The 288,358-nt window shown below is 37.0% G+C and overlaps 5 protein-coding genes and 1 long non-coding RNA gene across 12 annotated transcripts; 3 read left to right on the forward strand and 3 right to left on the reverse strand.

The window, feature by feature from the left end:
* Positions 1 to 205: 205 nt before the first annotated feature.
* ntrk3b (neurotrophic tyrosine kinase, receptor, type 3b) lies at positions 206 to 135,975 on the reverse strand. Of its 4 annotated transcripts, XM_079867213.1 has the most exons (18): positions 135,493 to 135,964; positions 112,355 to 112,429; positions 101,854 to 101,925; positions 73,210 to 73,278; positions 64,924 to 65,078; positions 63,743 to 63,885; positions 63,514 to 63,655; positions 58,179 to 58,484; positions 57,539 to 57,553; positions 55,202 to 55,251; positions 55,006 to 55,108; positions 25,892 to 26,080; positions 16,173 to 16,303; positions 13,387 to 13,559; positions 10,044 to 10,287; positions 5,899 to 5,937; positions 3,356 to 3,514; positions 211 to 1,641 (listed from the first exon to the last, which is right to left on the reverse strand). In XM_079867213.1, the coding sequence occupies exons 1-18, from the start codon at positions 135,738 to 135,740 to the stop codon at positions 1,456 to 1,458; spliced, it is 2,499 nt and encodes an 832-aa protein (XP_079723339.1). In that variant the 5' UTR covers positions 135,741 to 135,964; the 3' UTR covers positions 211 to 1,455. The 4 variants fall into 4 exon arrangements, with proteins under 4 accessions (XP_079723341.1, XP_079723342.1, XP_079723339.1 ...); XM_079867215.1 differs by lacking the exon at positions 5,899 to 5,937 and having other exon boundaries at positions 206 to 1,641; XM_079867214.1 differs by lacking the exon at positions 57,539 to 57,553 and having other exon boundaries at positions 58,164 to 58,484.
* A 35,073-nt stretch (positions 135,976 to 171,048) lies between these two features.
* Positions 171,049 to 174,853, reverse strand: mrpl46 (mitochondrial ribosomal protein L46). The gene is made up of 4 exons (XM_079867219.1): positions 174,566 to 174,853; positions 173,268 to 173,469; positions 172,149 to 172,319; positions 171,049 to 171,592 (listed from the first exon to the last, which is right to left on the reverse strand). The coding sequence occupies exons 1-4, from the start codon at positions 174,803 to 174,805 to the stop codon at positions 171,345 to 171,347; spliced, it is 861 nt and encodes a 286-aa protein (XP_079723345.1). The 5' UTR covers positions 174,806 to 174,853; the 3' UTR covers positions 171,049 to 171,344.
* A 227-nt stretch (positions 174,854 to 175,080) lies between these two features.
* Positions 175,081 to 181,385, forward strand: mrps11 (mitochondrial ribosomal protein S11). The gene is made up of 6 exons (XM_079867222.1): positions 175,081 to 175,248; positions 175,826 to 175,942; positions 176,447 to 176,545; positions 177,482 to 177,611; positions 178,373 to 178,438; positions 181,041 to 181,385. Exons 1-6 carry the CDS (start codon positions 175,169 to 175,171, stop codon positions 181,146 to 181,148), a joined length of 600 nt encoding a protein of 199 aa, XP_079723348.1. The 5' UTR covers positions 175,081 to 175,168; the 3' UTR covers positions 181,149 to 181,385.
* A 23,626-nt stretch (positions 181,386 to 205,011) lies between these two features.
* kif7 (kinesin family member 7) lies at positions 205,012 to 230,582 on the forward strand. Of its 2 annotated transcripts, none has more exons than XM_079865756.1 (19): positions 205,012 to 205,107; positions 207,790 to 208,180; positions 208,639 to 208,839; positions 210,904 to 211,291; positions 212,385 to 212,928; positions 213,091 to 213,258; positions 214,057 to 214,254; positions 215,615 to 215,763; positions 216,425 to 216,549; positions 216,683 to 216,844; positions 219,362 to 219,564; positions 220,837 to 221,034; positions 221,906 to 222,031; positions 223,465 to 223,641; positions 223,730 to 223,945; positions 225,114 to 225,320; positions 225,787 to 225,985; positions 226,253 to 226,414; positions 228,208 to 230,582. In XM_079865756.1, exons 1-19 carry the CDS (start codon positions 205,090 to 205,092, stop codon positions 228,585 to 228,587), a joined length of 4,212 nt encoding a protein of 1,403 aa, XP_079721882.1. In that variant the 5' UTR covers positions 205,012 to 205,089; the 3' UTR covers positions 228,588 to 230,582. The 2 variants fall into 2 exon arrangements, with proteins under 2 accessions (XP_079721882.1, XP_079721883.1); XM_079865757.1 differs by having other exon boundaries at positions 213,115 to 213,258.
* A 3,353-nt stretch (positions 230,583 to 233,935) lies between these two features.
* LOC307155744 lies at positions 233,936 to 247,459 on the forward strand. Of its 2 annotated transcripts, none has more exons than XR_013820561.1 (5): positions 233,936 to 234,322; positions 235,247 to 235,427; positions 237,602 to 237,667; positions 238,920 to 239,269; positions 247,380 to 247,459. It is a non-coding gene; the product is annotated as an uncharacterized lncRNA (long non-coding RNA). The 2 variants fall into 2 exon arrangements; XR_013820562.1 differs by having other exon boundaries at positions 239,029 to 239,269.
* Positions 247,460 to 279,881: 32,422 nt separating this feature from the next.
* On the reverse strand, positions 279,882 to 286,188 carry rhcga (Rh family, C glycoprotein a). Of its 2 annotated transcripts, none has more exons than XM_079867951.1 (11): positions 285,928 to 286,188; positions 285,568 to 285,760; positions 285,200 to 285,350; positions 284,069 to 284,216; positions 283,794 to 283,960; positions 283,565 to 283,702; positions 283,342 to 283,478; positions 281,780 to 281,904; positions 281,493 to 281,566; positions 281,261 to 281,337; positions 279,882 to 280,852 (listed from the first exon to the last, which is right to left on the reverse strand). In XM_079867951.1, the coding sequence occupies exons 1-11, from the start codon at positions 286,151 to 286,153 to the stop codon at positions 280,819 to 280,821; spliced, it is 1,470 nt and encodes a 489-aa protein (XP_079724077.1). In that variant the 5' UTR covers positions 286,154 to 286,188; the 3' UTR covers positions 279,882 to 280,818. The 2 variants fall into 2 exon arrangements, with proteins under 2 accessions (XP_079724077.1, XP_079724078.1); XM_079867952.1 differs by having other exon boundaries at positions 280,146 to 280,852; positions 281,209 to 281,337.
* Positions 286,189 to 288,358: the final 2,170 nt, after the last annotated feature.

The following is a 288,358-nucleotide window of genomic DNA, read 5'->3' on the forward strand; positions in this document are numbered from 1 at the left end:
GTGTGGACCAACCAAGGCTGTTATTCACACTTCCCCATGCTCAATTGGCCATAACCAATTCCTCTCTCCTTTGCCTCAAGAGCAGAAGATGAGGCATATCCAGGCGTCACAATGGATTTCTTGACAGATAGAGTCAAAACGAGGTTATGCCACAAATCTTTGAACAAACAATGGACTGCCTAAACACAACGAACAGAAAAGACTTCATCTGACAAGGTTCTGATATTTATTTAATACTTAATCTAAACATACATTTGAATATGTCGTTTGCAAATATCTGTGGTACTGCAAAGAGGCAAGAGAATCCGTTGACATCGAAATCCTGCTGTCAACAAGATTTGGTGTCGTATCGACAAGCATCTCAGAGAAACAGCCCCTGGAATAACATAGAACTGTTTAGCTACAGACAACAACATGAAATCGTTAACTTTAGATGCGATGGCATTTATCAAATGCTATGAAGATTGCGAAACATTAATTCAAACAGGTGTCCTTTTAGGATCTCTGTGACATCGAGTTTAGTTCTTCTTTTACCACATTCAGTTTTGGTGATCAGAAAAAGTACGGCAGCATGGTTACAGACCGTGATGTGTTTTCCCTCAAACAATATTAGAGACCCTGTTTTAATAATGAGCCGCCAAGTGCTCATTTAAAGATACTGTGTGATATTTATGTTCTCTCCTGGCTGACCCTTTCTGAAGAGTAAGTCACAAAATAACCCCCGTGTCAAAAAAGAAATCAAAACACATAAAAATAAGTTAACAGGTTGACGAGAATATAAATGTACAGTATATACAATCACATACGATGAAAATATATCAACGCTTTAGTGTTCTAAAGGTTCCAAGTCGCCCGCTTAAGAGCTATAGATCATCAAATCAAAGTTGCAGGAACAAAAAAACAAAGGAGAAAGATGCTGACTGCAGCAGCGGGAAAATAATCAAAACATAATAAGGCTTTCCTCACAATATCCCAGCTGTTAAAGCAGAGCAGAACCAAAGAGCAGCCGTCTTGAAAAGATAATATATCAACAGCACTAAACATGACAGGCACCCATACTTTACCTTCGAAATGAAACAAAATAAATAAAAATATATTCATATATGTGTATATATGCTTATAAAATGAAACACTGAAAATCATTTCTCAAACACAGTGCTGCCAATCAAAGGCAACATTCTGCTTTCGCCACCACTTTTTAGGAAACGTTTTGTCTGTCTTTGTAGAATAATTCTGTACACTATATACTGTACCAGTAAACAAAATGTAAAAGTTTGTTTTTAAATATTTTTTACTTTTTTATGTATACCCAGTGTATTGAAAAAAGTGTTGCAGGCACTTAAAGTCCATCTCCGACGTGTTGGTGTTTTTACAGTGGAGCGCCGACGCGGGAAAAGGGCTTGTTTGGTTATTCCTGGATTGTGTTCGATTCTGGTGAGAGGCGTTGCACCAGTCTCAGCCAAGGATGTCCAAGTAGACAGGTGTGGCTTTTCCCAGAGCGTAAAGGACTTTCTGAATGTCTTTGATGTTTAGTCGTTGTTGCGGCTCTCTTTGCCAGCAGCCTAACATGAGGTCGTACACCTCCTTAGGACACAGGCGAGGCCTGTCTAGAACCCGACCTTGAGTAATGCATTCAATGACCTGCAAAAGAGAGAGACACAGAAATGAGCAAATGTCTGGAATTGATTTAGAGATGATACGAGCAATTTGTTTATGCTATTTCATATGCAGGGTCAAATATAAGTAATGTTGCACACTGTGACTCGTTGTTTGAGCATCCCGACCAGGGGTGCGTTTCCCGTACGATGACGTAACTCGCTGCTTAACTACCATAGTACGATGCATCGTTGAAGAAATCAACTAGCTAGTTACGACTGTTTCCCGAAACCATATTGTCGCAAATTGGTCGTTCGACCACGTTGGTTAATGATGTCACGCAGGTGGTGGAGTAATAACTTCTTTTAATGAATCTGTTTGAGATCGAATTAATGCTAGATGTTTTGCTATTTCTATTTCTCATTTTTCTCAGTTATTTTGCTTTATTTCCAGATTCAATCATAGGCTCGTTCTTATGTAGTAAGTCGTTTAAATCTCTTGACAAACTAAAAGACGTAAATGACGTGTATGTATTCTAAATAAAAGATACAGATTGTACTGAATGTCAGCTTGCTTATTTAGCTCAAGGTAAGGATTTGAGTCTACATGTCATGCAAACAAGAAACTCTTACCACTGTGGTAAACTTCTAACCAAAGCTCAAGAGCTTTCGTTCGCAGTGCTGTTTTGCGAATGTTCGTTGGAACTATGTTTTCGGTAAACACTGACTCGTTGAACTATGCTGATATCGACGGAACTTGTTGCGACCATAGTTGGCTAACGATGCTTTTGGGAAACGCACCCCAGCCCGATACAGCAAAATTCGATGAAACAATGGTGAAATTTTTGAGACAAAGTCCTTGTTTGTACCATTCCCATAATTCACACACAATAAACTCCCAATAGATTCAGTGGCTGTTTACACGACACCGTTTTCAACGAAAAATGTTTGTGTTTTGACCGTTCATTTACACGACAACAGCGTTTTGGGTGCCTGAAAACGCAAACTTTTGAAAACGGGTTTTCAAAAGTTTTTGAAAAGAGTCTCCATGTAAACAACAAAATGCAAATCTCTGAAGATGATGACGTCATGCACATGCGTATTACGTGTTCAGTCTATAGTGTTTCATCGTCATCTAATGGCTTGGCAGCAGAATACAGGGTTTTTAGTCGTTTTCGCGGATCCGTGGGAATGGGAATCGTTTTGACAATGGTGTCACCTGTACGTGGAAAACTCAAAGGAAAAACTTCTCCGTTTTAAGCATGTTGTTGTGTAAACGTACCCTCAGTGTTAAGCCGGGTTCACACTGTTGAGCCACGATTTGACAATTTTGTGAATCCTTTTGTGAAGTCTTTGATCGCTTGTTTAAAGTTCGCCAACAACTGATTAAAGATCATTGTCATCAACTTTTACCTCAGACGAAATTCTGCCAGTGTCAGAAGTCATGCAGTGTGGCTTCTCTCTTACGATAACCAATAGGAGCACATGATGATGCAATTGAGACAGCAACAAATCACCACTTTTGGCAGTTGTGGCCTAATGGTTAGAGAGTCTGACTTGTAACCCAAAGGTCACAGGTTCGATTCTCAATACCAGCAGGAAATGACTGATTGTATGGCTAGATGTACTGTTAGCTGCTAACCTGATCTCTGACAGCATGACATGACACCCCTCCAATAGAGATCACACTCACATTCTAAAAATGTCATATTCACACTGACGTTCTAATAATGGCTTCTTTTCGCCATGTGAACATTTACCTCATTATTGGATAACTGAAACCATGGCTGTTTCCCATAGGTGAAGATCTCCCACATAATGACTCCAAAGCTCCACACATCACTCTCTGTGGAGAACTTCCTGTACATGATGCTCTCCGGAGGCATCCAGCGAATGGGCAGCATGGTGTGACCTCCCACCTAGAAGACAGATAACACATCAAGCATTGCTCACACACATCTTACGTGGTATGGATGACATTTCCCGTTCTATGTAATCAAGCTAACAGCTTAGCCTACTACTTTAGCTCTAACTGGTTAAGAAAAGCTCTTTTGAATAACTAAAACAAGATACAGTACATACGTACGTCACAATAACGCATTGTGACAAATTATTTATTACCGGTCTCTGTGTATATTTTCAGTAAGTTCAAGCAGATTATGAACTGTTGAGTAGGGGAGAGACACTGTTTTGTGTGTGCGTATGTTACGCAGACCCTACTGAGGGCATGATAGAGCACATACTGTACACCTACTGTACAAGAATGAACACTAAATATACACTACCATTAAAAAATTTGGGGTTGAAAAGATGTTTGAAATGAATACTTTTACTCAGCAAGGATGCATTAAATTGCTCAAAAATGACAATAAATTTGACATTGTTACATACATTTTTACTTTGAAACATTCTATTCAAGTATTCTGGAAAATAAATATCACTGTTTCCACAAGAATATTGCACAGGGGTGCGTTTCCCAAAAGCATCGTTAGCCAACTATGTTCGCAAGTTCCGTCGTTATCAGCATAGTTCAACGAGTCAGTGTTTCCCGAAACCATCGTTCTAACGAACATTCGCAAACAGCATCGCAAAGAGTCTTTTAGTTTGAGATTTAAAGAGATTTAAAGCACCATTTTTGAAGAGTGCGCATGTGCGAACTTGCTCTATGTAAGAACAAGCCAATGATTGAATCTGGAAATAAAACAAAATAACAGAGAAAAATGAGAAATAGTCCTCAGATGCCATGTCTGTAATTTATAGCAAAACATCTAGCGTTAATTCGATCTCAAACAGATTCATTAAAAGAAGTTATTACTCCACCACGTGCGTGACGTCATAAACCAACGTGGTTGAACGACCACTTTGCGACAATACAGTTTCGGGAAACAGTCGTGACTAGCTAGTTGATTTCTTCAACGATGCATCGTACTATGGCAGTTAAGCAGCGAGTTACGTCGTTGTTCGGGAAACGCACCGCAGCACAACTGTTTTCAGCATTGATAATAATAAGAAATGTTGTCTTGAGTCGCAGTTTTAAGCAGTCTTAACTCAGACTTAAGTTACTTCTTTCAAAGATAATAAAATATCTTATCGACCCCAAACTTTTAAACGGAGGTGCATGTAATTATATATATATATATATATATATATATATATATATATATATATATATATATATATATATATATATATATATATATATATACTATATTACTCTGCAAAACGCAAAAAAAAAAATATATATGTATTTTTTACTTTGTTCATATTTCAAAATTTAGTGCCAATTTAGCTTCAACTTTTGCCACACTTTATATTTTATGTGCCAAATCATTCCAAATGTCACTTGAAAAGATGAGGTTGTGCTAAAAAATCTATCAAATTGGGTGGCAAAAATATAACTAAACTTGGTACAAATATAGTCCAGACTAAATGCAGAAAACTCAGTGTTCAAAACCCAAACCCCACATTTTTTTTATTTGGAAGTGACAGAAGACTTTGTGTCCTTACTTTTTATGATTGCAAAAAATGTATATCTATATTGTGCGTAGTTGCCTATTTTGGAGTTCTCACCTCTAGGGAGCTGGTCTCAGGGGGTTAAAGATGCAGTAAGCGATTTCTGAGAAAAACTGTTGATTTTTGGAATCGACACCCAAAACAAACAAACCCTTACCCAAAAGAAACACACCCCTCACTTCATTGCACAAGCACAGACAAACAGCTGGCGCATCAGACAGCTTGTATGGATGAATCAGCTTTGATTTAAGAACAATACCAGCTTACAGCAGCATTTCTTGGTTCTTTGAAACAGCAAAACCAATGTTGCTCAAGTATCGAGCAGAAACAAAGCAAGTTTTTAGGCATTCCCGCTCTCTAACGCCTCTCCAGAACTGGAAAGTTTTTCCAGTATTAACGCGGGTCCAAAAGGTCTTACCTGATCGTAACCCGATTTACACAGCCAAGATTATGTACAAACACAATATTGTTTTCAACACACATACACATACACATACACATACACACCAGACATCTAACAAATATTCACAAAAATCTTTGTTTGGGTGTTGATTCCAATTTTTTAATGGTGCAGTAAGCAAAATCACTTGACCCATTAATACTAATATTTACTATTCTATATCTTTTTATATGTGTACTGTGCTAGACTAACTGGTATTAGTCACAGCACTTGCATATTGTTGCCCTATTGTTGGTTTGATTGCTTGTATTGTTCTCCTCAGTTATAAGTCACTTTGGGTAAAAGTGTCTGCTAAATGATTAAATGTAAATGTAAATGTAAATCGCTTACTTTTACTGCAGCCATAGTTGACAGACCATCTGAGAGGTCCTTAATGAAAGCAACAGACAGAAAGTCTTCTTCACTGCTCATGTTGAACTCTTACAGTGTGTCACAGAATAATACTTAAAAAACAATACAAAACAGCTTATCGATTATCCCGACCCACTCTGTAAAACTTTTCGATGTGAGAATGTAACAAATAAACAGAACAAATCCTTAGTATTTTTAAAGCAAATAATATATTGATATTATTAGCTTTAATAATGATCTCATGTCCTTGTTTAAGTCCTCCGCTAGTTGAGCCAAATTGACTAAACAATAATGCATTAATTGTGCATGCACTCAGCTTCGATTAATATGGCTTATTCTCAAATCTATTTCTTATTCACGTCAATTCCACTACATTCATCACGTTGTGCCGGCATGAAATGCCTGTGAAGACTGCTGGGTATTGCTGGAGCCCTTCCAGCTCAGCGTGAAGTTCTCTTTGTAATTACTATTCCCTCTGTTGTTTGCCGTTACATTGATCTTACTTCCGGCTGGCAGAGAGCAGACAAATGAATGTCTACCGCCACATTAGAAATTAGCCAAGTAGGTTCCTGTGACTACTGTCCACTGCATATAGTCAATATCTTATCGGAATCCTTGCAGCCTGTGCTCTGTAAAGGTCTGAGTCAGTTTATTTGTATTTTTACTGCTCTTATTGCAAGTGCTAGTCAGGAGAGGATGCGAAACGATGGGGTGAACGGGAAGTTTCTGGAAGTTCTTAATGCGGTAACATCTCAAACTGGTAACTCAAGAGGGTCAAATAGTTTCAAATAGTTACTCTGCAACAAGACATACAGTAATAGCGTCACATTTTCAATTGTGTGTGCAAGCAATGACACGTGAAATCACACTTTTGTACTGTATCTGGGAGTGGTTGTGTGTGTCAATGAACAAAAAGATGACAGACATGCTATACATACTGTATTAAATTCATTTACAATATACTGTATAAAGAATGCCCTGTTACAGAAATCCAATGGAGTGCCTTAATGAGTAATCATTGCTCTATTTGTCATTTAAGCTCTGATATGTTCTCTTTAAAGAAAATTCAGCAAACTAGTGATGTAGTGAAATAAAAAGCTGTATTATACAGATTCTTCTCATGTCAGTTAATTGCAGTACCCTGCAGTGAAAGCATCACTTTTGTGTTTTACTAAAAAAATACCGTACATCTGAAAGCGTAGCTAATTAAAAACATCAATATGTTCGGTCAACCCTTGTAATCAGCAAGTTTTATCTACAAAGACCTCTAAAATAGACAGTAGTCGCATTTCCATTACCCTTCAAATTGCGCAGATTGAAATTGCGAATTGAAAATACGCCCAAATGGAAACAAGCCAATATAGCAAAAACTCCCATATATTGCAAAAAAAGTTTTTATCCTTGCATGAGGTGGTTTTTCAGGCAATTCGAAAAAGGAATATTTCGCAAAACTGCAATGGAAACAGTTTTTGCACATTTACAGTCACCTGACATATATGGCGCGGTATGTTTGGACAGAAGACGAGACAGAGCTCTTTATTAATCTCATAAAATACCAAAGAATTACGGGAATACTGGATTCTAAACCATAATTATTGGAACGACTTATCGCGAGAGAAAAAAATACGCATCAGTTGCATAACATCGGTTAATGGAAACGCTGTCATTTTGCAATTGTTTTTTATCGACATTTAGAAAATATCGCAAAAGTTTTGGGCAAATCTGTAATGGAAACGCGGCTAGTGTCTTGCACGGTTGTTTGCTATTCAGAGTTGAATTTGAAAAATGTACCTCAGTGCAACAAAGTTGTGCTATGTTATAGTACATGATGACATACATGTATCTCAGCATAATTAGTAGTTCAAATGGTATTAGAGTTACTGGAAATATTCGTGTGAATTGTTGATTCACAATTTAAACTAGCCGAGTATCAGTGATCTTAATAATAGACTTACAGGAGACACACACTCGTCCTGATCCTTAAATAATGCAAATTACTTTCAAATCCCTCATTAAGATGAGCAACTAAAATTGGTTAAGCAATCATTCAAACCACAATCCACTGTATCACCTTGGGCTTTGTGGTTGAGACTAGAGCAATTAGCCTGTCATGGTAAAAAATTGATAAGCCCAATAGGAAATAAACGATTGAAAATGGAGAAAAAAAAATCTCTCTGCTGATTGACCATATTTCCGTTCTGTCAGCATGGAGTGGGTTTCAGGAAGAAGGCAACATGTTTTTATCTTTATTTTGGTAGTTTATAAACTGGATTACTGCCTAGTCTGTGGCTCAGTGGTAGAGAGCTAGATTGGATTATGGGTATGAAGAGCAAAGAAGCATGCTGGAGAATGGATTACAGCCCTGCTAGAGCTAGTCTCTGGGCATTTACAATTTTATACTTAGTATCAGGGGAAGCAGATTCATGCATCCATGACCGATAACAGATTTCTCCAACCATTTAAAATACTTGGCTAAATATCTAGTAGAAACAGATATTAGAATTCATAAAGAATATACGGGCTATTGAAAGTGATGACATTGACATCAGTTGTTTATAAAAAAAAAAAACAAAAAAAAAAACAAGAACAGTCCATGTCACTTGTTTATTGTGTGTCATCAGTTATTTGTGTTGAAGACACAATCGTTGACAATCTGCAGCTTATTCACGGGATCGAGCCTGTGCTGTCATTTTCCCTGAATCTGTTTACAGCCATCAGCGGCTCTAAACAGAGTTATCAAAAACATCTCATGCAAAAAGATACTCGGCAAGTCATTAGGTGGCAGGAAGTCGATGTGCCACTTATAACATCTTGACGAAGGCGGTTGAATTGGTCACTGATGAAAGTACCTCAATCTCTCTTCCAGTCATGCTCCGTTCCTGTGGCCAGACGCTCGAGCCCCAGAGGACAACAAACGTCAATATGACTCGCCATGTGTGGATTACGTGCTTGGCAGGATCCGCTATTTATAATCACTTGACACAGTGAACGTGTCCAATGCGGTAATAATTTCATAATCCCTCTGCTTTGTCAATATTGCAGACTGTGCATAAGTGTGCGCATGTGCGGCTGATAAAGATGTTTCTGGCCTCCGTGAGACCTTCAGCTTACGACCGGCTTGAATGCAAAGACTCTCCACAGTCCAATCTCTCCGAGATTTTGTTGTCCTTGCGTTTAACTAGATCTACTAGATAGCTATTGGTATTCCAAAAATATCTTCCCTCATTTATGCTATTTATTGATGGGATTGTAAATGGAACATAATTTTACCAAAGACTTCAAATGTTCTGTCCAGGATGTTTATGCAACTCAGTTGCATGTTTATGCATAACCATAGCATCAAGCTGCAGTCGGTCTTTTTTTCGTTATCAAATTAAACCAATATACGTTTTTATGTAACAGTCTTGAAGAAAAAATTTTGATGACTAAGATGTAAGACTATTCTTAGCGATTTATGCAACTGGCCCCAATTTAATCTCTATAAACAGCATCTTGTCATAATGTTGATATTAATGTTACCACAGAAAATAATTTAAACTAATCCATCAATAGAAAAAAAAAAGAAGCACCAAAAATGATGGCTATAGTCTTGACACTTACAATGGAAGTTATCAGGTAATGCAATAAACATTAAAATATACAAAATGTAAACATTATATGTTAAAGTGAGACTAATGTGATTAAAATCGCTTTCTTTTCTTTTCAAAGTTATGCTACAATATTTCCGCTTGTGTAAAGCAAGAATGCTTTCGCTAATTTTGTCAATACAATGAAAGTCAATGGGGTCCAATGTTATTTTGAGACACAGACATTTTTCAAAATAGTCAAGAAAGCCATACAGGTTTGTACTGTAAATGACATCAGGGTAAGTAAATGATGGAATTTTCATTGTGCATTTTTTGTGCGTCTATCCCTATGTAACAAAAAGCGTTTTTTTAAGTACATGGATTTTACTTAATTTGAAGGTACCTTACTGTGACCGTAGTTTTTGGTTTTAACTTAATGAAATAAAATGTGGTGTGAAAGTGTAGACTTGGACTTGGACAGAAATGGACTTGCAATGATGCTATAAAAAGTTTTTGTCAGCAAACATTAAAACGTAATTAAACTGTAGTGATACTTACTCGATAGTAATCAGAGCTGTATATGTCTCTGGACATCCCGAAGTCTCCAATTTTCACAAGCAGGCCGTTACCCACGAGGCAGTTGCGGGTGGCCAGGTCGCGGTGCACAAAATGCTGAGAGGACAGGTAGACCATGCCTGCCGCTATCTGTGAACCGATATGAAGCATCTGCGAGAGACCAAGTTCCCCGTTCGACTGCATCGGTTGGCCGTCCACGAGGATCATGGCGTCTGGACCATGGGCTCTGAAATGTGGGGTGAAAGTTATGTTGGTTACACTTGTTAGTCTTGGCAGTAATTGTCCTTCAGTGCTGAGCTACGTCCAGGTTTTTGCAATTACTTACATTTAGGATCCGAGCAGGGAAAATTGATTATGGATCAATATAAAAGGGCAAAGGGTCAAAATGTTCAAACGCACTGCCTTATTGCTCCATAAAATAATTCCCCCTCTAATCCTTTAATCCTGTAAAGCTGTCTGATTTGAAGTGAGTAAGTCAAGGCAAAGAAAGATGTGCTTTGACTTCAACTGTGGAGAAATAAAATCACCTATTCAGTTAACTTTTTCGATTTTCTCTTCACTCGGGGAAAATGATTTTTGTCTGATTGCAGCAGCATTTGCATAAGGTGGATGTTGAAAAGGGCTCGACTGTAATTTGTGCTTCTCATCTGGTCAGTGCCTCTTCAGCAGGGAGCTCTTCAACTGTATGTCTGAAGAACTAACAATCAGAGTGCTAACAATCCAAGTGAGAGCTCTTTTTTAGAATGCAACAGTCTGGTTCCGGAAAAAAAAGAAAGAATCCTATTCATTTTCTCAATAAAGAACTTGATTTTTAACAACATTCAAAAATATTTGATTTCTAAAGAGGTGATTAACTAAATTTGTATTTATTTAGCCAAATTCCCAGTGAACTACAATACCCATAATCCTGAAGAGAGATTTGCCGAACAGAGAGTTTGGTGTTACCCTGGAAATGGGAATCCCACCAAAAGTGCTCATCAGCGACTGCCTACACTAAAAAAAATTTGTTTGTGTATATACAGTATTTGAATATTGTGCAATAAACTTAAAAGCATTTTATACATACACTACCATTCAAGTAATTTTTTAAAGATGTTTCTCATACTCACAAAGGCAGTATATATTTGATCAAAATAAAGTCAAATCTGTAAGATTTTGAAATACAGTATTTAACTCTTTTCTTTTTTCATATATTTCAAAATGTATTTTCAGCATCATTACTCCAGTCTTCAGTGTCACATGATCCTTCAGAAATCATTCTAATATGCTGAAAAAAGACAATTGTTGTGCTGCTTGATATTTTTGTGGAAACCATGATACATTTTTTTTTTTTTAACAGCATTTATTCATATTTTTTATTATCAACGTAGTATTTCTTTTAAAAAAATCATACTGATCCCAAACTTTTGAATGGTAGTGTATAATCAACAACTTAGTCATTCGTTTTATAATGTATCATCCTTTATGATTCAATTGCATACATAGTCTTTACCATTTCAAATACTTTTTTAGGTTACTTTTTATTTCAATGGTCCACTTTAGACATTCTACTACTTAACTGCAACTAACTCTGCAACTACTGTAAACTCTCATTAGAGTATTAGTAAACAGTTAGTAGACTGTAAATAAGTTGACATATTGTTGCAAAGTATAGTCAGTAGAATGTCTGTTGGGGAAGCATCAAAATAAGTTTGATCAGATATTAAGCAGACGGTCCACTAATACTCTAATGAGAGGTAGTTGCAAAGTTACTTATAGTTAGTAAAATGTCTAAAGTGAAGCATCGAAATTGTTACCTTCTTTATTCTAATCAAAGCTCGGGAGTCATGAACCAAACAACCAACTCTAAGCTGAATCACAAGTTGGGATTCAACTCAGTATTTGTTGGTTACATCAAAACGTATTCCTGGAGAATATTTTTGAAATGTTTATGGAGCGAATGAATGGAGGAAGAAAAACTTTCCGAACCAAAGCTGCTGAAAAACTAGGCAGTACACTGTTGTGCAATGTTCCCCAAATTATATACACTGACTTTTCTAGTATGCTTTACATGAAGTTCTCGCTAAATCTTTTTAATTCAACACGCATATCATCTGCATTAAGCCTGGAGTCTGCTGCCAAAATCTTTTTAGTGTCCATGAAAATCAACCAGACTTCTATCATTGCAGCTTTTCAGAAAAGAATTTCATCATTTTTTTTTTTTTTTCTTGAAATGCTAGTCCGGCCATCTGCATAAGTGTAAGAAATAATTCTCACTACACAAAAGACTAATTTATTATCATCACCCATCTCTTTGCTCCCACAAGACAATCATCTCACTCCAGAACTCTGTCTGCCTTTATATTTTCACAGATCTCCCCTGCAAATTACAATTCGCATGGCCTCAGTCCATGCGACGTGCATGCAACCTAAACTGCTATTTTGAATCTTAAGAATTTTGTGTTTCAAAACCTAGTGAGCTGTTTCAATATCGAATGCCTGCACAGGCAGCTGTCTACATAAACTGCATTGCAACCTAAATTAAACTGCATAATTTAATGATTATCAACCTTATCTGCCTAATACTTGAAAAAGATTTTAAGAGAAATATAAGACAATAACAGAACTCAATTAAGTCTCATGTGCAACATGTGAGCAATAAAATGTTCCTCTGGATTGGCTCCATCCACCATTTTAAATGGAAATTTTCTTTGCTTGTTGCTGCGCATGATGAAATTAGACGATTCATTGAGGATACATGTGATAATCCAACATATTAGGATAGGTATCTTAGGAGCTAAAATAATTTTACTAATTACAATTTCAGACAACCTTTGCTTAGAGAGCGGCCCTATAATTCCAACCCAGGGTCATTGAAAATGAGTGCATGTGGCGGCATTTCTGCAAAATGATATTACTGTATGTCACTTCTTGCATGTTTCACAACACTTTCAGTTTTATCTGAAACTGGTTATGTGATGCAAACATCAAAATGTATTAGTTTACAAATCATTAGCTATGGTAAAAGCATTTTAAGATAATAAACTAGTATTGTGCAAGGAACCGCGCAAAAATAAATCTTGAAATTATAATCTGTCCCTGTAATCATGAGTGAAAAAATAAAAGTTGTTGGCATTTTACTACTTCTAATGTTCATTTGAGCTGGAAACAACAGTCAATTGTATGTGTAGGTATACTTTTGGAGTGTAAAAATTTAGGTAGAGCTTAGAGGCATGTTTTTCTATTGAACCTAGGGTGTATAATTCCCATTAAAAAATCTGAGTTTTGAGACAAATCTTAGTTCTTTAGCATTCATTGTTCTTTATATAACATGAAAAATAACTACCTCAGAAACTTATTGAGGTCTCCATGCTTCATGTATTCAAACACCATGATGAGAGGGTCGCCATCCACACACACACCGTAGAACATCACAATGTGTTCGTGCTGCAGGTTGGTGAGAAGCTCAGCCTCCCGTTGAAAGTCTTTTCTGGCAGTCAGGGTTGGATCTTTGAGAGTCTGAGAGATAGAAAGTGTTTTTACTGTAGGAGATGTAAAGACAAGAACAAATGCATCGAGGGAGAGCTGGATGCCGCGTTTTTACTCAAGTTGTCCTCTAGCCAAGGAGAAATGAGACGAAGGTTAGACTAATATGCCTAATTGCATTTCAGGATGTCTGCCATGAACTGAAATGAGATGAAAATGTACAACAAAAGGCCATAGCATGACTTCTCAAAACAAAAGTGGTTCAGGGACACAACTTGGCATAACAGTGTCATGTTTAAGGGCCAAGCCGACAGTCATCCACATGGGCCATCGCTGTCAGGCTAGCTTTAGTAATATAGACCATTGATACCTGCTGATATATACAGTTATTTCCTTACACACAGGTGCAGAACGCACATGCTAAGAGCAGATTTTTAGCCCAAATGCAGCAAAGTCGGCTTTGTCGACGCTAGTTCTTTGACGTTAGCTTGGTGTGTCACAGCCTTAAGGGCTGAGTTCATTGGGGAATGAACAATTTACATTTCAAATAAAATATTAACACAAACAGAAAAATATATCACAATCTAATGTCTTATTTTGCTGGATATTACTTGCATTTTCATTAACCCATGACAAAAAAAACAAACAATTTCTAGGCCCTCCAAATCGCTACTAGCCTTTGCATTGTGAGTCCTGCTCCTAGCAATTAAATGGTAACTTGCCTGAACAGCACATGATGCAATTTGATTTTAATTACAGAATTCCCCTGATCTCCCTGACACAAGCAGAGGGAGACATCGACAGAGAATGGCGTATATGACACAGATGGTGAAGCACTCATTCTGTCAGGGGATGTGTTAGCGTCATGCACTCAACACAGTCCTCCCGTGCTGTCTTTCTGTCGCAGCGTTCTACTGGGGGAACTGGCCTGACAGCCCCGGGTTCATAAGATATCCCCATGATACTGAAGCATTTTCACAGTATCTTCAGTTATCTTTATGATGTAATAGTATCAGTGGGCTCTGGTGAGGCAGTACATTGGATTAGAAGAGCAAGTTCGGATGTGGAGAGTGATTTCCAGTGGTTAAATGATATTATTGGCCTTAAGTCGTTCTAGGCCAGTTCTCAGATGGTTTTGAAATAAGCATTTAAGTTCATTAACTGGTTAGTTTTTTTTATTTTAAACACATTGTGCTTGACACAAACCTTGTCGATCGTTGTTGCAAGTGAACCTGTGATCTAATTTATTCTGAAAATACTTTAACCCTGTAATATAAAAGCCTGAAATATGAAATAATAGTAAAAAAACAAAAACAAAAGAAAACATCACTTTTTTTTATATTTATATGGGCAAAAAGTAAAATGAATATAATGCAAATCAATGAGATATTTATAACAGCATAGCAGACTACTTGCATAAAAGGCATATATAAATATCATTTGACCCTCTATATCTCCCAACAATGTTTAGTTTTATGATCAAAACTCTGTAGTTTTTATTGTGGGAGGCAAAAAATAATTGCAGTGCAATTAAATGATGATTGAGAGATGTACATATATGTTCCTGGAAAGTCTCACGTAAGTGTACATCTTGAAATATTGCTAAAAATAAATTTGGTTATTCTCACTGAAAAAAAAACAAAACACACATGACCCACGACCTGAAGGGGGGCGTTTCTAGAATTATACTAAAAGGCCATAAACTATCAATCAGATGACAGAATAATTTACTAGACTGTGTACAACAGGTTTTGACCATGTTGACAATTTAGATGCCACGTTACGCCATTGTCTTGTAAATGAACAGCTGTTTTCGACAAAGTTTTTAGAAGACAATGGCGTTTTGGGGGCCTGAAAATGCTAATTTTTGAAAACGTGTTTCAAAGTGCAAGTTTTTGAAAACGATGCCCTTATTGTCACAGTGTAAATGACACAAACTTGAATTTGTGAAAACGGTGATGTCATACACATGCATATTACATGTTCAGTCTATAGCCGCGTAGTGTTTTTTTTTTTTACAAGTGGCATCGCCAACTTCTGGCCTGGCATGAATAATACAGTGTTTTTGTTCAGTTTGAATGGGGATCGTTATGACATTATGGGGATCGTATCTGTGAACAAAAAAAAAACGTTTTCGTTTAAATGAACCCATAGAAAAGTCAAATGTGATACAGTAGGCTTTATGGGGTTAAATATGGGGTTAAATAAGTCACTTGTAAGTCTGCAAAGTAGTTTCCTAAACACTGATCCTGACAATGCACAATTAAATGGTTGTGTACGAACCAGTAAGAACACAAAAACGGCATTCACAATTATTTCAGATTAAACAAGAACAAGATTGATTTTATGTACTGGTGCTTGATTTTATCTATTGAGAACAGATCTGGATTGTCATAAGTGTCATAGTTGAACGTACAGCTGTTTCAGAGAAAAAAGTTTTACATTTTGATAAAAAATTTTGAAGACAAACTTTTTTTTTTTTTAAGATGAATTCTGCGCAATAAGGCCAGGAAGGTGCATTTACTTTCATAATGCACACTCCTGGTAATGGAATATATTGCACAGGAGAAGTGCATCTATTCTTAGAGAAGTCAGAGCAAAGAAAAGCCAGAAGAAGGTGCTTTTAACTGCAAAATCATGCCTCACCTTCACAGCCACCAGCATCTTATCTTTGGTGGGGCTGAGGTTGTAACATTCAGCCAGAAACACTTTCCCAAAAGCTCCCTCGCCAAGCTCCCTCTTCAGAACAATGTCCCTTCGTTTAATATGCTGCACATCTGAAAGAGAAATACAGAAAGGGAGAGAAAACCATAATGGTTATTAAAGTTTTGTGTGTCAGGGTCATAAGTTCACAGTGGTGTAGCAATATGAAAATGGATTGTGAAAGGATACTGCCTTAAAGAAATAGTCACCTCAACCGAACCTGCTTGACGCGCGAGAACAAACCTCATTGGTTGTTGCAGGAGAACCTTACACGTCAAGCGAACATGCTTGAGCTTTCGTTTACCACAACAGATGTGTGAGTTGATGAATGATGAACGTGAATAAAAGCCTAAAATAAATCTGGTCATCATTTAAAGTGATCGTGTCTCTTCAGAAAATTTGGAGTCTAAACTGCTCAATGGATTAGTTTTACGATCTCTTTATGAACTTTTTGAAGCGTCAAAGTGGTAGTTGTGTAGCTGTGAATTGAGGGACAGATTTCAGATTTCATTCAAATATCTTCATTTGTGTTTCAAAGCTGAACGAAAGACTTATGGGTTTGGAACGACATGAGGGTGAGTAAATTAATTTTTTTATAACTAACCCTTTAAAGGTAGGGTAGGTAGGAATTGTCTAAACTTCTTTTCCAAATTTGTTTAAACTTTATTTATATATCAATACATAATTAAAATGTAAGTACTCTGAAAAAGAAAGTATAAAAATCGAGTGTCTGTAGACCTCTCACGACTGTTTTAAAGACAGCTCATTATTTCCATTCACTCCACCCCCTCCCTTCTGGGCTCCTTCCAAAGCCACGCCCCCAAAACACATGAACGCGCGACTCCGACCGCTGAGCTGGAAGCATAGACAGTATATAAACTGGAAGACGCATTGTTTACCTGAGACGAGCGGAGAGGAAGGAGCACAGTGCATGTAGTGACATCATGTCAAAATCACATGTAATAAAAAAATCTAACTTTATCATTATGAATATAAACAAATAAGATGTATTTTAGTACTCACTATCAAGCTAGCATATTGATATTGGTAAAGTTTAAAATATATATTTTTTTATTCACTAACGAGCTAGTTATATCTATAAGGCAAAGCTAAAAACAGGTTGCATTGATACACGTTTTTCCATTACCATAAGTTACACTGTGATGAAGATGAATTTCGTGTAAGATTCGTAACATATATGGTGTTGTTCTGCATGTAAGAGTTTCCATGATGAAAGCATTGTTGACTCTGATGAGGACTAACGTTACACTCCAGAGACAAGTACCGCATCGTCAGCTCGAGGACAGGTCCGGGGTCGAGGGCGAAGCAGAGGAGGTCGTGCAAGAGGCCGTGCGTGCAACTAGGGTCCGAGGAAGTAGAGGCTGAGGACGAAGTGGTCGAAGTGCAGGGCAAGGAGCACTTCTTGGACAAGAGGGCCTGCGTCGAGTTTTGCATCTCCTATTCCTAAGTTCCGTGCCTCTTGAATTCCTCAAATCAAACGGGTGCGCAACTGCGTGCAAGTGGGCAGATCCTTTAGCAAAAGGGTACCTTTAAACTTATTTTATTTAAGTTTTTCATCTAATATTTAATATTTATTTTATGTATGCTTCATTTCAATTATTTTTTTTTTGTTAAAATTGTTTTAGTTAGCCAGTACAACACTGGGAATGGTTCATTCAAAAATAAAAATTCTTACATTATTCACTCACTCTCATTTCATTCCAAACCTGTATGCTATTATCACCCACAAAGCTATCGTATGGCAGAATGGGGATATAGCATTATAGTATGGACTTGTTGTTCTTCTGTTGTGTATTTTTGTAGGTGTGATCACTACGAGTTGTTGTACACTATGTCTTGTTTTCAGCAGAAAGCAGCATTAGGGTTGGGAATTACTTTTTTTTTTTTTAATGAACAAAAAAAGAAGCACTGTCAGTGATTCACATCAATGTCTATAATATATGATCAAAAAATGATGATAAAGGTCCAGGCATACAATTATCCCAATAATATCATCATGAGAGACAATGTCCCTTGGGAACAGGTGGCAAAAACGAGTGCGGAAAACAGAGCCAAATGAAATATGAGTGACAGGTTATGTGTATGTGCGTGTTGTTTACGCGTACGTGTACAAGTGTAAATAAAGGCTTCAATCGTGAGTTGTTCACATTGTGTAAAAGGTCAGTTCCTGTGCAGATGGTGCTCTAGAATTGCTGCTCACAGTCACAGCTGGATATGTTCTGCATGTTTTTTTGTCTCCTCTGAGTTCTCTTTTTCAAAACAAAACGAGCGTGATGCAAATGAGAGTCAATTGTAAAAGGTCTCTTTTTGCCATCTGTTTGGAACTCACCTGGGACTTGTAATGCTTTGCCATTGTCATTGTCATTTCCAATTATTTGAGTGAATTTAAAGTAGCTTAAAAGCAAAATGCTCAACCACAAAAAGGTATGAAAAAAGACCTCAAATCCATTTTTTTTCTATATCTAATTCTTTAAATTCACATAAAGACATCTACTCAGTGGCCTACACGTATCAATTCATTGATAAAGGTGAAGAGTTAATGTAGATATAGGTTTCTGAACGAATTACACAAAAGAAACCATAGACTATTATTCACACACGATGTGAACATATATTGAATAGCCTGTTATAGTGCTGTTATAGTTTTTTTAAAAAGGAAATCGTTTGCTCAAATGATTTTTTTCGACTACGTGAACTTGTAGTGGTTGCTATGGTGAAGCCACATACAAGAGATATTGTGAATAAATATTATGTTGGTGTCATTAGTTCATGCCATTCTGAGTCAAAGCAGCGTGGTCTGCAATAAAAGAGTGCAAGTAGTCCTGTACTTATCCTGTATTTATTAATCAGCATGTTCTGGGTATACATAGATCCTTGCAGAAAATGATTTGAAAAATTGGTAACGCTAACTGAAGTGTCTGTGTGTATAGGTAATGCATTAATATAATGCCTTTAAATGCACATTATAATCAACTGAATGTTCTTTTTATATAGTTGTAACAAGAGTTAATATAGTCTGATCATTTATAATGCACAATAATACATTATAATACTTTTTAGTGCACAATAATACATTATAATACTTTTTAGTGCACATTTATTGTTTAACATTTAAAAGGTTATTATTGCATTAATAGATAAGTATTGTGGTTTTATAATAACCATTATAATGAAAAATGCATTTTTCCGATGCATTACAATGTGGATAATTAATACTTCTGTAATATATATCAGTTTCAAATTGTGTTAATTAAAATATTTAATTTATTGACAAACTGTCACTGAAACGGAAAAGATTAAATTCAATGTAACACCTTGCCATAAGGGCTACAAAATCGTAGTGACACTTGAGCCACTGACAGTATCAGGTATCAGGTGCTTCTATCATTATCAAAGCTCGGAGATTTGAGATGCAGGGATCTAGCAGACTGAAGCAGATTCAGGTCAAGTCTGGAGCACTTTCCTGTCCCCAAAAACTCATTTATATTCACTCGCTATTTCATTAAGTGGTCCGCTGGGTTTGTCCTATCCTCTAAGCGAACAATTACATGTGCACCTGCCACAGGAGTTTGGGATGGGTTAACTTAACCTTCAGCTCCCCACCCAACCGGCAAGCCCCGCTCCCCCCATAACCTATTTACCCCAATCCTGTTGTGGAAAGCCTCTGAATTAAAAAGGCAATATCCCGAGACTCACTGTCATTCATTTATTCCTCATCCTGACTGAACATGTATCAAACCCTGAAGGCTGAAATTAGGAAAGACGCACAGGCAGGTGTGTTTGCAGCAGTAAAACTTTATGATTAGAAATAGTGCTGTTCATTAAGATTGATCAATTAACTCTTTCGCCATCATTGACAGAATTGTCCGTGATTTATGACCAGGGCATTCCTTAGGGTGGTGCAAATGGTGCGACTGGAAAGCGATCGTGAAAGAACCGGGGGGAATCTTCTAAAAGAGTCCAGAATCTTTGGATCAATACACAGGCGAAGAAGAAGCAGAAACAAGCGATTGAAGCATTGCTTACGCACGTGTGATCTAACGCGATCATCAAACATTCAACAGCTTATAAATCAAAACTGCCCAACATTACCCAATGAAATGTCAAACCCATGAAGAGGTACAGGACTGTGGAAGCTTTGGGTGAGTTAATGGAAGCGATCTACTCCAGCTATGTTTTGATCATCGTTCTGAATCCGATCTGGACGTAGTATTTAACAAAACCGTGATTTTCTCAGCTTTTTGTTCAATCCCATTTCTGTGTTGCTTTTAATGAAACTTATCCATATTCAAGTGTTGGCAAAAGTGTTCAAAAAAGAATGCATGAATATATATATATATATATATATATATATATATATATAATGTATGTTCAGAAACAAAATATACTGGGGGTCATGAAAGTTTTGTGAAAACGTTCATATTTTGAAATATGAGAGTGTGAGCAGACAAACGCTGACATTCATGAATCAGAAATTTGTCTCTATTCCATGCAAACTATTAATTCAAATTGCAAAACCAGCAGTAAAAATAGGTTGCTCTAAAAGACTCACTGTAGTGTTTTAGCCATGAACACATGACCATCCATATTTACATATTCACAATTTGGCCAGTATTTAAAGTAGGTTATTCAATCAGGACCAGGGCCATACACTATTTAGAAGTAAATTGAGAATGTTATTCGAATTCTTATTCAAGTCCTGAATCTGAATTGAGAAAAAACAAGACGCAGAGCATTTTAATTTAAGGAAGTAAAATTGAAATATACCCTGAAATTCAAGGAAATTCACAAATACAATTAATGTGATTTTCAACTTGAAAAAGACTGCATACATAAAAATGAAATGCACATTTGAACTTTTTTGAAAGTAGAATTAAATTGAAGTGAAACTCACTAATGTAATTAATGTCATTTTCAACTACAAAAGGAACATAAAAAAAAAGTAATGCTCAAAAACACCTATTCACAAATATAGCTGATCAGTTGTTATCAAGCACCTGGTTTGTGTCGTGTCCACCTTCATTGAACTTCAAATGAGGCTGGATGAGATGGTAGTCCAATTATGAGCAGTAACAATAGATCGCTTGAATCAAAATCTTTGTGAAGGTGTGCACATTCAGAGCTCCATTAAACCTGGCATGCATTCATTTACAATGCCCTTTTTCTGAGCGGATGCCTTTGTCCTCTCACATTTTAGCCTGATAAATTCAGCTTGTCATCAAATGTTACCTTGAAACAATGCAATCGAAGTAATTGTGTCCAGAACAATGACGGTGTACACAGGAGACATCGGCATAGACATATCTTCTCCAGATGTCCTGAGTAGTTCAATGTGAACAGGACACAAAACACGGTCACTGCAGGATACAAATATCAGCAGCCATTGCCGCTAATCTGATGAAGCGGGAGAAATACACAGATATTGCAGGAGTACGATAAAACAATTGCTCTTCTCAACTGCATCTTTGAGACAGGTTATTTAAAATGGAAGGTCATTCTTTTCACTCTTGTATTTATAATTGCAGTTTTGCTCTTGCAACAAAATTCATATGTGACAGCTTAAACTTAACATATTAAGTTATAGCTATGTAGGCAAATGTGTTTATCATTTATGATTTTTGTTTTAATTGAGGGACATATATATCTTATATACAATCTTATATATTTGCAATGCACCGTCACAATGGTGTATTTATAGCCTTTGTAACACATGGATCTCATTGTAAATGCTAGTCCACTCACTTCCTATAGGAATACTGCTACCTGAATAATGATCTTCAGTCTATTGCACGTGATCCAGCTGTATTTCCCATGACTTAAGCCAGAAACCCCAGCAGCAAATATTTCAATATTAAAGGGGCCATGGCATGAGAAATCAAATTTGCCTTTATTTTTTGACACACAAGAGGTCTTTGTACCATTAAAACACCCTGCAAGTTTTATAGCTTAAATGTCCTCTTCATTATGATCAAAGCACTTAAGCTCCAAAGCTCCAAAAGTACTAGGTTTTGTGTACTCCAAAAGAGTACAAAAACGGCTCGTTTTGATATTGCGAGATCTGTGACGTCAGAAACTTAAATCGCACCATAGGCTCACTGGCATTCAGTCACTTAATTGCTGGCATTTACCTACACATGCAAATTCAGCCTATTGAAATCACTGACGCTGCCTGCACTGGATACAGTGTAGAGATGTGGGTTCAGTTTCTGACGTACTCCACGCACTTGAGTCGGTCATCAACAAGACAAATGGAAGAGTGAAAGAACATTCGCTTTGTCACGTCCAGTTTAAACAGCTCATTTGAGTCTCTGTACAGACTTCAGAAGGATCCCAGCATCAGAAACAAGTGGATTTTATTTTAATGGTGTCCCGGAACACGTCGGATTGTTATATGTTAGTTCGGAGCATTTTGTTTTGTAAGCGAGGCAAGATGAAACCGCCAACTGTATTGGATCTGACAGCAGCTGCATCACAAAAGTAAATGATTTCATAATGCTTTGTCTGTAAATGACAGTTTTATATATGGAATTGAGTACATGTAGCCTACTTACTATAGGGTTAGGGTAGGATTAGGATTTGGTTTAGGGCTAGTTGCATGTAATTATGTGGCCTGGATGCCAGCCAAACTTAGCCCTGCCGACAAGATTTGAGGTCGGGAAGTTCGGTCTGGACTTGATCCGTTGTGGAGCAACTATGCTCGAACCAGAACTGTTCGGACCAATCAAATTGTAAGGGCGGGCTTTATACGATGATGGACAGATGGTAACGTAATCATCCACGTCACCAAGGAGCGCTTGGGTTTAATCCGTTTACAACAAAGATGGCTGCCGCTGGAGAATTGAGATGTGTAGATTCCGCCATCGCGTCTGTTATAGAAGATATCGACAGCGCATTCATTTAAAAAGAGGAACAGAGAACAGCGATCAAGGCATTTGTCGATTGGAAAGATGAATGAAGAACATATGTCACTTACTCCGTTGCTCTGATTGGTTGTAGGTCTATCCAATTGAGTGCAGAGACATTTTCTTTCCTGGTTCGTTTGAAACACGCCCCTTAATCACAGCCCAATGGAGCAGTATCAGACTCACATTCTGACTAGAATCTGAGTATGACGACGTCAGGCTAGTAATTATGCCTAATTTATAGTTATTACTATAGTAAATATATGTAACGTGTAACAAGGACACATTAAATGTGGAAGTTGTGTGGACGAGCGAGTGGATGTTCATGTTTCCTATCCAGTGACGTTAGCCAATCATAACAGCGGCCGTTTAATGACAAGCCCTAAAGGAGCCGCCCCTTAAAAATGGATAATTTTCCTTGCTCTCTATAAATAAATAAATAAAATAAATGTGTTATGTTTACATAATTCTATGTGATCCACATGGCAAAACGCAAAGTGAACAAATGTTCAAACAGACATAGAAAAGTCAACACTTGGTCTCCATGTGCAAATGGGATGCTAGAGATTATTCTTGGATCTTGGATATACAGTAGGTAAAGCAAAACTCTGTGCTAACCATCAGCTGAGATGCTATAGTACTGTATGTAGTTCAGGAATTAACTCATGTTGGTTTGAAAAGGTAAGCAAGTAAATGCAGCAGAACTCAATTATAATTGCAAAATAGCTTTTGTGAGTCAGTCATCTTTTGAATTCCTGAAAAGTCATCATGTCATGGCTCAAGGGACTTGCTTACTTGAAATCCTTTCAAATACAGAAGTCTACAAATAAAACCGTAATCATGCAAGGAAAAACATTTTTCCCCACAAATTACCACAATATCCAGACATTTTACATTTGAGTTCTTGTGTATTTCCTAATATTAGATTCTCATATACTGTATAACAGTAAAATAAAACAATACAAATATATTTGTATTGAATTAAAACATGCAGAATAAAAAGTTAGTGTTTAAATAATATATTTAGAAATATTGAATAAAAATAAAATGATATTAGATTTTATTATTAAAAATATTTGACAAATATTATAACAACATTGATAAATATCACAATGGAAAATGTATAAAATAGACATTGTCTTATTTATGCTATACATATTCAATTTCTTTCTCATGGACCACTGAATTTTTGCATTACTGCATATTCTTTATAGATGTGGACTGTGATAAGTCATGTCTACAAATGTAAACCCAGTATCAACTGGGTGAAACTGGTCTGAAACGCATCGCTCTTCTATTTTATGTTCTCTCTATAAAAAAATCATGAGCTGAACCTTGGACCATTTTTATAAGGTGTACCTTTATATAAATGATTCAGCTTATACAGCTAACGCATAAAGAGCTTTCTAGTTGCTCAGAGCTTTCTCAGAGTCTGAGAAGTAAAAATATACGCTCTCTTAAGCAGCTAACTGTCATTTAAATATCACACACTCATCAGATATGAGCACGGCCATGATGGTTATGTATCTACAGCTATAAAGATTTTATGCCATCCATTATGCATAAAGAGTTAATTTATTCATGAGGGCAAAATGTGATTGTCCTCTGCCTTTTGGATTCCTTTTCATAGCCGTCAGTGCACCCTGTGAATAGACCACTGTTTTGTGCCTTGAATATAAATAGACTTGTGTTGATGTGTGCAAGTCTGTGTCCCCATATATTCGATACTACGTGCCATAAATCAGTCAGGCCCCCTTTTAACCTCTAAATTTGGCTAACAAAAACACTTATGTAAAGTGACAAGTATATTTGTTCCAATTAATTACATTAAAGGGCTAAACTAAGACACCATTTGCTCCAAGAAAAGTAATTGTCAATGTGCAACTCTTCGGTCACACCGGGCCCCAAAAATAGCAAATAAATATATAAAAGATCTCATAAATCTTAGCAGGAGCTCTGCGTATTCATTCATGGCCATTATACAAACAATGGAGTTGGCATTTGTTCCCATGCACTCTGCAATAAGTGCAAGCTCAGGGCATACAAAAGTCCTCTATTTTTAACACTTTTGTGCTTATTCAAACATCTTCTTAGTGACCCATTTACTGCGCTATATAATGAGGATATACTGCGGGCTAGTTAAAAGGTCAAGAGTAGCGTTCTTTCATAAACACAGGAATTATTTCCATCACCATTATTTCCAAGATATATAATGCAGGCGTAGCGTAAGCTTAGGTGAGAATTGACGAAAACAGAAGTGGAGATGATAGAGATAGAGGAAAACAAAACACCGGTCACGATTTAGAAGTCTAAAACAATACGTTTTAAAGAACAATGTCAGAGGATCTGCCGTTCTCGTGAATGTGGGTATGGCTGTTACCGGAAGCCAGTGATTATAGTTTGTAAAATGTTAAATATGGATATTTTTCTTACAAAAACCAATCGCTTTGCTTCTGAAGGCATTTCTTAAACCATTGGCGTTGTATGAATTACCTTTAAGATGGAAGGATGTATGTGAAAGTCAAATACACCTAGGATGGCTTGAGGAATAATAATTACATTTTGGAATAATTTTCATTTTTGGGTGAACTATTCCTTTAATTTCTTTATTTAAAAAAAAAAACTCTCTGACCCCAAACTGGTTGTATAAATAGGGTCAAATTTGATTTCATATCAACTTTGAATTGTATTTTTAGAACCAAATGAAGCACATCAACAAGTAGTGAGACATGCACTCACAGGTGGTTGGTTTGTTGCAATTGTGTCCATGTCGAAAGTACTGCGGGTTCTCGATGACAGGAATGCGACTCATGCCGATTACGACTGCGTCAGGTCCCGCATCGAGAGAGCAAGGTGTGACGATACCATGGTTGACATGATGAAGAGGGCTTGCAGAGTCTTCCTCTCCACTGATGACTGCCACTGGACCTGTAGAACAAGCAAAAAATGATGATAAATGTACAAGCACGTGGGGAAGATATTCTACCTCAACATGGCTTTGATCCAAATCAGTCTTTGACTACGCAGACATCTAAACACTTTCATCAAGTTTACATTTATTTATTGTGAAATTGACAGTAGTTTGAAATCTTCTGAAATTTGCCACCTGGGGGAGAAAACCACTGAGCTCAATTGAAGAATAAGGAAACTGCCGGTAAACATAAAATTTTCAAGAAGCCCAACTCAAAACATGACTTCTCAAACCAGTTGTTTGTTCACAGGCACACTCAGGGGAGCAGTTTGAACATGGGCAACCAAGCAAATCATCAATACAGAGTGACTAAAGTACTTCACATTGGTCTGAAATATTTAAAAACCTTTATGTGGTAGTTCAAACACGAAGACAAATATCTGTAAGCCCACCCAATGAGCATTATTTCACTGAATGCCAATGGAATAAATCCAAATGGCTTTTTACAAGGGACCAGGGTAATGCAAACTTCCGGTTTGGCCTACAAAACTATGTCATCCCTATAGGACTCCTCTCTCTCTCTCTCTCTCTCTCTCTCTCTCTCTCTCTCTCTCTCTCTCTCTCACTCACTCACTCACTCACTCACACACTCACACTCACACTCACACTCACACTCACACCCACACCTATCTTCAAAGACCCCTCAAGTCTTTGTGCCCATGATGTACAAAGATGTGTACTACAGATATTATTAGTATCACAGTGCTTTATGTACACACAAGATGCTTTTATTTTAACCTGTTAACCTGTGGGAGGACACAGGCGCACTGAAGCGTTCTTTTTTTACATTAGCTAACAGGTTAAATTATTTATATGTAGGCAACTCGCTAGGTTTTTCAACCGAGTTTGTAACATCCTCTGAATTTCAACAGGATAACATTAGAAATAATATTTTTTTTCAGCAAATCGATAAATCTCACCAACTCTTGTGTCAGTAGCAGTTGAAGAGACCTGAAAATGTATTTTTATTTCTCACCTTGACTGTCTCAGTGTTATGGAGCATTGCCCAGACTTGCTAGGTGTAACCCTCACAAATACAACCCTAGGTGCAAGGTGTGTGAAGTCTTGCCATAACAGCAAAGCCACAGGCAGTACACAAACTCCAGACCGAAAGTGACATTCACAAGTAACATGGCTTGTTTATTTGTATTGGGGTTTTACTAGGGCTAAAACCTTATAAGGCGTAAGGTTTAAGCCTTAGTACTTGTTTGTTTTTATAAGACAGCTTTCCCTATAGTATGTTTGACAACAGTTTCTTATGTGCAATCTGGATAAGAGTATCTATTAAATGTCTTAAAGTCCCCCTGTGGTGAAAATCAAGTTTTTAATGTTGTTTATACGTATGTCAACACCATTGCTAAGTATTTTGTCTTTAAAACTGCAGTGATCTAAAGACAGTCTCAAAAACGCGGTTTGAAATCGCTGGTGTTTCTTATGTCTCAAACTACCTTGTAACCAATCACGTCAACGTGCAGGCGGGCTTTAGTGGGGATATTTAAGTGGGGATATTTAATTAATTTAATCAATCAACAATACTATTGATCAGCATTACCAAACGTGGACGTTTTCCACTAGAAACAAACATTGATGTATTATTTTAATTTAATACTGTGAAGCTGCTTTGATACAATCTGTATTGTGAAAAGCGCTATATAAATAAACTTGACTTGACTTGACTTGACTTTAGCATATCATTATGATGTATATTATGATGTTATGATGAACTATATGCCTCTCTCCACTGACGTTCTGAGTTGTTCAAAGCGTTTCTAAGGATACTGATTGTTAGAAGGCAGCTGTCTGACTCATGAGATGGCGAACGGGAACATGGTTTTTGTAACATTAGCAACACATTATTAGCTGTTTGATAACATAGTCAAGCAAAACGCTAATCATATTAATTACCGTTATGTGTCCGACGGTGTAAAGAGCGATACTATTGTGCAGCTTTTACCTAAGTAAGTTGGCCGCACGAATTTCTGAGATGGTGTGAGTGAGTGGAGGCGGGGCTTATTAGCATATTCATGGATCCGCATATATTAAATGAATCAAGGGTGTGGAGTTGCATCTAAGCTATTTTAAGGCACAAAGACATTTTTTTTCACAGGAAAAAAAGTTTAATTATATCATTTTGGTAATCAAAGATGAGTTTCAAGGGATACAATTATTGACTACAGGGGGGACTTTAAATGTAAATGTACATTGATGTCAGTTTTGCAATCTTCTGCATTTCTCTGAATTAATGAAGTCTCTACTCATTGTGTACACTAGCTCATGTTGAGACAGAACACGTAGGTTGAAGTAAACACACTCCATGAACAGAACCACACATCTTTGTGTTTGACATTTAGGGTCCTAGTGAGAAATGTTTCTTCTTGGCTCAAAGTAAATCTGAGAGTTCGATTTTAAACATTTCACTGTAACTCTTGGTGTTCCCAGTCAAATCTCACTCTGAGAAATACAGAACACCATTATTGATGGTCCTTCTCGAAGTAGGCTATAGAAAATGTATGACTCCTCCATTGGGCCGATCATTTATTTTGTTTACGATTGTATAAACATCTTTGGGAGACAAGCAGGAGCATATTTTATTCAACAAGAATGCTAAACCTACCATGCATCATATAAGCAAATTTTGTCTTAAGCCACTGATGTTAATGGGCTACATCTCATAAAACATCAAGATCACATTTTGCCCTTTAAAATAAATGCGTACTTTAAATATTTATTTATTGCATTAAGAAAGTTAAGCACATTTTAAGACCACTTACAATTTTTGTGACATTATTTTCATGACAATTTAACACATTTCTACTGAGCCCATAAGGGGACATGGTGAAGAAAAAATATGAGATGGGAGGAAAAATAATAAGTCAATGCCTTCTGTTCTCTCGCAAATGTTTTGCATTCCCCCAAGAAACTTTAAGTTTCGCTCGCAAAATGTTTGCATTCGCTTGCAAAACCTTTGCGTTCCCTTGCAAAAACGTTTGTGAACTTGTGTAAGTTTCTTGGGAGAATGCAAAATATTTGCAAGAGAACGCAAAAGTATTGCTAAATCATTTTTACTCCCATCTTATATATTTTTTATATTTATTTCATATAATATATAATATAATATATTTCATATAATAATATATATTTCATTTCAACATATTCTCATATTATATTATATTATATTAATGATTAAAAGAATTTTGAAAGAAATGGGATTGTCATAAAAGTGAAAAAAAAACAAAACAAAAAAAACACTTAATGGTCCCAAAAAAGGCTTAACTTACAAATGAATGGAATGAATCTTTGTCATGGGAAACAAAAAATATACATGCAAAAAATTTAGTTTGTCTTGGTATTGTACAACCACATCAGTTCTCAAACAATATGTAAGCAAAAATAAGTTGCAGAATGTTCTAAACGTAATGGTCAAGAACATTCTGCAACTGTATTGAAGAGGCTAAAAACTAGAATCGTAGTAGACGTGACTAACTTGACAAACAAAAACTACAACTCAACATGAGTAATTCACAATGTAACCAAACAAAGCAAGCACCATACAAGCATTGGCTCAGCTTGATTCCTGGCCTACACTAGCACACAATCTCCTGAACTGAACTGCAATGAAAAATAAAGAGCCACTTTCATCAGTCAGACTCCAACCATTTACACAGAGGGAGGAGGGATAAAATTGGATAACGTTGCATCATCCTGGGCAGTCAGTGGTGGCCCACGATTGAACAGATGCCATTAAATATTTACCTTTCATTACAGAGTCGCAGGGAGCACACAGAAACATGTGATCATTCAGATACTGACAGTAAGAATGCTATCGATCAGGCTATGTTGAGGCCCCATGACTTCACTGATCCAACAGTGCAAAGAGAACTCTGTTCAACGAGCCATATTGAAAACACACAGTGGCAAGTCCAGATGCAGCGGAAATAGATTTGAACTGTTCAGTGTTAGCGCTGTAGTTCATACTGTACTCAAATGAGCAGACGCTACAGGCTGCATGTGGACCAAATGTCGCCAACATATTGATTCTAAATGCTGCAAATGATCTGATGAAGCAAACTATTTAAGGTTTTGTAGATATCTGTTATAATTCTGTATAATTCTAGATAGCACATTTACCACTCATTTAGTGGCGTGACATTGACTACACTCTTAGAAAAAATAGGTTCAGTGGTTGGGTTCTTGACTCAGTTTTAAGGAACCCATTTATGCCAAAAAGGTTCTATATAATGTCTTTTAAGACCCCATGTGGTGAAAAACAAGTTTTTAATGTTTATATGTCTATGTGGTGTTTTTAATATGCTTTACAACAAATGTGCAAATTCAACACCATTGCTGAGTATTTTCTCCTTAAAACTGCACTGAAAAAAAGACGCGGTTTGAAATCGCCAGTGTTTCTTACGTCACAAACTACCTGGTAACCAATCACGTCAACGTGCCAGCGGGCTTTAGCACATCATTAACTATGGTCTGAAGCAGGGGAGTCTCAAGAGAAGCCAGGTTATCCCGGTATATTTTTCTGTTGATATGAAAAATTGTGTACATTTAGCAATATAGCGCGTGAATTATGTATATGATGTATATTACAATATTATGAACTATACTATATGAACTATATGCCTTAATTCACTGGCGTTCTAAGTTGTTCAAAGCATTTCTAAGGATGCTGGTTTTTTTTTTAGAAGGCAGCTGTCTGACTCTGAGATGCGAACGGGAACATAGTTTGTGTAACATTAGCAACACATTATCATACTAATTACCGCTATGTGTCCGATGTTGTAGAGAGCGATACACAAAACGCATTATCATCCTGATACATCGACTTGTAGACGACCCTGTATGAGTGAGTGGAGGTGGGGCTCATTTGCATATTCATGGGAGCACGTTACATCAAAGCTATTTCAAGGCATGATTAAAAAAAATCCACAGGAAAAAAACATTTAAATATGCCATTTTGGTGATCAAAGATAAAATTATAGACAGGGAGACTTACTTACAAAATACTTTCGTGTTTAATGGTTTATTTACATTTTTCTAATGATAAAGTATGTTTAAATAAAACATAATTGTTTAAATCATAATTATTCCATGATGGCAACCCCTAAAAGGAAGGTCTATATAAAATCTTTTCTTCTAAGAGTGCATGTTACGATAACATACTACTAAAGACAAAACACAGTAACCACGTCCAACAATTGATAACATGTCCTTCTTGACTCATTTCATAAAAATTACTGAAATAATTTGGATGCCACTTATTGAATTAAACACGGCCATGTGGGAACACAGCATACTACTGTTTGAAACATTCACACAACATGCATTCTGTTTCACATACAATTTTTATCAAATTGAAAGGATATATTAAATTTTCTGTGCATTATATTAACTGTTCTAAAACAGTAAACCATGGCTTCACAGGGCTTATTGTTTTTATAAAATGGTTTGTCCATAAACATTTATTTGAATGAAGTCACAGTTGTATGTTTGTAGAGCAATTTACTGTACAGAGGCTTCGAACGCGGCTCAACCAATCAGAATAAAGGACTGGAACTATCCATTTTATAATGTGCAGTATGCTAGAATTGGATTCCAAACATAACCATACCTTCTGTTAATGGTTAAGACTGATAATCAATCTCAATTTATGGGTTGCATTAACTTGAGTGTGCGGTTTATTGTTGGCTACTATGGTAATCAATGTAAACTTCTATGAGAATCTGACAAATGACAGAACCTGGACCATTCACCAGCAATAAATGGAGCCTTTTTTATTTTAACCAATCTCAATCAGGTTCTTCAATTAGTCAAGAACACAACCACCAGTCAATAATGTAGTCAAGAGAGCCAACAACTGATGACACAAAAGGTTTAAAGCAAATACATTATCCAAAATTAACATTTTGGAATATTTGCCAATGTTGGGTGAACTGTATTTTGCTGAAACTGTTTAAATATAAAAACATATAAAATATCTGTATTTTGTTACTCATTTATTTATTTTGGTGAATTAAAATAGAAAAACAATAATTATAAAGCTCCCAATATGATAATACATGTTACCTTCTATGGATAGTTTGTATGTCTCTATGTGAATCCAAATGAATTTACGGACAAATGAATGTAGGGTGCCAAGTTTGGTTCTTCACTGCATCTATGCGGCCTGATGAAAAGGAAATCACATCAATAACCACTGACAATTCTAATCTTCTGAAGCTCCCCAGACCAAAGCACAAACGTGGGTTCAATCACTACCCTGAGTGTCTAGGAAATACATCTGCGAAAACCACGGCAAACAGAGAGCTGAGGTACAAAACAGCTAATCTTAAATATGCAGTACAGATAATCACAGAGGTAAGCCACTGTCACCTAAAATCTGGGTTAGCATAATGGTTTCAATCAGACACTGTGCTGGAGGCAAGAATGTAATTATGTTCTGATTCTCTTCAAGTCGCATACGGTTACGTAACATGCATCACATCAGCATTTCTTTTTAACTCTCCAGTTTTAATTCTAGGTAGAATTCCACGGGTAGTCCAAGAGCACAAGTCTAACAAACACACACACACACACACACACACACACACACGCACACACGCACACACACACACACACACACACACACACACACACACAGTGCAAATCTTAAATCATAGTGCAGCTGTATTAATCAAATCAAAAGAACAAAGTGACAATTCTACAGGAATTAACAAGCTCAAACACACACGCACACACACACACACACACACACACACACACACACACACACACACACACACACACACACACACACACACACACACACACACACACACACAGTGCAAATCTTAAATCATAGTGCAGCTGTATTAATCACATCAAAAGAACAAAGTGAAAATTCTACAGGAATTAACAAGCTCAAACAAACACGCACGCACACACACACACACACACACACACACACACACACACACACACACACACACACACACACACACACACACACACACACACACACACACACACAGTGCAAATCTTAAATCATAGTCCAGCTGTATTAATCACATCAAAAGAACAAAGTGACAATTCTACATGAATAAACCAGTTCAAACTGAGAACAAAAAGAGAGAACGTGCAAAAAACGCTTAATTTAATAATTCAACACTTGTTAAAAAATAAAAGCATTTTTGTTTTCATGTCGTGTCTGTGACCCTGTTACAGTGTCTAGAACACAGGGATTCCCCTGTCAACACTCTTTTTCCTCATCAAAGGCAAATATGACAAATATTTAATTTAGATTCATGTAGCTATTTATAGTGAATTACTGGGTAACAAATGTTTGCAGATGCTACATTATTGAAGAAATGAATATAATAAAACATTTATTAAGAACCTGAACCTGACCATTGAATACACAGCTAACTGTGGATTATCACACATATACCATGGTCATTTGCCAGCATTGACAACTTAAAGCTGTTATTGATGTTCGCAGTGCAATATTTGACCAGAAGGGTACAATTTCATTACGGCTCGTTGGATCCAGCATTCTGCCCGCTTTGAATTAGACATAGAGATAAAGTAGTGTGTAAGATTACATGTATTTCAAAGAATGAATTATAGCATTTATTTGAATTAATTATTTAAGAGAGAGAGATTTGTTTCCGGGTCTGTTCAGCGTCTCTCTCTCTCTCTCTCTCTCTCTCTCTCTCTCTCTCTCTCTCTCTCTCTCTCTCTCTCTCTCTCTCTCTCTCTCTCTCTCTCTCTCTCTCTCTCTCTCTCTCTCTCTCTCTCTCTCTCTCTCTCTCTCTCTCTCTCTCTCTCTCTCTCTCTCTCTCTCTCTCTCTTTTAACAATGAAGCTGTGAGTTTAATTACTTCAAAACAGCAATGTTACCCTCTCGATGCTGAGATATAATGTGGCGATTCAGTAGCGAAGATATTTAATTACTAAAGTCGCGGGGACAGCATTGATAAGTTTCTGTGCTCCTGAATGTTTCTGTGTGTAAGCAGCACAATCCATTCTCTGTGCGAGTGTGCACGGGTGACGTATGTGTGTGAATGCTTAAAAAATAAAAAGCACACATATATATATATATATATATAATGCCCTTCAAATGTTAGTCAGGTTTCTTTCATAGTCGGGTTTACTTTTTAATTGGTACATCAAACTGTTTAGTTTAAAGCATCAAGAAAAAAAACAAGTGTTTTTCACAATATGACCTCTTTAAGGATAACAGTTTTATGAAAAGCAACACTATTCTAAACCTCACTAATGACAAACTTCAATGTTATGCTTTTAGTCAAAGGGAAGAGCATCTGATGCATTTAAATCATTCCTACAGTTATCAAACATTCACACTGTGTTTTCTTAATTCCTGCTCTTTCAGATGCCATATAAATACTCAATGAGGGGGCTTTGGAGCACCGAATGCTGCCTGAGGCTTATCACTGTTTGAGAGAAAGCAAACAGCTCTTGTTAGAATTTCAATAAATTCTGTCCATAACCTTTTCGGTTTCTTTCCTACATGAGGCAGAATATCCTCCAGTAACCAGTGTGCTGCTGAACGATAGGAACGTTTTTGAAGTTCCAAACCTCTTCCTGATTTTCCGATGCTTCCCTTGAAGTCATTTAGTCATACACGAATCAAAAGGTGTTATCTGTATCTCTTGTTTAGGATGTGTCCATCTGTGATTGCTGTACTAGTCTTCAGAAAGACGGTCTGCTAATGCCTGTGATTAACATTAGTGGGCAGCTTTTTTGTGCCACTTAAAGTTGCTGCCATTCTGCAAACACTAACAAGTCTGATTCATCAAGTTCTTGAGGATTCAACATGATTCATGCTTTTTCTTTAAGTGATTTCCAGAAACCTCATGTCCCAGAGGGGGCAATTAGATTTTCACTCAGAGTGTGGACCAAATAGGACAAGTAATACATAATATAAAATTAACGAATCGCTCAACATTTCTCTTTATTTTTATGCATCTGTCAGTCAATGACTTGAGATGTCGTTACCAAAACGTGTCGCTACGGGTTTGCGGCTTCTTTTGGACTTGGCTGACAGATGGACATTCTGACACCACTTGCTTGCTAACCACTATTCACTCTTTTGTTGTTGTTATTGTAATTATTCTGCTCACTGTAAAAAATAAAATTAGGCTTCAAGATGTTTAACTCAGTACTTGCATATTCATAAGAAAAGAATATTCAAGAAATGCGGACCATACTGTATGGCTCTCTCAGTTAATACAAATGTCGATTCAATTCGACATTTCACTTTTCACAAAATTCACATATTACATATTAAAGGGGTCCTATTATGCTTTTCTACTTTTTCAACTTTAGTAAGTGTGTAATGTTGCTGTTTGAGCATAAAAAAGATCTGCATGTTTACCAAGCTCAAAGATATTTTATTTAACAGGATCCCCTTTTCAAGAACTACAACAAACGGCTCGTTTGGACTACAACGTAATTTTTCCGGATCTTATGAAGTCATAATGTTCCTCATTTAAATAATCTCCGCCCACAGTATACGCAAAAAAGGGGATGAGGCCTGGATGAGCTGCATTAGAGAAGGCAGTGTTGTCGTTATGTCAAAGAGTGGTGTTTTGTCCACCCCGTTTCCAAAACTCCTTTGTTTGACCTTCCTAGGGCTGACGAACTTAGACAGTTAAAATGTATTTTAAAAACTTTTCCTGAACATTAAAACCCAAATGTTTATCTGTGCTATGTGCATTTTATGGAGAACAGCTTGTTTCTGTAAGCTCTCACTTTTGTAAGACGGATCACCGCTCCTTAGGAGAATTAACCGTGGTTTAGTGTAGGGCTGCCCCCAAATAGTCGACTAAACGTTAGTCGATATGAAGAGGGCTTGGTCGAATACATTTTCATTAGTCGGTTAGTCGCAAAAAAAAATCACGTGAAAAAATTACGCAATCAGGGGCTGCGCAATCAGTGTATGACATGACATCAAAGCAACGAGAGATCAACGAGATCTCGTGCCTCGCTGTATACCAAAGCGCACTTTATATATGTACAGACCCCTCGTTTTTTCCGAGCGCGTCCGCTTCGCATCGAGATAAAAACATCTCAACTTTTCAGAATGCCGCAAGCGCACCGTAAGTCACGTGACAACTGTAACGGAGAGTGCGGCTGATGGTTGCTTAGCAGAGCGCAACCGCCCTAGCGCTTTCGAAAAAGGAGAACGCGGCGCGCCTAGCGTTTTCTACGCGTTTTTATGCGCGATATGTGAGCGCCGCCTTAAGCAGCTAAACTGTATCCCTTCCACATCCACTCCATCAGAGCGGCCGGCTTCATTGTGATCAAGTCGAGAAGCTCCCTTCTTCCCAACAATGTGGACAAGCTGGTGTTCCTCTCACATAATATGAAAAAAATAAAATCGAATTGAAAGCTTAGGTAAGAATGCTTAATTTCCTTTTTGTAGTGTTTCTGTTTGCTATCCGTTAGGCTATATAAAAAATAAAAAAATAAAAAACGGGTATTTTTATGAGGGGTAGGCTATACAAATAAATAAATACATATTATTTTTATTTATTCGTTTTTATATAATGCAGAAGTTGTTTTTTATTCTGGAAGAAAAATTAGTCTGATGTTTGCAATTTGTTGTTTAAGGTCAAGACTCATCCGTCGTCTTAATGGCAGTTTGCGGCTTTGCTCTGATATTTTTTATTTGTATTTGTGTTCTTTAAATTATTTGTTCCACATTTTGTCTTAAATATAGTTGTTCTAAACAATTTAATCAAATCCTTAGGCTGTTGATTTGTTTGCCGCCTTCTTTTTTATTCTAAGTTTTGGCGTTGTGCGATGTGCCATGTGCATTTATTAAATTGTTCGTTTTTGTTAATTTTCCTTTTGAACAATATAAAAATTATATTAATTTTCCACTGTATTTTTATACCAAACAGCGTTTTTGCTACAGTATTTTTTTATTTATTTTTATTTTTTGCCTTGTTTTGTACTAGGCCTAAGTTACTAATGAGTTTATTTAATTTATTTTAAAGAACGAATTTTAGTTTATTTTATTCAAAACTTTTTTTTTTTTTTTTTTTTTGACATGTAACTGTTACAGTTTGTATTTTTGATAATAAATTATTAAAATGCACAGACAGTCTGATTGCTGTTTTTATGTTATAATTAGCCTAACGTTCCGGCCACTGATTTTTGTGTCCGTAAGCACTGTATACTTTAAACGCTTTACTATTCTGTTTTAAGCGCTTAATTTTCATTTTGAACGCGCTAATATCATGCTTTAGCATTTTCTGTCATATGGAAGTGTTAAACTTCAACTTGGACTATACCTTTCCTTGTATATACGCAAGTTTTTATATTAATATAATAAATGAACGATTATTCGACTAATCGCTAAAATGCAGGAGTGTTAGTCGACTAGGAATATCTTTAGTCGGGGGCAGCCCTAGTTTAGTGATCGATTACTGTTTGTATTATCTTAGTTTTCCGACAGATATCATGATTAAATGTTTGATAACATTGTATCTATGATGTATAAGAAAATTACAAAAAACATACCACTCTAAAACGTCCTGTGAAATCTGTGCTTGCAAAGTCTGTGCACGAAATTTGTTCTGGACGATCCTCTTTTTCGATAACATTGTCAGGGTCTGAATCGGGCTTGAATTGGTTTGAAATTGACGCCATCCTCAATATTTACACTAGAGAAGAACTCGCAGTTATGGAGGGGTGGGACATTTCCTGAACACGCGCTAAGCGCTGCCAATCACAACACACTGGGCCAGGTAACCAATCACAGCACATTTCGTATTTCGGAAGGAGGGGCTTCATCGAAATCGGTCTGGGGTGCGTTTCCCAAAAGCATCGTTAGCCAACTATGTTCGCAAGTTCCGTCGTTATCAGCATAGTTCAACGAGTCAGTGTTTCCCGAAACCATCGTTCTAACGAACATTCGCAAACAGCATCGCAAAGTTGTGTGGTTGGAACGACAACTCTCGACCTGTGGTTAGAAGCATAGTTTCTAGTTTGCATGACATGTGGACTTAATACATCCTTATCTTGAGCAAAATAAGCAAGCTGACATTCAGTACAACCTGTGTCTTTTATTCAGAATACATACAAATGCCAGTTACGTCTTTTAGTTTATCATGAGATTTAAAGCAGCATTTTTGAAGAGTGTGCATGTGCAAACATGCTCTACAATGTAAGAACGAGCCTATGATTGAATCTGGAAATAAAGCAAAATAACTGAGAAAAATGAGAAATAGTCCTCAGATGCCATGTCTGTAATTTATAGCAAAACATACCGTTAATTCGATCTCAAACAGATTCATTAAAATAAGTTATTGCTCCACCACGTGCGTGACGTCATAAACAAACGTGGTTGAACGACCACTTTGCGACAATACGGTTTCGGGAAACAGTCGTAACTAGCTAGTTGATTTCTTCAACGATGCATCGTACTATGGTAGTTAAGCAGCGAGTTATGTCGTTGTTCGGGAAACGCACCCCTGTTCGAGTCTGACTAGGAGAGAGATGCTGTAATAATGTAAAAATATGTGAAAAAGTATATAAAAAATATTGTTTTTTGAACAATCAAGCATGAAAACATATTCTATTACACCCCTAAAACAAAATCAAGACTCCGTGAAAGGGCATAATAGGACCCCTTAAAAAAGATTACATAATTCATTGATGACCTGTTTGTCATGTATATTACAGGAACTAATCATGATGTGGCATATGCTCAAATTTCATTGGAAAATGTTAAGTACTTGGTCTTATCCAAAAATTGGTTGAAAACTACATTGCCAACATCTGTTTTCTTTTTTTTTCTTCTTTTTTTACAAAGATGAAGTAGCTATAAAGAAAAAAGACAAGGGTCGTTCTTTACAGTCCAGAAATTGCATTTTTGGAGAGATCTGGATCTGCAGTTAGTCTCATTTTACAAATGAATTGCGAATTTGCGTCAATTAAAAATCGGATGTGAATTGAAAACAAAGCTCTCCACAAAACCATGCAGCACTAGAAGTCACATTAATGGTTAGTGTTCAATTTCCTCCATTTATTTATGTACTGCATATTGATTTAGTGTTTGATGAAACTATCATAGTTGGTTAAATTAAGTCCAAGCTCCATCTACATAGCCTGGTAATACCAGACTCTGCTACTTCACTTTGGTTCGTAGACAGAGTCTGGAATGGCATAACAGAGAAGTGTTTTCTCTCTTGCTAGGGGGCGCTTGTCTGAAGTTTAAAATCATTGGTTACCCGTAAGCCAATCACATAACGTTTGGTTATGGCGTGTGTTATGCGCATGCTCAGCCGCATTTAACTTTCACTGTAAACACATGTATGATGCGAAAACAAAACCATCGAGCGAAATACCGGAGTGAACATGGCTGTGAACGACTTTTGCAGATTATGTGAAGTAAATCTACGCATCCACGGTACAATCAGCGTACGTCACGGCTCTCAGCCCGCCCTCTGTTCGTTGATTGGCCCGGCTGTTTCCAGACCGGTGGCAAACAGAAAGCTCTGAAGCAGTCTCAGACTAAGTACAGAAGCGAAATGAAATTGAGCGGAAGTACGAAGTCTGACGTAGTCAGGCTACCATCTACAGGCCTAGTATGTAAAATGTAGGCTGTTAGGTCAAGAAACTGCCATATATATATATATATATATATATATATATATATATACATACAGTATAGACTGAGCAACTCTCGGCACGTCCCTGGTCACATTTAACTGTTCCCTCTTGTTAGAATTTGCTTTGGTAGAGGCCAAAGGAAAAAAAAAAACCTGACACTAAGAATATTCCTTTTGTTTGATCAACATAAGAGGAAGATGAGAGCTTTAAGTTCTCAGACACACAGTGTGTGCTGACATTTTTCAAAAGCAAATTGTGATCTTTAAAAAAGCAACTTCCTCCCACATCTGGGATTAAAACGATTATAGACTATTTTCGGAGTGTGTGATTCTAAGAGCGCAGTGATTTCTGTGCTGTTTAACAAACACTGGAGCGCTGGAAATAAGACTGATTTGCATTCGCCCACTCATCTACAGTGAACATGACGCATTCTCTGAGGGATGACGCTGGTACTCAGAACATGGCAGACGGTGTTTTTGAGATGTACAGTCAAAGGCTACAAGTGTTTCTCCAGCAGATCAACTGGATGAATGACAGTGTCTTTGACTAATGTCTGGGATACGTGACTCTTCGCATGCCTTCAACAGAGAACCTAAATATAATGAAAAAAAAAAAGGTTTGGGAGTTGCCAAGGATCCCACAATGCAATATTATCACAATACGCCATAAATTGCGCAAATGATCCAGTCTGGCAGGACAGCAATTTAACCCTGGTGACCAAAAAATGATGTTATTTTCATTTAGAAGATGTTTTTATCCAAAGCAACCTACAGTATGTTTACTACAGCAACAATCCGCTTGGAGCAACTGGGGTTAAGTGCTTTACTCAAAGGCCCAATGGTGATACTTTATGGCTCTTATCTTCTAGGGCTCACACTTGCAACCTTCTTGCATTCAGCAAACCATGAAATAATCTACAATGAAAGCAATACATTCAAAATTGGAATTTAGAGTATTACTGATAAAGTTCCAATATAATTCACTTTCTTTAATGAAATAAACACAACACGTCCCCATGAAGGTGACCCGTTTGTCAGATGGCCTTAACTCAATGAACTCCTATTCCAAGAAGAGCAACCATGCACTTTTTTTTTTTTTTACTGTCCTTTACATTTATTGCTTCTTAGGAATGTACAAGATTCAGCACAAAGGCAATTAATCAGCCATTGGTGAGCATGCCACACTATGTGACCAACCAATTTAGTCTCAGAAGAGAAAAACGTGGCAAGAATCATACAGTGTGCACCCGGCTTTAGTCTAATGTGCATGCCTTGCTCTGTCGAGGTTGCCTAATCTGGGAAATTACTTTTACAATTGTTGCTAATTATCATGCTCAATGAGTAAAAATTGGCTGCATTTGTTCCCACTAGAGCAGAAAAGCAGCACTAAGACAGATTAAGTTAGAAAAGCTGTGACATGAGAACAGAAGTCTTTTAGAAGCGAACACTCATCTAAACTTCGGCCTTTTGGGTGCTGACTAATTACAGTCAATTATTTCGGAACCCCTAAGATGCCACACATTATTGCTATTTTTTTCTTGTTTTGTTATTATCAAGTCTTAATTTTCTCTATAGCTCTCTACAGTGTAAAAATTACTCTGCAAATAAAACAAAGGTTATCTGAGTAGGTTTTACAAGAAAATACTATTTCAGCCTTTCTACTTAAATTCCATGTTTAATTCATTTCAATCGTGAAATTTACAAGAAATTTTTGAGCGAATTAATTTTTTTCTTACAGTGTAAAGTGTAAACAAAAGTTGTTTTCTCAATCTCATTTTTGGCTCTTGGTCTTGAGGTACAAAAAGCCATTTCTAAATACAATACTTATACACTTTGGGGTCGGTAAAATCTTTAAATGTTTTCGAAAGACTCTTATGCTCACCACAGTAAAAACAGAAATGATGTGAAATATTATTACAATTTAAAATAATTGTTGATAAATGAAATTTATTCCTGAGATGCAAAGCTGAATTTTCAGCATCATTACTCCAGTCTTCAGTGTCACATGATCCTTCAGAAATCATTCTAATATGCTGCTCAAGAATCAATGATATTAAAAATGTCTCTCACTTATAATCAATTTAATGCATCCTTGCTAAGTAAAAGTGTTAGTTTATTTTAAAATCACTGTCTGACACTTGAGAACGAGTCTACAACTTTATCATCGTACACACTAGTGATTCTGAACGTGGACAATTTCATTTCCAGCCAAACTGAGTCTGCATGCTCATAAAATTATGTTTGACAGCTGCTAATTACATGTTTTGTGCCTGAAAAAAATACAGAGAACAATAATAATGCATGACCTCCCATGGCTACAATACAATAACAAACATAATTTGTTTGTGCTAACAATAAGTAATATTTCAGTGCAAAAAAGTCAAAAATTTACATCTAAGTTGCATTGTATTATATAATTACACTGCTTGAAATGAAACATTGTATTCATATTCCTTTGATCTAAATTTCTGTTATTAAGTCAGCCTGAACCACATAACACACAGGCTCCATTCAAACTTATAATTATAAATAATTTATAATGTCTTATCTATATTTAATTACTACGTATACTTTTTAAGAAAGTAAAGAAGAAAGTTAGAAAATGTCCCAGTGACTTTGATAGAATATTGATAGAACATTAAGTATTTAAATATAATATATATTTTTATATAATATCTGCATTCTGAATTGCAGTTGGTCTTATTTCTGTCATCTGTTTTCTATACTGAAATCTGATTCCTTTAAGAAATGCAAATCGACCTTCACATTTTACATCTAAAATAATAAACAAGGCTTAAGATGTGCAAACTAACACAGACTCTATGATTCTGCACTGCGACGGTTGCGTTCACACTGGTGATGTTATAAGCATTGTATAGCCTCTATTAAATTAAATGACCTATCAATGGACGCAGATCACGGGTGAGGGGGAAACACAGTCTTGATTAGGTGTGGAAAAGAAATGATTTCTCCATCCCTACAGCACTCTTCACTATCACGTCCCCCTCTCCTGTGACAACCGTGACAACACACCATGACGATCACAGAAATTGCCTATTATAGATGACAGTTCCGCTAAAGTTAATGCACAGAATGCCCCCATGTTTTCAAAAACGTATTGCACAGGTCAGACAGAGAGTCTTTGGAAGAATAGGATATAGAGTGTATATAATCAGGATAAATGCATTCAGTATTTCATATATATATTTCAAATAAATGCTGTTCTTTTTAACTTTCAATTCATCAAAGATGTATCTCTGTTTCCTCAAAGGTTTCCTCAACACTGATAACATTAAGAAATGAGCACCAAATTAGAATGATTTCTAAAGAATTTAAAAAAATAATTGAGCTGAAACACTTATTAAACCATCCTACCAAATATTTCAAAAGCGCACAACCGCCATTTGAAAGACCACTTTATCTGATCGACCACTGTGGAATTTTTGCAACACGTCTCCACATTTTATTCAGAGACTATTTTAGAGCCTTTTCTTATTTATAATGCATATCATTTTGCAGCACACTTTGGATTGCATTACACCTTACAGTCGATCACCTCTCACTGTATCAAATATAGCTCGGTGATTGAGATGAAAGTTGTTTCAGAGGCAGAGCAAGCTATAATATTAATGTTTTAAAATGACATGCACAATAACTAGAAATACTGATCTCATTCTGGAGCATTTGCTCTAATCTAATCCAAAGTTTTGGGCCAAGTTTTAGCTGAATATTTCTCCTCACCTAGAATGATCCAGAAACACAACCGTAAAAAAATCGAAACATGTCTGTAATTAGAATTCTGTCCTTGGACTAAATGGACTGAATGTTCTGCAACAATTACATCTCATCAGTTCATAATTAACGGCACACAAACTATTTTTTTGTATAATCTACATGTTCTCACCCCAATTATTATCAAAGCACGTCCAGACCGCGACAACTTCTATCATGTTGCATGGTGTTACGACAAAAGGGACTGAGCCATTTCAATGGCATGGAATTGATTTAGTGCATTACCTTTAGGGGGCTGATAATGACCATTCATCTAAGCATGACACACACCTTCATCTCCATTTCATACAGCCTTAAGAGGGAGAGAATGGGCGTTTATCTATGTCCCCTATTCCCTATATAATAGAGTTGAGATGGGCAGTATCTGTCTGGTGAACGGCACTGAGAGGCTAAGTGTTTTTACTATGTAGTACTTATGTTTGGAAAAGAGGTACTTTACAGCAGCTCAATCACAGAGAAGCAGAGTGCATCCACAGGTTACTACAAACACAGACCATATTACAAAAAAATATTTTTACCATGGTTATGTGTAATTCATAACTGAAATGAGAATGCTATTTAAACTCCTGACTTTGAATTTAATTTGAATTGAGGAAACAAACGGGACACACAATTGTAATTCCAAAGTAAGGAAACAGAATTGAAATGAATGGAAATTAATTTTGAATTGAAAACAGACTTTTTAACCAAATAAATTCTGTCAATCATGTTTGAAAGTTTTTAAAAGTTTAAAAAACATAGACTTGTTTCAGAGGCAGAGCAAGTAATAATAGTCAGACAGACGGATGGGCAGATGGATGGATAGATGGACAAACAGACAGCTGGATAGAGTGATAGATAGAGATATATTGTATAGTAATGGATGGATGGATGGGTGGGTGGACGGACGGACGGGTAGACAGACAGTGGAATAGACTGATAGATGGATATATAGAGATGGATGGACGAATGGACGGACAGATGGATGGATTGATGGACGGATGGAAAGACAGTTGGATAGAGGAATAGATGGATATATAGAGATGGATGGACAGACAGAATGATATGGATGGATGGACGGATGGATGGACAGACAGTTAGATTAGAGTGACAGATGGATATATAGAGATGGATGGACAGACAGAATGATATGGATGGATGGACGGATGGATGGACAGACAGTTAGATTAGAGTGACAGATGGATATATAGAGATGGATGGACAGACAGAATGATATGGATGGATGGACGGATGGATGGACAGACAGATTAGAGTGACATGGATATATAGAGATGGATGGACAGACAGAATGATATGGATGGACGGATGGATGGACAGACAGTTAGATAGAGGGATAGATGGATATATAGAGAAGGATGGACAGACAGAATGATATGGATGGATGGACAGATGTATAGACGGACCGACAGATGGATATAGACGGATGGATGGACATGCAGATGAATAGACTGATAGATGGATATTTATAGATTGATGGATTGATGGATGGATGCAGATGGACAGATAGAAAGACATATGGATAAACTGATAGACTGATGGATGGATGGATGGACGGACATTAGTGGAAGAACACTTCATTACCCACAATGCATCACCTGTGTTTAATTTCTTTGAGTAACAATTCAGTTAATTCTTCTTCCTGTTGTTTAACCCGTTCAACTTCCTATGTATAGTGGCAATTCAATTCAAATTCCATATTCTGAACTGAAATTAGACCATTATTAAATTCTGAATTTTGCACAACCCTGAAATTACAATTTTCCGGAAAACATGTGAGTGTCTATGCAGAGCTCACTCACATCCATGATGCATATAGGTATTAGGATGTTTTGGGTGGTTGCGTACAATCCAATTTCAAATGATGCTCTCTATATACAGTATGGCTCAAATCCCTCCTTCAATGCAAGTCTATGGGGTTTTTCACCGGTTCTATAGTCCGCTATGGAAAATAATGCAATACTGATCACTTAAAAAAGGAATAACACATCTTTCCTCACTAAACCACACAATTTGAAGTATCATTCATGTCTGTAGCGCAAACGGTGCAGGATCAGTAATGTGTCAAAGTTTAATATTTAGGGTTTCAGGTTTGTTCAAATGCCTTAGCAAACACCATTTACAATACCAAACACTGCTATAGTCAGGCATAATGGGTTCATATTGGCATTGTGTGAGCTAGGGATCACTTAAGCAACAAATGAACCTGAAACAATGATCAAATCCGAGATGAGCAAGGATTTTTTGGAACAGAGGTGTTTTCCATCTCAAGAGGGGCATGTGTTCATTTTTATTACCAAAATGATGTGATTACAGATAATTGTTTGGTCGCTGGTAGGGCAGAAATGTGGTTGAAAAAGCACAGTGTATTACTTCAATGGGGAAAGTATCCTTTTAAACCTCAATCATAATGGATTGAAGTGCTTTTCAGAATTGAAAAATGGAGCTGAATGACCCTGTTTCACTTTCAAGGATGGGTAAAAAAATGTTTCGACATTAGAAAATGGTTATTGTTCCATATCAGCGACAGCTTCAAAATGTGTTTTGTACGTAGCCGTCTGTCAAAGAAACTGCATGTCAGGGTTGTTTCAGACATGTTTGTGGTTGTCTTTACATGTGAGCTGTTGTTCTACGTGTGGCTCCATTGACTGCTTCATTCGCTGGGGCAAGGTGAGTCAGGCGTGAAATCTTTGGGTTTGATGATGTGTGCTAAACAGCCCTTGGCTTAGTGCGGTAATGTAGCCGAGGAAGGTTTAAGCCCTTGTGACAGCGATGATAAGATCTTAATAGGCAGGTGAGCTATCAGGGCAAAGAGCATGGAGGGGAAGCAAAGGGGAGGGTTTTTGCGGTGAAGCTAAAATAAACCCTGTCACATGCAGTTAGTGATGTTAAGATCATACGTCATCATAACTCAGTCTTCCTCCCCAATATTGGGCAAAAAAAAAAGCATATCTCACGCCATTTCAGATGTCTGATGGTGACATTAGGATGTAACCAAGCACTCTATGTAATTAGTTTGCGTTTAGTAAGATTTATGTAAAATAAATTATTAGTTTTATTCACCAAAGATGCATTAAATTGTTTACAGGTGACAGTAAATACTATTATCATGTTACAAAAGATTTCCATGTCAAATAAATGAAATTTCTATCAACCCTGAAACAAAATGCATCATGGTTTCCACATAAATATTAAGCAGCACAACTGTTTTCAACATTGATAATAATAATAAATGTTTCTTGAGCAGAATGATTTCTGAAGGATCATGTGACACTGAAGAGAGGAGTAATGATCCTGAAAGTTCAGCTTTGCATCACAGGAATAAATTACATTTTAAAATGTATGAAAAGTTATTTTAAATTCTAATATTTCTCAATTATTACTGAATTACTGTTACTGTTTTTAAATCAAATAATAAATGTTGCCTTTTCATGAGCATAATACATTTCGTTGTACTTTACAATGAGGTAACATTTGTACATTTATACAATGTATTTATATAGCACATTTCATACACAATGGCAATTCAAAGTGCTTTACATAGAAGAACACATCCCTGACATCAAAGCTTTTTGGTTTGCAGTGTTGCAGGAAAGTGAAAGTATATTTTAACTTTTAAATGTGTTATTATTTGTTATTTGGGATGTATTATTTATTAAAAACAGAAGCCCTAAAGCACAGCATCATATCCTGATGAATCCGGATTATTCTTAATGCAGTAGCACATACCCACAGTTAGTAATTACCATAATACCCGTCCAAAACATCTACATATAAGCACTTTCTGCACAATCTCACTCACTGCAAATGTATCCTTACGCTCTTTAAAAAATGCGCACTAGCATTAGAGCGCATGCAGAAATGCAGCATTTTTATGCAAAATCTAAAGGGGTCATGACATTTGTTATAATATTGTAATATGTTCCTTAAGTATTACTTATAATACAAAAAAACAGCCATATATTCACAAAAAAAGATTATTTATCTTAAGTTCTGTCTAATCGATTCATTGCGATTAATCGCATCTAACAAGTTTTTGTTAATATAAGATATGTGTGTGTAATGTATATTATTATATTTTTATACCATGGTCTGGGTGAATACTCGATTCTGATTGGCTGCAGGTAGTCCATTAAAAAGTGATAGAGGACACCTAGTAAATAAACCGTCAGGCGTAACCAGGGAAACCAAGTTATTGTTTGTAAAAACTTTAGATTTTGATTGTAAAACATAAAATATAAACTAATGTTTTAAAAATGTGTTATTTGGCAAGTGACCATGGTATAAGCGGGTTAATGCCCTTCGAGGTGTCCATTGTCAGGTATTAATGGACTTCGGCGGAGACTTCCGCTGCGCGTTGGACGGTTCACGCCTCGCCGTCGTCCATTAATACCTGACAATGGACACCTCGTCGGGCATTAACCCTTACATATATTATATGTGTGTGTGTGTGTGTGTGCATATACTGTTCACAATTTTACTAAATTTTTTCTATTGGCCCAGTCAGACCAGTTCAGATTTTTACTTGCACTGTAAAAATGCACAAAAAGTTATTGTTTTCATTGTTTTTGACCCATGTAACCTTGTAAACAGTGCTTTAAGATTTTTAGGTAGGTCTATCAGGTAGGATATGCAAGGGATCATGTAGAGCGAGGCGGTTGTTATAGCGAATACAACCCCGACAGGCTGATCAGGACCCCGACGCGAAGCGGAGCTTGAATCAGCCTGAAGGGGTTGTATTCGCTATAACAACCGCCTCACTCTACATTATCCCGCTTATTACATGGCTACCTACCAAATAAATCAATAATTTGACACAAAATATTGATTTAAAAAGGAGTTTATTGATTTAAAAACTAAAAGAAAATAGTCCGTTCCGTCTCTATGGTTAGAATCCTGCGTCCATAGCGACGCTCTGTTTTTCAAGGCAACGGTGTGTTATACTTAGCAGCGGTCTGTTATGTAAGGGTTAATGCCCGACGAGGTGTCCATTATCAGGTATTAATGGACGACGGCGAGGCATGAACCGTCCGACGCGCAGCGGATTAATACCTGACAATGGACACCTCGAAGGGCATTAACCCGCTTATACCATGGTCACTTACGAAAGAAAGAAATATTGAATCAATTAATAATACTTTAATGTGTTTTAGAGTAAAAATCGTGAGGGTTTTTATTTATTAAGTCGAGCGCACTATTTAATATCTCCCGTATACAGGCGTTGCCAAGCAACGTGGCCACAGCGACCCGACCGCAGCAGTTGATCAGTGAGTTTGAGCCAGCGCAATCATTTAGAACTGTCATCAGGCAAATTGACGGGACGCCTTTCCTAGGTGTACATTATCACTTTTTAATGGACACCCTGCAGCCAATCAGAATCGAGTATTCACCCAGACCATGGTATAACAAGAAATAACAGACTGCATTCTACATTGGAATTCAACCAAGCCATGTAATAAATACAGATATTGAATAAAGTTATCAAACACTTCAAACACAGTCTTCACTGCATAAATTCGGAATTAGATATAGATTAATACTTCTTAAAGCTACAAACTTTTTTTTCCTTTTGATTATCATTAATGACAGACATCACAGCAGCAGGTTTAATAGGCACTGCTGACACTTTAAGACGTTACGCACATGTCGTGGCTCTGACGCACATCCTATTTTCTCACAACTCTTTACATACATTTAAGACTTCATTTAAGTCATTTAACTGTGCTTGATACTCGACAAAAAAGGCATTTTGGCATAATTTTGTGTGTTTTTTAGAGACGTAAATTAGCCATTTATACAGGACATGTAAAAGTTCTTTTACTCTTCTTTTGTCAGTTGTTTTTGTGTTATTTTTTGAAAAAAAAAATCAAATTTATGGATCAATATTTCTGAATAATCCACAGCGCACTGGTTTTACACACAACCATGTGTGTACACAGTTAGTGAATGAGACCCGATGCATCTGCAATGTCACTTCTATATCATGGATGAAGCAAGCTTGATTATATTACAGATTTGAGACTGGACAAAATGTCTGATTATAATTCAGATAAAACAATGACCAGTAAAGACACAAGCCTGAAGCTCTCTTTAAAAAAAAAATCATGTCCTGAGACAGGAAATTAATGCATTATATGGAATTCAATTCAATAAAACATCTTAAATATCCCCAGCGGAAACGTTGTAAAAAGAAATGCTTGGAAACAACATTTCCTGTGTACTTTCTTCTTGGTAATGGAAATCAATTATTTTCTTATTGACATTTTGATTGATAGAGGACAGGAACTGATTAACAGAAGTTTCCCTCTATAGAACCAGGACATTGTTCAAACAAAGACCAAAGCTTCCTTTTTAAATGTATGAAAAATAAAAATAGACAAGATGTTATCAAGCTGCCCCTCACACTGAAAAAATGCAGGCATTGAATTGTTGATTAATACAAGGACGTGAGAATCATTTACAGGCGCTAGTCTGTGGTTGTATCACTGTGGTTCGACAAACTTGAAGAAAAATGAGAAATTGAGTAACATTTAGCTTCTTTTTGAGCACTGCTAAGTGCAATAGGACCAACATCTTATCAGGTAAACTGTTAAAAAATGATCATTATAATGACAGCAACAGGCAGGTCTGGCAGGCTAAGCATTAACGCTTCGCTTTCTTGCCATAATGTTGGAATACGGTCATGTTATAGAAATAAACGTACAAGTTCCCTAAAATAACTCTTCTCCTCGTAAAACGACTGCCATCCGAATACATAAGTGTCATTTTTTTATCAATGCACATCACCTTAAAGGGTTAGTTTACCCCAAAATAAAAAAAACTGTCATTAATTACTCACCCTCATGTCCGTTCCAAAATCGTAAGCCTTTCTTTCATCTTCAAAACACAAATGAAGATATTTTTGATGAAATCTGAGAGCTTTCATTCCCTACTACTTTGACACTTCAAAAAGTTCATAAACTAATCCATATGAATTGAGCGGTTTAGTCCAAATTTTCTGAAAAGACACAATCACTTTGTACGATGAACAGATTGAATTTGCATGTTGTAGTAAACGGAAGCTCAAGCATGTTTACTTGATGAATGAGAACCAATTCATTCTCGTGTTACGCAGCACGTTTGAGCTTCACAAGAACCACTGAGGTTCACTCTCCTGTAACGCAGCACATTTGAGCTTCACAAGAACCACTGAGGTTCACTCCTGTAACGCAGCACGTTTGAGCTTCACAAGAACCACTGAGGTTCACTCTCCTGTAACGCAGCACGTTTGAGCTTCCACAAGAACCACTGAGGTTCATTTTCATGTTACACAGCACGATTAAACTTCACAAGAACCAATGAGGTTCATTCTCCCAGAGTCCTGCACGGGTCCGATTTTGTAAATCCGCACCCGCCCGTACCCGCAGTGCTTCAAACCGCATCCGACCCGTTTTCCGACAGCAGCACTAATTAAAATCCGCACCCGACCCGACCCGCTTAAAACAGAACCGATACCCGACCCGCACCCGAAATAAAATCAGTTTAGCCAATCACATTATAGACACAATTACAAAAATGTTTATTGCCAGGTCATACAGAAGTTATTACACGACAATTAACACAAGGACAACTTCAGCCGAAGCTGTCAAAAGGCCGGTACATGAAGAACATGGCAAATGTTAGCACAAAACTGAGTAGCCTTAACATTTTACCAATCAAACAGACGCGGCTACAACACTATATGCCACGCAATTTCGTCTAGCCTACATCTGATAATTTTGGGTTCAAACACGCCCTGCACACCACACATACTTAACAGTGTTAAATTTGAAAAATACTGTTCGATAGAACTGCTTTGTTACCACAGTTTCTGCGTGCTTCCTCAGCGATGAAGTTCCACATTTGCGGATATCCAACACGAAAATGCATGCAGTAAATAAGCCTTTCACAATACTTTCTTCAGATAACTCCAAATTTCTCCCACATAGTGGATTTGATTTTTTATGACGTATTGTCGACAACTTTACAATCTCCACTAGTTATTCTTTTCTTCAACTCCTCAGCATCCATCTCAATGACTGCAAGCAGATCGCGCGCGCGCGGTTATGATACATTTTTAAAAGTGAAAGTAGCCTAGGTAACGTTATAGATCCTGGGAGGGCGTGGCGCGTCGGCACAAATAAACTGATGTGGATTTAAAATTATTTTATCAACTTGAAATACAGGCATATTTTTGTAGATGTGTTCCTAAAAATATGCATATATTTTTACGTTTGCATGTGATTGTTTTAAACCCGTGTTTAGACCCGTGTTTCCCCCGTGTCCGACCCGACCCGCACCCGTATCCGACACGGTTGGATATTTTTCACCCGTTTGAGCAAAATTTGCGGGTCACCCGTCCCGTGCAGGACTCTACATTCTCCTGTGTTACGCAACATGATTAAACTTCATAAGAACCAATGAGGTTCGTTCTTGTGTGTTACGCAGCAAGTTTGAGCTTCTGCAAGAACCAATGAGGTTTGTTGACTTCCATAACATGAAAAAAAAATACTATGGAATGAAATGGGGCCCATCATATTTTGGGTTCAGCAGAAGAAAGAAATTCATACAGGTTTGGAACAATTTGAAGGTGTGTAAATGATGACAGAATTTTCATTTTTGGGTGAACTATCCCTTTAAGAAATAATTACTGTCTGAATCCATTTATTATGGAAAACTCATGTAAATACACTAGAGAGAATAAAAAATTATCAAGAAGGATACAGGAATAACTTAAGAAAACTTAAAGGGGGGGGTACAATGGTGTTTCATGTATTCAGAGTTGTTTACAGTGTTAAAGAGATAGATTCTCATGCTAAACATGGGCAAAGTTTTAAAAAAATATTTTGGACGAATAACGGAGAATTTCTATGCTGAAAATCTTACTTCCGGGTTGGTACAAGTTTCGGCTGTTTTTTTTTAGATCGTGGATCTAATGACGTAGATAAGAGTGGAACTCCTTATATGAGCATTTCTCTCGGAAAAGCTCGCCCGCGAGCACGTCGACTAGAGGAGAGCGAGACCGCGCACATCAACGCGCTTCAACAGGAAATCATCGGCAGCGCTGCATAGGATTTGTTCAAGAATGTCTCCAAAAAAGTGTGTATTTGGATGTGAGGGAAAGCTTACCGTGTTCAGCTTTCCAAAGAACCCAGTGTTACAGGAACAGTGGATGCAGTTTGTTTTTCCGGGGCAGCAACGGAGTGTAGGAAGTGCGGTTGTGTGTTCTGGTCGTTTCAGTGACGAATGTTTTATTAACAAGGCTCAGGTCGACGCTGGATTTGCAAATCGTTTGCTATTAAAACGTGGAGCGGTCCCAGTGATAAAAGACCCCATTCATGTAAGTACAACTGGATCAGATTTCTGTCTTTTGCTGGAAATCAAGAACTACCGCTTGACTCTATAGCTCCGCCTCCAGGACCTCGGCTTTTTCCGGAGAGAATCGGAAAGCTGTATTTTTCTTTTCTAAATATAATAAAACTAAACACTTTTTTGAGATATTAAGGATGCACTACTACTCTATAGGTACTCAAGATTAACATGAGATTAGGTGAAACTGTGCATGTTATGTACCCTTTAAGAATTAAATTAAGAATACGCAAAAATTATACCTCTCTCGAATTTTACCACTCTACAAACTTGCAATTTCAACCAAACACTGAAGTGAAGACAGCCAGATTATAAAGCTTTATCAATTGCAGAAGTGCCCTGAAAGGCAAGCGAAATCAATCAGATGTTGTGCAGCACAACATCCATTCATGATCTGATGATTTCATAGAAATCTAAAGGTCCAAACACAGAAAGCAAGGAAAACACACACACACACACACACACACACACAGACACAAAATCTGATTTTACTGCCTGCTCCAAAATAGTCTGTGATCAAACTCCAACTGCAAAAAAAGCCTCCAGAATGATTGAGTGAGGCAAAAATCCAATACAGCTCAATCTGAGGTAATGGCTGCCTAAGACCTCCAGCTGATTTGAAGAGAAAAACAGAACAAGTGGTGTATTGTGGGAGGGCCAGCGTTCTGAAAAGGGCTTGTATTTACGTCACGCTTTGAGTGTCAATCCTTTTATGCCTCTTCAACCTTGCCAATGAGCGTGAGACAAAATTAGCCATTCCTCTCGGATTGAACGAAGCTCCTATTCTCTGTCTCTCACAGTACTGTCACAAAAAATAGATTTTCCTGTTATACATATATGAGAAAAGAGCAGGGAGTCTTGGGTCAAGAGGGTTATGCATAGACCAACGTGTTTTTATTGGTTTAGGGGCACAATCTTTAAAAAGCGATGATGGATATGAGGTCTGCAATGGGGATGGGAAACATAAAATAATTTTCTGTCATTTGTTTCCTCTTTGACATATTGCCTGAGACACACAATCATTATTCAAAATTTCAAAGGCAGAGTGAAGTGAGGTCAATGCAGGGAGAAGAATATAATTGCGAAGGTATAGTTGGATATAATATAATATAACTGAAATATAATTTCCATTATTTGGATGGCAAAACATGATTGAAATGTTATGTCACAGGCCTATTATCTATGTAGGTTTGGAACAACATGAGGGTGAGTAAATGATAACAGGAATTGTATTCATAACTTGAATAATATGATTAATATAAAAAATACCATTGGCATCAATGCAAAATTAGCTTTACATTGTGTACGACTTTAGTTACAAAGAAAAGTACCTTCCATTTGTTGTCACATCATCATATGTCTTTTTCTTTTTTCTTTTTGATGGTACTGCCCACCCCTACAACAAACTCTGAAAACACTTGAACCACAGCGATATTAACTAGAATATTAGCAGAGGAAGTCGAGCTAACCAAAGAAACACTCACAGGCATTTCCGCCAACTGCCTCCCCAAGGTCTGAGACTGGAGGATGTATTCAACTCAAATTCTATTCACATAAACCCACACAGCACAAACCAAACCCTATCTGACTCATGATGTGCCAGACCACTGTTTAAAAGCAGGCACTAAACATAGCCCAAAACCAAAGCCGAGATCTATTATGTTACCAAGGTGATTGACAACTGAAAGACTGAGGAAATCTATTGTGTTGCTTCGAGAAGGGGTGATTTTTATTTTTGCTTTTTGCCACTGGGAATAAAAGTCAACATGAAATCAAAATGAACCATTTTTACTTGAAGACACATTAAGACACAAATGTCTGTCTTTATAATCTTTTACCAAAATGTAATAGCTTGCTCTAAATTGACTTTACTTTTCATCCGTCTTCACCACTTTTCAATTACTCCCATCCTAGCACCTGTCGTATATAGAGACCAATTTTTATGATCTAATCAATTACCTATGGATAAAACATCTAGACAAAAATCCATTGTAAATATCCATCAAAATATGGACTTAAATGTTGCCTTCAAGAAGCATTTCAACATGAAGAAAATCTACCAGAATAATCTATTCATACCTTTTATCCCAAATTTGTTACGTCGGCTATATTTGTTGATGAGGACGAAAATCACAATGAGGAAGACGCAACCAAAGCCAGCCAGACCAACAGCAATCGACATCTACAGGAAAAAAGCAATAAAGCAGTCAATGATACAGCAACGTCTGCTGAAAAGCACAATCGAAATTATAGGAGAACAGAAAGAACATCTTACTCCGAATGAATCTTCTTCAGGTCTCTTTGCCTCATCTTCAGCTGTTGGAGCTACAGGACATAGAAATGACATTGCACAATTGAGGAGGCCAAAAAATGCTTTCATTCATGTAGAGCATTAATGTTTTCGTTAATTCAAATAATAATGAATTTAAAAATAATGTAATATTGCATGAAAATTAGAAGTGTTGCCTTATCAACTGAAATAAAACATTTTTAAGTTGTACTACCAAAATTACTATAACTAAAACTGAAAAAAAAAGGAAAGCTAAATAGAAATATTAAGCTAAAAAAAACAATAGCACACAACAAAATCACTAAAATCAATCACTAATTACTCAAATTAAACTAAAAATATAAAAAAGCTAATTCAAAATATTAAATACTCTAATATTAATTAAATTGTACGAAAATAACACTAATGCAGAGGAGAGTGTGGCTAGTTGTCACACTTTTTTGTATTTATAATATTTCTCAGTTTACTTTTGAAATGTGGTCTGAAAATCAAACCATTGTTTTGCCCAATATATACTATCATTAAAGGGGTCATATAATGGTACATGCACTTTTACAAGTTGATTGTACTGAAATGTGTGTTGGCAGTGCCTGTACACAACCATCATAAAATGATAAAAATCCATCCAGTGTTTTTTTTTTTTAATCTTCTTATATGTTTTCCCCCCATCTCAAATCAAGCCGTTCGATTTTGTGACGTCACAAAATCGACGCCCCTCCCACGATTGTTGATTGACAGCAGCGTTTCAACACAGACCCGCCCTCGCTCGTGAGCGAGCTGTCAATCATAGTCCGCGTGGACATTGTTGAAACGTTGGAGCACTGTCTATGAGCAGAATGGCGTCTAAGCGATTGTGGTGTTCTGTTCTTGGGTGTAATAAGGAACACAGGAGTCATTTTGATGTTCCTAAAGCCGAACCGCTGAAGACGCAGTGGCTGAGTTTGTTTTCGAAAGGAATATTCCCCACGATCAACGTCAATGCTTTCATGTTTGCGCGAATCATTTCACCAGACTGCTTTACAAACGAGGGTCAGTAACGTTATAAAGCTGGTTTTGCTAAGAAGCTGCTCCTGAAAAAAGGATCGGTACCAACTATTCGTGTTCCTGCTGCACCTCCAGAAGAACTGAAGTGAGTGTAACGTTTTATTAACCTTTATATTAATATTTATATTAATCTTTGCAAATCGCTTGCAGGCTTCATGAAGAATGCGGCTGTTTACACTCAGGGTACATTACGGCATGTTGTCTATGTACGACGTTCTCGATATAATTCATAATCCCACGTTTATAATGAACAACGCGTTATGGTTATTGTGTTACAAACTGTGTACGCACAGAACAGAGGGGCGGGGTGAGCAAAGCTCATTATCATTTAAAGACACATGCACTTAAACGGCGTGCTGAAAACAGAGCTGTTTTTGACCAGGTAAAATGAGTGTTTTCTTACAAAACTAATGAGAATTTTTAATTAAAGTATATTACAAACTTTTTATTTAGACCCTAAAGAATCATATTAGCTTGTACAAAAATGGCATTATATGACCCCTTTAATAAATTGTTTATAAAATCTTTATACTGTATATAAAAAGAACTCTCGTCGAAATGTATCCCAGTGTGATTCACAACTTCGTAATATCCTAATTTAAAGAAATAAATCTAATTTAATTAGACTTTTGACTCAATAACTATTCAGCCCTATGACAATTTCCCTCTATTACATTTACATTACATTTACATTTATTCATTTAGCAGACGCTTTTATCCAAAGCGACTTACAAATGAGAACAATAGAAGCAGTTAAACTAACAGTAGGACAACAATATGCAAGTGCTATGACCCTTCTCAGTTTAATCCAACGCAATAAAATTTAATGTACAAAATTTTATGAGCCGTCCTCCAACTCAAAAACAATTATACCATCCTGGTCTCTTAATGCATAGAGCTTGTATACGTGTCCAATACATGCTGCAATTCATGAGGGCTATTCTTCCATTTATCTCAGTGAACTGTCATTAGGGGTGTCCTCTTTTACAGACACCAGACAATAAAGAAGACTTCAAGTATTGCATGATACACAGTTACTACATAATACATTCTTGTTTGATAAGTTCTGTGTTTTGGGTGCACTTGAGAAGACCTAGTGTATGAGATAACTCTTGAAAATGTATCTTATCTTATCAAATTCCTTCAATGCTGTATTTAAGATCATAGATTATAGTGTATCTGAAACAAAATAATGTTTTGACATAAGAAAGGACATGAGATGTGACCAATATTTTTTTGTCTGTTTATATGTATAATGTCAAAAAGAGAGGCACTTACTGTACTCAATTATTCCTAAAAGAACAGCAAGAGGAGAAAAAAAAGAAAAGAAAAAAGAGAAAGAAAATGTTGAACAAATGGTTCATATATATAAAATTTTCAGCATAATTACTCCAGTCTTCAGTGTCACATGATCCTTCAGAAATTATTCTAACATGCTGATTTGGTGCTCAGGTAACATTTCTTCTTCTTCTTCTTATTATTATTATCAATGTTGAAAACAGTTGTGCTGCTTAACATTTTTGTGGTAATGGTGATACATTTTTCATGATTCTTTGTCTAATAGAAAGTTCAATGAACAGCATTTATTTGCATTTATTAAATGTATTTGTTACATTTATTAAAGGATTTATTAAATAGAAAAAATTCAGCTTTGATCACAGGAATAAATTACATTTTTAAACGTATTAAAATAGAAAACAATTATTTTAAATTGTAATAATATTTTTACAATATTACTGTTTTATTTTGGATGAAATAAATGCAGCCTGGGTGACCATAAGAGACTTCTTTCAAAAATAAACTTTTGACAGGTACTGTATATATACACGCATATCAGGGTGTATCAGAATAAAATTAATAAATATCAGAGCAAATTCATACCTTGTGATAAATGATAAATTACATAGTGCAGACTTACCGTCATCCACATCGAACGGTGGCTCAAGGAAATAGCCGTGGACAGTTTTGGTAACTGACCCAAGGGGGTTAGTGGCTACTAGGGTGTAGTATCCATTGTCGTAATGTGTTGGGTTCTCAAAAGTCAAGCAGCCTTCCAAGTAATCTTGGTAGTACTCCATCTCCATGCGGATATATTCGCTCTGCTGGATCTCACGATCCTTGTGGAACCAGCGCAGTGTGGGATGGGGAAAGCCTCTCACGGTGAACTCGATGCAGGTGTGATGGCGCCGTTCCGGCTCGTCCAGCTTCAGGATTACTGGCGGAACTGATATGAGAAAAGAAAAAAATGGAACAGATACAGGACAGAATCAGTGAAATACAGATTTCCCACCTGTGGTAATCTGCTGTCAGGCAAAGGGAAGAACACATATGAAATGCACATAATTGTTCTTTTTTTCTTTTTTCTTTTTTGCCTTTTATTAGGTAGGATGCTACATGTGCACTATATATGCCGAAATGTAATATATGCAGTATTAATATATACATATTTTAAAATACATTCAAATAGAAAACAGTTATAAATTATATAAATAACTATAATTACATATATAATTATATAAATACCTATATTTTACATATTTACACTACTGTTCAAAAGTTTGGGGTCAGTAAGATTTTTAATGTTTTTAAAAGAAGTATCTTCTGCTCACCAAGGCTGCATTTATTTGATAAAAAACAATAAAAAAACAGTAATATTGTGAAATATTATGACAATTTAAAATGACTGTTTTCTATTTTAATATATTTTAATCTGTAATTTATTCCTGTGATCAAAGCTGAATTTTCAGCATCATTACTCCAGTCTTCAGTGTCACATGATCCTTCAGAAATCATTCTAATATGATGAATTGATGCTCAAGAAACATTCATTATTATTATCAATGTTGAAAACAGTTGTGTACACATTTTTTTCAAAATTATTTGATGAATAGAAAGTTCAAAAGAACAGCATTTATTTAAAATAGAATATTTTCTAACATTATAAATGTCTTTACTGTAACTTTTGATCAGTTTAACTCATCCTTGATGAATAAAAGTATTGATTTATTTTATTTCTTTCCCCCAAAAATAAAAATAAAATTCTTACTGACCCCAAACTTTTGAACGGTAGTGTTTAATGTTACAAAAGCTTTAGATTTCAGATAAATGCTGTTCTTTTGAACTTTCTATTCATCATAGCATCATGAAATAAAAATGTAAATAACTGTTTTCAACATTGATAATAATCATAAATGTTTCTTGAGCATCAAATCATCATATTAGAGTGATTTCTGAAGGATCATGTTGTGACAAGACTGGAGTAGATGCTGAAAATTCAGCTTTGATCACAGGAATAAATTACACTTTACTGTATATTCACATAGAAAACAGCTGTTTTAAATTGGAATAACATTTCACTGTTTTTGTTTGCAGCCTTGGTGAGCAGAAGATACTTCTTTTAAAAACATTAAAAATCTTACTGACCCCAAACTTTTGACCGGTAGTGTATATGCATTTTATTCCTCCAACTTCAACACTGAGCTGAGATGCCATTTATGGACATGAGCAGAGGCTAGATTTCTTTCCACAATGACTCTTATATCTTTGGCATCATCACTATGGCACCAAGCTGATCTAATTTTATTACCTGTAGAACGACAGTGTGAACAGATAATGTCAGATGTAAAAAGACAGATCAGAATCAGGTGAAGTGTGAACAGAACCTATATTTGTTGCATGTGCACTACAGACAAATTTATTGTCATTTGAACCACTATATGTTGCTGACACTAAACAGCACTGGTTCTCATTTGTCAGGTGACAGATCTTGACATCCTGACTGCAATTTAGATTTGAAGGGAAGACAGGAAAATTATCAGTGAAAGCAACTTTATAATTGCGGTTTGTTCACCACACAAAGCGATCAAATTACTTCAGATGAATATAGTGTACAGTACAACTTATAAGAAGCCTGTGTGTATAAATCTCTATTCACTTTCCTTGTATGGAAAACAGAAGTAAATGAGGCATTCTGCCTAACATCTTATTTTATGTTCCACAGTGACAGATAAAATAAAATAATAAAGGCAACATGAGAGTGACTACAACAACAAAGACGTGAGTGGGTAAATCATAAAAATTCTACTTTAATGTAAGTTTCCATTCCTTTTATATAATAGACTCAAAGAAAGACTCTTTTTTTTTCTTTTTTTTTGGTGAAATGCATAGATTTCTTAACAATGGAGTTGCTGTCAAGTAAAAAGCAGAACCAGTAAAACTTGGCCCACTGTTATGTTTATAAATTGGGTTTTCAATGAAAAATGGACAGAGCATAAATTGACAGAGGGACATCTCGTAATCTTGCTGTCACAGACTGTATATTATTGTACACTATTCAAAGGTAAACCACATGCAAATGTCTTGTCCGACACTGCGCGTTTGTTTGTCATTCAAATGAGAACGCATCATTATTGTCAGCTGCCTTCTCTCGCCGAAGTGATTTGTGCTTGGCTGAATGATGAGACTAGACGAGAGATAGATCCCTCCTGTAGAGCGGCTCGGCACACATCCCGCCTAAACAGATGACATGTGTTTTAGAATCAGCATGCACCAGCACCCTTGCTCTCGGCCTGTCTGCTCTGACTACTGCATGAGGCCTGTCATTTAGGGAGTCCTGCTGCAATCCCACCAGGAGAGAGAAAGAGAACGGGAGGGATGTGCATCCCATATGTGCATCTCATATTCCAAAGCTTTTGATCGGAATGTAAAAATTAAACTGGTGGACTTTTCACCTTTTGGCTTTGTTGACACTGCACCCAATTGCGATTTCTTACACACACACACACACATATATACATACATATATATATATATATATATATATATATATATATATATATATATATATATATAATATTATTATTACTATTATTATTATTACTACTATTATTATTATTATTATTATTATTATTATTCTGGTGATACTTTACAATAAGGTCTTATTTGTTAACATTAGTTAATGTATTAACTAACATGAACTAACAATGAGCAATGCATTTGTTACAGTGTTTATTAATCTTTGTTTATGTTTGTTAATAAATATACAGTCGTTCATTGTTTGTTCATGATAGTTCTGATCACCTGATCACGCTGTCGGGGTTTATTCTCCGATAACAATGCAATGATTGTTTTGTACACTGTAATGGATTATAAGATAACAAACGTGTAAGATTTAAAAAAAAGTTTCATCTTAAATCAATATCTCTCATTCCCAAAATTATTTATGTGGCAAAAGTGGTATGACTGTACCTTATCCCTTAAATGTCCGTCTAGTTTGAACTTAGCAACTGCTCTCTCCACGGAAGCTTTGCGTTTAAAGACCTAATAAAATATTTATACTCATATTTTGAAATCAATATTTCATGTCTAATTATTTACTTATGTGGCAAGTATCCGTGTATATATATATATACACACACAAACACACACATAATTACTACTTTAGAAAATGTAATGGGACAACAAAAATTAACAGGATAAAATGGAATATAAATAAAATATAATTAGCTATATAAAGGGATTATAAACCATCAGCAATCATTCCTTTCACTTCCTTAATAAAGACAAGACCCTGTACTTGGTTATTAATACCAAACTTGACAATTTTTCCACTCAGAGCCTTATATCTTGCTGCTGTCATTTCAATTTAACGTCAAAGTCATTAGTCAGCAGAGTGATAAAATGTAATGCTTTTCATCTACTCAATGTCTTAAAATCATGTGCTGTTTAATGAACATAATGATGCCTGAGTGTCAGATCATATCTGAGTCCTAAAACATTAACGGCATCAGCGAGAAAAATCCTCCATTCCTATTAAAACCAGGAAAAGTTGCAGAGATATTGCAGATTACATTTATCCTCTGGTTGATTCTCATCTTGTACCTGTTTAACCCAGTTTAACACGGTGCAGGGAAAGAGGTCTATTTTTATGCATCACAACCTAACGCAATCCCTAAATATGCACACCCTCTGATTAAATTAACACAAAGTCTTGCAGGTTCATAGCTGTTAATTGATGTATCAGTACATTTAGTACCTTGTTCTATTTTAAATGTGTCCATACAGTTTTTTTTTTTTTTCAGAGTAGAGTATGGTGTTATCTGCGTTAAAGATTGCAACAATTTCAGTAAATGCATTTATAGCATGATTTCTAAATACAAATTCACAGCCTACATTCAAATTATTCAAATAAAAGCACTTGAATAACAATTATTCAGTGTTTTCTACATAATTTTGATTGGTCTAATACTAGTTTGATTGGTCACACTTTAGATTAGGGTCCGATTCTCACTATTAACTAACATGACTTTTGCCAATAAACTCCTTATTACTGCTTATTAATAGTTAGTAAGATAGTCGTTAAGTTTAGGTATTAGCTACTGTAGGATTAAGGGATGTAGAATAAGGTCATGAAGAATAAGGCAATAATATGTGCTTTGTAAGTAATAATAAACAGCCAACATCCTAGTAATATGCATGCTAATAAGCAACTAGTTAATAGTGAGAATTGGACCGTAAACTAAAGTGTTAATATTTGATTTAAAGTGCCCCATTATGCTTTTTCGAATATTTCCTTTCATGCAGTGTGTAATATAGCTGTTTGTGAATGTAGCTTTGTAACAAATTTGCATAATGCCAGCGTATGGTCTTCATTGGCTGCCCGCGAACAACGTCTACTTTGACCCGTCCTCAAAAACTGTAGCTGAGACTGGAAGAGTTTGGCTTGTGTTGTCGACATGTCAAGGAGATGCTGTTTTCTGCGCAGCAAATCCACTTTGCATGAACATCAAAAGGATGAGGACTCAAACTGATATGGTAAAACCAGTGCCATCGTTACTGTATCAAGTGCTAAGGAAGCCTCCAGAGCTGAAATTCAGATATGGTAATGAACATTTGGTTTCCAACACGCTCTGTAAGCGGTAGACCAATCACGTCGAGAGGTGATTACATGCATTTTTTGACCTTGTATGCATGTAAACCTATTGTAGGAGTCCTCCAAAATAAAATTAGGGCATAATAGGGGCACTTTAAGTTTCCTAAAACTTATACATATTAACTAGGGGGGAGATAAGGAGATAGCAGTTAAAAATAATTGTATTCGTATGAATGTTTTGTGAATCCTGTCCCTGATTGCTAAAAGTACCAGCATTTCTTGCCTCAACAAGCTGCATAATTTGACATATTTCAGTTATTAGCAACAGCAAACACCATTAAGTATGAGACATGAAAACCTGTAACAAGCGAAATATACGTACATAGCACAGCCAGCTGAAGGGACACATTGGTCATCCCAACCACATTCTCAGAGATGCAGGTCAGAACAAATCCGTTGTCGTCTCTGCTCACGTTGACCAGCGTCAGGTTGATGGAGTGAATGTTGGGCCAGTAGACATTCGACTGGAGGGCAGGCAAGAAACATTATGCTATGGTTAGATTGAAAATAAGGTTAGAGAGTTTGTTTGGTGTGGGATGAATGGCGCTCACCTGGTGCGTGTTGATGGAGTGAAGGCCGTTCACAGTCCAGTCCACCTCAGGTAACGGAGAACCAGAGCCGTTACAGCTGAGCATCACGTTATCGCCCTCCAACACAGTGAGGTTACTGTGAGCAACGCTGATATCTGGCAAGTCTAGATCAGAGCAAGGACTTTTATATCTATACGTTCATTGCTTTCTTAAAAGAATAGTTTAAGGCAAAATACTAAATCGGCAACAACATACTTTTTTCTTTACCATGTTTTATCACCAGTCCATAATTAGCTAATTAACATGGTATATTGTGTAAGCATTTTGTTTGTTAATACCAAAGCGTAACAGTTAGTGTAAGCTATAGCTAGCATAGTAATTTATTTGTAAGAAAATGCCATGTTTTTTGATGATATACTATTGTTTATACTATATTGTGCTGCTCTTTACTTCAGTTTTCCTCTAAGGTAAAATAGTAAGGTGTCTGCTATGTTATAAAAGCATCTATATCAGTGTTGCTATAATTTCCTAAAATTCAATGAAAAACTTACTTTGGCAAATAAATATGAGATATACTTTATTTATCTATATAAATAGGTTTAAGGTACTAAAATTACTAAAACAGAAGTAACAATAAATGAATAGGAAAATTTTAATAAAATAATAATTTACAAAAGCACAACTAAAATACTGAAACTTTACTTTTATTTTTATATTTTCAGTTTTAATTAGTTTAATTCAAAAATATTTCAATAATTGAATACATTTCAGTAAAATTTAATTCAGTAAATAAAATTCATTAAAATGTATAATGTAATACTAAAATGCTTATTGTAATCATATAGGGTGAACCTTAACCCTCAAATATGCATGGTTTATACCCTGGCAGTTCATATGTTTTTTGTTGTTTTTTTTGCATAAAAATGTTTTTAGCAAAAATATGCATCTCTCATCTGTATATGATTTTTTATGATTATGATATGATTATTTTAATGTGTATCCAAATATGTTTGCATGACAAAACTCTGCACAATTTCCTTGATTATACGAGGACATTGTTCGAAAACCTTACCCCACTCCCCCCAATACTGCATCATAATGTTAGATAAGCATTGCATCATACAAGTAATATAATCTTATATAACAATACGTAGTGCATGCTTGGCCTACAGTTGTATTATTTATGAAGAAAGATGTCTTACCACAGTGGGCAATGCTCATTGATCTCAGGCGAATCTTGTATGCGCCGTTCTTGCAGTAGAGTTGCTGGGTGTGCAGGCCGGCCTCACCTCGCAGCTGCCAGAGCTGAATCCATCGAATCTCACAGCCGCAGTCGAAGACGACTCCCTCCAACCTCCTGCGTCAACAACACACAGCTAATGGTAGTTACACAATCCCCAAACTCAGAGCTAGGCATGCAAAATCAGTCAATCTCTGTCTGCCCTGGTTGAAAACGACAGTTTTGTGACACTATCTCCAGGGTGGTGTGAAATAGTGACCCAGGATGATTACTAAAAGGTAGGCTTCCCACTTGGGGAGATCCATAAGCAATCCCCATCATTCACACAAAACCATGGGCTGCTCCAGAGGGACTGTTTTGAAAAAAAGCGCCTGCTAATTGACTATTTATTTAGCCTTGCATGACATGCGTTGCACACAACCATTTTGTCAGCTGCATCTTTTTAGATGTCACATACATGATGCATAACATAAACAACATTCAAAGCATGGATATTTACATTTCAAAGCTGTAAAACTGGCAACTGCAAAAATATCTGAATTCCCATTCCCAGCAGCGACACTGTAGATTGTTGCTAAATCATCAGTTATGTATTTATGAGATCAGTAAATGTAGTATGCAAAAAAGAAGTTTATGCAAAAATAAGTAAAAATGTAAAAAATTGAATAGCTTCCAGATGTTTGTTTTGTTTTTAGTATTCAGATTTCCACAAAAATATGAAGCAGTACAACTGTTTTCAACATTGCTAATAATAAGAAATCTTTCTTGAGCAGCAAATCAGCACATTAGAGTGATTTCTGAAGGTCATGTGACACTGAAGACTGGAGTAATGATGCTGAAAATTCAGCTTTGACATCACAGGAATAAATTACATTTTAAAATATATTCAAATAGAAAACAGTTATTTTAAATTGTAATGATATTTCACAATATTACTGTTTTTCAGCTTTGGTGAGGATTAGAGACTTAACGCAATTAAGAACTTAAAGAAAATAACGCAATCTTTTCTACGGTAGTGAAAATATAGTTCCAGTCCTGGGTGCATCATTATTTGATGTGCATAGAAAATGTAATCATTGACATGACATAGCATGTTTCAATTTGTATTAAATATTTATATTCACATAAATAATATATTATAAAAATATATAATAGAATTTCTCTTCTAAAAATTGCACATTATGCTGACAAATGAGTACTGTATGTGTGATATTTGACAAAGCTGAGCGGACATAGATTACTGGAACAATACGACATTTCACTTCTTGAAAAACACAGTCGCAGTAGCTGAATGGAAAGAAAAATGAGGCGCTCGCAACGTGATGAACTGTATATCATTACCCACAGGCTTTGATCTCAGCGTGAAACTTTAGTCCATTAATCTGTATACTCGGGTTAGGAAATACACTACTGTATGTTTTCAGAGCCCTTCATTATTTTGCAAATCCCTTTCTGCAAACCTCCAAGAGTCAGGTCATCCACAGGAAGAAATTCATCTGTACGACATGGATGGAGCAGACAGTTAGAATGGCCAAAGTGATGTAAAGAATGTATTTCTGAGAGTAATGAAATGTGAAATGTGAAACTGAGTCTAACAGCAACAAAAAAGACGTGTTTTTTCTTCTAAGTAATTATATGTGCTTTGAGCTTAAACTCAGGCATCATTTTCTCTGCCAGGAATAAACCAGCGGCGGCCAACGGGGGTCCCTGACTATCATCAACAATGATTGACAGCCTATAACATGATTATGCACACTGATGAGGTTTAGTTGTGTGTGTGCACCTGAAAGCTATTGAGGAATGAAATTGTAAAATGCAAAGAAATTCTTCTGAATCTAATGGGATCATTTCCATTTGAAGAATAAAACAAAACACAGAGGTGCTCTAAAGCAGCAGGTCTAAACTGGTTTTGCTTCAGAATCCAGATTTTGATGTTGAGACCCAACATACTTCCAAAATTGAAATTTTTTATTTAAAAAAATATATATATTTAAAAATGAACATTCAAATGTATTTCCCCAGCTGTCATCAGACCATACCTGTGACCCACTAGTTGAGAACCAGCACTAAAGGATAAAGTCTAAATAATTTTTCCAAACCCATGGGCTGATATTATATTACAATGACTGTTAGGATGGATTCACTGGGTCTGAAAATCAATAATGCCTGTGAATCTCATCAAGCTTTGAAGATTACACCATTATTACAGCACCACAGCAACATAACTGATACCAATCTACTCCATTATTCTCCATAATACATGCAATTTGTTCAGTGAAGTTCAAATTTGTTTGGTAACAAAGGATATTCAGTGAAAATAAACGCTATTTATCCAGTTGTTCTTTTCTTTGCCTTTTCTTCCATTGCAGAGATGAAACATCCATTTCATTTAAAAGCATTTTTAAATAAAATAGTTAATAATACTGTATGTGTATATACTTTATATACAGTATATATATATGGATAAATTCAAACTTACCTATACAAATGCATCTGTATATACACTGAACAAAATTATAAACGCAAGGGGGCACTTTTGTTTTTGCCCCCATTTTTCATGAGCTGAACTCAAATATCTAAGACTTTTTCTATGTACACAAAAGGCCTATTTCTCTCAAATATTGTTTACAAATCTGTCTAAATCTGAGTTAGTGAGCACTTCTCCTTTGCCGAGATAATCCATCCACCTCACAGGTGTGGCATATCAAGATGCTGATTAGACAGCATGATTATTGCCCAGGTGTGCCTTAGGCTGGGCATAATAAAAGGCCACGCTAAAATGTGCAGTTTTATCACATAGCACAATGCCACAGATGTCGCAAGTTTTGAGGGAGCGTGCAATTGGCATGCGGACTACAGGAATGTCCACCAGAGCTGTTGCCCGTGAATTGAATATTAATTTCTCTACCATAAGCCGTCTCCAAAGGCATTTCAGAGAATTTGGAAGTACATCCAACCGGCCTCACAACCGCAGACCACGTGTAACCACACCAGCCCAGGACCTCCACATCCAGCATCTTCACCTCCAAGTTCGTCTGAGACCAGCCACCCGGACAGCTGCTGTTTGCATAACCAAAGAATTTCTGCACAAACTCTCAGAAACCGTCTCAGGGAAGCTCATCTGCATGCTCATCGTCCTCATTGGGGTCTCGACCTGACTGCAGTTCGTCGTCGTAACCGACTTGAGTGGGCAAATGTTCACATTCAATAGCCTCTGGCACTTTGGAGAGGTGTTCTCTTCACAGATGAATCCTGGTTTTCACTGTACAGGGCACATGGCAGACAGCGTGTATGGCGTCGTGTAGGTGAGCGGTTTGCTGATGTCAACGTTGTGGATCGAGTGGCCCATGGGGGCGGTGGGGTTATGATATGGGCAGGCGTATGTTATGGACAACGAACAAAGGTGCATTTTATTGATGGCATTTTGAATGTACAGAGATACCGTGACGAGATCCTGAGGCCCGTTGTTGTGCCATTAATCCACGACCATCACCTCATGTTGCAGCATGATAATGCATGGCCCCATGTTGCAAGGATCTGTACACAATTCCTGGAAGCTGAAAACATCCCAGTTCTTGCATGGCCAGCATACTCACCGGACATGTCACCCATTGAGCATGTTTGGGATGCTCAAACTAAAACAAACTGTATATATACTGTATGTATACAGTTTTTGATATTTATCTGCTCCTACATTAGTGAAAATCTATGGGAAAATGTCTGTATTTTACTTTTTTAAATCTAATTGGCTATAATGAATGTTTTGCTGAGTGCGTGGAAAAAAACACACCCTTTGAGCAAAGTAAATACATATTTTGTGTCATATACATTTTAATAAAAGGAACTGTCATTTCATCCTAGTAATGCTGTCAAAACTAAAGTCTAAAAAATAGTGAGCTATCATTTATAACCGCCAGCCCATCTTTATGTCACTTCCTTTGTAAAAAGGAAGTACTTACTCTGATAGAGGAGACACTAAGAACTTATGCTAATTAAGTCTGCAAATGTTTGTGTACTAAGTGTCCTTGAAGACAATGACTTTGTCGGATTTATTGCAATGCAGTTTTTCATTTTCAGTTTAAGTGTAGTTTAACCATATGATCAATCATTTTGATGACACATCATGCCAGTGGTGAATGTCACTCTCAGATAATACAGAGCAGCAAGAGAACTCAGAAACATCATTTCAAATGGACACATCATGCATATTGTTTTAATAATCCCAGACTTTTAAAAGGATAGTTGACCCAAAAATAAAAGTTCTGTCATCGTTTACTCACCCTCATGTTGTTCCAAACCTGTAGACTTTCTGCTGCGGAGCACAAAAGAAGATAGTTTGAAGAATGTTGGGGTCTAAACAACACTGGGGCCCATTGATTTCCACTGAATGGAAAACAACAACCAAGACATTTTTTTGAATTTCTTCTGGAGCAATATGAAGGTTGGTAAATGATGACAGAATTATCATTTTGGGGTGAATTATCCCTTTTTATGTCTGTAATTATTGTCTTGCAACTATCCCTTTAACATTGCATACTTAAAAACAGCATTTGCATATGTCCTGTTTAATTTTAGCTGTCAGTATTGATACTTTGCAGTCACGTGATATCTGGCGGGCAACAAACGCGGTTAGTGCATCCAATCGCACAACAACTATCTGGCATGTCGTGTACACCTCAAAACACCAACTTTTGTATATTAAAACTGGCAACGTCCTGGCAAGATCCTTGATTAGTTTACTGGTTTTCGTTGCTAAAGAATGACGTTCTTGCCCGCCAGCCAGTACAACTGACGTCACGTGCAAAGTATCAATACGGTCATTGTTTTGAAGATGCTTGTGACAGTAAAGATATGGGGCTGTATTCCCAAAGAATTTTAAGGCTAAAAGTAGCTCCTAACTGGCGAATTTAGGAGCAACTCCTAAAAATAATGGGCGTGTCACTCCTAACTTTAGGACTCCTCATTTTTTTGACTAAGAGTAATTCACGAAGCATTTTAGCCCTAAAAGTAGCACCTAAGTCTGGGACAGCTTAAAAGAAGTCGAGAGGACTCCTAACTCACTAAGACCTATTCACAAACCGCTTTTTGTGGCATTTCACATTGCGATGTTTTGAAATGCGTATGCGACGGCTACAGGAGCTTCCAATCGCGAGGGAACAATTTTGCATTGTAGGCATAACTAGGGATGCAATAACGCCACCAACAACAACCAAAACTACTCATTGCATGTAAACTAATTGTAACGTTTCATTGTGAATCAAATTAAAATGTTCTTCTCTTTGCAAATGTAGGCAGAGGCATATAGTGACAGATTAATTCAATAATGTTGCAAAGATATTGCATCAATCCATATGTTTCATTAGGCTACTAGGCTATTTGTTTTGCCTTACTCTTTATTCATTTAGGCTATTTATTCAGTTATTCATCATCTTCCGTCCTTCGCACTACTTGTGTAGCGCACGCATTCTCAGACCTGTCACCTGTCACTCATCATCGTAGGGGAGGTGTTTGGAATCATTCCCGCGTTACAATCATCAGCCAATCAAGGTGGTCACTTCAGTCAAGCTCGTGCATGAGTAATGATGTCATCCATAGCAACGAAGACTCACTCTTAGTTTAGGAGTTGTCATTTTTCTTTACTAAGAGTAGGTCTGAAAGGCGTTGTGAATAACTTTTAAGAGAAAACTCCTAGCTAAAATATTTTAGTGCGATTTAGGAGTACTCCTAGTGGTAAGATAAAATGCTTTGTGAATACGGCCCATGAAAATTTTGTGGAAATCTAAATGGAAATTTCTAGAGTGAATGAAAATCTTTGTAGTTATTCCAGTCAGCTCTTTTGTTATCGCTTTAATGAGTGAAATCTCTGGTATTATAAAGAATCTTTATTTATTAATGATGAATTACTGTGAAGTGAGAATTCATAAATGACATCACTGTTGTAGTGTACAATACATCATGGGCCGTATTCACAAAGCATTTTATCTTACCATTTAGAGTACTCCTAAATCGCACTAAAATATTTTAGCTAGGAGTTTTCTCTTAAAAGTTATTCACAATGCCTTTCAGACCTACTCTTAGTAAAGAAAAATGACAACTCCTAAACTAAGAGTGAGTCTTCGTTGCTATGGATGACATCATTACTCATGCACGAGCTTGACTGAAGTGACCACCTTGATTGGCTGATGATTGTAACGCGGGAATGATTCCAAACACCTCCCCTACGATGATGAGTGACAGGTGACAAGTCTGAGAATGCGTGCGCTACACAAGTAGTGCGAAGGACGGAAGATGATGAATAACTGAATAAATAGCCTAAATGAATAAAGAGTAAGGCAAAACAAATAGCCTAGTAGCCTAATGAAACATATGGATTGCTGCAATATATTTGCAAAATTATTGAATTAATCTGTCACTATATGCCTCTGCCTACATTTGCAAAGAGAAGAACATTTTAATTTGATTCACAATGAAACGTTACAATTAGTTTACATGCAATGAGTAGTTTTGGTTGTTGTTGGTGGCGTTATTGCATCCCTAGTTATGCCTACAATGCAAAATTGTTCCCTCGCGACTGGAAGCTCCTGTAGCCGCCGCATACGCATTTCAAAACATCGTAACGTGAAATGCCACAAAAAGCGGTTTGTGAATAGGTCTTAGTGAGTTAGGAGTCCTCTCGACTTCTTTTAAGCTGTCCCAGGCTTAGGTGCTACTTTTAGGGCTAAAATGCTTCGTGAATTACTCTTAGTCAAAAAAATGAGGAGTCCTAAAGTTACGAGTGACACGCCCATTATTTTTAGGAGTTGCTCCTAAATTCGCCAGTTAGGAGCTACTTTTAGCCTTAAAATTCTTTGTGAATACGGCCCCAGGTCTTTATTTTATAATTTCCCTGACATTTACTGACTATTATGAAAGCTTGTTTATGCCACGGAATAAAATAAAAAAAAGTAATTGCGAACTTTTTATCTCACAATTTTGATTTTGTTTTTCTTCTGTCAGAATTTTTTTCTGGGAAATTCACAATTGTTTTGTTTTTTCCCACCATGGGATGACAAAATAAAAAGGCACTTCAGACTTTTTTATATTGCAATTATGATTTTCCTTTCATCTGAATCGCGGGGGAAAACTTGTGAGATATAAACTCAGAATTCCAAGGGAAAAAAAGTCAAAATTGGGAATTTAAAGTCACAATAACTTTTTTTTTTTTTTTACTCCGTGGCAAAATCAAGTTTCCATAGATTATTCCTGTAATTTACCCAAAACCAAAGATTACACGAAACAATATGAGCCAGGTTCATATTTTGATATTGGCACATAATGGTATGTTTTGATGCAGTTGAACACATATTTTAGTACTGAATTTAATCTTACTTTTCAGCACTGAACTGTGCTGAAATGATCTCTAAAGCACCCCACCTGGAAAATATGCCTAATCCACCATTACAGTTAACAATTAATTTCTCATTTTCCAAAGGACAGATTTGGACGAATGACATGCGTTGTTTATATCATCATCCACAATATCCACATCAGCGAGGACAGGAAAAGACAGTACTGCACACAGTCGAAATCCCCTAACACATTCTGAAATGAAAGGCCAAAAATGTGCGTAATAAAAAATTAAGCAGGACATATGTCAGTGGCTCTGCAAGTTGTGTTCAGCCACAACAAAGAACGAGGACAGGACATGTCAAATGAAAAATAATTGAATTGTTTTATCATTTTAAACACAACGTGACGGCACCACGTCGCCGCTCACAATCAATAAACAAACTCATCACTTTATGTACATGTAGATTGCTCAAATATTCATGACAAACAAGAAAATGAGGTCAGGCTCTCAGCAGACAAGACCAATACATTTCAATGCCATGTCTTAATTAACCAGCACGAGCAACTCCACTGTTCGCAGACATAAACAGTATTTCTGCTTCATCACTGGAGAAGTTTTGCTTTGACAGAGACACAAGTCTATTCGAGGGGGGAGAGCAGGGGGTGCACAAACAAATTAATCAACAGTAACGTGCTGAAAACATTTCTAATGAACACAGCAATGCAATTGATAATCAAGCCTGCATTTCAGCGTCCAATTTGGCAGGCGAGTCCTGCTTATCACAGAAAATCTATGCAGAGAGAGTTTGGAGATCTATCATAGATTGAGGAATTATTGCTTGGTGTGTTTATACAGTGATTTGTGTGTGATTTATCTCACATTGGTGAAATACTGTTAACCAATGCAGGATGAACTTACAGTTCGGCCAGCTGAAGGTGCTGAAAAAGCTGCCAAGAGAGTGTCGTCAGAGGGTTCCTGGACAGGTTTCTGGGGGGGGGGGGGGGGGGGGGGAAAGAAAGAGGGATAGTGATTTACGATTAAGCTGTGAACACATGAATCGACACAAATCAACATGAAATAAGGTTACGGCCCCATTTACTTATAAAATGTGGCAATTCTGAGTGAAACTGGATATTTATTGAGAAAAAGATCAGATCAGAGATTCATGACAAGAAAGAAAGGTGAAGCAAATTCAATCAACACACAATCAATACATTAAGACTAGAAGCATGTCAATTTGATTGCATATTGACCTTAACATATGAATAGAATAGAATAGAATAGAATAGAATAGAATAGAATAGAATAGAATAGAATAGAATAGAATAGAATTTTTACTAAAATGTAAGGCAAGTATAGTTAGCGGAAATTATTTGATTCATTTTAGACATGTTTGAACATGCTGAACTTAATAGTGTTTAATTAATGTTTCAGTTATGTATGTTTCATATATAGTTTCTATAACTCACATAGCACATTTGCATTCAAATACAACAAGTAAGAAATATTATTATTAGCACAGCTATTTCTCATTGAGTAATGAATCATACATGTGGCCACCTAAGCACAAACTCTACTCTTCAGCACAATGGTAACCAGAAGAATTACATATTTTGAGCAAATAAATGCGTGCCTTGGTGAGCATGCCATGAGACTTCTTTCAAAAAAAAAAATCTTACCAGCAAACTGTTCAGCAATTGTGTTGCTTTAGCTCATTTTAATAAAGTAAATTGAACAAAGTTTTTTGTGTAGAAATAGAATACTAACAAATACTGTCAGAATATTGTAAAATACTAACAAATACTGAACATAATTAAGCACTCGAATAAAAAGCCTGCGAACCTTAATAGTTAATGAACGTGTTACACAAATACTAATTCAGTGAACACGCTCTGTCAAACACGACATTAACGAAAGAGTTAACATGAGAGAGAAGGACTTTATGCAACAGGAAATCAGAGAGAGTCTCCGTCACTGCCAAGAGGAGCTGAGAGAAAAGGAGCAGCTGCAGGGGCCGCTCAGCCAAATCAATAAAGAGAACTTGAGCAGTTCGCCGTCTACAAATTCAGTAGACGCAATGAAAGACTGCAGGTTTTAAAAGCCAACAAATTCAATACAAAGAGGTGGTCTGGGACTTGTAAATGGCTTTTAACCAACAAAGCTGAAGGCATGATATGCGGTATGGGGTATTAAAATAAATCTACTGGTTTTAAAAAAAGATGGACATCCATGATATGGAGGAAAAAAGGGAACAGACATCACAGAACTTGTATGTGAAGGTCTGTAATTCAACTTAAATCATATTAAGCATCCATATTTGGCCAAAATTGGTAATGTAATAATTTGTATTAATGTATATTTTGAAGATTCTGTGCAAAATATGGTTATAAATGGCCTATGGTCTGAAACCTTTGGATAGATATGTTTCAGCCTGACTCAAATATATCAAATAATACACTGAGGGAAGCACTCAGAAGGAACTAATAGCCCTTATATTTTCCTAAGTAGAGAAAACGTATAAGTTTGTTATTGGTAAACTCAGTGGAAAAAAAATAAAAATCATGTTTTATCCTTTACAAAACATCTGGCAAAATGATTCAAAGGTCGTACTTTCATTTAAAATAAGCAGCAATGAAACGACTGCCAAAAATGCAAACTAAAGTGCAAATGTTTGTAGCCAATGAGATTTTTTATTTAATTCAACAAGGATGCATTAAACTGATCAAAAATGAGAGTAAAGACTTTTATATTGTTACAAAAGATTTCTGTTGTAAATAAATGCTGTTCTTTTTAACTTTCATGAAAAAAAAAAAAAAAAAAAAAAATCATGGTTTCCACAAAAAAACTGAGCAGCACAACTGTTTTCAATACTGGTATATTAATATGGAATGTTACTTGAGCAATAAATTAGTATATTAGTATATACCCAGACGTGACTGTTCAACACGTGTTAAAATGTATGTTTTTCCACGTTAATCAGAGTTTCTATCCTAATGCGAGTTTAAATATCATTTTGTGTGACCTTTTATAACCATCGTGAAAATAGCCATTAGATCTTGAAAATAAATGAAAGGAAACAAACGGTGAAAAAACAAGTGTATTCTATGATAGTTTCAGTCACTCATTAAGTATTAAAGTGGTATAATACTTTTGAATTTGATAATATACTTATACATTTCGTAGGGAATGCAGTGATTGCAGAGACTCCGCCCACATGGTGTTCTGATTGGCTGTGATTTTAGATTGATTTTGTCATCTCATAGTCGTGTCGTGTCTGATGTGGACAGATACATTTCTTATCGCTGAAAACTTATCGCATTGCGTCTCTTTAGGACACGTGTTCTGAAGGATCATGCGACATATGCTACGGATCCCTAAAATTGTGCAGCTTGCATAAACAGGAGAAAATCCCTTAGACTTACATTGAAAGAGACAACAAAATATATCATCTTGTGTGTGGCCTCTTTTTGACTTGGACCAGTAAGCAACATCCTAGCAACCACATAGCTTTTTTTTTTTCCTCCTCAGAGATCTGCTCTTTAGAGATACACACAGCTGTTGGATGGCCGGAGTGATGGATGCATGTCTATAAACTAATTTCTAATAAGCTATTTTGACTAGACGACTGGTGTATTCTTAGGGTCACTGAAACTCTTATGAGTTTTAACAAGCTTTGCTGGCTGCCAAAGCCCATCACCATAGCAACAAGCTCTCTGATGCAGGGGGAGGGGTTTTGTTGCTGCTGTGCACTTTAAAGTGTCACCACCCACAACACACACTCAAAAACACACACTTACACTCTTTCTGAAGCCTTTGAGTAGTCTGTTTTTCATTTTAAACTAGCAATTCAACCATTCAGTTCCTGCCTCAAGAGCTTCTGATGGAGTCTTATTAAAATGTGTTGCATAAGTCAATCTATGTAATTGCACATCTTTGTGGGTGTTACTTAAAGGTGAAGCTTACTGAAGTGTCATTTTTTTGTGCTAAAATGTTTTTTCGTATTCTAACACAAGCTAGAATCTCTGTGGCGCCGGCGCCATAGTGTGTGTGTGTGTGTGTTTGTTTGTTTGTTTGTTTTTTGCTGCTGTGCCTTTAAGAAAAACTTTACTTTCAGCTGTTGGATCCAAAATAGTTTTTAACTGTCTCATCTTTCAATAAAAGCCTCTTTGGGAAGCCATGCATATTGTGACAGAATCGCAAAACAATCCAAGCTGAAATATACTGCATAAATGGATAAAGTCAGACTGAAAGATCAAGCACTTTGTTAAAAATAAACTTCAGCTGCTCGTTTCTAACAATGGGATTGTTTAGAAGGATATGCAGAGCAACAGGTGCTCCACACTGTTAGGAATAGCACAAGGTTTGGCAGACTTTTCGTTGTTTAGGAATAACAACATCTCTACTGATTTCTCCTTTTAACTCACCATGACCAGTCAAGCCAAATGTCTGCACAACAAATCAACATTTACATATAACTGCAAACAGTCATGCATTGACAAACCTGTTGGATATCAGAAAGTTGTGAAGTTCAAAAAAGACAATTTTGCAGATTCATTTCAATAAGCAGTAGGGGTGTAACAATATACCGTGTCACAATGTATCATCATAATATGTATTGTGGATAGTGACAACATGTATTGTGTATAGTTCACCCAAAATAAAATTTCTGTGTGAGGAAAAAATGTGTGATTAGTGTCAATACTACATCAAAAGTACTATAATGATGAATATAATGTATAATAATGCAATGGGGGAATATTTGTGGGCCCTGATAATGCCCACTAAACATTGGACGTCAGATAGACGTGCAGATCATGTCTATATTGGGTCCGTTGGTCCATGACCAATTCTGGACCAGACTAGGTCCACTATTTGGACGTCCAACCATGACCCAACTTGGACGTCATATTGACGTTCAACATCGGACCTTTGAACTGGGTAATTTTTTTGGACGTCATTTGGACGTCTATGACAGGTGGAGGAAATTTACATGATTATTACTATGTAATATTTTTTTTTTAACGCGATAAACGCCATTTAAAAAAAAAGAGTTTGCCATGTAATTTTGCTGTGTACTGAACCTATTCGCTCCATCCACGTTTCATGCCAAATCGCTATTTCCTTGTTTAAAATGTACTCCAAAATGCAGTTTCTTTCCACATTATTTTCATTTTAAATTATTTTTAGCCTAAACGCGATATATCCTCTAAACAGAATTATCTCACTCTCTCTCGCTCTCTCACTCTCAAATCACTCGCGCGTATCGCCAGACGCTCAATTCGCCTCATTCGCTTGTCCGCGCCGCGCTAAACGCCTCATTCGCGCCGCAGGACCTCCAGATGATTTTTTAAGACAAACCATACATTTTTTCCAAAAATTTTTTATAAGATTTATAGCGTTATGAAAAAAAAAAAAAAAAAAACTTTGAATTTATCATCAACAATTTTGTTGTTTGATTTAATAATCCATTGTTCAACACGTTTAGACTGAGCCAAAAAACATTTTAACAGGATAAATTGAATATTCACAAAATGTGTGGGTCTAGGTAAAAAATGTAATTTTCCTGAAAACTATTTAAATGGATTTATAGCGTTTTTGAAAAGTGATCCTCAAATATCAACATTGTTATTATCAACATGATTAATATGAATAGGCCTACAGATTATTTATAATTATTTAAAGGGATACTCCACCGTTTTTTCATATTAAACTATGTTATTCCCTTAACTAAGATACATACCTCTTCGACTTCGGCGCAGTAATATCTTCACTAGAGGGAGCGGGGGCCGGTGAGAGGATTTTTCACGAGTGAAGATATTACTGCGCCGAAGTCGAAGTGCTTCCAAGCACTTGCTATGGTATTCCGCCATACAATATAGTTATCCATTTTACACGCTTAGAAAAGCGCAATGTTTTGTTTTGTGTCACCGTCCTAGGTCGAGTTACACTACGCGAGTAACTGTATTTAAATAGGGAAAACGTTGAGGTGTTTGGTAGCTTCTCTGCTTGGCACATATTGAATGAACTGGGCTAACAAAGTTTTGCCGCAAGACAGAGCGATTTAGTGCACGCACTGAGACGAGAGAGGTATGTATCAACTCGTCTTAGTTAAGGGAATAACATAGATTAATATGAAAAAACGGTGGAGTATCCCTTTAAGATCATTTTCCAAAAACTCCATTTGATCGTCTCAGCATCAGGTGATACTGTAGCTCAAACAGTAGAGCGTTGGCGCTTGTAACGCTAAGATCACGAGTTCAATTCCCAGGGAAAGCAAGAACAAGGTGCGTGTGTGTGTGTGTGTGTCGTCTCATGAGGAGAAGTCTAAAGAAGCCGCTGTTTTGTTTGAGCGCACTGAGCGCGATTATTGTTTGGAAAAGACGTACAGTATCTAATAAAACACACGATCCACAGCAAGCCGACCCCGTCTCCTTCCTTCTTCCCACAAACAAACTTTTGTGGACGGACGTCAACATTATACGTGTGGAAGACGTCGGAAAAAAGACGTCATCTGGCGTCACAGTCTGCACCTTCAAGGGGAGCAAAATTGGACGTGCAAAAACGACGTAGAAAAGACGTCGTTTCGACGTGTCTATGCGCAGTGGGTGCCAAATGTCATTTGCCATATGTTACCAGTAAAATGTGGCCTACATTATTTGAAAAACATCTAGTCAGAGACAGTGCAAGAATATGCGTCTAAAATATTTCTGCATTTTTAGCTTCAGAATCATGAATATTTTTATTCACTATTGTCCTGCGCATTGGTTTACCAGCACCAATTCCAAGCCTATTCATTTACACCCCCAATGTAATACCAAAATGTAGCATTTTAATCAACAGTACATTTTTTGTTAAGCTTTTACCATATGTCTTGGAGTATCACAATAATATCGTATTGTGAGTTCAGTATCGTGATACAGTATGTATCGAATCATGACATGAGGGTATCATTACACCCCTAATAAGCAGTGTTTTTGAGTTCTGAGTTTTGAGTTGTGAAAATGCACATAGTACATCAAACTAATCTCTTTCAAAGGATCAAGGAAAATGATATTGCTCATCATGTGACCCCTTTAAGATAATGACAAATCTGTGAATTCAAAACACTATATCTCTATTCCTGTATGTTGGACAGGAGATTTACTACAGTACAGGCCTTAGTCTGGTCTCATCTTCATTACTGCAACTCACTGTTGGCCGACAGCCCAGTGTAAGCAATAAAATGTCTGCAGCACATGGAGAATGCTGCAGCCCAGCTGATCTTCAACCAGGACAGATATTCATATGCATTTCCTCTGCTATGAACCCTCTATTGATGCCTGGATAAAGTAAAAAAAAACACAACTCAGGGTGACGTAGCCAAGTGGTTACAAGTGTACACTTTTTCTTTAGTATTCAATTAACTATATTTAGAATTTACATTTCTGTCACAATGCATTCTGGGATTTCCTTATGCTGAATAATGCATAGGCTACATTGCTGCCACAGAATTTGATTCAAATAAAATTAGGGTGAAAGGTTACATAATCTTGTCGCATACTTTTCATAACAGTATTTGAAATAAATAAACAGCAAACTGCTATTCAAAAGTTTAGGGAGAAAGTGTTTAAAAAAAAAAAGAAAAAAAAGAAATTCATACTTTTATTCAGCAAGGATGTATTAAATTGATCAAAAGTGACAGTAAAGACTTAAACATTAGATTTAAAAAAAAAATCGATTTCAACTAAATGCTGCTTAATAACTTTATATTCATCAAATCCTGAAAAATGTATCACAGTTTCCACAAAAATATCAAGCAGCACAAGCGTTTTGAACATTGATAATAATAATAAATGTTTATTGAGCAGCAAATCAGCATATTAGAATGATTTCTGAAGGACAATGTGACACTAAAGACTGGAGTAATGATCCTGAAAATTCAGCTTTGCCATATTTTTAAAATTATAATTATAATTCACGATCAAAATATTGCTGTTGTTACTGTTTTTGTTCACATAAATGCAGCCTTGGTGAGCAGAATTTTTTTTACTACTTTCTGTACTATTTCTGTTCTGCAACATAACACATTAATAACAATAATCTGATAAATGCCTTCAATGTAAATCTAAATGTTTTGGTGTTTTGTGCAAAGCCACCTGCATATTTCAGGAGCTGCTCTTTTAAAAGGTCATCTTTCAGCACTGTGAAGAAAAATGTCAGTGCAAATTGAACAGGGCGGATGGTAGTTAATGAATTAGGAAATAAATTAATTTGGCACCAGTTGTGCAAGAGCCACACTGAATTTATGAAAAATTGAAAATAGCAGTCTAGGAGAGAGATACCAAAATAATCATGCCTATGTGTGAGAACATTTGCATTTTCTAAGTCTGCGCTCCTAATGCGAAATACATTTTTCTTTCCGTTTGACGGAAAAGCATTGATCTCAGAACGTCAGCACATGCAAATTCACGGTTCAAATGTAAAATCTAACAATAAAGAGTATACTGTAATAACATGATAATGTACTTATATCATGTGACATTAAAATGGTAAACAACTGTCACAAAGGAAAAATACACTACAGACTATTGTGAGCACAGCATTATTCTTAATGCAAAGAAAATACACTCACCTAAAGGATTATTAGGAACACCATACTAATACTGTGTTTGACCCCCTTTCGCCTTCAGAACTGCCTTAATTCTACATGGCATTGATTCAACAAGGTGCTGAAAGCATTCTTTAGAAATGTTGGCCCATATTGATAGCATAGCATCTTGCAGTTGATGGAGATTTGTGGGATGCACATCCAGGGCACGAAGCTCCCGTTCCACCACATCCCAAAGATGCTCTATTGGGTTGAGATCTGGTGACTGTGGGGGCCATTTTAGTACAGTGAACTCATTGTCATGTTCAAGAAACCAATTTGAAATGATTCGAGCTTTGTGACATGGTGCATTATCCTGCTGGAAGTAGCCATCAGAGGATGGGTACATGGTGGTCATAAAGGGATGGACATGGTCAGAAACAATGCTCAGGTAGGCCGTGGCATTTAAACGATGCCCAATTGGCACTAAAGGGCCTAAAATGTGCCAAGAAAACATCCCCCACACCATTACACCACCACCACCAGCCTGCACAGTGGTAACAAGGCATGATGGATCCATGTTCTCATTCTGTTTACGCCAAATTCTGACTCTACCATCTGAATGTCTCAACAGAAATCAAGACTCATCAAACCAGGCAACATTTTTCCAGTCTTCAACTGTCCAATTTTGGTGAGCTCGTGCAAATTGTAGCCTCTTTTTCCTATTTGTAGTGGAGATGAGTGGTACCCAGTGGGGTCTTCTGCTGTTGTAGCCCATCCGTCTCAAGGTTGTGCGTGTTGTGGCTTCACAAATGCTTTGCTGCATACCTCGGTTGTAACGAGTGGTTATTTCTGTCAAAGTTGCTCTTCTATCAGCTTGAATCAGTTGGCACATTCTCCTCTGACCTCTAGCATCATCAAGGCATTTTCGCCCACATGACTGCCGCATACTGGATGTTTTTCCCTTTTCACACCATTCTTTGTAAACCCTAGAAATGGTTGTGCGTGAAAATCACAGTAACTGAGCAGATTGTGAAATACTCAGACCGCCCCATCTGGCACCAACAACCATGCCACGCTCAAAATTGCTTAAATCACCTTTCTTTCCCATTCTGACATTCAGTTTGGAGTTCAGGAGATTGTCTTGACCAGGACCACACCCCTAAATGCATTGAAGCAACTGCCATGTGATTGGTTGATTAGATAATTGCATTAATGAGAAATTGAACAGGTGTTCCTAATAATCCTTTAGGTGTGTGTACATTAAAGAATATACTCCCACAACAATTCAGAGAAAAACAAGACTGTATATATATAACCTCTCAACAATCAGTGATAAAGAGGCCGTTTATGATTCATCATAATGCCACTCACAGATCTTCTGCTGCTCGGTTCTGAAGCAACTGTTTACGTCTGGGTCAGTGTGGGTACGATTTCAATACTGCTCTTTAATCATGGATTGAGAGGCAGGCCAGTGATTCAGTGATTATAACAAGAACCACACGCTTGAGGGGGTGGAATACTCTGTTCAAAACAGGAAACTGAGCCCATGATTGTGAACTAAAGTTGAGTTCATTTTTTCTTGTTTAAATAAACAAAAGAATAGAATAAGAAATATATATAAATCATTTTTAGTGTTCAGCAGATTCATTATTGTTAACTAAAACTATTAAATTGTTTTTCGTTCATTTAAATTCAGCTTAATATACTGTATTAAAAGAATAAGGTATACTTAAATGAAAATTAGAAATGTTGGCAACTAACTGAAATAAAATAAGTTTAATTACTAAAACTGTAATAAAAATAAATGAAAGCTATATAAAAAAATACAAACCACTACAAATACTAAAACAAAACCAAAATTCAACTGAAAATATAGATATAAAAGCTAATTCAAAATAAACACTACAATAGTATATAAGTAATATTAAAATGACACATGGTTATATAATTACTGCCTTTTGTTGAATAATACATGCCTATAAAATAAAATTAATACAAATGCATATATGTATTAAAAAATCATTGTTTAAATAAATGATTTATATTAAATATATATATATACATTTTATATATATATATATATATATATATATATATATATAATATATAGCATAATATTGTTGAATATGCAAACATTTTTAGTGTTCAGCAGTTAACTAAAGTTATTATTGTTAGTTAAGTTATTGTTAACTAAAACTATTAAATTGTTTTCGCTAATCGAAATGAAGCTAAATATTAGAAGAAAAAATTATACTTAAATAATAATTAGAAAAGCACTACAATTACTAAAACAATACTAATACAAAAAATGCATATACTGTATGTATAAAATTGTAGGGGTGTAACGATACACTCATGTCATTATACTATCATGACGCTGACTCACGATACATATCAAGATACTTTTTAAGCCAAAATAAAGACAAGGTTTTTTATTATAACTTCTAAGTCATATGGTAAAAAAATTAACAAAAATGTACTTGATCCTGTATATAAAAATATTCATAATTCTGAAGCTGAAAATACTGAATTATGTTAAACACATGCATTCACAAACATTTGAACATTCGTGTTTACTACAGTATGTGTGTTGATCAGTAAATCTGTTCATCATATAAAGCGATCATGTCTCTTCAGAAGACTTGGATTAAACGGCTCGATTTATTATTTTAACGATGCCTTTATGACCTGTTTTTGGATCTTTTAAGTTTAAGGGGAATTTATATGGAGGGACAGAAATGTCTCAGGTTTCATAAAAATATATTCATTTGTGGAAGATGAATGAAAATCTCATTGGTTTGAAACAACATGAGGGTAAGTATGACAGAATTTTCATTTTTAGGTGAACTATACCGTAAGGTTATACAGTAAGCTGATTCTTGAATCAAATGAACTCTATATAGCGATACATATCGTTCACATCACCGATACATATCGTCACATTTTAATATAACGATATATTGTTACAACCCTATAAAATTGTATAACAATTGATTTTTATCATTTCTATATATATCAGGGTTCTCAAGTCTCACGCATTGGCTGTGAGACACACGCAATTCAACCAGTTCACACGCTCACACGCCACACCGTGTATTTCTCACGCTGAAAAGGCAATGCCAACCAAGTTGTCCTGCAAGCTTTATATGTAACGTTGTATACGAGCCGCGGGCACACAAAGTGAAGTTTCCTGCCGCCAGCACGTATCTCGGTCAGATTGCGTTAGATGCGCGAACACACGTAAGTTGACGGAACATTCTCGGCCACCGTGGTTACTAGGTAACCAACAACATCGCGCGAACACACATCGTGATGGAGAAGGTAAGTTGGAAGAAAGCTCGTCTAACATTTTTAGGCTAGAACCTTTAATATATAGCCCATCGTATACATTATTATTGATGCAGTCAAAAACTCTACAACTACTTTGCAACCAGGCCAGAAGCTTTGGCTCAGTTTGGCTAACGTTATCTGAAACTAAGGGAAATGTTAGTGGGTATGGGAAGGAATGAAGAATGTATTTCTTTATTTTATTTTAAATTATATATTATACTGTATTAATAGTCTTTCTAGTTACATTAAGGCTACATGTATTAAAGCAGAGTGCTCTGGGTAATATTTTATATCCTGTCAAAACATACATTAATCATTGCCATTGCATTTGTATTTTTCAAAGATGTCAGGGAAAAAGCAAAAATATATTTTACCATTTGAGATAATAATTAGCATTGTACCAGAGTTTTTATAAGTTCAAGAAAATGATAATATTATTCATGACTCAAAAATGTATGTTTAAACTAGTGCTGTCAAATCGATTAATCGCATCTAACATAAAAGTTTGTGTTTATATAATATGTTTTAATACATTTGTTTTTCCAAACTGTTTGGAGCAATTTGTTATATTTTTGTAATTTTTGTATATTTGTAATTTTGAAATATAGCCTAACATTAGTATATTTGATGTGATGAATTGCTCTGTCATTTATCAGATTTACCAATTGTTATAATTTCAATTTGTGCTGGTTAATTATGAACAATGGGTAAAATTTGGGGGCGGGGGCGGGGCTTCATTAGGGCTCCTCCCCTAACCGCATGTGATCTCACTCCAAGCTTTTGATAAAACTTGAGAACCCTGTATATAGTCTTTTATAGTATATACTGTATATACCATGGACTTTTTACCTTTAATTGGACATGGCAGTGTAAAGCAACAAACAATGCGAAAAGGACAGGGACATAACCTAAGCCAGATTCAAACTTGCTTACAATGAAATTATTTTAACCATGATAGATGGAATGTAATATAGGTGAAATAAGTTGTCAGACCTACACTGAATCTAGGCTACCTCTAACACACAATATTTTATTCATTTGACTATCTCTTTTTCTCATATAGCAGCCTTATAACATCTAGCAAGCAAGACATCCTTACAAGCTTTGTACAAACCTCCTCAAATCAATCAATCTATCATGAAAAGGTTACAGACCGTGTAAGCACACATTGAGTCATAAACGGTGTTAAGCTGTGCACATTTAAAGACTGGCTTGAATGTTTCTGTATTTTGTTTAAAAAAATAAAAAATCGCTGGAAAGACATGCTTGAAGGGAAAAAAATACCAACCGGGAGCTTAATTGCTCAGCTCTGGTTCAAGGGCTGAGATGGAGTTCTGCCATATCTGTTTTTGGCTTGGCTAAAGCTAACTTTTAAAAGCCGTGTTGTGGAGATGCAGTGTGCCGCCCACCCTGTTCAGTTTCCTCTAACTCTCTCTCTCTCTCTATCTGCACGAGGCTGAGTCATGCTGTCGTCTATTATTCACAACAGCAGATACCTGCTTTAAATTTAAAACACCGCTTACGACTCCTAAAACATTTGGCTTTCCGAAAAAAGTATAAGCCACTTCTATCCTAGCGTATACTAATCAGTTATAGTTTAATAAAGGATTCTCTTTACTGTCTACGGCATTACAGGGTGAGCAGCGTTCCATCTTTTCTCTTAAGAAGCAACTTTGGAAAACTTGGCAGCAATCAAATGAGTCTCACAGACTTTACAGAATTTCGAAACACGAAACATTAAAGTGACAACAAGCACTTAAAACAAACTAAACTGATTTGCTGATCTCAGCTGGTTTATGGTGATTTACTGTAGCTGAAAAATGTTCAAAAAGTGCAGTTCAAAATTCCTGTAAAACAGTGGTTCTTAACTAGGGGGCCTCAACAAACTTCCTCAAGAAGTTTACTTAAAAAGGGCCTCAAGATTACTTAAAATTATTTAAAATAATACAAAAGAAGCATTAAAATAGATATTTCTTAGTTATTTTTAAAACAAATATGCATCATTCTAGTTATGCCGAACTCTAGAATATTTCTTTCGGGTTGAAATTGTGAGTGTGAGTGTGTGTGTGTGGGGGGGGGGGGGGATATTTGTCCTTCAAATATTCTTGTGGACAATGGACGTTAAATTGTCGTGATAAATCCACTATTGTTTTATAAAGAATTGTTCTAAAGTCTATACAGTATTCAATGCCATTACATAAGAAGTAACTGTAATTAAATTACAGAATAATCCCTTACTTTACTTTTTCTAGGGAAATTACAGTAATTACTTAGTAATGCATTACAACCAACACTGGCCACAACTCACTAATACTGAGCAACTAAAGGGAATAAATGTTTTCAACCCTTATAACAACAGGAACCAAAACAGAAATATTTTCCCAGACACAAGTGGGTGCTGCTAAAGAAATGTGTTATTTTCATGTCAACACGCTCATGTTAATTACTGAGAAGTCCCATAGAAAAGCATGCAAGTGCAATAATAGTTTAAAATGGCTACATTAATGCCTTGTTGGGTGTAACTGCTGTCCAGTTGCTCTTTGCTGTAGAAAATGCCTTTTTTAAAAGGCTGAATCAGTAATTTGCACCGGTGATGTGTATACTATTATGAAATAACCAACTTATTTCATCAGTGTTTACATGCTCTGCGGCACTGGAAAAAAAGAAACAAGAAGAAAGGTACTTTAAATGTAACATATTGCAAGTCTTCAAACTAGAAACCTGGAAAAGCTGCATTGCATGAGACGCACTGCCCCACAAATAGCTTATAGTCCCCTTTGATTGCCTGGCTTTGATGACGCTGGTTTTCAGTGTTTGCACAATGAGTAGAGGAAATAGATTCATGAGATGGGACATCATGCTTTCAGGCATAATCCTGGCAGGGGAAGCTTGAAAAGAGAGGAAATATATAAGCCCAGTTGGGGAAATAAGGAAGGATAGAGAACAAGAACACTTGGGACATGAACAAAAACACTTGGGACAAGCTGCAACTGCAGCCGGACCAAATAATCGCTTGTGTTTCAATTCCTCCAGGTGGTCTGTGCACCCAGCAGGTGAAACTACCTCTCTGCTGTCTCTTTCAATAGCTCCCCTATTACAGTCGTGAATCCATTCAGAGTCTCATCAGCCGTCACCACTAGCAAAAGTACGACGAGTCGCATGTTCAATCTCCCGAAGGCCTGCAAAGGAACCAACACTTTGCTAAAATGTGTTCTGCTTTTTTTGCACTAGCGGTGGGCAGTAAGGCCAGGGGTATAGCAGCTATTATAACTGGGGTGTACACAGACTCTTGGCCCCTAAAACTTTTTGTGCAATGATCATTATAATTTAAGACTTCCTTCATCATAGTGCAAAGAAAAACATAGGAGCCAGACGCTTTAAGACCAAGAACCAACCTATCTATCTATCTATCTATCTATCTATCTATCTATCTATCTATCTATCTATCTATCTATCTATCTATCTATCTATCTATCTATCTAAATATAAGATAATGTTTTTTTGAATATATCTTAAAGTCCCCCCTGTAGTCAATAATTGTATCCCTTAAAACTAATCTTTGATCAGCAAAATGACACATTTAAAAGTTTTTTAAACGTTTAAACGTCTGCATGCCTTAAAATAGCTTGAATGCAACTCTACGCCCCTTGCTTCATTTAGTATACGTGAATCCATGAATATGCTAATTAGCCCCACCAATGGTATCGCTCTTTACAATCTCTGCCACATAACAGTAATTAATATGATTAGTCTTTTGCTTGACCATGTTATCAAACCGCTAATAATGTGTTGCTAATGTTATGTTCCCATTCGCCATTTCAGTCTGCCTTTTAACAATCATCAGAAACGCTTTGAACAACTCAGAACGTCAGTGGGGAAAGGTATATAGTTCATCATAACACCGTAATATACATCATACACCCGCTATATTGCTAAATCTACCCGATCAACAAAAAAATATACCGGGATAACCTGGCATCTCTCGAGACTCCCCTGCTAGTTCGCTGTTAATGATATGCAAAAGCCCGCCGGCATGTTGACGTGATTGGTTACAAGGTAGTTTGTGAACTTCAGAAACACCAATTTCAAACTCGCATCTTTTTTAATACTCAGCAATGGTGTTGACTTATGAATTTGCACATAGTTTGTCTTAAAGCTCATTAAAAACAAACACCACATAGACATATAAACAACATTTTCACCACAGTGAGGACTTAAAAAATTGTTTTTACTGTATTAGAAACATTTGCTCTTAAAATTTGCACCGAATACTACAGTTTAGCTTGATTTAAATCTTAAAGGATTGGACATGTATGTGCAGCATGTAGTACTATGCATCCCAAAGGTGCAGGTTTTATACACAACATTATTCTCATGCTGTGCATGTATCTGCTCATCTGACTGATCTAATTTAAGCCCAATGGAGGCCTGACAGGCCCTCCTGTCAGATTAGGCCTTCAGACAATGGGACACTGGCATTTTCAAGTCTCAGATAAAATTTTTTTTACCATATTGGTCAGCTTGGCAGAGATGTTGCCAATAACTAAAACAGGAAACTCTGTGGGCAGTGTGATTTAATTTAATATCCCATCACTATTCAATGCATCCCTTATAGTCCACAGCTGAATTTTAGGTTTTCTTTTTTTTTTTTTTTTTTTTTCAGGCAGTAAAGCCACGAGAAGTCATGTTTTACAGTTATTGTACCAAGATTAAACCTTAAAGGAACACTCCACCCATTTGCATTAAGCTTTGCATTGTTAGAAACCCAGTCATACTATTGAATGGTCGTGCAACACTCTCTCATTTTCCCCTGAGACGGGAGAAATCCGTATTTACCTCTTACACTTCCTCCCACAATGACGCAAAAATCGTCATTTTGCGTCATTGTCGGAGGAAGTGTAAGAGGGGGGGATTTCTGTTGAGACTACAAGCACTAGTTCCCACCCTTTCAAACCCGCCCATAGGGGGTTGGACCTAATGCGCTAACAGACCTATCACAGATCAGTGCCAGTGCGTTTGATTTCACCATTCATTGTTTACATGCACACCTTTTGTTTCAATCTAACTGAAATCATTCCGATTGGTGAATTTGAATGTAGTGTTTACATGAACGCTAAACAAGTGATCGGTTGATGTGCGTTTTACCCTTGCAAAGAAAATACCCGCTCCTCCATGAGAGATAGCCCACGAGACCGGTGCATCTCACAGGCGCTCATCAGTAATCACGCCACCGGCTTTTGCGTTCTACAGTCGCCATTCATCACGTTTACTGTGGCGAGCAGGACGAGGCTAGGGCCGCGGGAGAACGACGCAAGGCCGGTGGCGTGATCGGTTGATGTGCGTTTTATCATTGCTAAGAAAATACCCGCTCCTCCGTGAGAGATACAAGACCAGTGCGTCTCACAGGTGTTCTCCCGCGTCCCTAGTCTCGTCCTGTGCGCGACTGTAGAACGCAAAAGCCGAATCCCGGACATTTTGTGCGATCTCAAAAACCCGGGCAGACTCACGGAGACTAACGTTAGTAGCTTAGCTTTGTTGTTTACAACTGCTCTCTAACCGGTAGGCGTGGCTTGGGAGTGGCCTAGTAGAGCAGCGAAGCAAGTGCATTCTGGGAGTTGTTGTCTTTCATCCACATGAGCCAAAAATACATTTTCTGGCTTTTCTCAGTCTTAGAAGGCTCCAAATTCAAAAATAATTTCACATTTCTACTACATAAATGACCCAATTTAAATATACATTCATCTTTCCAGAGGTGAAGTTAACTGTGGTGAAATCACTGTAACACATTGCATGGAGTGTCTTATTTCTTTTAGAAAATAGACTGATGTTCAAGTACATTTATTAATAATAACCATAACAAATAGTTTTTTGCAAAGTAATTGTTCAAAGTAGAACAATAGCATAATTTAATGTCTGACATGACAACTCTTGGAGTGTTTGGCATGGAAATGGGTATGACAATGCTGATATAGTTGGTCTTGGCGGAATAGATCTGCTACGCTGCTAATACTGCAAAGCAAGTCTGGAACTTGGAACAGCCAATACAAACACGACACGCTGCTGTGAGTAAGTAGGGCATGCTGCATCTGTACAATATAGCATACATGAATTACCCTTACTGCATCTATACAGGTGGAGCTGGGGAAGATGGAGGGTTTCTGAAAGCGCGGTGAACTGCTAAGGCAAATGCTAACCAAGTATTTGAAGGCTGAGCAGCGAGCTCATTGGCTACTAATACTGCAGGAACCAGTCAGCTGTGACCTATAGAGAATGATGTGATTGCAAGCAGTTTGAGTTAAGGACCTATTAGCCTGAGCCATCTAGAGTTTCATGACAGAGCTTTGCATTTCTTTTTTTAAGAAATTAAGCAAGAATGCATTAAATTAATCAAAACAACCAGCAACAACATTTATAGGGTTACAAATGTCTTTTTCAAATAAAGGCTTTTTAAAATCTTTTTATTTATCAAATAATGCTGAAAAAAATGTATCATGGTTTCCACAAAAATATTAAGCAGCACAGCTGTTTTCAAAATTCTTATTAATAAGAAATGTTTTGTCACAGGTTGGTAGTGAAAACTCATGAAGATGAAGGCGAATAGTAATAATGGTATTTAACGACAAACTCTGGAGATCAGAGAGGAAACTTACACCAACTCAACATAACATGGACGAGAACGGACAGAGAATGAGGGAGAACACAGGGTTTAAATACACGAAGATAACAAAAAGAACTAATCAGCTAATTGATGGGCAACATGTGAATCTAATGAGTAAATCAAACCCACGGGAAAACTAGGTCAGAGGGGAAACACAATGAAACATGACATGTTTCTTGAGCTGCAAATCAGCATATTTGAATGGCTGGTAAAAAATCCAGCTTTGCCTTCTACATTTTAAAATATATTAAAATAGAAAACAGGGTTACACTTGATTTTAAGGTGTCATTGTTACAGTGTGATTATACATTTGAGTACTGAGTAATATAAGCAACTACATGTACTTACTATAGGGTTAGGGTAGGATTAGGTTGAGGGTTAGTTGCATGTAATTATGCATAATTTACTGTTATTACTATGGTAAGTACATGTAACAAGGACAGTTACCAAAAACAGTTAATTTAAATTGTAATAATATTTACAGTATTACTGTTTTTTTCTTTTTTTCTTTTTTTTACTGTAGGTTTGATCAAATAAATGCAACATTAGTGAGCATGATAAGAGTATAGTGTTAAGTATCTGTTTCCATGCTTTTGGTTGATCTCTAGGATATAGAGGGTCCAATTACGCTAGGAAAACCAAATCTCCAGCGGATCGGCCAGATCAAGGCAGCCCACTGATTGAGTTTTGCAGGGGCGTGCAGCTTTGCTCCAAACACCGTAACCCTGTGCCAGTTCAACACTGCCATCTGCCCCTGTCTCTCAACTCATCAGAGCAGCTGAAGGTGGCGGGCCCAGGTGTCGGGGCACGGCAGCTCCGTGGATGACAGCTTTGAGCTGCTGTGAGGTGTCGGCATTCTGCCAGGCCTGGGCACAGTGACAGTTCGGCATTCATTAGTGCCCCTCACACCTCTGTCATTCGCGGGACCCTCTAGTATCTGTCTGGACAAGCTTTGACCTTATGATAGTGTATTTGAAGATACAAAATAGGGTTTGGCTGTATCACAGTATAGACCGAGAGATGGCAGAAAGGATTAGACTGTTAGGGGCTGTTTACACGTTTTCTGTGATCGGATAGCTATCCGATTGTGAAAAGACCAGGTGTAAATGCCCTCCGAAACGCATTCGAGACGAATTTAAATCCGATCGCTCAAACCACACCAGGAGGTGGTCTGGGCCGCATTCCAGACGAAACTGGACAAGTCTAAATGCATCTGGTTGTTGAAACCGCATTATATAAATTTTACTCCTCCCAACAATGCTAAGAAATAAACGTGTGAGAGCGTGTTATAGGCTATATGTCATGTTAAAGGCAGATATGACGGCGCTGCTGGAGCATGCATCACCGCAGATGAGCAGCTGAGCATCTATTCATCAAGCCAATGTGAAAACTATCGCAAATCAAAGTGAAATTAAGTCGCAGACGTTTAACACACAATCATCTTCATTAAAAGTAAAGAAACAAAATGATCTTACCAGTGCTGTTGCCGCTCACCTATTGTGGTTTCTGATTTTGAAATGAGCTGATGATCAATAAAATGCAGCTCATATCTGTTGATTTCGGTGATGTGAACTCCAAGCGTGGGAGTTGAAGATCGGATTTAAATCCATTTTGCGAAAACACATTTATGTGACCAGTTGTAAATGGAATCGTTTTGATAAATCAGATAGCTATCTGATCAGTAAAAACGCATGAAGTGACCAGGTGTAAACAGGCCCTTAAGATACACTACCGGTCAAAAGTTTGGGCTTAGTAAGATTTTTAAAAGACAGCAGCTATTTGACCTAAGTGCAAATACTGTAGCAATACATGCTATTTGCATTAAGTACAAATAATGATAGATGCTATTTACACTAAGTGAAAATAGCAACTAGATTACACTAAGTGAAAACAGTAGCCTTTTCTTAGCGATATTCTATTTATGCTAAGTGAAAATAGTGTTAGATTCTATTTACACTATGCAATAAGTGTTAGATGCTATTTATACTTATAAATAGGGGCAGATACTACTCCTCGTTGTTGTACGTGAAACGGTATGCACTAATAGCATAGAGTGTAAATTATTATACTTATTAAATTTATTAAATGGAAGCCGCCTTATTGGGACGATAAAGCCCTCCCTACACCTGCCCCTAACCGATAAATACTTTAAACACACCTTTATTTCCATTTTTAGAATATTTTCTTAATTTTTTATTGAAAATACATTTCCAAACTGATAAGGAAAAGGGAGTAGAGCAAGTTCGGCAAAAGGCCTTAGCAACTCTATAGAAGCGGCGGTCGGTTTATGAAGATTTGATGGATGAACTCGCGGCTCGATTGGACTCTTTTCATGTCAAAAGTGATAAGCCTTTTCAGTTTTAAGGACGTCGCATGAAATCTTTGATATTACTTTGGTCACTGTCACTATGGTAATGGGTAAAACATAACAGGCTTGACTCCCGTTGCAGTATTTGAGACACTACTCTAGTTGCTGTGTGAACGGGACATTTCGAGACTCACAACTGTAAGTAAATGCGGTTGTCAATCCCAAAAACTGACAGTGTGAACATATCCTATATAATTAGGAGGGGGAAATTTTAGTGCAACCAGTAAGCCTGCCTATCATTCTGGTTCAACATTGTTTCAGCTTCACATTTACATTTAAATATCACTTTTAGATTTAAGTTTATTATTTATTACTTAAATTTCAGCTTGAATGTTCAAGAAAGTGAAATGATTTAGAAAGACTGAAGACAAATGCAGCTGCGGCCTACAATTCGATAAAAGCCTGATTGTTTCTTATAAGCAGAGAAACTCACAGTTACTGTGAGAAAAAATGAAGAAGTAAATAAAAATGTAATTATATGTGCAAATTTGCTGTACTGAACCAGTCATGTAAACAACTTAGCTCACTGCCTGAAACATCTCAAAAACAACAACTTGAATAAATGTCACTGTGAGTTCAGTTTTTGTTCACATTTTTCTGCAATTATGTTAAACGGGCCATCCAACTGAGACTGAACAATGTTCAGTGCACCAACAAACTTTCTTTTCTTTTTTTCATCGTCTGGGATGAAACAGATCCTATGCTGTGCTCCAGAATCAACTATCAGCAGTTGTTGAGAAAGCAGGCTAAAGCAAGATGACCCCAACCGTGAGTGAACAGGGTGTGAATGGAAGACATCTTCCTACAATCCCCTGGAGTTTGAGCAGACAGTGATGAGCTTGAGCTCACGGCTGTGATAAAACGCTTCGGACTGGAATGAGTGACAGCGGCTTGGAGAGGCTGTCTTTACCTATGTACACACAGTGTCAGGCCGAGAGCCCGAAACTGTCTGTCAAAATCCAACCTGCTGACTGAGCAAAGCATGTGAGCTGGGGTGGAGCAATACGCCCTAATCTTATTTAAAAGACAGAAATCTTGGGGGAAGAATTACATTAGTTTAAGCCTGCAGAGACAACAATAACTCTGACTTGTGTGTCATATACCTGCCATATTGGAATCAATAGTGGCTAGAAAGCATCTTTGGATTCTATTGACAAATTTACAAAGGCTAAGTATGTTCTTGTGATGATAACATAACATAACATAACATAACATAACATAACATAACATAACATAACATAACATAACATAACATAACATAATGTTCATTAAAATGATATAATATTTATTAAATAGCGTTTATTATCAAGGTTCGTGGTGAATTTAGCAGATCCGGAAAAAAACAAAACCTTAAAGCATAACCACTTTTACACAGCAACTACACATTTGGATACTTGGTAAGCCCAGTTAGAGGATAGAAAATTCTAAATTATTTGATTTTATGAAAATGGACAAAAAGCTTGACTCTTAAGGGCTCTTTAATAACAACTGCAAAATTACAAACCTTTTTACAACAGTGTATGGCTTGTCATTTGTGCTAAAAAAAATCGCATTTCGTGTGAAAGGACCTTAACATCGTAAATAGATTTTTTTTTTTATTCTTTAAAAAATGCATAAAATGTATTTGAAAATAAAAATAATAAAGAATGATATGTTGTAAAATGACAAAGAATGACAAAGTGCTTCCCAAGCCTATCCAAATGTGGTGTAACAAAACAAAAGGGTGTAATATTCAACCTTCTGCAAAAGCAAAACCCCTTTAAATTCTTCCTCTGTGCCACAGCTATTAGCTTATCACCCCACATAGGCTAAATGCTATGTGTTCTGCATATCTTATGGGGATGTTTGAAAAACATACACAGCCTCTAAAATCTACACTCAAATCTGTGGATAGCTTAGTCTGTTCACTGACCGTCTGATGCACATTTTGCACAAAAAAACGACAAGAGCCAAAATCAACAGTTCCAATCTGATCGGCCTGTTATATTTGACTTCTGGGAGTTTTGAAAAAAAGCCTCATTCATATCATACACAGCTGCAGTATTTGAGATATACACTGTAGCATGCATGGACACTAACTGTAAATAGATGCAATAAGAATAGACTGTTTTACCGCCACTGTTGTCTCAATGAACAATACATGCTGCATCTGCCAAATGGAGTCTGACTAGTCTGACTAAAACATTTAGAGCCAAAAAAAGCAGTTATGTCATTCTCTGGTTAGTAAGTGATGGATGGAGTAAAGTGATCTGCCAGAAGAAACAACAAATAAGTAAGACCACAAAAAGAAATCAGGCTTCACTGGGCAAAAGCTTTTAGGATCAGTGCAGAATCTCATGGGTTTTATACTGAAAATGCAATTTGAAAGTACTGATTTTAAGGTCATTTTATTTATTGTCACATATGGCGTCATAAACTTCATAAACCAGATTATAATTTGATAAAATTGCTCAAATTACCATTAATTTTGTCCAGCTTACTATTAGTCTTTTCATAAATAGTAATAAACTATTTCAGAATTTCATAAAAGTTATCATACATTTTATTCACATCATGAATAAAAAAAAGAGCCTTCTTGGGCAGTTAATGTTATGTTAACTAATGTATAATATGCATTTTTGACTCCTGTACAAATTCATCAGGATCTGAATCTGGTAATGGGATTGAGCTTGGGGTATTTTTAGTTCTCTTTGCTGTCCTGGCAAGCCAAACCACTTCTTTGTTTGTCTTTAATATTCCATAGTGTGTGTTATATTTAGCATATGTAGGCTAATCATCTTTCTGAAGTAGCTAATGCATCTAACTGTCCTATTAAATGTAATTTTTCTAACTTTACTTTACTTGCTTTGCGTTGTTGGTTCCAGAGTGCTTTACATGGTAGCATGTGCAATGCATGATAATTAGTTCAGCGACCAGCTACTGTCTAACAATTAAAATGCATGTTTATAGTTAAAGTGAAAGAAACTTGAAACTGAGAATAAATCATTTATGCCTCACTGAATAATATGCAATAGAGTTTTCTAAATTTAGTTCACATTTCCACAAGAATGAGGCATCAACAAGCACTCATTTAAATAACATTTTAGTATTATGTTAAATTATCATATTTGCAGACTTGTACATAAAAAAAAAAAACTTACAACAACCTAAAATAACAATGCCTTCCCTACATTGCCTTATAGGAAAATATATCTATAGATATCTGTACTATCTATAGACAAATCTGGACGTATACTTCACATACAGTATACTGGGTCGAACCTGATTTCATGTTCCTGGATAAACAACGTTTTCTGATCCTTGAACCACATTTCAATCAAACAATCAGATTTGAAGGACATGTTTACAGTTTATGTCAAGTTTATTCTTAAAACCAGGGTTAGGTTCTTCTATCAGTGTTATTCATAATTTCCCTCTGATTTTAGGGATAAGTTATCGGTAGGGGAAAAAATTTATTAAAATGTACATTTTCGGACAGGAATTGTTGTTCCAGGATCAACAAAATGTTGGAACGCGTCTAACTCGGCTAAATCAGAACATGCATGTACTGAAACAGCAAGTACAGTATGATTAAATGTGACAAACAAAAAAAAAACATTTGGACTGTATTATATTATAATATTCCAATGTCTTGCTGTATATCACACATAAGATCACTCAGCCCTACAGTAAAACCATTTTGTTAGAAATATTCTTGTGCAGATGTGAGTCATGTTAAAATGAGCACATAATATTTGGCCCTATAATTGAATGAGATGTCTGAGGAGGGGGTCTGGTGAAGAAAGTGACATTTTGGAACAGGAGAATCACGTAGAGGAGAAGGACTTAATGAGGAAGAGACTTTCCGCCCTCCCTAGAGGATATGACCTTTCCTCCTCCCCTACAATGGGCCCTTCAAATTTATTAGGCCCCTGTTGATATGTGGGCTGTGGAGACACAATGTCTGGCCACCCAGACGGCACACCGTCATTTAGCACACAGGACGTTTAGGACACATAAAAAACAAAACGTTTATTCAAGTCAATGTGGGGAATTAACAAGCGTTTCTCTTTAGGAGCTGGGGAATTCATTGTTACGATTAAGGAGCGCGCTCTCAGTCAAACCCAAATTTAAAATAACCTACTTAAAATGTATATTGTTATTGCAGATTCATTCTGGGATGAATCTCACTAAAATTTTACCTCGAAATCAAAAATGAAAAAGACTACCAATTGCTTTAATTGGCTTGAAAATAATCTCTTAATACAAAGAATAAAGCAACTAATAATGGGAATGCTAAAATAGGCTTAATTTCCTTTATGCAAAATATTTCTTTTATATTAGATGTCATATTATGGCTTCTCAAACAAGAAAAAATATAGGGCAGGACTTGATTTTGTGGTTTGCTCTTGCTGTGATGTCATGTGAGTGGCAGGTGTCTCTCACACATCATCAGAGAAGAGATGTTGCTGCAGGAGGGAGAGGAAGTTACTTTTATTAAAGATTATGAGCACACGTTAATTGAAAAATATATATATGTTCTCGGATAAATCCTTTATAATAAATACAGCAATATGCCATAAAAACTAGAATTGTCCATTTTGATTTCATAGAAAGAAAATACAAAATAAAAAAATGATCGGAGTCCTGGAGAAAGCTATATGTGAGCTTTGCCATTCATCTTTGTACATCTCAAGTACAGTTGTACAGTAATTCATTTACTCCACATCGCCTTAATCAATGTTTTGTCTTTGAAAATGCTGCCCATTACTGAATGTGATTTATTTCCATCAGCTATTACAACTTCAAAAACGACCACTTCAATCCTCTGAGAGCCACAATTAAATAAGACATAAGCAGTCAACATCTTTGTTACTGAAGTTCCTGACCATATTTTTTAATGACCCCACAATTAGCATGTCCATCTGCTCGGTTTGTGCTTGAAATGAACACGGGATCTTTAAGCACATTCATGAAGTGCTTAGTCTGTTCGCTTGCCTGTAATTGAGACCATTATCGCATACTCTAGAAATCCATGCATTTCTCTGGTTGTGAGACTATCACAGACACCAAAGGTCACAGCTAGATATTTTGCTTACTGTCACGAATGGTAAAAAAAAATGTAGTAATGAGAATATCATGATGGTTTCTCCTAGCTATGGTACAAAGCACCTCCATCCATTAGTTGTGCAAAGGTTAAAATAAATGTTAGCTAACATGAAAAGTAAAAGCTGTGGTCTGCAAAAGAGATATGCCCTCCAACTGGCACCTGTATTTCAGAAGTAAAAAATGATCAGCAGAAAACTTGACATGAAAGTTGACGTGAAATAAAAATGCACCCTTCTTTTTTCTAAATGCAGGTTATTGATCTAACTTTGAACTATTCATCCGTGCATGCTTCATTTTAAAAGGAAAATGGTTCTGTAATTTTTTATCAAAATGGCTTGATTTTCCAGTGAAACAACAGACTTCTCTCTGCTGATGTATGCTGCACTTCTCCAATCATTTAGTCCACTTAAAGGGACACTCCACCCATTTGCATTAAGCTTTGCATTGTTAGAAACCCAGTCATACTATTGAATGGTCGTGCAACACTCTCTCATTTTCCCCTGAGACGGGAGAAATCCGTTATTTACCTCTTACACTTCCTCCTACAATGACGCAAAAATCGTCATTTTGCGTCATTGTAGGAGGAAGTGTAAGAGGGGGGGATTTCTGTTGAGACTACAAGCACTAGTTCCTCATCTTTCCCAGGGGGCGGGACCCGCTCACGCTACAGACCTATTACAGATCAGTGGGTGGGACTTTACTCTCTGAAACTGAAAGCAATATCCTCCATCTTGTTTGAAGCTAAGCTAACAGGCGCTGTGGAGACAGATGTAAAGTTATGACAATAGCGGAGGAGAGTGCTCAATATGATATAGAAGAAGAGGATTTCGGAAGTCTGATGCTTGAATCAGGTGTTTGTGGCTACCTTTACAAGCCGCATTATAGCGAAGAGCAGCCAAGGCAGAAGACCTGCCTGCCGCGGACGAGGAGCCCGGACTGGCTCGAGTTAGGGCGGACTGGTGGCGCCGGTGATCTCACTATGCAACTCATAGACTGTAAGATGCAACTACGAACACAGAGATAGAGTCCGTCTGCGGCAAAGAATTTCAACGATGACAATTTCTCCTGGACGAAATCTCTGAATCAGACGAGGACACGGACGTTTGTGTTGAGAACTATCCTAGTTTCGCACCGCATATGTTCTGACTGAACATCCAGGTACCATGCAATAATTCACCTTTTCGAAAGAAATACAAACGAGGAGTAATGCACTAATGAGTTCGCCAACTAACTAGACATTTTGTGTGAATGTGAAATGAATTTCAAGCTCTGGTGGTAGCTAGCCTTGTAGACGGAAGAGTGATTTCTCTTATAGGCAGATATGCGCTTTCTGGATTAGTGGGAGTGGCTTGCGGAGCTGTGCAATGTGGTGCATTATGGGAGTTGTTGTCTTTCATACAAATGCGTCCTGAAGTTAATTTTTGTCTTTCCTCGGTCACGAAGGCACCAAATTCAAAATTTATTTTACATTTCGACTACATATATGACCCACTTTAAATAAAAAACAATGTTCAAATGGGTGGAATGCCCCTTTAAACCTCACCTATTTCTTACAACAGACTGCTAGCTCTCATCGGGCCAATCTGTCTCCATCCAATCAACAACCAATTGATAGTCCTCCCCCAACATTTTTTCTAACATTCGCAACTTTAACCCTTAAACGCATACCTCGGGTCTTTAGTGACCCGGGATGTCATTCACAACTATCTCCCTCAGTCATTTTTTAAAGTTAGACATCAGCCTTAGTATTCCTCAATCAATTCATTATGAACAATATAACAAGAAAATTAAATTATAAAAGAATGCCTGTTTTCCCATTCATTTGTTTGTAAAAATGTTTTAGGTAAGTATGTTTTTTTCTGCACAACATTAATTGAATCTTTGATGACTGAATAAGTGCTATTCGCCTTTGTTGCATAAAGTGGCAATGTCTGATTCACAATGATGAAGTGACGTATCATTCATAGTTACCGCAGACATGAAAACAAAAGAATAGGATGTATCATCAGCAAAACTTTTTAGTTTACAGTTTACTGCAGAGCAAGTACTGAATACAATCAAATATTAGTGTCACTTTCACTTGATGGTGGATCTGGTGAAGAAGCTGTCAGCGATCAAAATCATTTTGAAGATATTGAAAATTATATTTTTGAGATTATGTTTGAGATCACGAATATTTGGCAGATGCTGAATGTACTGGGAAATGAGCTCTGACGAAAACAGTAACAGGGGTATAAAACATCTGCTAAATCTGAACTCTTCCAAGCTCCAAAAGGTAACAAAATATGCTTTATTTTAATCTTCTGTAATTGTTACTCTAACATCAGGAGAGTTTTATATTATCACAACAGGTAGAGATCCATCCATGTTAGATACAGATCCGAGTCGCTAAAGACCCGAATATGTAATAATGATTGGCGAAACATTCATACATTTAAGGGTTAACATTATTTATGCAAGAAGCACACATGGACCTGGAACAACATCCTTTGATGTTTCAATGTAACCAATAATTGTCCTCTGATTTTATGACTAGCTATGCAATGATTGGTTGATAGCAATGCTATTTCCAGCATTATGTAAAATATGGACAAAATATCTAATCAAGTTGATTTCTGATTGAACTACCTTTAATGATCAAAAAATATTAGATGACTAAACGAGTTTTACTTTTGATTTGTTCATTGATTCATTTAGGGTGTATTTACACCTGCCTTGTTTGGTTCGATTGAACCGAACTCAAGTTCGTTTCCCCCTTGTTGCGGATCTTTTGGGCAGGTGTGAATACAGCAATCGCACTCGGGTGCAGACCAAACAACCGAACCGAGACCCAGCTGAAGAGGTGGTCTCTTCAAAATTCGATTCCGGCGCGCTGTCTGTGCACACGATACTGTTGCGCGTCTTTCTGCACGTCGTGTGTGCATCAGGACATTCACAGACAGAGCGTTCTCTTTTGTCTTATCGTGCTTAAATGGTTTAAAAGCATATTCTTTTAACATGTAGCACCATCTTGCAGCACATCGTCGTCTTCTCAAAATCCTAATTACAACATCGTATAGATGACATTGTATCATATGATGCTCATTAGTTTCTTCATATTGCATTTGTCGAGAATAACACCAAATATTGCATTACCAAATATCTCCATGCTGAGCCTGTTTTTGCACTTCCAGCTTTTCCCTGCTTGAGAATTCCTGTCCAATGAATGGACGACCTTAGCACACGTGTGGTTTTGTTTACAAATTTTGGTTCACTTGCAAAACGAGCAGTGTGAAAGCGAACAGTACCAAACAAAAAAAATCAACATTGTATTTGGTCCGGACCAAAGTAAGTGAACTATCGGACTTTCCTGGTGTGAATACACCCTTAGTTTCATAATTACACCAGCTATACACTAAGCTACAATATGCACTAAATGTAGCTTGCTCAACACTGTTTACAGATGCATGGAAGTAAACAAGAATGATTCATTCACTTAAAAGATTCATTCAGAGAGTAACAATAACTCCTTCATGACACAATCACACTTACAGAAGACATTTTACTCACATGTAGCGGAGGTGAGGGTTCTGTGCAAATGCACGTGCCTGGATTGTCCGTAAATTGCAGTTCATTATTGTCCTGAAAAACAGAGAGAGACACTACTGTATGAAAATGCACAATTCCTCTCAAACATCTGTGAATGATAGGTGTCATTGGCTGGCCACAAATGACCAGCATCAATCCAGCAATGATGAGTGCAAATTAATTTTCCCAAGGTAAGACCACCAACATTTATTTCAGCCTCCATACAGTGTGGTTCATCCAGTAATTTTGACTGAGGGCCCTGTTGTTGGTCATTTGCACCTGGCACTGCAAGTCGATCATTCAAACCTGAGAAAGCCAACAGTTCATTAGAGCCTTGCAGCTTGATATACATCGTTTATGATGATAAACTGCAGAAGCAATCTCAGTTTGCCATCTTTCCCATCTCTTCAGAGAGTGTCATTAGAATAATGGTATCATCAGGGTCCCCAATTTCATAGCGCTGAGCCGCAGCGGCAGCTGGAATGAATTGTGCATCCTAAAGACTTTGTGCACAGTCTGGGTGGCATTAATTGGTAATGACTGCATCCTTTTCATTACAGAAATTTAATGCAAAAAGTGATTACACTCACAACACCCTTATCCGGTGAACAGTAATCAGTACAGAATTAGTTTTATTATGATGATGGCTCTATAGTAAACTATTTCTAGGAATACAATTATCCATCTCTATTATGAGAAAGATATAAGGAGGATGTTGGCTGTGTTTATACCATTTTTCTTCTTAACCATTCAGCTCTTAAAAGCCTAAAAACAATGGTCCTTCACGTGACATCCATGAACTTGTGGGGGTGGGATTACGAGTGTAGGCAGATATTTCATTTCGGCACTGCTGCAATGGTTCTTCTGCATGCACTAGTGAAATCCCAACGAGCAGGTCAGCGGTTCCTACCAATGCTTGAACTAGAAAAGTTTGGCTGAATTTTTAAAATGTTTAAAAAGCCTGGCACTTCAAATGTTGTTTAGGCTTAGGGGCACTTTAAACACCTTAAGATCAATACATCAATAAAGGGACAGTTCAACCGGAAATACAGTTCTGTCATCACTTACTTACTCATGTCGTTTCAAACCTGCATGACTTCTTTCTTCCATGGAACACAAAAGAGATATTTTGAAGGTCAGATTTGTGTTCTGCATAAGAATGGTAAATGGTGACAATTTTTCTTTTTGGTTAAACAATCCCTTCAAGCATGGATGGATGGAAAAAATCAGACAGACAGACAGACAGACAGACAGACAGACAGACAGACAGACAGACAGACAGACAGATAGATAGATAGATAGATAGATAGATAGATAGATAGATAGATAGATAGATAGATAGATAGATAGATAGATAGATAGATAGATAGATAGATAGATAGATAGATAGATCGTATGTATGTTGTATGACTCAACTAAACTATTTCCCACCAAAACCTCCACAGACAGGTCTTGCATTCATGTGTTTGCTTATGCAACAATGTAATCTACGGTGCTTGTGCTTTAAGCTGAATGACCTTTAGTGAAACCTCAAAGGGTAATGTAGAGGCCTATAGGTCAGCGCTGTTCCCAGGAGTGGGTGGGACCAGGAGAGCCCACCATCAGCAGAAGAGAGAGCAATGTTAATGAGAAAAATGCAAATGGGAAGCTGGGAATAGTCCACTTGGCTTCCTTACTGAAGGATCAAGAGGAGTGGAGAGGAAAACTGTCTTGAGGTTATGACGAAAAGAGGATAGGGGTGAAAAGTATGGGAGGGCTTGGCATAGGTGAAGAAGATCAGAAGCGGGAGTGATGAAACACTGTGGGAGGTCTGGATTCGCAGCAGATGTCTAGTCTGTTTCATCCCACCAGACTTTTTCATCTTATAGAAAAAGTATATATATGTGTATATACAGTATATACATTTATTTTTACTACGTTTTCATGAAAGAACCGATCCAGCTCTGATCAATCTGATCAAACTATTTTATTCAGTTAGAAATTAAAATTATAATAATAAATTATAATTATAATAATAAAATCAGCATATTAGAATGATTTCTGAAAGGATCATGTGATATTGAAAAACGGTTATATTGAACAATGTAATATAGAAAAAAAATTAAAAAAAATTTTATATTGAGCTTTGCAATTACAGAAAAAAATAAATGTAAAATATAAATATATATACTGTATATATATTTTGATCAAATAAATTCAGCCTTTGTGAAAATGATAGAAAAATATTTCTGACCCCAAAACTTTTAAACAGAAGAGTATATAAATACCATATACTTAAATATGACCTAATATCTATTATCTTCATATATGAGATAATAAAGCTTTCAGAATAACTAAACAATTACAATATAAATGTATAAATTGTGATTTGCACCATTTTTTTAAATATCTATAAAATTACAACACAAAATTTATGATACAACCCCAGCGAGGTCTCTGTGTGACATCAACTGTCTTGTATGTTAGACTGTGTGATATTCATCTCAAGATTAGTCACGATTGACAGTGTTGACTGTGCGATCAAACTTCTCATATATTGACATCCTCATTAACAAACAAAACGTCTCAGGTTACGTATGTAACCATAGTTCCCTGAGAAGGGAACGAGAAGCTGTGTCAGTGACGCTTTGAGAACACCTCTGCATGATTGCGCCTGAAGCATGTGTGTCAACTCGTCCAATGGCGAGACGGAACGTCACGGGCGGGTGTCCCGTCATGACCAGGAAAGCATAAAAACACTATGGCTGCATATGTTACCTGAGACATTCTCTTTCGAGGAAACTCACACTGCATCAATGACGCTTTGAGAACGATAATAGCCAAATGCCATGCTTACAAGTGCCTGCAGCGCCCAGGTCCAGGTTGTAGAACCTTATGAATGTGAGTGGAAATGACCAGCCCACCGCATCACAAACGTCTTGAAGGGAGACACCCGAAATGAAGGCCTTGGAGGCCACCATACTCCTAATTGAATGAGCTCTGACAGCTACAGGCAAATGCTGACCAAAAACCTTATAAGCAAGATGAATAGCTTCAACTATCCATCTGCCAACTGTTTATTTGGACTCAGGGGACCCCTTTTTAGGTGATCCAAAGCAGACAAATAGCTGATCGGTTTTCCTCCACAGGGCAGCTCTGTGGACATAAGTATCCAGTGCTCTCACTGGACACAGAAAGGGTTAAGCTTTTTCTGGTCCTGATCTCCGAAAGGAGGAGAGCTGAAGGCTTGCAAAACAATAGGCTGTGGTACATTGGTTGGCACCTTAGGGACATAGCCTGGCTTAGGGTAATGCTTTGACCATCCCCGGTGCAAACTCAAGGCACGTGGGGATACCGACAAGGCCTGAAGATCTACTCTCTTTAAGTCAAGTCAAGTCACATTTATTTATATAGCGCAATACAGATTGTTTCAAAGCAGCTTTACAGAGATAACAGGAAAATAATGCAACAAAGTTTGTTTCCAGAAGAAAATCCCACTGTCGAGAAAGCACACTCTTCTTGGCATTCAGTCTCAACCCCAACTTTTGAATGTTAGCGAGAACGACATCTATATAGTTCGGAATGCAAATCCCTTGCAGTCTAAGCAGCGCCAGAGCTGCATCTACACATTTTGTGAACTCGTTTTATAGCTTCCTTCGCTAATAGAGACTTTACTTCTTGTTCCACCACCAGAGCCTGCTCGGGATATACTAACGTCAGTAGAGCCCCGTTGAATCTAGTGGACGAGAACCAAAATGGATTCTGTAACCTTTTTTATATAATCTGCAGGACACATCGAGATACGTTTGGCAGAAGCTGAGGCACAGAAGCTAACGACGGTCATTCCGGATGTGCTTTTATGCTTTCCTGTTTGTTTTTTCCTGGCTTTACCCACCCGTGATGTCCCGTCTCGCCATTGGACTAGTTGACAGACTTGTTTCAGATGCAATCACACAGAGGCGTTCTCAAAGCGTCATTGACACAGCGCACGTTCCCTTGAAAAGGGAACTGAAGATTAACCCTCTGGGGTCAACAAACGCTTTTTGCTGGGATTTTTTCACATAGCAGCAAAATAGACTTAAAATACTCCGGGCCCTATTAACGATCTAAGCGCATGGTCTAAAGCGCAGGGCGCATGTTCACTTAGGGTGTGTCCGAATCCACTTTTGCTAGTTTAACAATGGGAAAAATAGTCTAAAAGAGTTGTCCCTATTCTCTTAATGAGTGATGGGTGTGTTTTGGGATTTACGTGCGTTAAACCAATCAGAGTCTCATCTCCCATTCTCTTTAACCCCCTGGGGTTGGCTCGCTTTTTTTCTTATCAGTGCAAAAGAGACTCAAAATACTCTGTTGATTTTGATCTTACATATAAGTGTTATACATCATTCTGTTATATAAGTGTTATACATCATCAGATCCTGTTAAGTGACTATTTTTTGTGTGTATACTCACAATAAAAACAATGTGTTGTGCTTTTTGCCAAATAAAGAAAAATAAACATGACATGAACTCTCTGTCAGTGAAGTCCATTCTGAAACACGTCCGAAAATGAACTATAACTCAGCGAATCCTCAGTCAAACAGGCATACAGACACACAGGCATGGAGCTTTAATTCTCTTCTTTTAAATTAAGTAATGCCAGTTGCACTCGCGCCACTGCAGATTCGCTATTTACATGACGGAATTTGATAGTGGAAAGACCAAAGCCGTCTCCAGAGCGCAAACGGAACTACTCATGTGCGAGGTAAAAGTGCGCAAGCAGACCATCTACGGGACAAGCAGTATTCCACCATATATTTATGTACACAATAATAATATTTTACATTGTAATCCTTTTAATTTTAATATTTGGCATGTTTGTGTGCTGCTGTGCGTCCCAGTGTGTTTAATAAGCAGAATGTACGCGCATTGTGGACCTGCCTATAGGTGCACATTACTAACACGCTCTTTAAATAACAAAAAAAATATTGCGGCATTGACTTTAGACCAGGTTTCAGTTGGTCTATTTCTGTTGCCTAAAAATAGCAACGCGCCAACAATGCGCCAGAACACACCTCGTTTTCAGACCAGCACGCCCATGGTAACTGCGTCAGACTGAAACTAGCAAAAAACACTTGCATCGCGCTTGGCGCTGCAATGCACCGGGTGTAAGATAGGGCCCTCTGTCATTTATCATCACACAGACTTAAGAAATATGAAAAAGTAAACTGTTAAATGTCTACTTTTTTATTTGTCCAATTACAATCGCAACAAAACATTGTGCTTGTGTAAAATAAAGTAAACAGTATGCTTTCTGCAACTTTTTATCTGGAGCACGTCTCTAAACTTAACCAAAACTCAACGAATACTAGCCACACAGGTAAGAGCAATATATCTTTATAATCATTTAAGTGTCTACTTTTAAATGATCTAATTCAAAACAAAAAGAGTTTTGAGAGTAGCCACGTGCTGGCGGGTAGGAGCTGAAAACGGAGACGTGAAGTCGGACACTTTCTGGTTCCCGTAGTGGTGTTTGCATATTTTACCACAGCAGAAGTTAAATAAATGCAATATTTGACAAATACACAGATGTTTCAGAGAAATTTCCATTCAATACTTATACTTTATGTACTGCTTCATACAGCGGCTGTTTGAACAAGAATAAAGTTCAACATAAGCCTTTATTATCTCAGAGTCGAAAACAGGTACAGGCAAGGTCGAGGTAGGCAGGTAGCAAACATACACAGTAAAAAAGGACAGGCAAGAGGTCCGGGCAGGTAGCTGACAATCACAATCCAATAGACAAGCAAAGGTCGGGGCAGGCGGCAAAGAATCAAACAACGAGAAACAGTCCAAGATCAAACACAGAATATTAGTCCACAGTAGAAACGCTAAGAAATGATCACCATGGCAAATCAAGACTTCACAACGGTGGTGTGTGTGTGGAGTGTTGAAATAGTGTCTGTGTGATGAACTGCAGGTGTGTGTGTGTAATCAGTCCCAGGTATGAGGGCCTATGGGAATTGTAGTCCAAATAGTAACAGTCAATATTCTGGATGAGAGCTCCCTCTGGTGATCCGGAGGAAGCGGAGAGGAAGCCTCTCCTGTAACAGCTAGGCTATTATCAATGAAGTGGAGTCTACGTTTTTTAATTAGTTTTATTTTGATAAACATGACACAATATAACATCGCGACTACATGAAAAGAGATGAAAAGTGTTTACTGTTATAAAAAACTGATTTGTGAGCATTAGTGGAACTATAGGCATGAGAATAAACACGAAACACACGTGATTGTTGTCATGCGGTGAATCCGGCCAATCGTGGAACAGCTGTGTCGTCATCAGAGCTTGTGCAGCCGCTCTTGAGAAGCTCTCAAATCGCTCTCGCAGTACTTTGATGGCATACGTCACAGTCACGTGGCGTCGGGGCGCTGTATCAAGTCGGACAAAATTTCTAACCGGCATGCACTGCTTCAAGTCAGCCGCCGATCGGTCTGTGCAGAGCTGCATGAAGTCGAACAAGCTTATTATCTGCTAATGTGAACACGCCTACTGAGATACGCGCTATTGAAACGCAAGTGATCTGAGGCAATCCATGCAAACCTGTAAACGACCACATCAGCTCGATAAATCGCATCAAGTTTTATCAGATTCATGTACTTTACATTGTCTTGCGACGCTGTGAGGAATAATAATAGCGTAATAGTACTATAATCTTGGAAAAATTTACCTCAGAAGTGATGGTTTTGGTTTCATTTGGAGCAACGGAACCAGCTGAGGATTGTGAATAGTAAGTTCTTTATTATTAAGTGCTTTGTTCTAATCGCAATATCCTGTAGTATATGTAAACCGCAAAAAGACTGTTTAAATATAAATTGCGTGTCTATGTGTGAATGAATGGCACAGATACCACTGTTGTTTATTACAGGCACTTACAACATGCTATTTTTACATGAACATGAACACATCTATTAGTTTAGCTATATTGCCATACTGAGATGAGTAAAACCGACTGAAATATGTTGAAATAAAATTTCTTTGTATAAGCAACGTATTAAACTGCAAATGACCATTTATATGCCCTATATTAATATATCATAAAAACGATATGTTACAGACGAAATATAAAGGTTTAGACAAGATTCCGTTTCTAGTTTTGGATAGATTATAAAGTTTTTACAATAAAATAGACTACTGTCACATCAAATAAGCTTTTGTTCGCCAATTTCTGCTCATATGTTAAATATATAGAATGGGATGTTTTGTCAAAATAAAGTAGGTATATTGAATTATCAATTAAGATGATATAATAGAGTTTGTTCCAATTCAAACTAGTGAATCCTTAACTTTGAAATACGTATGATAAAATGTATGCTTTTCACAAAAAAAAGATTGCACTTGAAATATAGTTAAAATTGTAATTGTGTCAGAATGAGAGTCGTAGATCCAAATGCAAGCGAGCAGTTTATTGCAGTTTAACTCCAAACGATCTCCAGAAGTCTGGAAACACAGACGAGATCGAGGAAATAACTCCGTAAGGAAACTCAGGCACCGGAACTGGGTAAGAGAGCACAAACAAGAGTGACGAACCGACACCATGCAATAATCACTCCCGCTAGATACAGGCAGGTAACAACAGAAGTAACTAGCTGCAGCTGCGGACTTAAGTGATCAGCTGGTTACTAAGCAACAAACAAGCACTACACACTCAGACCCCGCACCCACAACAACCAACCAGGCACTGTGACACTGTCCCCCCCCCCCCCCCCCCCCCCCAGTGGAAGGTGGAACGGTGGAGGATCAGGGGGACGGATGGGGGGCCCAGGTCCATGGAGGGGAACAAAAACAGGAATAGATGGCTTAACAGTTGGCCAGGGTGGAGCAGACAGTCCATCGGGCGGCCAGGGCGGAGCAGACAGTCCATCGGGCGGCCCGGGCGGAGCAGACAGTCCATCGGGCGGCCAGGGCGGAGACTTCCCCTCGGGCGGCCAGGGCGGAGCAGGCAGTGCAGATGGCCAGGGCGGAACCTGCCATTCAGGAAACCAGTGCGGAGCAGGCTGTGCAGATGGCCAGGGCGGAACCTGCCATTCAGGAGACCAGTGTGGAGCAGGCTGTGCAGATGGCCAGGGCGGAACCTGCCATTCAGGAGACCAGTGTGGAGCCGGAAGCTTGAGCAGAGCAAGCAGGGCAGGCATCAGGGGCGGAGCCAGCAGGGCGAGCAGCTTGGACGGAGCCAGCAGGGCGAGCAGCTTGGGCGGAGCCGGCAGGGCGAGCAGCTTGGGGACGGTCTCCGGGACGACAGAGGGCTGCTCGGGGACGGCCTCCTGGACGACAGCGGGCTGCTCGGGGACGGCCTCAGGGACGGCCTCCGGGATGACAGCGGGCTGCTCGGGGACGGCCTCTGGGTCTTGAGGGACGGTGGACGCCTGCTTCCTCCTCCTTCTCCGTCTATGATGGCAAGACGGTGGCATCGAGCTTACCGCCTCTGGGGGCGCTACAATATCTGGCAAGGTCATGGCGGCCATCTTGTCTCGAGACACAGGCATATGGTCAGCCATCTTGTCTGGAGACACAGGCGGGGCTGGTGTATCCCACTGGCTACGATGATGTAGATATCTTGAGAACCCCCAAAAGTCCAGGATCTCCAGCCCCTTCATCTCCCACCGAGGCAAAGGGTCATCAAGGCAGTCATTAAAAAAATCCTTTGGTGCTGCATTATTATAATCCATTAGAGTCCAAAATGTCTGAGCCAGACAACTCACCGTCTGGCCCTGCTGACGTAGGGCCATTCAATTTCTGACTCGTACCCTCCTCTCCTTCTCCATGTTAGGGGGAAGGATACGAAACCCCGTACTGCTAGATCTGTTCATTGTGATGGAGTCCTTATTCTGCAATTCCGCCGTGCTTGCTGGATCCATTGTTGGTCGGTTCGTTCTGTCAGAATGAGAGTCGTAGATCCAAATGCAAGCAAGCAGTTTATTGAAGACAGGTTGAAACAGTGATTATACTCAAAACACCACGTATAGCAGGCGGGCGACCAGGATACAAATTCACAGGAGAGGATGAGTGATATGAATAAATCCAGCGCGGATGCCAAACTGGAACTGGATGAAGAGAACTCCAAACGATCTCCAGAAGTCTGGAAACACAGACGAGATCGAGGAAATAACTCCGTATAGAAACTCAGGCACTGGAACTGGGTAAGAGAGCACAAACAAGAGTGACGAACCGACACCAAGCAATAATCACTCCCGCTAGATATAGGCAGCTAACAACAGAAGTAACTAGCTGCAGCTGCGGACTGATTAAGTGATCAGCTGGTTACTAAACAACAAACAAGCACTACACACTCAGACCCCGCACCCACAACAACAAACCAGACACTGTGACAAATTGTTGTTGATTTACATGTGAAAACTATTTAATAAAATAGCAAAAAATATAAACAAAGGTAGATGTAAACAAAATCTTAATAGGTCAATATGTCACTGAGAGGGACATAAAAGTATTAATAATAAATCATTCAATTATTCTTCTCATTAAATTATTTATTATTGTGTTTTATTAGTGACAAATTTGGGGAGATGATAAATATTCCAAAACTTTCTGAAAATACAGTATGAAAATTAACTGCACAGTTACTATAAATGTTTACCTTGGATATTATACAATTTGCATACATACAAAATTTGTGGAAAAAGACTATTTGTTTTCAAGATGTTTCCAACTCTAACTTTGAACCAATTCTCTAGAATGGCCCATATAGCCTATTTGAACAGGATTTGTTTCCAGGTATGACTGTGTACTCAAAATGTGCTTTTGACTTTCATTTATATATTGGATTATATATATATATATATATATATATATATATATATATATATATATATATATATATATATATCTTTTGTCCTCGCATTTTTTCTTGTGATTCCCTCTCAGTGACATACCTGACTGAAAGGCTCATTATGCAGCTCATTATGCGGGTCATTGTCTTCTCAAGTGTGAATCACAGCATTATTCATGATCATTCATGCCCCCACGCATATTGCCTTTCCAAACATAAAGTGTCTTACAAATTTAAATCAATTGTTTTATGTGAATGAGTTGGCAGGATGATTTTCACATCACTTTGAAGCAAAAACTCTAGGCGAAAACATCCATTAGTCAAAAGTCTTGTGGACACACATTTAGTATGTGTTTTGTGGCCTTTTCCTTTTCATTTCATAAACTTTAATTTTTTGTTTTTTTTCAATTACCATGCATAACATATTATGGTAACATAGCCCTGTTTGTGCTGAATAGAGTGTAATGACACCTTTTCCAATAATATGTAAGCAACTGAAAAAGCACAAATGTCAGGGCATGTCAAAACACCTAAAGGACCCCAAAAACACCTTAGACCCCTAAGGGTTAAAGACATCTTCCCAAAACATGTCTCAAATGACTCAAATCGTGCAGTGTGCACCAGAATTTAGTGTAAAATGCATGTAACCTCTATGGGATCTGTTTTTTAATACTCACAGTCTCTGGAGTCCTGTGTACAGTTCCATGTCAACATCCTTAAGAATCTGCAATCCAGTCCAATTTTCTATGTGTCTACAAAAGAAAGAGAGAAAATATTGAAAACAGCACCATTACCACCAATTTATTCAACCAAGATATATGTGTTTTTCCACTTGATGGCTTGGACAGGAACCCAACGGAAGGTCCCTGGAGTTTTGAAAAATGTATCACAGTCCGCGAGCACTCTTGAAACATTCCTCTCAGAGGCATTCGTGTGTTGGTTACACAGATGGCCTAAGGGTGTGATTACTTGCAAACCACACTGTGAAATAATTAGCAAAACAATTTGTTTTACCCTAGACTGTAAGGTCAAATGCATATAACATGGGAAACACAAAGATAAGTATCATGTATACCATGTAGAATTACCAGAGACACAAGTAAACTTGTATATGGGAGAGCTTGGATCATTGTAACACTAAATAAATGTATCGTCAGTAATAAAACTCACAATAAGCACAATTTAATCCTCTTCTTACAAAATAATTTACACAAACAGTTCAAAAGTGTGGGGTCTGTAGATTTTTTTAAATACATTTATTCAGCAAGGACTAGAGGTGGGCGATATATCGTTTAGACGATAATATCCAAATTGTTGTCTGGACGATATGCAAAATTGGGATATCGAATATTTCATAATTTGTACAATCCGACCCCCCAAACATGAAAAGAGCTGAAAGAAGTTAAAGAGAAAACAAATAACGCACACTATAACATTCTAAACAATTATATGTAGCGATTTTTAACACTGTAGGGCAGTACTATTCCCGGAAGCAACGAGTGGCCCAGCCCATGGTCCCGTGTCGTCAAAAACGCACGAAATAGTGCGCGCAGAAGCACATGCGCAAAACCGTTTTGTAAAATGATATAAGAATTATTTTTATTTTATAATATGTCATTTTACAAAAGGACATTTTACAAACCTACGTTTTGCGCATGTGCTCCTGCACGCACTTTTTCAGTCACAACACAGCAATCAGAGGAGGACGCGCTGAAAACTGTAATGCTGTTCTCTTCCTTCATAACTCGTACTGAGAAGGTTTGAGTTGCAGAGGAATTTGTGACTTTTTCACCTGTTCAACCACATCAAAGTTTCGTAATTAGTAAGTCCGTGCTTTTTCTCTTTTTGTTCTTATGTGCTGAAGGGCCGCTGTGCCTTGGTGAAACGGTGTTTGTACGTGAAGAGCTCTTTTCCAAAACGCCATAAACCTATAAAGCTGCCTCAAAGAACCAGCAAAAGTAATGATTATGTAAAATATTGCAATAAGACATTTTAATTGTTTATTAATTTCTGTGTCGGCTGCAAAGATGAAGTTTATGATAGGCTATTCTATTGACTCGCGATCTTTGCAGTAGGCTAGTGAACGCACCGGAGAAATGCACATTTATTAGGCTACATAGTTTTATTTTTATTTTTATGCATTAAATCCAGAAATTGGTAATGAAAAAAATATTAAAACTAAGATACAATTAATACAAAACGAAATTCGTTTTAAAGAAAGGCTTTGTGCTTTCTGTTTTGAGGTCTCTGTGAAAGTTTGAAAGTCTTTTAGTGCGCTTTCAGAGCGCTCGCGTCCATAATGGAGAACTGTCACGTAATATTGTTTTTTCCTCATAAATGCAAACACGAAAAATAAAAGACAAAATACTTTTTTAAAAAGACAAACCATCAATTTTTGAAAAAAAAAAAAAAAAAAAGATGGATTTTGCGTTTTGGGGAAAAAATTGAGGGATTTATAGCGTTTTGAAAAGAACATTTTTTACTTTGAATTTATCATCAACAATATTGTTGTTTGATTTAATAATCACTGTTGCAAGAGGTGTCTAGTTCCGTTTTTTTTTTTTTTTTTTTTTTTTTTTTTGTAAGTGCACAAAGTAGGGGCTAACTCAGATTCTGTTTAGTAAGCTCCTTTATTGTTTTTTTTTTTTTTTTCTATAGCCTACAATAATAAGTCAAATGCAGCAAGTCAAAAGACCAACTGGACCTTCTTTGCCAGTTTGCACACATTTCTTTGAAGGATGGCAAAAATATCGTCTGAATATCGATATCGAGATATTGGAAAAAAATATCGAGATATTCATTTTTGTCAATATCTCCCACCCCTAGCAAGGACTCATTCAATTGCTCAATTCCACAAAAACAAATTAAGCAGCACAACTGTTTTCAACATTGATAATCATAAGAAATGTTTCTTGAGCAGCAAATCAGCATATTAGAATGATTTCTGAAGGATCATGTGACACTAAAGACTGGAGTAATGATGCTGAAAATTCAGCTTTGCCATCACAGAAATCTTTTTAAAGCACATTCTAGTGCTTTGACCTTTTCTGTTACAACTACGTAGCAAGTATTTTATAAGTCCTTGGTATATTTTGAGTTCAGTAGAACCTGACTTTAAAGGGAGAGTTCACACTTAAATAAAAATTCTGTCATTAATTACTCACCCTCGTGTCGTTCCAAACCCGTAAGACTTTCGTTCATCTTCGGAACACAAATGAAGATATTTTTGATGAAATCTGAGAGCTTTCTGTGACTGTCCCTCCATAGACAGCTACGCAATACTATTTTCAAGCCCCAGGAAGGTAGTAGAGACATCACTAAAGTAATCCATGCGACTCCAGTGGTTTTTTAAGCAAAATTTTTTACGCGACACAAGTGCTTTGTTTGCGCAAAAAAACACACATAATTGATCACTTTATTTACCAAATATTAGTCTCCAATGCACATTCACGCAACAACGTCTGCTCAACACAAAACATATGCGTCTTGGTCCTCTCGTGAATGTGCATTGGAGGTTAATCTTTTGTAAATAAAGTGGATAAATGATCTTTGCTGCACAAACAAATCACGTCACTTCAGAAAACTGAGGTTAAACCACTGGAGTCACATGGATTACTATTATGATGTCTTTACTACCTTTCTAGGGCTTGAAACTGGTAGTTGCATAGCTGTCACTGAAGGTACAGAAAGCTCTCAGATTTCAACAAAAAGATCTTCATTTGTGTTCTGAAGGTGAATGAAAGTCTTAAAAAATATATGAATTCTTGGAAAAGTAATAGAACACCTCTCCTGAACAAGCCGCATGATTTGAGGTATCAGTCATTTCCATAACACAAATAGTGCAGGATGAGTTATATTGTAATATATTAGGGTTAGGTTTGTTCAAAGTATTAGCAATAGTAAATGTGTTTTCATGCACAACAATGATAATAATCATAAATGGGCACATTATAAACACCCAGCAATGCAGGAAAACCATGTTTACATGGAATTGTATAATCTCAAGTTTTTCTCTGTCAGTCCTGATGTCAAAACATGACATGAACACTTTGAATAAATAAACAATGGTAAAAAAAAGAAAGAAAGATATTTACATGATAAATTAATTTGCATTAAAAATAAAACCTAGGGGTGTCAATCGGTTCAATCAAGTTCAGGCTAAACCTTTTCTGAATAAATACTAAAATCCAAGTGAAACAACGGTGTTACACAAACATCCCTCGCCTCCCCTACCATGTCACTGAAACACCATTATCATTGTCAGAATCTGCTTGAAACCATGCTTCCATTTAAATTCAGTTAATGCCTATGTATCAGCACTGCCTTTATTTCCTATTCCGCAAGCTTTTTATCTGCCAGCTAAAACAAACACAATCTGGATAGAAGTGAAAGATGTTCCAAGCAGGAGAAATTACGGATGTGCCGCTGACAGAACACAGCCACAGACAAAAGCAAACAAGAATACACGCTTCTAGATCCACACACACCCTGACTATGCCACAAAACCCCTAGAAGCACAGTCCAGCACAGTCCATCAGGTAGATTTAATGTTTCTGTTTACAGCATTGGAGAGAGTGACACTTTACAAATGAGTCGCACTGCAGTTAATGTAATACAACAGAGGCCCTGCTACTTTACTGCCCATTGGTTTTACACAGTGTCTTCAGGTCACTCATTTCCACAAAGAGCTTTGATTGAGGATGGGCTTCACAGCTGACGCCCACCACTGAACGATGCCTAAAACCAGTTGAGAATCACTGGGGTTTTTTTATCCTTGCTGCAAGTGAACCTGTTATTATAGTTTGGCAAGTTTTTACACAGATGTCCTTTAAATCTAGTCAATTTAAAGCAGTTTAAAATGATGAAATAATTAACAAAATTAATGTAAAATTTTACAATAAAGTTTCAATAGTTAACATGAACTAAAATGAAGTGCACTTCTATACATTTATTATTCTATTAATAATAATTTCTACATTGTTAAAAGTCCCCCTGTGGTGAAAATCAAGTGTTTATGTTGTATATGTCTATGTGGTGTTTTTCATGTGTTTTAAGACAAACCATGTGCAAATTCATAAGTCAACAGCATTGTTGAGTATTTTCTCCTTAAAACTGCAGTGAAAAAAATATTTGAAAAGTTTGAAATCGCTGGTGTTTCTGATGTCACAAACAACCAATCACGTTAACGTGCCGGCGGGCTTTGGCATATCATTAACAGTGAACTAGCAGGGGAGTCTGTTTTTTGTTTTATATATTTGTTTTATATGAAAATGTTGATCTATATACCGTTCTCCACTGACGTTCTGACTTGTTCAAAGCGTGATGATTGTTAAAAGGCAGACTGAAATGGCGAACGGAAATATAGTTTATGTAACATTATCAACACATTAATACCTGTTTGATAACAGTCAAGCAAAAGGCTAATCATATTAATTACCGTTATGTGTCCGACGTTGTAAATAGTGATATTGTGCAGCGTTTATAGCCTACCTCAGTCAGTTGGCTCGGCTGAGTGAATCTCTGAACTGATGTGACCGAGTGGAGGCGGGGCTAATTAGCATATTCATGAATCCGCGTATATTAAATGAAGCAAGCAAGGTGTGGAGTTGCATTCAAGATATTTTAAGGCATGAAGAATTTTTTTCACGAGAAAAAAACGTTTAAATATGTCATTCTGGTGATCAAAGATTAGTTTTAAAGGATACAATTATTGACAACAGGGGGATTTTAAAATCAAAAGTTGTATTTATTAATATTAGTTAATTCACTGTGAAGTAACATGAACAAACAATGAACAGCTGGATATTTATTGACTAATGTTAACAAAGATGAACAAATACAGTTAAAAATGTATTGCTTTAATGTTAGTTAATATATTAACATAACAAATGAAACCTTATAGTTAAGTGTTACCATATATATATATATATATATACACACACACACACACACACACACACACACACACACATACTGTTTAAACGCATTAATCCCTTTTAGTTGACTAATTTATAAATATGTTAATCAGTTAGACTAACTAGACTAACATCTACATATGTAAATCAGTAATCCTGACTCCTTAAAAAAAACAAAAAACATTCTGTTCGTTAATCAGACCTCACTAGCTGCATAGAAAATGCATAGAAATCTATAACTGAGTCTGGATGGCATTGTTGTGATCCAGATGCATTGGAGTTTATGCACAGTGTTTATACAGATGCACACCCTAAACCATGTGAATCACTCAAATATCAGTCAAAGGCTCTGTGCCCATTTCATTTCAGCGTGTGATGAAAAGCCTCTCTCAGGCTGTGTGGAAGTTCATGGCTGTTTTCTCCATAATCTCCTCTCTCTCCATTCTTCTCAACACTCATGCCTGGGCATGATTAATGACTTTGTTTAAATGATCTACAGCACAAGAACATATAGCTTAATAGAAGACCACTTAATAAAGCAGATTGTCTCAGGTGTGCTCTCAAGGCATTGATCGACACCTTCCTTTTCTTCTCAGAGCCAGGCTTTGAGTAAAGAACCCTGAAAAGCTAAAAACAAAGGGCCCTATTTTAACGATCTAAGCACATGGTCTAAAGCGCACGGCACAAGTGCACTTAGGGGGGTGTCCAAATCCACTTTTGCTAGTTTAACGAAGGGAAAAATGGTCGGCGTACCCGGTGCATGGTCTAAAAGGGTTGGCCCTATTCTCTTAATGAGTAATGGGTTTGTTTTGGGTGTAACGTGCAATAAACCAATCAGAGTGTAATTTCCCATTCCCTTTAAAATCCAGTTGCGCTCGTGCCATGGCGGATTTGCTGTTTACATGGCGAAATTTGCAAGCGGAAAACTAAACGCTTCTCCAGAGAGGAAACGGATCTGCTCGAGTGTGAGTTTAAAGCGCATAAGCAGACCATCTACGGGACAAGCCGGATTTCACCATATTTTTATGTACATAATAATAATCTTTTACATTGTAATCCTTTTTTTTGTTTTTTGGCTGCTGCCCGTCCCTGTGTATATAATAAGCAGAGTGTACGCGCGTTGTGCACCCGCCTATAGGTGCATATTACTAATGCGCCCTTTAAATAAAAATCTATTTCTGTTTAATAGAAATTTCAGTTAGCAGCTCAAAATAGCAACGCACCAACAATGCGCCTGAATACACCTCAAACAGATGGGCGCAAATGCATTTGCTCTTTAAACCACGTGGCGCAGGACGTGAAAATGATAACTGCGTCAGGCTGAAACTAGAAAAAACACTTGTGTCGTGCCTGATGCCGCACTGCAACGGGTGTGTGATAGGGCCCTAGACTGCTAATGAGTACGATTATGAACTCAACCAATTAAATGATTTCAAATACTGTAATAGCAATTAGAGCAACCACATCTACAAAACTCTTCAGCATGACTGCTTGAGTCAGTAAACATAGTTTTACTCTTCACTTATTCTTTACTGCTGTTTCTTCAACACCCACATAACATCTGAATAAATGTAATTATTCAGAGACAGGTGTACAACATGCCTTATTTCTAATGGATCTAGTCGATGAAATTACAGCTGGCCTCCATCTGTTGCTGATTTCAGGTTTCAGTCCAGGATTTACACTTCTGATGTATAAATACAACATGCCTCACCTTTACCGCCAACAAGCTATAAATCATTCGTAGGTGCCTGGATGTTGATTTGCATGTTAAATGGTAGAAATATTTGTCATTATGTGAGGCAGCACTTCTAAGGTTTGTTAGCATTTGTTACATTGCAGTTGGAGTATGCAGGATAAAGAAAGGCTTTAATTACAAGCAGTTGCATTTATAGAAGGTGTCCTTGTTACAGTGTAGTTATACATATAAGTACTGAATAATAATAATTAACTGCATGTACTATAGGGTCAAGATTTGGGTTTGGTTCAGGGTTAGTTGCATCTAAAATTTACTGTTATAGTACGTACATTTAAGCATGTGCAACAAGAACAGTGTAAAATAAGGTGATACCCATTTATATTTTCTGAAGAAATGAGTGTTGTTTGCCTGTGCTAGGGTTTTGAAGGTGGTTGCCAGACCACTGCTATGTTGTTCCTAAGGTTCCTGACTGGTCAGCATGTTGCTAGGGTGTTCTGGATACTTGCCATGCTATTGTACACTCCTAAAAATAAAGGTTCTTGGCATCAATGGTTCTGTAAGGGAGGTTAGGCCTAAGGAGGAAATGTCTGGCTTGATTCCAGCAGGGATGTCTGCAAGAACACAGAGTCCAGTACAATTCCATTTGACCACTTTATTAATCCATTGAAACAGGTAGAACAGAGCAGATGAGCAGGGAGTACATAATGTGCGGTTTCTAGAACAGAAGCACAAAAACCTTCAATCAAGATAAATCTTATTTAACTTACACAATCAAAAGATACACAATTTAAACAAATGAAAAGAATGAACACACATCACAAACATCAAGCAGTTCCAACATTGTGCATCAATGCAGGCATTTATAAAGCAGGACTCATTAGTGCATGGTTGTAGTGATTGGTTAATTAACAGAGGGAGTGTACAAATCAATAAGCAGCTAATTGAAGAGAAACTAGGACTGAACAAATTAAATTGGGTATCTTAGTTAGGCAAACCAGGAAAGGAATTGTAAACAATGATACAAATAAAATAAACGATAATCTTTAATACGGGTTCCATAAAGAACCTTTAAAGGAGAAGTTCACTTGACTTCCATAGTAGGAAAAAAATATACTATGGAAGTCAATGGGACCCAAAAACTGTCTGGTTACTGACATTCTTCTAAATATCTTCCTTTCTGTTCAGCAGAAGAAAGAAATTCATACAGCTTTGAAACAACATGAGGGTGAGTATATGATGACAGAATTTTCATTTTAAAAGTGAACTTCTCCTTTAACACACATGGAACCTTTCCATTCCATATCCATTCTTTAGACTTTTAAAATGTTCTTGTTCTTTAAATAACTATTTAAGGTTCATTGGGGACCCAAAAATGGCATCGCTGTGAAAAAAAAAAAAAAACTTTTTGGAACCTTTATTTTTAAGAGTGCTTAGTGTTCAGAATTACTCCCACAGTTTAGGTTTGTATGGTCCCCCCATTTATTGCCTGCCAGAAAAAGAAAAAAAAAAACAAGATTTCTTGAAAAAGTATAGAACACCCCTCCTGAACAAGCCACATGATTTGAGGTACTGTATCATTTATTTCTGTAACATAAATAGTGATGGGTGAGTTATGTGCTGAATTTTAATTCTTACCCTAAGTATTAACAATAGTGAATGTTTACATGCCGAAAGAATGCAATGCAAGAATGTGTTTACATGACATTTTAAACTTTTGAGTTTTCTCTGTCAGTCTTGACGTCAAAATAGACATGAACACTGAACACTGGTTAATAGTCAGTCGTAAAAAACTGCATATTAACTCTCACTGCTAAAAGTGCACAGCAGAGATGTAGCTGTAAAAAAGGCGGATGAATTATAAATCTATGTGGGTATCCTGCTGTGCATTGGAGACAAGATGAACTATCAGCATGTATTTTAACATTTTAAATACTCTGTCAAATTTGTCAAACTCAAAATGTCAAATTTATAGTTGAAATGGCAAAGGATAAATTCCAATTTAAATCAATTATATTTATGTTTAACAAATCAATGGGATTTTCTCTAAGAATGCCAAGGAAGCACTGTCTTCTCAAAAGATGTGACAGAACAATATAATATACAAGTGAAAAGTGACATGAGGACACCATCAATACACCTGCCATGTTTACTGCGGATTTAATTATATTAATAGTCGCCCGAAAACAAGACAAAAATTAATAATAATAGCCTCCTCATTAATAGCATCACTCCTCCATAACAGGCTAATAAATGTATCTCAGTGTTGACAGATTGGAATTGTCCAAGTATCGTACCAGAAGCTCAAAATTATCGTATTTAAAATTATTGTACACGAGTCAAACGTACAGAATACAGATATTTATCTAGACCAACAACTTTTTGGCATGACCTGCAAATTACTTTAATAACAAATAACTATCGCCCTCAGCTTGGAAATAACTGCCCTAAGTGCCCTGGCACGTTAACTTGTGCTCATGAGAGAGAGTCATTCTCCACGATGATTGGCCACGTAGACGTAACATGAGATGAGATGGAAGACATGTGAAACACCACGTTCACGTTCTCCTAACATGATGGTACACTGAAAAAAATGATTCATTGACTAGTTGAATTTACTAAAAAAAATTATGTTAATTGGATCCACATAATTCATTTTAGCTACATTTAAACAAATGCATTTCGTTGAACTAAGTTCAGCTTAATGCATTTGTTTAAATGTAGCTAAAATCAATTGTGTGGAACCACTTACGATAAAAACATTTAGTAAATTCAATGAATTTACTGAAATCATTGAATTTACTAAAAAAAAATATCGTAAGTGGTTCCACACAATTGATTTTAGCTACATTTAAACAAATGCATTAAGCTGAACTTAGTTCAACGAAATGCATTTGTTTAAATGTAGCTAAAATGAATTATGTGGAACCAATTAACATAATTTTTTTTAGTAAATTCAACTAAGTCAATGAATCATTTTTTTCAGTGAGACGTATGGATCCACAGCTAGATCAATGAGTATAAAAGCCCTATGATTACAACGACCATCATTTGAAGTGTCACAAAATTCAGAAATTATCGTACATTATGAGATTTTTTTCATTTTTGATCGTACAGAGGTCAAAATTATCGTTTTTGTACGTCTGGCAACACTGGTGTATCTTTTCCAGTACCAATCAACTTTATCCAACAAGTAACGTGGTATGAAGAAACACTAAATCGCTGGGTTAAAAACAAAGAAGGATCTGTCTGCTTCCTGAATGACAGTAAACACGCCCACTATTAGCTAAGTAGGCTCCTGGCCACGCCCACTAAACCCGCTTGATGAGACTTTTCTCTCATACCAAATCCCCATCCTCCAACTCCACACTTTCGTGACGTAATTCTGCTTGTACTGTCAGGTAGAAGTCTGCTGCGGAGCTCGTGGGATAGTTTCACAAAAATGAATAGCTGATTCGACTCCCATACTATGTACTATATTTTCCATTCTGTAATGTAAATGACTCATTTACATTTGGGAATGACTCATTAAAAATGATGGGATTTTTTTGCACTGAGTAGGCTATTTAGGCTACCTGTTCAAGTTGGATACTCTCACCTTAAAGGACAAGTTCGGTATTTTACACATAAAGCCCTGTTTACAGATCGTTTCTGATGAAATAGAACGGTTAAGATTAAACTTTTGACAGATGCTGCTGTCGCGAGAATTTTAGGTTTATTTCGCTTCCCACCCCCCCTCAAGAATGGTAGTCTATGTGCACTGGAACAATCCTTTCTAAAACGCATTAAACTTTCGTTTACAAAGACGTGAAACTCACCGAGTGGTCAGGGGTGTCCACTGGTATGCTCACACAAAAATCGCTGCAAAAGATGCTTTCCAACAGGTGTTTTACCATTCGTTGTAAAACTGTGGATCTATTTTTCCAAACGTCTCACACCCGTAGATTCTTCCGTTGAGAGCTTGAATAATAGACACTCCAGCCCAGTTGGTGGCGATAATGCACATTTGCCAATTGCAAGCAAACCACTGGCATTTCACTGAATACACAGAAGAAGCAGAAGAAGAAGCGGCGGAGTAATACCGTACCTCACACAGCACATTCAATGCAAGTCAATGGAGTTGGACAAAAACTATGATAAAACCTGTTGGAAAGCATCTTTTGCAGCGATTTTTGTATGAGCATATCAGTGAACACCCCTGACCACTCGGTGAGTTTCATCTCTTTTTAAATGAAAGTTTAATGCGTTTTAGGAAGGATTGTTCCAGTGCACATAGACTACCATTCTTGAGGGGGGAGGGGAAAGCGAAATAAACCTAAAATTCTCGCGACAGCAGCATCTGTCAAAAGTTTAATCTTAACCGTTCTATTTCATCAGATACGATCTGTAAACAGGGCTTTATGTGTAAAATACCGAACTTGTCCTTTAACTAAGATGCAAAAATATATCTGAGATTAAATTATAAATGATATCATTGGACAGTTATATATTTTTATTTATAACTTACAAGAATTTGTAGCTTGCCAAAAGTACCTTTTGAAGACACTGGCAGATATTGTGAGAAAGGCTTGAGAACGGGAAATGATTGAAATCTGTATTGACTTCTTTGCTCACATTAGACTTATAAAAGCATTGAAATATTGAGCTCTCTGATCAATTTGTCTGACTTCCTTTGGAAAGGTGTTCAATTGAGGTAAAATCATGATAATGTTTCATCTCTAGTATATACACGGCAATTATACTGTCCCCATATAGCGGTGACCTTTAAAAATGTGCAAATGTCTCAGCCTCATTTTCCCTATTCACTGCACCTATTAGCAATGCCTTTCAACATTCTTGTCATCTTCACATGTTGTCGTTTTATCACTTAGAAAAATGTGTGTTTACGGAATATATGTTGAACAGATTTTTTTGACCTAGAAATGAGCGCTCTTTTTAAAAGAAAACACAAATGACAATGCAAGCGCCATAATTTAACAGTAAGTTCACCCAAAAAGACAATTCTGCTGTCCTTAATCACCCATGTCATTTTTTAACTCCATACGACTGGACTTACTTTCTATACATTATATAGACTACTTTTATGAGACTTTATGGTGCATTTGCATCCTTTTTGAATGCTTTAGTCCCCATTTTTGCAATTGTATTGTAAAAACAAAAAAAGTTCTCCGTTAGGGTTCCATGGAAGAAAATAGATTTTGAATGACATAGGTCAAAAGTTTTCATTTTGGGGTGAACTATTCCTTATTCCAAAAGTGTTAATTCCAAAACATATAACTCTGACCAGCAACAGAGCAATTACACATTCTCAAGGAGATTTCCTCCATATTAAGTTTTTCTGATCCGAAGTGCTGCGGGCATCTTATCGAAGCTAATGTGCGTAAGACTTAACTTTCCCAAACTAACCGTGTCTAGGCAGGCATGCATTTAGGCCATGTATCAATGTGCCTCAGATTAACTGTGTGCAGCATTCGCAGCTTCATGATTCATGTCCAGAACTGGCAGTCTAAATATAGGCACAACAAAACCCCTTCTGTGCTGTATCTACATTCTGCACATCTCTACCCTCATCCACTCCTGAGCTTCAGCCAAAATGAAAATGAGCATAATTAGGTCCCATGAGGCAGAGAGCATTAGACAGAGAAGCAATAATGGCACGGACGCCAATATCTTCCTGGTTTTGGAATGTCAATGTCACTTGCCATGCCAAAGGCTGCAGTGAGCACTTGTTTGGAAAACCTGCACGAGATGACTTCCTTAACACAGAGTAGTGGGCAATTTTGATTTCCTGCACTTATCAGGGGAAAACAGGCAAACATTTTGCTCTCTGGTGGGGGGAATGTATGAAGAAAACACAGCGATGGTCATCAACTCCGCAGCCGGGCACATATTAAAAAGAAGACATTTTACACGCTATAAATATGTTCTCTGCTCATCTACTATTATGTTTTTTGCATGTTGTTGAAAGCATGCCGTACACTACAGTTCAAAAGTTTGGGGTCAGTAAGATTTTTAAAAAAGTTTTTGAAAGAAGTCTCCAATGCTCGCCAACGCTGCAGTTATTTGATCAAAAATACAGTAAAACATTCAGAGGGTAGGGTCATAATTTGGCATAAACAACATGAAAGCATGGATCCATCCTGCCTTGAATCAATGGTTCAGGCTGCTGGTGGTGTAATGGTGTGTGAGATATTTTCTTGACACACTTTGGGTCCCTTAGTACCAATTGAGGATCGTTTAAATACCACCCCTTAAAAGTCCACCCCTTTATGACTTTATGACTTTAAATCTCCTTTATAAATGCTTTACAAGGCATAACTAGTCCTCACTTTAGATGAGCTCACAAAAATAGTTAACCGACCACTACTAAATGCTTTATAACTACCTGAATTTACTACATTTACTTCCACTTAAGTGATCTTATGAATCACTGACAACACCTAAACAACTGCTTTGTAAATAATGCTATACTTCATTTAGAAATTATAAATTGATCATTAATAAAGTATGAAAACACAATTATTAAACACATTAAAGATATGCTTCTAAATGAAGAATAAATAAAGTATTTATACAAGAATAAAGCATTTATAGCTTTATCTATAAACTGCTTATTAATGTCTATGCTTTATAAATTACGAATTAAATGTTTATTAATGCTTAACTAATGATTAATAGCGTGCAGTTATTATAAAGTGTTACTGAACTTTCAAGTATTTTCAAACATGCCCAAATATATATATATATATATATATATATATATATATATATATATATATATATATATATATATATATATATATAAAAGCATATCATGCTTGGTTATGCAGTCCCTAACAATTTACTTGCCATTGTTATGTGCCATTGCACACACACACACATGCATGTCTATATTACTAACAGAGCACTATCGCTCTACACTGGCCAAAAGGGGACTCTCTGACCGATGTCTACCTATCCAACAGGGGACTCCCATCAAGGATATTGTAGTCTGGCATTTTTTAATTATTTTTTATTTCAATATCATTTTCAAATTTCCAATAAATTTCAGTTTAGTTTTAGTTAGTTTCATTAATTGTTTTGTTAGTTTTAGTTTAGTTTTTATTTTGTGAACACATTTCTATTTAGTTTTTATATATTTAGTTTCAGTTTTAGCTTTAGTATTTATAGTTTAGCAGAGTTAACAGAACACTTCCAGTTAAAGACAATTAATTTCAGTAAAGTTTAATGTTTGCAGTTTACAGTTAACTCTTGTGAAAACCTTTTAATAATAAAAATAAAATAATAGTTTGAGGATGAACAAAGAACCAAACATATGCAACTAAAAAGTTCATTCATAATCATTCATATTAAAAATTAAATCTTGTTAAACATGGTGTATAAGAAAAGGGGAAAAAATATGCGTATGATTATTATGATTATTCTTTAAGGTTATTTCTATGATTAATCCTTTCAAACATTATTTATGCTTTTTGTCTATTGCATCGTTTAAAATCATATACTCATAGTTATACTCATATTCAAATGTTCTATTCAGACCAGACATTTAGTATAGGCCTACTTCTACTCTGACAAATGTAGCCTACGTCTAGCCTGGCAAGCCAGACCTACATCAAGATGTTAGGTCTGGCAACTCACCATAGACACGGCTCAATCTGAGTTGCGGGATAAACGGCTGTCTTTCAAATTCCCTCGGCACGCAATAGGACAGCGCTTCAACCAACCAGAGCGTTTTCCCAACAGCGGAGCTAACGTTAGTTGATAGATTCAACTTTTGAATCTGGCCGGCAAAACTACGAACACATCTTCCTTTTTTAAGAATGACTTAAGTGCCGTTCTTTGCTCTTTTCTCAAAGAAAAACTTAACTCCAAGTCCTCCAGAGTCGCGGCCAAAGTCGATTTGAAAGACCGCTGTTCGCCAGCAGCAGCAGCTCTTCTTTGTTTTCAAGTAGCAGGGAACCGTCGCAACTCTGTCGTCATTATGTTAAGCCCACCCTGCCTACTCTATACACGATGTGATTGGCCTGACCCAATTTTGGTTTTTACAGCTCCGAAAGTCAACGGAGAGTTGCTAGACTACCCTGGCTGCAAAATAAATTTTGCTGCCGCTAGGGTGCGCCTAGATTTCTAGGCTAGCCTACGTCTATTTCTGGGCTAGACATGCTATTTGTTTTTTACGTTTTCTGCTCAGTGTGGTATCTAATCTAATATGTGTGGTTTAGTTTCACATGAGATGGTTATCTTACCTGGAATTAATGTACAGCTGTATTTGCATAAAGTCAAGTCATGATAGAAATATTTAATTGGCTAGTTCTGCTTCTTAGGGCTGGTTCACACAGAAAGCGGTTTTGCTTGGAAAAACGAAAAAAAAAATGTTCCTAGGGACCCTACAGCCTGGAAGTCATAACATACAAATCTATGCACTAGTACAAAGCATTAATTGTAAAAACGTGTCCAGCTAATTTAACATAAATAAGTACATGAGAGCATGCTGTACTTTTTGTATAACTGGAGTATGGCTTTAAATTGTTAATCCACCCAAAAATGAAAATTATGTTATCGTTTCCTCACCCTCATGTCATTCCAAACCTGTATTCCTTTCTTCTCTGGAACATAAAAGAGGATGTTAAGGTTGGTAACCAAACAGTTTCGGTTCCCGCCGACTTCCATTATATATTTTTTAACCATACAATGGAAGTCAAAGGGAACTAAAACTGTTTGGTTATCAACATTCTGATAAATCATACTATATTTTTGTTATTATAAAACTGTAAATGTTGATTGTAAAAGCTGCACATCACTCTTAAATTAAAAGTTACACAACAGACTGTCAATATGTGTATTAGGGCCCTATTTTAAAGGGGTCATCGGATGCAAAATTCACTTTTATGGTGTTTGCATATAAATGTGTCTTTGCAGTGTGTGGACACAACCACCAATTAAAAAAATTTTTTGGTTTAACAACGGGAAAAATGGTCGGTCTAAACGGGTTGTCCCTATTCTTTTAATGAGTAACGGGTGTGTTTTGGGCGTAACATGCAATAAACCAAAAAGAGTCTCATCTCCCATTCCCTTTTAAAAGCCAGTTGCACTCGCGCCATTAGGCGTGACAAATAGGCGTAAATGCATTTGCTATTTAAACAATGTGGCGCAGGACGTGAAAATGATAACTAATTGCTTTAACCTTATCACTGCTACAGTCTTTATTGTGTGTCACCCCAGATTATCACCACATTAATAACAATTAAAAAAATATGTATCCTGGAATAACTGCTGCCAATGGCTTGCTGATGATTCCATGGTGCAAAACTTCAGCAGCAGGGCGTTCAGAGCAGGTACGTCTGTCAACAAGCCTTCTAATACTATTTCATGTAGAGCTTTCTTTTGTGCACTCAATACGTCTTGTCTTGAGTTGAGCAATACATGGCATATCCCCTGATGAGTATTCTAGCAGCCCATTGTTGTATGAGAAGCTTTTAAATAAAATACTGGATCACTGTTCCCTTTTGTACTGGCATGAAGCCCAAAGTGACATACAGCATGCAAATCTGGGAAACTTTTGGCTGTGAAAATAAAGTGTTTAAAGCACATCCCATCTGGGGTCCTAGCACATACATGCTGTTGATCATAATTTGCAGCCCGCCGGCTGGGATAGTAAACGTAGTGTGTGTGCACGAACAAGTTTACACTGACTTCCTCTAGTTTCCCACGCTTACAACAAGTGTTAACTAACTTCTGATTCAAATGAAGTAAGGACAAATATTCATTGTGAGACATTTTGCAATAGTGTTTCGGAAGTGTTGCGTTTTCATTGTGGTCCCTGTGGGACACATAAAAGCAGCTTCCTGCAAGAATTAATCCTTTTTTATATATATGCCTGCTTACACTGATCCTTTTGAGCTGGATTGAGGGGAAACACATACAATACTGTAATCAACAGCTAAATGCCTTATTTCAAAGGTTGTCTTACAAAATAGTTGCTTTTAACATTAATGACCCTATATACACGTAATCTGGATTCCGTAATCAGATTCCCAAGATTTTGTACTTGTAATACGTTTTTATGAAAAACTTAACGTTTTTTATTGATTACATGATCACATGTTATTCTCACCATGGCAGTACATTATTCATAATTCATTGATTGTCCCTACTATTTCTTTTTTTATCTTTGAAATGTTCCTTTCTAAAAAAGCCTAATGCTTACAGAAGGTCTTCCAGGTTTGAGGAATTGCACACACAGACCAGCCTCTATATGAGCCGATCACTGAAAACTGAGATAAACGAGTTAGTTCAAAGAAATCTAAAAGGAATCAAAAAGTAGTCTGATTATACTACCTTAAATGTGTAATGTAATGGATTATGTTACAAACTACAATTTTTGTCAGAACTGACTACAATTTGTAAGTAATCTACCCAGCATTACATTATAATTTTTTTATATTTAAAAATTATTTTAAAAAAAAGTCCAATATGCACTATTTTATGCTTCTTATGCATTATTTTTATGCTTACTGGAGTATCAAAGTGATACCTTAAACAACGTGTGAGTCTCTTGTGCACTTTGTGTGAGGAGAGCTATTTGTAAGAGTTGCTTGTTTTGTAGAGCATTTCAAATTATTTACTTACAATGTTGCTTTATAGTAAGGACGCTGCCTTATAAGTTGGCAGTGGACAGGTTTGAAACCTGTCAGTATACAGACGCATAACTAAAATAAGTCATCTAAGAACAGTGCTTGAGGTTGGATTATAATAACGAAGACATTTTATATAAAATCAAACACGGTGACAGTGACAGCAGTCTTTTCATGTAATATATGTCAAATCGGATTCTGCGACACTCTCATACATCTATTTTACACATATTCCAAGCCCTCTGAGAATCTTGCACATGACAAGAACTGTACACACTTTTAATAGGATAGGACATTTTCCATTTAAAATCTTTCTGCTGTATTTCAATTTCAATCTCCATATCTACTTGGCTCATAGTCTGGGGAAAAAAAGAAAAGTGTGAATGTCTGACAGATTCCATTTCATGATATTATATGAACCTGTCCTGTACGTCTGAGGTTTTGCCACACTGAAGCTGAAATCTATTCCAGCATGTTATGCAGCAGGTAGGACCATGATGCATTCTGTAATATACAGTCTTGTGGACCGCATCCAAAACTTTGCAGACTAGGTCTTTACCCTATTAGCTTAAAACACAATCATTACTCAGATTAAGCTTTCAAAGAGAGAAAATATTAATTAAATTGGATCTAAAAATAGTTGTGTTGGTAAGGAATTTGTGGCTTGTAGGATTTTATGTGACCTAGAAAAGGAGGATCAAAGGAATTTTGTTCATGGATTCAAAGTGTTCAATATTTCATGGTGGAATAATGCCGCCATGAAAGAAGTCTTGTGGTGGCAGACGAAATCTGTGCGGTGTCGAAAAGAGTGGCATTGTGGCATTGCGCTGCTGTCATTCTGCTGCGATTACGTAGCTTCATTTTGTACAGCCTTGAGAAACAGACACCAGGGCTAAAAATCATAAAGAAAAAAAGTGTGCCCTCCTTTTTCTTCCTTTTCAGTTACCAGATGATTATTTCATGATGTGATCTATTTAATGAGATATTTTGCTTATTTAATTTGAACTGTCACATCTTTTTCACTCTCTGTCCTCGCCTTGCACTGATTCTTGAGACATGGGACAAAACAGGCTACAGAAGAGAAACTACGATGGAAATTATTAAAAGGGTCATGAATTGAGAAATCTAAGAGATCCTTGTACTATAAAAAATATCCTGTAAGTTTCAGAACTCAAATCTTCCTTGTTAGTCCAAACATTTAATCGTGGTCCGTTTAGCATTCAAATTGGCATTTTTAACACCGAGGGATACGTTCTCAAGTTTCAGTGCGCACTAAAATCTCAGGTTTGGAATCATTTACCCACAAGTCTAGCATGTCAAGTTTAGGGATGATACTTCGAAAGCTAATGTGCATTAACCCAAGCCCTTGCCTTGTTTTAAAATCCGAAGGGCAATATGATGTTTGCAAAGGAGCTAGCCTAGGCAGATTACAAGTGCTTACATTGATAACTAGGTTAATAGGCATGAGGTTATTATGCCTAACATAACTAGAAAACCCAAATGTATCTGTAGGTCTATGAAAAAAAGCACTTTGAAATTATGGTATAGGGATTACTTGCCCAGGATTAGGAGTGTTAGCAATTGTAGTAACCATTAATGTGTTAATTAAAGAGCAGCTAATATTGTTAATATCCACCTTTGATTGAGATGTCTGTCCCTTCATCCGATAGTGTTCAGAAGGAAGTCAATATGAGAAGACAGTAGGTGTGCCCCTTTTTCATTTGGATGACACCTATCACGACTAGAAAGTTCATATTTTCCCCAGAAAGAATCAAAATTATCCACAAAGGGGATATATCTTGACAGTGGTTTCATAACCATATGGAGAGACCACAAACGGCTGAATTTCTCACCTTCTGTACGAAGAGAAGAAATAGGACCGGAAACAACAGGTAGCATCCCTGCTTCCTGGATAAGGCCAAGTAGATTTATAAAATCTTTCTTTAGACTCTGTGAGTTTCTGTCCATGACGTCATTAGAGCCGATAACAAAATGTTCTGCGTTAGGGAGTTTCTTGTTTATTGTAGGAAATGCTGCAATTAAATCCCTTACCCCTGCTCCAGGATAACGGAGAGTTCTGGCATTGGGGACGTTGACTTTGCGAACCATTGAACTTCCAGCAATAACTCTGCTTGGTGTAAGTTGAGTGCGTCGAAGCGCATTACAGTTCTGTACCGAACTGTAATGGCAACATAACGACTATATGACGAGAAAAAAAAACTATATGCTTGAGCATTCTGTCCTTTTTAGGGTCGCATATTCCTCTTTTTGGTAATGGCAGAGACATTGGAATTGATTTTAACATGAAAAACTGTTAATTAATCATAGTAGTTGGTGTTTACTTGCAATACGGCACACAGATTTAAACGGATTGTTTCAAAGAGAGTATCAAAAACTGGATAGAAAATAGACTATTACTTCTAAATTAGGATGTTTTTTTATTATTATTATGTAAAAGTCTAGCTAACATTATAAGTGGACCTCAAAGAATGTAGTTCCGTAATCTCTTTAAAAAATGATTTCCTTAGAGAAACAATGAACAATGTTGTTATTCAAAACGAATGGCAAGTCAAATTGAGACATGTTTTGCCTCACGTATTTTGCATCGTGTTTTGCCTCAAGTTATAAGATTTAACCTAGCTCAGTTTGAACAGAAGATCTAGATCTTGTTTCTTTCTGCTTCTCTATATCCATATCATGCAACATAATTATGCATTATGGTGCATTACGCACTGCAGCTCCTTCAGATGAACTTTAGCTATCGGAAGACTCTCTAATTATAAAGAACAGAGCTAGTTTTGACCTAGAAACCTCAACATTAACACACAGACAGAGCTTGACATGGGCACATTTCCAATTAAAGAAGCAGCATTGTAAATCAACGGTTTATTACATTACATTGAGGGATACATTTGCTGATAATAGTGAAAAAGCAGACTTTAAAAAAGAACTATAAGCTCTGTTCAGAAACAAATCCCCACTGTTACTGTAGAGCACCAATGCATTCTCCTCTTCTCCTAAACTCTTTCCCATCACATTTAGTTTTACTAGCCTAGGAAAGAAAAAGGAGCTCAAAGTTATTCATTCATTTCAATTCCTTTGGTATGAACGGATGGAATATCCCATGTCATTGTGCATGTATTATCACTTTTTAAACAAGGAGCCTTGACCATTCCAGTGTCAAGTATAAATTGGTCGAGGCAAACTTCGAGGCAGTCACATTTTTCCATAATATTAAATGAAAAAGGAAAATATTATATTTTGCAATAAGCAAATGAAGCCAGTTTTTAAAACCATTAAGATTTTTTGCAGTGTGTCATTATTTCATTATTTTCATGAAAATTGAGCACATTTCCCTCAAAATAATCATTACCATAATGTGTCTGGTATGCTTTATTTATTTAAAAAAAATTGTGCAATTATCATTATTCTCAGCAGTGATTCTCATTAGATTCTCATTACTGCTGTAGTGTACTTAGAAATTGTTTTTACCATATTGTATAAAAAACATATTGCATTGATAAATACATACTGATATATAAATTCACATTAAAGTAATACGAATTTAAAAAAATGAGAATTGAGCGCTAATGAGAATTGTCAGAAAATAATGCACAAAAAAAAGAAGAGCTGTCTCATGAGATTCCCCTGATTTGAAATTGAATCACTATTATTCTATACACTATGAATTTCTTTGGAAATCAAAGTTGTCTGATAGATTGTTGTGAAATATTGAAGAAAAACAGCTTCTGGCTACCAACAATTCTGCAGTTTCTCTCTCTCTCTCTCTCTCTCTCTCTCTCTATACAGTACGTCTAACACGACTATCGTTTGTCTCCATGATTCATCATAAGCTAATTAAAATACAATCACCTTAGAAACAAACTTCAAAAGCTCAAACAACTCAACCCGAGCCTCGTTTCCAGATCTCAAGCACTTCCTTTTTGAACCTCCTTAGCTCCCACAGGTTATCAATGCGTCTTTTGATTGTTGCCTCGGAAAGTACTTCATTTATATTCCTCAGTAAAAGTGGGGCCCCCGCAGATGGCTCTACGATCAGCTTCCCCGACAAAAATCCCTATTATAACCATTACAAGAGAGACAAACAAAAATTTAGCACAAATTTCCTTTAAAGGACAACTTCAACGAATACCTCACTGGCTGCATGCAGGGGAGAGACAGGGTCAGTGCCATTCTATAGTTACGGTTCTTCACATTAAAGAGCCAAACCCTGACGTTCTTCTTAATTCTCAAATGGCAGTCCTGACCTACTTAACACAAAAAAGGCCTCATAAAACTTGATGATGTGCTTGTAAGTCATATGATGAGTTTCAAATGCTATCGCAAGAATATCACAAAAGACACAAAAGTGTCCTCTTTTGAAAAAAAAAAAGTGTTTCATATACATGTATAGCTATAAAATACATTAGGTAGCTTAAACTTGAGAGAATGCTTCCTATAATTGCAATAGCTGCATTAGAAATATGTTGAATATTATTAATTAAAAAAAAAACTAAATACATCCATTAAATCTCAGACTCAATCTTAATGATAAAATTAAAGCATTTTGGCTCAAAAAGCTTGAGTGAGAAAGACACACCTACTCTGATACTGAATTTCACATTTGAAAAACAGACACTTTGATTGAAAAACTGAAACTTTGGAGGATCCCCTCCATTTTCTGAGACAGCAACTAAATAAATCATGTGTTCACTGCACACAAACACTGTCATGTATCACGGTACAGCCAGCCATGAAAAGGACAAACAGACAGACAGCAAGATAGACCGACAGCCAGAGAAACAGACAGCTATCTCTTTCTCATGTTCGATATGAATATAGAAGTTTTAGAACAGATCAAGGTTGTAAATAGAATCACCCAGCACTATGGAGATTGTAGGAGCTGTCCAGAGTGCTGAATGAAAGAAATCTCTGTAACCTGTTGGTGCACTGCTGTTCACTTCAAACCATTCATTGCTAGTGTTATATTATCACTGCAATCCCTTCTATAATATACATGTCACAACAATGAATTTATGTTTAGACCTGAATATTAATATTTACAAAAAATCCATTTTAAGCAATGAGGGAAGTGTGGAAAATAGGCTACCATTTCCAATGTCTAAGGTTGCTAATCACACAGTCATATCAAACTGAACGTTTAGGATGTTTCATTCAATAATATGAAAAACTGACTTGGCTGCATTGATTAAATCAATGAGAAAGCAAACAGGTTCTTACATGCTATGATCATTAATTAATGCAGAAGCACGACATAAAATTTCAAAACAGCAATAGCATCATTGCAAAATGTTTGATAATAGGCTATGCTCTTAAATGATATACCTCGTAAAACCTTTACGGACAAAAAAAAATGGCATCTTGAGATTGTGAATCTTTAAATAATCGAATTAGTTTTGAAATATACATAATACATAATACAAGTTCGAACAATAATGCAGATTTGATAAAGAAGCCAAGTTTTACTATAGGGGGAAGTCGTGGCGAGATATATATTTATATATCTATTTTGCGCAGTATAGGAGAGGGACGCACAGAAACCCACTTACATGGACGTGATGTTCCTGAAGAGCTCTTCAATGTCATTATTGTTACTGCCATTGCCCGCCGGATCTTGTAGAGCAAGTAAAGGGAAGAAATTTCCACTGTCGGACTTATTGCAATAGATCTCAGTGGGCGAACAGCTGCATGTTGGTGGACAATCGAGCATGGAGCTCCAATAACCCTGGAAGATGCTTGAAAGAAAGAAAAGCCTCCAGGTGAACACAGGAACCGCTGAACAGAACCATATATCCATGACTTTTGGATCCAAAACGACTCGACGTCTTCCAGGGCTGACGAGGATGGTGATGATGAAGATCGCTGATGAGTGTTTAATATCTAAATGCGTTGGCTACATAAGAGTGCGCGCGCCTGGGAACATCATATGAGGTTGGGCTCGTAATCTAATCGCCTTATCAAAAGAACAAGAGCAAATGCCACAACTCGCCTGGACTTTCCGTTCCACAGTCCATCATAGAGATGCTCTCAGTGTCCAGGCTGGAGGAAAGTACTGCTGAAAGCGCGATGCTCCGGATGACGAGTAGAAAGTCCCACCTACTGGACAGAATTAAGACTGACACCTGCAAGAGGAGGAGGAATCCGATTTCCGACCAACAAAGGCTTTTATGTAAGACTTGCGCAGGAAAAAAATATATAAATCGAGTGTAGTTTATTCCTCTTTCATTAGTGATGGGTTTCCCCTATGTTTCCGTTGTTTTTCTGTCACTGATATTTTTAGTAGCAGACTAGGCTACCCAGTAAATTGATTTGTCAAGTAGAGAAGGCCGGGGCTAGTTGTCACATGAGGACGTTGTCATAGGGTCATATTTTATATAACCTATAAAACCACACTTACATATAATTCAAACGAGATTTTGACTTCCAGGTTGAATTGTGTTCTAAAAAGGGTTTCATAAATGTTTTCATAAATGTCAGGTGGATGTTGTGTTTAATATGCTGTAAAAATAGAAAACTAAAAATATATTTTATAGGTTCATTCAATAATACTTTCCTCATTAGGGAAGTTTCACACATGTTGCAACAAATAGTTTTTAAATATAAATATATATATTTAAAAAACGTAAAAATAACTGTCCAGCCAAATATTGAAAAAAAAGACTACCTTTAACGTGTATCTACAGTAAAATTGTGTTTCAAAAAAGTAAAGATGTTCTCTGGACTGAGAACAACTATAGCAACTACTTTTAAGACTGTATATTTTAACATTTATTCTAGTGCAATGACTTTCCATTGCAAGTGCATTAACATTATGATTTTTGCTTGTTTTTTATAAATTTAGAGTGCAAATTGTTGTGTGTAGTAATTGACAGCAAGCCTGTAAGCCACATACACAGTTGAACTTTACTCCTTGAACCTAAGTAAAATGTGCTTCATGTAGTACTAAGCTACCATAGAAATGAACAGTTTTTATTACAATGAGACTGAATCAGCGGGACTATTGAGTTACATCAATAAAAGTCACTTTATTGTTTAAGACAGGTATAAATAGCTTCCAGTTCTGTACATATAGCTTCTGGGGGCAGTTGTGGGCTAATGGTTAGAGAGTCAGTAACCCGAAGGTTGCGGGTTTGATTCTCAATACCGGCTAAATGACTTGAGCAAGGCACCTAACCCCCAATCGCTCCTCGGGTGAGACAACAAAAATGGCTGCCCACTGCTCCGGGTGTGTGTGTCCACGGTTGTGTGCAGTGTGTGTTTGTTGACTTCTCACTAAACATAATGTGTGTGCACTGGATGGGTTAAATGTAGGACAAATTCCAAGTATGGGTTACCATCCTCATTTACTCAGACTATATGTAAACAGAGCAAGCAAGACAAGTCTATTAGGAAAATGCATATTTTAATACATTTTAAATCCCAAAGAGACTTTTTTGAATGCATAACAACATCAGTGAAATCCTAGTTTAAAATAAACCCTTCACGCACATTTTCAAACAAACAATTATGGCAAATGGATTCTGAGTTGCCCTCTAAATATTTGAGTACTTGATCAATTTTCTTTCACAGCTAAGATCTTGTTTTTTTTAATGGTGTAGTCAGTATTGTCTTGCATTTCAAGTTACAGCATTTTGACATTCCGGAATCTTGATGCGTTTTGTAGATCTTGAAGGCCAGATTTACTACATGAGAGCGCAATTCCAAAAAGTGCCGATTGGAGTGGAAAGTTCTGCAAGTGATCTACAACGCGCCAATTAAAGAACACAGACACAGCCGGATCATTTCCATAATGACCAACGCAATCTACCAAGAGCAGCACAAATTAGAGCTTGGTATAAGACTTGCTTTTTTGGGCAGTAAATAATGCCGCAAATACTTGTAAATTGACTAGTGCAAACTTTAGTAAATCATCGTGCATGATTAATTTAAAAACTCTCCTCCCATAAATTTTGCATATGAATGGGAAACTCCTACAAATGCATATGCAATAAGGTCAGCGAAAATAATTGTCCACGTCATTTCAGCACAAATTTTTCACTGCGTGTCTTTAGTAAATCCTAAAAGTAGTTTTTTAACGCCAAAAGAGGGTTTGCGCTGGTGCAAGCTGTTAGTAACCCCCCCCCCTCCTCCTCCTCCTCCTTCTCCTCCTCCCATCATTGAATCCATTCACACCCCTTCTATAACGGACTGGTGCTGGTCTGAGAACCACAGCTAGACTAAAGCACATTATCTGATCAGCAGGACACTGGTTGTGGCCTGCTCTTCCCGAACCTTTTCAAGTTAAAATCCAGGAAAAGGACAGTCAATATAATCAGTGACCTGGTCATCCCGATCATTACATCTTTTAAGCACTGCCTTCCAAGAAGTAATTCAGAGCAATCAATGCTAAAACAGCCAGGTTCAAAAATAGCCCTCACGAGCAATTGAAACACAAAGGCATTTTTGTTTTCTAGAAAATGGACTTCTGCAGCTCGTGTCATATAATATACACTAAAACAGGCTTTATATTATATATATATCGTGTGTGTGTGTGCGCGCGCGTGTCTGCGTGTGGTCTGGGTAAACACTATGTTGTGGGACCAAAAGATCCACCAGTAATTTTTAAAAACTCAACGGGCCCTATCATACACGCGGCCAGGCGCGACGCAAGTGTTTTTTGCTAGTTTCAGCCCGACGCAGTTATCATTTTCATGTCCTGCGCCACGTTGTTTAAATAGCAAATGCATTTGCGCCCCTGGGCGTGCTGGTCTGAAAACGAGGTGTGTTCAGGCGCATTGTTTGCGCGTTGCTTTTTTGAGGCAACTGAAATAGACTGAGACCAACTGAAACCTGGTCAATGGCGCAGTATTATTATTATTTTTTGTTATTTACAGAGCGTGTTAGTAATGTGCGCCTATAGGTGGGTCCACAAAGCGCGTACACTTTGTCCAGTAGATGGTCTATTTGCGCGCTTTAACCTCACGCACGAGCAAATCCATTTTCTCGCTAGAGGAGCGTTCAGTTTTTCCGCCATGTAAATAGTGAATCCGCCATGGCACGAGCGCAACTGGCTTTTAATAGGAATGGGAGATGAGACTCTGATTGGTTTATTGCACGTTACGCCCAAAACACACCCATTACTCATTAAGAGAATAGGGACAACCCTTTTAGACCATGACCCTGTCTCCTCCTGAGATGCCTTCATCTGATCAATTTTTGAAGGCCGCATAGATGTATCCTTCGCTGCTTTCGATATCGCACTATCCTGTGCGTTCTATTCTGTAACAGTTTGTGTGTGAATGTATGTTTTTGACCAATGTTTTCCACTTGTGATGCCATTTCTAGCGAGAAATCACTATTGTAGTAATTAAATATTCACTTAGTTATCTCCAAAGCTCTCTTATTTTGCTGTAGATCATAAACCGCAACGCTGCCTCAGAATCAGTTTCAGCAAGGTACCGTCATGCTCAAATGCTGCCTGAGGCAACAAGTCAGCAGCCTGAGCTTTCGGACGCAGCCCTAGAATGAGGAAAGCACAGGAAACAGGAACTGAAACAAATACAAAATAAAAGATTACAAAACAAGAGCACTGATATTGCTGAATATGCCTTTATTATAAAGACCTGATAACAATCAGCTGATATTATTTTGAACCATTCATGCACAAATGTTTCATGCAAGGTTGTGAACAATTTAAACTAAGACATGTGAACATTTGGAATTTAAAAAGATTGAATTCATTATTGTGGTTTAAAGTGGTAAATGCAATGTTATGATTACCTTATCATGTGATGACAGCAAATGGCAGAGGTTTTTAAGACACCTCATGGTGCACAATATCAGTGTTGATGAGGAATAAAGGCAACTGCGTAGTGTAAGTGCATTAGTTTTTTAGAGCTATACCTGAGGCGACAGAATGCCCGAGGGTAATTATGAGGAGCTGTCAAAACGGCTGCTGAAACAAGGGCAGGGCTCACTTTCAGTTCAGCCTTTAAGCCTGTCAGCACAGCATCCCACCACTTATAGATACGTCAAAACCGACTGAGGCAGATATCACAACAACAACAACAACAAAAAGAAAATTAGTTACTTGTCAAGTTTACCTACATTCAGGTTTTGACAAAACACCACAATATCATTTTTATGTCTTTATGTATTTTTATATACTTGCGTGATTTGTGCATACAGGCTAGTTATTTAAAGATCATACCACTGATTAACTGTTTTCAGTGTGAACATTGAATTAGTTTGAATTCAGATCGGTCAATGGCCATTACTGCATGCTTGATTTGTCCTCAGTAGGGAAGATAATAATACCAATAAGCTGCACTATATAGAGCATACAGAAAAATGCAAGCAAGCATAATAATTGTTCATATCGATTGTACATTAATTTGACACTTGCCCTGAATAGTGACAGTAGAAAGTGACAAGATGTGGTGCAAAAAAGGAGCATTGCAATATTATAATAAAGAACATCATGAAATTTGTTGATGTAATAATAAACCAGGCAGAGGAGGGTGTTTTATGTGTGCGGTCTATATATATATATATATATACACTACCGTTCAAAAGTTTGGGGTCAGTAAGATTTTTAATGTTTTTAAAAGAAGTATCTTCTGCTCACCAAGGCTGCATTTATTTGATTGAAAATACAAACAAAAACAATAATATTGTGAAATATTATTCCAATTTAAAACAGCTGTTTTCTATGTGAATATACAGTAAAGTGTAATTTATTCCTGTGATCAAAGCTGAATTTTCAGCATCATTACTCCAGTCTTCAGTGTCACATGATCCTTCAGAAATCATTCTAATATGCTGATTTGATGCTCAAGAAACTTTTATGATTATTATCAATGTTGAAAACAGTTGTGTACAATTTTTTTTCAAAATTCTTTGATGAATAGAAAGTTCAAAAGAACAGCATCTTACTGACCCCAAACTTTTGAACGGTAGTGTATTTATGTCAGTGTAGAAATGTTGCCTATTTAGATGTGGCAGTGTGTCTCTCCAATATGAGCAACATTTAAACTGTCCTGTGATCAACCAACCAACACCTCAAACCAATCAATCAGCCACATTGGCTCAAGGTGTGTGTATGTTGCCAATAATAGTAGCAAACATTTAACTGTCAATTGTAATTTAAGTACTTTGCTTATTTAATAAACCATAGAGCTGACTGCAAATTTCAGCCAATAATTCAGTTCAATATTTGATATTTAATAACAGTTTGAAGTTGTTTCATGACAACATCCCCAAGAACAGTTGGTGTGTGTGTGTGTGTGTGTGTGTGTGTGTGTGTGTGTGTGTGTGTGTGTGTGTGTGTGTGTGTGTGTGTGTGTGTGTGTGTGTGTGTGTGTGTGTGTGTGTGTGTGTGTGTGTGTGTGTGTGTGCATACTTGCAGTGCATTCAATGAAACTTATTCAAGTATTTCAAAGCACAACATTCAAAAGATTCAAGAACAACATTCTCAAAGCTTTAAAATCTTTTTCACAACTGAATGTTAATTCCTTTTAGCATTTTCAAAGAAAGATATTTCTCCTCCTGCCTTTTAGTTTCCATTTACCTGTCAAGAAACATACAGCCTTTGTCCTTCTCTGAACATAAATGTTGCCATATATTATTGCCTCTCCATTTAATGTGGCAGTCTTATGGCTTAGACATTATCCTCCTAATCACCTGTTTGAGGACTGTCTGTCATTATAAACTGCTATTCTGTCTTGACAGAGAGTTTATCTAATCAATCTTTTGGACCATCTCCATCTGTATTAGCATCAGATTTTAAGCCTCAGGTAAAAAGGCAGCAATATGTTCCTTTATCAACATATAATGGATGTTGCAATTACATGACTTAAACCACAAAGACCTTGCCCTTTTAATAATTGAGACATTTATTGATCTTTGGTTGAACTGTGATTTGAATGCTGATTCAACAAGCAGTCTACAACGTGTTGCAAATATTGTTTATAGCCTATATATGTAGCATGCTACACAAATAATAGGGTACAAATTAATGTGTGTATATATATATTAATTTAATTAAACTAAAGTAAACATATTTCGGCTGTACATATACTCAATGTGTTTGTTTGTACTGCAACAACATTTTCTGTCCATTTGGATTACAGTTTTAACATAAAGAAACTAATAAACTTAATGCAATGCATATTTGTCAGTTATTTATAAACAAAACAGGTAGAATTTCCGTAATAGTACTAATAAATTCAATTTGGTTTAAATACACAATGCCAGGTTTATATATTTATCATAAATAAGTCCAATTTAACTGAATATAACTGAATAATGCTTGGTTAACAATGTTTATAATCATAATATAATTAACTGAATAAATGTAAAACTTTCAAAATGAACAGATTTATGCACACGTTTTAAAATATAATTTGTTTAAATATGTAATTTAATGAATAAAATGATATTTAAATGAAATAAAATATTTGCAAATAATTGATGATAAACTATGCTGCCATGATTTTTTTGTGTGTGTGTTGAAATCTTCTGTTCTTACTGTACCTGTTTCATTTATGCAATGACAAATATCAGGTATATGTTAAAACTGTGTAATGCAAATGTGTGGGAATTTTATAAGCAATTAAAGTCATAAATCTTAAACTAAGGTCTTTTTTTTGGCATAAAACCTGTTGAAACGAATGTCCCATTACAAAATTTATTCCATAAATATGTGATCCTCAAAAAGTGACTTCAATAGGACCCTTTCCATAGCATGGCAGCTAAACCATTCAAGCTTGTCACCAAGGTTACTGAAAGAAAAATTATCAACCATATATGTGAAAAGATAAAAGAAACAGAACACAGACAAACTAAACATTCTAAAGGCTTACCCTTTCATCCTTATTTGAAAAAGAAGCCCAATTTTGCACCCTATTCATGGAAAGTGTCAGGTGGGACCCAAGGTAAATATGCAATTTGCTAATGGGAATCAAATTGGCTTTGTTGTTCTCCACAGTTAGATTATTACAAGATCATTGTGGACGGTGAGGTGTTGAAAGCAATCATCGTGCACAGAATGTGTTTGTTTGATTGGGGTGAGCTTTTGTTTGCCCTAAGAACTATGATCAGCTTTTCTTGTTCACTCTTTTTCACAGGTGCCAAAAAACTTAGAGTGTGCGATACAGTTGCCTATTTTAGGCATTTTCATTTAATGGAAGCAAAACCCACTTTCATCAAACATCAGTTAGAGTATAGCGCTTTGACTTTGCCTTGAATTGCATCAAAAGCTTGTATTGGGTTGGAGGGAGGTGTTGCTCTAGTCTAAAGAATCAAAAATCCCCATGAGTCAGACAACTTTTGAGGGATTACAGATGCCATTATGAAGTTCTCTACCAGGAACTTCATCAAACAGTCTTTTTTCCCAGTAGGTTCCCCCTGGGAGACGAGTCTCCGTCATACTGGGAGATAGCTAATGATCTAGGCGCTCTGTAGAATCAATGTCTCGCAGCCTCAGAATACATCAGATGGTCAAGCGAGACAATACTGAAGGAGGCTTGATTCCCCCTGTCAGCGCAGCGGCAGTTTAATAAAACAACCATCGCTGCTCTCGACCGCAAACTTTTACTCTCATACTGCTGTAGGAGGCACAGAGCAACAAAGCAAAAGTGTGAGTAAGTGAGGGAAAGATGGTATCAGGGGACCTTTATTCTGTCACCCTTAATTAAAAATGGATTCATCAGAAGTGGGGAGAGAGACAGCGACTGAGTTTTTCAGGTCACCGTACCAGTGTCTATGATAATGAATTATATAACAACCCTTTTGTTCAGCCAGATGGAATTCTGAAGTACAGTTGGCACAAGATGAATTATGAGTGGCAATGCAAGTGAAATGTCACAAAAAACACCTTATTTTTCACATATTTTCATTGTTGCAGAGCCTGTCAGTAACGCTCTGTTTAGTTCCTGTCTCTACGAAGTCCCTCCTTCCAAAAAGCTCAATGTGTTCTGATTGGTCAGCTGGACCAGCGTGTTGGGATTGGTCAACTGCTTCGACCATGTTAGGGAAATGTCACATTCCTCACCATAACCACAAATTTCAACACATTACTAACGCAACTCATCCAGTCCTTGCCCCCTTTATTTTGCATGCTTTAGGCATGAATTTTTTCAAATAAGTAATATTGAGACGTGTCCGTTCCCGGACGAAAACTCAAAACTACAATTGAGGTGTTTCAGGGAGTTCAGAAACTGTGACTACGTTTACATGCAGCCAATAACCCGTTCAAAACCGGGATATTAGCAATAACCCGGTCGCGCAAGGCCATGTAAACACCGGCAAAAACCCGGATATGCTCATATCCCGGTTTTTAAAAACCCGGATATTATACCTGGGGTACCCCTTTTCTAACCCGAATATTTGGTCATGTAAACGCGTATCGGCATATCCCCATCAAAAGGAACATTGATTTGTGTTCTGCGCATGTTCTATTCGCAAGGAATCTTGGTCTTTTGAGTAGAGACGGCGCATACAAAAACCCGCGTGCAGTATACCGGAAGTAAACAAGAAGTAGAGGTAAACATGGCGAGACGCAGCACAGCACCACACTTTTGGAGCGAGGAGGAAAGCGCAAACAAAGGCGATCGCTATCTGCCCCGAACTATTCATTAACCGCGTGCTGCAGCTGTTGTTGTTGTCTTTGGATACTGGAAGAAGAATCGGAAATGACGCATTTGCGTCTTAAGGTTGTCCGTACGTCCAGACGCTAACCGTGCGTCGCCGTTTACATCGGGATATTGCCCATTGATTACAAATTCCATGTAGGCTATACAGGAGTAACTCTCTCTGCTCACGCATGTAAACGGGTAATTCCGAATGTTTCAGAAACCCAAATAGTGACCTTAACCCGACCATAACCCGAATTTTAACAGCATGTAAACGTAGTCAGTGTTTACTGATATAGAGGATAACTCCTTTTGGAATGACTTTGTGCTTTGCGAATGTGCAGATTTGTCGTGCTCAAACAACATCACACACTAAGAAAGTTGAAAATGTTAAAAACATAATAGGTCCTCTTTAATGAAGAAACTATATTTTTGGTCATGTAAACCAGTCATGCCTTAAAGTATTTCAATGTATGTTTATTTATTCTTCCAAGACCACATTCAAAGATCAAAGATCCCATCTTTTTTAGTCTTTTACTCAGCAAGGACACATTAAATTGATCAAAAATGACAGTGAAGGCATTTATAATGAAACAAAAGTTGTATGTCTCAAATAAATGTTGTTCTTCTGAACTTTCAAAGAATCATGAAAAAAAAATAATGATGGAAAATGAATGTTATGATGTTATAAGGTGCATCGATTTTTGGTCAAGATCTTGAATTGACAATGCAAGAGTCCAGCACTCTGTAGAGTCTCCTCCAGCACATCCCAAAGACTTTCAGTGAATTTAAGGTCTGGACCTTCATTCTTCATGCTCCCTCCTAACCATTCTTTCACAATGTCTGATGATTTTTGACATTGTCATCCTGGAATATGGCCATGATAAGTCTTCTACATGGTTGTTTAAGAAATAAAAAGCTACACACTCCATCAGTTAGGGTTAGAAGAACTGATGCCAAACATATGCATCCTAGAAACATAATAATCACTGCAGTAATCATCCAATCATTGACTCTTAATCATTTACCTATTTAAACCCAAACACTGGTTTAATATTTAATATGACTGTTTTTACTGTTGATCTCTGTGGCTCTTATCAACCACAAACTTTTGAACAGTAGTGTACATTGGCTGTTTTCCATCAGTGCTATAAACAACATACATAATATGTGAGTTTCCCCATCTTCTATAACCACCAATTAGATTCTGACAGTCTCTAAACTGTTAATTAAAGGAGGGTCAGTCAAGGGTAATAAATAGAAAGCTGTGCGTACTTCCCAGAACCACAAACAACAGAACTGCAGCACTTGACGACATTCACGTCAACTAAAGGTCACCGACAAGGTTTGTCACAATGAAAAAGTTGGACTTAATTTGTTGCCCTTCTCACAGTGAAGACGTCTATAGAGAAACACAATATGTGGCATCTCCACATTACCCAGGAGGAGGCAAATGACATTCGAAACCAGCATCTGTGTTAGTTTTCAAATGATTTCAGATATGTGTCATTTAAGACAATCTGAAGTTAATTGAACATGAACAGTTGCGAATACAGTTTCACTCTGAAATGACACCATTTATTCATGTCTATAGATTTTTTCCCCTTAAAAAAATATACTGGAAAATCGCAGAGGGAACTTCTGGGAAACATTTTTGCCTCAAATTATCCATAAGCTAAATACAAATCACAAATGAATATTCCTTTTTTATTAGATTATGACTTCATTACATTTCTCCCGAAAAAAAAAAAAAAAAAAAAAAAAACCTGAACTGACACATCCTGGGGCATTTTTTTGGTAAATTTGCATATGCAGGTAAGGAATATTCTTTTTAATTCTATGCTTTCACAAAGAAAGGTGCCATTAGTTTCATTATTTCTTCCCACATCAAAGACCTTTATCCTGGATCCTGATAGTTGTTTGATCTTGTCTGAAAATACAGCTCAAGGACAAGTTAGAAAGAGTGAGTTGAAAGGTAGGAAAAACTCTCTAAGCTTCAAAAGCTGTCCAACAACAGCACATTAGACATTATTATATATCGTCAGAACTTCAGGCATTTCATACATCATCAGCAATTCAGACATTTAATTGCATCATATGAGTTCAGTTCAGCCCTATACGTTATTATTATTAGTGACAGACACCATATGCGATGGGATGCATTTTGATTTTGTTTCAAGTGGATGACCTAGATGCCAGAATATGAAATTAATGATAGCTATGTTGACGACTATCAAAATAACTCACACACAAAAATGTGTGAATTATATCTGTCATAATATTCTTCTGAATAAGTTTGTGTAATCTTTGAAAGCGATACTTTAGATGAAAGGAAGTTTTAACCTTTTTTAAGATGCTTAAACGTTTGAGATCATTTAAAATAAAATTTCAATCACCATGCCTGTCACCTTCAGCACTACCTCTTCTAGAATCCCTCCTGGTCCACCACCTGCATGCATTTGACAATCATCACCAGCTGCCATCAATCATCTTATCCCACCAGCTCTCGATATAAGGACACTCCACACACATACACACAGTTTGGTCTCATCTAATGCGAAGACTGCTATCATTTAGCTTGTGACTTACCTGAAGTATACCTACCTCTTTGTCTGGCTCCTCATTCCTGCCTCCTCTTCAGTCTCCTTGTTCCTGTTCATCCTTGTTCCCCAGTTCCCACTTGAAATACCTGCAAGACAAGGAAAGTTACCATTGCTCCTCAGTGACTGTTAACGTGTGTGTGTTGTGGATTCTCACTCTGCCATCTCCACTTTATTATACTGACAGATACGGTAATTATTTACAAAAAATGTATGGCTTACCAGTAAATGGGCTATTATTTTAAGTGAAATAGACATTGCAACATTATGATGTACAGTATGAAAAATGTCTAGGTTATATGTGTCACCCCATTCCCTGAAGGGCGTTAGAACGGTAACTGACGAACTGGGAGCCCAATCATCTTCGAGTGTAGCTCGGTGGTACAAGCAACTGTAGTGGCAGGACAAAACATCTCTGTTCCCTCCTTCAGGGAACAGGGGTTACATTTGTAACCTAGACATTCCCTTTCAGTTAGTCACGTTCGACATTACGTCAGAACAGTAACTGAAGAATTGGGATCCCTACCAAAGCGCCACTGTTGCTGCCCCTTCCAGCACTCCACGTAAGCTTCAGCGTTCACTGGCTACTAGGGGCGAGTACATGGGAGGACACTGGCTCTACACAGAGGTTGTAAAACCTAGCAAATGTGTTGGGTGTTGCACAGCCCGCAGATCTACATATGTCTGCCAGCGAGACGCCAACACAGAGAAGGAGGCAACACTCCTAGTAGAGTGAGCTCTCACACCAAGGGGGCACGGCTCGCCTTGGGTCTGGTACGCCAATATGATGGCATCCACTATCCAGTGGGCCAACCTCTGCTTAGAGACAGCCTTTCCCTTCTGCTGGCCTCCATAACAGACAAAGTTTGCATTTTGTAAATACACAACACAAAGAGCTGGTCTGAATTCCAGGCACGATTCGTCATCCGAAAACGCCTGCAGGTCCCCTACCCTCTTGACCGCAGCCAGCGCAGTGAAGGAGCGCTGTCTTAAGCGACGGGATTTTAAGCTCAACTGACTGCAGCGGCCTCTAAGACCAGGGAGAGATCCCACAATGGTACGAGGTGAGGGCGAGGAGGATTTAGCCTTCTCGCTCCCCTCAGAAACCTGATGATCAGGTCGTGTTTCCCCACAGACTTACCTTCTACCACATTGAGCAATAGCGGCAACATACACTTTCAGGGTGGAGGGAGACAGACTTTGCTCCAACACTTCTTGCAGGAAGGACAGCACAGCTGTATTCGGGTACTTCCGGGGGTCTTCTCGGTGAGAATGTGTTGAGAACGTAGACGTGCCTCGTAGAGGACGCCCTCACTGAAGTGATGGTGTAGCTGGTGAAGCACTTCTGTATTTATACTTGCGTGTGCAAATCTCGCACACCAATGTCCATTGGCTCATTTAGTTACACTCGAAGATGAATGGGTTCCCTGGCGAGATTGTCCCTGCGTGCGACAGTAGGCTGCGGGCGGCGGAATTATTTACGACAGCGGTAATGGACAATTCTGCTTCCAACCTGTAGGGCGACCGAAGAGGAAAAGTTCCTTAGTGTTGCTTTAAGTTATAAATGTAAGCAGTGAAGCTGGAGGCTGTGCAGTTTGAAAATGCAATGCAATGAGAATTTATCGGATAGAAAAACGGCATGGCCTATACCTTTAAGATTCCCCTGAGAAATAAAACTACAAGGGACCTCAATTTTCAGTCATAAGCCAGCACGATTTTGTGATCATTATGCTATAATTAATTTAGAATAATTAATGGGGTGGATCATGCTGTTGCTCCAAGGTGGATTTGAACTTTGGGCCTCAGAATTTGAGATGGGCAATCTAGGCAGTTAGCCAAGAGCGGGAAGGCTTCCAGCTCACCGACCAATATGCAGTTTAATGCTTGAGAGAGATCCACACCTTTTCATTAACACTAATCAAAGTTTTGTGGCCATGTAATTTAGCATATTTTCTTAATTTGTGCTATTATCACATATGACATATGTTGACTCCTTTTGCTTTTTAGAGTTTTTCCAAACCTAAAATACCTCAAAATGTGTAGCTTGTTTAGGAGATGTGTGATGTTACTTTTCTAAGCAAAGTATGGCAAAGTAAGTCTATGGGATTTTGTTGGTCGTACCATTCTACTATCATTAAGGTACAGTACATGGATTGTATTTTGTGTCGCATTTGTTGTAAATCTTGATTTCTCACAAATTTTCACAACTGTGCATTTTTGGGAGAAACAGAGTGACCTGTGGCACTAAAAGAGTCACATGAAGGCTCACATCGCATAGTCATGCATTAAAAAACCAGTGGCCAAGGTCAGGATTGTCCTTAAATAATACATTAAATTTCATATTGTACAGAACACCTGGAAAATACAACAAATGCAAGTGGGACATTTAAAAAAAAAAAAAAAAAAAATCTCCTTCTGTGGTCCATAAAGGAAAGAAGGGCATACGCCATTAGAACAACACCAGGGTGAGTAACTTCTGACTTAATTTTCATTTTAGGGTGAACTATCCCTTTAAGTCTCATACTTAAGTTAAGGAAAAAACTTAAGGTGCTTTATGCGACCAGGCACTGGGATGGCATTGTGTTAGCAAGTTTTGCACAAGCAAACTAAAGAAAATATACAGAGTTCCTTTAAGTAATATTCATCTTTCAAATTATGCCTATTCGAATTACAACTGCTATAAATATTGCTGTTGGCAGTGACAATGGTGTGAAAAGCATATAAAAAGAGCAGAATAATTATTTGCAATCCCCATTTCATGTTCTGAACATGTTTTGAAATAAAAAAACTGCCGCAAGAACATCAGGTACAGGTGTCTTTTGTCAGTAAGAGGAAATAACGAGAGATGAAAGTGTCGTCTCACACAGTTATTGTGTGTGTCACACAATGGTAAAGCAATAGTGTGCGGGTGAAGATAGGGCTGATCTACAGCATTAAAAGAAGGAGAGATATGTGAGAGAAGAGACGTGTATGAGAGAGGTGATAAAGGTGAGAGCATCTGTGTTAGCTTGGAGACCATGTGTGAATGATGTTTTCTGTCACCTTTCTCAACTCTTGCACTTTAGAAAAGGTAAAGACAGAGAGAGACAAACAGAGAGGAAAATATCTCACATCTCAGTCTTCCATATCTACATTATGCATTATGTATACTGACTCTTTACATTACCTACCGTAAACCTATAGCTGAAACATTATGTTGCAAAACATGTTTACTCATTAGTGTGCATATATCCACAAAATAGGGGCAAAAAGACATTTCCACCATGTTGCCCAGGTAAAAAGTTAAGGTTCATTAAACATAATGACTCCTCAACAGCAGAACATACTGTTGCCCTATAGGTTGTCACAATGGGAAACTGATAATGAATAGAATTTATAGTCTTTTTATTGGATCTTCAGCAAAATGTAAACAAATGAAGTACAAAACATCAAATAGGAACTATTATGCTTTTTTACATTTTCAAAGGGAGTTATTCTCTATATCATTGCACAGTTTCTGAGCTCCTTGAAACGCCTTGAGTTTTCTTCCAGGAATGTGCATTTCACAATATTCCTTATTTAAATGATTTCTGCCTAAAGATTACGGGTAACACTTTACATATACAGTACATATACATATACCTGAATTAATAGTTACTTCAACATGAACTCATGATTAGTGAAGATATGAACTAATCATGAACCAATGAAGAGCGATCCTTAACTACGACAGGAGTCATAATGATTCATGCATGAATAACAGCAGCCTTAAACATGTTAGTACATGTTTGATAGTTAAAGCATTAATTAACGTTTAGGGGTAAACTAAATCAATCAGGCTCCATAAGAATAAAAAATAGATATTTTGACTTTGAAATACATTTAAACAATTTATTAGTCATAATTTAAACTATTGACATCAGTAGCTTCATCATAAACATTACTGAAAGGCACAGGATTAGTTTGTCATTAATTTCACTGATCATCCTTATCAAACATAGAAAATACTAAATACACTAATAATTTATCTTAAAAGGTCCTAATCTGTTTTGTGATATTCTATTTCCCATCAAACTAAACCTACTGTGACTTAGAACAGTTCCTGAGGAATCGGTTCCCAGAAAAATAGCCAAACAGGAAACATTAACTAAGGTCAGGGCAATGTTTGCTGGGATAAGTAGAGTTCACTCTCCATCCAGACGCAGGCCGTGATGATACTGTACGTTCTCTGACTTTTTGAAAAGCCACACAACATCACTTAACTGGGCTGAATACTAGTTGTGGTACATGTGTATTTGATAGGTTTTTGATAAATCATGAGCTGAAATTGGTAGTTAACCGTGAATTATGATGTGCCCCATCAAGCAAAGCCATGACAGAGTCATGCATTAACAAGCCATTACTTTATGTTAGTGTATGGTTAGTCAATCATGAGTTAGTAATGATGTGCCCCCTCAAGTAAAGTCATGACATAACGATGCATTAAGAAGCCAATAGTTGATGTTAGTGTATGGTTAGTTAATAATGAATTAATTATGATGTGCCTCCTCAAGTAAGGTCATGAAACAATGATGCACTTACAACTAAAATATGAATAAACATATACAATAAGAGTGCCATCCTTATTCCTTTACACCCATGGTACGAAAAATTATGATAAAAAATGATGTGTGTTTTTTTTTTTTTTTTTTATACAATGAAATAATTAATAATACAATTAAAGTCTCTTTTGCTCACAAAGGCTGCATTTATTTAATCAAAAATACAGAAAAAAACAGTAATGTTGTGAAATCTTATTACAATTTAAAATAATTGTTTTCTATTTTAATAGAATTTGTTTTTTTGAGGACAAAGCTGAATTTTCAGCATCGTTACTCCAGTCTTCAGTGTCACATGATCCATCAGAAATAATTCTAATATGCTGATGTGCTGCTCAAGAAACATTTATTAGTAGTAGTAGTAATATCAATGAAAACAGTTTTTGCTGCTGATTTTTAGCTTAGCTGATTCTTTTTGTAACGATCACCAGTGAGAGTGCCCAGGATAACCATCAGAGGGCACTCCAACCCGGACAATCACCACACATCCACAAACTACATTTCCCATAATCCTTTGCCCAGACTAAGCAGCCATGATCACATTCACCTGTATGTCATTACCTTTTTTAGCTCACCCCATATAAGCCTGGTTTTCACACTCATTCCCTGCGAAGTTGTTTAGTGTTTGTACTGCAATTCTGAGCGTGTTTGTGTCCTGGTTACCTTGATTCTCTGCCTGTTCCCTTGGATTTCTCTCCTTGCCTCAGCCCTTTTCTGTTATTGTTTGGATTGCTTGTTTGTGTGTAACCCTTGCCCTGATTTGGATTACATATTTGGATTACCCTGTCCAATAAATCCTCAACTTTCTTGTCTCAGGGCAGTTTGTGACACTTTTCTTAATTTACAAGTTATATTACTTGTTTACACAAAAACAATCACTGAACAAAAGCACAATCTCACAAATATGTTCACATTATGTATAGTGTTGTCACAAAATTAGAAATATCATCATTGCTGCTACATATTGTGGATGAGCAAATGTTCAATAAATAGAAGTACAAAAGGTTTCATAAGGCAGAAAATCACATTTGGCAATAATTATGGCACTCTCACTCCTGTTTATAATGTTATTTTATAATGCGATATACAGTAGTAAGTATTGCTAAACTGTCGCTGTGGCAACCTTAAACCTGCAATGTTCTGAGCTTAAGTTAGATGTTTTACGCATTAAGCCGTGACACACCATCAGTGTGTGCTAATTATATATTTTTTTTTCAACTTGAATTAGACTAAATGTTGTATTTTTCATCACTGTGCTTCACAGCTGTGCACAGTAGCTATGTTTATTACCGCATCCAGTCACTTTAGAATAGCAATAACATTGGTAAATCTTGTTTGCATGTGTAGTATGATTATACAGTGCAGTTCTTTTAAATAAATAAGTAAATAAAGATTGGCAGTCAAGCATCCAAATATTTCTCACATGCATTTTTTTTTTTCATTTAGATAAATAATAAATAATAACTCGTGGTCCTGCGTAAATGAGCATCTGAAAAGTTTGCCATTGTCAAACAATGGAGCTGCAAACGATTTTCCTCATCGCTGAAAGCATATTTACTGCCACAAAAATGTGGCATTGCTGGTTACTGTGTGTCTTGTTAATTTGCTCTTCAGTTCTGTCTTGTTCTTTGTCAGTTCTTAAAGTTGCATTTTGTTGGTTGTTCTGTTCCTGATCTTGTTCTTTTCCAGATCCTGAGATTCCATTTGGTAAAGATTTAAGTTTGTTTTTATTTAATAAAAGATTGCTGCATTTAGGTCTAGTTTTGTCTCTGCTGCAACCTCCATTATAACAGCCCTAATAGAATTAAGGCCTAATCCTGGCTTAATCTAAGCCCTGTCTGTAAAACCAGGCCTAAATTTAGACCTTCCAATTGATTTAATCACTGGATTTAAAGTGAAAATTTTGCCAACATCCACCCTCCCAGTTTTTCTCAGTTTATTTTTGAAGAGGTCAGGCTTTGAACCAAGGTTACCTTATACATAAATTGAAGGAAGAAGAAAAAACAACAACATTTTGACAAGCATGTCTTACATTAAGAAAAACTACTTGGTTATCTTATTTTTCTCAGGGTGCAAGACTGGCACTGGTGGCCTCTCAAAAAAAATACTAATTTAATGACACCCCTGAACAAAAATACGGCATTACTGCTTTGAAAGAGATGTTTTTTAAAATATAAATCATCATCAAGGACTCACCGTTTTGTACGAAAGATGTATTCTGAATTTTTCTTTTTGGTCATTCATTAAATGAACGAATGCTGTGTCTTGTAGGCTACATGTGGATGAGTCAGAGGCCCATGCTTGTGTTTAATTTCACAGGTGTTTCAGAGGCCTTGACAGATATCAAGTAGTCACAGAGCGCTACTGACTTTTCCCCTGACACTCACGAACTGTTTTCACGACACCTTCAAGGACTCCATTCAGTTCTGCTGCGTTACTGTGAAAATGCGTCATACACGGCAAAGCCTTGTATTGAGCAACTTCCTGTCGCTCAGCCAAGACGATGAAAGGGAAATATTGTCACTCTGTTTGCACTGAAGATACAATCAATTGGCATAAAAGAGAGGAAGCAGCCACTCTGGCCATTTTTGATGCCTCTAGAAGTGAGTCATCTCTAACATTTGATTCAGTCTTTGAGAAATAGAGCAAATATTGACGTGATATAGCTCTGAACCCTGATTATCTGGTGCCTTATAATTGCATAAGCAGTGTATCTCTGGTTTTACACAGACATGTAGAGGTAACGTCTTACACAGGGCAAGTATAGCCATGGCAGAGCCTGCCGAGAATAAAACATTCCCTTATGCAGGTTAAGGTCACGAAATGTCCATGGTGGAAATGCCTGATTGAAAGCAAACTGCAGTTCTTAAGTGTTAAACCACTGAATGGAAATGTTATTGAAGTGCTGAGCAGACAGAAATCAACCTCTGTCACTACACAGTCAAAGAAGCAGCACATTTTGTGCAGGGAGAAATACTGAATACCATTTGTATATATATATATATATATATATATATATATATATATATATATGTAACGTTGCTGAGGAAGACAGGTGAAGACGAGGATCTAAACGCAGGGTATTTTAATAAAGTAACAAGAAACATGAACACGGAACTCAAAGGAACAAAACCAGGGAATCACAGAGGCAACCATTACATGTACAACAACTGACAAAGTAACACGTGAAACACAGGGGCTATAAATACACAGGGACAAACAAGCTAAACAAGATAACAAGGGGGTGTGGCTAATTAGAAAAACCTGGGGAGACTAATCAACATGAAAAACTACAAAGGACTACAAAACATGGCACAGAACAGGAAATAACAAAAGGGCACACAAGACAAGGGAAACACAGGACAGGAATCATGACAATATATATATATATATATATATTTATTATTATTATTATTATTATTATTATTATTTTTCATCATTCTTATAATATTACATGCACTCTTAAAAATAAAGGTTCTTTATGACTATTTGTGGTTCCATGAAGAACCTTGGAACATCATGCACCTTTTACAATACACAAAAGGTTCTTCAAAGTGTAAAAAAAATTCTTCCGATTTTTTTAAATGTTCTTCACACTAAGGAAACTTTTTTTTAAGAACTGTTCACTGAAAAGTTCTTTGGGGAACCTGGTTCTTCAATGGTATCGCTGTGAAAATCGCATTTTGCAACTTTTATTTTTTTTAAATGCAATCTTTTGGCTTACTGTATATGAAACGTGTACCGGTGCAATAGTAATACCTTAAAATAATGATATCATTATATTGAATTTAATACAAATGTAAGTGTGGGAATAGGGGATTTTATCACAGTACTGTATTGCGCTACAAAAGCAGGTTGAAAAGATATACAATGAAATACAGTGTTGTCCTTTTAATAACAAGTTTAGTAACTTTTTTAAATGACAAAACGGACCTTTAACAATAAAACAGTACACAAAATTGTATAACGTAAACAAATGATTCAAACAGATTAAATTGCAAAAGAACACAACTTAGAGCTTCACACATTTACGTTTGTGCTACTGCTGACCCAGAGAAAGCAGTTCCCTTTCGAGGGGAATAGCTCTGCGTCACAGTAGCGACGCTGTGGGGAGGCCTCTGCGTGATTGCGTTTTGAAGCACGTGTGAAATCAGTCCAATGGAATGGCGGGACGTCACAGGCGGGGTGACTTCATGACCAGGAAGCTACAAAGAGCTCCCATACCAAATACTGGAAACCAGACCACCTCCTTCAGGTAGTCTTGGGTTTGGTGCGCCGGTGTGCACCCGTGTCCTCATGACAGCTTTCATATTCATTTTTCATGCAAACCATGCCACATTTCAAAGTAAACCGCCAGTGTGAATGCACCCTTAGTTGTGCTTGTGGATTTACACAAGACAGGCACTTGTCAGTACGGCGAAGTGGGTATTATCATTCCCACAGCATCGCTACTACGACGCAGTGTGAGTTCCCTCAAAAGGGAACATCTCAGAATATGACTGTAACCAATGTTCCAGACACTGCGTCAACATGCCATATTTCCTGCATGCATGTGATCGACTTGCTTCGGCCTATCAGATGCTGACATTGTCTGGTCAAGGCACTCTTTATAGCTTCCTGATCATGACATTCCCCCGATTTTGTGAACAGATCAACAAAGGGGAGGCCCAAAACCAAAAGTGCATTATGGGTGTAGATATGTAGCCCTGATTCCATATTTCTACTGCATAACCAAGTTTTATTAAAGCTCTTCTTGCCAGTTGCGCAAGTAAATTGAACTGAATTGTGCAAGCGCCATTTAAAATGCTTTTACTAAAATATCTTGTCAGCTGATCAGGCTTTAACTGAAACTTTAATTCAATAATTTTTATCACACATTTTAAAAGATTCAATCATTCAATTCAAGGCAGTTTTGAATTTCAGCACTAGTTCACATGCAGCCATGATCAAATCTTATTTGGTTTCTTTCACTAAAAGTGTCTGACAAGAATCTGTCATTCTTGTAAACTTTTAATGTAGAGATAAAATAGATAAACATTTTTAAAAAGACATTTGTGATCATGTTAGACATTTGACTGATTATATTTGTGCAGATAAGTGCAGATTATTTAAGGACATCGAGATCACTGCAGAGGTGTGATGCAATTATTATTCAACAAAAGGTAGAACAATCTCATTTTCTCTATTCAATTCACTCATTAGCTTTGATCCACAGGCAATGCCTAGAATCTGTAATTCTCTGTTTATTTCATAAACTGGCCAGGGTGGCATACAGCTGCCATGAGAAAGGTTGATTGCATATATAATACAAAACTTCTCATGAATTGACTCTGATATTATGGACAGCAAACGCATGCAACAAAAAACACAACCCATAATATGTTCCTGCAATGGACTATGGAGCCGAACTGAGCATGATTTGAATGATATTTCATAGATATACGGTCATTAAATATGATTATATAGATATGTCTGTCTCTAATTCTCTCCTATAGTCTCAAAATTGCGTGCATATCCATTGAGACATATCCATTAGTGCACATGCAGGAAAGATGTGTTTAAATGTAAATCACTGAAGATGAAGGAACCAATAGATAGGCAAAGCGATCCATTTTTGTGCCCATCTAGTGTTTAATTAAAAGGCTACAGCAAGCTATTAGCAGTACCAACAATTAGTTCTGTGGATCATGCTTGTAAAGCGCTGCGTACCTATTAGCGAGGTCATTATCGTTGTTCAAAGACCTTTCATTTTATATGACATTTTATTAGCTATAACTAAACCACAAAGAGTAGAGATAAGGACATTATTATGATATTAAATATACTCCTTAAAATTAATTTCTAAAACAACTAAGTGTCTGCTTCGTGATGAAGTAATTATGAATCGTGGGGGGAGAGGACTTTTAAACAAAATGTACTTTTCCCTGGGCTTTCATTTATCAAAACCCTTTCCAGACAGAAAATTCATGGCCATGTCATTATGTAAGAGACAGTGAAGGTTGAGTTGTGCTAGTCTGCAACATTAAGACATGAGATGATAGATGACAGTACAGTATGACAGCATAAACTGTTTGCTCATACCAAAGTCTTGAGGACGATAGATGGTAACCTACAGCGAATATTTTCAGGGGCTGAGACATTTACAACTCGATTTCACAGTCATCTTGCACAATGCAAATTAGAATTTGACATCACGATTAGATAAATAGCTAAATGACAGCACTTTTCTTGCTTTATCAACATTTGATCACAATAAAAGCACCTGGAGTGAGAAAATATATTCCATATATTCCAGAATATAAAATATATTCTAACAAAAATATATTCCACGAAAGTTTTGCTCACGTTCCCATTCAATTATAAAAATGTTATTTCTGAACGTTCCCAATGTCCAGTTTTTTATTTTATTTATTTTTTTATGTTTTTCTTGGTTATACAAATGTTAAGGGAACCTTCTGTTTTATAATTTTGCAAACATAATGGAAATGTTACTTTTACGTACGTAAAAAAAATTTGTAACATTTAAAAAATGTTATCTCCAAATAAAACATTTCAGAAAAGACTGATGTATAAATAACTTTTTTGTGCTAATGTTTTGAGAACATTTTTAAAGACCAGTTAAATCTGAATGAACATTATATTACTGTTACTGGAAGAACATTTGTTCATAACTGAGAGAACCTTGCCAGAACATTCTGAGAACATTCCCTGTTAGTTGGGTAGACCTGTAGGCCTAAAAACCAACGAACATTCTATTAATGTTACTGGAAGAGACAAATAACATTTGTTCATAACTTTGAGAGAACCTTACCAGAACGTTCTGGCTGACAGAACCATCCCTGTTATATATCATTGTATCATTAGAATTTCATAAGTCAGACTACTTGAAAGCAATATCACACCTTTCCTCAACCAGCCACACAATTAATCACCATGTCCATTTATGTGTTACTTATAGCACAATTGTCCATTTATGTGTTACTTATTATGTGTTACTTACAGCACAAATCCCTAACTGAATAATAGTAACAGTGCTAGATTAAGTACAAAACTGTGTTGTATGGGCATTTCCCTGAATGCTTAGAAAAAAACTGTTTTTCCAAGGCTATACTGAACTTTTTCAAACTATTGTAGTGGACAAAAATAAGCTACTGAAGATAGATATCAGTAATGCAACAAACTACAATGTGCAGCAACTTTTACAGTTGTTTATGGTGTAGGAAATCTACGTTCTCTATTGTAGACCTTAGTCTGCTTAACTGTTCTTAAACCACAGTTGTCTCATAAAATTAAAGGGAAAAAAAGTGCAGTACACAACTGGTGCTGAATTGTTCTTTTCAGAACATCTCTTTGCTGGGGTCCAGTTTACCAGCAGAGGTCATAAAACACCTAACAGGGCAATAAAGGTGCAGAGACAAATCTGTGGAGCTCCCAAGTCGTACACAAAAATGGAAGCCTTTATTTAAGTCAGCAGTCATTTTTAATACAATTATGAAACACATTTTCACAGTAATGCTAGTAGCTCTCAAATTATACTCTATAGACAAATGGTTTCCAGTAACCAAAACAGCCTTTATCAGCATTTTTCAATCTGATCAAAACCATTAATGTGAGTGTTTTGCATGCTATTGACTGCATCAGTAAGTCTGTGAGTTTATTAGGTTACGTTAGGTATTTGTAGCAAGTTAATCTTCCCTTCTCTAATGTGTTTGGGTAAGTCTAATGTTCGCTAAAGTGCTGAATTGCTGTTTTCTACTTTAAAGAGAGACATTCAATTGATTACAGATATATTGTGTCGCTACAACTTCAATTAGTGGTTATTTATGTGAGGAGGAAAATATATTTATGGTAGCTGTGTAGATGTTTAGATTAATGGTGGAGTCCAAAGTAGATGTTGTTCTGAATAACAACAAAGTGAAGATAATAATATTTGTGCAATAAACTATAGAGGAATATTAAACAGTGTATATGTCATATAAACCCTGAATGGTCCTCAGAGTCTTCAACAACAAACTGCTCCATTTTTAGTTAAAGCTGGTTGTGCACAAATTGCATTTTACAATACTTGTATATTGTACATTTGGACATAACTAAACCACAAATTGTAAAAACACAGCAGTCAACCGGATCAATGCAACTGTAGTGGTATCACAAGAATAGATGTATTACGCTATGGATTAAGATATGGCTTTGCTTAACCTATTTAGACCATCACAAGTTCCTCCAATCATACTTTGCTGGATTACTGGTAGGCCAACGTGAGATTGAGACAGTTAAACAAGCAAGCAAGCAAAGATTATTTGCTGGTAGTTTGTCGTGATGTAGGGCATTGCATTCTCATTCATGCAGGCAAAACTTTAAGATAAAAGCATGAGCAGCGCATCAGGATCATTACAATAAATGAGGATAAATATGGATACTTACAGATGGAAAGTCCTATTAGGATGTACTAACGTTGTATCTTCGTGGGCGTGGCATTTGTTTCCCATGCTAAACAAAACGCACTGCACTTTGCACATGCCCACGCACATCCTGAACGGTAGATCGCGTTCCCCACGTTAAACAAAAGTAGCGTTAGCAAAATGCGGACCGTTGCGTACTATTGGCTGTCCTGAAACCCAGCAATTTGCACTGCCTGAAGGGGGCGCTATTCAAACGGAACAGTTGTTGAAAATGAAGGCGATCTAGTACGGATGCCCTGCAGGAAAAAACGTACCATTAGCAAATGGCAATTGTGATGTGAGCATGGAACAACAACGCTCAATCATGAATGAAATTCGCATTGAGATTTGGTGGGTGGTTGACGAATAGCTCATTTAACCCATTTAAAATTGCGACCCCGGCAGGACTCGAACCTGCAATCTTCTGATCCGAAGTCAGACGCCTTATCCATTAGGCCACGAGGCCAATGTAGCAAATGTACCTAAATAAAGCTGTAGTTCAAAGGATGAACCCCTTGCATTGTAGCAGTACTTGTTTTCAAATCACTCTGGATGAAAGCTTTACTAAATGAACAGATGTAAATGCAATTAGTGCATTGTATTACCAGATGAAATGAGAATCATAGCCTATACAACCGCCTCCAGCATAACTTCATTGTTTGTTAGTCATGCAGAGTTCTCCACATTTGTGTAATTTATCTGTAGTCTGACAGTATCGTTTTTACAGAGCCTGACTTCTTAATAGCAATACATAACACAGCCTCCTTTTAATAGAGTTGAGACAAATCATTTAGCCTATCTGTGACATGAATGTGACCCATGTAAGTATTGATTCCGCTTTGCAAAAATAAAGATTACTGGTACTTAGGATGCTATGATGACTGCTCTCTAAAGGAGCAGAAAGAAGGATATTATAGATTGGGCTGAATGTAAAATAAAGCAGGTGAGTGCTGTCACTCTACTGAATGCCAATCAGATGCCTCTCACCTGAAGTGAGAGAAGATCATGTAAAGATATCACTGCAGAATTTAGGATGACAGACATAGAGATTTAAGCAGTCAATCCATTAGCCATTCAAATTCAATAAACAACAATAAAATACCATCTAGATTCATAGTATGGTTATGTTCAAATTCTTTAGTAGGCAATATATCAGCAGTGACATTCAGATATGACAAGTTTAACTTATGGGAATGTAACATTTGCGTAATTTCCACTGACTGTAGAGTTACCTCAATCATCTTAAGCAGATAGAGGGTAATGCCAAGCTGTCACTCATCCAGACCATTGGGGTGCTTGTTGATGCTGGTTCCATATGAGGTCAATTTATTACCAATGGATATTTTGCAGTATCTCAGTAAAGTAAAAGTCTTGGTTAATTAGTTTTAAATGTCAGTTAGTTTTAACAGAAATAAAACAACATCCATCCATATGACCTATTCAGAATTATATTCTTGAATAAAAGTATCACAAAGGCAAATTATGAATCTTTTTCAATGATCTCCTTCTCTGCTATAGGAAGCAAATGGACTGTTACATTTTCTGAAGAAATGTGGTGCTTGCTTGCACAAAATAATGTAGGAGTTTGTAGGTAGTTGTCGGGAGTGTCAATGCTGTTACTAAGGTGTTCTGGTTGCTAGGGTGTTGCTGTTCTTGCTGGTTGCTCTGGTGTTGCCAGGTGGTTTCTTAAGTTACTGATTAAAAACAAAAGTGTGAGTTTAATCACATAGACAATTAAAGCGCAACTTTCCAATACATGATTTGAGGTATTATTCATGTCCAAAATTGGTGAAGGATAAAGTTTAATACTTAAAATTAGAGGTTCTGATGAAGCCCTAAAGTAAATATAATATTGATTTTGGCCTTAAAAAGCAAATAAGTGGTCAGTAATTAAAGGCACACTATGTTGTTTTTCGCCACTTGAGGTAATTTATTCAAAACAAAGGCGTAGCCTGATTGATCATGTCCATTAAGTCCGTGAGATCGTAGTGCATCCCATTTGGTTTCAGAAGGGTGCTCACGAGCACCCCCTTTGCGGTCGATATGTGCCCTCGATGCGCACTTTTGCAGAGCCTGCACTGAAGCAACTGAAACTTCCCGACAGTCAAAGCGGCATTACTTCACGAAAGTGCAGACTCATAAGACCGCGAGTGCTTAGGGTGCCATTTGGGACAGGGCCAAAATATAACCGGAAATCGAAGGTAAATCGGCTATGATGTCATTGATAGGCGACGCACGGACACGGTCTGTGTCCTTGTTAAAACTGCTTATTTCTCTGGATTTAAACATTCTTAGAAACATTTGGGATAATGTAATTAAACAAATCAACAAAATATATAACATTGGTCTAGTGCTTTTTGAATATTTTGATCCAAAAATCTTAGTGTGCCTTTAAAGCCATAAACAAAATTAATTCTGTGATTGACATAATCTGAATTTTTTTCGTTTTTAAGATGGACACATAATTGGATCATTAGCTTGTGAAGAAGAAAAAAAAGGAGGAATGCCAGTCCAGTTTTGCCAAATGACAATCTGCCAGAAAGAGATTGTCTATCTTATATTGGGACTATATTATTAATCTATCTGCGGTGAAATGAGGTATGAAATTAAAGAGTGAATGCAAATTTATTCAGACACAAGGCACCACGAGAGATATACAAGTAATATATAAGTGTGACGAAGAGTGTGCAAAGATGCAAATAATACAAAAATCTGTAGCAGTTCACTTTTGTGGTTTAGAATGGACTGTGTTCATACAAGCCCACCACTTCAAGTTTTCCTATTCCACACTCTAGTTTGAAATACTGCTTTCACACCAACTAACTGATGACAAACAGACTGCTATGGAAAGCTCTAGTGTGAAGTGCATATTGATTCATGTCACCTAGAAACAAGACCTAGCGGTTTCACACAACATGATGGAGCAGCGGCTAATAGAACCACACAGCAATCATTCAAATCTATAGCAATCTATTGACTGACTAACGCCACCTAATCGATACTGCCGTATGGGGAAAGACAGAAAACAAGACCACAAAAGAAAAGAAAACATTTAAAAAGGCAGCAAGGAGCACAAATGGTGATTATGCACACATGGGTTTAACACCTCATGCCATCTATATCATGAATGCATTAAGAGAGACAGATCTAATTATGCGATCTCCTTCTAGTGAGAGTGGATTTCTCAAGGACTCCGAGAAATCCTTAGGGAGATGATGATATTGGAGTGAAAAGCGGTTATTAGTGTTATCACTGTAGATTTTTATGGTGATAAAAAATTAGAACTGGACATAAAATTATAGACAGGGTGATGCCAGTAAACTTTCAATTAACCTGTGAAATTGCTTTGGCTGTTTCATGTTCCAATATTTACTGACCTATGACAACAAATCCAACAGCAGTAGTTTGGTAATCACACCTTCAAAGTGGCTGCGCGTGATTCGATTTAGTTTCAGTGGTGCACTATTATAACAAATCATTTCCCACAACTGGAAATGTTGCATAGGTTAGACACACTCTGTGTTTTGATGTCTAATGGTCCATACGAGTATTCATAATATTATCCTGACCATAAAAATGTTTTAAAGTGCCCCTATTATGCTATTTTAAAGTTTCCTAATTTTGTTTTGGAGGTTTACATCCATCAAAGGTCAAAAAAACTTTAATTTTCTAATGATAATATGCATAATATACATTGCACATCACCACATTGTTCAATGATTCTCAGTTCTTCTGCCCTTCGAAGGGAGTAGGGCATAGGGATGCTCACTTACGTTTGGAATCTGCCCTAAATCCCTCCTTTCCGTGAGCTTACACTGCTCTTATTGGCCAGACGGCCCAGTCTTTTGTGATTGGTCTACCGCTTACAGCGTGTGTCGGAAGCCAACGACCATTACCATAACTGTACTTCAGCTCAGGAGGCTTCCTCAGTTATTGTACACACTGTAAAGAAAGTAACAATGACGTTGATTTTACCATACCAATCTGAGCGCGAGTCCGATGATGAAACATTGGAGGAATTAGTTATTTAACCCAAACCTCCATCATAAGGACAACTTGAGCAGGACATTTCTCAATAAGCTACTCAGTTTGAGGTACATTATGAGATATTGCAACTGTAATTCCTCAAAATCAGCTTTAACAAGTGTACATCCATCAACAAACCGATGCGTATATTTCTAATTTATTGCGGTGCACATGCGGGAACTGTATTAACTGTATCAGTAACGGTGCATATGTTAGCCGAACACTATCTTGAATGACTGATGTAACATTAAAGGGGGGGTACAATGGTGTTTCATGTATTCAGAGTTGTTTACAGTGTTAAAGAGATTCTCATGCTAAACATGGCCAGAGTTTAAAAAAAATATTTTGGACGAATAACGGAGAATTTCTGTGCCGAAAATCTTACTTCCGGGTTGGTACAAGTTTCGGCTGTTTTTTTTCGATTGTGGATCTAATGACGTAGACGAGAGTGGAACTCCTTATATGAGCATTTCTCTCGGAAAAGCTCGCCCGCGCACACGTCGACCAGAGGAGAGCGAGACCGCGCACATCAACGCTTCAACAGGAAATCATCGGCAGCGCTGCATAGGTTTTATAAACAAGGCCCAGATCGACGCCGGATTTGCAGATCGTCTAATGCTTATGGAGCAGTCCCAACGATAAAGGTTCACGGTCGTGCGTTGGAACCGCAGCCGGTGAGTAAAACTGCTTCAAATGCCTGTGTGTTGTTAGCTATCGGCGCTCCGTCCACATGGCACGCCTCCAGCCGCTCGTTTTTTTCCGGAAAGACTCGGTACAGCCTATCTTTCTTTTATAAATATAATAAAACTAAAGACTTTTTGGAGATATGAAGGATGCAATACTACTCTATAGGTACTCAAGATTAACATGAGATTGACTGAAACTGAGTGTTCGCGGGACTGAAACAAGTTGTTCGCGGGAAGACGACATAGAACATAGGCGGGCTTTATGCAAATGTATTTTCTAGTGATGTAGAACCGTCACGCAGTAGGATTCAAAACACAAACGACTCATATTGGCGGTTCAGAGTCGAATGTTCTGTTTAGGAGACAATGCCTTTATTTATCGTGCACTTTCGACTTTAAAACTTTGCAGAACCTTTACATTCACAAACGGCTATATGAACACACTGCATGAAAGGGAATATTTGAAAAACCATAGGGGCACTTTAACATTCAAAAGAGCATTTGAGGAGACCACCTTGGAAAACATTCAGGTGTCAGAGTAGGAAGTTGAGAAATGCATTGGTTTTTCTAATGCAATACGTATGTTCCATTAACTGGAGTAAGCTGAAATAACAAACCAAGACAAGTGAACACAATGCATGGCATTAAGTCATTTGTTGTTCAACATGCTAAGTTTTAAATAAGCACATAAGCTATATTTATTTCAACTTAAAAAAATTAGCAATCCAAAAGTAAATACTGTACGATATGGAGCTCAAATAATGAATCAAACCACTTTGATCCAACTTTAGTCTTAAGTTTAAGTGACTCTTGTTGTAGCTGAAAGTAATTTGTTTGTGTTTTTCTTCTTCTGAAATCGCTGACTAATGCACTTCCAAGTTAGTACAAAACGCAAGATGTTAAATTCAAATTCAGTGCAATTTATTATTGGGTCTAATTACTAAATATTCACATAGCCTAAAATGCTTTCTCACTTTACATGCAGAAAGAAAAACACTGTCCTGTTTAGCTTAATGTGTTTGGCTACAGAATAAAGTGTGCATTAACCTTTCATGTGCTTTTTATTTATTTTATTTTTTACTTTTGGTGGAGTGATTGAATAAGGTACGCTCAGCCAAGACAGCCGAGTCATACATAATGTAGCCACATGTGTCTCACTCATTATGCATTTTGTGTTGCACCACAGTGTTTTTGAATGTTAATGTGAATTGTTGAGCATTAATTGATTGATGACCCTCAGCGTCTTTTCCTGGCTTCTATGGCTTAATTTAAACATAACAAACAAGTGCAAACAGTAATTGCTTCATTTGGCAGGCCGGTGTGGAGCAACTGCCTTCAAAAATGCGCATCTATTGTGATTCACAACAAAGCTAATTCCTGCAATTCACTGACACTATTTCAGCTTTTTCAGATGGAAACATTTTAAATATGCCAACACTCCCTCAAAATAGCTTCTGCCATTTACACATTATGGCTAGATTGTCGTGAAAGAAGCTTGAGAGGGAGACGATGAAGTCGTAAATGGTTGGTAGGGTGACAAATCAAGAGCAAATCAAGGGCTTTGCATCAGATGGATGGAGAAAGATAATATCCAGACAATGGGAAATATCCCAAAAGCCATTGTAAAATCTAGTTCTCATCCTAACAGGGACTTCTTCAAACATTCCTAATCCAGCTATTTCACCCAAAGGGATTTCAGTTCAATTTTAGTCTTCACATTGTCTGAATCCGTACCAGGTCAGGGAAGGGGCTCGTTCCCACCCCCCGTCTTCCTTAGCGCTGCCCAAAAGGTGTAATTATGATGGATGGGGCAATTTCCAGAAGCTCTTTTTTTTTTTTTGCCAAGGGGGTCATACCCATCTTGCTTTCTCACCAATGTAATGACTTTTCAAAGGAGCGCACTCACAAAAGTGCATCTGCAGCACAGTGTTTGAGAGCTGACCTGAGGACAGGTTTTGAAAAGCAACAAATAACGGACTATAACTGGTAATGACACCTAATGGCACCTTTTGCTTTGTGCTCAAGGAACCCATATTTAATGACACATTTTAAGTTGTTTTTTTCCCCCGTGAAGGTTATCAAGTGTCAGGTTTTCCTCAAAAGTACAGTAATCCCAGATAGACTCAATGATGGTGATCATGATCTCTGTGTGGAGCTCACCGACTCCTTGTGCATGCAAAACTCTCACTGGCTTATTACAATTAATGGGAAAAGGAATATTTGGACATGTAAACTGATATTTCCTACACACTACAGCAATTAAACAACTGGCTTAAAACCATTTTTTTTGCGTGCCTAAGACTTTTGCACAGTACTGTACGTCACCATGTCACTGAAATGTCAAGCCACACTTTTAATTTCGATTTGATTAATCATTCGCCAGAAGATCCCAGCAAACAGTAGTGTGTCTGTTCTAGAAATGAGTTCTAAACATTAGTGAAATGAATTGATTTTTATTTTTTTGGAAAAAATGTGACAGAAAAAAAAAAGATTTTAAAAAGTATTTTTATGTATACAAAAGTTAACACGTTAAATTAAGACATTAATTAAATGTTTAACATACAGTGTCGTTCAATGGTTTGGGGTTGGTGCAAATTTATTTGGTGCAAAGTTCAAAACAGCATTTGTAACATAAATGTCTTCACCGTGTGTCACTTTGGATCAATTTAATACATCCTTGCTGAGTAAAATTATTAATTTCTTTCAAAATAAACATAGTTCTCTATTTCTCCCCAATATATGTTTAAAAAAAGTTTAACATGGAAAATGTTTTCATCAGGTTTATATATATACTGTATATGTATAATTTGTTTTGGCAATATAAAGCTAATTGTGTAATTTTGGAAACAAGTTGTCTGTGTAATATTGCACATTCTCATACAGTATAAATGAGTCTTTACACATGAAAACGAAATATATATATTAAGAAGAGATCTCCCACAAAGGGGTTTCATGGTATATAATAAAAGCATAGTCTTATAGACCAATAGACTTTTTGCCTGTTCAATTAAGCTGGCTTTTGTGGATTAAAAAGAAAAAGAAAAAAGAAAGCTAATGGAAACAGTGTTAGGTTAACTGGTGTTAAATTTCTCCCGTGGGACTTTATTCCTTACAATCAAAGATTTTGCATTGTTCTCTGCATTATAAATGCTCGATTGATTCTTGGCTTTGTTTTTAAGTGGCAGTCATTCACTTTAATTTGAAATGGGACTTGGTGTCTAACAACAAACAAACAGATGAGAGGAAAAAAAGTGCATGTCTAAAATCAATTCTAATATTGTCAGAGAGTGTTTAATCCTCGATATGACAAAGCACCGTGATAGAGGTGTGAGACATGAGCGAGGACAAAACATGCTGATCAGCTAATTGTGGTACATACCCTCAATAACCTCAACTGATCTCATACAGCTGAGCTCAGCGCTTCAGGTCTTTAAAGGGAGGGAAGGTTCATACTTGCACCCATTTATTGCTTTCCCGGTTCCATTTAGATGTCTCTTAAGACCTCTGAGCCCCTGTTTTAACCTTCAATTATAAATTAGGTTGTTGAGGTAAAGCGTGTTTATGAGCTAAATGTGGCCAATTTAATTTGAAATGGGAGTTGGGCTGAAATGTCTTCCCAGCAAACATGCATAATGTTCTTTTTCTCACCGTTATTAGGTTAGACACTCGAGTACGCTTAGGTGCAGAAAGCATATGTGAACTAATAAACCTAGAACAAAATGGCAATATCTGAAATAATGGTAGACTTGAGATACAGTGCCTATACATAAAATACTTTTTCATGTTTTGTTGCTTTACAGCAATGAATCACAGTGGACTTCTTTTGGCTTTTGTTTTTGACACTGATCAACAGAAAAAGATTCTATAAAGGGATTTAAAATAAAACAAAAAAATGTATCTAAATGATTTCATAAATATCCACCCCCTTTAACATGACACCTAAATAGAGATAAATCTAATTAATAGTTAAATCGCTAGTGTATATAGTAAAAGAGTTTCAATTGATTGTATAAAAACAACTGGAAGATCCAACTTCTGATGAGTCAATTTTGTGGCAGAATTGACATCATTAAAGCAACAAAACACTCCAAGCAATTCAGCGGAAAAGTAATTGAAAAGCACAAGTCCAGACAAGTCCGGGGATGGCTAGAAGAAGACTTCAAGAAGTCATTGAATATCCCTTGGTGTATAGTTAAATCAATAATTAAGTAATGGAAAGAGCACAGCACTGCTGTAAATCTACCTATAGAGCTGGCTGTCCTCAAAAACCAAGTGCATGTGTTAACAGGAAGGTCACCAAGAGCCAGCTGAAAGAGATGTCTGAAGAGACCAAAATGAAGCTTTCTGGCCATCAAACAAAATCCATATAGCCAAACACTACACAGCTTCTGTGAAGCATGATGAAGGCAGTCTCATGCTGTTGGGATGCTTTTTATCTTGTGTTCTGGTCACTTTGACCCAGAGCGAATCTAGTTATTTTTGTACTTTATTTATTTTTTATTTTCTCACCACCTTGTTACACTTGCAGTGTTTGCGGTCAAACGTGAGTGGCCTACGGCCGGCAAATTGCTTTTAAATCTCTCATTATGCTATATTACGTCCAAACATTGGAGTCAATCTTTTTGTCAACTTGTTTTCTTTCAATTAGCACAGGTTTTGTATCTTTTTTTGGAACTGACTGATCGTAGGCCTCATTAATCTTAGCTTATGCAAAAAAAAAAAAAAAAAAAAAAAAAAGTGCATAAACTCAGATCAATTACTATCAATCAGCACCTATGTCAATCAGTTCCAAAAAGATATCCAAAACCTGTGATAATTGAAAGAAAACAAGTTGACAAAAAGAATGAATGCAATATTTGGCATAATATTGCATAATGAGAGCTTTACAAGCAGTTTTTAAAGGCCGGAACTGCAATTTAGGGAAAGGATTTTCAGCCCAGCTCAAGGGCTAGATAGAGCAACTCAGTCCCCAGGACCCACTTCCCAGAATGTTTTAGATATTTCCCTATTCAACACACTAAGAAGCTGATGAACTGAATCAGGTCTTTTAATTAGTGAGATGGGTACAATTTTCTGGGAGGTGAGTCCCCAGGACTGGAGTTGAAAAACACTAGCAAGTCCTTGAAGTCTTGTGAGGGTTTAAAAGCCACAAAATACAAGTAAATCCTGTATGAAAACTGCAAGACTGCATGTGACTTGGGAGATTTGCTTTCCAACCAAACAATGCCTCAAAACTACACAGGAATTAATATGAATTAATATCCTGGAGTGGCCAGATCAATCTCAATCCAATTTAGAATTTATCGATAGGAAAATAGCAGTTTTGCAGAAAGAAGCATTCAGTTTGCAGTTTGGGAAAAAAATGATGTAGAAACATTGCAGTGGTCAGTGAAAGGTATCCACATAAACTCAAGGCTGAAATTGCTGTCATCTAACTAATGCTGAGTTGAAGGGGGTGAATACTTATGCAAATTATTATTAATTTGAACATGAAAGAATATTTCTCTGTTGATCAACGACAAAAAGAATTAGGGAGTGTTGCCTACAGCTTTGGTGTAAAGACCACATCTTGTGAGGACCATGACTCCTAATCTCACAAAAATTGTCAAGTAACATGTGGTTCATACCCCTCCACCCTAAGAAATGTGTCACTTAAATCTTATAAAAACTGGCTCCTTTCTCAAGTATGTGCTCTTTAAAAAGTCCCTCACCGCACAGCCCACATAGCTGCACTATTAATGAAGAATTCTGAAAGTAACTTCTCCAAATTCCAAAACACTGGCAGAAATGAAAGTCTACTGCCAATTTTTAGAGACCTACATAATCAAGGTGCCTAAATAATTCATAGGATTACTAATCCCCACTTCCACCAGCGCAGCACAAAAGTCAATGACTATTTGACAGCTGAGCAAGAGAAAGACATAAAAGTGCATAAGAGAAATCCCAAGTACAAGGCATTTAAATTTGACAAGAACGATATATACCGACCAAAAGCATAATTGGATATCCTTTTTTTAAAAAGAGGGAAGGGGGTCCCACTGGATGATCTGTGTCCACTATTATTTGTCCATCTACTGCCCTCAAGTGGTAGTACTTTAAAAGACAAAATATGTGCACTGATATAGAAACGAAAGTGTAAGGAAAGGCACACAATATAATGTTCACCCTGCTGAAAACATGATTTCATGCCACAATTTGCAAATACATAAAACAATGAGATCACATGCTATGAAATGGACCCTTTTTAATATTGCATACACTGTCACAGAGGTTTCCATTTACCAAGCAAGATAAATAAATATACAGATACAGGGCAGGTGACAACATACAAGTGTATGGGACATACTGTATAACCCCTATAAACATTGCTCATATTGTTAGATTCCATCATCAGATTGAAAAAATCCTTATATTCCTAACATCCTAACGTATTCTCCATTATGTCCGTTTCTTCCCATATTACAGAGCCATAATGAAGCGTCTGACTTGTTTCAGGTACTCTGGTTTCAGGAAGTCCTGGAGTTCATCCTTTTTTACCCAGGCAAATGAATTCTTCTCCAGGGGTAAGTGCTTATGGCTGGAAAGCACAGCTTTGAAGAAGAACACTTTGGCTCCAACACTGCCCTCTTTCTGAATGTCCTTTGGGTATTTGTATTTGTAAAATCCACAGGGTGCATTACCAAGGAAAGTAGCCTTCAGATCAGCACCTACAGAAGTCAATTTAAACAGAAGGCTAATAATTTAACCTGCAGCACATTCAATTTATGAATTACAGTCTTGTCATATCATCGCTTTCAGGCTGAATTTTCCTGATATCACAATTTAGTGCATAAAAAATATTTTCAAAAGTACAAACCGTACTGAGCTTTTCTTTAACCAGTGATTAAGCGGTTAAAAGGCTGCCATCTAATGATTCCAGTTGTTAAGATTTTTGATTTTCAGATCCTGTTAAAGGAATAGTTCACTTAAAAATGTAAATTCTGTCATTTACTCACCCCCAAGTTGTTGTAAACCTGTATGAATTTCTTTCTTCTGCTGAACACAAAGGCAGATATTTTGAAGAATGTCGGTAACCAGACAGTTGATGGGGTCCAATATCTTCTTTTGTGTTCAGCAGAAGAAAGAAATTCATACAGGTTTGAAACAACTTGAGGGTGAGTAAATAATAACAGAATTTTCATTTTTAAGTGAACTACTCCTTTAAAGCTGTGAAAACAGACCTACCTGAAGCCATCTAAATGGATATTACCATAGAAATCTTACCTGGAAGACTTGCAAGGGCACGTTCGGCTGTCTGTCGAAGTGTCTCTCCCATCTGCCACTGTATTTGAGGCAGGAGCCAAAGCTTTTGACTGCCAACATCCTTCTTCACCAGCAATATGAGACTGTCTGCTAAACAACGCTCTGAAGAACTCACGTCTTTCTGGTCATTACCTGTAGAGTAATTCATTGAGAGATGAATTCAACATGCTTAAAGTCCCCCTGTGGTGAAAATCAAGCTTTTAATGTTGTGTATATGTCTGTGTGGTGTTTTTAATAAGTTTTAGGACAAACCATGTGCAAATGCATAAGTCAACAACATTGCTGAGTATTTTCTCCTTAAAACTGCAGTGAACCAAAGACAGTCTAAAAACGCTGTTTGAAATCGCTGGTGTTTCTGACGTGTCACGTCACAAACTACGTTGTAACCAATCACATCAGCGAGTGGATCTCTGAGCTGGTGTGAGTGAGTGGAGGCGGGGCTAATTTGCATCTTCATAGAACCATGTATACTAAATGAGGCAAGGTTGTAGAGTTACATTCAAACTATTTTAAAGCATGAAGATTTTTTGGTTCAAGAAAAAAAAAAACGTTTAAATATGTCCTTTTGGTGGAAGAAATTATTGACTACAGGGGGACTTTAATTAATCTGAAATGTCTTTAAAACAAGACTAATGTCAAAGCAACAACTTAAAGTCACCATTAAATCGTAATTGACAATTCTTGTTTTTTATGGAATTATTATAAATTAATTATCCGCGCACATCAATATTTCATATTATAATCCATGTGCTCTAGAAATCTTTAATCAAAATAGCTTCCCCTCCCTCTTGCAGGAACATCTCTTCTCTTCTCTAATAATGCGTTTACTGGTGCGAAGGGGGGGCAAAATGTCACTCACATGAGATCACAGCATTGCAGCAAAACACAATCAATCGAATCAATTCCTGATGGACACAATCAAGTTCCGCCTTATATTTTTTATTGTTCGAGAAGACTTTTTACTCGGATATACGTCATTATTGGGAAGACAAGACTATCAGACCTCTCGTTTCATGCCGACTGACTCTATGAGGACACCGTAAAAAAAAAAAAAAAGGTGACTTTTGGCTGATTGCTCACCTTGTGACCTCAGAGCTGGTTGAAATTCCTTCAGTTTCTGTTCCCAAATATCCTCCAGATCTTGGGCTGTAACGATTTCTTTGTCTCTGTAATCCTCCTCCTCATCTGAATCATAATCTTCTTCTTGTTTCCGACTCATCCGTGCAGCATCATCCAGGAGCTTCAACTCATGGTCCGCAAGCAGACTTCTCTCGAACTCCATCTGAAACAATAAACAATCCTATATGAGATGTGTTTGACAGGTGGCTCGTGGCACGCAGATTTATGGATGCACAGCATTATTAGGGTATGCATGCATACTAAAAAATAGATAGACAGCCTCAAAATATGCTACATACACAGCATAATAAAATTAGAAAAAGAAGAGAAAATATACACACAGTACCGGTCAAAAGTTTGGAAACATTACTATTTTTAATGCTTTTAAAAGAAGTCTCTTATGCTCATCAAGCCTCCATTTATTTAATAAATTATGAAATATTATAACAATTAAAATAATTGTTTTCTATTTTAATACACTTTAAAATATTATTTATTTCTGTGATGCAAAGCTGAATTTTGATCAGCCAATACTCCAGTCTTCAGTGTCACATAAATCCTTCAAAAAATCATGCTGATTTATTATCAATGTTGGAAACAATTGTGCCGCTTTCAAAAAAAATGTATAACCTGTCATACTTTTTTCAGGATTCTTTGATGCATATAAAATAAAAAAAATAACAGTATTTATTTAAAATATAAATCTTTTGTAATAAAGATTTCTACCGTTAAAAGGTTTAGGGTATGTCATTTTTTTCTTTCTTTTTTTTTTTCAAAGAAATGAATACTTTTATTCAGCAAGGATGTGTGTGTTAAATTGATTAAGTGATAGTAAAGATTTATTGTTAGAAAAGATTTATATTTTAAATAAATTATTTTTAACTTTTTATTCATCAATGAATCCTGAAAATCACAGGTTCAAAAAAAATATCAACACAACTGTTTTCAACATTGATAATAACAGTATCAAACCAGCATAGACACTGAAGACTGGAGTAATTGCTGATGAAAATGGTTCACAGTTTTTTCTATTATTTTTTTCTGTATTTTTGATCAAATAAATGCATGCTTGATGAGCATAAGTAACTTTCAAAAACAATAAAAATAGTAATGTTCCCAAACTTTTGACCGGTACTGTACATAGTGCCACAATACATACATTGTACCACGTCCAAAAATATGGTACGAGCATGGTGTATTTAAAATAATAATAAAACAACAATAATACTAGTTTCATGTGCATACTGATTCTTTCGTACCTTATTCATAAGCTCCATGAACTCCTCCTCTATGGGGCTCCTGTCTTGAGAGACCACAGGCAGCCTCTGCACACATACAGCTCCATGCAGCGCCCACGGAGATGCAGCACCCGCAGTTTTGACATTTTGCGCAGACCACTGTTGACTAGTGTACGAAACATTTCGCACCCCTCTGTTTGATGTAGTTGTAGTTATTATCCTCCAGAACGGTCGATAAACTCTAGTGAAGGGCGCCGCCATGTTGACCACACGTGTTCCCGAGGTGCTTTGCGGAGTTTGCGAAATAGACGCCACTATTTCTAAAATAGGGGGAATCGATTTTTGAAAAACAAACGTTTGGCGGTATTTACTAAAGAAAATGAAAATACTATAGTTCAATCATGAAATACTATTGTAGTTAACATAATACAAAATACTTTACTACGTTTAAAATCGCATTCGATACGTTGGCGTCTAAAATATAAGTGAAACACCCCTCTGAAAAATAGTGTAATTGTGACGCTCCTATTACACACGCACTACGCGACCCTCAACGTCCGCAAAGCAACTAAAGTCATGCATGTCTGTGTTCGTGAATAAACTGCATAATTTAAAACTCACATTATGTATCTTAGGGTATATAGCCTCGTTCGAGGTTCGTGCCAGCAGCTTTTTGAGGGCTTAAATTCATCTGGACGGTTAATGTAAGTGGCTTATGTGGTTGGATAAGCAGCACATCTGATCAAGTGTTTTTATTTGTGTAACGTTAATAGACAAATATTCTCTATAATTTCGTTTTATTTGAGTTACTTTAATAATGCATACACTGTCATAACAAATTTTGCCATGATAGTACCCTGGTTATGGTACCATGCATGGTATGTCTTTTAGGACATTACTACCATGTTTTGGATAAGGTAACTTACTGTGGTACTTTTTTTTTTTTTTAAACGACACAACGAACATGTGATGATGCCTTTTTGATAACACCATGGTTTCTTGGACATGTGCTAAGCTAGTAAAATGTTGTTGTTGTTTACATCTAACATGATTATACAGTGGTATTGTTTGAGTGTAAGTACAAGGGTACGGTACCATATTCACTAAAAGTGAAAAGCTTGGACACACATACTCATTCTTTATTATTACTACTAATTTCTACATTTTACAATAAAAATGAAGTCACCTTTTGATGTTGTGACTTTTTGTCTGGATTCCAGCTCTGCACAATCTGGACATATGTTGTTACTAAAGGGTCTAATTGGTTGTTTTCTCATGCAGTGGTGGAAATGTGGGGTTTCAGCGTCTGTTGTCATGCAGCGCCATCCGATTACAAGAGCCTGATGCCAAACCAGTGGAAACCCGGAGCCCATCAGCACCAGTCAAACGATTGAAAGAGTAAGACACAGAAACACTGACAGTCATTTCAGCACACCTGCTTTCAAAAATAGCTTTAACCCTGGTGCTCACAAACTTCAGATCAGAATCATTGCATAAATGAACCACTGAGATTTCTTATCCCAAAACATTTGAATGAATGGTAGTGCATCATGGTTTTCACAGACATATTAAGCATCTATATTCAAATATATTCAAACATTATTGAAAATTTGTTAAAGATTTTGTAAGCATATTGCGTTGTTGTGTTTGGAGTCAATAGTTTTATTTGTGATAACGCTATGTTGAAATAGTAAACGTAGTAGTAAATGTTGAAATGAACATTAACTAAGATTAATAAATCCTGTAGAAGTATTGTTAATTCTTAGTTCATATTAACTAAAAGTAGTTAACTAATGAAACCTTATTGTTAAGTGTTATGATAGATAGATAGATAGATAGATAGATATTAGATTTTATGGGAAAATGTTTGTCATTTTTTGTTTATTGCTCTTCCCCATTTAGCTTCTTCCCTCCATTTCCGGGTCAGGAAAGCTCCCTGACATGGGACAGCAAGAAGTTCGAAGAGTTGCCGATCGCACACATAAAAGCCACATATAACAAGTAAGTTGCCTGACAAAATTAAATAGTCGTGACTCGTGATTGACAAATGGAAATGGAATTAGTTTGGCTGCTGTTTGCATGCGGCTATAGCATAAACTTATATCAGCTCTTAATTATGATTGTTCATTTATCCATGTGTGTGGGTCAAAGTGTTTTTGTTGCATATCATGCCCTAACATCATGCAGTTCAGTTTTGATGCATGTTAAATGAAATTACGGTATTTACTGTGCTCATCTCAGGGCTACAGATGTTCATAGGTGCAGTCTGCATTATAATTGTTATTTATACCTATTACTGCATGTTTACTTAACTCACCCCACACACACAAACTTAAAGGGGGGGTGAAATGCTCATCCACGGGAACTTCATCCACGGGTTCCTTAACGCTGGGTTCTTTGGGAATCTGTGCAGGGTTGTCTTGCCCTGGCAACCAAAAACACACTTCTTTGGTGACATTGACTTCCCAAAAGCCGGGCAGGGCGCTTTGATGGCAAACTGCTTTCGCTCTCTTGCTCTGGTCTACGGTTGCGCGCGCGCCCGCGATCTTACCGGAGAAGTGCCCTTAGGACCCATATAAGGAAATTCCGTTATATCTGACGTCACACATGCCCATACTCGAAAAAAACTTTCCGAAACTTGTGACAAACCGGAAGGACAATTTTTGGAACAGAAATACTCCTTCAAACGTACAATTTAATTTTTGAAACTTTGTCCATGTTTAGCATGGGAATCCAACTCTTTAACAGTGTAAAAAACTCAGTATGCATGAAATAGCATTTCACCCCCCCTTTAATAACTGATGCATGCCTGAGTGCTCAACCTGTGATTTGTCCTCTATCTCTCCAAAATACTTGGCTTTTATAGTCAGGAGTCCATGAAACTGCAGGCTGACAACATATCGCTGACTCTCTTTTGTCCTTAATTTCTTTCTCAAGCACACATATCCAGGTCACAGATAGCGCTGGTGAGTACATGGTCCGAACCTCGTGTGGATCAGAGGGCTTCAAGAATGTGAAGAAATCCACTCCTATTGCAGCACAGACCGCTGGGATTTCAGCTGCTGCAGTAAGATGGACAAAATGATTGTTTCAGAAGGATTAAAGAATACTTTTAATTTGTGTTGTGCATCTTTTTGTCACAATACCAGTCTGTAATTTGGATGTTGTCCACTTGATGGCAGCACATTTCTTTATAGTAATTTACCACACCCTGCTTAGTAATTAAGGTTTCTTTAGGTTGTGTTGGGCTGGTTTTGCTGCTTGATTTCGAATATTTATTTTAAAGTCACGCTGCAAATGTAATGTAATATTAGAAACAGGATCAGTCAAAAACATAATTAGAAGATAAAGGACTTATAAATTTTTTTTTTTTTTGTTAAATGTGAAAGTCTTACGTGTGTTTAAGTATCCTCGTTTTTTTTGGGGTTTTTTTTTATTGGTTCTTGCTCGAGAATATCAGCGGTAAATTTATTGACTGTTGCAGTGACGTTTATGCTGTTAAACGAGAAATTGAAAATAGCATTTCAAATCTTCCATTTCATGTTTATACTTCTCTTCAGTTACTTCCACGCTATTTGTTTGTAATTTCATCAGCGTGTGCCATGAAGAGTCTAATGGCAACCCTGAGTCACAGCAGGCTGTATAATCAGTATATGACTTCTCACTGATGACCATTCATTTGCTGTATGGACACAAGCATTATGATCTAAATTAGTAGTTTCGGACAGACCTCAGATTCTAGGCTCCTGCAGTTTTGTGTTTCCTCAGTGATTGATTAGTTTTTATTATGCTAAATGATCTAAATGTATGTATGTTTGTCTTGAGCAGAAGGCGAGGGCGAAGGGGGTCACCTACGTCCGTGTGCTGGTGAAAGGACTCGGTCCAGGGCGCATGGTGAGTAGCTTACTAAGGCCTTACTTAACAAATATAAAGATTTACAGCAAAAAGCTCCCCTAAAAAATGGATCCTTATTAGTTCCTTGTAGATTCAACTAGATTATAGTTGAGAACTGCTAGGGAATATTACTTACTCTAATATTAGTTACTGTGATATTTGCCATTGATTGCAATAAGACTTTCAAATCACAATTTGTCTGTAACAGTGTGAAATCCAAAGTGAATCCTTTGCACATTTGAAAAAAAAAAAAAGTTGACATTTTAGAGGCCTGAGCAGTATGTAGAGACCAAAATATCATTAAGACTTAGTGGAGCTCTTCTGAATTGTGAACCACCCAGAACACCCAACTGCACAGGAACACAGAAAAGTGTCATAGCAGCGACTTTTGCACAGACAGTCACATTTTCTTAAAGAAGACCTATTATGACCCTTTTACAAAGTCTTGATTTTGCTTTTGGGGTCTACTAGAATAAGTTTTCATACTGGAATGTTAAAAAAACATATCTTTCACATATTTTACATTGTTGCAGCACCTCTCTTCCTAGTCTGTCAGTAACGCTCTGGGGTGCGTTTCCTGAACAACGACGTAACTCGCTGCTTAACTGCCATAGAACGATGCATCGTTGAAGAAATCAACTAGCTAGTCACGATTGTTTCCCGAAACTGTATTGTCGCAAAGTGGTCATTCAACCACGTTGGTTTATGATGTCACGCACATGGTGGAGTAATAACTTCTTTTAATGAATCTGTTTGAGATCGAATTAACGGTAGATGTTTTGCTATAAATTATACAGACATGGCATCTGAGGACTATTTCTCATTTTTCTCAGTTATTTTGCTTTATTTCCAGATTCAATCATAGGCTCATTCTTATAGTAGAGCACGTTCGCACATGCGCACTCTTCAAAAACGCTGCTTTAAATCTCATGATAAACTAAAAGACGTAACTGGCATTTGTATGTATTCTAAATAAAAGACACGGGTTGTACTGAATGTCAGCTTGCTTATTTTGCTCAAGATGAGGATTTATTAAGTCCACATGTCATGCAAACTAGAAACAATGCTTCTAACCACAGGTCAAGAGCTGTCGTTCCAACCACACAACTTTGCGATGCTGTTTGCGAATGTTCGTTAGAAGGATGGTTTCGGGAAACACTGACTCATTGAACTATGCTGATAATGACGGAACTTGCGAACATAGTTGGCTAACGATGCTTTTGGGAAACGCACCCCTGTTTAGTTCATGTCTAAATGAAGACGACTCCTTCCAAAAAGCAAAATGTGCTCTGGTTGGTTGGCCGGATCAGTGCGTTGTGATTGGTCAACCACTTTGAGACTGTTTTAGAAATGTTATACCCCTTCCCATAACTATACATTAGATCCGGAGTGGAAAAAACATCGTCTCTTGGACATGGCAACAACACATCTTTATTTTGCATGTATGTATTTGGAATTATTTACATGAGTAATGTATGTTCCCGGAAGAAAACTCAAGACTGCAATTGAGGCATTTCAGGGAGTTCAGAAACAGTGTTTACTGATATACAAGAATAACTCCCTTTGGAGTGACTTTGTGCTTTGTAACTTTGCAGATTTTCATGCTCAAACAGCAACATTACACACTAAAGAAAGTTTAAAATGTAAAAAAAAGCTTAATAAGTCCTCTTTAAGAAGTAATTTAAATCTGTATACCACCTGATCCTTTCAGTAGTATGGCAGCAATGATTATTTATTATTCTCTGTATGTGCCCATATGGAAAGGCAACAGTTGTGCGTGCTGACTATTCAATCAATACTCTGAAACTGACCGATGATGAGTTCTGTGAGCTCAGCGGCGGTCTGCATGCTCTTACTCTGAGCCGGGTGGGAGAACATTAAGGCTGGGTGAGAATCTAATGAGCCCCTCCAGAGCAGCAGGCAACAGGGGGCTTTTAAGACTCGCATTACTCTTACCTACCCTTGGTTTTTTTCTCAGTCAGAAGCTTCCAGACTAAGTTGCATTTAAGCAGATGGAGATTGGGCACACATAAATCAATGCAAAGCCACCGACTGCAGTGCTAACAAATTACTAAATAGGCACGCCAAGGTAAATACTTGTGCTTGTTGTAGCAAAAATAGATTGGATTCAACATCGATGTTGAAGTTCTCGCTAGTAGTTTTGTTCTTGTTGTGGCTGGTAAATAGCTGAATATACTCTAGACTATTCTGTCTAATTAAATTAAAATTAAAACCCTGAAAGCTAAAATCGAACATTTCAAATGCTACAATTGAATTCAGGCATCACAACATTACAGTGCACAGTTTGAAAAAAAATCAATATTTGTTTTCAGATTTGCTAAAGATTACAATTAACAGTTTGTTACATCCTCCAATATTAGATACGGTGCAGATATATAAGCATCCCTTATAGAAAAATTCCACTACCTTTATTTTTGGCTACATCGGCAGCTTTCACAAATAAAGCTCAAGGACTCATTGGATAATTTTGTCATTGAATTCACGTCTGTTCCACACATGTCTCGTCTAGAAAGAGTGTATTTCTGTGAACTGTCTCTCGTAGCTGACTTGGCCTGCATTGATTTTGCTCCCCCGTGTGTAGTCTGCCATTAAAGGGTTAACCATGGGAGGACTAGAGGTTGTTTCCATCACCGACAACACCCCAGTGCCGCACAATGGCTGTCGCCCTCGCAAAGCACGAAGGATGTGAGGAGGAAGAAACCCCTTGTACCCTGAAGTCTTGTTTGTCTTTCTCTCTGCATTATCTTTGACCATCCAGTCTGAATAGAGAGGTTGAATGTGGAATTAATTCAGGTCAACGCTGTTTGAGAGTTGAATGCGGAATTGAGAGCAATGTTTTTCTTTTTCTTTTTTGCAGCTGCAGTGCTGTTAATATGTTATTTACATTTTTGATAATAATTAAAGTGTAAAGATGTCACTCACCATGTCTGTTTTCGTTCTTATTAGTACATGGACGGCTTTCAGCTTTGCATGGCTGCATTGTTTAAAATGCAACCCTGGGATTCAAAATCTAAATTAAACCAAGAAATAAACAAAGTGACAGTGATCATGCTGGATAGCATGGATCATCAGGTTTTGAATATGTGAAGTTCATGCAGCTTGATCACTGCTGTCGTTAAATTAAAAAGGGAACAAAAATACTAAGTTATGCTTTATTTATTTTTTAAATCATCCTTTCCCTTACATTGGTATGCTGATAATAAACAATACAAATATAAATAAAAAGAGAATTGTATTAAATTAGAAAAAGTTGAACCATTTTCTCTTGTGGTTTCAGACGTTTTGTCCCCACTGTATTTTGTGTTTAAGTTTTAAAAACAGAAACGTATTGTTGCAGGAAATTGCACAAACTTATTACCAGACGTGTGCTCGAATGTATGTGGTTTTTTTTTAATAAACGTTATTGTTTGATATGTTAGCGCTTAATCTGAGTCCGTTTCCAAGTTGACAGGCACAGGGTGGAATAGCTCCCTATAAATAAATGGACCCTTGTAAGATTATTGCCCTTTCCTACCATTACATCAGGTGCTTCGTTGCTATGACAACGGCAATTAGCAGGAACTCAGGCAGGCGGTTGAATATAAGTCTGTCCCTAGTACCCATAGCAACCAAGGTCAGGCCTGCAACGCACATCTGCTTTTATACTTGCTTTAGTGCGCGCTTTTGCTCGAGGACTGGGGGAAAAAATACATAAATGACAATAGGAAATTATTCTCAGATATATTAACAATGTATAAGCTGGCTGGACATCTGTGGTTTAGTCTTACAGTTCGATTTTTCAGAGGGAAGCAAAGATTCCTTGTCGAAAACCTCTTGGATGTTTCGTGCTTTATGCAGGAACTGTTCTTCTGTGCCTCTCCAGCAACAGCTGTCCCTTTTCCAGTCTCCTTTCGCACCAAGCTTCAGAGCCACCACAAAACACGTCTCACCAGCGACAAAGCGTGACTTATACCAACGTTTAACCCAGATGGCCGAGCATCTCAGATGTCCTCGGATAGCCTGCGCATCCGGTGGAGGCTCTGACATGGAACCTGAGTATCCCTGCTGGGATTTTGTGGGCAGTGATTAGAAACGGAGCCAACAAGGTTGATTGAATATAGAGTTAAATGGTTTGCCTGCAATATGTCTGCTTTAGCAAAAGTGATGCATTAAAATGTCTTTTAATCATCTCAGGGGCCATTTACACGACACCATTTTCAACCAAAAACGGAAAACTTTTTATGCGTTTTGGTCATTCTTTTACACGACAATGGAGTTTTGGGGGACAGAAAACACACTTTGAAACCCATTTTCAAAAGTTTGCAGGTTTTTGAAAAAGATGTCTCTGTGTAAACTACAAAACGCGAATTTGTGAAAACGGTGAGCATACCTATCACGTGTTCAGTCTATAGTTGCGTAGTGTTTCTTTACAATGTGACCGCCAACTACTGGCCTGGCATGAATAATATAGCATTTTCGTAGATCCGTATGAACGGGGATCATGTTCATACGGGAGTGTTAAAACTGACAATGCCAATGTTGCAAAATGAAATCAATTATTAAACAAACAGTTTTATCTACATTAGCTTTAACTACATTTTTTAATATTTTTGAAGAAATGCTAAACTTGCCACCACAATGTTAGGTTGTTGTGGATGGGTTTTAATTCGTCAACCCCAAGTGTTTATAATATTCTGTCATGTAGATTTGGTTGGGGTCCCTTCTTTGCTTTTAATCTGTGGGATTTTCCACTCATCATTTGCCAGATAAAAATCGTAAGTCATCCCATTGAAATGTGCTAGTACACTTTTCCTCAACAAACCACATGATTAGTTCCAAGTTAAATAATTAGAGTTAGAGGTTTGTTCAAATCCATTATCTTAATACAAATTTAGTGATATTTGCATTAGCAAGCTACCACTAACATGTTTTGTCAAATGTTTTTTTTTTATTCAAAATTGTGAACAAGGCAAATAATGATGTCTTCGTTAAAATGCAACTCAACCGTTTTGACAAGCAAGACTTAAATTTTGATTATTTTGAACCATGGTTTGCATTTGAAACCACATTGTTCTCAAATCAACAAATGCACTCGGAAATGAGGTGAAAGTTTTAATGGGTTATTATGCAATTACTTCAATATACAATTTGCTCCTAATTAAAGTACCACACAAATCTCACCTTTTCCTATTGTGACAAAATGCTGAATTGATTGCACTGAAATTATAACTTCCACCGGGGATTTTGTTCAGTTTCTCTGGTTTTGACATTCATGTGTCTCAGTAGTGGTAACCCATAACTAAGGGCTTACTCAAACTAACAAATGTGTTCATGCAGCTGAAAAAAACAACCCAATATTGCAATTAATATGGTTGCTGGTCGTGTGAATAGTTTGTTATAATGTGGCATTCTCTTGAAATGGATATTTTACTTGAATGCTATTTTGCCTTCACTTAAGGTTCCTTCAAGGCCAAGGGTTAAACTGGCTGTAAATATTGCAGATGGATTTGTAAGCCCACATGACCTAGACCCTAGTAACACTGGGAACCATATAATGAGAGCTACTCAGGCATCCATTTGCACATATTATAACACACACTTTCATACGCTGCAGGGACATACACTGCTGGATATCTGCATAGATTTTGCAATCATAATGTGCATTCTTGATTTAATTGCAGACTTATTTAAAGGAGGTAATCATAGGAAAGCCAAATACATATTGTATCTGGAACGATTTTTCCAAATCTTTTGAGCACTTACACATTCTGTAACCCCGTTGTGAACACCGTCTCTTCATTTAACAGACTTCCCACAAGCTGTCAGGCTTCTCAACAACTCCACATGAAAAGCTACCCAGCTAACCTTTCAGGTAGACCTCCTATACACCTATTTCCCTAACCCCTAATTCTGCTCCTTAACTAGTGTAATTTTGCAAAACTTTAGCCATTTTAAAAGCGCTATACTTACAGCCTTTCAGTTGACATGTGCATTGTGCAATTTTGTACAGCACTGTATGTATCATTCTTGCTTTTATTGTTTAGTCGTTTAGTCTAAGGTCAGCTGTCGTTCTTTTATACATTTTGCCACCATGTTTCTATTGTACATGGGTTAATCTCACAAAAACCTTTCATGAAAATGGAGTATAGTATTTCACCTCAAAATCAAACATAAGAAAAAGAAAAAGTATTTTGACTAAAGGATATCCTAGTTTATAACCATAAAGATCTTTGCATCATGACATGTAGACATATAGAGCATTTCCCCCAATTCGCATGCGATTATGTGAATACATTTATACATTACGGTATTATTTATGTTAATTTAGTTTTGAAAAAAATAAGTGTTCTCCTTTTGATTTTGTGGTGAAATGTGGCCATGAGTCCTGAAATAAAAAGAATGACTTGACTTCTCTTTTCAGATTTTTGCAAAGCAGTAAGTTTTACCCAAACAAAAAGAAGAAGAAATGAAAAGAAGTCCCATGACTCATGAACTCTTTCTGATGGAGTCATCGTTTTGGCTGACATCGTTTTCTATTTTACAGTATACATATTTCTTAAAGCCAAAAATTAAAAGCAGGAAAGAGTAAGAGTATTAAAAGCAGGAAATACAGTTCCATGCATGGCTTGAGTGCTTGATAATGGGCCTCCGTCCAATTATCCACTTCCAAGAATGTAGACATATAAGTTGTAATTTTCTGTAATGGCAGGCTGTGGACATGGGGGTGGGATGGGAGCTGAAAAGTAAAAAAGAAGACGACGGCATTGGAAGAACCGTAATATGCATTGCTGAATATTTTTCAGATTTTCTGCCATTTTTGGACCACCGGAGCTGAATGTGCTGCCCTTTAGGAAATCTTGAAGTGTAATATGCCTGCATCAGCTCCGCAGCGTCTTAAAGACAACCTCTTTCTCGTTTTGTTTTCATCCAAAAATGTCCTATAATACCCCTCCCTCTCCTCGCTCAGGCTTTTAGCAGCTGCTGGCGATGGTACATTATCAAAATGGAATAGGAGGCAGAGAATGGAAGATCAGAATGCTCATTGGGTATTTAGTCAAGAAGCCTAGTGCCCACTTGAGCTCCATTTGGGTGCTCTTACCTGTCCTACTGCATTGAATAGCACCTTTGTTCTAAAGGCGAAGAGCAGGGGAAGATAGTAGAGCCGCTCGGGTTTACAGTAGTGAACGTATACGGCAGCACAAAGCATTATGAGACACACAACAACAGAGGCTAAGATATTTTGTAGACGATATTATGAAGCATATGTAAAACCCTGAGACAAGCGCTAATTGTTGAAGCATTTCATTAATGGGCTCTTTTTTCCCCATCCTTGTTTCTACAAAGAAAAACATCTCTGGCTTAATGTAGACTTATGTATTAGTATTCTCAAAGGCATATAGGAATATCTGTAAATAGGAGTTTCAGAAATATCCACACAAAATTTTTTTTCCTAATAGTTTAAAAATGTTTTAGCACCTATTTTATTTTGCTATTTTATTTCATTTATTGTATTTGGATTTATTTATTTATTTTGATATAAAAGAACATCTATGGATAAATATTATCACGTCTGTCTTGTGGTTTTGTTTCAAGTTTATGGTTTCATTTCATTTCATTTTTTTTTTTTTTTTTTGGTCAAGGTTCCTTGTTTTGTCATGTGTTTCCCTTGCCCTCATGTGATCATGTCATGTGCTTCCCTTGTCTAATATGTCATTTTCTGATTGGTTCTTGTTTCATTGGTTTTGTTTGTTCATTGGTTGTGATAGTCATGTGCTCCTCTGTATCATGTATTTAAGCCCTCATATTTGCCTTGTCTGGTTGTCATTTATTGAAGTATGCTGTGCCATCTTTCCACACGCCAGGTCTATTCATAGTCAAGTTTTTGTTCATGGTTTGTGTCATGTTTTGGATTTTGTTTATAAAGTATGTTTCATGTTTTTGGATTGGTGAACAGAACACTGTAAATAAACTGCACTTGGGTTCTCTTCACCCACCGTCGTCTTTGTCTGCTTCATTGTCAGCATCGTTACAGCATAGACGACCTCATCAATGAACCCAGCAGTTACCCTCCTCCGCCTCATCAAGGTGATCGCACCATTGAGGATTATGTAGAAAAGTACTGTGGACTGTCACCAGGGGCACGTTCAAGTTCAAAACGGTGCGCAACGTTTTGCTACGGTTTCCGGGTTGAACGTCATGTTTCCTGGAAACGGCGTGCACCGATGTGCAACGGGGTTTGAGATACGTTTTCTCTTGTTTGGTGGGTGTGTCAGAACCTGGTCAGAACTGCAGTCCAATCAGCAGCAACAAAGCACGCGGTATTAAAGTGAACTCACACAATGGGTTCAAGGAAAGTAATTTACAAATGTGTTCGATGCAGCTCGGTATACGCAACAACTGAGGATATTAGAAGACATGTTTGTCGTAAGTTTTATTGTAAAAATATAGGATATCAACATAATGATGTAGTTGTTTATATTTTTAGCTTCATTGCAAGTGTATGACATTTGGTATAGAAATAAACAATGGTAATTAAGTGCTTTTCCTAAAAATGAGAAAGAAAATACAGGGTATTAAAACAGTATGAACTACAAATAAAGTCAGCATGTGAGGCTAAATAGATGTGTTTTAGTCTGAATTAGGTAAGATGTGTGCTTCCATTTCAGTTTCAGCAATCCCTTCACTCGATTGGGATGTTCTCTTTTGTTCTGGGCGGCAAGTGCAGTAACTGTAACGGGCATATTTTGTAGTATTAAACACATATTTATACCGACTTCATCAGTCTCAGAAAATTCTTCACAAAGAATGGCCTTCTCAGCTGCCATAGTTGCAACTCTTGCGTCATTAGAACAGTGTGTTAACGCATCACCGTTTCTGTTTAAAAAACGTTGTGCAACGTTTTGTCGGGGCTGAACGTAGCCCAGGTTGACTTTAATGATGTTGCCCTCTGGCCCAATATATTTAACATGCCCTGTTGATAAGAAAAGGAAATACAGATGAGAAACTAAGCAATTCAGCAGAACCCGCCACGCCAGAGTCAAATCAGTTCATGGCCTCTACGCCAGCCTGCTCACGTCATGATCACATACATACATATTGTATCTGGAACTATTTATCCGAATCTTTTGTGCACTTACACATTCTGTAACCCTGTTGTGAACAATGTCTCCTCATTTAACAGACTTCCCACAAGCTGTCAGGCTTTTCAACAACTCCATGTGACAAGCTACCCAGCTAACCTTTCAGGTAGACCTCCTATGCGCCTGTATTTCCCTAACCCCTAATTCTGCTCCTTAACTAGCGTAATTTTGCAGAACTGTAGCCATTTTAAAAGCGCTATATATTTTATACAAAACAATGGGCCTATAGCCTTTCAGTTGACATGTGCATTGTGCAATTTTGTGCAGCACTGTATGTATCATTCTTACTTTTAGTGTTTAGTCATTTAGTCTAAGGTCAGCTGCCATTCTTTTAGAAATTTTGCCACCATGTTTCTACTGGCTACATAGGTTATTTTCACAAAAACCTGGCAAAAAAAATGTCTGGGGAATATAGTATTTCACCTCAAAATTAAACATTAGGGGAAAAAAGTATCCTATTTTATAACCATAAACACCTACTTTGTATGTATGTATATATATATATATATATATATATATATATATATATATATATATATTATTTAAAAAACGTTGGCTTAATATTGTCTCATTTAGTAGTATTTTAAAAAGTGTGAGAGTCTTGTTTACTGATGTAACTCTTATTCCCTGATGGAGGGAACACAGACGTGTCAACTGGCAAATGGGGTCTCACTTGGGTCTCACATACGGGTATATAAGATGGTGGCACGCATCCGCTCATTGAGGTTTATGCTGAGGAGCTGAGACGTGATCCCAGCCATTCAGCGGTGTGGTTCAGGGTTGTGGCAGGAGGGACATAACGTTTCCATTCCCTCCATCAGGGAATGGGGGTTACATCAGTAAACAAAGACGTTCCCTATCTGTCAGTCACTACACCGTTGTGTCAACTGACAAATGGGGTCCCTATGAAAAGCACCACAATCACTGAACTTTGGTACAAGTGTTGGAGATGCAGATGTTGGCAAGCTGTAGTGTGCCTTTTTGGCAACTGCTGCCATCGGGGTAGAAGGGACAAGGCTTACCGTGGAGGCTGCCGTCGCTGCTGTTCCTTTTGATGTTACTTCATGGGAAGAGTGCTTTGCTTCTCTATTTCCTTTTTTCAGCCATGTCCAGTATTGTTAACACTGGGAAAAGATACCTAGTCCTCTGGAGTGGGACGCTACGGAGGCCACATCCTACGAGAAAGGAGGAGCATGAGAAATACATGGACTGACCCGTGGGGCAGTGCTACAGATGGAAAGATCTCTGCGGTAGGTCCTGTCTAGACAGTGATGGAACTACTACAGATGCAGTGGTGGGGCAGAGCAGAATCTGCCCAGGGAAAGAGACAGGGAAACCTTACCATGGAAGAATACACACATGGGATTACCAAGAGGGAATCTCAACATATGGAGCATCTAGCCCAGAACAAGGGCTGACCTACTGGGCATGACACTCGAGTACTGGGCCTGGCACTGGACGCCTACGCTGGGTCTGACTGCTGAAGTATGATTAGAGGAAACTCAATCCAGAGTTCGCCAAGTGGGGAACTCACCTGGAGAGCAAAGAGGGACACGCATATACCCCCTTAGAGGGGAATGGCATTGCATGCAAGACACTAAACTTGTACTCAACACATGGGAAGAAACCGGGACACCGCAATATCAGGGCTGGGTCTCCCTCCTCCGGGGGCAGCACTTGCAAGTTCACCACCTGGTCCCTAAAAGGAGTGATGGGAACTTTGGGCACACATTCGGGAATCAGTATCCTGTGGGAAATGGCCAGCCAGAACTCAAGGCATGATTCCCTGACCAAAAATGCCTGCAGGTCCCCCACCCTCTTGATGGAAGTCAGTGCGGTCAGTAGCGCTTGCTTTAGAGATATGATTTTAAGCTTGACTGACTCCAGGAGGGGATGAGGCGCGGCCTTGGAGGATTTAGCCTCCTGGCGCCTCTCAGGAACCTCAGAAAAAGCACAGAGCTGATCAGACATTTCCAGGGGTCTTCCCACTGGGAAGAGCACCACTCGGCAAACAGACTTCACTCCAAAGCATAAGCTTGCCTAGTAGAGGGAGCTCTGGCTTGAGTGATAGTGTCTACAACTGCAATTGGTAGGCCCCTGGGGCCAGCTGTGTGCCAGCGCGTCCGTGCTGAGGAGTGCATTGATCAGGGAGTAAAAGAGCGGGCAGTTGGAGGGAGTGGGACAGGTGAGTAGCACTGCCAGCAGTTTCTAGGAAATTGGTATGCCACTGCAGTCAAAGTCCCATCCAAGAGCCCAAAGCTGCGTGTCCATTGCATACAGCGTCCCAGACCGTTCTGGGGGCATGTCTTCCTGTCTTCCCCCTGAATGCATTCAGGCAGTTCAGCACCGATGGTGTCATGCTGTCATATTTACCGAGTCCAACTCAAGAAAAGAGATGCTCTGCTGACCCGAAGCCCCAGATGGCTGAGGTGCCTGAGCACCAGGTCCCTGTGTTCGCACTACAGATCTCGAGAGTAAGCTAGAATGAACCAGTCATCGAGATAGTTCAGAATGCGAATCCCCATTCCCTTAGCGGGGCGAGGACAGCCTCCGCAACTTTGGTAAAGACGCAGGGAGACAGGGACAGCCCAAAGGGGAGGACCTTGTAGTGGTAAGCCTGACCCTCGAAAGCAAACCGAAGAAATGGTCTGTGTCAAGGTAAAATTTGAGACATGGAAGTACATGTCCTTCAGGTCGATAGCTGAAAACCAATCTTAAGGGGCGACCGCATGTGAGAATGCTTTTCTGCGTCAGAATCTTGAACGGGAGCCACTTAACCCACCGCCTTTCTTGGGTACGACGATGCACAATATTTTGCGATGTAAAACCCTGTCTTCATCTCGGGTGGAGGGACAGGCTCTATTGCGTCCTTCACCAGCAGGACTGCAATCTCAGCACACAGAACAAGGGCATCTTTGCCTGCCACAGAGGTAAACAAGATGCCTCTGAACCTGGGGGGACGCCTGGTGGACTCAATCACATAGCTGAGTCTGATTGTACTAATAAGCCAGAGGGATGGCAGAGAAGTGCTAGCGAGGCTCTTATGAATGGAAATGCTCTGTACGAGGCAACTGGAAAGTGAGATTGCTGTACGCAACCACTCGGCTCCGAAGCAAAAATCTGAATGAGTGGATGCGTGCCGCCATCTTATATACCCGTATGTACAGGGAAGTGGCTTGGCATACCAATTCCACTTGCCAATTTCATTGGCCATTTTTTTAAAACTTGGGACTCCCAAGTGAGACCCCATTTGTCCATACCGTTGAAGTGACTGACATATTAGGAACTAAGAATATGATTGTCATAAATATACACAAAGAATTTCCTCATGTTTTTTTTTTTTTTTTTACAAGAATTTCAAATGTCCTAAAATCATCACTATAATCTGTTAGAAATGTAGATAGTTTTAAAACCTCTTTTTATGATGACACTTTTATGCAGATGATACTATCATTTATACAATGGCTTCATCCATAAAAGTGGCAATGGATTCCTTACAGAATGCTTTTAATTTATTTCAGACTTCACTTGATAATCTAAAATTGGTGATGAATAAAAAAAAAACTAAATACATGATCTTCACACGCTCTAGATTATCACTAAATGATTTTATGATTAAAACTTTTGATGGTACTTTGATTGAGAGAGTCGCATCCTATAAATATCTTGGAATCTGGCTGGATGATAAATTTACTTTTAGTTCTCATATTGATATACTTTTAAAGAAATTGAGACCAAGATTGGGTTTTTATTTTCGTTTAAAAAAAAGTTTTTCCTTTGTTGCTCGAAAACAATTAGTGCAAAGTACCTTTTTGCCAGTATTGGACTATGGTGATATAATATATATGCATGCGCCTCTAAATACTTTGAAATAATTGGATGTTGTTTATCATGCTGACTTACGATTTGTGACTGATTCAAGTGTGCGTACACATCACTGTAATTTATATGAGTTGACAAATTGGACTTCACTGTGCTTGAGGAGGAAACATCATATGTTGATCTTTATTTTAAAAGCGTTACTGGGTAAATTACCACAGTATATATCTAATCTATTGACATACTGTACTAGTATCTATAATACTAGATCAACAGTTAAACTTTTACTCAAGAACTCAATTTTCCATACAGAACTAGGTAGATCAGCCTTCTCTAATTATGCTCCTTATGCATGGAATGAGCTCCAAGGTATATTACACATGAAATATGTACCATCACTTACTTCTTTTAAAAACACTTTAAAGTCTGTTTTTATAGAACGGTGTAAATGTTTTAGTAATTGATTGTGGGTTGTGCTGTCTTTCAGATATGGAAATTCTTTATGTTTATTCTGTTGTGTTATGTACTACTTTGTATTTTTGTTTTGTGACTATCTTGACCAGGACTCCCTGGTAGAAGAGATATTGTATCTCAATGGGACCTTCCTGGTTAAACAAATAAAATAAATAAATAAAATAAAAAATGATCCTCGGTTTCAAGTACCTTCAAGTTTTGGTAAAGAATGCCAAGTGAGAAGTCCCTATACCCATGCAAAAGATTCATGCGAGTAAATGACCGTCAGAATCCAGCACACATCAATTCAGTAAATTGGCAGCAGCAAAACAAACTCTCCTCATGCAGCATTTGGTTTGTCTAAAATGTCCAACGAGGGATTGCTTGGATGATTAGCCATCAAAATGACAGGTCTCTGTTGCTTAGGAACATGACTAGACTGCATGAATTGTTGCATCGCTTGATCTACTCTAAGCAGACTCACAGTGACAGCACTTGTAGTCCCCTCTTCATATGTGTGTTTACATACAATTATTGCACACAATCCCTATTTTTAATGCCTTATTGTGCAGCACAAGCCACTGAGGGCTCTGGTGCCATATTGCTTTGACAAATGTTAATGTCGTTTTTTTTTAATTATTATTATTATTTCTTTTTCCTACATGTGGCACAAGACACATCTATGTTTATATATGTAGACTATCCTGACAGTCACTTGCAAACATTTCTGAAAGTACTGGTTGCTTTATGATGCTGGTTGCTATGGTTACCTCTAGGAACCAAACAAAAGGGGAAACAGGAAGGGGAGGGGGAGCCCCGATGCAAGTGGGTGACTGCCCTTGTGCTCTATGTTGAATTTTGTTAACAGGACTATATGTGTATGGTTGTAGGACAAAATGAGCTGGTACCGAAAGCTTTTGAGTAAACCTGAGTTACCTTATATTTTCCACTTTAAAATATTTTCATTTTTTCACATCAAACCAGCAATCATTTCAAATAAGCTTGACCTAAATGTCAGTGTTGTATTTAAACATGGTGAACAGACATCCAAAACAGCCCTTCTGGCTTGGCCATGTATACTTCAGCTGAGGGCCTTAAATTAACTCTCGCCAAATGCGAGTAGAAATCAGTGTATATATGAAACAGCGTCAATCGCCAGTTTACCGGTAACATTTTAATTAATTCTAACAATGCAAAATTGTAAGAACATTAACGTGAACAAACGTGAATGTGTTACGTCGTCACAAAAGTTTAAGCCTTGCCAATTTAAATATTCAAGCTCAAAAAGACGCGAAAGAGAATTCAATTCATTGATCGCCCAGAAATGCGCGTCTCTGACAGTGCGCAAATACTGAATTGAGCTCTCTTTGACGTATTCTTGCACTTGAACAGACATATTCAAACAAAATGTCTTCATACCCGCCTTGGCAAGTATCCTTTTTGTAAACACAGTCAGTGATGAACATAAACAGTCAAGAAATAAAACGCATATGTGACAGTATATTCATTGGATCCGTCCATTAGCTCTTAAAGGGATTGCTTCTTAAATAGTCCTGTTGCTGTCTGTGTTTTTAGTGTTTATCAAACAACAAAAGACAATGAACAACCGCTCATTGCTCTTGACTGAATAACATTTGTAACTTGCTGATAAAAAAAAGTTTAAAAAGTTTTTTTTGTGGCAAAAAAGTTAGCTTTAGGCCTTGCTTTAGCTGCTCATTATAACTTGTTCTTATGATTGCTTTTACAAATAGGCCTACTGCATCATTCCATTTATATTTATTTATATACCTTTTTTACTAGGAGGGTTGAAAGAAACTTCTCTGTGCGATTAAATTAATGGGAATGTAAGTGAAAAACCTTTGGGGGCATAAAGGTAATTAGTGGATTATAGTGTAAGTGGTCCTGCTTATTTCCAGAGCAAGAATACTTGACCGAACTTACCTCTTGAAATGCTTTACAGAATTAAAAATTAACAAGCAACAATACAAACCTGATTGCTCAATTGCAGTCAAAAATAGCTTGTTGGTCTAACTTAACAAAACACATTTCCAGATAGTTAAATAGATTGATTTGAACTTAAAAGTACTGATGTGTAAAATTCATCTTAATTCAGTGAGATCACACAGTGAGATTTGATTTGATGGAGTCTGTGAGCGTTGCCTGAACATAATTCACTCTTGTTAATCCAACCAGTTCTGTCGCTGGTCAAATTGGTGCTCTTTGCAGAGTTTTATGTGTTCAATGAGTTGTTAATATTTCATGTTATATTTGACTTTTAAAAGATTTAAACAAAGTTATGAGTTTTTTTTTTGTTGTTGTTTTTTTTGTGCCGTAAAGAGGTGAGATTGTGCTTAAGCTGCATAATAACAAACAAGTAAATGTAATTAATAAGTAAAAAAATACTTCTCACTGGAATTAGTACAGTTATGGCTCATTGGTATAGCATCTTTGTATTTTTTACGTAGCCACTCACAGTCTACATAAGCTCTACTCTTCAGCACAATGGTAACCACAAAAATCCACATAACAGAAACTCTTTTAAATGTCAAACATAACTGAACATTAAACATTAACATTAACATTAGTAAAAAATACATTAAATAGCACTTAATTTCAAAATGTACTCTCCTAATCCAGCCCTATGCAAAGCATGCTGGGAATTAGAAATCCACTGCTCGGTTTCAGTCAATGCAACAAAGAAAGTTAATTTAACATTTTACAAATTTAATTCCATTTGACATTATAAAATTGAGTGCAAAAGACAATTAAGTAAAAAAAAATTGTTGCTTTAGCTATTAAGTAATCTGAGCAAACAGCTAAAATCATTTACTCAGGGAAGTAATTTGTTGGTAAGTGTTTTTGCACACCGTTCGACTATGTTAAATGTCCACTTTGTGGCACACAAATAGCACCAGATATTCAGAAATATAATATAATATGCAACAGTATATGTATTATTCATTTTAGATAAGGGTTTTCATACACAATCTAGTGCTTAAGTGCAAGGGTCTGTGAAAAAGGGTTTCTATATAAATAGATATATTTTATATTTTTGGTATAATGGTATTATAAATACAGAACTTAATAATGTTTGTTGTTTTTAATCATGTTTGTTATTATTACTGAAAAAAAAAATTAAAAGAAGGCACAATTCACTTGCCCACCAAGTGCTCTTATTAGAAAGTAGTAGGGTACAACGGGACTAAAGGCAAACCCTAAGAATAAATGTGCTTTTCACTACTCGTATGATTGCAGAAAAATTATATTTTTATTGAACATTGATGGAGCAACTGGTTTTGTGTGAACATAAATCCTAAAATTGGTTTTGTTTTTTAAAAAATCTTATAAATGCAAGGTGGGCCTTTTTCCTTCCCACACAAGTGGCAAAAGGCACAAATTATTAAAACAAAGCATATGTTTTTAATAATGTCTATGTTAATACTTGTTCAAGTTTATACTATTTTTGGTTTATTCTGATAAATAAAATAATTCATTTTTGTTCAATAAATATAGTCATTAAAATATGTTCATTTTAAAAATTCATTAATTGAAACAAAAAAGTAAAGTTTCTGCCGCATTGAATGAGATAATAATATAGCCTACTACAAATAAATATTATATTTTATTATATGAAATTATTAATATCATATTTTTAAATGGTTTGTTATAAATATGGTGATTATTTCTAAGGTGGACACCCACCTTTATGATATTTGCCATCTGAATCCAACCATTTCAGCAGATAGAAAAGTAATTTATTTATTATCATGTTAATTATTGTGCTGTAGCTTTTTGAGCTATAAAAAATACACGGATTGCGATTAAAAACATAACCGGCAGGATTGTAGAGTGATGTCAGTAGATCAGTGATGTGTGAAAATGTATCTGCCCCAACAGTGCCATTATCCCCAACAGCAGGGGTGCCTTTTACCCTAAATACCATTTAGATATACTTCCATTATTGAATAACTGTTGTTTTAATTACCTTGAACAAAACTGAAAATCATTAACTCTTTCATTGACGTAATTGTCCGTGTTTTCACTGCTATACGGTAGGGGGCGCTATGACACATCTTCTGAAAGAGTACTGAATCTGATCAAAACACAGGCGAAAACAAGCAGAAACAAGCGCTTGCATAATATGTAACCATATAATAACGCGACCATGAACATTAAACAGCATATAAATCAAAACTGCCTGACGTTACCGAATGAAATGTCGACCCAGGATGAGGTACAGAACTGTGAAGCTTTGGGGGTGTCAGCTTTTTGGTCAAAATGTTTTTTTTGTTTTTTTCTTGTTGTTGTTGTCTTATGAAACTTACCCACATTCAAGTGTTGATTTAAAAAGAATGCATGAAGTAATAAAACTGGACATTTCTTTTGATATATTGCATGTTCAGATATTCAAAAAACGAAATATTCTGGGGGCCATGAAACTTTTGTTAAAGCTGCAGTCCATAACTTTTTTGGGTAAAAATTAAAATACATTTTTGAGCAAGTACATAACCAGCCAGTGTTCAAAACTATCTGCTTGCCTTAGCTCGATTCAAAACGGTAAGCTAATGTTTTTAATTCCAGTGGTACTGGTGGATTTCCGCGGGAAATTCGAGCATGTCTTTTCGTCATTACGTCACATCTGTACACATAAAGGTGTCTCGGCTAGTAGGATATGTGTGAGGATGTTGGAGGTGGAGATTTATAGCCTTTTCTCACAGCACTTGATATAATTAAACTCATCAATTTGATGGCGGATCCAGAAAGGTTCAAACGACAATCACCAGTGACAACTGGAGATTCCCCCGTTGTAAAACACAAAAGAGTTCGGAGTTTTTCAGTGGTACAGAAAAAAAGAGACTGCAACCGGGTGCGAAAACAAGGATAAATATCAGAAGGGCGTTAAATGTAGTCACACAATGCTGATGTTGTTAACATTAACAATTTGAGAACAAAGTATAATTTGCACGGTTTGACATGATATAATAAGTTATCGTTAGATTTAATCGGCGCGATTTACTGCAATGCTTTTTTTCCCTTAGTTGGTCAGAACCAAAGTGGATGTTACTCACTTGTTCAGATGACATTTTCATGACATGAAAATTCTTATGTTGGTCATACTTCCGAAAAGTAGAATCTGTGATTGCGAATGCCAGTATCCACACCGGCGCGGTGACTGACAGCCGCACATTCTCCTCAAAACATTGGATTCATCCGCGCTGTGCCGTGCCGAGGCTCAACCCACGTAAAGTTGATAATTCCGCGAATAACTGCAATTGCAGATTTCAAACAGAGATGGCGACAAAGAGGAAAAACTACGCACTGCAGCTTTAAAATGATTAAAAAAAATGCTGGTGCTGGCTGGCAACTTTTTTCAAAAATGCTGGTGGGGAAAGAGTTAACAAGACCATTTGTTTCAAAATATAGTCTATAATTTTAATGATTCTATTTGCTACATAAATCTAACATTAAAAAGAAAAAAAAAAAACATTAAATTGGCCTATTAGATAAATTTAGAGCAAAAACAACTTTGTGTTGCTGTCCGAGATCGTGTTAAGGATTAAATTTCCACTTTCATCGTCAAACGCGGTTGTTAAGAAAATGGTTTAAAAGAGAAGAATTTAGTCAAATGCACCTTTTAGTGCCTTTAGCCCCGTTGTACCTTATATTATTATTTTTATATTATATAAATTATGTTGTAATAATACAAATTATTAATTAACTTTATCTAGCTTATATATTATATACATAAATGTTTTAAATTTTAGAATAATAGTGTAGCCTATGTAAAACTATGAAGCATTGGCATGATCATAAAATCTTATATTTTAGCTTTTCCTTTTCTACATACATTTTAGTTGTCTATTTGTGTGTACAATGCATGTCATATAAAATAAATATTTGTTATTTTCTGTATTTTATAATCCAAATTACGGTGACGTAATGGGCGCTCGGTTTTGTCCTCGTTCCAATCGCGGTGACGTCATCGGCGTTCGTGAAATTGACGGGCCACCTGTCGGTGGAATGGACCTCGCCTTTAAGAAGCTCCTGCAGGATGAACACTGGAGCTGTTCACAGCACATGGTGCTGAACGAAGCCGAGCACGCCGAGACATTATCGAGAGCGAAGACACAGAACGGCACAGAAACAGTTTATGCCGGAGAACATGTGAACAGAAGAGCCACTGCTGGGAAGCGGAATCCATGGAGCAAGACGTCGTTTTCACAGTGTGTAGCTTTCACATGTTCTCAGTTTAATAGCCATGTTGATAAAATGTCATCTGTGTGTGTTGGCGTGGGAGTGAGTGCCACAGACATCACTGGACGAAGCAACAGGTAGCTTCAATCGTTAATTTCATTTTTTCAAGCTTGATTATTATTAAAAAAAAAAAAATCTGTGAATGTTGTCAGGAGAAACTGGTATTTTTCACGGCAAGGGGGGGGGGGGGGGGGGGGTACTAAATCGAGAGTTAAGGCTCAATGTTATTTCTTCTTCTTCCTGTTTTTTATTTTCCTCTTTCATTTTGGTAACTTTTCAATGTAACTGTTTGAGTCTTTTAGACCTGTTGATCACATATGAATGTTTAAGATTTCCACGTTTATTTTCATCCTGTCAACGCCTGTTACTCCCGTTGCACATATTGAGTGATTCTGTCCTTTTGTGTATTTATATGATACAACCTAGAATGAATTTTGAAATCCATTACTATTATTATTTTTACTTGTGCTAGTGTTTTGATTTTGATGATTTGCAATCATTTGCATACGATTATTTCGTAATTTTCCCCGTTGCGTTGTATAGTTTTTATGTACAGACTTTGTGCACGAACAGCATCATTTTAAACTGGATTTTGCTTTATTTCTGAGCTCTAGGTTAAAAATGCCAGTTTTGCTTCTGAAGGCCCCTTGGTGATTTTTTAATGTGTAGGATATTTAAGCTGTGAGAATATGAGTTATATTTCTGAACAGTTATGGAAGTGGGCTCTATAACTGGACTCAAGGTCAATGTCCAATAATAGATCAAACCTAATAACAACATATAAATATGCATTTTTTTAAAATGCAACGTTTTCTAATTTATAAGATTTTTAAAAAATGTCATGTTTCATGCAAATCACCTGTTCAGATTAGATTGCACTATTCCATTTAAACAACACAAAATATGTTAGGCTGTTATCATAGCTTGCAAATTCGTCAAATATACAAGCTGGCCAAAATTGCCTACTTATATTTTTTTGTTGAAAATCAATTTTTACCCATGCAAATCGATTCAAATAATCGTATGACATCACTATGTGCATGTGTACCCTCATGCATTACAGTTATCAACACATCAAATGTCATGCTGTATATTTTTTTTGCATGCAATTCAGCCAGCGTGGCAGCAACTGGACAGATAAGTGATTAGAAAATAGGTGGGTTCACATATTGGCATGAATGTACACACAACTTTGAAGAGGACCTGCTTTTGAAGGAGCAGGCCTTTTGAAGCCCCACATGGCCTTAGGGGAAAAAAAAGATCAAAACTTGATAGAATGTGCACAAACAGGGACACATTTGATGTGCCATTACAATCAGGCCTAGAGGAGAACCTAAGCTTGCCGTATAGTCCCTACAGGCAGCAGGGAGCAAGGACAGTATTTGATCTAGTGTTTCATAGACCCAGGTCATGGTAGCAGTACTGACTTCTTTTGTAATAAAAAAACATGTCATGCTTACAAGGGCATGTAATGAACGCTTTAAGTCCTTGGTGCCTTGTACTAGTATCTGTTATTGGATTAAAATGGCAACATTCCAAATAAATCATCATTAAATGGTTCTCTATAGAACCTTAAAGGGATAGTTCACCCAAAAATGAAAAATCAAAAAGGATGACACTCACCCTCAAATTGTTCCAAACCTGTATAAATTTCTTTCTTCTGTTGAACACAAAATAAGATATTTTAAAGAATGTTGGTATCAAACAGTTGACAGCCATTGACTTCCATAGTAGGAAAAAAAAAATCTATGGAAGTCAGTGGCTACCGTCAACTGTCTGGTTACCAACATTCTTTATGTGTTCAACAGGAGAAAGAAACTCATACAGGTTTGGAACAACTTGAGGGTGAGTAAATGATGACAGAATTTTCATTTTTGGGGTGAACTATCCATTTAAAGGTTTCTGTTAGGTGCTTCATTTTAGGGATTCACATAATGGGATCAGATTTAGTTTTAGACATGTCATAAAATTATTAAAGCTTGTTAGTATACTTTATCATTAGAATAACCTGTTAAACATAATAGTATTATGCAATTATTTAAGACATTTTTAAAAATGAGTTAATAACCCTAGGGTTCGATATAGAACCAATTTAACCTTTTTTTTTTTTTTCTAAGAGTGTATAGGCTAAATTCTGGTGACGTTTGTAATCTGATGACAAAAGATGGACCGGTCAATTTACTGCCATGTCTGATTTGCGCCTTCCTGAGTTTCATCTCAGTGTTAAAGGCAAATGAAAAACTATGCTAGATAAACAGGGTTAGAATGCTAAATAAGGTTAACTCACAAAATTGTCATATAATGTGATCATGCTGGTGTCACAGGGTTTATTTCAGGGTCAGATCTGGCGTGTTACACAGCAAGCGGCCTTAATGAGGACCCATGTCATAAGAACTCCCTGCTCCACTCCAGTCTTGTAGCAAACGTGACACCCGGATGAGGAGAACCGTTCCCACCTCTCCTCAATCAGACGAAGGTATAAAATATGACTCATGCTGTACGACGCAAAAACCAGTGCGTTTGTAGAATTCACATTGGGGAAAAAAAGACGAAATCACGAGATACACAGCTGAAACATATACGAACATTGCTGTGTTGTAATTCAGTCGAACGAAATAATTGCTATGAAACAGATGATGAGGAAGAACACAGCATCTGTTCTTTTTGCTTTTTATAGACCTCTTCTGATACATGATACATTTGGAATGAGTGTATGCAATTCATATCTGTTTGTTGAAAGCATAACCAGATATATAATGTTTTTATGTATAAATACGCATTGCATGACAAATATTGAAGTTTAGAAGTTAAACTGTGATCTTATCCTCAATATTTCCCATTTATGAACATTCACAGGATCTGTTCAGGTAGTAGTAACTGGGAAGGCAAATAACCGTGTATGATTTATCAAAATCACGAAATTATATCCGACTTCAAATGTGATATCTCATTTGTTTGTGTCGGAGTGTACTTGGAAAAAATCAGTCTACTGTTATAAAATTATAATTTTCAGAGTAGATGGTTACATGGATCTGTCAGTCAGAACAGAATATTGCATTCTTGATAAGCACATTGAAGGCCTGTTTACAGCAAGGACGATAACTATATTAGCGTCCACACCAGCGAACGATAACACACTGTTTCTTCTAAGCGTATGCCTCAGCTTTCTTGTCTTACCAATTTAAATTCTCAAGCCCTTAAAGCGGAATGGATTATGATAATTATGAAAGTGATTCCAGCGATATTGTTTCTGTGTCGCTATCGTTATAGTTGTGGCGTGGACTCTGCTATTCTTTTATATTTAGAACGATTTCGGATAGTTATATCGTTATAGTTGGTGTGAATGGGCCTTAACATTTATTTACCAGCATTATGACAAACAATACGTTGGAGAATATAAAAATGCTTTTCTTTTATTGATCTAATCTGTGTTGTTTGCATCCATAACATTATGACACAGAAGGGTCAGCATTTAAATGAGTAAACTTGTTTATGATGGGCAGCATTATGCCAACACGGGTATCTAGATGTTTGTTCTTATTATATCCACACTAATTGACTATATGAGGTTTTATTGCATGATCAACCTCTGATTAGTTTCCCTATAGAGCTCTGATAACCTTCTGTTAAAACAAATAACCAAACAACACCTTACAGCCATGTTATTGGTGTATATCTGAGTGTGACTGTGTTTCTCTGTTTGTGAAGGAACAGCCTGGGGTAGGGGGAAAAAAATAATAAAAAATGTCTTATTTTTTGCAAGGCATTTCAGTTCAGCGCTCAGGAGGAGGAAATTAATAAAATTAATATGAATAAAAAAGAATATTAGACCTTCCTGTCGCACTCTGTGAGTAACAAGCTTGCTTGATGAGGCATCATAATTAAATTACTGGAGACAGAGAAAACTGCTTCACCTTACAGACATAGGATTGTTGTGGTTATTATCTGAGCCATATGCCTTTGTGTAGAATTTATGTAGAAAATGTGTAGAATTCAGTTCACATCTAAGAAAAACTTTAAAAACAATATATAAAAATATATTATTTCATATTGCTGAATTAACCTAAATACATTAATTTATACCAACAAAATTCATTTCTATGGGTTAAATCAAGTTAAAAAACAGCTCTTTAAGGTAACAAATGCAGGTTACCACTTTTTATAGTGCATGTTTGTCTAATAGGCAAAAATTGAATTCATTCTAATTAAATTTATGTAATTAAAATGAATATAAAATGTTTCCTCATATTCATGTTGCATCTTTTATATCACAAAAATACAATACAAATCAAATGGTTACTATAAAAAAAATTCTCTGACAAATATGATCTGTGCCTATTCTTACATCTGTCAGTCACCGGAACATAAGTGGCTATAGAGAGTTGTATTCTCCCCACAAAACTGACTAATTAGGTTCTTCTTTTGGAAAGTGTAGTCCGGTTGTTTATTTCAACAGCGGGCACAATTTCTCAGAACAATATTTCTGTTGTTCGCATTGTTTGCCCCCTCGTTTCAAGAGAGGATGTGAAAATGGTTCGTGAGTGGCAAGTCAAGCAAGTTGCACAAGTGATTATTATGACCATTTGTGTCCATTCAAACCACACAAGGACACACTAACCATACGCCCACTTTTACCCAAAATGCTTCAGTGGAAATTGTACAAAATGTAAGACCCTCTTTGCAACTAGAGAACATGATTTCTTAAGATTTTAATAATACATTACTATTCAACCATTATATCCGCCAAGAGGTTGATTGGATAGCCCGCAGTAAAAGAGACCTTTTTCATGAGGCGAGACCTTTAGTAAATGCCTGAATGCATGCGGATGTGCAGAATGCTTTAAAAGGATCTGTCTTTGGTTACAATCTCGACTATTATGACAGTCTGTGTCATCCCAGTGCGATGTATGTACAGTGTTCTGTACAAATGGATGGTGTTCCTCCAATAGAGCTTTTTTTTTTTTTTTTAACCTCCAGGCAAGTCAAAGTTATTCAGCATAATTGTTTAGAGAGAGGCGGTGAATGTTTTATGAGGGCAGGTCCTGTGCATCCACATTTAAACTGGTATGGCCAACATTGAAATGTAATAAAGGATCAGTGTAAGTGGCTTGAGTAATGAGGAGTCAGTTGATAACCTGTGGATATAAAGACGGATATGGACAGCAGAGACTGCGTCTGGAAAGGGCATGGGGATTCAATGGCTTGACATTATTAACTCCAGACATTATTTCTGAATGTGTCTTCGAGTCACTTTATATTAAACGAGGGCTTTATTGGCTTTCTGGTCTTTTTTTTCCTTTGAATCTGAAATGTTTCAAATCCATGATTAACTGTTCTAGTACTATTTATTTATATAGTGTTAGTCATAGTGTATTCTTGCATGTTTTTGTTGCAGTGACAGGTCAACATTTGACATCAACATTAAACTGAGAGTAACCAACAAATGCATGGTACATATTGTAATGACATTAATTCTGCTGTATTTCACATTCACATATTTTGGTCACCATGGAAGACTAGTGATTTTGTTGTTGTGAAGTCACCAGTACTGACAACAAGTCACAGTCTGCCTCAGTGACCAGAATCCACTCACCGTGAACTTCATCTGCCTTCGACTGACAGATCATCACTTTCCAGCTACGAAGATGACATCGATCAGTGATGCTGGCATTGTGCCTATAAGAGGCAAGAGGTTAAAAAATGCTCAATTTATTCTGATCCATTCAGAACATTTTGTAAAAACTGGCATCCCAATTACTGTTTTTACTTTACAAAATGTGATATCCACTATACTGTAGTCCACTCACTCTTATTGTGTGTACAGTGTGCTGTGTTTTCCAAATAAATCAATAAAAGAAAAAAAAATCTCTTTTTTTATCCATTTGCTTAATGACTAATAAAACAATTACATGCAAATACATTCTATGTTTTTTATTATTGCTATTGACTTTTTACAGTTATGAAAGTAGTTCATTTCCTAACAGTGGAACTAATTGTCACATGGGGAATAAAAAGTAAAGAAAAAAGTCTAATTACACAAAAAAATGTGCTTTTGCTCACTGTTCAAAACCCTCTTAAAGTAACCGTCTTATTTCTGTGAATTCTGTCTAATGAACACATTTTTTTAATTGATTGATTTCTAATTGGGTGGGGGGGGGGGAAATCACATTGGCATAGATTTAGAGTTAACTAAATAATCGAGACAGATTTTAACTGAAAGGTTGAATCCAGGGCAAGAGTGTTTTTCAGGGAAAGGCAGTTACATTTGAAATGTTATACATAAGTATATTAGCCTACATACATACTTGCTGGACAAAACAATCTTTTTTATGTTACCTTTTACATAAATTATTTTACACTTTTAATTTGGCTGATGACTGGTTCTATTGTGACAACTAACCAGGCGGGAAATATGTGTTCAATTGATTGTTTATATAGCCTATGGATAGATAGATAGATAGATAGATAGATAGATAGATAGATAGATAGATAGATAGATAGATAGATAGATAGATAGATAGATAGATAGATATCTTCACAGTAATGTTTTTTCGTAATCATTCTCTTTGGTTATAAGGTTCGTGCCTCTGACAAAACTGACTTTCAAATGAGTAGGCTAAACTGTGACAACTAGCCCCAGTATCCCCTATAAGCCTATGCTGGTTACAAACAAAATCATCAATTTAATATTGTTTTTTTATTATTATCACTATTACAAATGTAAACACAATGGTACTTTTCACTTGTTTGTGAAACACAAAGGTTTCGTTTTATAGGTTTCAAGATAAAGATAATTTCTCTAGTTAGCGTTAGCCTATCCAAATATCACAACAAACAAAACCGCTGCAAGCCAGATTTTACTCAGGCATTTGTGGAGCCGACTGAATGACATCACTGCATCCACTGCGCTCGTCATGGGCTGGTCTGGATCCAGGGAATGGGCTCTGGGAATAGGAATGGGATGTGCCCTGAGGACTCAGATTGATGGACTCGGAAACAACAGTAAGTTTGGAAGTTATGAAAAACCACTAAAAACTTTACATAACAGTTGCAGCTTGCGTGCGTGCACGCGCTATATGTGTTGCAGGCAAATCCACGCGTGCGTGTTTTGAGCTTTGTTTTCAGTGTGTGCTGTGTGTGTTAAAGAGATTTTAACTTTTAATACATTTGCTAGCGGCTAGGCTAATCTGACTTTAGGGAAAAAGTTAAACACATTCCTCTGCATAGTTATGAACTCTCTGAGACTTTCCATATCTCGTCATTGTTGTCATTTGTCGTGTTGGAAATGTGTTAGGAAATACTTTTATTTGCTGTTGCATGTTTTTGTTTCGATCCAAATGAAACTTTTCTCAAAACTAGTTTTGGATACGAACACTGAAAGTTGTTTGTTTATGGTCTATTGTTTCGTATGTAGATTGTGATTATTTCATGATTGTAGTTTTAATGTCTTTTAGTTGTTTTAATTTATTGTATAAGAGTTAGCCTAGTGATTGTTGTTCCATAGATTGTGTTTGTCTTCATAGTTGTTTTTCATAATTGGTTTATCATGTTGTGACAGACCAGTATGTTACTTCAATTACAAAAGATGTACTTAAACAAAACCATTTAAAAAAAAAAAAAAAACCTTACTAAATTATACGTAAGTAAATACCATTCCATCAGCTAAACCATGTCCTTTTAATGTTTGTTTGCATTAACTAAAAAATTCTAATATGCTTTTTAAATATTGCTTGTTTGATATGCATTTTAAATAATTAAATCCCAGATATGTTGACACCCCCCCCCCCCCAGAATGTGCTTACGAGTTCATAAAAAATACATATGTATATGTATGTATATTCAATTATCTGTTTATTTTCAATCAGCTTTAGTGTTGTGTAGAAATTTAGAAATTGTAGTAGAATAGAAATGTTGCTTAATTTTTATTTAAAGTGACCTTGAACAATCTAAAAAAAAAAAAATGATTTTTGAGTCATTCCATGTCAAATCAACCACATTTTTTATTTTGATAATATTTTTTTTTTCTGAAGGCAACCATTAATATTGATGACATCCAAAATGTTAAATGTCACAGTATATTTACTGAGTAATTCACTATTTTGTAGAGGGGGTCAAAATGACAGTTTTCACCTGAGATTTGGAGCCAAATTACAAGTGGGAGAAAATGACTGTGTATTTTTTTTTTTTTTATAAATTAAGAGGTCAATTAGTAAATTCTGTGGTCTTCTTTAGCAATCCTTTCATTATATGCCAATGGAGACTCCCCCACCCTTAAAGTTTGCATGCCTGTAAACTCAATATGTATTAAATATATCTTAATATCCTTTTATAATTTCTTGACAAATCTTTCTGTTAGTATCTTAATTGTGAAGGGCACATGTTTCAATTCCAGAGATATTGGGATCGCGATGTGGCTCCATGAGTAAATTGTTAAATTGAAATAATTTTCAAATGTGGTTCACTTTGCACACAGCTGATACTTTCTTTTGAAGAGGAATGTCTTAAATAATATTAATAAACTAGAAATGTATCTCGTTACTCTCGAAAACAGTTGCTTAGAACATGCCTGTCTGAGTACCAAAATATTGTTTTTCCAAAGTTTGCTTGTCTATAACTCTAGAGGTCTTAAAGATATCTCAATATCCTTTTAGATTCTGGTTCTTGTTTGGAAAAACAAACTTTTCTTTTGGTATCTTAATTTTTAAGACCCTGTAGGGTATAGGCTATTGTCCATTGCCAGAGATTGCAGCTCCAAATTGTTGAACTTTAGCCATTTTAAATGGTCAAAAACCAAGTATGGGCAACTTTCAAACAGCTGATACTCATTGTATTGAAATAGGAATGTCTGATGAACAAATAATGTTAATAGTAATGTATCTTCTTTACTTCTATCAAAACAACTGTATTGAACATACCAAAAATACTGAAATGGTCAAGTTGAGGCACATTAACTTGCTCTCAATAGTTTATTCATAGGATTATATATTTGAATCCGTTTCAGGGATTCAGTTTTTGTTCATTTCAACTGGTTCTGGTGCTACCAAGAGTTATTAGACCTGGGGAGAGCAACAACAATGCCTTAAGAGGCATAAAACCTATGTCTATTAACTTGAGTTATCTTTAATACTTCATAAGTTACAGTTGGTTTTTGACCACTGAAAATGTGTACAATTGAACTGTTTACTCATGGAGCCACACTTAAAAAATGAAGATACCAAAAGAAAAGTTTGTTAAGAACCAGAATCTAAAAACATGCTGAGAAATCTTTAGTACCTTTTAAAATTACAGGCATGCCAGCTTTGGGGGAAAAACTGTCTCAATTGGTATTTAATGTTACAAAGATTGCTAAAGACAAAATAATTTACTAATAGACCTTCTAATCTAAATATATATATATATATATATATATATATATATATATATATATATATATATATATATATATATATATATATATATATATATATATATATATATATATATATATATATTTGAATTACTCCAATTATTTATATATGGTATTTCATTTTTATCATCACTATTTATGTTAGTCTTTCTTCAGAACCTCAGGTTGAGTTGACATGGAATGACCCTATTATTATTGACCTAGAGGTTAGTTGAAAGGTCTTTGTCAAAGATGTTTTGCCCTTTACTCTGTTAATCCATATTTCTTATTTAATTCAGTGCCTAAAGGAAGCAGTATCACAGCACCACAGAAGTAATGAGGGTCTGCTAATCATCTCAGAAATGTCTCCCAAAGGAGTTGGCCAAAGTAAGGTAGAGGAAACCGCTGTACAGGTGGCCATCAGGGTGCGTCCCCTGCTTCCCAAAGAGATTTTGCACAACCATGAGAGTTGCATCACTTCAGATCCAGAGGAGAAGAGGGTCACCCTGGGCAATGGCCGCCACTTCCACTGTGACTTTGTGTTTGAGGAAAGCTCTACACAGGAGGATGTGTATACAGACTGTGTTCAACCTCTCATCGAGGCCTTCTTTAATGGTTTCAATGCCACGGTTTTTGCCTATGGACAGACCGGCTCGGGCAAAACCTACACCATTGGAGAAGCCAACATTTGTAAGTCTTTTATATGGAAGTCAAGTCACATTTATTTACATAGTGCTTGTACAGATTGTTTCAAATCAGCTTCACATTAATAAACAGTAAAATAATAGTGTTAATGATGTAAAATTCATCAATATATAGAAGTGCAATGTTTTTATTTTATTGGAGGTGTATTGAGTATTGTGGCAGCTAATGTGTTGAGTAAACAGAGCAAAAGCATGCCTAAGTTCAATTCCTTACAGCATTTTATTATAAATGTGCTTCATCTAGACCAGACATGATTCACATTAAGGCTAGGAAAGGCTTTGTCTGTCTTGTTAAAATGCTTCCACAAGTTTGCACGTTCGTTCTGCCAGCAACACCTCCCCCGGTTCAGTTGCCACCGCTCCACTCGCAATCTGAGATCTTGCGTTTTAGCATTCTGCCTCATAGAGTTATTCATTAACCTTCTGTTGGTTTTTTGGCCGCAGCTGCTTTTAGGGATGACGAGCAGGGCATCATTCCCAGAGCTGTGGCCGAGATCTTCAAACTGCTGGATGAGAATGACCTTGTTGACTTCTCTGTCCGAGTGTCGTACATGGAGGTTTACAAAGAGGTCTTCAGAGACCTTTTGGAAGTTGAGACGGCCAGTAAAGACATACATATTCGAGAGGATGAAAAGGGCAACATAGGTAAGTTTGCGAGGAAAACTGATGCAAGATGTAGAATAAGCAGGGATGTGCAAAACTATATTACCGTTCAAAAGTTTGGGTTTGGTAAGATATTTTTTAAAAAAGTCCTTTTATGCTCACCAATGCTGCATTTATTTGACCAAAAATGCAGAAAAGAAAGTAATACTTTGATACAAATCTGAATTTTCATCAGCCGTTTCTCCAGTCTCCAGTGTTACATGATCCTTTACAAATATTCTGTAGATTTGCTGCAGTGCTCAAAAAGCATTTGTTATTATTATCAGTGTAGAAAATTATTTTAATAGTATTTTTGTGGACACTGTAATACATTTTTTTCAAGATTCTTTGATAAGTAGAAAGTTCAAAAGAACATTTGAAATAGAAAATGTTTGTACCATTAAAAATGTATTTACTGTCCTTTTTGATCGATTTAATGCATTTATAAAAAGTCCTGAATAAAAGTGTTAATAACATTTTTTTACTGAGCCCAAACTTTCGAATGCTAGTGTACATTTTCTCAAAATCAACTACTTTGTGGGTTTCCTGTAAAGCTAGTTGACTGACTAAACTTTTTTTAATCATAAAAATAAATAATTAGGGCATAGGGCATTAGGGCATTAGGTTAATAACACCTTGGAATTGCTCCGTTTATTAAAGAATTATTATTGTTTAAAATTTATATTTATAAATAATGTTATTCTATAATACATAATGCACTGAATATAAATGTAATTTGAATGTAACATATTGTGTATGTACTTAAAAAATATATTGCCTTACAAAAAATAAAAATAAAATAAAGCTGTCCTCCGAAGAGGTGGAGGTGGGTTTAAAAAAAAAAAAAATTTATCAAAATCAACTGCAGCCGGTAGATCCTTCTCCTATTTAGCACCAAACCTTTGGAACAGTCTTCCTAACATTTTCCGGGAAGCAGACACACTCTGTCAGTTCAAAGCTAGACTAAAAACACATCTCTTTGACCAGGTATACACATAATACATTATAGACTTCTATAATTCAATGTTAGGCTGCATAGTTTAGGTCAGCCGGAACCCGGAACACTTCCCATAAATCCTGATGTACTCGTTACATCATAAGAAGAATGGCGTCTACGCTAATATTAGTCTCTCTGTAAGAATTATTGTTGAATTTTTTTCCCTAATTTTTTTATTTTTTTTGGATTAATTATAGTATGTCACACTGCACATAAAACTTGAAATCATGTCAGCTGCCCATAAGTCGAAAAAGACCCCTCAAAATCCTGAGAGTATCTGTTTATTACTATTTTTACTTTTGGTATGCTTCTCCTTTGTTAAAATGCTTCATTTTCTATCTGTTTTTTTATGTACTTAAAGGGACAGTTCACCCAAAAAATTTAAATGTTGTCATCATTTACTCAGCCTCAAGTTGTTCCAAACCTGTATGAGTTTCTTTCTTCTGTTTAACACAAAAGAAGATATTTTGAAGAATGTTGGTAGCCACACAGTTGACGGTAGCCATTGACTTCCATTTTTTTTCCTTCTATGCAAGTCAACTGTTTGGTTACCGACATTCTTCAAAATATCTTCTTTTGTGTTCATTAGAAGAAAGAAACTGGTGGTGAGTAAATGACAACATTTAATTTTTGGGTGAACTATCCCTTTAAGGTGTGTCCCAATTCGCGTACTTATGTACTATTCCATGCCATTTTGTAGTAGAAATAGTAGAAAAAGTAATTTGTTCACACTGAAAATTCCAAAAAGAAAAGTGTACTTTAAATACCCAGATGATGCATTTATTTAACAGAAAAAACGAATTGTGGAATGTTGGACACTTCATGCGCTCGACTGTCGCAGCTTTAATTACGTAGCGGAGGGGGAGGGGCTATGACAAAATAACCTTATAAAGTTCATACACTACACCATTGAGTGCGTCATTTGGGACACAACTTTAGTGTTTTGTGTTGTGACTCTTCAAAACTGCCCATTTAGACTAGTTGACTAATCAGGAAATTTTAGATTGCTGAAGTGTTTTTCAGCAATACGTGTTCAGAAAAAGAAAGACATCTTTTGTGTATTCCCACAGTGCTTTGTGGTGTGAAGGAATGTGAAGTGGAGGGACTTGATGAGGTGCTGAGTCTCTTAGAGTCAGGAAAGACGGCCCGTCACACAGGGGCCACCCAGATGAACCCCCACTCCAGTCGCTCTCACACCATCTTCACGGTGCTCATGGAACAGAGGCGTGGAGGTTCTCGAGCAGCATCCGGGACTGTGCAGATCCTCTCTTCCAAATTCCATTTTGTGGACCTGGCTGGATCGGAGCGAATCCTCAAAACCGGCAACACCGGTGAACGGCTCAAGGAGAGCATTCAGATCAACAGTGGACTTCTCGCTCTCGGAAATGTCATTGGAGCGCTTGGGGACCCCAAAAGAAAAGGCACCCATATTCCATACAGGGATTCCAAAATCGCCAGGTACAAATCTTTTTATGCTAATAGTAGTGTTTGCTAATGCAAGAATCACTAATATTCTGTTTTTTAATGGTGTGTCAACAGGAAAAATCTTAAGTAGATTTTATCTTTCTGAATGTAAATTATTTATTGTCTTTTAAACAAGTGTATTTTTTTTACTGTTTCTTAAAAGTAGACGTAGGTCTCTAAAACTAAGCACCACTGACTTTTTTTTTTTGTTTAGAAAATGTAAAAATTTAGATTGTGTCATTCTGCTGTTCAAAATTTAGTCAGTAAGATATTTAATGTTTTTGAAAAAAGTCACTTATGTTCACCAAGGCTGCATTTATAACTGTTTTCTTATTTAATATATTTTAAAATGTAATTTATTGTTGTTTTTTTAAAGAAATTAATACTTTTATTCCACAAGGATGCATTAAACTGAGGAATAGTGAAAGTAAAGACATAATTAAAGAAAATATTTATATCTATTTCAAATAAATGCTGCACTTTTTAACCTTTTGTTCATCAAAGAAACCATGAAAATAAATCATCACGATTCCACAAAAATATTAAACGGCACAACTGTTTATAATAATAAGAAATGTTTCTTGAACAGCACATCAGCATATTAGAATGATTTCTGATGGATCATGTGACACTGAAGACTGGAGGAATGATGCTGAAAATTCAGCTTTGACATCACAGGAATAAATTACATTTGAAAATTGTAATAATAATTATGATAATGTTAATAAAAATAGAAAAAAAAATCAATCGTATTTTTACTGTATTGTATTTGATCAAATAAATTAAACTTGGTGAGCATAAGAGATTATTTAAAAAAAAAAAACATTAAAAAAAAAATCATAAAAACCAACAAGTTGTAAACGTTAGTGTGTAAGCTGTTGTTTGTTTGTAGTGAGAGAATCCTATTTTACTTATGACCGCACAGATCACACGTTGCTGCTCACCTTCCCTATCTCTGATTGAAATGCTCTCAGTGGTATTTTTATAGGGAAGGGTTTTGGAAAGAGGGCATGTGTAACATCGCCTTTATATAGTTTAAAGGCTTTCGAGGTTGAGGATGTCAATCTGCGTTGCATCTTGTTGTCAGGATCTTAAAGGATTCTCTTGGAGGCAACGCCAAAACCCTCATGATTGCCTGCATAAGCCCTTCCTCCTCGGACTTTGATGAGAGCCTAAATACACTCAACTATGCCAAGCGGGCTCGTAACATCCAGAATCGGGCCACAGTCAACTGCCGGGGGGAACCTGACCGCGTCGAAGGCCTTGAACTCCAGATCAAAGCGCTAAGACGAGCTCTTGAAAACCGCCAGCGCTCTGAAACCCGTATCATCGCTCGCTCCGACCCCGAGAAGAGACTTCGGCCCTTTGAGCTTTTGGACGTGAGAAAGCTGCAAGCAGAGAGCGGCCACTACCGGACGTGCACAGACTCGGCCTACAGGCTTTTGACGGAGCTGCAGGGGGAAGGAACTCTGAACGCAGGTCAGCTCCTGCGGGTGAAAGAGTGGCTTTGTGCCGTTGAGGAGGAACGCAGCGGCCTGACCTCAGCATCGGGGCTGGACAGTGGCATTGAGAGCAGCTCTACTGAGGACAGCACTGCGCTAAAAAGGGGGCGGGCAGCATTGAACAACCAGGTTGGCTGCAGGCACATCCATTTTCAAATATGAATATTTTATGTTTAACACTTCATCATAAAAAGGCAATTATGCATCTTGTCAGGTCATTATTTCTCAAGCATTAATTTCAGATATGCTCGCATGATGTAAACTATGTGGTTATCTGCATAATTCTCACAGAAGTGGGATTTATTTATGCCAAAGGATCCTGACCATGTCAAAGAGGATTGGAACGGAGACCGCGAGGACTACATTTCCCATCTGCAAGCCCAGATACAGCAACTAGAACAAGAAAACACTGATTTTCTAGCTGCTCTGGAAGATGCCATGGAACAATACAAACAGCAGGTGAGGGGATTGAAATTCTCTGCACTTTTAGTTGTGTTTTTGAATGAAGATTTAATTGTGCTATATGTTCCAGTTATATTCCAGTTATAAATATCCTTTGTAAAAGCTTTATAGTCCTCACTTTAGATGAGCTCACAAAAATAGTTAACTGACAAATACTAAATGTTTTATAACTACCTGAATTAATCATGAATTACAGAAGGAATACGTGTTAATAAAGCATTTATTTACACACTGAGTAACTATTACTATATGTCTAAATAATAAGATGTATAAATGTACATTTAAATAGTTTATTAATAATTTACTTACACTTTCTAGATGATCTTATGAACCACTGACAACTCCTAAACAACTGGTTTGTAAATAATGTAATACTTAAAAAATTCAGTATGAAAATACAATTATTAAACACATTATAGATATGTTTATAAATCAAGAATAACACATTTATAGCTGTATTTTACTAAACTAACTGCTTATTAATGTCTATTAATGCTTTATAAATGATGAATTAACTATTTACAAATGCCTAACTAATGATTCATTGCATGCAGTTATTATAAAGTGTTACCCACAGGGCTAATTTATCAGTGAACTATTCTGAATCAAAAATAATTTGTACAAATCCTTATCCAGTAATTACAAACAAACTGGAAATGTCATAGGAAAATCATGAAAATGCATTGGTAAAACACTGTCTTCTGTCTGAACACACTTAATCCTTAAACCAGTACTGGGGACATCTTTGGTATTTTCACAAGGATTTAACTGCTTGTTGTTTTCTCTCGTTCCTAGAGCGATAAGCTACAAGAGCAGCAGGATCTAATAGCAGAGCTTCACAGTCTGTTAACCCAGCCTGGTGGAGTGGGACTGCTCCACCTGAAACAGAGACCTCACACTGCTCCTATCCACTCACTGCTGCAGACATCCGACAGCTCCGGCCGCCTCACTCCTCCCTGCGACAGTGATGTGGGCAGAAGCCTCGCCAGACAGGTAATTGATATGTTTTGATTTGTATCACAGCATCCTCGGCCGCAAACACGCATCAATTTTAATTCAAGATACAATACACAGCTGCCGCCACCTGGGCTGAGCCGTTAGTAGTACACAAACATCTTCAAACAGTTGTCACACACGCTGTCTTGTTCTGTGTTTTTACTTCACCCACATATTCTCTGATCCAAACAAATTCTGCTAATTGCCAAGATAACACTGTGATTTCTTAACAGACAATTATACACCCTAAACCCACTTTTGATGCTTATTTTTCAAGCCTGTTGTATGACAAGCTGGCATTTGATGTATTGTCTGGAGACAGGGTTATTTATTAAAGCAATAAGCCATGAGCGGCTGTGTGTTAAGCCTTGTTTGTGCTTTCGCTTGGCACCAGCCATTCTCCGAAACGACAGATGGCAGTGACGAGAATATATCAGCTGTAAAAGCAGTGAAGTAACTTGCTGAATTTTACGCTTGCCTATATTGTTTGTTTACTATATAGTATGTGTTACTTATATTATTTGTTTGTGTTTATTGAAAATTAGTCAATTGCAAAAGGAGGATAAAACAACAGAAACATATACGTTTACAGTGACTTTGACTTTGGTTCACATTCTAGTGTTTATATTTTACAGCCCTAGTCAAGATTATTAATGTAATCTAAAGCTACTGTTTTTTTGTTTTTTTTGGGAAAATTTATAATTTTATTCAGCAAGGTTGCATTAAATTCATTACGTAACAGTAAGCGGTTTTTCCATTGTTACAAAAAAATCAAATAAATTCCTTTTTTAAATAAAAATATATATTTTCACCAAAATATTAAGCAGCACAACTTTGTTTTCAACATTGATAATACTAAGAAATCTTTCTTGGGCTGCAAATCATCATATTAGAATGATTTCTAAAGGATCACGTGACTGAGTAGTGATGCTGCAAATTTAGCTTTGCGACACAAGAATCAATTTTAAATTTATTAACATAGAAAACAGTTATTTTAAATTGTAATAATATTTCACAATATTACTGGATTTTTTTTATCAGATAAATGCATTGTTTTTATCAGATGGCAGCATTAATATGAATTCAAATGATGTGCAGTTGTGTGTGTATATCAGGTATTTTACAGTATATCTGGTGCCCTAACAACCCCAAAATTATTATAAATTCTAATTATTATTTTAAAAATGACTATTGAAAATATTTTTAGTTCATTAAATATACAAATAAAATAATTTCTTCTGCCAAATAATATAGTTCATTAGCATTATTTTTGTTGAAATTGTAGATATAGATTTAGCACATTAATATGAATTCAAATGATTTGCGGTTGACATTTTTTTACCTTCATGTTTTTTAGGTTGAAACGGGTCCGTCAGTGGACAGCAGCTCATTTTCAGACCAGACCCAGTGGGACAGCGGACATGGAAACGCATACTATGAAACTTCTGGAAAAGGAGTGAACCGAGATGAAGATGGACATGTTCAAACCATCAGAGATAAACGCAAGTATGGAAGATGGTATTACTCATAATGCTGATGAGAAGGTTAAAGGGGCTATGTGCAAGAATTTCCATGTATTGATCGCTTTTTTTATTGGCAATGTATGATCCGCTTGTATCGAAACTTAAAGAACAAGATCACCTTCGACTTTCTAGGTTGTCTGTGAAAGCCTGCAGACTGAATTGTATGTGAAGGACTCGACATGATGCTGGTGAATTGCAGCCAGATTGCTATGATCAGGTGCTTTCTTGACTGCTGTTTTCTCACCGCTGTCATTTTTGTTGTGTGGTTATTTTGTTGTTTAGAGGAAAGCACACAGAACATATTTACATATTCATCCAAACATCGTTCTCAACAGCGTGGACAGCGTCAGGATGTTTATTAACAGTATATCTCTGAAAAGATATTTCCAACTTCTTTTTACTTTTAAGCAAAAAATTAAAAAGAACTTCGCTGTGAGTATATCTGGGCCTTGAATCACGTTCAGTGTCTTACGTGAGTACGGGTGCAAGCACAAGGAATAAGTTGCTGGCTGCAGTTCACTTAACAGCCACCGGTGTCACTTATAACAAGGGTTTCTGAACTTTACATGTAGCCCCTTTAATTGAGAAGAAATGGCTATCTACTGTATTTACAAATCTATTTAGCATTGCCATTTTTTTGTCAGATCTGTCAATGTAACCTGGACGAAAAAAGAAGCTCCATTGCTCCAAGGATCTTCTGCCAGGGCTCCACTGCCTCAGGCGCTTGGGCTTGGCCATCCTCTGGGCATACAATGCACAAGACGCACATGTGAGTTAAACATCCTTGAAAACATTTGACAAGCCTTGAGGGTCTCAGTGGTTCACGGAAGGACTCCGGTCCACAGTAGTTTCTTTCCAGCATTCAGTCAGTTCACTTTGATTTGTTTTGATTGATTCTCCAGCTAACAGCAGCATTGGCGAGAGCTCGGTGTGGGAGAGCGTGAGAGGTTTTGGAGGTGAGTTCTGCTCGGAGAGAGGGCTTCTCCAGGCACAGCAGAAGATCAGAGAGCTCTCCATCACCATCCGCATGAAGGAGGAACTCATTAAAGAGCTGGTCAAAACAGGTGAGGTCATTGGGAAAACCTATTGTACCAGTACTAAAATAAGTCAATATTAAAATAACACAAAACATGTTTTCTACAGTATCTGTAGTATATAGTACAGACTGAAATACCTGGAAATATTTGTGTGCACTTATTATGATAATTGCATTAATCCCAACTGGAAAAGCAGTTTACATGATTTATATATATTTTTTTTCAATTGCTTTCAATTTGTTTCTTTAGTTCTCTATTTTACAACTGCCTGTGTTTACTGAAAGGGGACCTATTATGCCCCTTTTTACAAGATGTAATATAAGCCTTAGGTGTCCATAGAATGTGTCTGTAAAGTTTCAGCTCAAAATTCTCCACGGATCATTTATGCTGCAAATGCTCATCTTTGAGTGGAAGGAAAAACATGATGTTTTCGTGCATGCATCTTTAAATGCAAATGAGCTGCTGCTCCCCAACCCGCTTTCCAGAAGTGGGCAGAGCCTTTACAGCTCATGCCTCTGATACTCAAACTAACAAAACATCTGTTTGGTTTTGATTATCATCTATATGGCGGCCACGCTCACGTGGCATTGCAGTTCTTCATCATCCTGAAAGTTTTTTATTTGAATGCATTTATTTGCATAAAGCCATATCAGTTTAAAGTTCTGATATATGGTTTTCTGAGCGCACACACAGAGAAAGCTGCCTGTCAGACGGCGCGTCCCTTGAGTATTAAACTAATTTCTCTTTCACGTCTTATTGCGCTTAAACTATCAAATACACTCAAGATTATGTCAAAAACACACAGTTCACAAACGCAGTCGGTTATGTCTGTGGGAAAGAAAACTTATGTATATTAGATCTGTGTATTAAAGTGACGCAGCGTAATATACAGTACCCACTGCTGTATATGCTGTTAATATGGTACAAACAACTAAAGGAGAACAGAAAATCACTCACTGATCTTGATTGAAAAGCTTTGTGTCTTTAAAAAGAATACATTTCTTACTTGAATGCTGCTGTTAAATGCTCTGGCGAGGTTCAGTTTCAGATTTATGGGGAAAATAACAAACTGGGTGGATGGATTTTTACCACAATGTAAAATGTGGTTGTGTACACACACTGCAGACACATAAATATGTTCAAAAATAATATAAAAGTGAATTTTGCATAATATGTCGCCTTTAATTTACTGAATAATTACCAAGAAAAAACTGTTTATTTAGTTGAAGAAATGCGATTATATCGTCTTTTTTAATTGTATAACAAAATATAAAGCCTCACTTATACTTCATAAACTCACTTCAGTCCCAGAGTCCATCAGCTCTTCCAGGTTGGCCTACAAAAATAATGACCTATCCGTCGTGAAATACGTCATCCCCGCAGCACTTTAAGCGCCCAAACAATGTGTAATGACAAATGAATAAAATCATTAATAATAAATAATTAAAAAAGTATTAACAACCAATTCCACCATCTGTCTGTGCAATCAGGAACCTTCGTCAGTTGTACCACTTTACAGCAGTGAAAAACACATTTCTATGAAACAAAATGGCAGAGGTCACAGAGCTTTGCTGCAGCGGAAACATTCACGATACAAGTCCAAAGCGTGGGAGCATGTTATATTAAATGCTTTAAAAAAGCTCATTGAGTTTCATGCGCCCAGTGTTTTGTGACAGATGCTTGTGCTGTTTAATGTGCTTGAGAGCTGCTTAAAGGACATTTTATGGTTATAGTCTTATCTGTAAATGTTCACTTTTATTTTGCATGACAACACCCCAGCTCAATATATCCAAGCTTGTATGCAAACCGCTAGGTCACGACTCCAACAGATGGCACATTTTAATGGGACTTATGATTTGATTTAGATATCCAAAAAGAAACATATTGAATTTTCTATAAAATTCATTGTTTGCATTAGAAAGTGATGCAACAGTAGCAGCTCGTTTAAACATATATTACTGTTCAAAGGTCAGTGTTGGTAAGATTTTTTAAATGTTTTTGAAAGAAGTCTCTTATGTTTTATGTTGTATTTATTTGATAAAAATAACTGAAGAAAAAAAACTGTCAGTGATATTGTGAAATATTACAATTTCTAATAACTTTAAAATATTTACTATTTAATATTTACTATAAAATATTTATATTGAGTTTAAAATTTTAATTTATTCAATGTAAATCGAATTTTCATCATCATTACTCCAGTCTTCAGTGTCACATGATCCTTCAGAAATCATTATAATTTGCTGCTCAAAAAACATTTCTTATTATCATCATTATTATCATTATCATGTTGAAAACAGTTTTTCTGCTTAATATTTTTGTGGAAACTGATATCTATTTTTCTGGATTCTTTGATGAATAGAAATATCAAAAGAACAGCATTTATTTGAAATAGAAATATTTTGTAACATTATGAATGTCTTTACTGTCACTTTTGTTCAATTTAACGCATCCTTGTCTTCTAAAACATACAGACCCCAAACTTTTCTCATTGTCCATTATGAGTGTTCTGTTATAATGATCATGTCCTGTCTTTCTCTGTAGGTAAGGATGCCCAGGCCATGAACAGACAGTACAGTTGTAAGATCTCTGAGCTGGAAGCCGAGGTGGAGCAGGCCCGTGCGGAGCTTACAGAGGCACAAAAGCAGCTGCAGGACCTGGAGGTTCAGGGCGGCCGTAATGCCGCTGACCGCTCTAAAGCTCAGGAGTGCAGGAGGAAGATCGCAGCTGCGCAGAGCAAAGTTCAGGTCTGTGTCTGCCAGCTTTGCCTTGCCGAAAGGCATCATTATGGAAATCTCGTTTCTCTATAAAGCTTTTAGGGTTGTCACAATATCAAAATTGTAGTATTTCTACCACATGAACTGAAACAATAATAAAAGGAGAAGCAAAGACACAAATTACAAAATATAGAAAAAAATATATAAATGGTTTTTTTTTAGGTATATAACAGCATTAAAGTCACACTATGTAAGATTTTTGGATCAAAATATTCAAAAACCACTAGAACAGTGTTATATATTTTGTTGAATTGTGCACTTACATTATCCCACATAGTCTAAGAATGTTTAAATCCAGAGAAATAAGCAGTTTTAACCAGGACATGGACCGTGTCCGTGCGTTGCCTATCAATGACATCATACCCGCGTTACCCTCGATTTCCGGTTATATTTTGTAGAAAGCATGGAAACACCAAAGACGCTTTAATATATTATGTGTTTTATTAGACAGGTGATCAACTGTTTGGATATATTCATCGACTGAAATCTAATCATTGTTATACAGCTCAACACAGTTAGTCTTTTTAGTCTTTTTACCATGCCTAAAATCGATCTAGCTCATTGCAGTGTGCAACAAGTGTATCATATAGTAGCCGCCGAGCGAACGCACAGAGTAGCTTTATAACAACTTTCAACACACTCAAATGTATCAATGATAATACAGCTCTGCGATACCCGACATACGCATGACTGTAAGAAACCGAAGCGGTGTCTGCAGCATAATAAAAGCTCCACTGCTCTCGAGCCGTGTGTCGCACTTGTCTCTCATTAGCAATCGCTCCAACGGCGTTCGTAACGTTAATAAATCTTTAATACATTACCGATCATCAATGAATATGATTTCTGCCCTGTCGGATTCTCCACCGGCTGTAGAGGTGAAGACAACAACTCCCATGATTCCGCAAAATCAAGGCGTCATCAAGCTACGCCTTTGTTTTGAATAAACGACCTCTAGTGGCGAAAAATTACATAGTGTGCCTTTAAGTACATTCAGAACATTTAGAAATTGAAACCAAATATAAAATAAAATGAGAAAAGGACTTAGTATATATATATACTGCACATATTTATTGAAAGAGCAGCATTCAGGTTCAGTTATCATATTTGAAGAACCTTCGAATAAGTTAACGGAAGCATTAAGAAATGTCCCTGTATATGCTACAGCAATTCATCATTCTTATTCTGTATATTCTGGCCTTCTGGCAATATAAATATAGCCCTGCACATGTGCTGTGCCTTCAGGTGTTGAAGCAGAAGCAGCGGGACACTGCACAGCTGGCCTCCCTGTCTGCGCAGAGCGAGCGCCGTGTGCAGGAGCTGGAGAGGAACGTGCAGAACATGAAGCAGCAGCAGGACCTTCTGCAGCGCCGCCTGCGAGAGGAGAGCCAGCAGAAGAGACGGCTGGAGAGTGAGATGCAGAAAGGAAAGCACAGAGTCAAGGTGAGCCGGCTCGCTGTGCGACTGACCTCAGTGTTGCGTTCGGTCTATTATCGGCGCAGGTGGGGAACGGAGCCTGGGAGACATCCAGAGTACAGATGTAATTGAAAGTGAAGTGTGTAATTTATGCTTCACTAGCAGTGGAATTGCAGAAATAATTATTTCTAGACTGTGGTTTTTCTTCATAAAATATGAAATGGACTACCGTTTAAAAGTGTGAGGTTCAATAAGATATTTTCTTAAAGAGAGAGAAATTAAGTGACTGACTTTAGAAGTGGCAGTAAAACCATTTTTTTTAATAAATGCTGTTCTTTTAAACTATTCATCAAAGAATCTTGAAAAAATGTATTTCAGTTTCCACAAAAAAAGATGGATTCATCATTGGTCATAATAAGAAATGTTTCAGCTTTGCATCACAGGAGTAAATTACATTTTAAAACAGATTAAAATTGTAATGACATTTCACAATATTACTGTTTTATAGTATTTTTTATCAAATGGATGCAGCCTTGGTGAGCCTTCTTTGGAGACATGAACAAAAACCCAAACTTTCGAGTAGTAGTGTATAAAATAAAAACATAACATTTCTTCATAAAATATACAGTTTATGCTATTTTCTGTCTTGTTCACTTCAGATCAGGCCTTTCTTTGTGTGGTGCCGCTGGTGTTGCAGAAATTACACATTTAATGGTCTTTTTTGGAGTGTTCATCACAGGTTTTTTTCCTCAGTTCTGTTCTGTAAGGGCCAGCATTAGTCATTTTTGTTTCTGTATTCTGTACAATACAAATCTACAGAGAAACCTCAGCCTCCCAGTTATTCTTGTTTTTTCAATAGTGAATGATTTACCAAACAGCGTCTTTCTCTTTCTCAAAGGAGCTGGAGATAAAGAACGAACAGCAGCAGAAAATTCTGAGGATTAAGACGGAGGAAATCGCTGCCTTCCAGCGACAGAGGAGAAGTGGAAGTAACGGCTCGGTCGTATCACTAGAGGAACAGCAGGTGGGTTCAGACAGAAAAACGAAATTGTGGTCTTTTCATCAAACCCTTCCCACAGCTATTACCTCGCAATAAAATATTATTTTTAGATCTGTTTACTCAGACGTGGTGTTTAATAGTTTGACTGACGTTTGAAAGACTTATTATTGTTTCATTGTGGCTGAGGGTATATTTCAGTAGCTTGTTTCAACAGTTCATTTTGTTGCCCAAATCCCTCTCAGCCTGATATTGATACAGGTTGTGTATGTTATTTACCTTGAAGCAATGCATTTGCTATTTCTAAGGTCATGGTTGTGGGTTTGATTTCTAGGGAATTAACATATAGTTAAAATGTATACCTTGAATGCAGTTCCACTTTGAATAACAGCATCTGATGATGAGTAAACCCTTATGAAAAGAAAATATATTTCCCTATATATATGAATGATCAATATCTTGAATGGTTTAACAGTATATTTGAAAATATACAGAATAATATATTGTGTTAATATATATTGAATAATACATACATTATGATATATTAGTAAATATATTGTTACATGTATTTCAATATATGTAATTTTATATTCAGTAATACACTTCATAATATATAGTGTGTAATAGATCACAGATATATTTGCTTATGCAGCATAATTACACATTTATAGAGAAATATATAATGATATATATTATTAATTTATTAATCATTTACATTATAAATATTTCATAATTTTAAGCTAGTTAACAAAAGCACAAGCACACCTGCATGTACTAAAGTATTTAGCCAAGAGACTATCACAGTGCTGAGGAGTGCACAGCCATTACTTTTAAAATATAGTAATTATAGTCTTGATGGCGTTTGGCCAATCGTCAACCTAACAACTGGCTCTCCTCTTCAGCACAATGGTAACCCCAAAATCTCAGATATACCAGAAAACAGAGAACATTAAACACTAACAAATCTCCCCCTATACATAATATTAAGCAAAACACATTAAATAACACTTAATTTCAATCAAAACATTTGCTCTCCTTTAACAGTCAGAAGCAAAGCATGCTGGAAACTAGAAATCTGTTGTAACTCATTCCGTAAATGTGTGTGTATACACATACATTCACATTTATATGGGAACATGTATGTCCAATATACATATGTACACAATAAAGGATAACATTTTGTGAATATTACATGTAATGCTATTTTTGTCTTCATTTATAAACATTTTATATGTATTAATATATAGCCATACATGATCAATGCATATTTTGCAGTATATTGAAAAATATAAGCACTGGTTTTCCATATATGGAAATGTTTTATGTAATATATTGCATTATATTTTGCAGTATATTCCCATATATTTTTGCAAAACTTATTTTAGCATTTGACGTTTCAGAAGCAGTTCCATGTATTTAATATATAAATAATTGCATTCAAAATATCTGTGGTTGAGCAGAAGATAGAGGAGCAGAAACGTTGGCTTGATGAGGAAATGGAGAAGGTTCTGGGTCAACGGCGTGGACTTGATGACCTGGAAGGAGAGCTGACCAAGAGAGAGGAGATCTTAGCCAAAAAAGAGGCCTTGCTCTTGGAACGCAGTGGCTTGGAATCCAAAAAGCTTCGCTCTAGTCAGGTCTGTGTAAACTCTGTGGCTTTGCTTCGTCCCATCATACACCCCTTTATGAGTCTTTAAAAGTTGGTATGGTCTATTTTCTCTGCAGGCTCTCAGTAAAGACCTGTTGACCCTGTCGAGCCGAATCGAGTCTCTGGAACGGGAGCTCACTGAGAGGAACGGTCTTCTGCGTAGTGGCAGCGCTCAGGACTCTCAGCAGATCAGACAGGAGATCTCCAGCCTCCGGCAGGAGAAGGACCAGCTCTTCAAACAGAGGGTGGAGCTGGACGACAAACTGAGACAGGGCAACCTGCTCTCTCCTGAGGTGACTTTGATTTTCAGAATTTTAGAAGTACTTCTCAATAAACATTGTTTGAATGTGTTAGAATTTTGAAATTCCCATTCAGATTTGTTTGCATCATTTTATAATTTACAACATTATAATTCTGAGGGCAACTCACACAGAACTTGTTTCTGCGTCTCATTTGCATGTTTCAGAATTTCAGAATTATTAAAGTTGTAGAGTTAGGATGTCCTAGCTAACTTAAGGCTTAATGGAATACACTAAACTTTACTTTTAATACACACTTTTTCCCAGATTTGTTGTCTGGAAGAGTCAACACTAGCCAGTCTGCAGAATTTCGATAGTCGAAATTGACATTTCATTTAAAATCATGTAGTGTGTGATGTGGGCACAATTAGGTTTTTTTAGCTTTACACTATGATTCCATCCAATCAAAGGATATGAAACATGTTTGATATTTTACACAGATCTTCGAAAATATTGTTTTCTTTGTCATGCGTCTCCTAGCAGCAAGGTGCATGTTTCTGTGTGAGTTTGTTGTGTTTGAAACGACTTGAAAATCTAGTAGTGTGTGATCCTCAGTCGTTTAGTGTATGATGTTTTTCTCTGTAAATATATTTACAGTCAGCAAGAGTATGATGCCTCAGATTTTAAAAGTTGTGTAGTGTATTCCAACCTTAAATGCTGCAAAAGTTTAAGAAATTTAATTTGCTTTCAATTTAATCTAATTTTGACTTTTTGAATTAGAATATCCTAGCCAAATTTATGCTTTAGAGTTTTCAAATTCTTAAAAGTTTAATTCTAAAATTTTTACTTCTGGAATTAGAATATCCTAGTCACATTTATGCTTTAGAATTTTACAATTCTTAAACTCTTAAAAGTTAAAAAAATTTAACTTCTGGAATTAAAATATCCATCCTAATTTATGCTTTAGAATTTTGAAGTCAAACTTTTTAAGTCAAAGTTTTAAGAATTCTAAAATTTCTGAAATTGAATTTTAGAATTCTTAAACTTTTAGTTTTAAGAATTCTAAAATGTCAACTTCTGAAATGGGAAAGTCCTAGCCAAGTTTATGCTTTAGAATTTTAGAATTGTGCAACTTTTGGCGTGAAAACTTCCAAACCAAACTTGTTTGCATGACGTGCAAATTCCATTTATTAAAGCTGCCCTGTCCTCTGTTAAACATCAGGAAGAGCGAACACTGTTCCAGTTGGATGAGGCTATTGAGGCTCTGGATGCTGCTATCGAGTACAAAAACGAGGCGATCACCCAGAGGCAGAGGCAGTTGCGGGCGTCAGGGAGCATGCTAACCCAGTGGGAGATGAACCTGATGGCCAAACTCTCCAACCTGTCCGGCTCGGAAACTAGAGCTCTGCTTTGTAAATACTTCGATAAGGTCAGAAGGCATCCGAGTTTCCTCAGATTCTTCTCATTAACCTTCTTCGTGAAGTTATAGGCTGACATTTAAGTGTACTTGTTTGTGGTGGAGAGGTGCGATCTATTATCGTTTCAGTTGGCAGACCAGCACCAGTTCTTTGTCAAACAAAACAAAATTTTATCAGTGTTTATCACAGCCACACATTAGCTTCTAGCCTGAGTGGTCACATTTACCCAGTTTTGGCAAATGTAGAAACACGTTTTCTCACATTATTTTTATATTCATGCTTCCTTTTAATACAGCTTATTAGTTTAGCTGTTTAACACATCATGGAAAGGTGAAGATTTGTGTTATTGTGTGATTTTGGAACAGCATGCATTGTGAAAGCGCTGTGCAAGTAAATTGAAATATTTGTTTATTTGCTTGACCTGCCACACTTTAGCTAAGCATATGATTGATATAATGCTTGGTGTGTGTTGAAAAGGTTGTGTGTCTTCGAGAGGAAGAACGGAGGCTGCAGCTGGCTCTAGCTGAGCTGGAGCTGAGAGTCGAGGAGCAGCAGAATATGGTTGTGTGGTTGGAAGCAGCTCTGGAAAGACAGCAGCTTGAGGCGGATCGCAGACTCACCCAGCAGCAGAAAGAACTCGAGAGAAACATCCAGCTTCTGCTGCAGCAGTGCCGAGGTTTGAGTCCTGACTCCTGCAGTCTTCATCCACATAAGCACAGACTCAAGAACATTCACTAGATTTATCCTTGTTTTATGCTCTCTTATCCATGGTTATAGAACATAGCCAGTGCTAATGTGTTATTAACTGCAAAACAACACTGGACAATGTATCTCTGGTTTGTTCACAGCAGCTATAGATATATTTCTGAACTGGCAATACTGTACACGGATTTGCATTATGAGCAAATAAAGTGAAAGTATTGGCGATTTATTGTGTTTCCAGAGCAAATGGATGAGGGTCTGGCTGGTAGACAGCGGCAGTATGAGTGCTTGATCCACAACCTCAGCAAAGAGCTGAACTTCTGCAAAATAGCAAATCAGGAGCTGAACATCAAACTGAGGGAAATGTGTGGCCCTGTAAATCACGCTGGGGAACAAAGCAAAGGTGAGAACTGCTCGGTAACAATGTTCATTTTCAATGTTTTTTTTTAAATGCTCTGTATTTTAGTCAACATTTTATTTTTCATGTTTTATTGAGTCATGTTTTTTTTTTTTTTACAGTCTCCTCCCCCCACCTTTATAAAATTAGTTGTTTTTTCACTAAGTAGTGCTGTAAAATCAATTAATCTCAATTAATCGCATCCAAAATAAGTCTTTGTTTACATGTGCGTGTATATATATATATATATATATATATATATATATGAGAGTGAGAGTGTATGCATACATACACATATATACATACACATATATATATATATATATATATATATATATATATGTATATGTGTATGTATATATGTGTATGTATGCATACACTCTCACACACACAGACGTGTATATATATTATATATAAATATAATAAATATAATAATTATATATATATATACACACACACACATATAGTATATTATGTAAACAAAGACTTTATGTTAGATGCGATTAATAGATTCGACCACACTACTAAGAAGTAAAGTAAATATTATGTCTTAAAGGAAACATTAATCTAAAACCATATTTCTAAAAACTTGTTCTTTTTTAAAGTGCCCCTATTATGCTCTTTTAAAGTCTCCTAAATTTGTTTTAGAGGTCTCCTACAACAGGTTTACATGCATCAAAGGTCAAAACACTGTTTCATTTTCTCATAATATACATTGCACATCACATTTTTCAATGATTCTCAAACGGTTCGATGGATGAATCAATCTCTCTAAATCCCTCCTTTCCGCGAGCTACTCTGCTCTGATTGGTCAGACAGCTCAGTCTGTTTTGATTGGTCTACCGCGTGTCTGAAAAAAAAAACGCCAGCAAGCAAGCATTTTGCGAATCCCACGTTGAACTCCGAGATTTGAGAAGCAGTAGTCAGTCAAATGAAGGGATTATACTGCTGTGGTATCGTAGTAAAGATGAATTTTAACCACTGATTCTTCACAGCTTCATCCTTTGGAAGTGAAAATAAACTGAATTTACTCTCACAGCGGAGAGCACAGCGTCTTGACGACATGATATCCACACGAACAAGCTACAGCAAGATGTCCTATCCACGCAGAACGTAGGTGGGCATTATGCAAATGTAGTAAGTTGAGACGTGTGAACTTCACGAAAATAGATTTGAAGTCCAAACGAGTGGGTTAGAGTCAACTCTCTTTTGAGATAAAATAACTTTATTTATGATGCACTTTCAGCTTTACAACTTTGTAGACTGTTTACATTCACATACAGCTACATTACACACTCTCCCCTATTATTATACCTTTTCACTGCACGAAATGAATTGTGCAAAAATCCATAAAAGGGGCACTTTAAATCTTGTTGTTCTGGCCTAATGTTTTCTTTTTTCAATAAAACCAATTGTTTTTTTTGTTTTTTTTTCGCAATTTATACCATCAAAGCTCAAAATATCATAATTAGGAGTTATCTATATGATTTGTATGATTATATTAAAGTCTTCTGAAGTTGGTGTGCAAGGAACAGATTTAAATTTTAAGACGTTATCCACTGCCAGAGTTCAAAGATCTCACTTGTGCTTGTGTTTAGTTATAAAATGGTGCGTTAGACAAAAAACATGCCAGGTTTCTGACACTCCTTGGTCATGTGGTGATGCATTGCAATGCAGACTGCAAATCTTTGTTTCATGGAATCAAGCAAGTAATATGGGGCTGGAACCACATTTTTAATTTGCAGAATTTTTTACTTTTTTACCATCTTTGTTTTTATTTTTACTACACCTTTCCTCAGGTGCAAATTGTGACGGTCGGCTTTCATGTGGGGTCCAAGGCAGAGTTACTGAAGATGGAAGTCTGAAGTCTGAGTCGGAAAGAGTTCAGAAGTCAAGAGAAGAGATGCGGGAGCTGGTTCATGCCCCTCTTCCTCCGACATGGAGGCGCTCTTCTCTCCCCACAGAGGACCAGTACAGCATGGAGGAGCTCAGGCAGAGAGCAGCTTGTGAACTGCCAAATAACAGAATAATTCAGCCTGGTATGAATTCCACACAGTGGAGTGGGACGGCCTCCCTGCCCCTCACAAGACCACGGAGAGAATCAAGGAGATCGAGCCTTAACACGGGACCACTTAATTCCAATTCAACAATAATTGATGTTCGGAAAAATCCAATGTAGTAAAGAACTTTGTACAGTTAATATCTTCAGTATCGTTCCATTTTTTTTAGAATACTGAATCTCTTTTTCATTGCAAAAAAAATCTGATATTATTTGTACTTTCTCGGTCATCAGTCATCTTTGAAATGTACTGTAGATGCATTTGGTCACATTTCAAGCACTTTTTAGGGAACTGTTGCAGGTTTCTGACACTCCTGGACAAAATTTTAGTGAATGTAAAGTTTTTTTCTCTTCATAAATAGTGAAATAAAAACTGTTGCATTGACACAACAAAAAAAAACTTCAATCAGACCACATTTCATTTGAAATGAAAACCAAATAAAGGATAATAACGAAGAAGCAAGAATAAACATCGCGATTGTAAGTGAATTTGGAAAAGATGAACGAGCCAGCCAGGAGTCGAACCTAGAATCTTCTGATCCGTAGTCAGACGCGTTATCCATTGCTGGCCCGCATGATATTGGCCAACTGATAGAGCCGATACATCTGTACGTTTATGTAATTATATATTTGAAAAGTGTTAAATAAATCAGTTAGAGCGGCGTAAAACGTAACGCCGTAAGCAGAGATGTGTAAATTGCTCAATACCAATGCCTATCATCTGTATCTTTTGTACGCAGCGACTATGCGTGATAGCTAAAAGCGTATTTGCTCATTTTTACTGTCTGGTTTTAACCATGAATAGCCAAGTTGGTTTGTAGTAACATAAACCTGAATTTAAGTCAAAAGACTCGTTTGACGACTCAAACGTCTTGTTTTGAAAGCAAGTGATCTTTTGTCTGCGTGCGCCCTCATCTGGTCCATCGGTGGAAGTGATGCTTGATGCTAAAAAATAAACGTACGCCCTCTGTCGGTGTCGAAAACACATTTTTCAACACGGAAGTATGGTGTTTTCTATGAATGTTCGAGACTTTAGATTTATTAGTCGCTATAGGGAAATGACGAGAAGAATATATCAAAGTTCAGTGAACTGTAAAAGTGTTTACGCTACAAACCCGCGTGTTTATAATTAAGACACTACATTAAAATAATATGGTAATAAATATCAGTTTGCAATATCAAGCAGCATAACGAGCTGTTTTGTACAGCTAAAAATAACTGGAAGCAAATGACACTGGAAAATAAGGTGGATGCAATGTTCTATCGTTTGGAGTGTGACACGTGATCAGTGATGTCTCTTCGCAGGCCTCGTGGCCTAATGGATAAGGCGTCTGACTTCGAATCAGAAGATTGCAGGTTCGAGTCCTGCCGGGGTCGTACTTTTACAATATTTGTACAGTTCACTAACTGCTTGGCTACTTATCTTGCTCAATTAAAGCACTTAATTAGGCCTATTAACAAGTGAAGTTTTAAAGAGAGTTTTGCTTTAGATTTATTATAAGGTGAATAACAAGATGATTGTGCGTAAATAACCACCAGGTGGCGGTATAAGCCCACACTTCAAGATTTCCTGATCTAGCCCGCTATTGTATGTCTTATGTCTCAATTTACTTTTCTATTCCCGTTTTTTCTATGGGAAAGTTGGTCTTAAAATAGAGTTCGAAAACAGAAGAGAATTATTTCGATTTAAAAGTCTGCGTATAATATGTTTATTGCTTTTATAGGCTTATATTCTAGTCTGTGATATTTTGGGGAATCAAATCAGTTTTATCAAAAGAACAACACGACAAGTCATTACGGACAAAAAACCTATTTGATCAATTGAAAAATACATTAGCTATGAATGAGGCTATGGGGCCCTGTGTATTTTTTATGATTGTTGATAACTATCCAGGCAGCCAAAGTTTATTTTACATGCTTTGGTTTTTGAATGGTCAACGATCATCTTGGTTGGTTGATGATTTAGGTTGGATTTTCTATATTTTGTTATAAATGTGCACATGTAAATCTGTAATCACAGACAGTATAGGAATATTGACCACGCACTAGTAAATAGGCATAAATGAATGACAAAGAAACAGTTTACAAATGTGTAAAAAAAACGACCTTCAATGCAAAAATAAAAAAGTCAAATAGACAAATCCGTTCGATTCTTTCTTTCTTTCTTTCTTTCTTTCTTTCTTTCTTTCTTTCTTTCTTTCTTTCTTTCTTTCTTTCTTCGTAGACTTATTAAAGATGTTGTAGACATTAAATAGACTATGTATTAACAAATTGTCTAAATGATTGCACACTAGTGACTGTGCACTCTAAATAAACATAATTTGACATTAGGCTACAATGTAAACAAAAAAAATATTAACATTAAAATCCAGCAATAGACATGGATAACTGTATAAACTGTAGCCTATAAGCAAATTTAAGATTAGATTGCATTAAACAAATAGGTAGCCTAACATTCTGTAAACAAATTCTAATTTCAAAAGGCTTATCGTTTTAGTCGAAATGATTAGATACAAATTTTCCAATTTTTGTATTTGTTTTATCAGGGGTGGCTGGTTATCGCTGTCATTAATATGGAAAACAATGTTAAACCATTACATAGGCCCATGACAATTCAATGCCGCAGCATAAATATCTAGGTCAAATATAATAAAAAAAACAAACAAAAAAAAAAAACGTTGAAAAAAGGGATTTCTACACAGAACTCGCGCAACTTTATAAAATCTTTAAAAGCATAATTATATGAAGCGCCTGAATACTCGCTTGAAGATGAGAAGACTCGCCGCTAAGGGTCGCTGTTGTTTAAACTGTAGTTTGCACACGTTACATGTCCTTCATTACGCGTTTGAGAAACTTTAGTCTACAGGATTATAAAAGGCCTGCAACACTTTACATTAGTGTCCACTTATCACGTGTTAATAAGCAATTAGCTACTGCAATAAGGATATTAATAACGATTTTACAAGCAGTAGCCTAGGCTACCACAAAAGTCTTTCTAGCCTAGGCTATCAGTCAACATGGAGACTGTGATTTAAAATGTAACCAAGGCCAAGGTCATTATCTATCTCAGAGACCCAAGAACCTCGAGATAGAAATGCGCTCTTCTGATGTTAGAAATGGTTCATTGTCTGGTTAAACTCCCGTTTAGTTCTCTGCAGATTCAAATCAACATAGTAAAGTGCTGTATAATGTCAAGCGATGCTCTGCGTGACACTCAACTGATGCAGTGCACGAGACACTCACAGCCACAGGACATTCAGGACGTTTAACCCAAACCAAGTGACCTTTGTGAATGAACAGAGTGGACTCTTCACTTAAACGCCCTTCATAACGTGTGGCGGGGTCAAGAAAATAACATCATTAAACATCAATAACATCAGAATGGACATTCTTAAGCCCTACAAAATGCACACATGCATTTTTCACGTATACTGAGTAGGCCTAATTATTAACGCACGTTCCGCTAATTGTGCGCGCGTATTCGTATAAAGTAATTCCAATAAATTGTAAAGTGAAGATTGCTTTTAAACTCCTTTAAAAAAAAGGAAACGAAACTATTTGCGGCAGACCCCTAAGCACCTTCAATAATAATAATAATAGCTAATAATGATAATTATAATGCTTAGAATGTCATACAGAAGATGAGGCCTAATTAAAACAAATGATGAAGAGAAAATGAACGAGAGTATTTCAATTATGTATTTCTTTTTATTAGAAAAGAGCATACAGTGGGCCAATCAGAGCAAACGGATGCAGTGGATATCAAGAAACAGTTATTATGACCAATTTCCAACAGAATTTTCCGCACACGCGCTCCCTAAATGCCATAATTATGGTCATAAAAATCATCAAACAGTAAGTAGCCTACCTTTAATGAAGACCATTCAAAGGTCAGTGACATAGCCAAGGATTTAGACAAAATTAATGTTAAGGATATGAATTTGTTATAAATAAAATATTCAAATTATATTAGTGATTTATTTGTACATCAATAATATTGTTCAAATCTGTTTAGGATATTGAAGTGATCTTTGTCGTCCCAGGCTGTTTCAGAAGTGAAAATGTGTATTAAGAAAGTTAAATGCCACACATGTCTGTAATATTTGGCTTATGCAGCAATATTATTTGTTTTAAGATCAGGATTCAAAACCTTGGACTAGACACTAGAGGACAATTGGATCCTTGACCATGATGAGTCCATGACTGGTAAGAACTTATTCTATTATGAAGTGCTTTTATCATTACAATTTGCTTAACACATGCTTTTGAAAATATATATTCCATGGTCTTACCATGTGCAGATTATAGAAGTTAAATAACAGTTTTAAAGACATTCCATGTTCCAAAGTTTAAATCGTTTTTTTGCTATTTATTAACTTCAATTTTACTTCATTGGCTGACATATCTGACATATTTATAATACATTATTTTAAGTAGTAGGTACATTACTTCTGTGTTAGGCAATATGGTTGTATTTAACATTCCACATGTGAACAGGCTAGTTTTTTAGACAAACTGATAAAGACAGCAAACACTAGGTCTACTAAATTAACAAACCAAACATGTGTACGCGCATTTAACCAGGAGCGTTTTTGCAAGTTTGCTTCGTAAAAAAATAAACTATTTCTAACCCAAAACAGCTTATAGGATTTCAGCGCGAACTCTTCCACATTAGAAAATCCACAAAATCTCGATTTACGCCACAAGAATCACTAATATATGTGCCCTTTTCATTTTGAGTACAGTATCTGAAATAATTCTCATGATTTAATAAAGGAGCATATTGGGGATTTCATATTGGCATAAGATTTTGATAGCATATTGTTTTGGGTTCGTATATGGAAATATGGCACACAAGTCACAATTGCAAAAAGTGTCCCTCATTACCATAATCCACTTTATTAATATAATTCTCTACAACCTACATATGGCTATCAGATTGATTTTTAAAGCATCGTTGCACTTACACTCTTGCATTTTCTTGCATAGACCCAAAATCAGCTTTATTGGACAAGTGTGTTTGCATCGGTTCGGGCAGCTTACTTGGAAACATAGCAATCAGACACATGATAACAGAGTAAGAGTGCAGTCAAAGAAAGATGTTGGCTACCTATAGTGAGTTACCATGTAAATGTGCGCATATTTGAAAGGATAAATATAGCCTACTTTTACAAAGTTTCACAAACCTCTTACTCATTTTAAAAGGCAAATATTGCAGGGGAATGCTGAAACTATAGGCATGACTTAATTCATTTTAGGTTAGGTAACTATAGGAACTCTGGAACCTATAGGCGACACTCTGACGCGCGCGCGCTCAGTAAACCAGGGAAAGCGCGCGCGCAAAAGGGAGAGAGAGAGAGGGAGAATTGTGATTGGTCGCTCGGCTGCCTGCTGCTGGAGTGACGTCACTGCAGGAGAGAACTGCCAGAGGAGGATGCATTTAGTCAGAAACTAGACTCTCTCAAGCCGGAGAGAGAGAACATCAGATCCACAGGGCGAATGAGAACATCGCGTGCAGGTTTCATAAAGTAAACCTTGCATCTCCTCTCACGTCCATGCACGAACACTGTAAGCATGCTTTTCAAGGGTGGAATTCCCCATCTTGGAAATTAAACTGCCCGTTCCAATCCCTGGATGGCTGAGACGTAACATTCGATGGCTGAATACTTAAGGACTGCGAGTTTTGAACGGAAAACGCATCACTGAAGAGATGCACGGAAGAGTTTGGCGTCTGCGCAGATTTCAGCGTCATGCTCTTTAACGCAAGACGCACGGGAACCTCTATTTGTCCCCGACACACGGCCACTCATAGCTTACTTTCTGACAGAGAGGAATATGTGCGTCAATTGTTTAAAGTAAGATTTTTGAATTACCTCAATTATGTCTGCTTACTCTTTGTGCATTTTTAAAAATGAACGGACTCATAGTACAGCTTGAATCACTGTTTGGTCACAATAAATTACAACTCTTATAGACTGTAGTCCATAAGTTGACTTTAAATGCATATTTGTAAAAATGCATGTATAATCCTGACATTTGACATGAATTGCTTATAACTGACCCCATGTGACAGACAAGGCCATGTTCAGTGGTAAGTGCATGTGGCCCTCAGAACACTGTCTGGACTTTGTGCACTCTCAGCATATAGCATATCTGGAACATTTGTTGTTCTGTAGCCCTTTAATACCTTGGTCTTGAAATGAGTGGCATGTGTTTTGGTGAAGAATGATCTGTTTATTGCACTACTCTTGTAGCCTATATATTTATATTTAGCCTATAATGTACGCTCTATATGTTACCTTACGATGCACGCATATATAAACGTCTTTTATAAACTATTTGGGTTTAGACTGAAATCAAACTGCAAAAAGGCCTTACCTTTCGCAGTTTCTCAATTATAATGCACGGCATAAATGATGCATGATGTAGACATGTGGTGTGATTGTTGGGGCCTAACGAGCCAAATGAAACGGTTAGACCTAATAATCGTCATTTTAAAAGATTATTACTGACCGGAAGGCAGGGACAAAATCCTGTTTAAATCGGTTTGATGAATGGAAACCCTGACAATAACTCCAAAGGCTCAATTTGAAACGCATCCAGACAGAAACCGCAACTTGTGGATTATGTCTTCACCACATAATCCACATTCAGCACCTCATAAGTCCTTTCAACACTTGACTTGTTAACAGTATTTACAGGTCTATAAAAAGAGTCAATTAAATGGAATTTCAGTGTCATTTGTTTTATTGCGCATTAACCCTGTTTTCATTTATCAGGTCAACTTTATGAGATGTTCCACATTTAAAAAAGTGTTGACAGGAGGTAGTTGCTGTCTTTGGTTATCTAGCTGTATGAGTGTTTATCTTCCTTCATAAAGCTAGATAACCGAAAGTAGAAACGTCCTCCTTAACTGCATGTGGACAAGTTGAAGCAATGATTGCAGGGAAACTGCATGAGGTAAGCAGGCCCCTCTGTGGGAATCATACAGGCACTTTAAATCACTGCAATGTTAAGGAATATACGATCATAAATAATGTTTTCAATACACCTTTGGGCGCGTGCACGTTTGTGAACACATTAACTATTTCAATTTCAGACAATTTCGTAAACGTAGTGCCTTAGTTTAAAAAAATAAAACGATTTAACGTGTTTGGCACTATAAAATGACTACATTTACACTATTATTTTTTTTTTTTTTATTGCTTATTTTACTCCATAATTGTTTCTTAAAGTTATCATTTGACCTATCAAGATTGGTTTTGTTGGCAAAGGTGGTGTTTAGTCTGACAAATAGGCTATTTAAAAAGCTATATAAAAGAAAGCCTAATATTTACTTAGGCTATACATCACAATACTAATTTGTAGGACTGTTTTGTATTTTAAATTTCATGCAAATGAAAAACTTTGGTCAGTAGCCTAGTGTTGTGCATTGTTAACTTTACGCGGACTAAGTTTATAAACTTCCTAGCTAGTTCCCATTCCCAAACTGCTTCCTGCTTCAACCCACCCGATATCATTTACCTAAACCAGGCAAAACTCATTGCTGTTATTACGCCTGCTTTTGTTCCGCACCTGACACGCGCAAATGAGGCCTGCGTTATAATAATGCGCGTGTATCGGTTCTCAATCTTGGTATGATCTAGAAAAAGGGACTCCATGTGGATTTTACAATTAGTCTGTTACTAATCGAGGATAAATTAGCGCTCAAATGCTCGCGGTTGTTAATCTCTTCTCTCATTATGACACATAAGAATGTCAGACTCATCCTAAGATGATCTTTTTAAACATGGCTACAAAATGGCTTCCTGCGTGTTGGTCACGCTGACAGATTTAAAGACAAAATTATGCAACATTTTTATTCATTTATTTATTTTAAAAATGCACTAAAGGATTTCAGACGAAATCATTTTTATCTTTTTTTTTATATAAACTTGCTAGACATTTTTGCCTCCCAAAATATATATTTTTAATTATAAAAGAGGCAGGCCATTCAAGTCATTTTTGTATGAACTTCGATCTGGGTAAAAAAAAAAAAATTTGAACGTGACGTCATTGACTCACTCGCAATCACAAATCATAAGCTATGACATCATGCTGAAGCAGCTTCATTATGATTGGCCATTAATCTGCCTGTAGGCCTATACACGTCAAAGATGAAGCGGGAAATAATGCAGAATGGATTTTTTTTAATCCCTGTGTCCTTTTTTATGACATAAGACGTAATTGTGAGACAGCACTCCTACACCACTGTAAAAAAGACTAAACAAAATGTTAGTTGAAAATGTTTAGAGTTCAAAATCATAAGAAGTGTAAGCGCTTTTGGAGCACCGCGTCACGCAGAGCAACACACACACACACACACACTCTAGTCTGTGTGTTACGATGCTCTTTAGTAAACCTAGCCTATATTCAAAAATACTTTATCATTAAATAAAAAAGTCTGAGTAAAATATGTGTTCTAGTGAGAAAACAAACTAGCCTACCAACTAAATGAAAATCCTGACGCAATATCATTTTTCTTTTTTTCTTTTTTTAATCCAATGGCGTGTATAGGCTACTTAAAATGTAGGAAAATTTAACCTGATTTTATGGACTTAGTAAATTTCCTGGCCTGAAAGTCCTTGTTTTACTGCTCTAAGGATAATACTAAATACACAAGATGCATATTTTTATTTTCAGAAACAGTCAGAAAGGTTTCTAACTTAAGGCTACAAAATAGGATGTGTAAACACTATCAGAGTGCCAATTAAACTGAATGAATAGAAGAAAAAAAATAATCTTGATAATTACATCTTAAAGAGAAAAAAAAGGTGTAAAATTGTAAGAACTCACAAAGAAATTATAGAGACCAAAAAAAAAAAAAAAAGTGTAATGAGCTGACTAAGCAGATTTACATTCTCTATATTTGCCACACTCCAAAAAAAAAGTTTAAAATGCATTCACATTCACAAGTGTGATTTAAGGTGCAAATTAGGCCTTAGGTCAACTTTTTAATTCAAGGTTGTCTGGCTTTTTTTTTTTTTTTCGTTTGTAAATTATATATAATAATTAATGGATAAAATGTATGTGTGTTTGTATGTAAAAATAAATTGTCTCATCTAAATTTCTTTTATTACTCCAACTTACTGTAGCCTCTCAAACTGCAGTGTCTTTGTGAGAGACCAGAGGACTGGAGCTAAGGGAAAAAACGCCATCTGGTAAGTGCAATCAAAGCGTATTACAATGCAACATTGTAATTAGAACAATTAGTTGTATAGTTAATCTGATTCAAACACACAGTACATCATAAAGTATATGCTAATGAATGCATGCACTTGAAAGGAGCCAAATGCAAATAGTAATCCTTAATCAAGTCCAAGACACTACATGCATTACATGAATCTTTCATCAGAAAATCTATATATCTATTAATCTCTCTTTCTAACATATATGCATATTCATGTTCTGTATTTATGCATATGTGAGTTTTTCCCTCTCATCAAAGCCTCAACGATCCTCAGGCATTCTTTGACAAATTGCATATATAAATGTCAGTTATAGATATTTAGCCTTTAAAGACACTAATATCAGTTTCACATTTGTGCTAGCCACAAATAATTTCTTTACAGTAAAAGTGCATGTCATAATCTTAATTATTCTACATATTAATGTTGCATTATGCTCTATGGCATATGTTTACTTGTGCTTTCAAATCGTTTCGGGCAGACGTTGTGCAGTTCACACACACATATTAGCAAATGAATAAGGAAAGGGCTCGCTATAGCTGTTAATCATAACAGGAAAAAAGCACAAAGCGCATAATTATCTCAAGACAAATCCCTCAAAGGCATGACCCGTGCGAAAAAAAAAAGAACGAAAATAAATCTAAATCGCAATGCGTTTTAACATGGCTGAGAATACGTGGTTAGTGTGACTGCAGGACATTAGGCCAAAGGCTTCAATGCGATGAATGATCAGAGAGAGGAAATTATATGTCCGTCTCCATCTCGATAATGATAAGAATGTATGGGCCACTATCACATCGCATATTACTTTATGTAAAATTAATGTGAGCAAAGAAATTCTGTCATCATTCATTAACAGTGATCTTTTCCAGCTAAACTGGTTACCTAGCACAATTGAATAAGGGTTATTCAATGAAATTATGGGTGGACAGTAATTGATGTGGGCTGATTCAGTATACCTTCACAGTGACCAGCATTGGCAATCGCACAGCTATGATAACACAAAAAGCCGGACGTGCGTGCCTTTGCACGATTCATGTAGTGCTAATGCACAACTATTAACATTACTAATAGGGGATTGTCTGTCCCTGGTCAAGTTGCTTAGCATGACAGCAACAAGCTTATATAATCCAAAGAAATGATATATAGTAGTAGCCATGACATCTGCTTTGGCAGTGCTAAAAAGGGGCTTTTTGTCCTTTATTTTCTTGTTTCCCCTTGCCAGCCATTTACACTGCCTTTTTGGAGCAAGAGAGAGAGAGGGAAAAAATGGTGCAATTGTCCAAATGAAAGAAAAGAAAAATAATAGTCAACCCTCATCCTTCTTCAACCAGCTCCCCTCCCTTCTTCTTCAACGGAAGCATTTAGTGCCATCTGTGCCCCCGGAGAAAAGAGGGAAAAAAGAAAGGAGTGAGAGCCTACATCCCAAGTGCCAATGGGGACAAAGAGGCTGCCAGTTGCCACGGACCACCAGATGCTGGAAGACTGCAAGTCTGAATGAGGGGTGTGCTTTCAGGAAGCCATCTTGATGGAGAAACTGGCTGCTGCTTCCTAAAATGGCTGTGTTGGCATGAGGTAAGCTGCATCGTTGCCTATATCAGACTAGCTTGCCGCGTTATTGCGACTGATTTTAGCTCGACCGGTTGTGTTGCAAGGGAATTTGACACGTTGAGCAAACGAATGGGGCAAATCCTTACACGAATTTGTCTCGAAAATAGATTGAATGTGTTTCGTGGTTGTTCTGAGCGTAAGATTAGGCCCTGTCGCCCCAAATCATTTCCCTTAAAAAGACTATCACACTCTCATCTTTCCTGACTAATTAGCCCCGTTATCTATATGCACACACACAAATTTTGAAGCCCTCGTGCTTCTGTATACATATTTTCAAACGGAACGTAGCTATTAATTCACGCGCTCACCCCGTTAATTGACTGGAGGTCGTGTTATGCGTTTGCAAAGGACAAATCCGTGCAACTAAATCCTGAGCCATGCCAGTTCAACGATGACACAAAAAATGACCAGGTGACCAGATTTTCAGATGAAACCAAAAAAGCGAGAGCTGCTCGAACTCTCTCGAGAGACTAAGTTAATTGACATACTGCATCCTCTTGACCAATGCAACCGAGTCGACCCGGACTGAAGAGCACTTTTGTTTCTGCCGCTTAATGATACACTAAATCGCTGGCACAAAGGTGCCAAGTGCCCCTCACCACATTACAAAAAGCATGTACCGACTTTAATGTTGCAGAATGTGCCATGTTTTTAATGATATTTGGTGCCTCGCCTCGACAAACTAGCCACAGTTTGTATCATTAGCTGGTCAGAAAGTGAGAGGTGCAAAACATCACATTGCTCTCTCGGTTCACTAGGATGCTTTTACGCAGGCCGCTTGGTTACAGAGAGCTGCGTGTTATGTCATTGAAATGGATGGAAGACACTGAAATGTTCCTCACAAAGGTGAATGGTTGCGTCATAATGGATTGCTGGTGATACGCAGAGCTGTGCTGGTGTGTTTATTGCAGAAAATTATGAAAGTAGGTGGAACACAGGCATTCTGAAACATATTTGCTCTAGGAAGACAGATGGCTTTTGTGCTTTAACCAAAACAACACAGATGAATAAAACGCAAATATCCAAAATACATTGAAATGTATTGAGATGCGAAGATGAGACAAATGATGCGTCATCTACTGAATATTTAAAGCCATTGAATCCTCCTCGTAATAACAGAAAACCGTTTTTGCATACTTACTGAGCGTGGAAACCCTGTGTGCCTAAAAGACCTCGTTGTCCATAAATGAAAAAAAAAAAAAAAAAAAAAGACTGACATTTTATCCTAAAAAGAGGAGGCTTGGCAGAATAGCCCATCAAAAAAGACGTGTAAAAAAGATCACTGATGTACGGAAGGTGCCCGTGGAGCTTACAAATAAAGGAAACAATGATGCAAGCGCCTCTGTTAATGAAAAAGACCAGACAAGCTCTGCATATTAACATAATTGCATAGGAACAAGCAGAGAGGACTGAGCCCCCAATTAAAGGCACAGTGGCGCTTTAGAAACGGCACGTGGCAATGCTCTATATTTTGAATGTTTCGATTTAAATTTGAATTCAAATTGTTGCATTTCAAAGCAAAGACAAAAAAAAAAAGACTTTGATGTTATTGTCGTGCTTGTGTTCTATCTGCGTTCAGAAATGTTTTTTTTTTCTAGCAGAGATCTATAGTGTTTACATGCATTCTGGAAATTTCCAGGGATGAATACACACTCAAATGTGCAGTGTAAAAATCTGTCTATTCTGGATGCAAACACTATTTTTGCAATATTGCTTTCTCTGTTTTGCATGTGACAGACAAGAACAATTTCTGTCCTTTTTTTTAAAGAAATACCCATAGGTTTTAGGATTTCTCATGGGCCTTGATGATTACACACAGTGAACTGGTTAGACACAAAGCTAGAGATTTAAGATTTAACACAGCCCATTTGTGTCAGTAGATGTTATTAATATATGGAAATAGTTATATCCGTCTACATGCGGGAGGGGGGGGGATTTTTCAAAACTAAGAGTCTCTATTTCTATATATTTTAAACTAGTAGCATGGAAATGAGAGTCTGCACCTTTAATATGGAATTTCTAATTAGGCTGTGTATCTTGCAGGAGGGGGAGGGGTTTCCTCCCTCTGCATCTCTCAGGGTTTTATGTAAAAGACCTTCAGTGCTTAAAAATCTCAGATAGGGACACAGAACTCATTTTATACTCTTGAAAAGAGAGTCTAATGCAATACTGTTACACAACAATATTGCATTTTCCTAGGTGGCAAATAACACTATCAGAACTGGAGATGGTTTAACAGCAAATTTGTGTTCACGAATATATGAAGCAAGAATAAATGTTCAGGTTTGCATGTGTTGGTGTTGGTTGTGTGAGTATATGCGGTCGAGCAGGGGGAGTGGATGCTTGTCAGAGCATAATGTGACTGCTGCAGAGCAGTGGCTGAAAAGTGTTAATTATGCCGCTTGGCACGGTGCCAAACCCATACCAGATTTTTCCAGTTTTCAATATGCAAATCACGCTCTGAACTGTGTATTGTTTTTGTGGTTTACCAGTTCTTTGTGTTTTCAGTCAAACAGAATGCGCGCGCAAATATTTGCGTCGTATGGGTAAAAATTTAATGTTTTTGTTTTGTTTTTTAACAATTGCACTATATTGCTGTGAAACAATTCCAGTCCAAATGCATATAAGCATATATGCACAAATGGAATTATTTCAAGGAATTCTAATCATATTCCTTGTCATTTGGATTACTGTCTAGTAGCGGTCCAGCTTAATGTGCTTGATGGATGTGGATTTTTAGGTATGACTCTGATTATATTTTTTTTTCCCATGGACTGAAAAGGGCAAATCCTTGAAATGTCTCCCAAGGTGTCTGGCGCAATAATCACTTTAACACAAGGTCATTTGCATCTGTGTATATGATGATAAATGTGTTTTATTGGTGTGTGTCAAGAAAGTCAGTCAGTTTTTGTTTTTTTTACACAAACTCTCCTTACACATATTCAAGCGTCAATAGCAATACCACAAATGATGATTTGCGATAAATAAAGAGCAAATCTTCAGCTGTAGGTTCTGTGTTGGTAAACAGTTTGATAGTGCCCACATTATTATTCCAGACCCCTCTCCTCTTCTACAATGGCAGCATTGTACGGCGAGCACTTGACGTGGGTCCGCGGTCCCCCCTGTTTCCCACCATTGTCTGTACGGATGGAGTGCCAGAGACAGTGGAGGGTAATAAGCTGAGAAAGATGCTCAGGCCCAGACAGAGCCAGATGCCTAAATTAGCACCAAAACCCTAAGAGACTATCCTCAGGGAACGGCTGAGGGCTTTATTTCTCATCCGTGCAGTGTGTTAGCGCCATTGTATGCTTGTGCAGCCCGGAATTGCGTGATCATTTGCACAATCATGTGTGCTCGCGCGAGTAGATGTGACGTATTTTTGCAGTGCATGCTAGAGTATCGAGTTGTTCTTGTTATGCAAAGGGTTTGTAATTCATATCCATGTGTATTCTAAAGGGGCAGCTTTGTGTATTCTTAGTATGTGCAGTTTAATCTTTTTATTTGATATAATGCATACAAATAAAGGTTATTTATTGGCATTGATGGTTCCTTGAAGAACCTTTAGCATCCATGGAACTATTCAGTTCCTTTAGAGTATAAACATCTTAGACAAAATGATTCTTTTAGGGGCTGTTCACTGAAAGCTTCTTTGGAGAACCAAAAATGGTCATCGCTTTGAAAAAAGCGTGTATGCAGCACGTATGCAACAAAGTATATATTAATGCATTCTGCATGTAAAATTCGAGTTGAATCTGTAGGATAGTTTGTTCCTCTCCTCCCTTCTGCTAGGGCACAGCAGTTGGCCAAGCTATTAATTAAAGCTCCATTACAATATATTACCCAGCAAAATGGAGACAGTGATACCACAGAGAAAGTTTACACTGGGACAGCGACAGTATTTCACAGCAAAGCAAAAAGGGGAATCACAAAGAAAGGAGGAATTATTTATGCTAAATAAAATAGAAAAAAAAAAGTTCCGCAGAACAGTTGGAGGACTTGAAAGCGATGAAAGCCTACGAGGACAGTCACCATCTGAGGTTTTCTGTTCTCGGTGGGGGAAAAAAAATCGAGTGAGATAAACAATTGACGTTAATAAATACACTGATGATGAACAATAAAATATGGAGGAAACATGTGTTTGGTGGAGAATAGATGTGGAGGGGGAGGGCTTTTACTGTCTGGCTCAGTCTGTGGCCCCATGTGGCAGTTGCTGCAGCTGGCATGTTAATATCAAAGGCCTATGGGAGGTGGCTATCTGGGAATATTTGTCTGGCATACTAACAGTTTTCTTCCCATCATATGTCATCTTTATGTCCATTGCTATAGGGCTTCACATATTTATTTCTAAAAGCCAGCTCTGTGACATTTCATTTCTTGCTCTTCTTGCTCTGATAAAAAAACTTTGTGCCACATTAGCTTTGGAAACGTATGTAATATGACAGCAGAGGCTTGTGGTGCTTTCTAAGAAAGAGGAGTCATATTTTTGGCGTGCGTTACCGAAGTCATCTCTCGAGGAAAGGTTGAGAATGGATAGTGTTAACGAAGGCACTTAACAAGGGTAGACTTTCATCAGTGGTCATAACTGAGAAATGAACAGTGGAGAGAAATGACTCAGAAGCATCTCTTGGGTTCGTGTTAAAGACCATTGTGTGTTTTATGGGAAAATTCCCCTTTTTTTCCCCTTGTGGATACCTCAGCTGTCGATCTCGTTTTAATCTGGGGATAAACACGATTATCCCGCGAAGGGTTGTTCTTAGCTTTGTATCAGCTACGGGGGAGCTTTGAAATTCTTTCCCCCACCTTTTTCTCCCCGTCCTTGGACGAGTGGTCATGAAAAGCTTGGGATTGGGATTCCTCTGGCTGGAATAACAGGCAGCAAAAAGAACCGCAGTCAGCAGAGTGGTAGATCTAAACTGAACTATTAGACGCAGGTAATCCAGAACGACAATGGAGACGTTAGGATCACCGAATTGTACGGCACCTTAATCATGACCTGCTGCTAAGATTGACAGCTGGATGAAAGTGAGCATTGCACCTTAAAGGGATAGTACACCCTAAAATGAAAATCGTCATTCATTCACCCTCATGTTGCTCCAAACCTCAAAAAAAGTCAGATTGCCTTTCAAAATATTTGTGTGTGTGTGTATATTCAACCGAAAAAAGAAAGTGTGGAACAACATGAGGTTGAGTATTTTTATGTGAATAATGCATTAAAGTGGGGTTTTACGCTGAATCTAAGTACCCTCACGCGACTTCAAATCAGTTTAAATGACAAATGCACTTTTTTGTTCCTTATTATTCATTCCATGCCATTAAAATAATAAGTTCTGTATCGTATTGAGAGCATAACCTTGAAAAAAATGAGGTCACTTAGGAAAGCAGTTCTTTCAGACTTTTCTTTTGTTGATAACAATGAAGAGTGCTAAAGATGAGGTTGGAATAGCCTGTCTAGAGTTGCGTTGAAAAGATCTGGCAATGTAATTTTTAGTAATAAAGCAATAAAATGAGACCGAAGCTTTAGGTCTTCTCTGCAAATCCTTAAAGCAGCCACTCACAGGAACGTCAATAAACTGTATCCTGGAGGACGCTAGAGTAAAGGCCAGGACTAGGAATTCAAAAACAGGAGAGTGGAGACCAGGGAACACTTAAACCTCCATCATGGCCCCACCATTATAAAAGACCTTGGGATATAATTATCCTCACTTTGTAGCTTTGCTTCGCTTTTTGCCCACTTTACATCCTAATGAGGAGAATTACCATCGCTTTTAAAGTGTACATAGAAAAGAAATATATGTTGTTTAATGTTGTAAGTTTTCGAATTTCTTGAAACGTCATTTGTGGATCTATCATGATTACTCTAAAAATTGATGGTTCACCAAAAAATAAAACGTCTGCCATTGTTAACACACAACATTGGACCCCTTTGACTTTCATTGTACGGACAAGAGAAATATGATTTTGTGTTCGTTAAGGCGAGTAAATGAAAGGATGTGCGATCCTCGTTATTTCTTTCAGAGTCAAGTTCAAGTTCAATGTCTGTAGGAGTCCCGGCCAGACTGGGAACTTCTTCATCCACCCCTGTGAACCAGCTCACCCCTTGTAACCCACACCCTATCTGCCCCTGTCCCCCACCCCTGTCGTTTTGGTGGCCGGCTGGAGGGGGCCGTTGCTAAGGGAGCGAGAGCTGGCTGGCCCAGCAATGCGCTGGTGAAAAGGCCCGCCTGTCAAAGTGTCTGAGGGAAGTCAGGCTGGTTGGCTCACCCCTCCTTACACACACTCTTATATATACACGGCGTACTTGGGTGTGAGTGTGTGTGTGTTCTAGACCCTGGGAATGGCAGCAAGCACTTTATATTCATCAGCCCCCCACCTCCCCTTGTCACAGTGACTTTGGTAAACAGCACCCCCCCGCCCACCCCCCACACACTAAAAAGTCTAGTCTACTTCCATCCCATAATCCTCCTCATCGCAACTTCTCATCTAGGAACAATATCTGAGGCTGTTGGTAAAAATGATCCCTGGCCTTTGGCTCTACAGTGTGAATACACGTTCCACTCTTAGGCCTTTGCTCAGCTGCGAAGATATCAGGAACTTTTTAATATTATGGGTCTACTATAATCAACATAGAATGTCATGAAGGGCTCTGTCCTCATTACAGTAGAGTGTGGTGATGAGAACAAGTGAGAGTTGAGTGAGTGTGTGTTTTCTTGAGGTCTCATTCAAGGCTGAGGACGAGAACTGAGAATAAAAGGCCAGTGATTTGCATAAGCTGCATGCTGTCTGAGGGTTTTGGGACGGGGACGGGGGTGGGGGGGGAGATATGCAGGAATATAAAAAAAGAGACAGAAAGAAACCCCACATTGTAGAGGCGCAGAAAGAGAGAGGGGGCTTGAATGAAGCAGAGGGTGAAAATTGACAGAGAAAAGGGTCTTGCCAAGACTCCTGCAGGGATTAAATTGTCCATAAACCTCTCTACATATAATTTGGGAAAACTGGTAATGGCGTTGGTACAAATCGTACACAAATTCTGAGGGTGACGGGGTATAGAAAAGATTCGCACCACTTTTGGAAGCAAATGAAGAATGAGGAATTGTAAACAAATACGGTCAATGAATGTAAAGGTGTCGGGAAGTTGTATGCATTACCCTTCTCTAGATAACCAAATTTGTTTTACCGCATTATTTGAAGAAAAATAAAATACTTAAAATGATCTTGAAATGTCATCCTTATAAGACTATAATGACTAAGCTGAGTGAACATGGTGAAAATTGTAGAATAACACACACACACAAAGAAAAACCATATTACCACACTGTAATTTAGATGCTTGATTGCTCTCATTAAAATGAACAATTGAAAAAGCCACCAATATGGATTCCAACCTTTCCAAAATCTGCAACCTTTGAATTTTAGGCGTTACAAACCCATAATTCCTCTTTCATCTATTTGTGGTGAAAAACAAAAGCCATTAAAAATGGTTGAAGGTGTGTTTGCATTGCGTTGTGTTGTGTTTCAGTTCACCATTTTCGTAGTAGCTAGACAATTCTAAAAACTCTTCACATAGACATTTACATTACATTTATGCATTTAACAGACACTTTTATCCAAAGAGACTTCATCAAAGAGCCAACAATCGTTGTAGTACACAATGACAGGTTTATTAGACAACTAGATTAGGAAACCAGCTAAAGAAGTGAAGAAATGCAGAAAATAGAAGAGAATGGTTGTCATTTGCATTTCAGTCGATCAGATGTTTTGAGACGTTAAAGACCACAAACTTCAGTTTTGGCACACAGGATTATTTTTCTATTATAGAAGTATTTTATTTTCCTTTCAGAAATGTAGAAAACAACGTCAGAGGCTTTATTTATCCCTTGTGACCATGCAACTCCATATCTTTGCATCTATTTCTAATGTTCATTTTCATATCGTTTTTATAATGTATGCCAATGACTAACATTACTGTGGTAATCTTCACTTGAGTTTTGATTGTGCACATTCTTGTCCATTCCATGTATCATAACAGTAAGCCATGTGATATTTATCTTCTTTTGTTCTCTCTCTCTCTAACCAGGCTCCTGTCCAAAATCCCCATCATTGTCATCAGCTTCCAGAGAAACTGAGGCCATCCAGCTACGTTTGACTCAAATGGTCAATCACATCACCTCAGGAATCCAGCGTCCAGCATCTCTTCCAGATGGTTCGCTGTGAAGATTAAATAAGCAGACGTGAGGGATGGATTTCAAAATGTGCACTAATTGATTTCACTGGGTGTCTTAAAACCGTTCAGTCTTCAAACAAACACTAATACCGGATGGGTATGTGGATTGGGAACACATTTGGGCTGTTCAACCAGTTAATTCTTAGATATTAAAAAATGTGTCGGACAATCTTATTAGTTTTGTACACACTGAAGAGAATAATGTGCCTTAATGTGTCAAATGTTTACAATGAGATTTGGCATTACTGAAACAAAATGTCAATATCTGTGATCCGCCCTTCTTTAATGCTTCCTTGTCTTACATAAAATGAACTTTCATGCTTGAGATGGGGAGCCTCATTTATTTGAGTGTGCATAAGCTAAAAACCACGCCAACGTTGTTCATATGTATATCTTTGACGTGGAAAAAGTGCTTAGAAGCACGTCAGGGTCTAAGCAGACGTATGCACTTTTCCTTGTGGCAGAGAGGCGGACTACTGCAGTTATTTAGGAATTCTTGCCGCTCGCCGTTCTCAAGTAAAGGATTTGGACGTTGACTGAAGCTCTTTTATATGTTAATGACATTAAACGCCATTAGGCGGCGTTTACAAGGCGGAGATCTGAAACCATTCAGCTGGGCACAATTTCAAGATCATTTGTGATTTATAAATTTCACATCTGGAAGAGAGGCGAACGCACGTTTTTGTGCGCATGTTCGTTCTCTGAATCACACACTTGAGAAATTATCGTAGGGATCAAGTGTAGGTTGTCAAGTGTAGTTTCATTTGATTTACAGAAAATTGTTTAACATGCATGGCTATGTATATGGTGTTTAATACATGTAGGCTAATTATAGCTAAATTTGTCTGATTGTGTGATGTATGAACATGAACGATGTAATGTGATGAATGATAAAACTGTAGCCTACTAATAAACATGCATTAAAGCTAGTCTGAATGGTTGTTGACATTGAAAAACCATTTCGGTATAGAAATGAACTTTAAAAAGGATGTGGACGTCAACCACAGCTTCACATGTATAGCCTAGTGGCCACAGGCTATTTTGTAATCAGCTTGACGGCTCAGAGTTCTGGCACTCCTGTCAGCACCTTGGACAGCACATAATAAAGTGTGGAAAATAACGAGCAATGAGTCACCTCCCTTATTGATGCAAAAATCACACACACGAAAAACAACATTTGGGCTGAGAATGAGTCAGCTTAATGCGCTTAAGGTGATGTGTTTGTGTTTTTAAGATTTGGAAAGGAGATCAAATATTTTCAATGGGATTTTCTTGATTGGCAGACTTTGTCAATGTGAAGCATATTTTTAAGTTGTAGTATAACTTAAAAGAGTATCAAAATATGTAACATATAAAGTAAACATTGAGGTTATTATAAGCAAAAAAATGAGTTTTAAAATGTTTATGACTGAGCTGGAATACTCATTTAAACACCTTGACAGCTGATGAGAAACACACCTTAATGTAAAACACTGGTTAAATTATATTGCGTCGTAAAAAGTATGATTCACACATCTATAAAGTCTCTTTGCCAAATTTCACAAGATTTAATCTTTAAGTAAAATTGAATTTGAATGGGTTTTCCCTCCGCGGTTCCAGAATCAAAAAAAACAAAACAATTTGAAGAGTTGCGAGTCTTGTAAATTAATCGTTCATTAAGCGTCAAACCTCAGCTAAACCTTTATACAAATTAGCATTGATATCTGTGTGTTCTGTGATCAAGGTGAAATCGTGCGGTAGCTTATAGGCTTAATGTGCGCTATATTTAATGATAGGCCTGCTCTTTCTTGGAATACTTTAAATCAATATCGGAAGTTCAATATTCTAATAGCCTACTTTTCATGTAGCCTATATTTCAAAACGTTAAAAAAAAACCATCCTGTTACATTTAGTGTTTGTGGATCGCAAAGTCTTTACAGATGAGCTAAACAGATTAAAAATATAAACAATATCAGAATTATCTTTTTAAAATCTATTAAAGTGTATTGCATGCAGAGGTTAAATTAATACGTTGAAATAGTTGGGCACAAATTATGGGTCGCCTACTGTGCATGAACTACTTCGACCCATGTTAAAGGTGAGACTTTTTTTTCTTCAGCTTTATCCGAGAAAAAAAATAGTTTAAAAGAGATGCGGAAACTTTAAATGTTGTTGGATAATGAAAATCATTCCCACCTGTTTATACATTCATATTATGGTGGAATTGGCTCGGGTTAAATAAATAAACAGAAGGAAATAAATTAAAAAAGACAAGAGGTCTGAAATATCAACAGAATTCATTTATTTTATTTTATTTATTTATTTATGTATGGGGGGGGGGGGGGGGGGGGGGGGGTGAACGAAGATCCAGCGTGTATGCTATTCAATTTATAGTAGGCCTACGCAGTAAACAACCTCTGTATTAGATTTTCCAGCAATCTAACCCTAACAAGCACAGATCGTTCATATCTGCATAAGCCTGTGGAGAAACAGGAGACTCGTTAGTCGTCGGATATCAAGTTAATATTGCTGGAAAGACCCCGGACTGTTATAACACGGGGTAAGGTGTAACACCATTAGTTTACAATTAGAAATCAGCTACGGGGTGAAATCACAATAATACATGAGCATCACTCATCTGAGGTGGAAGATCAAGTTGTAGCCTAATACTCTGTAGTAAAAATATAAAAGATTTACAAGACTAAAAAAGAAGAGGCAATAAAATAAGTTCACGTCTGCTTTATAATTTATTTTGATTAAAAATATGTTATGGGCTAGATATCATTATTCAGCAGGTTATTGTGTTTAATTTGAAATACACTCAACCTTCTCATTTAGGCTATGTTAAAATTCTAAATATTATAGCCTACCTGATCAGACGGTAAGGGTTGTAACCATTTCTAAGGCCTATACAGAAAGACTGAGCACAATCTCCTGGATAACTGTCTTTAGAGTTGTTCGCGTATCCTGTTCTAAAATTTATTTTCGGTAGCACTCTACTTTACTATTCCCCATGTAGCCCTACATACAATGTACTTATTATAGTTATTACAATAACTGCGTAATAACTAGGTATACTAACCCTGAACCCCTAAACCAACCTTAACCCATGTAGTTACCTTATATTACATTTCTTAAGAACACTGTAAGTACACGTATGAGCGCGCCTACTGTAAAATAAAGTGCAACAGTATTTTCTTATAGCCTAGTGTTTCCTATATCTATTAAATGAAAATGTTCAAAATGTCTATTCTATTAACGTTTCAACCCATCACGACAGGTGTAACAAGCTCTCTTTGTAGACTACTTGCCAATAATTTACACATTTCAGGTTGTAGAGTGTTAAAAAAAAAAAAAAAAAACTTTCATTAAAAAACAAATCGGAGAGTATTTTTGTGAAGATGTATCAATGTTGGAGACCCGAAAACACACACACACACACACACACACACACACACACACACACACACACTCCATGATCTCCCCTATATTTACCACAGCTTGTCTTGGTTGACCTCTGCGGTTTAGACAATAGAAGAGGGTTGTGACCTGTTTATGGTGGACCAAGGGCTGACCAGACACGTGCCCTTTGCTCTAAACAAGCCTCTTAAATAACATCAATGCATAATGGCAACTGGTGAGGGTGTGTAAAGTGTTAGGCTATGTTATTAGTGAAATTCTACAACTGAATCAACATGCATACCTGTCTTAAATAACCTAAATAAAAAAAGTCAGACCACCATGAAATCCATTTGAATGGGTCATTAGAACTATAAATGTTAACCAGTCTGCAATCCAACAGTCCGAAGAGTGGACCTCATCGAAGCTCTTCAGTGTCATTTGAAGTTGATGTCAACATATAGTCTCTTGAGAACTGTCACAGTTGACACAAGGGTCAGAGGTCATGTGCTAGGTTCAAGTGGTTTGTCCAGTTATTCCCAAAGGGCCAATCGAATAATGAAGATAAAAGAGATGACATGAATTTGATGACATGACTTTGCTTCCTGTTTCCCACTATTCATTTTGCTTTAAAAGACAATCATTTAGTGGAAAGCATCTAGATACATAAGATTTAGGCCTTCAGATATTTCTATTTAGGCTACAAAACACAGATTTATTTCGTGTGCCCTGCAATGTCGGGACAAAATAAGCTATTTGGTCAAAATAAACAATGCAGATGCGTTTCAGTTAAAGCTTAGAGAATAAAAATAAGCGTCGAAATATTTCCAAACATCAAAGGACGCCATTGTATGAGCCTATCATAAGGCTATGTACACCCTCACCACTCCTATCCTGGTGAATTCTCATGTATATCCTTGCGTCATATTTTGTATTAAATATAAAGCATGAGAACGCAAAAAAAAAGAAGGCCGGAAACGACCCACCACCAAGTGCGCTCGCTAACTGCAGGTGTTAAGTCACGTGGCACTGTATGATCGTCTGTATTCATTCATTTATTCTGCCCGGATTTTCTGCTTGTCATAAGCAGACAAATAGCAACTATTACAAAGAGGCACTGAGGGCTCACCTATTAAAAAAAGCATGCACTGAGAAAATAATCTTTAGGCCTGATGTTGGGGAGAAAAAAAAACTACTTTTTTGTCGTTATAATGGTTAAAGTAAACAAACAAACTAGCATTGGAAGGACGTTTAAACATTAGAAATAAGATACATGACTAAAATCATGAGGACCACCCCCTTGAGGGGACAGTAAATTGAGAGAGAGAGAATTAAATTCACGTCTAGAATAAACACTCTTAAAGATGAAGGTTCTTTATTGCCATTGATTCATGAAGAACCTTTAAAATCCATGGAACCTTTCAATTTCCATAGCACAAAACGTTTTTTTTTTTTTATAGTGGAAAATGTTTCTGCATTGATAGGCTAATTAAAATGCTCTTTACCTTTAAAAAAAAAAACTCATAAGAACTGTTCACTGTAAGGTTCTTTGGGGAACCAAAAATGGTTATTATATGGCATCGCTGAAAAAAAAAGAACCTTTGTTTTATAGTGTATGGATTTTCGATCACGTCGTTTGATAATAAACGGCAGAACTGTTCATCTTAATCAGTTATTTCTGATTTTGTTTCCCATTTTATTTACTCTTTTAAGTTCAAATGTTTCGTGTATAGGCTATTTACATTTTCAATTTAAATATTTAAAACGAGATAAGAGTATGGGTGGTGATGAGATAAATATTATTTTGATTAGCCAACTACAATAAATGCATGCACAAAATTGAAACTGTCTGTGTTGACACATCTGACATTAATTTTACGTCATAGATTTCCAAGAAAAATTGGAATTTTATGTCAAAGTTTGAGACACATAACACTGAATTACATGACGTAGAGAATGCGTTGCAACACTCCTCGGTCTCCCCTTACATGCGATCCCCAAAATACTGAAAGATCCACGGAGAGAAAAAAAAAGCTCGACACCGAAAGTCTTTCATTAAGAGCCAGACGAGCAGCAATTAGCAACAGAGCAGCTCAGCAAAGCCAAGAGCGCCGGGATTATTGTCCAATCATTTATATCTTCCAAACCAGTAAGCATTAAAGTCTGTATTGTAAGTTAGCATAAGAATAGGAACAGGTCCTGTGAACTTCCCCGACCTTCTGACCCTCTTTTCCGAGATGAATAGCACCACTTTCAGACACCCCAGCCTCTTCAACAGGCTTGAACCATGCCTAAATTCCCAATCATGGTAATTTAATATATCTTAAGCCCCCGGCTGCATGAGTCCAGTTTTTCTATAGTTTGATGTAGGCATCTATGTCGCCTCTGCTACGGGACTAGCTTTCTCTCGTTAACATAAAAAGCCACGGTGAATGGTCTTCCCATATTTTGAGTATCATTTTTATGAAAATAGAGTACAATTAGTCTACATCTACAACAATAACACTGTCAAAATCCACGCGTAACAAACTGATATGCACGCTTGCCTTCATGAAGCAAACTCTTTGAATGCTTTTTCATGGATCAATGAGGGTAGCGATTTCTTTTTATTACTAAATAGTAAGTTGAAGCTGATGACTGGCTCTTTCATTGCCCAGTGACAGACAGGTTTGAGGCATTAAGCGCGTGCGCAAGAGTCTAACAAATGCCCCTGCCTCTTTGATGAATGGCGAATATCTAATGAGGCAGATGGGCACCTACTGTACTTTTCATTGTTTGTTGATAATGCAATATAATGCATATTTGATTTAAAGGTAACAAATGTTTATTAATGGCTTTCCAATAATAATAATGAGACACTGAGGATCGGAGACCTCAATTTTTTCCCGTCAAGTGCACCCCACGCGTACTGCCTATTCACTCATCTGCAGAACTAAAGGAAAAAGGCGACATCTTTTGGCTGGAATAACAACAATAGAAGACACAAGCCTTTGAACAAGGCGTTGAACAAGCACTCGAATTTATCCTGAAACAGACGCATGCTATTATGCTGAACTATAGGCACAGCTCATATATGAATATAAACCCTAAATAATCAAAGTATCGATAGCCTACCCCACAGTGATCTACGCCTCCATCTAGGGGATGTGCGTTGGTGTATGCTGCTGGGTGGATATTAAACTGTGTGAACATCAAGGCATCAACAACATTAATTATCGCGAGTTAATTTATGCATAGGCTAATTGTGTGTGATGTCACATTGCACCTCGTTGTATCGCGAGAATAAACAGATCTTTTAGCCTCAGTCTTTTCCTTGTACTGGTAAACACCAGCAACCATTCTCAAATGGTTATAAAATCACACAGATATTGTGAATAAAAAATATATATTTTAAACGTTATTGAATAAAGCGCTACATTTATTTAGCCTACAACAATGGCCTATCAAACGTATAGGCCTAATACATTTGATATATATTAAAAAAATAATACTCATCTTTTATTAAAGCAGTTAATGTGTTAATGACTTATTGTCCAGTAACTTTAAAATCTGACCATGTCTGAGAAAAAGGAAAAGTTTTAGAGTTGTCGATTGACAACTCACTGGAGGCCTAAATAAATAGCCTGTCTCTGCGGTTCATGAGGTCTGCTGCTGTAATTCCATTTTGACTTGGCTTTTAGTGGTTGTGGTGCAGTGTTCAGCACACAGAAAAGACCCTTTACACATAATTACAGCTAATGTAACACTTGGCAAGAGGAAGGTGCCACATTTGGCGCGTAGCCAACACTAGACGAGCTCCGGTACAAAAACCCGCCATGATGGATGCATATGCTGCTAACGAAAATGCAACCAAATTAACAATTATATAATTGCTTAGATCATGTATAAATATACACTGCAAAAAAAAAATTTAAGTACATTATACTGTAAGCAAATTCTGAGTTGGTTAAACTCAGAATTTAAGTAACTTGGTTGCCTTAATTCTGAGTTCATTGAACTTAATTTGAATTAATACAATGAAGGAGATAGGTTTAATCAACAGAAACTCAACTTATTGTGTTATCTGAATCATTTGATGTTGACAAATGTTTTGATAAATCATGAAAATATTTAGATAACAATGAGTTCTAACTGGACAAGATGTATCAAATGTTAATTAAACAAATATACTGGCTTATCAGGAAAAAATAAATCGTTCCAATTTGTTGTCCAAATATTAAACATCAAATATTTCTAAAATATGTTCCCACTGGCATCTTTAAGAAGCCACAGCTATTTTTAATGACGACTGTAGGGGCCCTTTAAATAGAGGAATCAACATAAGATTGAATTAAATAAGCAAATCACAAGGAGGGAAATGAACAGCATTGATTGTCACATCAAAAGACACTTGAATGCAGCAACACATGAAGAGTGTAGCCACTGAACTATTTGAACAAATATCAAATTACGTAATCTTTGAAAGCACATGCATTAAGAATTATATTATTAATTAATACCATTTTTAAGAACGTTTTCATCTTGTAAAGAAAATAAATGCTCTAATGAAGTTTTCAGGATGTGCTGTACTTTTTATTCTAATACTACAAAGCTGTTTTTCAGATGAACCCTCATCTTTCGTTCTCATTGAAAACCTCTACTGTTCGTGATGCAAATATTCCCCTAATTTGGCGCACTGCCAAATGGGCCTCTGGTTAATTGCACACTTGCATTAGTCTGTGAGCCTTTGTTTCACACATGAGATCGGAAATTTAGCTTAAGCATATACGTATTTCGTAAAAGCACTTTTCATTCTTTCAAATTATAGCGTAATTAATGCATTAAAGCGACCAATGGAGAATCAATATTAATCTGAGATATATGTGCCTTTTACATCTCACAGTAGGTTTTAAATGAACGAAATAACTAAAAGGGTGACTTGTACTACAGTTAAAACAAATATGTTGTATAATAGGCTATGTCGTGTATATCTAAATATTTTGATGTATTAATATTATTACGAACAAGCTTTTGAATTCGAATAATACCTATACTGTTGAATGTCCAAGAATGACATTTGATTTTCTATTCAGTTTGAAAATGCATTATGGGCATGACTGTTTTCCACATATGCTGCCAAAGCATCAATACAAGTCATAATGTCTTTGTCTCTATAGAAACGATTCAGTATTCATGGTAGTCTATAGGATTTTTCTGAGACGATAATGAGTAGACAAAAGACCTGATGACAAAGGAACGCAGACATTCTAAACTCCACGTGTAAAGCTTTTTATCAGTTTTGAGATTTGACACTCGTCTCCGAAATGTCAATGCAATTCACATGATGCTGAATGCAATAATAATAATAATAATAATAACTATTATTATTATTATTATTGTTAATAAATAACAATTATTATTATTACTGGTATTATTTTTTATATATTAAATAAAAAAAATTAAGAAAAACATTTAAACTCTAAAAAACAATTTTTTCCATAGTTTCAAGCATCTGAAAGATTATAAATAATTTGAACAGCTGCAAGTTCATATATTTCTATGTAAAAAAATGCATATTGCATAAAAATGTCTCTCTCTTCTATAAAACAAACTTGTTTAAAAAAAAAGTTGATTTCTATGTGAAGTATTCTGTAGTGCAGAACATGATTAAAAAAAAAAAAAAAAACTAAACTAGGCCTATACTTGTTAAAATGGAATCTAGTGCTAGTTGGATTATCACCAAAAAACAAAATCATAAAATCAAGAGAACTAACACAATCAGATATGAGACCACATAGTCAGTACGCAGAAAATTAACAGATTTGCATAGTTCAAAATCTACTACACTAACACTTAGATTTAGAAAAGCTTGTCTGAATTATCAACAAACATAGGCCTATAATAATATGCTATATAAAGAGGATAAATGAATCAGCATATATCTAAGGGTTGAGAAAAGTGTCCTTTTCATTCCATTCAGCAACGCTTGCACCATAACTCACAGAGACATTCAAAGTGGGAGTTGGTGATGACCAAGAGAAAACCTGAAAAGATGAGCCATTTAAGTTAGATTAATTTTGTGTGTGCAGTGAGAGAGTTTTTACTTGTCAAAAGAGGGAAGTTAAAAAAGAGGAAGTCACACAGAGGAGTCATTGTCCAGCAGACCACCACACTCATACAGCGATTCAGCTTCGCCTTTTCAGGGCCCAGAATCCTGCACAGGACTAACACAGAATGTTAATGCACTCCGGCCGTTGTGAGAGCAAGTACACACTGCTGTGGTTCTTTTCACATGCAAGGGGACGTTGTGATTTGTTGACTGTTTTTTTTTCGTCCTCTTCTTCCTGCGTTGCATTGAGTAAAGTGTAGCCCATTGAAAGAGGGAAGGCAATGAAAGATTTGGGGGGGGGGGGGGGGGGGGGGGTATGGGTGGTTGAGACTCTGGCAACCCCCTGAGATGTCAGTTAGTGCCACCCAGGTATGTGGCAAGCTGTGTTTCCGAGCTATTTTGGTTTGTTTTGACAAAATAAAGTGTTGATGAGACTCTTTCTCTGAGAATATTGCATATTTGAGTCATGTAGTTTTAGAACATGAAGTGTCCAAGTAATGGAGATTATTAGAACTCTAAGTAAATGCAACATTACATAAACTGTAGAACAATTTGTCATTACACTCTTAAAAATAAAGGTTCTTTATTAGCATTAATGGTTCCATGAAGAACCTTTAACATCTATGGAACCTTCCCACTGCAAAAAAAAAAAAAAAAAAAAAAAATAATAATTTTAGTGGAAAGGTTCTTTAAAATATTAATGGTTATTTTATGAACTGTTCACTTAAATACTCTTTGGGGAACCAAAAATGGTCTAAGGCATCATAGAAAACCCCTATTTGGAACCTTTATTTTTAAGAAATAATTTTTCTTTTTATCTCAGATTTGTATCTGTTTTTACACTGTGCACACATCTTTAATTTTTCAGTTTAGCAGAGATTTAGACTAAGGTGTAACATGCAACTTATCAAAAACAAATGTTTACAAGGAATTGTATGTCCCTTTATTTAAGAAGTGACAAATGCAATTATATTTGTAAAATATTTCATACTTTCTTACCAAAGCCAATCAGAAAAACAAACAAAACAATGTAGTGCATCTAAGAGCATGATGCTGTCATATTACAATTATATTCATTGTTCATTCCCAATCTTACATGAACTATAAATGTCATTCCTATAACAGCAATTTTGAAGCACCTTCTTTACTTTCCCTTGAATAATAAGGAATAAATCAATGGCATTTTGAACTACTGTACATCACACTTGAGGCACAGATACACTTGATACTGATTTTTATCATGTAAATCATGAAGCTACATATAATTTGAGCTAACTTGAAATTTTATAATATAATATAATGTAATATAATATAATATAATATAATATAATATAATATAATATAATATAATATAATATAATATAATATAATATAATATACACACACACATTTTAAGGGCAGTGTGGCTATAGCATAATGCAGATGCAAACATGTTTAAAAGATCACTTCAGCAAAAGCTCAAGGCAAATAAACAGGGTTCAAGTTTATTTGTGTGGACTAAAAGACCCCATTAGAGGGATAGTTCATCCAAAGAGGAAAATTCTGTCATTTACTCAGCCTTATGTTGTTTCAAACCTGTATGAATTTCTGCTGAACTCAAAAGAAAATATTTTAAAGAATGTTGGTAACCGGCGATATAAACGCCTGCCTACTGTAGCGATCAAAATAGAGGAAATCACCTTTTGAAAGAAACTTCACCTTCGAATAAAAGATTGCATCAATTACACACCAGTAGGTGGCGACAAGTGACTGTTAAAAAATGTATTCGTCACTGAATCATTCATTCCAGAGATTCGTTCAAAAACGCGGATTCATCCAGTAATTAAAGTGAAATCTTAGTGAGTCATTAATCATTCATTTAAATGGACTTTTTTTTAAAGTAATTAATTCGGATTAATTAAATATTTTTTAAATAGACCGCAACAATTAACATTTGGTCAGAACCTCTAAAATTACATGTTATTTTGTTTAGTTGTCTATTCAGAATCGTGATCTCTATTTTAAAAAAATTGTGCAGCTCTACTTTGTTCATACATTCAAATACTGTATAATATAGCTGCGGCACAGAAATAAGAAGATGGAAGACCAGAACTCTGTGTCAGACAAGCCAACAGTGCCCGTCTCTGGACAGCATTATGCCACGGTGGCACCATCTTGTGGCAACAGGGGCAGTCAAGCTTGTAATGGCAAGCCCATGCCAGTCAGCAATCCTTTCAAGTATTATCCCACAATTCCTTTATGCCAAGTAGAGAAAGTTGACCTGAAAGATCAGGAAAATACATAACACGATTTTCACGGTTGGTTTGCAACTATGAGCTAAAAACAAAAAAACAATTAGTAATCAGCAGGAAAAATAATTTCTTTCCATCCCACTCTTCATTCTGAGCGGAGGTCATTGTTTAAAATTATCGAGATGTCCGAGAGCCTTTGAATAAATGAGGTAGATGTGCCTTTTCACAAGGCCTGCCCTGCAGAAGAGAACAAGGCGTCCAGTCAGGAGCTGAGATGTACCTCACGGCTTTGAGCAAAGTTTACCTCTCGCTTTGTACGGCACAAACAAAACACTCTCCTCACTTTGCCCGCTTTGCCCATTTGAAGCTCCCAATTAACACTGAATGTCCTTGGAGAGATCAGATGCCCATAATTATCTGCTTGTGCTTTGATGGTGCAGACTCGCCATCACTTCCAGTGGATGAACATTAAAAACAATCTTTGTGGGTCCACACACAGCACAATGAGGCAGGACAGTGTTTCGTGTGGATTCTTCCGCTGGGCAACCCAGAAGTAATGAGTGCTAGATTGGAGGTTCGGGTCATTTCACTCACATTCCAGGGCACAATGCTGCCGGGGCACCGCTAATGCCCGTCAGAGATTTGCTGCATTCAGAAAGACGCCGATACTGGGCATCCTTAAAAACATGCTTCTATCCATGCATAAAAACATGATTAGGAGAGTGTTCAGGCACTTAAATGAAAGACAATGTGAGCAAACACACAAACAAATGCACACAAATTGGCATACACGTCTACACACATTTACTAAGCTATTTAAATGAGCCCATAGCATTTTTAAAAGTGGAAAAAAAAACCCACTTTATTCACAAATTATATTTCCAAATGAGGGCATCCCCAAATGTCCCCAAAGAGGGGTTTTAAAATTTAACCAAACACACAAAAATGCACACATTTACTCTTAAATAAAAGCAATTGAAGATGTGCCATCCTCAATTACTGGTAATCCTACCATTTTATTTTTACTGACTAACCTCCTTAAGTGCATTTTTATAATGAGAAAAACATTATGAATCTTTTAAAAAATATAATTCCAGTTAAAGAACCATCAGATTATATTTTCTGGGGACATTTATACACATTTCTAGTTTTTAAATATATTAACCTAACCCATGCTACCCCTCAATGAATTATCAAACACATCTGGGGCGACAGTTACATGTGGTTTGGCACTAGGACAATCAGCTGTCCTTCCTCTATCACTGTTATAGGTGTCTTACATTATATGGACATGGCAGTTTATTGCTCTGGCTGCATCTGCAGTCCTCATTCCTCCCTGCAGCAGGATTATAGCATGTTCACACAGGTCAGCAGGGACCCTAGGCATCTTTCTCCTGACGATTTTTTAGAGCCAGTAGCAACCTTAAAGGTAGGGTAGGTAATTTCAGAGAGGCTAGCAATAGCAAGCTAGCTTTGAAAGCATGAGATCCCACCCTCCCTTCAGAGCGTCTCCAAAGCCACGCCTCCTTCAAAACACATGAACGCACACAACAGCCTCTGCAAAGCATCACGAGACGAGAGACGGCGTTAAATTACCTTTATGTCTCAAAACACATAATATTGCAATAGTAATGAACGTAAACAACTTACAGAGCTCTTACTTGAACCTGACAGCTGCAGATTCATTTCGGACTTGATTGTGTTGATATAGAAACGCATAAATCCGATTGACGTGAACGTCACAGGTTGCCATCTCACATTACGGTTACAACATGGCGGGAATAGCATAAGCTCGTTGTTTTGGTTCAGGAAGAACTGTAAAAGCTGGCTGCTGTTTGTTTGTGGTGCTCTGTGAACGCCTGTCTACAACTTTGCATAGCCTTAAGGAACACACTGATGCCGTGTAATGTCTGCACATATGGAAATACATGGCCTATATGTTGACAGGCAGGTAGGACATCGTATCATTGCATTCAGACCGAATGCAATGATTGGATGACAATTTTTTTTGTTCTGAGACTTCCACAGAAATGTACATGTTTTAAATATTTAGACCACTTATATTTTTTATTTCTATCAGGATGTGAAGAGATATTCAACCAATATAACAAAAACTGTTTATAAAAAGTCTACCCTACCTTTTAATTGTCTGTAAACTGTTAGTCTTAAGAACTGTTCCACAGGTGCATGAGCAATAATTGTTAATGGTTCACTGAACAAGCATGAAAAACATTGTTTATACCTTTTCCAATAAGGATCTGTAAAGATTTTTTTGGATTTTACAAAAAAAGTCTCCTGGAAAAGGGATGTTTCTTTTTTTGCTGAGTCCAACAAAGGGAACTTTTGTCAGATTTAGCCAAGTTGAATGGACAATTCTGTCCACCAATTATAGCTATGTAAACTCACAGATACACACACACACAGTATCTTTGCCAATGTTGAGAAAGATCATTCTCTCCCTCTTTTTGAAGTTCAAATACAAGCCAGAGTTACAGAACTGAGAATATAGTATAAAACAGGGGTATCTCTCAGAGGCCAGGGCTGTTTGCATTTGAACATCACTATTTGTGGGCTCCTGACAAGATGTGACAGCCCAACTATAACTCACCAAACCCTGCATTTTGGTGCATTTTCCAGCCTTAACCATTTATAATGGTTCAGTGGAGATTTCTTTATTTCAGCACAGACAATAGTCCCTTTCTTTATGGCTGCCTCGCTCGCTCTTTCTCTCCCTCACACGCATATACACTCGCGAGCAGACTCACACTCTCGTTCGCCGTCGCGCGCATTTTGATGGTAATTAATGACATCACTGCAAAGCGAGGGGAAGAAAGGCTGAGGTGCGTTTGTTTGCTGTGCGGACCGTGGGAACCTCGAGCCTCTTGAGAGTGGCGAGTCAGGCGCTGGAACAATACTCACGCTGTCGCCTCTCACCCAAACACCCCCTCGCGCACTCCCAGACCCTCACAGTACTCCTCCCTGCCTCCTCCTCTTCAATGATCTCCCTCTGTCCTGAAGCGTTGTGCTGGGAATCGGCTGCCCTCTTTCTGCCTGGTGCTGCAACGCACCGCTGGCCTTCATGCATGCACGCGCTTGGAGAGTTTTTAGGCTACAGCTTAGTTTTAATGTTGTATAAGCTGCTAAGGAAAGCATTAGTGTTGCTCATACACTGGGTCTTTTTAATGAAAATGTATATTTTTTAAAACTACAGGATTTACGTTTTTTTTTTTTTTTAAATCGAGCACCTAATAGACTTTGAAATTATAAATTGCATTAGTATCAAATCAGATGCGATAATGGTGGTCAAATGACTATTATCGTGGTTAAACACGTTTAATTAATATCGCCCCTTAACTCCAATAGCCAAAAATGATGCTGTGCTAAGTGATGCACTGCTTGGGGTTCATTTTGGGATTTCTTTCTTTTTCGCTTCTCAAAGCCAGACTGCTGTTGTTTTTTTCCTGGTATCATTTGCAGCCATGAAGCAAACATGAGGTGGGGGCGGATGCAGGAATGTTGCGTCGCGTGTGCTTCAAAAGTACTTCAAAGTGTTTATGTATTCTTAGATTTATTTTTATGTAAATAATATAAAATGAAAGTTTTTTTTTTTTAAGCAACAGATGGTGCCGCCCCTGGGATTTGGTGCCCTACAAACTGCGTCTAGGCAGTGGCTGTAGGCCTACTGCAACTAATAGCAGCCCACCCTATCAACTGCATTCACAACATTTAGAACTCCTTAGCAACTGCATATCTATGCCCAATCCACTCAGTACACCTTGGCAAAGCAACATGCTAAAAACTACAGAGAACTACCCAGCAACAATCCAGACTACCCTAGCAACTGTATCTGCTACCACTTAGAACACCTGTAATCAATGATTTGACAACCACCTAAAGCAACCTCATAGGCTAAAAAAAAACAAAGAATGAATGAAGGCATTTATATAGCGCTTTCATATTATGTACTACTGTACACCCAGAATGTCTTGGCAACCACGTCATTACTAATTCGTCTTTTACATGACACTTTTTTGCAAAGTAGTTTGTGTATATTTCTGACAGTAACCCTAACCACACTGATGACAGGTCAAGATTTGTCCTTTACAGGTCTCAAACCTTCAACTTTCCAGTTTCAAGCTCAGGGGCCGTATTCACAAAGAATTTTAAGGCTAAAAGTAGCTCCTAACTGGCGAATTTAGGAGCAACTCCTAAAAATAATGGGCGTGTCACTCGTAACTTTAGGACTCCTAATTTTTTTGACTAAGAGTAATTCACGAAGCATTTTAGCCCTAAAAGTAGCACCTAAGTCTGGGACAGCTTAAAAGAAGTCGAGAGGACTCCTAACTCACTAAGACCTATTCACAAACCGCTTTTTGTGGCATTTCACGTTGCGATGTTTTGAAATGCGTATGCGGCGGCTACAGGAGCTTCCAATCGCGAGGGAACAATTTGGCATTGTAGGCATAACTAGGGATGCAATAACGCCACCAACAACAACCAAAACTAGGCTACTCATTGCATGTAAACTAATTGTAACGTTTCATTGTGAATCAAATTAAAATGTTCTTCTCTTTGCAAACGTAGGCAGAGGCATATAGTGACAGATTAATTCAATAATGTTGCAAAGATATTGCATCAATCCATATGTTTCATTAGGCTACTAGGCTATTTGTTTTGCCTTACTTTTTTTTTCATTTAGGCTATTTATTCAGTTATTCATCATCTTCCGTCCTTCGCACTACTTGTGTAGCGCACGCATTCTCAGACTTGTCACCTGTCACTCATCATAGGGGAGGTGTTTGGAATCATTCCCGCGTTACAATCATCAGCCAATCAAGGTGGTCACTTCAGTCAAGCTCGTGCATGAGTAATGACGTCATCCATAGCAACGAAGACTCACTCTTAGTTTAGGAGTTGTCATTTTTCTTCACTAAGAGTATCTCTGAAAGGCGTTGTGAATAACTTCTAAGAGAAAACTCCTAGCTAAATTTTTTTAGTGCGATTTAGGAGTACTCCTAGTGGTAAGATAAAATGCTTTGTGAATACGGCCCCAGATCTTTAACAAATGCAATGCAGTCGACTTTTGTTGTTGATGTTTTAGGATCTGAGAATAAAACTAAAGTTCCTCTGTATTTTTCTATGCTCAAACACGATGGCTTGCTACCACTGTTGAAGCATGGTCCCATTTGGTGGGCAACAGAGTGGTGTGGAACTGAGCTGGATGTCAATCAGCAGCCAGCCTGGGGCCAGAGGTTAGTAATCAACTCTCATTTCACTTTAATGTTGGCAGAGATGAGTGGACACTCACCATAGGTCATGCTCTTTAATAGTACAGTCTGTGCTCTGCAACATGGCACCTGTGTAATCACCCACCACTACACCCTAATGGGACATCCTAGTGTTATGTCTATAACCATAATTACATCCTTTCAAATGCTTTGCCACAGAGCTGAGAAGAAATGCACTGGAGAACTGCTAGATCTTGGGTGGTTAGGGGAACAGAAACCATTTATGACATGCTATTTAAAGACCCTTTTTAAAGTCAGGACTGGTTGAGAGACAGCAGGAAATACAGTGAGATGTAGTTTAGCAAAGATATGATAGTATACTAAAGAGTGGTTTTATAATCATTGAGCATAAGCCTGTGGGATAGCAAATGCAAGACGAAGGACTAGAGAAAATGGCAGAATTTTACAGCAAGTGAGCAAATGCACTGCAAGTAATAAAAACTTCAGACCTCTTCACCTAGTGACTGTTCACATCTAAAATTTTCAATTGGCCTATTTGAAATTCTGTGAACTGGATTTTATCAATTGTGGCAAGTCTGTAAACATGGGCTCAATTAAATGTTTAGAAAGGAAGAAAAAAAAATGTAAAATAGCAATTTCTCAATATCCCACAAAAAAAAAAAAAAAAAAAAAAAAAAACATTTAGGAAAATACAAAACAGACAACAGGATTGACATTTTATCACATACTTTAATAAGTCAATTTCAACAGGATATTTGGTGAAAATCTTATTAAAATTAGGGAAAACACTGAATAGGCTATTAAAGAAGTCTTCCGCATAACAGGATGTCTTGATGTGAAAAACTTTAAAAAGCAGCACTGTTAAAAACCTGCAAATCAAAATAAAAACTAACATTGACAAAGTTCCCATCCATCACATCTGGCAAAGTGACAAAACAAAAGTTAGGCTACTTAATTATATAATGAGGATGACTGTCAGTCGATGTAGATTTTTCTTTACCGTTTATTAGGGTTATGTAAATGTATACCCTGTAAATGTAAATGTAAACCTTCAAAATAGGATCATGAAAACAATGAGATTTTACAAAATGCCCATACTTTTTACCGGGGTTTCGGAGTTCAGTGCTCAATACTCACCTCAAATGTCTGGAAACTTGTGGCGAAGAATATTTGTATTCTCTTCGGAATGTTTGAGCTCTCCCGCGCATCTGCATTTGAATTTTACCAACGGTTTCCCTCAGGCGCATTTTGCGCATACAATTTTGGACATAGGACTTGCTCAGCCAACACAAGCTTTTTCACTTCGACTTGATAGATTGAGCAACCATTTTCGGTGAAAAAAAATATTTTTTCTTTTTCTTTGTTTAGACCTTAGGCTATGATTAGTAGCCTACAAGGCATATTTTTTGCAGCAAGACAAGAGTTATTTGGAAAGTAATTTATGGAGCCAAAATGTAATTTTCCATTTCCAAAAACGATGTTTTTACAGTGTGGCAAAACAGGCAAGTAACTCAGAATAGTACTAGCAGTTCGTGGTGGTGATAAATGGATGGTAGCAATTTGATTTACTGTTTTGCAGGTGATGGGGATCGTAAATGAGGAGATCGGTGGCGTGGGGATGCACACACCTTGTCTGGGTAGAGGTAATTTAACAGGTAATCTACTCACAAGGACAGAAGACGAGGGAGTAGAAATACACACAGGAGAATATAGGCCTACGCTGGCGCTTGGGAGTGCAGGTCTTGCTCAAACGAGACCAGATAATGTGTGTATCCGAGCCGAGGTGTGTGCTTATATCAGTGAGGTGATGATCAGTGACAGGTGCGGGTGATAGCTGAATGAGTGCAGATGAGAACCAGGAGGGATGCTGGGAAATGCAGTCCAGAGTGTGAATGAGGTAACTTACTGTAGCAGTGAAGGAGGACCGGTGAACTCGTGACACCTGCTGTATCTTTCGATCGTTTTTTTTAAGCACACTGTTAAAAATCAATATTGAAGTTGATTCAGTCGTTTAGCACAGTGTTAGAGTAGCACTTACTCAGGCAGGTCAAACTAAGGAACCCAGCTGGAGTTTATGAATTAAGACCAATCTGTGGTAGGCTAATACTTAAACGCAAAAAGATACTAACTCACCTCAGAGAAACCCTTGTGCTGCTGAACAACATTTGACAAATCACAGTGTAAACAAGATAAAATACTACATGTTTGTCACCAGTTTCCCAGTGTGTCTTGCTGCTGGATGAGTTTTGACCTGGTTTGGGCCAAATGCTCTCAACGATTTTGAAAAATTGTGAAACGTGTTTGTGGGTGTGTTCTTAGTTAGCAAAGAATCAGAATTGTGTGTGATGGTGCATGTTGTGTATGTTGGTTACCACTGTTGAATAGTGCAGCCCCGGATGTCTTTTGCATGCTATATAGGCTATTGTTGTCAGTTTATTACACTAAGGCTGCAATGCTTTGTATGAGGTATTCTGCTGTTGCATGAATCAACAATGCACACAGTAAGTAATGTTAAGTCCTTGAAAAACTAACAGTCTTAAAATTATCTTAGGCTTATGTATGTGGAAGATTCACATTGATCATTACAACATTTGGTTTTACCATCTAAACAAAAACTACACAAAACAGTTAAAATACAAATATATATATATATTTTGATATCAAAACTCAAATCAGAATTAAGGCTATCATTTGCCTTAAGAATAGCTTCAGTCCTTCATTAGATAAATCAGTCCTACTGTAGATAGATGAATAGATAACCTACAAAATCCTACACTATGTGGAAGGCAAACCCTTGAAATCTACTTTCACACATGCTGTTCTAGTTTCCTATAAATGTCTGTTGATTATGAAGGGCATGAAAGGCACTTGACTTCACACTTCATGTAGACACTCTTGAATTTGTTTAGCAGTATATGAGAGTGTCGGCAGGGTCGATAATGCTTCCTTGGCTTTGGAATGCAAAGCAATCATTACACTTAATGAATCGCACAAGTAATCATTTTAGACACCTCAACATGCTTAACGGCTAGCAATAGTAAATAACTGATTTGCAAATGCAAAACCATCAGGATGATGGAAGGTATGAGCAAGGTTAAAATGACTCATTATTCCATATAGATTTGTTCCACTGCTCGAGGTCAAAGTATTAAGCTATTACAGTATTATGAGTCATTGTACAAAGCCTTAGGATACCAATAATTTCTCAATGGCAATATATTGTGAAAAATTCCTCACAGTGGTAAATGGATGTGCTCCTGCATGAGCCCATCTTAGTGTTTCTGTCACACACTTGTATAATGTCTGAAGGAGAGATTAAATGTTCTGTCATAGAGAATACGGCTCAAATATAATCACGTATATGAATTACTGCAATTGCAGTACTGTCAAGAACCTTTAGATACGTAACCCGAAATGCTCGAGGGATTAGAACGTAACAACGGCTTCATTTTGATGGTTTAATTTCAGCCGCCATGTGAGAATTCCCATGGATTGAACACAATAGACGGCGCATCTGCAATGCAGTCTAGTCTACAGAGTGGCAGATTAGTTGCCTCAGACTGACTTTTTGACCCCGGTGTCTGGGAATTGCGTCCTCCGATGGTAGTGGGAGGCAAAAGCATACACTTTTGAAAGCCAGAAATCTGATCAGACGGTGATGTCTGTGATGTCAATGGAGTAACGTGACTCCACCCCTCCAGCTCCACCCATCCTCGTCTGGCAGTCTTTGCACTTGAACATTGCTCAGTCTGGTTCCAGACAAGGGTCTGTCTGGGATGGTGTCTATTAAGAGGCTTTTGAGGGCGTATCTCCCCTCATGCATCCTATGTGGTGCTGTCATGCTGAAGCAAGACTCTGGGAACCCCAAAACGTTTCCCAGGGGCCTCACGTGTTCTTTGGTTCTCAGAGCTGCATGCAGAGATATTAATATGCATGCTTTGATAAATGGAGTCTGGCTGAGTTGTGATTGTGCATTAGCAGTTCTGCTTTATGTCCTGGAAACTTAGTATGTAGAGGCCCCATTGACCATTCTCTGGACCCTGGTTTAGATGCAAGAGACTGTCTGGGGCTCTTTTTGTGGAAGATATTGTCTGTTTTTACCTGGGAGCGTTTATGTTAATTATTTAAGTAGGTTGCCAATGACAGCTAGAACACCGCATATTCCAATATTACCTTTTCAAACTCATGGTTTATTGGACACATTTGAGCAAATCAAGATCTATATAATAGGGGTATCGCTTGACCTTAAAATATGCTGTGCCCCAGTATAATATTACTGACCCTTGCCTGTCAATGGAGATTACCTTATATGAGAATAATTTTCCCTGATGTTATTTCAGCAATCAAGTCATGTGTTTTCAAGAATCGTACGATGCCAGATTCGCAAGTTAATCACTTTTCATTTAGGCTAATGGGTCAAACAGCTTTCCAAAAAGGTCTGAAATTGTTTGTGATTCAGTTTGATTAATTCGTTTATGCAAAAACTGTACTCAAGTAAAAGTACAAGTACTATTAGAAATATTTACTCAAAGTAAAAGTAAAAGTAATAATCTTAATAGTTTCTTGAATAAAAGTAGAAAAAAAAGTATCCAATGAAAAAACTACTCAAGTAGCGAGTTACTAGTTACTTCGGATCATTTCTGAATTGGATTTCTGCAGGCGCGTGTAAACTGGTTAACTGTCTTAGCAAAGGCTTTCCTTTTCAAGACGAACAGGTCGCCGCCACTTCACAATACCACAAATTGCGGGTTGGTGGGTGTTCATTTCATACTCTGTGAACAATGGTAGCTTATTTAATGTATACAAGGTAGGCCTATATGTCCAAAAAACTGGTTATGTCATAGGCTACTTTGTAGTAGTGGTATCGTGTAGTTAGTGTAATAATCTGTTTGGTTGTAAAGTGTATTACCTGTATGAAATGAAATCGAATTTAGCTATACCCGTGGAATCGTTCACCAACAGGATACGCAGATGTTCAACTAATAAAGATCTTCATTGCTGGCCACTGTAAAAAATAACACTTGCTGCCTTACATTTGACTGTGTAAGTCATTTCAACTAAATTACATTACACTGACTTAAAAAAATGTGTTGAATTTTGTGTAACTTAAAAAAATAATGGCTTAACTTATTTTGATGAGCTGAAGTAATGTAAAAACATGTGGTCATGACTTATTGATCATGTCATTTTGTACAGGATGCATTTGCAGATTCACTTTCAGTTGACTCTGTAGGCCCACGGGCACTTCATCCAGCACTCTTGATGTTCTTAAATTTCCTGTTATGACTCCAAGTGAGAAAGATTCAGTGTGTGCAGGAAACTGAACAAATCATTCAAACTGATTCGCGAACCAATTTAGACAGTTTTGCCAACTTGTTTGATCGTCTTTGAATCGACTCAAAAGAGTGATTTATTTGTGAATGGAAAATCCATGTATGACCCATGTATTGCATTAAAATAAAGTAATGAGAGGAATGTCAATACTAATGACTTTTTTTCATTAGAAATGTACTCGAGTTAAAGTACCTGCATTTAAATCTACTCTTAAAAACTAAAAAAAAAAAAAATAAATAAATAAAAAATAATGTAATGGAGTAAATGTACATCGTAACCACCCACCTCTGCAGACTGAATTGTTTCCAGCTGTTTCTTACATCGAAATAGTATCAGGATACTTTATAAAACAAAACAAAAAGAGCATCGGATGAGATGGATATTTTCAACCATTTTTGTAAACCGATAATGGCAGTGACTTCTTTCGTTTGTCAGTGATGAAGCAGTTCTTTATTGCACATGCAGCTTGTGAACGACTCTACTGCAGGTGAAGACAATTTATGTCCAATACCCATAACAGTACATAAAAAAGTATCAAACTATAGGGACAGTTTTATTGATAGGGGCATGTGCCCTAAAGGCTAGCAATGCTCCTGGTCTATATAGAAATATAGTGGAAATCAGCCAAAGAGCAATCAGGGTAACCGGCCCAGCCCATATTCAGCCCATTGCATTCAAAGCGACGTTTTGTTCCATGGTACCACCCAGTAAGTCTGGGGTCCCCTTCACAAGGAATCGGGTCCCACGTGAGGTACGCAACCGACCTGTCATTCAGCAAACATCAGGAGAAAGAGATGTTTCAACCAAGACAACAATGCTGCCAGACGGCATAGCGTGCACTCCTCCACTTTCTGCCCTGCCTAGCAACTGCTGTCCAGTGACAGAGAGGCTTCATCCTTAGCAACAAGAGCATAGAGATGGAGAGGTCTTATACCTTAGCAACAAGGCCCCTGCAACTGAGAAGGGCGCTTCTCTAAGTGTGACTGAAAAGACGTCCCTCTCCCCATATCCCCCACCTCTTTTTCTGGTGTGAAGTTCATCTGATGGCTCTGAAAAGCGGAGCCTCCCCCTCTCAGACACTTGTCAGATGGAGAAAAGAAAGGGGCAGATACTTGGTGGATAAGATCATGACTAATCTGTTGTTTTTTGCTTCCAAGATCCGACGGGGCCTCTACAAAAACCTCACAAGGGCTGCTGGCAGCAGCGCACACAGATGACGCTGGGTGTCCTCTGCAGATCAGGGGGTGGGAATGAGGATACAAGGGGCTCCTGAGCCTTTATTTGGGCGGGAAACAACTTTATGACGAGATGCAACTTTTTCCCCTGCATTTTTAAAAAATATTTAAGCTTCGATTTTTGGCCATTATATATTCAGTTGCATCACAAAAGCCTGGCAATTATCTAGACCATACTAATAAACCTCTTAATGTGACACGCATGTGAATAATACAAGAATTTATGGACATTTTATTTGTCACTTCACATAATAAATGTTTGTCTCCGTTTTTTAAGTAATTACTTTTATTCAGCAAGGATGCAGTAAATGTGACAATAAAAACTTGTATATTGTTAGAAAAAAAATACTTTTACAAAACAAAAAACAAAGCAAAATCAGTTCCCACTATTAATAATAGAGCAGCACAACTGTTTTCAACATTGATCATAATCAGAAATGTTTCTTGAGCAGCAAATCAGCATATTAAAATGATTTCTTAGGGATCATGGGACACTGAGGACTGGAGTAATGATGCTGAAAATTAGGCATGTTTCATGCATTATTACAAATAATTGACACCAAGCTCAACTATGCAGTATGCTTTCAAAATCTTTAAAACATTTTAATAATATTTAAATAAAGAGTGAAGATGTCAGTTTTCTTAGGCTGAACACTTTTGGCCACAACTGTATATTCAGATAGAAAACATTTATTTTAAATAGTATAATAATGACATTCAATATTGTCGTATTTTAATCAAATAAATGGAGTTTTTGGTGAGCATAAGAGACGTCTTTAAAAAGTATAGTGAATCTTGTAGGTTCCTCTACTTTGTGTTATTTAAATTAAATCAAGTTTTTGTAATCTTGAAAAAGAAAGCATCTGAACTGACTTTATAATGAAAGTTAACATAAACAAAGAGGAAAACATCTAAAATGTACAAAACTCTACATCAGCATTTGAAAGTAAATATTGTAAGTATTGGTTATCTGTAAGCCACACAAAAAATATGCTTTAAAATCTCTCTTACAGCTTTCTTCACTTCACAGATGCACTTCACCTCAGATCTAAAAATCAGAGCCAATCTAAAAAACACTAATGCAATGCAAAGGATTTAGGATTTCTGATTAATACATAGGCCAACTTATATTTGACTTTATGCTGTTTGAATTCAGTAGAAGCTGTGACTTTTTCTTTAAATGTTTTTCTTCAGAAAAATCCTGTGAATTAAAGCCAGTGAAGCCATCATCTGGGATAACAAAAATAATAATCCAAAAGTTGTTCAAACTTTTGTTCAATATTTTTTTTTATGTAAACTCATATTTGATCACCACATATTTTAAAAAAAATCCTGTGAATGTTTTTGCATAATTTATACTCTGATCCATGAATAGACATTAGCCCCACCTCCACTCACTCACGTCAGCTCGTAGATGGTTAACTTTACTCAAGTTACTGTAGTAAACGCTACACAATGGTATCGCTCTTTACAACGTTGGACACATAACAGTAATTAATATGATTAGCTTTTTGCTTGACTACATTGTCAAACAGCTAATAATGCGTTGCTACTGTTACGCAAACCATGTTCCCGTTCGCCATCTCAGAGTCAGACAGCTGCCTTCTAACAATCAGCATCCTTAGAAACCCTTTGAACATCATAAAACACCAGTGGAGAAAGGCATATAATTCATCATAACATCATAATATATACCTCATACATAATTCACACGCTATATTGCTAAATGTACCCGATTTTTCACATCAACAGAAAAATAGGCCAGGATAACCTGGCTTCTCTTGAGACTCCCCAATTTTTACAGCATAGTAATTATGATATGCTAAAGCCCACCGGCACGTTGACGTGATTGGTTACAAGGTAGTTTGTGACGTCAGAAACAGCAGATTTCAAACTGCGTTTTTGAGACTGTCTTTGGTTCACTGCCGTTTTAGGGAGAAAATGCTCAGCAATGATGTTGACTTTTGAATTTGCACATGGTCTGTCTTATAAACACCACATAGACATATAATGTATATATTATAATTTTCAAATTACAGATGTATTTCAATGAATACCATGGTATTACCATGGTACATGTGGAAAAAAAAATAAACATGACGTTATCATGGTTCACGTTATCTTAGTGACGTAAACAATTACTGGCTAAACAGGTGCTGCTGCTTTACAAACAAAATTCTCTTCAATTTGAGCTGGAAAATATAATGTTCTCCACAACCCAGAGAACACGTCAGTCAATAAGAAACTTTACATAAGAAACTTGCAAAAATGCAGCTAATGACTACGTGCCTCCTTTGCACATCACCTTAAACACATGTTAAACACCAGCAGATGGTGGAACAGAGGGAGAGAGGTGTTTCCTTTGCTCAAGTGCTTTTGTTTGACAGCTTGCCCTGTAAGTCCATCCCTACTTCAGAGCTCTCTGCTTTTCTTCTTCTTGGTCAGGTATAGCAACCCTTTTTCCATGTCCACTGAAGGAAAATAATTTGTCCCTGTCTGTGTCACTCAACAGAGGAATCGATCAAAGGAGCCAATCAGTTTATCCCGACCAATTAGTCCCCTTTTTTGCCCTGAGCATTGGCTTAAAGGAGCCGACCATAATCATCGGTTCCACCTCCTAATTAGTTGTAATTCTAGTGCTGACATGGCTTAAGATCCTCATTTATAGTGCTTGTCACTCTGGGGGTGGGAACGTAGAACTGAGAACAGGAAAGGCTACCGTCTCTTTAAACACGACAGATGTGTTCATCTATTGATTCCATTCTCCTCGTCCATTTTGAGCAGTGCACAGCTGATAGGAGAGCTGAGAAAAGGAGGACTGGCAAATAAAACAAATGGTGAGATTAATGTGTTAAAGAAGAGAACCACAGTAAAGGCCCATTCACACCAGGGACAATAACTATAACAATAAAGATATAGTTTTAAAAAATAGTACACACCACAACTAAAGGCCCGTTCACACCAAAAAATGATAACTTGCGGCGTACACGCCATGTTCTGTTTATTATCACTCTGTATTTTTGTTGTCTGCCGCTTTAAATGCTGGAGCTCTTAAAGCAGGATGTCAATGTTTTCATTGTTCATCAGCTGGAAAAAAAAAGGGATGTGCCTCTTTGATGTTAAAGGTATAGTTTGGCCAAAAATTATAATTCTGTTATCATTTACTTACGCTCTAGTTGTTCCAAACCTGTATGATTTTTTTGAAGATATACCCATATTTTTCAATTATCCTCTTTTATGTTCAGCAGAAGAAAGAAATCCATACAGGTTTGGAACAACTTGAGGGTGACTAAATCATGACAGAATTTTTATTTTTGGGTGAACTATCCATTTAACATTATAGCTGTGGTGAGGACTCAGCTATTCTTTTAAATTCAGAATGATTTTGAAAACTATATTTTTTATTGTTATCATCCGTGGTGTGAACAGGGCTAAGTGACCATGAAATCATGACAATTGTTGTTGCTTTTTAATGGAATATTGCAGTATTTATTATGAATGATTTATCAGTGAACATTATTATTATTATTTTTATTAATATGCCCTTGTTATCTTTAGCCAAAATATCTTCCCCGCAACATCTGACGTGTTTACCGACACAAGAGCAGGACAACCTGTCACTCACAAGAGATTGACCAATAGCAAACCACAACCTTCCAACAATCCAATCAATTCACGATGTACAAAATCATGCCCCGCCCTAGATTTTTTCTTGTTTGAGAAGCCATTTGTCTTGGATATGTCACAATTGGGAAGAAAAGACAATCGCAAGTGTTATATACTAACTGTTTCATGCCGACTTTATTGATAATCACTTTCCCCCAAAAAAATGATTCCAGCTGATGAACAATAAAAAGATTGACAGCCAATTCTCATCCAGTATCCCACCAATCAAGCACAGAGAGTGACTGAAAATGCAAATAATGTTTTCAAAAGAACTACCATTATATGGACTCTTGCTTCATCCCTCCCACATCCATTCATGTTTTTCCCAATGCAGGTGGATCCTCTAATTAGAAGAACATTTTAGTTTAAGCTGCTCGTGCTCCATCTTTATTGTCCCACCACCATAAATTTCCTCTTGTGTCCGAATCAAAGAGAGCGACTGCTATGCATTGCCGTAAATGGACCCCTATATTTATTGTCCATGGGGTCATATTCTCTCAAACCTGACCCTTTGACCCATGCGAATGGATTCATGTCGCACTGAAAAAGCCTGATTCTGTTTTAACAAGGCTTAATGCTCTTGGTGGTAGAAACCAATGAATATGTATAAAGGAACGGCTGACATGAGAAGCAGTTTGGGAAAACCAACACATGAGAGAAGGAAGGTTCTCTAACAAGGGGACAAATAATAAGGATTAGCATGACAAACAGGGCTTGGATTGAGAGCCCATGATGCTATATATGGACATTTCTCTATTAGGAAACCGAGCCCCGGTTTCACAGACAAGGCTTAAGACTAGTCCCAGACTAAAATGCATGTTTGAGCTGTTTTAACTAAAAACAACTTGTACTGACATATCTTAAAATATGTCGGTGCCATTGTTTTGTCTCAAGGAGCACACCAAAAATTTATTTTTTTTATTTCATTTGTTTATAAAAGCTACTTAAATGTCCAACTTGAACTAAGGCCTAATCCTGGTTTAATCTAAGCCCTGTCTGTGAAACCGGGCCCAAGATTATGAAAGGTCTTATTTATATTCACATGCTTAAATGCAACATGATTTTGTATGGTATGGAAGTATGGTAGGGAAGTATGCGATTTCGGATGCAGCCACAGTCACGAGGATCACTTCCTGTTTTATGAGACAAAATGGCTTCCTGCATGTTGGCTGCACCTGACTTTGATTTTGCGTAGTTTTTAATATTAAAATGTTTGTTTGTATAAATAATCATATTTTTAAAAACAATTTAAAAATAAGAAGAATTGACTGTTTTCATCATTACGATCTCACTTAACTATATATTTTAATTTTGTCATTTACATATTTCACACTATCTGTCATGCAGTGTTTACATTATAAACAGCCATTTGATATTACAGCCACAGAACTTCTTCCCATCAGAAACTCAATTTAACCCTTAAACAGGACCTTCGGCTTTGGGACCCAAGCGAAATGAAGTGTTTTTTCCCTTGACCACAAGTACTGAAGGATTCAGTGACAGATTCTGGGTAAAAAGGTCTATCGACACAGATGTACCAATCAGCCAGTGCCAATCAGCCCTTAAGAGTGATATAATTGTCAGGTCAGGAGGGGAAAGACTGCTGAATGAAAGACACCACCTTTCCTCCAGCCCCCCCACCCCCCCACACTCACTGCCCACCATTATACCCAAGCAACAACAGGCCAATTTGTCCATGAGGCCCTTGTACCCACACTCCCTGCCGAGTTATTTAGCTCCTCTCCTGCTCTTCAATGGCAGGTACTGATTAGAGGGGCTGCAATCTCCCTCCCTGTTCCCTTAAAAAAAAGAGGAAAAAAAGAAAAGAAAAACTAGCCCCCTTCATCCTGGCAATCTTTAATCTGATTACAGGCTTTCTACAGCTTTTCAGACAAGACCGGCCATGTAGAACAATGGCAGGCCAAGTGGTTCCACACACAGCCTCTGAGCTATGTGATCCAAGTGTGGATCTCTGGGCGCTCTAACTCCGCTGGCAGTTCTTTTCAGAGTAAACTAAGGCTGGGTCGGCCCACCTGCCCGCTCCCCTTCACACAGGGGATTAGCCAGAACATCTCTGTTACAGGAGCGACACCCTCCCCCTCCTCAGACCCTGACCCCCCCGTCCCCTGCAGACTTGTTTGATTAGAGAGGAGAAGAGATTTGACCCCGGCTCTCTTGCTTTCAGCCGCTCAGCCCCGATGCGGCGGTAGATCCTTAACTCCGGGCTCCGCCTCCCTCTTCCTCATCCCCATGGGAAAGCCGATCGGAATCAGTGGACGTGCCGGCGTGCGGTTATACCTTGTAATCCCTCAAACCTGAGTGAGCTGTTGTGTATATGTGCCTTGACTTTATTTAAAAAATTTTTTTTACTTTGACTTCAAGGGGGCTTCAAAAAAGCCACTGCAAAACATAGAGGGAAAATAGCACTGGAGATTTTGCAGGATTTTTTTTTTGTTGAAAAGTTTATAGTAAAAATGGACCAAAAAAAATGGTGATAGAATCCGCAATCTGTCGAACTGCATAGAATAATAATTTCAAATATACAGAGACAAACAAAAAATATTTTCGAAGTGCACAACAACAAAAAAAGAAAAGAAAAGAAAAAAAAAGCAGCATACTCGAGTGTAATTAGGAGATTTGTATAAGCTGGAAGATAATAACAAACAATTAAACTAGGTTTTAAATACTTCTTGGAAATAATCTTTGCAGATATTTTAGATTTTTGATTCAATTTTGTGTAAATATCTCAACTTTTGGCAGTCAGAGAGCAAATAATGAACCAAGATTTGTGGCTGATTCAATTGTCGCACTGGAAATGGAACGTCAAGTCGAGCACATTGCATTGTGGGATACAGTGTGCTTTGTATATTTCACATTTTGGAAAATAGTAGGTCTGTGTATTCTGTTAATACAACTGATTATATTGTACTCAATATACATATTGTGTATTGTTTCTGGCCTTAAAATTAAACAGTACTTTTTTCATTGTAAAAATGTTAAATATATATAGAATCCACAATCTATGTCATACTGAATGAATATCAAATAAACAAATACAAGCAAAAAAAAAAAAAAAAAGTGTACAAAAAAAGAAGCAAACTTTTCAGTGCTTAAAGTTTTGGCAGTCAGAACAAATATTGATCCAAAATTCAGTTGTCACACTGGAAATGGAGGGTCAAGTCGAGCACATTGCATCGTGGGATACAGTGTGCTCTACTGCGCATTTTGGGAAATGTTCTTATTGGTCTTCAGTGTATTTTATGCATCTAAAATGTACATATATTGTACTCAATATCCATAATATACTCTGCAGATATAATATTCATTTTTCAACTCAGCCTATTCTGAGTGTTTTTGTCTGCAATATTACACAGTCAGTAGCATTAATAATAGCAGACCTATTAAATTCATGAACATGAAATCATGCACATACTGAAGTCCTTCATAAAGACACGAAATCACTCAACACCATCATCGGCGTCTTGCTGTGCTCATTCACAAAAGCAGTGCGTATTTGAAGTTCATTAAATGTCACGCTGATTGATCAGGAAATGACCCAATTGACCCCGTTTGACCCTCTACAAGGAGTCTATTTCCATTAGAATGGAGGAGTCTGGCCTGAGGGTGACCAGAAAGCACGCTAACAGATGACCAGCAGCTCAATTAAACAACGTTTTGTTGGGATTTTGACAGACTCTAGATAACCGCTAATCACTGCGCGTCTCTAGCAGTTACACGGTATTCAACTTGGGTGACCACCATCAAACAAACCAAATGTGGGACGAGTATAAGTTTGTGTGGGACAATGTGGGACATGTTACTAACACTAAAACATAACCTGAAACTGTTATATAATGCTTATCTAACTAACTAAAAAAACTTTTGTATTCTGCCTTTCAGCTGATAAAAATGCTTCGTTCTTTAGTCCCTTCCTGAAAACACCATTATATCACAATGTAACATAACATGTCTTAATTTTACATGTCATTTAAATTCAACATCACTGAGCCCAAAGGCAGCAGGCATCATGCAGATAACTATTTTTGATAGCTAAGTCCAATTAAAATCCAACAAAATAAATAATGAACTAATAAAATATAATGAAATTAGATCACTGACAGTCTTATATATTAAGAATATATTAAACCAAAAACTTTTAGAAAGGATGTGAATCAAAACAACCACAGCAGGCAACAAGTTGATCAATTCTGTTAAATTTTCATTTTAATTGACCGAATTATCCATTTGTTTTCTGACAGGGAACACATGGAACGAATCACGCTCCACATTTTGATTGACAGCCGCCACAACCTACTGGTGGCCATGTTTACTCCTTTCCTTTCAACCATTGGATAGGATTTAAAAGACGGCTGTTGTATTTGTACTTCTGACGAAGCGCTGTTAAATATAGGTGAAAAACTACGCCGCAAAAATAATTAATAAAATGCTTTCTTAAAAAGGCAAAAGAAAGCATGCACGTTTTCTCAATATGATAATTAAAAACCGACAGACTGATGAAAATGCGGGACATTTTCTCAAGCGATGTGCGGGACAATGCAAAGCGGGACGGGTGGTCACCCTATACTCAAAGCAACGTTTATGCAATTTTAATGAAATGAAACCAGAAATCTACGGTTTGATCATTAATAGTAACCAAACAAGAGTTATTTGTTTAAAAAAATTCTTCCATGTCAAAAGACAATCAAATTATTTTAAGTCCATGTCAAAACCTTTATATGTAATAGAGTTATAGGCCTACTTTGCTCTGATTGGTCAGACGGCCCAGTCTGTTGTGATTGGTTTACCGCTTGCAATGCATTGGAAACCAAAACGCCTATTACCATATCTGAATTTCAGCTCCTCAGCACTTGATACACAGCGGTATGATCAGTAACAATGGCGTCTGTTTTTCCGTATCAATTCTAGCGCGAGTCGTCATTCTTTTGAAGTGCATGCAAAGTGGATTCACAGCACAGAAAAGCATCTTTTCGACATGTCGACAACACGAACCAAACTCTTCCAGTCTTAGCTATAACTACAGTGTTTGAGGGCGGGGCAAAGTCGACATTATTTGTGGGCAGCCAATGAAGACCATAGACGCACTATGCAAATTTGTTACAAAGGTTTGTAACAGGAAGTGAGACAGGAATTGCAGGCGACTTGTTTCAGCAGTTCAGAATCGATTCTTACTTTTAAGAGACAATAACTGCAGACATACTTTTACATTCACAAACAGCTATATTACACACTTAATGAAAAGTAATATTTGAAAAAGTATAGTAGTGATTTGGTCAAAGAAGAGAGGTTTAAATGGACGTTTTGCACAGCTGCCTTAATGTATATTTGAGAGAATTAAAGCAACAGTTAGTTAAATTATAAAGTACAGTATTGCCGTTCGTAAAATGTGAAACAAACAAACAAACATTTAGCACCAATGTAAAGTCATTGATTGTAATATTGTCTTTTTATTTTTTATAGTATTTTTAAAATAGCAAAGAATTTATAATTTAAAAATCCAAAGAAATAATATTACTATCATTCTACATGGTCTGCAGACACATTGAGCTCTCAAAAGTTCTCATTTAATCCTTCCTGATCAAATATAATAGCCAGGAAGGAAGCAATATCACATCACTGTACTCTTGAAAATAACTATAGATAAATAACTAACATTATTAACACATTCATCATATCAAAACTGTAATAATCTAGTCAATTCATTAACATTGCAAACATGATAACGTACAATAATTATTATTTCATTCTTTTACAGAATGATTGAAACTTAATATAATTTAAGTTTAGAACTAGTACTTGGGAATTATGAAATATATATGCATTAGTTTCAGAAATTATACATGTATAAACATCTTGGTTAAATTAATTTAAGGACTGCAAAACACACAGACTTGAAATTGAACTAAGAGCTGACCCTTTTAGCCTTGCAGGCCAATACCTCCAAAAGGTATTACAGGGACTAGATTCTCTTCAGCACAGACTTGGTCTGAACATTCTCTCTGTCTCTTAATTATTGTTATTTTGTCCCAATATGATGTGATCAGTTTCATATTCTTGTGTCATAAAGACATTGTCCATTTCTTCATTCTTGCATTAGCTTTGTTCCACAGAGAAGTTAGTATCTGACCTGAAGGATGAAAAAAAAAGAAAGAAATATTTTAGACTAAAACAATGAATTCATTCATTAATAGGTAGTTCCCAAATAATAGAAACAAAATGTAAAACAGTCAATCTGACACATCATCTTAGTCATTTTGTATGAAAATAGAGTTGATGTAATTTATTTCTTTACTGAAATGCTACTACACAGTTACTGTGATCTTAAAGCTGGAAGTCTATTATGTGGTCTGTACTGCCATCTCATGGTGATGGATTAGAATGCAAGAAGCACTTCAAAGTTCAATTTACTTCTAATATAGAGAATTTTAACAAAATAAAATGACAAACATTTGATATTTTGATCAATCGTATATAAATAGTTACAGTATAGTGTCTCTTTGCATAACATCAAGAGAATCTAGAAGTCCATCCTTACATCCTGTCAGCACTTTTGCCGACCATGTGGCTGTTGTATTCTAGAATGGGAGGGATGCTCTCCTCATCTTCAGGCACCTGTAAAAGAATGAGTTTTATTTAAACACAACTCAGACCTTGACACTGTATAGAAGAAACCGGGCTACTTGTCACATTTGTATATAATTACATTCTCATTTGAGTTCTGTAGTGCCACCTAGCTGTGCAACAATGAAATACATATTCAAACTCACCTCCCAGTACACCTCATCATCAAAGCAGTTATCATCTGATGGGTCTCCCCAGAATGGCAGTCTCAGGATGCAACCTGTATATACATATACCAGGGTTATTATAGTTAACTAAAACTAAAACCATCACACAAATACATTTTCATAATTTGGAATAAAATAAACAATATATATATATATATATATATATATATATATATATATATATATATATATATATGGTACGTGTATTCGTACCGAACCGTTTCGGTACAGGGCTTTCGGTTCGGTGCACGTGCACGGATGCTCACCTACTATAATTCCACCAACGATTCCAAAAACGAGAGCAACACAAATACCAGCTGCCTGGAAGCCTCCTTGCGTGGCAGGGGTCCTCTTAGCAAAGTCCCCTTCAAAATCAAAGGTGTTTACCAACCTGAAAAAGAAAAGGATTTGTATCAGCAACATATACACACTTTTACTATTCAAAAAAGACTATCAATATTCAGTAATATTATCGATTTATCTGAGAAGAGAACAAAATTTGAACTTGATGATGAAACTAACTTTGCAACATTGAACTAAACTGAATCTGAATTTCTGAATAATGACACTATTGCCACTGTAGAGCTGCTTATAGCTGAACTGACCTTGTTTCATAATTGATGAACTGTGCAACACTGACATACTTATAAAACTGAATTGAAACAACGCTGAGCTGAGTAATGACTATTGCCTTCTGTAGAGTCATTTCATGATTGGACTAAAAATTTTATTAAAGGTACACTATGTAACTTTTTTGTTCAAAATTAACAAAATTGAAATAATACATAATCAATCCTTCTTCCAAAACGTGTTTTTGTCTTTCCCTGATTCACTGTAGTAAGCCTATTATAAGTGTCTAGATTTTAGACAGGGCAGGATGGTTTTCACGGGAAATCGCATACGTGTGTCACTCGCCCTTGCGTCATATTTACGTCATATCCGTAAATAGAGAAAAGTTGCTCCAGCTACTTAGACGTGTGTATGGTGTGTGAGTGGAATGGGTTAGTTGTCACAACGAGTGAGAAAGGTTTACATGGATCATGCTACAGGGAATCACTCGTTTTAAAAAAACTCTGAACAAAGGAGAGTCTGCTGTCAAAAGAGTACGAGACAGCTCGTAATAAAACCAGAATCAACACTGGCTTTTCGGAAATGGCAAGAATTGAGGGACTTGTAAAGTTGTAAAAGCAATGCGGAGATGGTGCTTTTATTACTCAACAGGTGAGCTAGGTATTTTATTGAACAGAAAAATTGTAAAGCTGTAAAGCATTATCTATCGTGATTATGGTTGCTATAACGCTGTGTGTGCTGGAATGTATTTTCAAGGAAGTTCCGTGTCTATTAACGGGTATAGCGACGCTATCTCATGACCAATTTGTACGAATTCGCACGAGTGACTAAAAGGTGGCTATAATTTGTACAAATTGCCGTGAGATCGGGTTGGGTAAAGCTACAGTAATGTCTTCAGCTAGTCAGCTTGAGATACTTTCCATCTAAACTGGTTATATCACTTAAGCCCAGTAGTGAATGTTTTATTAGCAGTAGGATAATATCTCTCTCTCTCTCTCTTTTAGTTATGAGAAATAACCATATTCATCCACACAGAGCTTAGGCACAACCAAAACAATCGTCTTCGGCAAAATGCACGCAGTTTTGTTTTTAAGTGCTAGATGGTGCACCTTAATGTGAAGCTGCCTGAAAACAATCTGTATCGTGTAAAGCACTATATAAATACATTTGACTTGACTTTTACAAATAAATCAACTTTTTATGATTTAAATGTTTAAATTGAATTGTATAGTAATAGAAAGTAAACAGTCACACTCACCCCTCATGTCCATAGACGCTCTCACTGGCAGTAGCCGCTGTGATGGCACCTATAACTCCTCCGAGGATGCCGGGCATGGCATGCAGGTTGTGGATGCCACAGGTGTCTTGAATCTTCATGTACTTCTCCATGAAGGGCTGTATGGGGGGGAAAAAAGCAGGTATAAATGAATCTGTTCACACAGTGCAAATGACGCTCAAATCTGCTCTTCTGTCACACTCACAGTGAGCACCAGGTAGCCGAACGTGGAAATGATCCCACAGAAGAAGCCCACGATGAGAGAACCGTAGGGTGAGATCATGAACTCGGCCGCTGTTCCCATCGCGACGCCCCCAGCCAGAGTTGCATTCTGGATATGCACCTATGTTGCACAAAACAGGTGCAATGTTACGAAATGTCACAGATAGGATGCTGCAGACGTAATTGTGACATATTTAAGTGCAGTAACTTACCATGTCCAGTTTTCCCTTCTTGGCTGAAAGGCTGGATATGGCAAATGTAGTCAGTACAGAAGAAGCCAGAGCAAGGTATGTGTTTATGGCCGCCCGGTGTTGACCATCTCCATGATCTGAGATGGCAGAGTTGAAACTGGGCCAGAACATCCAGAGGAAGAGGGTCCCTGTAAGAGGAAACGTCTTCAGATAAAGGACTGGATTTTTTGAAAGCGGCTCATGTAAGATCTTATCAAGGGTGTGTAACATTTAAAAAGGACTCAGTCATGACATACCGATCATAGCAAAGACATCAGAGTGGTAGACAGAGCTGCCCAGATGCTTGCTTTGGTCTAGCTTCGGTCGATAAAGAATCCATGATATTGTCAGACCGTAGTAGGCTCCGAAAGTGTGGATGACCATGGATCCGCCAGAGTCACGAGCCTGTGAAACGCAAGAACAATTTCATAAAATCTCTTGATCTAGGCAGAAATGATGCCTACTCACCAGGGTTATCATCAAGAACTAAAACTATTTTTGTTTAAGGGTTAGTTCACCCCCAAAAAATGTAAAGTCTGTCATTATTTACTCACCCTCAAGTTGTTCCAAACCTGTACGAGTTTCTTTCTTCTGTTGAACACAAAAGAAGATATTTTGAAGAATGTCGGTAACCAGACAGTTGACGGTATTGACTTCCATGGGATTTTTTTCCCCATACTATGAAGTCAACGGGGCCCATCAACTATTTGGTTACTCATATTCTTCAAAATATCTTCTTTTGTGTTCAGCAGAAGAAAGAAACTCGTACAGGTTTGAACTTGAGGAACTTGAACTTGAGGCTGAGTAAAAGATGACTATCCATTTAATTGAAATAAAGCTGAAATAAAATATCATTATTAGGTGAAAAACTAATTTTGTTTAATTCAAAGCACTGAAATTTATAACTGCAAATAAACTAAAACTGAAATATATATAAAATATTCTAAATGGTCAAAAAATATATATACTAATGCACATAGCAAACAGTATTATTTTCAGTATCATTGATAGACTATAATAATTTAAATGAATAATAATTTAAATTAGTTTTTATTTTCATGACAATTTTAGCAAAGTATTCTTTTTTTATGTCTACATAGTTCTTAGTTATTTTTATTTGTAGTTATTTTAGTACTTAAACTAGAAGAAAATGAGAAATGGTGCATTTGAAACCATTTTTATATAAAAAATATATATATATTTTATTTCAGTTAATGTTTATTTAATTTCAAGTAATGAAAATGTTTATATGGTTTCAGTTATAATTTTAGTTAACAATAATTACCCTGAAAACTAAATGTCTAAAAATGTAACTAAAACGAATATGAAAAGTATAACAATAAAAGCTCTGAGTATATAAATAATTCTAAAATAACACTGCTACTCACATGGAGAAGGGAAAGAATGATGTGTTCCTCAACCGCAAACAGTGTGATGCCAAATAGTGTCAAGACCATCAGTTGAACTGGACTGACTTTTCCCAGGAGAGCTCCATATGCAATGAGACATCCCGCCACACAGAAGTCGGCATTGATGATGCTGGAGAAAGCAAGATGGGAAATGATGAATATCAGCTGTATCACACAAGTCACCATCTTCTGACGCATTGTTCAAGAAAGTCACATTTGCAATGTGGTGATTTAAACGGCCCTCTGATGCCACTATGTGGCACATTCTTTTTGTGCAAGAGGAACCAAGGACCTTAAATAAATGAATCAAAAGAAGTTATTCGAAGACAGCGAGGTGCAAAACGTACTTCTCAATCCCGATCTTGATTGTGCCGTCAGTCGGGTCCAGAGAGTGGAACCAGCCCTGCATGAGCAGAGCCCACTGCAGACCAAAGGCAGCGATGAGAAAGTTGAATCCCACCCCGCCGAAGCTGTAGCGCTTCATGAAGGTCATGAGAAAGCCGAAACCCACAAAGATCATCACGTGTACATCCTGGAAACCTAAGAAAAGTGGCCGAGAAGGTTAATGGATGAAAATATAACACAACTTCCGTAACTTTCCACCTACCGAAGGCTCAACAAAACTATTTCATTCATAACAAATTTGACCTATAAACTGATTTTAATGGCCTTATCAGTATCCAACCCTGCAGAACATGAATACTCACTTGGGTATCTGAAGTAGAAGTCGTTCTCGATGTCACTCGTGATGTTCTTCTCGTGTTTGTGCTCAGACCAGTGCGCATCTGATTCTTCATCGTAACGCACAAACAGTCCGAACAGGATGATCATGGCGATCTGCCACACGAAGCAGACCACAGGCAGGCTGATCCGGACGTTAGGGTTCTTGGTCCCGCACCAGAAGCCTCGGCAGCAGTCAACGAAGTTCCCCATGGTGAAGTAAAGAGATGATCTGTTGGGTGAAGTTCTCCTGTAATTTCTGAGTGAAGTACAGCTGTATTTATAGCTGGGGATCTGGAGGCGTGTCACTGCTCACCTGGTGCAGGTCTGTCTTCTGGAAATGAAATCAGGGTGTCTGACAGGCACCTGACAAGACTGATCAATATCTTGTCTTGTGTCTGACTTCTTTTTTTCTAAAGAGGTCATACTAGTCTTACTAGACATAATTATAATTACACTTGGACTAAAGACAATTCAGACCATCTTCTTTGACAACTGCAATTCACCTTCAGGTGAGATTATTTTCTTTGCTTTTTTTTACCACTACTAGAAGTTTTGGACTTTATATAATATAACTGCTGTGCAAACAGTCAAAATCAAGAAAATCAGGGCAAACATGTTATGTAAGAGTAGGAAACTTTCAATGTAGCTCTTTATTCTGCTTTGTCTCTCTTGGTCTACAGGGCGAAACCTGCACTTCTTTTGACTATCTGAATAAGTCAAATCGCCTTTTTAACTCGTGCAACAAAAAAATTTATCTATTCAGTTCCTGATCGTTAGACTCTACACAAGTAGTTGACTTGAACTTTTCAGCCGTGTGACTAAGATTAGGTTACTATGTGACTATTACTAGGTTAAACAACACTTTTCAATTATTCTAAAATAATTATATAAGAGACTACATATTTGTACTTTTTTAATAAAAAATCTGTCTGAAAAAAATCTGACTACAGGAAGGCAAAGTGAAGTGAACTAGTGAAGGCAAAAATATCATTAAAAATGATTAAGAATGTAATAGTGAAATAGTGCTTACAAAACGTTGCTTCATTTAAATGTTGCTTCATTTATACAGTATATGTACATTTTAACCTAAAAATATTGAATTGATGATGTTGCATAAATTGAGTGATGCTGTCATTAATTATATTTCTATATAAAAGAAAAATGTTCAAAGCGATTTGATTGCAGAGAAAAGAGCTATATAAATGTAATTAATTAATTATTATCATTAAAATCTGCACTTTCTGCAAAATCTTTTTTTTTTTTTTTTATCTTAAAGAGATAGCCAGGTGAGCATGACCAGTTTAATAGTTATTATCAAGCTTCTTTTGCAGGCATTCAACTCATAAGTCATAAGACACATCTCAATATCTCATGCTTGACATTGTTCTCTGTTGGGTACATACCAGATACTATCAGTGTTTCTGAAGTAGCTGAACTGCTGTGTTACATAACCAGATCACCTCATTATGAAAATACTAGGGATTTCTCCGATACCACTTTTTCCAGCACGAGGCCTATACCGAAACACCTGCATATTCATTGCATTTGTAATCTGAAAAAAAAAATGGGTAGAGAACCCAAAATAATATGAATCAAATTAGTTGGCTTAAAATGTATTGTAGAAGCTTCTGTTACTTTCACTGTTCATTCCATTGCTCTCATATTTTATTTTTCATTTACAGTTTTTCTTGATTGCTTAAACACTATAACCAGGCTTTTGAACTAAAATTTCAAAACCATAACGCCATTTATCAAAAAGCACACCCATTTTCCTAATCTATGAACACTATTCCCCTGTTTTGACACATAAGTCAGATTTGTTGAACTGTCACTGCAAAATTCTACACGTTTGGGGAATTGGGTGAGACGTTATGGATTTGTGTTTACCGTTTTGAGAATACGAGGCATAGTTCAAGAAATGCGTTTAAGCAATGGAGAAAAACTAATAGCACAGTGAATATTAAGAGCTGCTCCAGTAGGGCTCAACGCTAAGGATTTTTTTCTACTAGCCTGGTTTAAATATTTAGATACCAGGGAATCATCACAATTTTCAGGTACGCACTGCATGAAAAGGGTCGAATCTGGTCATTTCTGGCCATGGTAAATTTACGTGTAATTTCAGGTTTGCTGGATGTAAAACCTGAGCTAAGTTGCACAGAACAGTACATTTCCAGAAATACCCAGATACTTGACCTACACGGACATATACAGGAATCTGTGAAATTTCGTGGCCATTCACAGCTGAAACACTGATGGCCGTTAGGTGTGAAGACCTTTGACATGTTAATGACCCGTAGTTATAAGGTGCTTGCTGTGTTCTCAGATGGAGGGAGGGGGTGAGCCTGGGGAGTTTCACAAAACAGTGGAAGTGTTCAATAGTTATGTTCAGTCAAAACTAGCAAATAGTATTTATAT

The sequence above is a fragment of the Squalius cephalus genome, assembly GCF_949319135.1.
Source record: "Squalius cephalus genome assembly, chromosome: 3".
Classification (NCBI taxonomy): domain Eukaryota; kingdom Metazoa; phylum Chordata; class Actinopteri; order Cypriniformes; family Leuciscidae; genus Squalius; species Squalius cephalus.

What these genes read in the sequence shown, in the direction of transcription:
- mrps11 (XM_079867222.1), top strand. Translation starts at nt 175,169, where the DNA reads ATGTATCTTAGGGTATATAGCCTCGTTCGAGGTTCGTGCCAGCAGCTT. An exon ending in AATTCATCTGGACGGTTAAT is followed by an intron (nt 175,249 to 175,825) that starts GTAAGTGGCTTA and finishes TTTCTCATGCAG; the next exon opens with TGGTGGAAATGTGGGGTTTC. An exon ending in GACTCGGTCCAGGGCGCATG is followed by an intron (nt 178,439 to 181,040) that starts GTGAGTAGCTTA and finishes CCCCGTGTGTAG; the next exon opens with TCTGCCATTAAAGGGTTAAC.
- rhcga (XM_079867951.1), bottom strand. Translation starts at nt 286,153, where the DNA reads ATGGGGAACTTCGTTGACTGCTGCCGAGGCTTCTGGTGCGGGACCAAG. An exon ending in TCATTCTTTCCCTTCTCCAT is followed by an intron (nt 284,217 to 285,199) that starts GTGAGTAGCAGT and finishes TGCGTTTCACAG; the next exon opens with GCTCGTGACTCTGGCGGATC. An exon ending in TCGGCTACCTGGTGCTCACT is followed by an intron (nt 283,479 to 283,564) that starts GTGAGTGTGACA and finishes CCCCCCATACAG; the next exon opens with CCCTTCATGGAGAAGTACAT.
- ntrk3b (XM_079867213.1), bottom strand. Translation starts at nt 135,740, where the DNA reads ATGGATATATGGTTCTGTTCAGCGGTTCCTGTGTTCACCTGGAGGCTT. An exon ending in TTCAGGAACATCACGTCCAT is followed by an intron (nt 112,430 to 135,492) that starts GTAAGTGGGTTT and finishes TTTCTTTTGTAG; the next exon opens with ACACATAGAAAATTGGACTG. An exon ending in CAACTATGGCTGCAGTAAAA is followed by an intron (nt 3,515 to 5,898) that starts GTAAGCGATTTA and finishes TCTGTCTTCTAG; the next exon opens with GTGGGAGGTCACACCATGCT.
- kif7 (XM_079865756.1), top strand. An exon ending in GCAGAAGCCTCGCCAGACAG is followed by an intron (nt 214,255 to 215,614) that starts GTAATTGATATG and finishes CATGTTTTTTAG; the next exon opens with GTTGAAACGGGTCCGTCAGT. An exon ending in CGCTGGGGAACAAAGCAAAG is followed by an intron (nt 226,415 to 228,207) that starts GTGAGAACTGCT and finishes ACCTTTCCTCAG; the next exon opens with GTGCAAATTGTGACGGTCGG.
- mrpl46 (XM_079867219.1), bottom strand. Translation starts at nt 174,805, where the DNA reads ATGGCGGCGCCCTTCACTAGAGTTTATCGACCGTTCTGGAGGATAATA. An exon ending in TCATGGAGCTTATGAATAAG is followed by an intron (nt 173,470 to 174,565) that starts GTACGAAAGAAT and finishes TTATTGTTTCAG; the next exon opens with ATGGAGTTCGAGAGAAGTCT. An exon ending in TGCCCTTGCAAGTCTTCCAG is followed by an intron (nt 171,593 to 172,148) that starts GTAAGATTTCTA and finishes TGACTTCTGTAG; the next exon opens with GTGCTGATCTGAAGGCTACT.